The sequence below is a fragment of the Cricetulus griseus genome, chromosome 6 (assembly GCF_003668045.3).
Source record: "Cricetulus griseus strain 17A/GY chromosome 6, alternate assembly CriGri-PICRH-1.0, whole genome shotgun sequence".
Classification (NCBI taxonomy): Eukaryota; Metazoa; Chordata; class Mammalia; order Rodentia; family Cricetidae; genus Cricetulus; species Cricetulus griseus.
This window is the reverse complement of record NC_048599.1, coordinates 61,826,547-62,114,904: the sequence shown is the minus strand read 5'-3', so window position 1 is coordinate 62,114,904 and position 288,358 is coordinate 61,826,547.

Genomic DNA, 288,358 nt, shown 5'->3' with positions numbered 1-288,358 from the left:
GGTTCACAGTTGTCTGTAACTGCACTTCTTGGGGACCTGACACCCATGACAAAGCACCAATGCACATAAAATAAAAAGAAATAAATTTAAAAGTAGAAGAAAATGGCAACCTCATTTCTTTCACCTGGCAGTGGTGAGGCTATTTGTCAGTTTGCCCTCTGCCTTCCATTTTTTTTCTAGAAACTACTGCTAGAATCAATTTCTTTATCTTACCCTGACCACCAACCTCCCCCTACCTACCTTCATAGTTCCTGAGATCAGTGCTGTCTAATTCTATGTCCAAGTCCAGTGCTTCAGGACCTGAGTCTGTCTTTGAATAATTCTCCTTGACTACTTGTAACATTATCTGTCCTGGCCACCTTCCCTTCAAAGGATGAAGCAGCTCAATTTGTCAAACTGGTACACTCATTAATAAAGTGCTGAAGAATTGCTTAGCTGTAGACTGTTCAAATAAACATTGGAAGTAAGTATTGTTTAGGTTATCAAACTGTTACTATTACAATTGAAAAATAACATGCCATTTTTAGCAAGGGCAGATATTGGGGGCACATCTTCTCCAAGCATCTGTTTGTTAATGAGGGGTAAGCAAGAGCTTTGGGAACATGTGGCTGTATTTATTTTAAAACATATTCCATTGACTTTCAATTTACATCATAACAAAAGTGTGTATAATGTGGCAGAAATGCTTTATGTGATTAAGAATTGTTTATTTGGGATTTGTAATTAATTTAATTGTAACATCTAGAGGACTAGAATTTTGAAAAACTTTCACTCTTGATTGCCTATTATTCATATGACAACACTGAAATAGCTTGACACTATTATAAATGGAGATGTAGCAAGCGGTTGTTCTGATTTAATAATATTTCAAAAGACAAAGTGGACATTTCTGTGTAAATCATACATGTATATAAAATCCGCACAAATAACATTGTGGTTTTCCTTTAACAATGAGATCAGAGCCGGGAAGCACACCAGTCAGCCGTCATCCCAGTTGTCAGTCATCCTCCCAGTCAGCCATCATCCCACAAAACACACTCTCACAATTTTACTCTGAGGCTTGCTGAATGAGAGCTCTCATTTCTCGATAAAAACAGAATGAAGAAAAGAAGCCATTCAGTTGCTGTGTTAAAGGGTCTCCTTAGACCTAGGTCCCATTTTGAGGTCAGTAGTAGACCTTCATTTGTTTTAACTATGGTTTTACTAAATCCAATCACACATTAAAAGGAAGTAGTTGATTAGTTATGCTGTAGTAACTAAGAAAAGTTATTACACCATGCTGATCTATATTATGGCAAAATTTGACCCCACACAAATGATTCGTGCCATTAAGAAGATTTATCAAAATGCATAGGCATCATAATTCAAGGAACTGATAAGGAGAGAGCCATGGACTTCAAACTATATGACTTTATGCTCAGATGCTGAATGGAGATCCCATCCACATGCGTCTCAAAGCTACATTGCACCACAGGAAGTGTTAGTCAAATGGGCATGGAACAAGTCTGTGCCTTTCATGTGCACTTAGCTACATCCATTTGAAATAAATTACAGGCAGTAAGTAATTTCAAAATCTGAATATATTCCTAAAATGATGATGTGTTTATGGGCCACGCATGAAGGGATGGATCCTAATTGTTCCCACAAAATTCTTAGATTCAAATCAGAGTGCAATTGCTCTAAAGTTACAAAGGGGAAATTTTTAAATAGGGAAAAATGATGAAAAAGGAAAATCCACAACTAATACCTACTGTTTATATTTTTGTTTTTCTCCTTGTAATTTTACATAAAGTGATGTTTATTTTGTTGGTCTCTGAAAAATAGGGCATGTGTGTTTTTTATGTATGTATATGTATGTTTGTCTGTGTGTGTCTGTTATGTTTATGTTAATGTGGTTATGTATGTGCACATATGTATGTACAGGTTACATATAGCCCTCTGGTTTCTTTGTCTGCCATCCTCCACTTTACTTCTAGAGATGGAATATCTCACCGAGTCCGGAACTCACTGGCTGGCCAGCAAGCTTCAGAATCCTCCTCTCTCTATGGTAATAATAATAAGGGCCCCAGAGAAATCTCTCAGGGAATTTCATAAAATCCCTACAGTGGTCACTGGAGATAGAGAAAAGATGGCTTTGGAAAGGATGACTTGCCCACCTTCCTGGGAAATCTCTAAATTGGTACCTGCAGCATCCAACCATCACCAGAGTGTTCATTCCTCCCTAAGCTTGCTAAGCCATGCTCCACAGAGGCTTCTGTTCACTGTCCACTACGTTAGTGGATGATGTATGTTTTGTAGCTAATGGACTCAAATAGAACTCTGAATTTCACAGCTTGGTGAGTGTGTACTCCATTTTCTTTCTGGCTCTGCTGCTGCATTTTTTTTTAAAAAGAACACATTTCCCATATATTAAAACTAACCTAAAGAAACTGGCAAAATCTGCTTTACACATGATCAAAGCACATAGGAAAGACACAATTAGAATTCTATAGCTATTGATGCTAACAGTCATTTGACCAAAATCTTTGACATCATTGAATGATGGAATTATTTCTCCATTAGAAATAGCATATGGAATAGAACCCAATGTTTTCCATTGGGCTCATTGTAAAGATTTATGCAGTTACACTGGATAGATAGATGAAATACTGATACCAAGAAGTTAAAGATGTCATTTAATGTAAATTAACTATGTGCTCTGTTTACCTTGAGACGGTCTGAAAATTATTCTTTTCAGAAGTATTGTAATGTTTCTTATATTTAAACTGTTCATTCCCAAGGCTAAGAGTGTAAGAACTTTTGATCTGAATAATTTCACAGATTCAGCAATCATCAAAACAGTTCTACACTAGCTTTACACACAATAGATTAAAGAAAAATTTCATGAACAGTAATTGCATCATCACAAAAGAAGTAGAAAGGTACATTCACATTACTTCATAAGAAAATTAAAACTGTGCATTCATGTGACTAAAAAGATTAAGCTACCTTAAGTGCTTTAAACTAGCATCAAAGCTAGATATTTGTCCCAGATCTGAAAACTGAGTGTAATATAATTGGAAGCAAAATAGAGAAAGAAGCCCTAGGGGTTGGGAGCCAACAACCCAAGACTCAGTCTCCCACCTATTATGTAAATAAAGTTTCATCTGAATGAAGCTGTGTCTACTTCTCTATGACCTACCCGATGATGCTTTCTCACCACAGTGACAGAACTGGAATATCTGCAAAGGACACCATATGGCCTTCAATACTGAACATGTGGACATCGATCTCTCTGAAAGAAGGCTCTCACAGCAATCCCTAAACCAAAGGGGTTAATCATCTGTACAACAGCCATCTCAAATCCACAAAGAAGCTCTGAAAATAAAATTAGCTCATGATGAAGTGGCCGTGTTATTGTTCACATCTTTCATTGAACAATAATTTCACAGATCCAAGGTTAGAGCTAAAACAAGAATATAGGCCTGGTGTGGTAGCTCATGACTATTTCTAGCACTCAGCAGGTTGAGGCAAGAGGATTGGAAAATCAAGGCTAGCCTGAGCTACCCTGTGAGTTCAATGGTACACAGCAAGACCTCTATCTATCTATCTATCTATCTATCTATCTATCTATCTATCTATCTATCTATCTACCCACCCATCCATTATCTATCTATTCATCTATCTACGCCTCTCTCTCCATCATTTATTTATCTATCCTTTTTAAAACTGTCTTTATTTGTCCATCAGGTTTTGAGGACTTTTATGGTTGTGAGTGCTTTAACAAACACTCAGATATGGGTCTTGTGGTAATGTCTATGGATTCCTACTGTTGGAGCATTCATTATCTCTCCAAAGATGGCAGCTTTGTATAAGTGTGATGTGTCTGAGCCAAGAAGCAAGGCCTATATGGATTTCCACAGAAGTGATACTTCCATGAAAAATTTGGAGGATGAAAAAGGCTAATATCTTTCAGAGTACAAAGTGATTTGGGAATGTAAAGGATTTCCCTCATGACTGGAGAGATGGATCAGTGTTCAAGAGCCCATACTGCCCTTACAGAGGATCTGCATTAAATTCCTATCATTCACATGGGGTGGCTGACAACTGCCTGTAACTATGCCTCCTAGGTTGGGAGGTCAATGTCCCTGGCCCCTGATGGCATGTAATCCTCTAATTCCCCTAATCCCACCATACACATATGATTGAAAATAATAAAAAAATAAATCTTAAAAAATATCCAAAAGGATTGAGCCCCTACACATTTGTCAGAAACCCATGTTTCAAATGATTCATGAATATATGGGCTAAGAAATCATTTCTTTGTGTAAATGAACAATTAAAAAATAAAGAACCAGGAAAGGAAACAACAAATGTATAATCAAATTATCTCTCTTAGATGTTAAATGGTAAATGGTTAAGTTTTTCATAAATGTTCTACATTCCATGAGACATTAATCTATGAGTGGCCTCTGGATAGGCATTTCAATGATCTCCAAAGACCAAGTATGAAGGTGATTACAACATTAAGCAGCCAAGTGCATGTCAGAACAATGGCAGAAAGCTGCAGTATAGACCCACAGAATCTGTAATTAGCTGACATGAGGGACTTTGCCTGTGCTTCTTTATATCATCCAACTACCCACACTTATCAGAACAGAGATTCCTTCTGGGAAAGAGAAGGATCAGATACAGCCAATGTGAAATGGCTGTGGTACACACTATATAACCAACATTTCAGAGGCAGGGCTAGGTCCCACTACTTGAGAGTCTCAGTGTGTGACAGAAAAAGTGGCAAATATATAAAATATATCTCTACATTTTCCATTTTTGATCTTTCTTTTTTTACTTTCCTTTTGTTGAAAATAGATTTATTTTTCATACAGTATATTCTGATTACAGTTCTTCTCTCCTATCTACTCTGAGATTCCCCTGACACCTCCCCTTCTGTCCAAATCTACACCTATCTGGTTTCTTCTTAGAAAATAAACATTTAAAGATCAATAATAAAATAAAAATAAGATAAAACAAAACAAAAACCAGAACAGGGAGAAAGAAAACCCCAAAGCAAGACTAACAGAAGAAAAAGAGCCAAAGGAAAAGCATAGGAATCCCATAAAAAAATCAAAACCTTTAAGAGCACACTGAGAGAAAGAAAATAATAGCAGGCCAATGGGAAATAATCAACAACTGCAGAAATGCACTCACATGAACTCATACTGTAACAAGACACTTCTTTCTTTCTTTTCTTTTTTACAACTTGGGTCATGACATTTAGTTTGCATTATAGAGAAAACAGATATTCAGACTCCCAGGAATTCACAGTCTAGGAAGGAAGACAGACATTGACACACATAACTACTTTAGAATAAAACAAAAAAAAAAAATCGCATCACACACTGAAAATCCTGAAGGATCCAAGCACGAAAGCAGAAGAAACAAATCATCATCAGCTACATGTGTAACTAACGCTGTCTGGATACAAGACACCATGTCCAAAGGACAGGATGTAGGAATTCCTGATACAGTGTAGCCAGTGTGGGACAGAGCATTTTAGAAATACATTCAGCATAGTTCAATGAAGAACATTCAGTCAAGAGATTCAATTTTAATTAGTGAAACGGTAATATTAGAACCATTGAAATCAAAGAAGGGCTCATGCATAATTGTTTCAGAACCTCAAATTAGACTCTCTGGTTTCTTCTTCCTCTGTTCTTCAATCTCAGAGTTTTGCATTAAATTATATCCCCTTCATTGACCTACATCAGATAAAAATTCTGTCCCTTTCTTGATGGCAGTAGCTGAATCAGCAAGTCATGGAGCTGAGCCTCTATGCCACCTCTCTGTCAGGCTTGTCATGGGGCCACAGCTGTTAGGGCAACATGTAGTAACTCAGGGACCTGCTCACAAAAAGGTTATTTTTCTATTGCACTCATACACATAGCACAATGCACACAAAGTCTAGAAGTCCTTCTTCCAGTGTACCTATTTTTTATGCCTTGACCTTCTGGATTTGTAGCATCGGTCAGACTCTGTTTATATGTAAAACAATTGAGTTAGGTGGCCTATAAAGTCTTCCTTGGTTTTTGAAACACATGGTTTATGCATTTACTCAAATACATCCCTGTTATCTTCACCTGTGCTCTACCTTATGGCTATTGGTTATTGCTTTTTGTCTCTGGCGTAGGGACCCTGTTCATGTAAATGACTACTTCGCTTTCAGGAATGAATTTACTATATTGATATTGTATGTAGAGTAGTATTTGATGATGATAGCTGTGACATTGGGTTAAGAACCATGTAGTGTCTATTACAACTTGGAAATTCTTTCACTTTGAATTTCCTGCAATGGAGATTTTTCCTGCCTTTTTACTAGACTGTACTAAAGGATTCAGGAAATAGCCTCATTTGCATTGTAGTACCTTTAAGGACTTATTCTTGACTGTCCTTTAATGATCCTTAATTAATTTAGATCTATTTCCTTTGATATTGATATTGGGGTTAGCTGTTAGGCACAGAATATATGATGACTCAACAGAGCTTAAAATGATCTGAAGTTTCATGTTAGACAAATGGAAAACCATACAACATCTGTTTTATATACCATATACTCAGTAAGTCATCAGTAACAGTATGATGGCAAGTTCAGTTAGAAATTAAAAATATACAGAGTTCTTGTCAACTAGCAATTAGTTTTTGTGAAAACAGCACAGTAGTATTTACTTACACATAGGTAAACTGAGGCCATGGCTACTTGAAGAGAGGGCACACAATAGGCCATAAACCAGTGAGGCTCAAGTTATTTCATTTATTGAACTCAAATAAGCCTTCATTAAAAATGTGATGTAGTGAAAATAACTTCATGGATTTAATTTTCCCCTCATCAATGCACAGAACATTTACAAACTGAATAACCTGCATTAAGTAGATGGAAATGAATTAGTGTAAACTAAATTGGAAAATTTCAAGCCACTAAAATGTACAGTGCATGTTCATTTGTAAAATCTTAACAGAATGGATATTTTAAATGTATCTTTTGTCTTTGGCAAAAAAGAAAGACAGGGAAATTAATATTTTTGTAATATAGATGTCATCTTATATTTCATGCCTGACTCATTTGAAAATGTAGATTAATTTGCAAACAATTTAGAAAGCTGAACTATTGAATTGGGTCCTCTAAGATTTAGGATTTGTCATCTTTTAAAGTTGACACCCAGCGAGAGCTTGTCAATTACAAAGAAGTGAAATGAAGTGAAAGTGAGTCTCATCTCCATCTTCTTGTTATATGCTTGGTTGGCTAGAGAGACACCATTTACAAGCTGAAAGTAATTATTCAGAAAGTTACGCTTCGCTTTAAGACCAAATTTAAGTGAGAGAAAAGTGCTATTATGTGATGGTTATTTTATTCAGTAAGAGGGGAGGTTGGGTGGAGACAGAAAGTACAGCTTACGGTTGGAATGCCCCTAATGTGTTTACACTTCTTACCTTAGGGATGAGCAGAGCTGATTTCAGGTCATTCCTCAACAGACAACACTTCCTGCTTTGCTATTGTATCCCTGTTCAGTGAATGTCAGCATTTGGGAGACATAATTATGAAGCCACTTCCAGGTGCCATCAGTACGGGAATGGAGACACTCATGGCAATCCTACCCCCTTCTCTGATCTCAAATGTTTATTCTATTTATAAGACCTGAAATGTTTTAATGCCTTGTGAGAGTCTCACAAAAGTAAATTGTTCATAGATTTTGAAAGCAGCACTTCTGTGTGCTTATTCATGCTTTAGCTCCTGGCATTGACCTAGGGATGTAAGGCTGATAGGCAAAGCCACCCTGGGAACAAAACAATATTTACAAGGGTAGCACTCCAATAAATTCACTTTCCCATTGTACTGTACCTAGAGCCATTAAGAAGACTTAAGTATCTGCCTCTGAGACTGATAGTAGAGATTAACAGACCAAAGAATTATTTGAAATTGTACATGTTTTACTAGTCTTTTCTCTCTGGGTCTCTTGCCACCACTTACTATCATATGCCATCCTCTCCCTAAGGAGAGAAGAAAATATGAAAATGCAAGGGGAGAGAAGAAGAGATGTGTCGTGAAATTTAGTTCTTTCAGAACAAAAGCTTGAGATAATCTCCCTTCTCCACTGTCTAACCTAAAGCCCTCACTCCAGCTCTGTTTCCACTACAGCAAGAGGGCAAAGGGCCCATGTGGATTATTTGGTACTTAAACACCTGCTTGTTCCTTTCTTGTCTTTTTTTTTTTTTTTTTCAGTGATGCATGATGTTAGAAACCACTCCACAGACTGAATTAGGAAGAAATAACATTCTGTCCACCTCAATCGAGTTCACTTTCTGAAGCCACATTGAAGTCACCCCATGACTCTGTCTTACTAATGCAGACCTCTGCAATTATTCACGGAGTCACCCTCTAACCTCTGACTCTTGTTTATGGTCCTCTTTTGTACTTTCTGTCAAATGCTGCACACAGATGTTATTTTTTTAATCATAAAGTAATAAAATAATGCCAGTGTGGACCATAGATGAAAATAACAACTGTATTTCAATGTTCCAGGTCTAAAGAGAAAACTATGATAATTATAAATACTCTCTTAACTTTTATAAGCCTGTACCATATTCTTAAAAAACCCTTGCATACTGTTCTGTATACTGAGCTCTTATTGCATACTGATCCCTAAGACATACACATCTCACTGCTAGGTACAGACAGCTGGCTTCTCCTCCATTAAAGGCACAGATCTTAATCCCAGCACTTGGGAGGCAGAGGCAGGCAGATCTCTGAGATTGGGGCCAGCCTGGTCTCCAGAGCAAGTGCCAGGATAGACTCCAAAGCTACACAGAGAAACCCTGTCTCAAAAAAAAAAAAAAAAAAAAAAAAAAAGGCATGGATCAAGACTTACTAAATAACACTATTGGAACCACAGTAAGTTATTTAGAACATTATTACCATATCCTGTTGCTATGTTTATATGATTATAGCTTTTGAAAAATTTACATTATTTTAAAGCCAATTCTCAGGAGGAAAATTACTGGCTCAAAAAGGGAACCTTAGTAGTATAATCGAAGGAATTCAATTTTAACTTATAACCATGTATTTGAATATAGATTTTTAACTTAATCATTTACACACTTTAAAGTACAACATGTGGCTTTGCTTTCTGATTGTAAAGTCAGATATTACCACCCTCTATACAGTGTTTCATAAGGGTTGGAAACAATGTGTTAGAATTTAGCATAAACAAGAAAGTATCAATGGCAGGGAAGAAAAGATGATATGTTGGAGAGAGAGTACAAGAGGGTAGTGAAATGCATGAAGAGAGGAAGTGGATGAGAAATAGGGAAATGAGAGATGAGTGAGAGTAGTAATAGAGGCATGCAAGAAAGAATACATTATGTGTGAAAATGCCACAGTGAAATCCATTGCTTCACATGTTAACTTTAAAAATCAATTAAAAACAGACATACCTATTCTCCCTTAAAATTAGCATAAATATACCAGAAGGACTCAACATCTGACTCCACAGATACTTGCCTAGACACATTCATTGCTTTTCTATTCATAATAGACAAGAAATGGGAGGAGCCTGCCTAGATGCATACCAATTGATCAGTAAATAAAAATGGATCTCTCTCTCTCTCTCTCTCTCTCTCTCTCACACACACACACACACACACACACACACACACACACACACACACACACACACACACACACACACACACTGGAATGCTATTTAGATGTAAAGGGGAATGAAATCTACAGGCAAATGCCTAGAACAGGGAAATATTATACTAAGTTAGTTAGCCCAGACCCAGAAAGACAAACACCGTATCACCGTATCGTGTATCACATGTGCTCTCTTATTTTTGGATCCTAGCTTGAATCTTTAGGTTTGGGTATTTAAAATGGAAAACTAGAAACTGTGAAAGTAGAATGAGACCATCACAAGGAATAGGAGAAGGAGGAGTTATAGAGTAGCGGGATAGCAGGGCACAGACACTATGAAGGAGAAAAGGGAAAGAGAGGCAATTGAACTGGGGTAGGGGTTGAGAAGGCAATACAGAGGCAGAGGGAGAAAGGTAGGATACTTAGTATAATAATATTGATAAAAGTCACAGAGAATCTTACTGCTTTTATAAGCTTACTTAAGATACATAGTACATATGTTTTCTTATAAATAGCTTAAATGGACTTACTCCTTACAGGGGGAAAATGCTCCTACCAGGAACCATAGACTATCTAAGAAAAACCCCAGGTAAGGGAAACTTTCCTTTGAGTTGTTGATCATATATATATATATATATATATATATATATATATATATGTGTGTGTGTGTGTGTGTGTGTGTGTGTGTGTGTGTGTGTGTGTGTGTAACAATAACAATATTAGTTCAGGAAGAGCTGGTGGGTCATGAGAAGAGTTGGAGGGGGCCGAAGCAGGAGTGAATATGACTTATATAAAATGTACTCATGTGTGGATTTCCAAAAGAATTCAAACAAAAATAAATGCTAAACATCTATAAATTAGTATAAAATCCCTTCCATTGTCTATGGAATACTGGTGTTTCATAGTCTTGTCCTATTTAGTTGTTAAACTGACTGAGATAAAGATGTTATCATATTGCTTCATGTGCATAACACTAATAGCTAGAATGCTTCTATGTTACCATTTTTCCTCTTGAGTCTTCTTATTCATATTAGTTTGCATTCATTTTTTATTTTATAAATCATATGTAGCTTCTTTCTGTGGTAGGATGATTGATTGATTGAACTGATTGAACCATTGAACCAGGACCTTTGTAGCCCATTCTGTCCTTAAATTGACAGTCTTCCCTAAACTCAGGACTACAGGCTTGCACCAAGACCTCTGGCTTTCACCTGCACCATATGGTGTTTCTGTGATAATTATCCACACACTTCTGTTTTAACATAACTATTTGTGCCACAGACAATGTATATTCAGATAAAAATAGACTCATGTGGGATACTGCCCCACAGCAATTGCTTTATATTCCCATGGTTTAAAATAGCTTTAATAACAACCTGAGTGCAAAAGATAAATTATGAAAAAGTGTTCTAACTATGTATCTGGTGATGTTAGTCCATTCTCTGAAGTTGAACAAGTGTAACTAATGGTTCTTCTCCAGATCTCAAAAATTTTCAAGAACCCTAGCTGTCATTATCATTTCAGGTTACATGCCCATGCTGAATTCTGGACCTTTGTATTCCCATCTGTTCATTCTATTTTTTCCATTTCATGTCAAAAATCACTTCCTTTTTATACCAAAGACTTCCATGTTTTGATGATACTTTTAGCACACTTGGTGATTTTGTGTCTGAGTAACAATTTGGCATTGAATAGGGGGCTCTTTGACAAAGAACACCACCAACATCTGTGGCCAACTCCAAAGTCTTGTGTCATAAGAGAAATAGATGTCCTTAAAGATTTTCTTCACTTGTCAATTCCCATGTCTTGTTTTTCAGAAAGTGCCTAGAGCTCACTTTAGATAGCTGAAACCTGCCTATCTATTTCACCCCCTCAGTGTCTCAGAGAACCTCATGGAAGAATGTCAGAACCAAAGGATAGGGAAGTGTGCTACAACAGAGAGTTTTTGTACTCATGACCTCACTGCAGTTGTGGTCATCTGCATAAGACTGGACCCATCTATGTTTCATCTTGGATTATGATTGGTCTCAGGCTGGAGAAACCCACAGAAACAGCTGACCTGAACAAGGGGGAGCTCATGAACTCCAGACTGGTATCTGGGAAACCAGCATAGGACTGTTCCAGACCCCCTGAACAAGGATGTCAGGTTGGAAGTCTGGTTAATCTATGGGGCCTCTGGTAGTGGATCAGTATTTATCCCTAGTAAACGAATGGACTTTGGGAGCCCACTCCACATAGAGAGATACTCTCTCAGTCTAGACACACAGGGAAGGTCTAGGCCGTGCTCTAAATGATATGACAGACTTTGAAAATCCCTGGGGAGCAGAAAGCAAATGGGATGGGGGTTCAATGGGGGGCAGGGGAAGAGGGGAGAGGGAGGGAACTGGGACTGACATGTAAAACAAGCTTGTTTCTAATTTAAATAAAAAGGGGGGATAAGGAATGGTCTCATGAAGCTCCAGGCCCTGGGAAACATTGGTAGTTAAAGTTTGCTGGGAGAGGGAAACCATTTTTCCAATAGTGTAGTCCCATACTCCAGCAAATAACTTCCAACTCATGGGCATACAAGCAACTCTGATTAAAAATCAGTGGGTCATACAAAAGGCATCAAAGCAGGAAGGGGATGCAATGAGATGAGGGTGTCAGTAGAAAAGGGAGAGGAATGAAAGAGGGAAGTGAGGTTGAAACTGTTATATTCATTATATACACATACACGATTGTCAAAGAATAAATAAAGATTGTCTATTAATATGGAAAGCAGTAAGTCATTATAGTCACATTCATCCAATTACAAGTTATACCATTTACAGACACATCCATTCACCATTCAGAGAGACAGAAAATGTTATCACCAAAGCTATGATAACTTATTGATTACTATGTATCTCCAAACTTCAGAGAAATTACAATGTAAGGAGTTATGAGGGTTCACACCAGGAAGAGATGGCATGCATATTATTTTGGTCTTTGCTTTTTTTTCATCAGGAGAAAATAGATTTCAAAATTATTTTCTTTAAATTTGCCCCCATCGATTCTTAGTGTTAGGAAGATAGCGATATGAAGACTTAAACATACATTTCATATTGATTATAAAACAAGAAAATAATCTGACTTTACAACCCTCTGCTGCTTTCTGATGCATTTTAAAATCCTTTCAATACTGAAACTTTGAATAGTATATTATTTTTGACATTTTTTGATGTTTGTATGTGTTTGTCATGAGTGTGTGTGTGTGTGTGTGTGTGTGTGTGTGTGTGTGTGTGTAGGTACATGTGGAAGCCAGAGGGTGACACTGGATGTCTTCTTAAACCACTTTTCCACTTACTTTGAGACATGGTTCTCTCACTGAACCTTGTTCTTACCAATTCAGTTGCACCTGTTGGGTAAAGAGCCCTGGGGATCCTCCTGTCTCTGGACCCTCCCCCAGTATTAGGAGTACACATCCATGTAGTAGCCTGCTTTTTAAGTAGGTGCTGGAAATATAAACTTAGGTCCTCCTGCTTGCATGGCAATCACTTTAGTGCCTGCACCATCCCCTGGATCCTTTGACATTTCCCCCCCTTTTTTATTTAAATTAGAAACAAGCTTGTTTTGCCTGTCAATTCTAGTTCCCTCTCCCTCCCCTCCTCCCCTGCCTCCCACCAACCTCCTATCCCACCCTGTTTCTGCTCCCCGGGGAGGGTGAGGCCTTCCGTGGGGGGATCTTCAAAGTCTGCCATATCATTTGGGTCAGGTCCTAGGAGTGCAAACTTGTACAGCCACTTTAGAAATCAGCATGGCGGTTCCTCAGGAAATGGGAATGAGTCTACCACAAGAATCCACAATTCCACTCTTAGGCATATACCCAAAAGATTCACATTAATACAACAAGGACATCTGCCCTTTTACTTTTTAAATTTTAAAGAAAAAGCACAAAGTCATGGAGAATGCTAAGATATTGGAAAAACTTTAATTTTTATTTCTCCACTATTTTTGCCATGTGATTAGTGGTTTTTGTATTCAGATGCACATTTTGAGTATAGCATTGCTTTGTTCAAATTTTAATTTGTGTTTTCCCACCGATTAAGCCTTTAATTGTTCATGTTTCCTCTCTGGTATGTCAGACCTTGCAGAGTCATTTTCCATCTGGCTCTAGAATTTTATTTTCTCTTTTCTTTAATGGATGACTGCTTTTGACAAATTCTTCCGGAGCTGTTTATCTGGGAATGCTTTTATTTTTTCATTCCTTGTTTGGTCATTGATTGATTGATGTTTGACTGACTGATTGATTGGTTGATTGGCTGGGTAAAGTTCTAGATGGGAGCATATTTGCTTTTAGCACTTTAAAACTGTCATCTTACAGACTTCCCATGTGCTCTACCATCTCTACCATGGACTAACAGAGACCAATATTAAACACTGAGAAGAGGCATGCAGGAAGTAAACTGGGAAGTGCTTGCTGAAAGGGAGTTTCAGAAGAAAAGGTACCAGGAAAAGGCCAATAGGGTCTGTGAGTGGAAATGGAGTCCTAAGAGTTCTGGGAAACCAAGCAGCACTGAGACCCTGAGAGGACACACTTGCCCAAGAGAGATCTCTGGAGATTTGAGGAGGGGCCCTCTTAACAGCATCACGTGTGTAAGGAAACTCATCAACCCAGAAAATAAGCCACCAATAGAATCAGCAGTGTACTCTGAACTTTCCTCATCATGGTGACAAAGGCCTGACAGCATCAACTACATAGTGACTCCTAGGTATCAGATTCTGTCAGAGTGGAAGGCCTGCAAGAGTTCATGGTGGCAGTACACAGCCAGGTCTCACTACCTGGGACAAGAACAGAGCTAAGCTGTAATTCTCAACAATCTGCCTCCTTTCCTTTCGGGATACCCTCTGCACCCATGGCCTGTACTCCAAAGGTTCAACAACCTTACAGAACAGCAGGGTCAGCTGGGAATCAAATGTTCCAATACAGGAGCCAGTTGGGAACATTTCACATTCAAATCAAACAGGAATGAACAGTAGCTGGCACTTGTACTGGCCAGAAATAATGCCTGTTGTTCCCAGCCAGGTGGAAAAACCTCGTAATTCACACAGCATTAGATAGAACACACAGGAAAGTCTTGACTCAGTATGGGGGATAATTAGCCCTGGACTAAATGTTATTCTGGGACCACCTAACAAATCTTAAAAGCAAGGCTTAAAAGGATCAGGCTGTTTCCAAGTAATTTAACTATGTATTAGAACAAAGATCATAAATATGAATAGAATGCAAATATCTACTCTGCAGCACAGGAAAATTCCTCAGACCCAGCACCCAATCAGAGTCTGCCACACATGCAAAAAGGTAAGAGAATATGACTCACAAGGAGGAAAGCCAGTTAACTTGCGGTTGCAGATAATAGTATATATCTCAAATAAAGATACTTAAACAGTTCCAACTGTAGTCTTGTATTCCAAACATTAAATAGGAAAAAATTCCAAAGATTCAAAATGCATATAGTATTAGATGTAAAAGCCTAGACCCTAGAACAATTAAAAGACAAGGAGTCTTCATGGACATCAACAGGCAATAATTTTAACATAATACACTGAAAACAGAAAGAAAAATGAAAACAAGTGACACCTTAGACTTCATTAAAATTTGAAACCTTGACACTTCCAAAACCAGATACAAGAGAAAAGATGAGCAAAATGCTTAAGAACAATAACAATATTTTGATTCATACCATGAATATGGAGCTTATATTAGAGTATATAAAGAACTCTTACAGAAGAAAAAATAGGATTTTACCCATTAAAAAATAAATAGATGATAACAATGGATATTTAAGCAATGAATATAAAAAGACCAACAAGCACATGAACAGTGTTTTAAGTCTTTAGAGGAAGGTAAATTAAAATCATAAGTTATGACTTCACCTCCACAAGAATAGCTGTAATGGGAAAGATAGCCAATCACAGAGGTTTACAAGTCCATAGAGTAAAGGAAGAACTCAAACATTGTTTCTTGAAATGGTGCAACTACTTTGAAAAATAATGTAACATTTAAAAAAATGAGAACAGATAATACAACGAAGCAACCCAACTGCTAGGTATCTAACCAATGCTAGCTATCCTGGGAAGTATTGACTTGTACATTTAAATAGGTAAATCTTACCATTGCCAGCTATAATTCAATAAAGCTTTTTGTGAAAAAGGGAGATGCATGAAGGATATAAAAGAGATCAGAATATGCTGGATTTAATTTGGATAGATTAGATCTCACAGATAAAAAAAACTGCTGGAGTTGAAACATAGCAATAGAGATTGCTCGTAACAAATCAAAATGAAAAGGAAGCATCACTGAACTACAACAAAACCTAAGACACCTTAATACATGTGTAAGTTCAGCTCCAAGGAGAAACACAAAGAGCAGTTGAAAAGATGGATGAAAATCTCAGTCTTAAAGAAATTGTAGGGCCACAGAATTCCAAATTTCTTAGCCAAGTGCTCTCATGAACCAGGACTTTGCATGGATAAGGGTTCTCTAGTAGCAAGCTTCTCCTCCATCCTCTCAACTGTCCCTAGCACTGGAATCCTGTTTCTCTCTGTAGTGAGATGCCTTCTGCATTACATGGCAGGAGAGAATGAATAGTGGTGAGCAACAGGAAGAAACGGGACAGAGATCTTGGCTCTGAGGCACCCCTGCCCTCAAGGTTCTTAGTACAGCACATCCTGGCCTTCCAAAAATATCCTGGAAGTGGGGATGGGGAGATAACTCAGTCAGTAAAATGTTTGCCGTGTTTGAGTTGGGGGTCCCCAGCACTCATGTAAAGGCTGAATTAATAGCACTCACCTTTTATTCCAGGAGGATGCCCTGGAGCTTATGTGATCATTCCTGCTTCCCAGACATTAAGAGAACAAAGAGCCAGGGTGCATCTATGTAAATTTCATAACTAACAAGGGGGATCCAGCTCTCTTGGATACCACAGAAGCACCCCAGCAATATTCCCTCACAAAGCAAGTACAAGAGTGTTTTTCCCTGCTAACCTTGCTTACCTCCCTTCCATTTTCCTTCTCTCGGCATTCTTTCATTGTCTATAGTTCTCTCTAGACATGGAGACTCATGAACTTTCTGTCTCCCATGTTAGCAGTCTCCTGGTACCATCCTTGTTCAGGTCTTGCTAGAAATGTAAGAGAATCTGTATCCATGAAGCCTCTCATGTTTTCCTGATTTGATGACAAAGTCTACCACATCCTGGCTCAAGGGCCTGCCTACCAGTTCAGCACAAATTCCATAATTGCTAGAGACTTTCAGGAACTCTTATTTTAGCAATGCAACCATGACACAATTTAGCAGACATCTTTCAACAATAATGAAAATTACACTTCAGGTATTATCTATTTTCTTTCCTACTAGAAAAAAAAAAAAGGCTAGAAACAAAAACTCCAGCTGAACTAGGATTTAAGGAAGAAAATTTCTCAGTGGAAGGAAAACTCTCATTACATTCATATAACACTCCATTTACCTTGCTTGACACAGTGAAGCAGAGTACACAGTTTTTCATGTGCTTCTAGACATCATAAGGAGCACACAGTATTACACACGCACAGACTTCTGGGAACATGAGCACAGTGTCTGTGTATTGGCAAAGCAGAGAATTATGAATCATTTCTACAGAATATTGTAAATTTAATTTTCAAAAATATTTTATAATGAAGTACCTGTTATTATAAAGATGCTCTCCAATGACATTTAATTACAGCACAGGATAATTTATTTTACTAGCTAGAGTATCTTGGGCTAATTGCATTTATTTACATTTGTGTGTGTGCCGTTATAACTAACAGCCTATCACATACATTTCATTCCCCCCACCCAAGTCCTGGAAGATATTCTGGATTTTCCCTTAAATCTTGGTAATGTTTCTTACTTGCATGGAGAATATTTCTTTGCCCTCACACCTCCCTGGTAGAAGAATGCTTTGATCTCTCTGGAAGCTAATTGCATTTCATGGAAAAGTTCCTCTTTGCAATTAGGTCTAGACTCAGATACTCGGTGTCTTTTCTTTCATGTTTCTGTTCAGTCATTTAGGTGGCAAATTTCCTCTCTCACTCAAGTTTCCTTTCATCTCAGCTCCTGGTAACAGTAATGTCTGGGTAGCCACATGCTTTCTTCTGAGACAGACAGGCTCTCTGATCACCCTTGAAGGGTTCTGGCAAGTTGGTCCTTGATTATTTTAATTGTTCCTCCTGTTTACAGATAGTTAAGAAGAGTCCAGGTTTAAATACTCTCCTACCTCTTATGGGGTTCCCCTTACTGGGGAGGAATCCTCACTGACAAAGTAAACACAGTCTTGCAAGGATGTTATTAAAAAAATGGTTTTATTTAAACACTAGTGGTATGATTGAATGTAATGCTCTGTGGGAGGGAACATGTTTTATTATGATGAGTAGCAATGGTCTGTCCATATCTCTGTTCCAAAACAGAATAGTCAAGTTCCACCCAAACAACAAACTGCTTCTTCATTTTCTCTTAAAAATTTTCATACTGCAATTCCCCAAAAGACCCAAGGAACACTAGCAAGAAAGTTCTCTTACAGTAAGTTAACAAAAGGCCAGGTATGCTGAAGAAAAAAAGAAAACTGGTAAAGAAATGGACTCCAGAGCTCCTTGTTTTGCTCTCTTCAGCAGCAAACTCCAAGGTTTGGAGGTGGGCCAGAAGTTTAATTGGCAATTCCAATTAGAGAAGTAATGGTCCAGGCTAGAGATTGCTAAAAGCATATGACAATTACTCTGTACCTCAGTTTCTCCATTGTGAAAACAAAACCTTAGGTCGTATCCAGTTCCCATAGAAATACATAATTTAGCCTAGGTCTCAGGTATATGCACAAGAAGGGGATAAGTATGAAAGTGCCCAGTTTGGTAAATTTGAGCCAAAGAAATGCAATAAAAATTGTCTTTCACATTACCCAAATTATTCAGTTATTCTTTTATATATTTATTTATTCATAAATACCATCTAAGTAGCAGAAATTGGATACAGCACTGTAGACATAACATGAAAGGGAAAGTCTGGTTATTATACAGTTTGTATTCTAGTTGAGGTCAGCGGGGCAGGACAAATTGAATAGGATGATGGAACATCGATTGTGGTCTCCTTAAGGAATGAACTCAGGGAAACCACCTTCAAGGAGACAGTGCTTGGTTGACAAGCACAAGACAGAGGAGTAGCATACATCGATTGAGTTTATTCAGAAAACCAACAGAATCATCAGGACAGGAACCACACAGAAGAAAGATGGGAGTTGGGATGATAAGTGAGCTGGAGCCTGGTATGAGACGAGGCTCAGAGATAGGAAGAGATCCTTCATGTATAGCTTAGGGAACAAAGAAGTTTAATATAAAGCCAGCAATTTTGTTATGTGATTCACATCATGTATACAGTGTGCTCTTATGCTCACCCCTACATACCCATTTTTATCTCCCTCTTTACTATACTTAACTAAGACTTTAGGATCATCCTATGTATTGTAAGATACTTTTGAACAGTAGATCTGGGTGTCATAATCTTTTGAAAGATTTATTTAGTTTTTATTTTATTTTATGTGTGTGAGTGCTTTGACTATATTTATGTATGTGCACCACATGGATATAGTGCTGTCAGTGGTTGGAAGAGGTTGTTGAAGCCCCTGGAACTGGAGTTATAGACAGTCATGAGTAGCAATGTGAATGCTGGGAAATGAACCCAAGTCCTCTGAAAGAGCAGCGAGTGCTCTTAACCACCTCTGCAGCTCCCCGGACTCAAGTAAGTAAGCAGCCCTGGGAAAGCCTTGAAACTCAGCAGCATGAGCAGGGTTGCTATGGGTCACAATGGTTTGGATTTGGGTATGCTTGAAATGAAACCTTCAGGTCCATATGCCGGATATTGAATCAAGATAAGAGAGAAGTATCTGAATCATGATAACATTCAGGATATTTCCTTGTGTGCCTGAGTAGTGGAGGAATTTATTCAGATGAGGAGGTAGACTTGGAAAGGGGAGAATGTAGACTGTCTACACCCTCAAAGTTGTGCACTTAAAGCTGCCTCATGCAGATATGTATGCAGGCAAATGCAGCTCTCATGCCAAGGCTGGAAACACAATATCAACAACTGCATGGACTGAATTACAAGACTAGAAAGGGTGAATAAATGAAGCAAAGATTGCTCAGGACAGAGGCACGAGGCTTCCCAATATTTACAAGCCAAGAAGAAGAGACAGACTCAGGAGGTTTAAGATTGGAAGGAAGTATAAGAGAATCACAATACAGAATCTGTAGACTAATATTTTAAGAGTAGGAAGCTAGAAGACTATGTTCAACACTTGACTGAAGGGCCACAGGAAAATTTTCCAGATGAATATTTCGTGACTTGATGGGGCATGTTCAAAGAAGTGCAATGAAAATGCAAAGAATTAATAGCAATAAAGTTTGTAAGACAAGAGAAGCAAAGCAAGAACAAAAGTACACTTATGTAGCTACATTCTCATATACCATAGTTGAAGCTAACAAGCATTTTAAGAGTTGATTCTCCCTTGTTGTCCTGTCCTAGAATTAAGTAAAGTAAGCCAACATCATTGTAAGCACTTAAGCAATAGACAATTCACAGAACAGGTTAGAAAGTGGCATCTATTTATCTAAAAACAAATAGAAAAAGACTAAAGGTTCTAGAGATTGGGATTTAGACAATATGACCAAGATGATGGTACCTCTAGGGTCCAGGTAAGAGTGGGAGGTGTGAGAAATGATGGCATTGTGCAGAGGTGTTCTTTATTTTCTTTTTTATTGAAAATAGATTCTTCCTTCATACAACACATCCCAACCAAAGTTTGCCCTCACTCTACTACTCCTAGCTCCCCCAACCTCCCCTCTTTCCCAAATCCACTCCCCCTCCCTTTCCTCTTCAGAAAATAGTAGGCCTTCAAGGGACAAAAGCCAAACAGAACAAAACAAGGTACCATAAGACAAGGTGAAAGCCCCCATACTAGGGCTGGACAACTGGAAGAAAAGAGTCCTTAGAGCAAGAAAAAAACTCAGAGAGACACCACTCCTATTGTTGGGACCCTCACAAAAGCACCAAGGTAACAGCCATAACATAATAAGCAAAGGACATGGTGCTGACCCATACAGGACCCAGGTTTATCATGTTGGTCTCTGTGAGCCCTGCTTTGTTGGGTCAGTGGGTTCAAAGTGGCACTGACAGGATTCTTTTGCAGTAGGCATTGGGTGTGTCTTAGTTAGGGTTACTGTTGCTGGATGAAACACCATGATCAAAAGCAACTTAGGGAGGAAAGGGTTTATTTTACTCACAGTTCCATATAGCAGTTCATTATCAAAAGTATTGAGGGCAGGAACTCAAGCAAGACAGGAACCTGGAGGAAGGAGCTGATGCAGAGGCCATACAGGAGTGTTGCTTACAGGCTTGTTTCACATGGCTCCCTCATCTTGCTCTCTTATAGAACCCAGTGTAGCTAGAAGCTTTTATGTGTTCCTGAAGCCACTTGTAAAATAATCACTCTCAGGCTTAATATTAATTATAATTGTTTGACCAATGGCTCAGGCATATTACTAACTAGTTCTCAAAATTAAATTAACCCATCTCTACTAATCTGTGTATCTCCAACTGGCTGTGGCTTATCAGTAATGTTCTGGCATCTTATTTCTCCAGAGTCTACATGGCATCTCTCTGACTCCTTATTCTTTCTCTCTGTATCTCTGTTTGAATTTCCCACCTAACTATATTCTGTCTGGCCATTAGCCAAATCAACTTCTTTATTGACCAATGGTAATAAAACATTCACATCATTCAAAGGGGTATCCCAGATCAACCCAGGACCACCAGCCCAAAGATGGTACTACCCATGATGGGCTAGCCCCCCCCCCATTAGACACCAACTAAGAGAATGCCTTACAGCCTGATTGTATGGAGGCATTTTCTTTTCAGATGATTCTAGCTAGTGTCAAGTTGACAAATCTATCCAGCATAGAATGTTAGTAAAATTGAGGAGTAAAGCATGCCTGAGGATACTGGACTAAAATTTGGGAGGATGGAATTGCCTTGCAAACTGGGGATAAGATGCAAGAAAAGAAGGCTGAATTGCACACTGCATACAATTGGAAGGTTGGGTGTGTGTCTGTCACATGGATGGCTAGAAATAAAAGCCTAGAGTGTTGTACCTCTCATGATGACTGCTAAGAACCTTCAGAAACATGACAAATTTGCCAATGCTACTCTTTCAACTTCACCTAAAAGCTTCTCAAGTAAGATCCCTAAACACAATGGACAAAGTCCTATGGGGATGTCAAAACAAATAATACTATAAACACCCACAAATCTGTTGAGACCAAGTCTACTACCTGAGGACACTAGTACTTCTGGGAGTGTGCAAAGTGTAGCTAACCTGGGTTATTCAAAACCTTTCTTTCTGCACTTTGGACCCCTAGGGTAGTGTCACACTTAGTTAACATCTTACAGTTTCTTCACCTGGTTTTATACTCTAAGAAAAACACCAGCTAGACAGAGGGCTGTTAAGAAGTCCACACTGGGTTTTCAATAAATACACAGCATGCTGTCACAGCCACAATATTATCAACAATTAGTTAAGAGTTATTTGTTATGAATCATTGGCTAAACCTTGGCCCTCCAAAGAAAGACACTGCTTGACCCAGTTTATCTTGGGTAAATGTCTCCTGTGAAATATGACAGGGCCAGAGTCAGTCCCCAGGAAGCTGCAAGTTTTAAACTCCAAAGAAAGGATGCGGTCAATGACTCTGTGCCTGATTTGGAATCTCCGATGCAATTAATGATTCCTGCACATGTCCCTTATTAGAAGGACTCGAATAAGCACTAGAAAAGGTTTGAGCTCTAAGAGCTAATCAGGAAAAATACCACTAAGCTTTAGGGTCAGTTAATTAATAGTAAAGTCATATTTTTCACAGATTAAGTCAGGCTCTTCCTTCTGACCTCATTTAATTGCTGCTTTTAAAAATCACTGGTGTAGGGTATGCTCATGGAAAGGCATTGCAATTCAGCCATTTTCTTGAGGCATGAGGAGGACAGATCTTTAAAAGTGGCATGGGAGTGCAAATTGGCTCATCCATTGTGGAGCCATGGAGATTATGTACTGCATGGGAATGCATTTTATTGTAGACAAATACATCTGTGGTAACATAGTATTATCTTAGAAATAATCCTTTTAGCATGTGAGGGTTGCATATAGGCATGTAGATAATAATTCACATATGAAAGTATTTATTGTTGCATTATTTTTAACAGTGAATCTTAGAAGCCTAGGTGCTCAAATTAAAGAAATATTCAGATAAATAACTATTTCCTTGACAAATTACATAACACCAAAAAAGAAGGAAAAATTGCATCAAATGAATGACATAAAATATTGTTTGAATTGAGGTTTGTTAAAGTACTTTGTAAGGTCTACACCTGAATCATGCAAAGTACTTAGAAAAATGAAAATGAAAAGTGTTTGTAGACATTATTTCTTCATTGAACAATATAGGCTCTGTTTTCTTTTTCTTCCTTTGGCTTTCCTATTTAAAGTAATAACTCAACTTATTATTCAGGAAATGAATTTGTTAACCTTTCAGCATGTTTCCCTATATCTTCAACTTCTGGTCACTATAGAATCTTAAAGTTGTTCATAATCCCCGTTTTCTCATTAACCTTGTATTCATAAGGAAATATGAGCTTTACTCTTCTGAGTATGGTTGATGGTAATTGTAGAACCAGGCAATGGTGGAGCTTATGGTCCATTCTTAGAAATAAGGTCAGACACTACAGAAATGGATGTTTACTTAAATTTTTATGGGAAGTTTCCTTATTGTCACCTTTTAACATAAACATTACTACCTACTCACACTAAAGTAATTATTGCACTTTCTGGCTGATGGTTCTGAGTTTTCATAAATTATAACTGAAACATGAATCTGTTTTACTTTTCATTACCTATTAGAACAATAGGATTATAATTTCCAATATACAACAAGAGAGGATTTCTGGTCTGGGTGTCAATATCCTGTCACTGTGCTTCTTGCTTTCATTGTGAAAATGTGATAGTTGTTCCTCAGCAACTTGATGAGTTGAATTTTCAAATAACAGAAGGAGCAGACAGCGTTGGCCTTAAGGTTTTCACACAGTCTGCAATTTCTTGATTTTGACGTGGTCTTTCTACTCCTTAGAATAAAGCTAAATTGTCAGAGCCTACTGTCCATTCTCCTGTGAAGTGTTTGCTTAAACTTCATGTTAATGGAGCTGAGCTGATCAAACTACTGCCTGGATATTACCACATAATAATTCTGAGGGAAAAAGATGTTGCTGTTTTTAAATGGACAGTTTTCCTTTTGAGCAATAGGAATGTTTCCTTAATAACACAAATCAGGGAATATTTTAGCCAATATAAAATGGGCTCCGTGGATGGGGTTAGCAGATTGATGAAAATTATCTGTATTATTTTCACTTCCAGTTATCATTTTTAAAAAGCCAAATGTTTAAGAACAATTGACCATGACTTCTTTATGTTAAACATTTTCATTGCTCTTTCTAAAAGGCAAATTATTCATTGATTCTTAAGGTGCTGGATGCCTGGTTAGGCAGTGCAGTATGTTAAGATATTAAAAGCACCATTTAATCAAAACCTGTCCACATAAGGAACTAGCTTATTAACCAATATGACCTTAAGCTCATCTGCATTGGTGGCAATAATTAATCCACCTGCAAAGGCAGCAAACCATCTATTCATGTCTGTGTGCAGGACTCTGACATCAGTTCAGATGAAGTAGCATCTCTTTACCTGTGGTCCCCAAATTCATCCAAGAAGGCTTGAGAGCTTCAGAAGGGTTTCACTTCACATCCTCTGAATCAGAGTCTCTCTGAAAGTGGAGCTTTACACACACACACCATTTTGCACCTTGAATCACACCTTTACATATGAAGTTCAGCCAATGGCAGTAGATCAACTCTTGGATACAGATTTTAATGAATAAGTGAACCACCATTTTCAAGTGAAGGTGAATTATTTTAATCTATCATCACTTTATCTAAAGACAGTGGTTATTTAGGAGCAGTTTTAGATCAGTGGCAATATGCATAGGGAAATGAAGCAGTACAGAATCTACTCACTAGTGCCCTTGCATAGACACAGGCACTAGCCGGGACATTAACAGGTTGGTCATATTGATGAACCCAATGAATACATTGCCCTCCTAAGTCTCTGTATTCTATTTGTTCCTTTCTGCTTTTTGACCCATGGCAATTACATAGTTATATAACTAACTGTCTCCACACTTTTTCCTTTTCCAGACTGACCTACACTTAGAAACATAATGAATACACCCTCCAGATTTCTTTAAGATCTTTCTACATCTTCTCAAAGTTTGATAACTCTTGTCTTTATAGTGTTGAATAATATTCTATTATGTAGACATACCATCATATCTACATACTTAGTGAGGGGTATCTTGGGTACTTCAATAGTTTTGACAATTATGGATAAAGCTGTAATAAGGATTTATACACAGGTTTAAAATGTGTATTTAAGTATTCCTGTTAGCTTTGACTACTGGTAAAATATGTGGATAAACTGTGTAATGGTAATCACGTTAACACTGTTGCTACTGATGACTGTCTAATCATAGTATTTAAAGAGTTGAATCTTTAAAAATACAAGAAGTACAAACATTCCATTCTTTAGGCAGACACAGCCTCATGAACAGCCTATTGAGGATAAACAAGATAATTTCATATGCGACTTAAGCCAAAAGCCTGCTATTTGGTATGGCTCCAGTCTTGTCACCAGTGCCAAGGGCACCATTTTTATGTCAAAATACCTTTTTATTTGTGCCCAAGTGCCATCCTCACTGAGACTATATGATGTTAGATGTGTTGATAATAGAAGTCTAAAGAAATATTAAAGATACATTCCCTTAACTGACTGAGAATACTTCTGGGCATCTAGCCTCTTTTCTTATTTTTCTATTACTTCAAGATTGTGTCAAGTTGGGTGAACAAAAGCAAAAGGAAAGACAATGCAGCACAAAACTGAAAAAGAAAAACATTCTGAAGATCTTATGGAAGGAAAGTATTTTATCTTGTATTTTTAGAAGACTACTGTTTTTATTAAAATCTTTTAAAAATCAAAATATAATCATGCTACTTCCCCCATTTCATCTACCTTGTAGGGAGCCGTCCCTGCATTCTCCATTACAATGATGGCGCCTGCAGGCACTGAATGTAAACAAGATTATTGCGCAGGCGCTGGGTAATTTTCCATTCCTTGATCTCTGCCTATTCCGTGGCGTTATATGGCCTGATGAGCTGCAGCCAATCATAGGGTGACACGTCCCAGGCGGCGGCTGCCAGCCTTTATTAGGGGATGGGATTCTTGGCTCGGGGTCTCCGCTCTGGTAAGCTTATGCTCTCCTCTCAAGACGCATTAAAAGCTTTACTGCAGAAGGATCCGAATGTCCTGTGTCGTTCTTGCTGGCGAGGCGATAGCGTGGGACATCTGGTGCCGAAACCCGGGAACTTGTTAACATCGCCGGCACTGCGGAGACCCCTCTAACGGGGCGGATTCAGAACTGCAGGGTGGTAAGTTCGGAGAGGTATGCTTTATTCTGACACCTTCTTTTTTGACTTTGTTTTTAATTTGTCACCACTATGGGATAAAAAAGCCTTAATTCTAGTCTTTATTCTTCTTTTGTTCACATTGGTCTTATATTATGCCCACCGTGGCTGGTGTTCCAGTTCGCGACCAAGCTTACCCCAGGTAGCCTCCAGCATAATGGGCTCTGCAAAACAGAGAGACCTAATTAAAAACTGTCTAGAGATTGAGGCTTGCCGTCCCATGGTAGCAGAGAGTCAAAAAACACTTAAAGAGGTACAGGATAATATATCAGAAACCAAACGAGATGAGAGATTAGGAACTCAAAAAAGGAAGGACATGTCTAAGGAAAAAGGCCCTCCCCAGGATACAAAAAAAGGGGGAGAGAAAATAGGGAATAACCGGTCACACCCCAGTAAATTTAAGAGAAATAAAGACTCAAAACCTAGCCTCTACCCTATGGTGAAACTAGAGGCCTTGGAGCTGAGCAACTCAGACTCTGAGATTTTAGACTCTAGCGAGGAAGCAGAGCTAGAGGAGGAGGCAGCACGATATAAAGAGGACAGATACCACCCCGATAGATATCGGCTGCCAAAAGTGAAAGCAAATATGAGGCCATCGCCTGTTAATCCAGCGGGTGTACTTCCATCAGCACCCCCATTATTTGGTACTGACTCCTTTTTACCATTAGAGGAGCGGAGGAAACTACAGATGGCTTTCCCAGTCTTTGACAGGGGAAAACCAAACAAAAGGAGGGAATGGGAGCATCCTTACCTTCGGTGCCAAGAGTTGCAATATCCATGGCACTCTTTACCCTTAATTTTCTAAACATTGACGCTCAGGGCCATACTGCGGCCGAGTGCCAGACCTCAGAACCTGAAAGGCCAAAGGAAATGGTAAAATGGAAAGATATCTTAACTGGTCTTTGGAGAGGCCCGGATCCTATTCTCATAAGATCCAGGGGAGCTATATGTGTTTTTCCACAGGATGAAGAGAATCCCCTGTGGATCCCAGAAAGACTCACCCGAAGAGCCCCTTCGGACCTTCAAAAGTCGGAACTCCACCCTCTCCCCGGGAGTTGAGAGCCACTATTATCCAGATTAACTCCTGTCCTTGACGGAGGGATTGTCATCATGGATCGCTTCAGCTGTCTCCTATTTTAAGGAATGGGTGGGGATGGGATTGTTTGGTGCAGCCGTTTGCTGCGGATTGATGTTGCTTCTCTGGCTGGTCTGTAGGCTCAGGGCTCAAACTAAGAGAGACAAGGTGGTTATCGCCCAAGCGCTTGTAGCTTTGGAACAAGGGGCTTCCACTGATATTTGGCTAACTATGCTTAAGCAATAGGCCGCCGGCCAGACAGCTCTTGCACACCCGGAGCCTAGGCTCATTGCACAGGGTAGAGTGTCTGGTTTGAGCAGCCCATGAGGGATGTTGAGCAAGGCATCACACAGAGAGTTGCCCAGGATGCAGGCTTCTCTGGGAGGCATGTTGTCCTACATAAGGGTTGCCTGCCCTAGTCTCCCTTTCCCAAAAAAACGACAGAGGACAGGTCAAGAGCACTTCGGGTCAAGCTAACAGCCTGATGGCGACTCTTGTACACAGTCTTAATGTTTGATTGGGAAGGTACAACCTCTGCCTCTATCCCTCAACATATGGGTGACCTATTTGCTTGTAAAAATATAAAGCCTTATCATTAATTAATAAAAAAAGGGGGAGATGTAGGGAGCCGTCCCTGCATTCTCCATTACAATGATGGCACCTGCAGGCACTGAATGTAAACAAGATTATTGCACAGGCGCTGGGTAATTTTCCATTCCTTGATCTCTGCCTATTCCGTGGCGTTATATGGCCTGATGAGCTGCAGCCAATCATAGGGTGACACGTCCCAGGCGGCGGCTGCCAGCCTTTATTAGGGGATGGGATTCTTGGCTCGGGGTCTCCGCTCTGGTAAGCTTATGCTCTCCTCTCAAGACGCATTAAAAGCTTTACTGCAGAAGGATCCGAATGTCCTGTGTCGTTCTTGCTGGCGAGGCGATAGCGCGGGACACTACCTTAAACCATTTCCTCTCTATCCCCCCCATGTCCCATTACTCCCTCTAAAATTGATAGCCTCTTTTTTGGCTTGTTATTATTTCATATATATATATAATAATATATATATATATATATATATAATATATCTTATTATACTTAGTTTAGTGTCACTTGTGGTTTATGATTTCAGGGCTGACCACTTGGTATTGGATAACCAAATAGGGGGCTCATTTCTGTGAGAGGCTAATGTTCCCTCTGCCTGTGGTATTGGGACCCCTGTGAGACTTTTCTCCTTGCTAGTCAGCATTTCTATGGATATTATAATTAGTGATCCTGCCTAGGCAGCCATATTGTTGGGGTATCATGGATGTGACTTCCCTGTCATTTGCAGGGGTCACAATCTCACAGCAGACTTCCTGGTCCTCTTGCTCCTACGTTCTTTCTGCTCCCTCTTCTGAGATGTTCCCTGAGCCTGAGGCGCAGGAGTTGCACAGTAGATGTATCCATTGTCCCTGGGCTCCACACTACCTGTTTGTCTCTGTATTATCACCACTTATAGCCTTCTATAGTAGTCTCTACTGCCAAGAAAAGCTTTTCTGATGAGGGAGGGCAGCTACACTTGCCTGTGAGTATAAGAGTAAGTATTTAGAATGCAGTTAAAAATTATGCTGATCTACTAAAGTGAAGGTTAGATTCTCTTCTAAGATCTATGACCTCACTCACTAGATCTTGATAGTTTGCTAGGTTTCCAGCAGCAGGCATAATTTTCTTCCTGTTGTTGTCTGCTAATATGCCACTATTGCATCTTTAGGGAAATCTTGCCATCTTGATCATTATTATAGGTCATTGGCCTCACAGCTGGAGAGGAACATTGATAGCTTCCTTCCCTGTAGTCTGCATAGTACTTTCTGCTAACATGAAAGCTAGACCACAGAAGGAGGCTTCCAGGTTAGAAGTAAAGTATTTTAGATCCCCCTCCCCCAAGTCTCTATTATTTCTAGTCTTATTGCTTCTTTACGTTTAGCCAGGCTCAACACTTGCTGATAAGTTGTTCAATCATGACTGTCTGAAGGCAAGCACTTAATAGTTATCTTTTAGACAACAATACAACTAAGCATTGTTTCATTATATGATAGCATTTCTTGAATTAAAAAAAATCCCCATTTTCTGTGTAAATGTGGAAAAGCACATCTCTACAGCCATGAAACAATATGTCATTCTTCTTTCACCCACTCTTCAATCTTTCTTAGGAAATCCTGTGACCCACATTACCATGCAGGAATTATTTCTTTTTTGATCAAAACCATAAAGCCCTTTCTATCTATGAACATTTCCATATAATAAAACTTGGCATTTCTCATCAATGCCATTTATAGTCCATTTTATAAAATATAAATGCATGTCAAAAATGTGCATCATCTGAAAATAAAAGGAAGAAACCCTATACCTATCAGTAGATACTATAATGGGCTTATAAAAAAAAACACAAACAAACAAACAAAACCTTGGTGTCTGGTAGCCTGCTAAGCCTGGAAAACTTCCCAGTTGCAATTGCTATAGATACAAAATAGATGCCAATTTTGAAGACACCCAGAAAATGCTAAAATATTACATGAGCAATGCCTCTCATTGAATATAGGATAACACAGTCACAGTTTAAACACAGATCATTAGAAGTGATCTCATGTTTTCACAATTTGAAGCTCTGACTTGCAGCATAGCTCACAACCATATTTATATCAGAAAGTGCTGATATTGATTTACAAAATGGTCACTATTCTAGGTAGCAGTTACCTTTGGGATATCACAGGATTTTCATTGTTACAAATACTGGGAGAATTCTGATAGGAATTCTATTTACTAAGCTGGACTAATTAGATCTAAGCTGTTACCAAGGCTCTGAGGAGTGTGTGGGGAAGAGAAAGGAGGGCTCCTGTGAGCTCTCTAAGTCCCCAGTAATACTCGTGGTTGACTGGTCTGCTTAGCCAACCTGAAACCACATTGTCATGTTGGACACATTAATTGGAGGACTCAGTAATTTGTAAGAAATTGTTAGTGCCCTTAAGAAGGTGATTGAAAACTCCAAATTGTGGAACTGGGATGAACCAGGTCTTTCGGATTATCTCCTAGAATCCACCTGGAGGTCCTTACCATTTTCATTTTTTCATTATTAGGACTCCAATACCCAAGCATTGGATTCTTCCCTGGCACACATCAGTCTCTGGAAGACGACAAGAAGAATCTTGTCATCAGACACATAGGGGTTATGAGTGACAATAAAATCTCTGTAGGTTTAGTCTAAGGTTACCTATGGAAATGAAGTATCACATTCATAGCAATGCTACCTACCAATGTGTTTGTGACTGAATGGTGGGATTTTTGTCCTCTGCATCAGAAACTTACAATGAATCTGACTGAGGAAGCCTCCACCTCTGCAGGGACACTTATAAGAACTTATATATTAACCGTTTTGTAGGTATCCATCATTTTCTGTCCACTATAAACATTTAGTAATTACAAGAATGATATTCTTCATTTTTGCAGATGGCTTTCTCAGCTATACCTCTCCTTCACCATAGATACAAAGCTAAGTTTAAGGCCAGCCCATTGATGAAACCGGGACCATTAGGAAAGCTTGGGGAAGCTGAATATTATATGGGAAAGAGAAAGAACAGTCTGCCATGGAAGAAGGTAGATTCTGATGATGGGGCCCTTCGTTGGAATCTATACATTGTAAGGAGTCTTCCCCTTTGTTCTGTATCATGCATAGACAGTATTATAATATATTACATAAACAACTTACTACTATTTCATAAATGGAGTTGTGTCATATCAACTTGGATAAACTCAAATGTTTGCCCTTAGCATGTAACATAAGAAAGCAAGACTAGGCATTTTCTCAATTATTTGTCAGAAAAATACACAAATCAGTCTAATTTCAGAGGAGCTTGATGATGCTGAAGGAATAGGGGTGTCAAGAACTAAAGCAAATTGATGTGGAAATATTTGGGCTTCTCAGGATCATACTGAATTTCATGAAGATGATAAAGAGAAAAAGACTAACAAGGAGCAAGGATTTTTGCAAAAGTAAAAGTTGCTGTGAGTTTGACATCATATCTAACTTATTTTTCCCTGTTAATCTATTCTTAGCATAGCTTTAAAAGAAGTAGGCACCACTTCTCAAATATTGCAACCAACTAAATACCAATCAAAGATAAATTGTAAACAACCTAGGTAAAGCATAAATTCAAGATTCCTGACCATCTTAACATACCTGATTAATCCAACAAGAATGGCTTTGCCTTGGTATCACCAAAGTGCAGATATATTCTGTACTGCATGGATGTTTGGTTGAGGCTTAGGGAATTAAAGAGCAAATGACTGAAAAGAGTGAATAGTTTCAATCTGTTCTAGTGTACCTTGTACACTCATGTACCACATACAGGATTTGCTTTTCCAGATCACACTGCTGAGTAAGGACTCTATACACAGGGGTTTTTTTTTGTTGTTGTTGTTGTTGTTTGTTTTTTTTTAAATTTATTTATTAGTTCTACTTAGGGAACAAGCTTGTTTCACATGTAAGTCCCTTCTTCCTCTCCCTCCCCTCACCCCCATCCTCCTCCCCCACCCCCAACCTACCCCCCACCCCATCCACCCACCACTCCCCAGGCAGGGTAGGGCCCTCAATGGGGGCTCTGCAAAGTCCACCAAATCTTCCTGTGCTGGTCCTGGGCCCTTCCCCATGTGTCCAGGGCCAGAGTGTAACCCTTCACATGGGATGGGCTCTCAAAGTCCCTTCTTGCACCAGGGAAAAATACTAATCCACCACCAGAGGCTCCCTGGAGTGCAGAGGCCTCCTTATTGACATCCATGTTCAGGGGTCTGGATCAGTCTTGTACTGGCCTCCCCGACAGCATCTGGGGTCAATGTGCTCTCCCTTGTTCAGGCCAACTGTTCTTGTGGGTTTCTCCAACCTGGTACAGACCCCTTCGCTCTTCATTCCTCTCTCTCTTCTAAATTCCCGATTTCAGCTCAGTGTATATCTGTGGATGTCTGTCTCTGCTTCCATCAGCCACTGGGTGAGGACTCTAGGATGGCATAAAGAGAAGTCATCAATCTCATTTTAGGGGAAGGGCTTTTAGGTAATCCTCTCCACCATTGCCTGGATTGTCAGATCGTGTCATCCTTGTAGGTCTCTGGAGATCTCCCTGGTTCCAGATCTCTTCTTGGACCTATAGTGGCTCCCTCTGATATGGTGTCTCTCATCTTGCTCTCTCTCCTCTATTCTTCCCCCACTCAATATTTCTGCTCTTCCATTTCCTTTCCTCTACTCCTCTTCTCTTGCTCTTATTGTAGCAGCTCCCTCCCCCCTCCCCTCATGCTCCCAATTAGTTCAGGAGTTCATGCCACTTCCAATTCATGGGGACCATTTATCCCTTAAAGTCCTTCATGTTTCCTGGTTTCTTTGGTGAAGAGGATTTTAGGCTGATAATCCTTTGCTCTATGTCTAAAATTCAAATATGAGTGAGTACATACCATGTTTGTCTTTTTGTGACTGGGTTACCTCACTCAGGAAGGTTTCTTCTAGTTCCATCCATTTGCCTGCAAATTTCAAGATTCCATTGCTTTTTTCTGCTGAGTAGTACTCCATTGTATAAATGTACCACATTTTCTCAATCCATTCTTCAGTTGAGGGGCATCTAGGTTGCTTCCAGGTTCTGGCTATTACAAACAATGCTGCTATGAACATGGTTGAACATATGTCCTTGTTGTATGAACATGCACTATTTGGGTATATACCCAAGAGAGGAATGGCTGGATCTTGAGGTAGACTGATTCCCATTTTTCTGAGCAACCGCCATACTGATTTCCAGAGTGGTCTTACAAGTTCGCACTCCCACCAGCAATGGAGGAGTGTTCCTTTTTCTCCACATCCTCTCCAGCATAGATTGTCACTGGTATTTTTGATTTTAGCCATTCTGACAGGTGTGAGGTGGTATCTCAGAGTTGTTTTGAGTTGCACTTCTCTGATGGCCAATGATATTGAGCACCTTCTTAAGTGTCTTTCAGCCATTTCAGATTCCTCTGTTGAGAATTCTCTATTTAGTTCTTTACCCCACTTTTTAATTTCATTGTTTGGTGTTTTGGTGGCTAGCTTCTTGAGCTCCTTATATATTTTGGAAATCAGTCCTCTGTCAGATGTGGGATCGGTGAAGATCTTTTCCCATTCTGTGGGTGGTCGTTTTATCCTGCTGACTGTTTCCTTTGCCTTACAGAAGCTTCTCAGTTTCAGGAGGTCCCATTTATTAATTGCAGACCTCAATGTCTGTGCTACTGGTGTAATGTTCAGGAAGCTGTCTCCTGTGCCAATTAGTTCAAGGGTAATTCCCACTTTCTCTTCTAGAAGATTCAGTGTGGCTGGATTTATGGTGAGATCTTTGATCCATTTGCACTTAAGTTTTGTGCATGGTGACAGGTATGGATCTATCTGCAATTTTCTGCATGTCCGAATCGAATCCAAATGTACCAGCACCATTTGTTGAAGATGCTATCTTTTTTCCATTGTATAGATTTAGCACCTTTGTCAAAAATAAGGTGTTCATAGGTGCGTGGGTTAATATCAGGGGTTTCAATTCGATTCCATTGGTCTATCTGTCTATTTTTGTGCCAATACCAAGCTGTTTTCACTACTATGGCTCTATAGTAGAGCTTGAAGTCAGGGATGGTGATGCCTCCAGAAGATCCTTTGTTGTAAAGAGTTGTTTTAGCTATCCTGGGTTTTTTATTTTTCCCTATAAAGCTGAGTATTGTTCTTTCAATGTCTGTGAAAAACTGTGTTGGGATTTTGATGGATATTGCATTGAATCTGTAGATAGCTTTTGGCAGGATTGCCATTTTTACTGTTAATTCTACCTATCCAAGAGCATGGGAGATCTTTCCATTTTCTGGTATCTTCTTTAATTTCTTTCTTTAAAGTCTCAAAGTTCTTATTGTACAGGTCTTTCACTTTTTTGGTTAGTGTTACCCCAAGATATTTTATGTTGCTTGTGGATATTGTGAAAGGTGATATTTCCCTGATTTCTTTCTCATTGGATTTATCATCTGTATATAGTAGGGATACTGATTTTTTTGAGTTAATTTTGTATCCTGCTATCTTGCTGAAGGTTTTTATCAGCTGTAGGAGTTCCCTGGTAGAGTTTTTCGGGTCACTAATGTAGACTATCATGTTGTCTGCAAATAGTGAAAGTTTGATTTCTTCCTTTCCAATTTGGATTCCTTGGATCCCCTTTTATTTTCTTATTTCTCTAGCCAGAATTTCAAGTACAGTATTGAAGAGTTATGGAGAGAGTGGATAGCCTTGTCTTGTTCCTGATTTTAGAGGAAACACTTTGAGTTTCTCTCCATTTAGTTTGATGTTGGCTATTGGTTTGGTGTATATTGTGTTTTTCATGTTTAGATATGTTCCTGTTATTCCTGTTCTCTTCAAGATCTTTATCATGAAGGGATGTTGGATTTTGTCAAAGGCTTTTTCAGCATCTAGTAAGATGATCATATGGTTTTTCTTTTTCAGTTTGTTTATATGGTGGATTACATTAATGGATTTTCGTCTGTTGAACCATCCTTGCTTCCCTGGGATGAAGCCTACTTGATCATGGTGGATGATTTTTTTGATATGTTCTTGGATTCGGTTCGCCGAATTGAGTATTTTTTTATTGAGTATTTTAGCATTGATGTTCATGAAGGATATTGGTCTGTAGTTCTCTTTCTTACTCATATCTTTGTGTGGCTTGGGTATCAAAGTGATTGTAGCCTCCTAGAAAGAGCTTGGCAATATCCCATCTGCTTCTATTGTGCGGAACATTTTGAGGAGTACTGGAATTAGCTCTTGTCTGAATTTATGGTAGAATTCTGCAGTGAAGACATCTGGCCCTGGGTTTTTTTGGTTGGGAGGCTTTTGATGACTGCTTCTATCTCATTAGGGGTTATAGGTCGATTTAAACGGTTTATCCGATCCTGATTTAATTTTGGCAAGTGATATTTACCCAGAAAGCTGTCCATTTCCTTTAGATTTTCCAATTTTGTGTAGTACAGGTTTTCAAAGTATGACCTGAAGATTCTCTGGATTTCCTTAGTGTCTGTGGTTATATCTCCTTTTTCATTTCTGATTTTGTTAATTAGCATTCTCTCTGTCTGCCTTTTGGTTAGTTTGGCTAGAGGTTTGTCTATCTTATTGATCTTCTCAAAGAACCAACTCTTTGTTTCATTGATTCTTTGTACTGTTTTCCTAGTTTCTACTTTGTTGATTTTGGTTCTCAGGTTGATTATTTCCTGGTGTTTACTCCTCCTTGGTGTGTTTGCTTCTTTTTGCTCTAAAGCTTTCAGTTGTTCTGTCAATTCTCTAATGTGACTTTCCTCCAGTTTCTTCATGTGGGCACTTAGTGCTATGAACTTCCCTCTTAGCACTGCTTTCAGAGTGTCCCATAAGTTTGGGTATGTTGTGTCTGCATTCTCATTAAATTCTAGGAAGTCTTTAATTTCTTTTTTTATTTCTTCCTCAACCCAGGAATAGTGCAATTGGGTGTTATTCGTTTGCCATGAATATGTAGGTGTTCTGCAATTTGTATTGCTGTAGAATTCTAGCTTTAATGCATGGTGATCTGATAAGATATAGGGTGTTATTTCAATTCTTTTGTAACTGTGGAGGTTTGCTTTGCTGCCAACTATGTGGTCAATTTTTGAGAAGGTTCCATGTGATGCTGAGAAGAAGGTATATTCTTTTGTGTTTGGATGGAATGTTCTATAGATATCTGTTAAACCCAGTTGGTTCATAACTTCTGTCAGATCCTTTGTTTCTTTGTTAAGTTTCTGTCTGGTGGTCCTGTCTAGTGGCATAAGGGGGCATTGAAGTCTCCTACTATAAGTGTGTGTGGTTTTATGTGTGGTTTGAGCTTTAGTAATGTTTCTTTTAAAAATGTGGGTGCCTTCATATTTGGAGCATAGATGTTCAGGAGTGAGACTTCATCTTGATGGACTTTTCCTGTGATGAGTATGAAATGCCCTTCTTCATCTCTTTTGATTGATTTTAGTTTAAAGTCTAATTTGTTAGATATTAGAATTGCTACACCAGCTTGTTTCTTGAGCCCATTTGATTGGAAAATCTTTTCCTATCCTTTTACTCTGAGGTATCGCCTGTCTTTGAAGTTGAGGTGTGTTTCTTGTAAACAGCAGAAGGATGGATTCTGTCTTTGTATCCATTCTGTTAGCCTATATCTTTTTATGTGTAAGTTAAGACCATTGACATTTAGGGATATTAATGTCCATTGTTCATTGGTTCTTGTTTGTTTTGGATTTATTGTTGGTGGGGTCATTGTGTGTGGATTTCACCCTCCTGTTTCTTTTTGTGTTTGGGAAAATTAGATTATCTATTGCCTGTGTTTCTGTGAGTGTAGTTATGTTCAGTGGGTTGGAGTTTTCCTTCCAGAACCCTCTGTAGTGCTGGATTTGTGGATATGTATTGTTTAAATCTGTTTTTGTCATGGAATATCTTGATTTCTCCATCTATTGTGATTGAAAGTTTTGCTGGGTTCAGTAGTCTGGGTTGACATCCATGCTCCCTTAGTGCTTGTAGGATATCTATCCAAGACCTTCTGGCTTTCAAAGTTTCCATTGAGAAGTCGGGTGTGATTCTGATTGGTTTGCCTTTGTATGTTACTTGGCCTTTTTCCTTTGCTGCTCTTAATATTTTCTCTTTATTCTCTAGATTTGGTGTTTTGATTATTATGTGTCTGGCAGGGTGGAGGGGACTGCTTTTTGTGGTCCAGTCTGTTTGGTGTCCTGTAAGCTTCTTGTACTTTCATAGGCATATCTTTTTGTAGGTTGGGGAAGTTTTCTTCTATGATTTTGTTGAATATGTTTTCTGTACCTTTGAGCAGTGTTTCTTCACCTTCTTCTACACCTATTATTCTTAGGGTTGGGCTTTTTATGGTGTCCCATATTTCCTGGATATTTTGTGTTAGTGATTTGTTGGACTTGAGGTTTTCTTTGGTTGATGAATGTATATCCTCTAGCGAGTCTTCAATAGCTGAGATTCTCTCTTCCATCTCTTGAATCCTATTGTTTATACTCACACCTTTAGTTCCTGATCGTTTATCCAGCCTTTCCATTTCCAGCATTGACTCATTCTGTGTTTTCTTTATTGTGTCTATTTCAGCTTTCATGCTTTGAACTGTTTCAAGAACTTCCTTCACTTGTTTGGATGTTTTTTCTTGGGTTTCTTTAGATTCTTTAGGAAATTTTTTATTTCTTGAATTTTTTGGTTTGTCTTTTCCTCCATTTCTTGTAATTTTTTGTTTGCTTTTTCTTCTATTTCTTTAAGGGACTTTCTTGTTTCCTCTATAAAGGTCTATATCATCTTGCCGAGATAATATTTGAGGTCCATCTCAACTTCATGCTCTGTGTTGGGCTTTTCAGATCTTGCTGGAGTGGAGTCCCTAGATTCTGGTGGTGTCATATTGGTCTTTCTGTTGTTGAGTGAAATCTTATTCTGTCTTCTTCCCATATCTTCTTCTAGTGGGTGCAGTGGGGTCTCTCTATCTCCTCTTGTGACCCAGTGGTGTGTGGGGGCCAGGAATTCAATGTCCACAACTCGGGATGGTCTTGCCTCTCCTGGTAGTCTCCTCACTCGTTGTGGATCATTTGGCAGAAAGAGATGGAAGAGTAGGGGTGTTTCCAGATCCAGGGAGCTCCTCCTTGTCTGTGTGTGTCTACCCCAAGCAGGCTTGTGCAGGCCCGGGGAGGTCGGGGTGAATGATGGTTTGGAGAGGGGTTGGGTAAGGACAGAGACTCACTCACCTAATTCCTGGGTTGGGCAGCGGAAAGGGATGGAAGAGTGGGGTGCTACCAGATTCAGGGAGCAGGGAGCTTCTCCCTGCCTGGGCATGTCTACCCCAAGCCAGCAGGCACAGGCTGGGGGGAGTGGAGGGGGTGGTCGGGGTGAGTGATGTTTTGGGCAGGAGTCGGGTAAGGGCAGAGGCTCACTCACCTCGTTCCTGGGTTGGTTGGCAGAAAAAGCTATACACAAGTTTTTAACCAAGTCTCCAATACAATAGACTGGAGGTACCCAGGGAACTGTGCAGGCCACATCATAATTTTCCTGTGCGCCAAAATGAGCTGCCATTGCAAAGATTTAACACAACTTTAGCTTCATCAGCATTGTAAATCTAACCCAGAGGTAAGCCCATCTCCCAGAGTGGAACCATCAATGTAGCAAGGAAATGGACCCTTTTAATCCCCAAAGGAAAACACTTGGTCTCTTGGTAGAATCCTTGCTGGCCTCCTGTTTCTGTAGCTCTGTCTTTAGCTGCCCTTCACTTATGCCTTTTTCTGCATTTGTCAGATATAGTATTGTTAGACAGTAGTTCTGGACTCATAAATACCTTATAGTATGACTGAGAACCTAAGCAATTCTAAAGAATATTAACAAAATATACTTAAAATTCAAAGTCACACTTGGACATGCTAAATGACAAAGACAGGGTAAGAATGTAAAAATGTCCCTCCTCTTTAGAGTGATGAGGTACAGGGCTTTGAGATTGAGATGGAATGAAGGGATGGATGGGTCATGAGAACCTGGAGCTTCCTGAGTCAATTTCTGACTTGGTTTCACTCTGCACATGAGAATAAATGTTGGAAAGAAAACATTTTTGAGACAGGTACAGGGTTCAGGGGATCAAATTGCATCATTACTTCTTATTTCATTTACATGTGGCGTTTAGGCTTAGTCACTGTAGGGGCTTTGAACTGCTCTTGCCACTCAGAAGTCTTGGTTTTCCCACTCATTCTCCTCTGCTTTTCAGTATCAAGAGGGTCTGCAGCATGTAGGGAGGGGGACACACAACTGCCAATGGAAAGCTTGTGTGCTTGTCTTTATACGGTTTGGATTATTCTGTCATTGAAAGTATTTCAGGCTCAAAATATTCTCCTTCACTTTTGAAACACCAAAAAGGTTTCATATTTAGAAAAAAATCTTTTAAGAAACTCCAAATAAATGGCTTCATGATTTTATTTCTCTTGCATACTAAAATGCACTAGATGCTTACTAGCCTTTGGGCACATTAACACATACAATAGAAAGACAGACAGACTCTGCCATTTTAGTTAACACTCTGGCAGTCAATCTACAAACAAAGCACAGCTATAGACCTCCCCTGGGAATTCCCCTCTTTTCTTTCTGTGCATTGTTACACGGGTTTTGATTGTCTGAACAACAAGTTGCCATTTCTGAGAGACCCCATTTTTCTTGCAGATGTCAGAAACAGGTTCATCTTAAGAGGACAAACCCGAAAGAGAAGCTGCCATCTGGAAACACAACACAGATAGCCCAGCAGGACAAAACACTCTGAAGTTAACCATGTTTACACATTTAGTGGGCTTTGCAATTCAAGACCAGCTTTGGGCAACATGCCTGTTAGATAACATTCCTCTGACTCTAATAATTTCTTGAATTAAAAATGTTATGAATTAGGAAATATATTACCAAATTAGAACAGGTAAAATCTAAATTTCTAAAATAGGCATTAAAAGGAAAACTGTGAGTGAGATTGTAACCAGATTTTCAAGGTAGATACATAGACTTCATATTATATTATTTTCAGTGATATGTCAGCTAGATACACATACAGTTCATGTATTAGCATTTCCTTCACCTTCAGCTTGTCAAGAAAAAAAACATTTCCATTATGAAATATTGGGTACTATACTTTTGTTATCTTACAAATTTTATCATATAAATGGGTTCATTTTCTTGAGAATATTCCTGTTAGGAAAATATTACTGAACTTAACCATAATACCAGAAAGAGGCAGCCATATCTTCTGAGCCCCTAACTCATGCTAATCACCAACATTTATTAATTGAGAGTCTACAATGTTCTGAGATCAGGCTAGTTTTTGAAATGCACTGGGGAATAAAAAAAAATTGGCCTTTCTTTAAAGGATATGATCTTTAAACAATGGAAATTAAGATACTATTTATTTTAAAAATCAAGCATATTTAAAATGCATTTGTAAAGCAAAATGAATTTAAAATGAATATACCAAGAAACAAATAAATATTTTGAGATATGTTTTCCCAGTTACTATTTCCCAGTTACTATTGTTACTATACTCATTTTATGGTGGTAAAACTGACATCCCAGGATTTTTAATGGTTCATTGAGAAAACTGCCCTGTTAGAGGGGACTATCAAAAACCCATGCAAGCTAAATATCTCTTTCACCATATAGATATAGGGAAGAGATATCCATTGCTTCAGAATGCAGCACCCATGGTGCCTCATTTAAAACCTATCAAACAAAGTAAAGGTGTGATTGTGTCTGGAACCCAAGAAAGACAAATTTTAGGTGAGACCTAAAGACATCAGGTTACAGAATAATGAAAGTGGCTTCATACCCTCTTCCTCCTGGGTGGGAATTCTCCTGGAAGAGACTAGAGGATGACTCTGCATTCCTTTGTTGGCATCGATTATGGCTCAGGTGAAGTTTCAAGAAATTAGTTTCAAGCCAGCTTACTAGTTGATGCTGTTCTGATCTTAAGTCATTTTTCCTTTGGATTTTTGCCTTTTACACCTGTTTCATCTGACTAAATCCTACCATATTTCACTGTCCCAGTTAGATTCCTATTGGGATAATATATCATGACCAACCAAAAGAAAAGTTTTATTTGGCTTACACATCCTGATGACACTCCATCTTTAAAGGAATTTAAGGCAGGAACTGGAGCGGAGACCATGAGGAATTGTACTTACCAGCTTGCTTCCCCTGGTTCCCTCAGTTACTTTTTTATATCTCTTAGGACTGCCTGCTAAGGGTGTGGTACTACTTACAGTGGACTGAGACCTCACACATCAATCTTCTTTCAGATTGTCTGTCAGGCAACTCCATGGGATGATTCCTCAACTGAGGTTCCCTCTTCCCATGTGATTCAAGCTTGTGTCAACTTGACAACAAAAGATATTCACTCATTATCTATCCTAACATAGTCAGTTTTCTAGTCCTGGGGACCTACTTTGCAGAACATGGGACTGGATCTATTTTCCCAAGTTCTAGTGTTCTGATGCTTAACTGAAGCCCAAGTCTCTCGGGTAAACACAGCCCCTACTGAACTTCCTACTTCCCCTTCCTCAGTCCACCTGCAGCCCTGTGAGGGCTGCTTCACCTTCTGCTTTTCAGAGTTGGGTATCCCGAATGTCCTTAATGTGCTTCAGTCATATTATGACCTCAGGAGCTCAACATGAAGCTACAAATTGGTTTTAGTCATGGATCAAGGATATTTTAGGCTGCCTTGTGACTGTCACATTGAATAAACTTGCTCCTCGCAAAACTATTGGGAACTCATTGAGCACTGTGTTTTTTAACATGTGACCTCTGGACCATCCAGATTCAACTGTTTACTCTTTATGGATTTCCATATGTTCTATTGATATTACAATCTTCATTTATCCCATATGAAAATTGGTAAGGATTGAACTTAGCTCATATAACTGTGAAAGGCTTGAGTGGATTACGTGCGTAGAATATTGACTGTGTAGCCTTACACAGCAGAATTAATAAATTTCTTTTCTCATTGCTATCTTTTCATTCTAATTTACTCACATCCCAATAGACAGGAATGACTATATTTTTGCATCACTGAATCAGGGCTCAGTTCTAGGACACCCTAGATGGCATCTTGATGTCTGTCCCTGAGTTTTTTTTTTATCTTTTTCTTTTCTTCAGAGACTTGAAAATCCAAACACTAGCATAGAATAATTGTTCCCCTAAACTTGTAGCTTCTAAGAAACATCACCATTCCTTAGAGATTTCTGAATAGAGTGATTTTGTGGGTCTATATAGGGAGGAAGCAGATATTTCAGCTGTAGTTTAGTGCCACTTCACATAGTTTGTGACTCTCGACGTAGCCTCAGCAATGGTGCTGCCCTTGGGCTGCCAGTTTTTGTTACTGACTCCTTCAGCCAACTGCACTGAGATACTTTGCCCAAATTCTTTGGGTCTTTGCTACTCACCACTTTCTCTCTGATTTGTAAAGGGTATCTTCCTCATTATTGTGGCTCTTCCAGAACTGTAAGGAAAGCTGGTTTGGGTGTGACATCGACTTTCTTCCCAATGATATATACAGCCTTATCCTTCAGGCTCAGCCTGTAAGGCCTTACAGACGACTTTCCCCGGGAGCACTCATTTCAGGAGCCCTGCAATCCCCACCTGTGATCTTGCTCAGCATTTTCACCTGTGCTCCCACTTGCCTAATTGCTTGAGTTCAAATCGTGGTTCAAGATCTTTCTGGTATAACTCAGGGCATGTAGCTGTTTTCCAAATGGTCTATACTAATAAACATTTTACCTGACAAAATCAGAGTGATTCATTTAAGGTTAAGAAAACATAATAAACAAGACAATTAGATCACTGTCCTCAGTTTACAACCTACTGGAAAAGAGAACCGATAAAGAGGTAAAAATCATTACAGATATGACAGGCCAGATGCAGCAAATACACAGGGTGTTATGCCAGGCAAAGGTAGCATTTGGGCAAAGACTATAAAGATGAGAAAACAAGCCACCTCTATGGAGAGTTGTGTGTCTATCCTTGAAATTAGAATTTCCTTTTAAGTACTATCTTTAAGAACCCAGGTCTGAAAGGGGAGGATGGTAGAGCCTGCTGTTCCGGTGCGTTCTCAGCCAGCTGTGTGAGAATGGCACAGCGAATGGTGTTGAATCTGGGTAACAAGTCTGCTGGGTATTGATGCTGCCCATCTATAGGGATATGATCATGGCTCTGTGATCCAGGTACACACACTCCTGTTTCTCCTTGTAAGAAGTCAGAGGAGACAGAAATCTCCCTCTACACTGCTTGGTCCCAGTTCCAATTGTTGATTCACTTACCCACCCTGGCTCAGATAACCTAATCTACCTTCTTATTATTTCTTCTCACCTATCACCTTGTGCTTCTAGCATTTAACAGCCCCTAACTTATCTGCTCCGTATCCCTGGGGATCCTGAAGGGTTTTCTGTTTGTGTATTATCTTTTCTTATTTTTAACTTCTGAACATGAATTCATTTGTTTCCTGCCAATATCTGTCATTTCAAAGATTTCATGTACAAAGGGCCAATTTAGCTCATGCTGAGCTCACAATGTTGAGTGGGAGGATTCCAAACATGCAATGGGAAATATTAGTAGGTACATGTTTGCCCAAAGGCAGGGGATGGGAGCAGAAGGCTCTGAGATGAAGTTTTCATCATCAGAAGTAGAAGCCAGCAGCATGTAGGAGATATAAAAAGCTTTCAGGGTAGATGAAATGCAGTGAGGTAATACATCTAGAAAAAGACAGGCTTGTCTAGGAGTGTTCGATGAGGTTATACCTATTGGTACATGTTGCCTAATATCTCCATTTTGCTAAACAGCATCGAATGGAATGGTAACATACACCAAAAGCTTTTGAATTAGAGATAATTCTAGGAGAGACTAAATAATTACATTAGCATTATCAGAATTATGGGGCTTATATACCTTATCTTTGAGGTATGTTTTGAGGGTTTTCTTATCCTATAAACTTGAAATTGTGTTTCAACTTGACATCAAAACAATGCATGTTGAAGGGAGTTTTATTGTTAATATTTACCACTACTATTATTTAGAAAACAGCAGCTTGGGGACTGGAGAGATAGTTCAATGGGTTAAATTTCATCAGCATAAACATAACAACTGAAGTATAGATCCTCCAGATGTCCAAGGTGGTACAGTTCTGTAGACGAAGCCCTGGGAGGCCGATCCAGGGCTCCACTGGAGGCTCCCTGGCCAGTCAGTCAGCTAAATCTGCAAGCTCCAGGTTAAGAGCTTGTCTCATAAAAGCAAGGTGTCTATTGCACCACTAGTCTCCACGCATGCACATGTTGAGTACATTCACATGTACTGAAACAGGCACACTTGCATTCATATCCCACCCTAGACACAAAACAGCATACCAAATGGGGACTACCAATAATACTCTGCTTCACTCTTTTCTTCAACTAAACCTTAGTGATTCCTATGCTAATCATTTTGGAACGAAACTGCCTGACAGAGAGAAATAGACATTCGCCAGCATCACATTGGGGAGGAGGGTGTTGTGCTCTTCCTGATTTTAAGTACTGAAGTTATTCTTGCTCGAGGCAACCTGAACTTCCCTTTCCCAGGAGCTCCACACATGCTCTGTCTCACTCGTGTTTGGTTTACCTATTCAAAAAACTGCTTACCATGGCAACCCTTGTCTGCATGACAGGCGGTTAAATTTGCTTGGAAAAACTGCAACAAAGTGTCATTTTTTATAAACCCTCTATACACAACCGTTTTCTTCCTAAGGGATTTCCAGTCCCTTTATTGTGGTCTTCTGGCCCTTGCCAAAAGACAGCTCATGAGTGAAAAACTTACTGATATCCACACACTTGATTAATATTGGTTATGGGTGCTGTTGGGATGGATATAGCTTCTCAAAACAGAAAAATAATGGTCATTCTAACTCTCCCTTTGATACCACAGACACAGCCTTCAGATAAAACTTACCTGGACCAAATAATTATGCATTTTATGAGAATTGCTTTGGGCACTGAGGGGTAGTGAGACACGAGGATAATAGACAGAGAGCCAAAAATAATTCCAGCTCAGTTTGGATTCCACTCTGCACCACAGAGCATGTGTTCTGTTCAGAAAAACTCAACCCCCTCTCTAGAAGTCCTCCTATGGCACTGTGGGGCTGGTGCTAACAACAGCAGTTAAGAGTTTTTGTTTTGATCATGAATAAATCTGTAGATTCCCTGAACCATTCATCAAGATTCAGTAAATGTTGGGCACTATTGACATATTTTAAACATAAAAATTGGTGTTTCTATGTTATTTATTCCTGTGGCCGAGGCATGTTTGGATCAACATGCTAGTTGTTATTAAATCTGCAATTCAAGCTCCCCAAAGCATTCACAGTTGAAACTCTCCCAAAGAATTGTTCACTATTCCTCACATCGAATTATTAATCTACTCTTGGCATCCAGTCAAGGCAAAATATATTATGCAAATTAGATCTTGGCCCAGAGCATGAATGGAATTAGTTTTAAGCTCAAGAGGAATCTGGCCATAAGCAAATGATGGAGGATGGAGGTGGGTCCAAGCATGTGACCCAGGGAACTACTCTTGTGGTTCACGATAGATGCTTCTTCAAGATACTTAAGCTCTGCTTCATCCTCAACTATAAGGAGATTGGTGAAAAGATTCCTCAAGGAGATGTGAAAATACAAGCACACAGGGATTTTTTACATTTTAGTAATACTGAAGTTCAGTTTCATGTTTAGTTTTCAAGTCCTGGACATTATTTTAATGATTTTAATAGGTTAATATCAGTCCAGATGGGTTGTGATTCATAAAATACACATGATGCTATGATTGTGTTGCTTATATATTTTGGACAGGCTTTAAAATAGGTTAGCTGCAGTATGGGTTGCTCTTCTGAACACATATTTTATGGGCAAAAAAAATATCCCATAGACTGTATTTTGTATGGAAATTGTATTGCCCTGTGTCCTGCAGCAAACATATGCTTTTGAATGGGTGTGAGAATCAGAAAATGTTTATCCTGTTCCATAAGCAGGGGGAGACATCCTGAGAAGAGGGGTAACTGCCACCAAAGTGCTAATTTAAAGTGCAAAGAAGTCAGAAATGATGTTTGCAAGATAGATCTGATCTGGAACTCAGGTGAAAAAGTGAATGCCCTTGGATTAACAACATGGTAGACAACAGTGCATAAGTACTATAAAGTTAGATACCTCTGAGCAGAGCGTTCTAATAAAGAAAGCATTGTTAAATTCAAATTATAACCAGCTTGTAAGGATGGCATATGCCTAAAGAAAAACAATGGCATTGATAACAGTATGGGGGAGGAATGAGAGTGAGCAGGAGAATAACAGACTAGACTTAAGGAATTATGTGGCCTTTCTAACCTGTTTGAGGTAGACAAAGACCCAAGAATGAAGTTCTAATTAATGAGGGCAACAAAGTAGGGAATGAAGCTATAATGGATGAGAAGGAAGAATTACAGACCTGGATTCTGTTGAGCCAGGGAAACTGGCTGGAGTTGTTAATTGGGATAAGTGTCCACAGGACCTAGGGTGTCAGAGCGGGTAATAAGAGGGAAAGCTGATACTTTACCAAGTTGTCTTAAACTTGATTATCCTTGTGTAGAGTGTTGAGAGGAGGTGTAATAGCATTTTGAATGTATGAGACAATTTCTCCTGGGGTTGTTATAGAACAGTGTAGTAAAGACCTTTCTCTGTAACATGTCTATCCATCCATTCATTCATTTAGGCAGAGAGTTAAGAAATCTTCATTGAATGAAACATAATTTTGGTTTAAAATAGATTGTCCTATAATAAGGCCTTTTCATTAAATAATAATAATAATAATAATAATAATAATAATAATAATAAAATGTTTCCTGGCAGCTTCTTATGGTTTGGTCTGTGCACAGCAGGCAGTTTGCCAGGCCATTATACCAAAAGAATACCAGTTCTTGAACTTTGATTCTTCGTTGTCTAGAGACAAAAAATAAAATAAATACTATACACGTGATACCTATTATAAAGTGGGGAAAGAACTTTGCAAGAGAAAATAAATGGGGATTTGACAATACAAAGTGTGGTCAGCCACATTTAATTGTCAAGAAGACGAGCTTTATGGTAAGACTGGAATGAAATAGCATGCTGAACATTGGAGAAACAGGAGGCATGGTCCAGCCATCAAAAAGCCCATGCGCAGAAGCCCTGAAGTAGAGCAGAGCACAGGACTCCTGTCAACAGGAAGGGAGTCAGTGTGGCTGGAATATGAGTGAGGGGAGAGGGATGTCAGGAGGCTGAGCTGCAAGCAGCAACGGGCTAAGCTCTGCCTCCCTTCATAGGCCTGTGCTAGAAGTCCAGATTTCGTTGCAAATGACAACAAGCTCGTGCTATGTTTTAACTCAAGAGGGAAAACAGTCACATATGCTTTAGAAAGAATATGACACTGACTACAGTACAGTGTCTAAACTCCACAGGAAAGAAAATCATAAAACATGTGATATGGGGATTTAGGAGCCAAGTCTGCTGTCTTAGATAACTGTGATAGAGGTGCGAACAGAGAAAGGAGGTCCATTTAGGAAACAGAAATGACCAGAAAGGGACTCAGCAATTTTGGCACAAAGTACAGACTTCCTCAGACGAGTGAACATGTAACAGTAGCTATGCTCGGGTGATTATAGCAGTATTAGTCACAAAAGAAAAATCTAGAAACAACACAGATGCAGATGAGTTACTGTAGCAAGTCACTTATACACTAGAAAACTATACAGCAGCCAAAACACATCACCCATAGCAACATGAATATGCTTAAGACTTAGAAACATAAATTTAAAGGAAGTCCAAGCCTTAACAACATGATACCACTTAAAATGAAATTAAAATAATTACACTAAAAAAGATGTACTTCTAGGAATGCATGCAGATGCAAAATCCTATCTTGAAAAAGGAAAACATAATGATGGACCTGTGATCTAGGATAATACTCAGCTCAGGGGAAGTAGGGATGCCTGGAAAATGGAATGAAGAAGAAAGGGAATGGATGTAGGATACTTGCACCCATCCTAGTTTGGATATTATTCAAGAATGTTTATTCCATGATTATAAACACAAAAACTGGATAAAGCATGTGTGGGTCACATATTGAGAGACTGTCAGTGTTTGTCTAATCATCCCACATCGACAGCATGTGCCTATAGATTAGAAGTGAGGATCCCTCCTGCCCACATACAGAACAGAAAAGAGTCATATATGTGATTTCCGACTCAGGCACTGTGACCATGATGTCATTTCTTGACCTAGACAGATTGAGGGACATTTGCTCACGTTTCCTTCTTACACAACCTGCATCCACCTGCTCATAGATATACTGAGCACAGAGGTCTGGACTCTCCCTCAACAATCATTAATCAAGAAAATGCCCCACAGACACACCCAGTAGCCAGTACGAAGCAAGCAGTTCCTCAACTGAGAGTCCCCCTGCCTAGGTAATGCTAGTGTCAAGTTAACAAAAGCTGACCAGCACAGAAACGTAATAGTTTTCTCTGGCTACTATCAATAAATTGCAACACATTAGGTAACTCTGAATAACAACAACAACAACAACAACAAAAATGCCTCACAACTCTGAAGATCAGATGCCTGGGCTGGAATCAAGATTTTAGCAGGGCCATGGGCCCTGGTTTGCTGTGGAAGTTCAGCTGAACAGTTTTGTGCCTTTCTGTTCCAGTTTCTGCTGGTCATGACATTCCTTGTATTGTGCCTGCTTTACTCCAACCTGCATGTCTGTGGTCACAGGACCTCTTTCCCTACGGTGTGTCCTAAATCTTTCTTGCTGTCCTTTTATAAAGGCACATGTGGTGGCGTTTAGGATTGATTGGCATAAACTAGATAACTCACTGTCTAAGAGACTTAACTGAATCAAACCTGCAGCAACTTTTTTCCCCAAATAGACAACACACACAAGGTCTGGGACCCTTGGGTGAGGTACAGGCAGGTAGAGAATATTTCAAATGTTGAGGGTCCTAATGGGAAGAGGAAGAAAGGAGAGTGATGGCTCTGAGCAACACCATGGGCCACGCCAGCATTTGAAGCTTGGGCTGAAGAGCACCTAAAAAGATGCTGTCAAGCAGCAGGATGTAAAGTAGACAAGGATGGCTTCCTGGAATCCTAGAGAGAAGAGATTTCAAAGAATAACTAAGGAAATTCAATGTAGCTGGCCAGCTGGACATGGCGAATGCTGAGGTTCTTAACCTGAGGGTTGCAACCCCTTTGGCAAATCTCTATCTCTAAAAATATTGACATTACAATTCATAACAGTAGCAAAATTACAGTTGTGAAGTAGCGGCAATGATCATTTTGTGGTTGGGGGTCACGACAATATGAGAAATGGTAAAGGGTCTCAGCATTAGGAAGGTTGAGAACCACTGAGGTAAGGAAAGAAACTGTCTAGTTGATTTGGCACAATAGTTCAAACCCATTCTTGGTGAGTGTTGGGGACAGAAAGCAAGCACACTGAGTTGTGAAAATAGCAGGATGAGCATTATGAAGTAGAGAAGGCAAGGAGAGCAGTTTGGTGTGCTGGGCAGGAGAGGAATGGTGGGTTGGTGTTGGTTGTGGGTGGTTTCGTCTGAGGCTGTTAGATAAGAAATGGAAGCCACTAAGCGGGAGCCATTGAGGAGGGGAATGAGTCAGTTCAGCTGGGAGAAGCCAGCCAGAGCTGATGGGGGCTGAATATGGCTCTTCCCTATATCAGCTTGTCTGGAAGAAAAACCCTTGTTCAAGCATATCAGGATAAAGGGAGTTGTAATGTTTGCAAATTTGGTGATGAGATGAGTAAGTACGGCCCCAGCTGTCTTGATTTGTATAAAGCAATCAATACTAAAGCGGTTTGGGAGGGAAGAACTGATACTGAACACTCAAAGAAAGGGGAGCAGCTAGGAAATCATCCTGAAAACAGAGGGTAAAGTTTGCAATAAGGGAACTGTGGAGCCCATCGGAGAGCCCCAGGAAGTTAAACATGAAGCCAGCCTTTACATGAGTCTTCACTCTCCAAATGGTCTTGAACTTTCTTAAGGCTGAGGGTTCAGAGCACACTGGCACAACTCTCAATCTTTGGCTCTGCCTCTATCTGGAATCCAAATCCTGATCCCTCCATTTCCCAATTGAGAGCTCTTAGCACTTAACTCAATATCTGCTTCCTACATGCAAAAGGGAGACCATTACAGTGTCTGTCTTACAAGGCTGAAGGAACAATCTCATTATTCAAAGTTCTAAAGTGCACACAACATTATCTGGCCTAACCAATCAGTTCATATGAGTAATGCCACTCATAATTCCTATGAGATAAGGCACATGCCTGTATACCTTCAGAACTTTATAACTTTGGAAAGTATATGTTTTCTTCTCATCAAAAGCAAAAGAGGAAGTTGGAAAATTAGAAAAGAGTCATACATATTGAATTTCTTGGATTAAAAATATACTTGCTTTTTGGAATTACTACTTTTAAGAAAACCACCCAGTTTTATAAAATTTTCTAGTTTCTGAAACCTCGTCTTTGCTTAGATTTTCCTAAAATGAATCATAATTACACAGATGTCAGTTAAGTGATAAATTCAGTCTAGAAACTTTATTTATGAAGTTTCCTTCAAATTTTAGAGTGTAGAAGATATCCATTTCATAATTCCTTTCATTTCTTCAAAGAACTTTCTCGGACTAGTAATGTCACCTAAGTGTGTAATGCCTTGCAATCATACCAAGATAAAAAACAATCAAATGATATTACTGATTATTTGTGTAACTTTTGAAATTCTTACATGTTAGATTCAACTTGACACATAAATATCCTGTGAAAATCCCAGGAAAAATACCAAATAGCCTGTCAGCAAGGAGAGGCAGATTTGCAATTACTTGTGGGTTTTACATTTGATTCTCTCTCTTTTTTAAAATCATTTTTTTTATTTTAAATCTTTTCTCATTTTACATACCATTCCCAGTTCCCACTCCCTCCTCTCCTCCTGCCCTCACCCCCTACTCCCCACCCTCTCCACTTCTCAAATAGAGTAAGGCTTCCCATGGGGAGACAACAAAGTCTGGCATATCACCTTGAGGCACATCACACATCTAGGCTGAGCAAGGTGTCCCTCTAAAGAGAATGGGCTCCAGAAAAGCAATTCAAGCACTAGGGATAAATCCTTGTCCCACTGCCAGTGGCCCCACAGACTGCCCAAGCCACACAACTGTCACCCACATTCAAAGGGCCTCCTTTGGTCCTATGCAGGTTCCCCACTGTCAGCACAGAGTCATTGAGCTCCCAGTAGCTCACGTCAGATTTTTCTGTGGGTTTCCCCAACCTGGTCTTATTGCTCCTCCCTCTCTTCAACTGCTTCAGAGGTCCTACATGATGCTCTGTTTACACCTACTTTTGAGACAGGCTGTCTCACCAGCCTGGAGTTCTCCATGAAGGGGAGGCATTCTGCCCACTGAGTTCCAGATGGCCACCTGTCTATGCATCCTCAGTGCTGGATTCCAATGACACCCTGCTGGGCTGTGGGAATCAAAATCAGGTTCATGTGTTTGCAAGACAAGCACTTTACTAACTGAGCCATCTCCCCAGCTCCTAATTATACACACCTTTTTATCTGTCAAATTTATCTTAATCAGCTTTAAAAAAAAAGCATAGAGTTTGTAGAAGAGACCATGATTCTCAACTTACCACTCTTGACTGCTCGTAAAAGTAATATGAAACATGAGCAAGGAGGGGGAAATAAATCAAGAAAAATAAAGACTGTTGCTGTTACTCTGCTAGTGTTTTGCTCTTAACACCAAGTTCTGAATAACTTTCTCATTAGAAACCCTGAAAGTTGTCCATTAAAGTCTCTCTCTCTCTTTCTCTCTCTCTCTCTCTCTCTCTCTCTCTCTCTCTCTCTCTCTCTCTCTGTATTCCACATAATTAGAAGAATTAAAATTTGTACATATTAATCTTAAAGTGCCTCTAAGTGACACCATGTAGGGTATGTAGAAAACATATAAACGTGTAAGTTATAAAACCATGGCCAAATTTTCACTAGAGAGTTTTAAATTTTTAGCTTTTGTTAACTTTTTCCTTCTCTTTTTTGATCCTTTTTTTCCATTTTTTATTTAAACTAGAAACAAGATTGTTTTACATGTCAATCCCAGTTCCTTCTGCCTCCCCTCCTCCTCTGCCCCCCACTAACACTCTACTTACCCCATACCCTTTCTGCTCCCCAGGGAGGGTGACACTTTCCATGGGGGATCTTCAAAGTCTGTCATATCCTTTGGGATAGGGCCTAGGCCCTCCCCCATGTGTCTAGGCTGAGAGAGTATCCTTCTATGTGGAATGGGCTCCCAAAGTCCATTCCTATGCTAGGAATAAGCACTGTTCTACTATAAGAGGTTCGATAGATTTCTGAGGCCTCATCACTGACACCCACTTGCATTGGATCTGGATCAGTCCTATGTTGGTTTTCCAGCTATCAGTCTGGGGACCATGAGCTCCCCCTTGTTTAGGTCAGCTGTTTCTGTGGGTTTTACCAGCCTGGTCTTAACCCCTTTGCTCATCACCTCTCCCTCTCTGCAATTGGATTCCAGTTCAGTTCAGTGTTCAGCTGTGGCTGTCTGTTTCTACTTCCATCAGTTAGTCATCAATCTCATTATAGGGGACAGCATTTAAGGTAGCCTCTCCACTGTTGCTTAGATGGTTATTTGGTGTCATCCTTGTAGATCTCTGGACATTTCCCTAGTGCCTGATTTCTCTTTAAACCTATAATGGCTCCCTCTATTATGGTATCTCTTATCTTACTCTCCTCTATTCTTCCCCTGACTCAACCTTCCTGCTCCCTCATGTCCTCCTCACCCCTCCTCTTCTCCCCTTCTCATTCTCCTTTTCAAAATCTCATTTTCTCTGCTGCATTCCTCATCAAAAATGTTACCTGGAAAGCTAAACAAATTGCAAGCTCTGAGGATTTACAAAGCTTTAAGAACAGAATCTGCTAGAACAATATAGCTGCCCTTTGCGTTTGTTTGGCTCTAATGAGACAAAGAAATGCATGAATGCTACACAGCAAAAAAGAAAAATAATGCAATAAGTCTGTTTTAGTTTAAAACCAAAGTGTATAAGTCAGAAATAATGAATCTGGCTATGATACTTGGCTGTCAACCCGACTGATTCTAGAGTCAGACACACATCTGCGCATGTTTGCAAAGTAACTGAAAAAGGGGAAACGGACCTTGTGCTTGGGTGGCACCTGTCTGTGGGCCAGGGTCCTGGATTGGAGAAAACAAGCAGAGTGCCAGCCTTCATCTCTCTCTCTCTCTCTCTCTCTCTCTCTCTCTCTCTCTCTCTCTCTGATTTCTTACTCTGAACGCAACTTGGCCAGTCACCTTAAGCTCCTGCTGCCTTGCCTTCACCATAATGGTCTATACCTGGGAACCCAGAGCTGAAAAATATGGTCCTATCTTAACCTGGTTTTGTTGGGTATTTTGTCACAGAAATAAAAAGAGTAACTAATACATTAGCTAAACTGAGACCATCAGAGATTTAACTGATTTACTTATGGATAAAGGGAGAGGTAATAATAGTACTCATTTGTTTGGTCAAAAAACATCAACCTCATGATGGATGGGTTCATTTCAAATGGAAAGAAAGGAAATCATATTCTAAGACTTCATGCAAAAATAAGCAAAAGAATTAAAACTGGATTGCAAGTCCCTCATTATTTCTAATTGATAACACATTAGAAGGGATGACATAACTATAATTTTAATTTGTTTTTACAGTTTACTCTCACATCTGCAGTTTGCAAAGGAATTTCAGATTGTTCTATGTTGTAATAAGAGTGCCTTTCCTGACTTTCCACTGATTTGTCCAGAGTCTGTCATTTTAAGCATTCTGCATATAACCTCAGCACACATAACTCAGGAAGGAGTTCCTTATTATCATTTTGCTAACTTAAATTTGGTAAGACAAGTAATTGAAGGACATTGCCTATTCCTCCAACACTAAAGCTTACAAGCTAGTGAACATTGAAAACAATTCGGATATTAGGCATAGAGCAAAGGATAACCAGCCTACAGTCCACAACTCCAGAGAAGCTAGGAAACAAGGGGGACCCTAAGAAAAACATACATGGAACCCCCAAGAAGGGGAAAGGAACAAGATCTCTTGAGTAAATTGGGAGCATGGGGGTGGTAAGGAAAAGGAGGTAAGAGAAAGAGGAGGGAAGAAGGGAAGGGTGTAAGAGAACATGAGGGGTCAGTAAGGTAGAGTTGGGGGAAGAACAGAGAAAGAGCCAGGAAAGATACCTTCATAGAGTGAGCCCTTATGGGCTTAACAAAAAATCTAGCACTAGGGAAATCTCCAAGAATCCATAAGTATGACCCCAACTAAGAATCTAATCAATAGTGAAGAGGCTACCTTAAATGCCCTTCCCCTGTAATGAGATTGATGACTACCTTAAATGCCATGCAAGAGCCTTCATCCAGTAGCTGATTGAAGCAGAAGCAGAGATTCACAGCTAAGCACTGAGCTGAACTCCTAGAATCCAGTTGCAGAGACGGAGGGGTGATGAACAAAGGAGCCAAGATCATGTGGGAAAACCCACAGAAACAGCTGACCTGAGCAAGTGGGAACTCATGGACTCCAGACTGACAGCTGAAGAACCTGCATAAGAATGAACCAGGCCCCCTAAATGTGGGTGTCATTGAGGGGCCTCTGGCAGTCTATGGGGCCACTGACAGTGGAACCAGTATTTGTCCCTAGTGCATGAATGAGCTCTGGGAGCCCAGTCCCTTTGGAGAGATACTCTCTCAGCCTAGATACTCGGTATAGGGCCTAGGTCCTGCCTCAAATTATGTGAAAGATTTTGATGATCCCCATGGGAGGCTTCACTCTCCCTGAGGAATGGATGGTGGGTGGGGGATGATGGGGAGATATGGGAGGATGGGAGGGAGAGGGAACTGGGATTGGTATGTAAAATAAGATTGTTCTTAATTTAAACAAAAGTTATTTAAAAAAAAACAATTCATAGATAGTGGGATTTCTTGGACCTTCAGATAAGTGTACTGTTTCAATAAATATATTTGGTAATATAAAAAAGAAGATTAAGAGGAAGTTGCCCAAACCTTGCTTCTTCATGACGTGGGAAATTCAAACCAGAACCAGTTACTAATACATGAGTTTCATGTGGCTATAGTTTAAAACCCAGATATAGGTAGGATATTCTATTCCTCTTGAGATTTGCATAACATAAAAGTAGCCCAAAAATCTATCATTTAGAAAATGGCTACTGTCAAAACAATCCAAGGGGATAGTACTTAACACATAGCAATGGGAAGCTGCTACACTGCTCTGCTACTGTGGTTCATGGATACCTGATTCCTGACACCTGCTTCAAAGATAATAGCATTTTAAATTACAGTCAAATCATAAATGCTTTATTAATATTTATTGAATGAGTCAAAGATGTAGTTGTATTCTCTAATAAGTTTTTATAGTGTGATTATAAAATCCACTAGCAACACGTCTTTAATAGATGGTTCCATAATAAGCTCATTCTTAGATGTTGCTATAACACAGCTGTTGTAATTAAAACAATGCATACACCTTCTTGATCCATTAATTTAAATTGTTAGTTCATCAAGCAGGTCAAAGTGACCCATATCATTTTAAAACTCATTATTTGGGTGAACCTTTGGCTACATTTCTTCACTGTCATTGACACCTGTAGCCTTTACCTCCTGGAAATAGAATAGTTAACTAGTTGCTAAGTTAGTCAATTAAGCACATTGACTTTTAATTAAGAAGAAATATAGCCACCTCCCTTTCCCCAAAATAGTATATCATGGTGTAGGTATTGTTTAAAGCTCATGACTTTGATCTTACATGGTTTTCATAAGTTCCAAAGAATGCCTCAAATGTACACACTCATTTTATAATCTCATATAGCATTATGTAAATTGAAGACATGAAATCTTCCAGAATCTTTCCTGATCAACCTAAAATTGGGGCAGAAATAATAAGATTAACCAAATTCATGTCCCTTGTTTAGCCAATGCCATCTGTTTTGGGAACATAGCACATAATAAATAAAATTTGTAGCAATGAAACCTTAAATTGTGGGAATTTTAGTTTTGATCTGAAATAACTGTTTCCTCAATTGCCCATTAATTTTAGCACCATAGGTTTTCAGATATTGTTATTAATATTACAAGCATAGTGATCCCTAAATTAAGACTATAGAAATGAGAAAATATCATTTAATAGTTTGCATTAATGAAATTTCATACACATAATCTCATGCTGCCATAACAAATACTGTTGTGTAGGTGAAAACAAAGAGAGTGGATTCTTCATGGTTCTGGAAATGAAGATATCTCCAATCAAGTCATAGACAAAGTCAGTATCTAGTGAGAGCTTCCCAGCTGGAGACAGCCACCTTCCTGGGGTGATCTCACATGGTGTCACTTTCTTTTTTATGAAAAAGCACTCTACTCCTATTAAATTAGGGTTTTGTCTGTATGCCACCATTATATCACAAAGGATCTGTTTCCAAATATGCTCATTTTGAGAATTAAATTTTAACATATAAATTTGGGGGTCAGAAAAGGTACAATTATGTCTATGGAAAGTACAGGTAGAAAAGAGATGGAAATTAGACACAGCAATACTTTCTTGTTCTTAATATTTTGACATGAATATTATTAGGTATAGAGGCTTTAAAATTAATATTCTGAAAATAAACTTGTCTTGTTCAAATTCTATAAGCAGTAACTCCCAACTTCATGAAAGTTGTACCTTGGGATAACTGAGTTTACATTTCTTTCTATATAGAGGTGAGTACTAGGAAAAGTTTGGTAGCTTAGAACAGCCATGGAGCTTTAATCTAGAGTGGAGAGATACAGAATGTGACAGTCTGAAACTTATGATACGTAGGAAAACATCTGGTAGTTGTGGCTATTATAAAGAAAACATAAAACTCAGTACCATAGACTAGTGTAGATGTGTGGCTTAGCAAGCCTCTCTTAAGAGGCCCCAGCATGAAGAGACAAGATTGCCATGTGAAGAATATCCAATGATGGGTACAAATAAGCAAATTAATGAAATATGGTGGAAAGTTTTATTTGTTCTTACAGGAAGGTGACTTTTCACAAGAGAAACCACAGATTCTTGAATGTGGAATCAACAACTGAGAAATTTCCCATAGTTCTTTTTGAACAATAACCCTAAAAATAAACAATTTGGATTTATGGGTTTTTTTTCTGCAAATCATGGCCATCTTTGAACTGAGCTGAGCTGAAGGGAGAATTAGTGAATTTGTTCAAAGCATCTGGATCAGCATATTGTACTCAATGTGCTCACACAGTTGTCTACAATATGAAGATTTGGTTAACTATTGGGTGAGAGTATAGTGCGTGATTCATTATAACAGAGACCATCAATACATAATTCTCCTTTTGGGAATTAAAAAATATAACCAAGTTCTTAATTCAATCTTAGGGCATTCTCATGTTGGAAGTTCTCATTCATTTGAACATTTTCATGAGAATATTTATTTTAAAATGTCTAGTGAATACATTAAATTTTAGGGGGATGGGAAAGCAAGAGACGGGAAAATCCTGAAAATAAAATATGGAGCCAATGCATAGCTAAAATAAACAAGGCTAGCACACCCTGTTGGTGAGTACTCAGAGGAAAACAAATCTAGTAAAATCCCTGAAGCTGCCAGACTAAGAACTACTTGGCAATGGTGACAGTCACCCTGGCTGGTATCACTCAGGCACTTCAAGCACTAGCAAAGGATTAAGTAAATGAAGCCACAAGTAAATGAAAAAGACAAGGATTGAAAACATGTCCTGTGACAATATAAATGGATACATTTCCATACTATTGTACAATGCAGTATAGAAATAGAAACTTTAGTATAATCATAAATAGTGATATTAGGAAACATTAAAATGATCGGGTCAATATTGGGATAAAGGAACCCACATGTTTTGCTTTTCAATAAAGTAATAGAAATAATTATGTATTATGGCCCCTCCCTGCCAGCCTTTCCTGTTCACGTTCTCTTCTCTTTGAAACCCCTTGCCTTTAGAATAGTTTTGTTGTTGTTGTTTTAAATAAGGGAAGTGGAGATCAGGGTACCATCATGCTACATAACCATGTGTAGCAGCAATAACTCAGACAGATAACATTTCTGCACATGGGTGTGCAATGTTTTTAGAACACAATTGGAGTGCTTAAAATCAGGCAAAGAAATCATGATATCAAAACAGCATGCCTGAGATTGTTTATTCTACCATCTTATGCATGCCGAGGAAAACACTCCTTCATGCTAACATTCTCCCCAGGAAGAATTTCAGCACCTTCTCATGCATTTCTACACAGTTGTAGCCTGTAGCTCAAACAACTTTGGAGTGTATTTTAAGCAGTCAGTTGAAATAGTAATGTACAAGTTGCAAATGGCTGCTGCTCTAGGAATCTGGGTGGAACCTGTATGCACGATTTAGTATTACTTAAAGTATGTAGATTCCCTTTCTGTTCCATAACACATTCAGACATCTCTCACTTTTTAATTACCATGTTTTGTAAACAAGCTTTCCTTTTCTACTTCCCAACTTGGAAAGGGTTTCTGTTTCCTACACAAATGAAACAAAAACTGCTTAACCTTGCGTGGCAATCTTGATTCACAAAAATTCCCAGATCCATTTGACCCCTGACTCAATCATCTTTTAACTCATCTCTTGATAGGGCTCTACCTTTACAGTTCTTTGCCATCAAACCTGTGCTTGCTGGTTGTGTGTCAACTTGACCAAAGCTAGAGTCATTTTGGAAGAGGGAATGTCCGTTGAGAAAATACCCCCACCTGATTGGCCTCTAAGCAAGCCTGTGGTGCATTTTTCTGATTGATGATGGATCCAGCTCACTATGGGTAGTGCCAGTCCTGGGCATTGTATAAGAAAGCAAACTGAGCAAGCCATTGGAGCTAAGCTAGTAGGTGGCACTTCTCAGGGCTTCTGCTTCAGTTCCTGCTTCCAGGTTCCTGTCCTGGTTTCCTAAGTGATGGAAATGGTAGATGAAACAGACTATTTCTTCCTCAAGTGACTTACAATAGCAATTGAGACCCTAACTAACATAACACCTTCCTTCCTGCAGCCCCCATACCTGTAAGGCTCCTTTTCTGTTTCTCCCTCCAACATCAAGGCTTTTCTCTGACTTCTGAAATTGTTTTTGTCTTTCAAGTGTTTCCTGTTTGCTGCAACATTGCTAATCCCCTAGTAAGAAGAAACCTCTATCACTCAAGGTATAAACTCGGTTCACACTAAACTTATTTGTGTGCATGTCTTTCTGCTCCAATAGAGTATGCATCCATTTATACAATCATCTTAGGTTCTGGGACTATGCCTTGCATGAACTAGGTAGCCAGTATATGCTGACTTGAGCTCGCTTTGAGAATATTGTTTTCTTTTAGTATTCATCTGCTCTAGACAGCAATGCTCACTGCAGAGAGGAGAATCAATAGCACCAGGAAAAGAAGGAAAAAGCAGACAGACATGAAGATACAAATATTTGGTAAGCTATTAGTTTGGAATAATGTCTTGCTGGAGAAATGAGGTAGAGCAGGTGGAGTGAAGAATTCATGACAATAAGCTCTTTGGTGACTTTGTGTCTCCCAAGCATCAGCTCCAGAGGTTTTGTCTTCATTTTCTGCTCCTAGAGGGGAGAAGCGGCATCTGTAATTAGAGTTAAACACATTCCTGCATGGTTCCCAGGAGGTCAGAGTGGGAAGTACAGCTCAATGCATATGATGAGGAGGCAGGGTCTCTACCTACAGTTCCAGGTACTGTTTGCATACTCCATAGCTGTGACCTCAAACACACAACTGCAAATCATTAGGAACATGGAGCTGTGCTCTGTGGCAGAGGCTGTTGTATTGATTAAAATGTGTCTCATTTTCCACATGGATATACACTTGTTCTATCCCAACCTATCTTTTCAAATTGAAAGGCTCTTTTGACTGAGTTCTGAGCTGGGGGAATTTGGTCTCAGTGATAATGTGACACTAGGCCTCCCAAGACAAGGGTTTTTTTTTTCCTCTGATGATAACACACTTGGTTCCATATATGAAAGGAGATGTGAGTTTTATTGTCTTAGACCACTTATGTCTGAAGTCAATAGTGAGATAGCATCATTAAAGACTCAAGGCATAACTGAGATTCTGCCACCAAAATCCAAACAGATATCATCTGTGTCCATGCTTTACTTGCTAAGATCCTTTTGTTTTCTTATTCCTCCTGTACGAATGATACCCTGTCTTGCTCAGATTATGTGGAATGAACAAAAAGGACTAACACTGAATGATGCATCTTTAGAAAGCTTTCTTGAATGCAATTGAATAAACAATTCCTGGGCTAGAGAAGGCAGTTCAGGCATTAACCTGCTCTTTTCCAGGATCAAATTGATGGACCATATGTGCCAGGCAGCAGATGGGTGTGATGGTAGGGAAATTAAAAGAAGCTCACATAATATGGGGGGAATTTTATGACCATTTTCCTTTTGTATCCACATTCTCATGAACACACATTCATTAAGACTGGCACCAAGATCAGTGAGCACAGATATGTATGCAGTGCGGGGATGAATGGACAGAGCATCTCATTTGCAAAGAAAGTATCTTGCAGGGTTATTGATAAAGTCTTCCACAGAATAGATGGGATAACCAGCTTTCAGCTTGTTGTCTGAAATGGTTATGATGGTTGCAGGAGATGTAATAAATACATTAGAAAGAAGTCAGGAAGAGAAGAAGAGCCCCCCAGACTTCAATCTATCTTCAATTCAGTCTGAAACATCCTAATGACCTCCACATTCCCACAGGTGACCGACATTTGATGAATTTCCATGATCAATTTTACTGATAAAAAGAAGTTAATATATTAAGTTCAAAGCTAAAGAATATCCTTAACTCTGCTTTGCTAATTAATGCCTACATTAGGGTGCCTTGATTAGAAAGCAATTAACTTTAAATGATGAGGCATCTTTGATTCATGGATCCATGTTCTAAAGTTGACTGTGTATGAAGTTATTGATGAATTAATTCTGTTTTTGCAAAGATACAAGATGTAAGCAAAAGCCCTATGAGTCTGTTGTTCAAGCAGACTCAGAGCACTCATTCAATTCTCTACATTTCTTTGTGACAAAATGTGCAATTTAACTAATGCAGTCTGATCGTTCTCCATAATTGTATTTGGTTGAAGAATATCACTCTTCATCCTGCGTACTAAGTGTATTCATCATTATCTTGAGCATCTCTCTGTATGTAAATACTTAGGACAAACCTTTTGGAGGGGAAATTAAAACTAACAGCCACTAGTTCCATCAGCTGATGGCTTAATCACAAATAGCATAGCCATTTAAATTAGCCTCCTGTGGATGATTGGACAATGTAGCCGATGAACCAGTGTGAGGCACCTGTGTAAAATGGGCAGTAAAAGCCACAGAATGGCTCACTCCCAATTAATAAATGAGCTAACAAACCAATGACATGCCTTTGGTGCTCTGAATGACTGATCTCGCCTGAATGCCCAGGGTTTAGTTTTCATTTGAAGCAGATGGTTCAGTTCCTTGTTGTACAAAGTGATTGGACAAGGAGTGGTGACTAGAGTTCATTCCCTCTCACACACATTACAAGTTTTTGCTTATGGAAAAGAATCATTTAAGGCACTCACTCATTTCTTGAGGTAGTGTATTCAAAATAAATTCTATCACCTTTTAGTATATCGGGAAGTCCTCTTAATGGATCGTAAATAGCTGATGTGGAATGCTCTGGGTAGCTTTAACCATATTTGAAAATTGATTTATTTATATATTGAATTAAAATGAGTATTAAAATATGTCTTTCTGACTAGGCAAGTTTCCATCCTGCTGGATTATTAAGAGATAATTCAGCACAGTTCATATTCTATTTCTTATCTTGAATTTCACAGAGACCTGCAATATGTCACCAACTAATCATTTTCTTCTACTTGGGTTACTTTGTCAGTTGCTGCAACCATGAATCTGACCAAAAGAAATTAAGAAAGCAAGGGTTTATTTTGGATTTCAGATAGAGAAGTACATCTTGGTCTGGATGACTTGGCAATCAGAGTGTAAGGCTTATATTTCATCCATTGTCAACAGAGTTGGTGAATGAGTGATGCTAGTTCCCTTTTTCTCCTTTCTGTATAGTCTGGAACCCCAGTACTGTCTATACTTAGACTGAGTCTTCTTCATCTTCATTTAACCTAGTCTAGCTAGTCTCCATAGAGACTTGTCTCCTGGGTGATTCTAAATTTGTCAAGTCAACAATCAATATTAACCATCACATCCTCAAACAGTCTGATTCTGGCTACACAGTCAATAGCTCTTGACACTGGTACTGAGCGCTCAATGCATTCTGAACTATAAAATGCATGCTGAAATTTGTATTTTCACAAAACAGGGATGCAGGTTTGTCTCAGTTGGTAGAGTGTTTGCTTAACATGTAGAGGCACTGTGTTTGATTTTCAGCGTGTTATAAATTGAGTGTGGTGGTGGGGCATGTCTGTAATCCCAGAATATTGGAGGTGAAGGAAGGAGGACCAGAAGTTTGAAGTCATCCTAAGGTATAATCTGCTCAAGGCTGTCTTATAGAAATATCCCAGTTTTACACATGCTATTGACGTTATAACGTTGTGTGCCTCACTTAAGGAAGAAAGCATTAAACTACAAATACAAAATTAGGTCTGAAAGGGAATATTTTCATAGAACAAGAGAAAAATAACAAATTTCCAGAGCCTTTTAAGTTTAGGCCCCTTTCTTCTGATCTCTTTTGGACAGTTTTCCAGAAATGCTTTCCCAGACAGGCTATGTGGGCATAGCAGGCTTACTGTGTCCTTCTGGAGCTTTCAGCAACAACCTATACTCACACAGACACTAAAGCTTAAAACTTCCTCAACAGCATGTTAACTGCCTCTCTGGCATAAGGAATAATAACTGGATGGAAACATTACTGATTTAGAGAGCTGCAGAAAGCTTGATGTCTGCGCCCCATATTATTTGTTGACACACTGGAGTAGATCTGGCTCAGCCACTGACTCACCTGCAGCTTTAAAGAAGTTAGTTAACTTCACCATCCCTTAGTTTCATCTCATCCAAAGCAAAGGATATTGATATAACCCCCCAACAGATCATACAAGAGCTTGTGCATGTGAAATTTGCAGGGTGACCCACAAGGCCTTCCTGGTGGGCTCAGTGGTTGTTAGTCACTGTCATCCATACACACTCAGCTAGGACTTAATACAAATGCTTCTGTTGTTGTCATCATGTTTTATCTTTGTTTGCAGTACTTAAGATTAATCCCAGTGTCTCTTGCATGCTCATCAAGCACTCTACCATTGGGTGATATCCCCGGTTAAGACAAATGAATTGGATTCTGCTCTCCCCTTAGGTTTATTCTTTTCTCTTCCCTTTATGGTTAGATCACATCTAATCTCCTGGGGGAGAATGCAGTAATGCGCACTCAACACTTGGAAACCTCTGGAACAAAGGTAGTTTTAGGTTGCAATATTGTGGATGAGTACAGGGATGTCAAAGCCATATTACAGCCACTAACTAGAGCATGGTACCAGGGCCAGCACTCTTGTGTGATTTTACATATATAAAGGTTTCACTCTTTGGGACTAGAAGAGGAGAGGAGAGCAAGCTAAATAAAAATGTTATTTACCATGATCATATTAATTATCTATGGATAAATTAAAACAGGGTGACTTTTAAAGTACCTGATTAAATTTCCAAAATAGAAAAAAATAGCTTCCTGTTGAAATACATTTCTTAAATTATAATTATATTTTTCTATTATTTGAGATTTTAAGTACTTTATTTACACCCTCCCCTTTCCTCCACTTAACCACTCCCATGTATCTCTCCTTGCTCTCCCTGTCAAGTTAATGGCCTCTTTTCTTTAATTGTTCTTTTGTATATATATTCATATATATATAATATATATATATATATATATATATATATCGTGCTTAGATCTATAGTGTTCCTTGTACAGACATGTTTCAGGACTGACCATTTGGTATTGAATAACCAATTGGTGTGCTATTCTCTGGGGAAACTATTTCTCCTGTCACCATTATTCTTTAGTTGCCTGCAGTTCTTTGTGTAGGGTTGGGTCCTAATCGACTTACCCCCTTCCATTTTAGTATATCTACTGTTCAGATCCTGTTCAGCTCATGTTTAGGCACCCATGTTGGTGAGCCCCCATGGATTTAGCTTCTTTGATAGTTCCAGGAGACACAATCCCACAACAGACTCCCTGATGCTTTGGATCTTACAATCTTTCCACAATGATCCTTGTGATCTTCTACAATGGTCCCCAAGTCTTCGGTGCAGGATTTGTATTGTAGATGTATCCATGGCTCCACAACTCTGCATTTTGATTAGTTCAAATTTCCAGTAATGTTCTCTGTCTCTTAGCAAAGAGAAGTTTCCTTGATGAGAGGTGAGGACTACACTCATCTAAGGGTGAAATATATATTTTAATGATGACGTTACTTCAGAAAATAATTTCTTCACAGATACAATAAAGGCAATTACCTTCCTCGATCCATTCCAGAATGATTGTAATAACTGCTGATACAAATTTAATGAAAAACTAAAAGTTCACATATTTAAAATAACATAACCATCTACTGTTCTGGCAGCCTTTGTCAGTCTTCGTTTGCTGGTAACATATCTTCATACTAATGTCACTGTTGCCAAAATAAGGATTTCAATTATTATTACTACTATTTATTGTTATTCCTAACTATTATTAGACTCTGGGGAGAGAGAAAATATAAATTATAGAATCATGATGTAAAAGAAAATATCTACTTCTATTGCTTCCCTTGGAAACACTTGAATTCAGTTCCCAGAACCTAGGGATGGCAATATGCTCTTGTAATCCTAGTACTAGGGAGACAGAAGCAGATGATCCCTCAGGCTTGATAGACAGCCATCCCATTCTAGGAAGAGATACTGTGTCAAAGAAAAAGGTGGACTGTGCCTGAGGCATGACACAAAGTTGTCCTTTGATATCCAGTTCTACTCCTGTGTTTGTGTGTGAATATATGTGTCAGGATGGGCTTGAATGTGTGTTTGTGTGTATAGGCCAAATTTTTACATCAGATTTTTCCTCAATAATTCTTTCTTATTTTTTGAGATTAGGTCTCTCATTAGATCTAGAAATCACAGCTTTCTCTAGCCAGTTGACACATAAGCTTTGGGAATCCTGTCTCCACTCTTGTTTCAACACTGGTTTTACAGGTATGTGCTTGTTTCTGCTTCTTCCATGGATGCCATGGATCCAAATTAAGGTCCTCATGTTAGTATGGCAAGCACTTTAGCATCTAAGTCATGCCCTCTGTCCCAAATGCAACTTTTGAATTTATATAAAAAGCATCCAAATTAGAATGTATAATTATTTGCCCTACACATTTCACCTCTCGGAAAAATATATAGTAACATAAAAATAATTTAAAAACCCAAGTTCTTTCTGAGTAGCAGACACTACTAAGATTAATAGCACATCCTTTAAAACATTACTATGAGATAGGCTTTTCTTTTTTATTATTATTATTAGTTCTAGTTAGGGAACAAGCTTGTTTCACATGTAAGTCCCTTCTTCCTCTCCCTCCCCTCACCTCCATCCCTCCACCCCACCCCCAACCTACCCCCACCCCATCCACCCACCACTCCCCAGGCAGGGTAGGGCCCTCAATGGGGGCTCTGCAAAGTCCACCAAATCTTCCTGTGCTGGTCCTGGGCCCTTCCCCATGTGTCCAGGGCCAGAGTGTAACCCTTCACATGGGATGGGCTCTCAAAGTCCCTTCTTGCACCAGGGAAAAATACTAATCCACTACCAGAGGCTCCCTGGAGTGCAGAGGCCTCCTTATTGACATCCATGTTCAGGGGTCTGGATCAGTCTTGTACTGATCCAGCATCCTCCCCGACAGCATCTGGGGTCCATGTGCTCTCCCTTGTTCAGGCCAATTGTTCCTGTGGGTTTCTCCATTCTGGTACAGACCTCTTCACTCTTCATTCCTCCCTCTCTTCAACTAAATTCCCCCAGGCTTTTCTTAACATACATAACAATTAAAATTGCTCTAGAGTAAGTATTATAAAATTAATCAAATATATGCCATTAGAGATTATTTCCAAAAAAAAGCAGGAAACCAACAGCAGCATTATTCTTGTACATCCTTGCAAAGACGTTTTTGAAACACAAACTCCCTCAACTTCATCTGCACTGATGTAACCAAAGTCAAGGAAGAGATTCTGGAAGATTCTTCTACTGGAATTCTGTTCCCCTTACTAGACTTGATTCTAAAATTTCCATTTACTGGGGGCAACCTAAGTAATAACTGCAATTTCTACAGTTTACCATGGTGTTAGAAATTAGTATTCTTATCCAGAAGTTTCTGAAATAAGAGATACCTCATATATTACAAATGAGAGGCTTACCCCACGAGCCATGGATCACTTTTGCTTTATGTCAAAGTTAAGTTCAGAGCAGTGTTTATCAGATTTGGACTGAAGATATTTCCTGTTATTTTACTTGGTGTTTCATTTGTTAAATTTAGTTTTACTCCTTTAAAATGGTCTTTCCCTTGGAATTTCTCTTTGTTGCTCAAGTATTTTAATAGAGGTGATGTTTATATCCAGCACTTTATTGATTGATGATGAAGAGGAGAGAAGACAAAGTTGATTGCATATATCATGTCAGTTTGGAAATACATGCTTTCTGGGTATGAAGCAGATCAGTAGCAAAATCTCTGTAATGTCATTTGGAACCACACGGAAAACAAACACCATTTAAAGCAGTGATGAGAATAAAATGTGCCTGCTCCCCAGCCAACATTCATATCTGAATTGTTGTTTCTTGAGTATAGACAACCTTTACTGTCTTAAATACTCTGATTGTGGTTTGAGAAAATTCTTAGCTCAGAGTATGTTTGCAATAAAAATGTATTGATTTGTAAACACTGGAGACAATAGAACACGTAAAAGAGATGTATGCATGCAAACATGACTCTAAGAAGTTTACCATCTATCCTTGGCCAACTACAACTCCATAAAGACAGAAAATCACTATCAGACAGATATTCTTTAATTTTAGAAAGGATTGTGTAGTCATTCAGGCATATATGTGTCAATCAATAGTCCACTATCACACATAAAGAAGGAGAAAGAGCCCCTAGTCTTCTACAGTGCTTTTCCACACAAAGGGCACTTGAGAAGAAATTACTGAGAAGTTTTTTATGGATTCCAAAGAAACTTCAGGCAGAAATGTATGTCTGGTTCACCCACATTTGTGAACTAAATTCTAAGATTAACTAAAATATTCCCAAATGTTTTCAAATGGCAGAAAAAGATCCTAAGAATTAAGGAAAAGGGAAGGTTATGACTGAAGCATTGGCTGTCTTATGAATGCTACCCCCAAATTAAAAATGGATCCTGATAGGCATTCAGACAGGGTTCCATGAGGTGGGAACAAAAAGAGGCTTTAAAGGAGGTAGGTGGGACATATTGTAGAACACATTATTATAAAGGCAGAATGGAAGGAAGAGTCCACTGGGGGACTGGGACCAAACAGACTAGGAGGAGAACAGTGAGAAATCAGTCCAAACTAAACTTACATTAAAAATTACATAGGAATACTTGTAATTTTGTGTGTCAATTAAGCAAAAAAAATAAGAATGAAGTTCATTCTAAGAGTGAAAGAATTTGGAAAGCAAATTATGTGGTTTTAATGAAAATGGTTCTTATAGGCTCCTTCCTGTGTTTGCATGCTTGGCTCCCAGTTAGTATAACTCTTTGGAAAGCATTAGGAGGTATAGCCTTACTTGGAGAAGTGTGTCACTGGGTATTGGTTTTGAGATTTCAAAAGCACATTCCAGGTCAAGTATCTTGTTCTTGCTGCATATAGACTAGTATGTAAAGCTCTAATATTCTGCTCCAGTGTTATGCCATGCCTGCCTCCTTGCTTTCTGCCATGATGATCATGGACTAACTTCTAAGTAAGCCCCAACTAAATGTTTTCTTTTATAAGAGTTGCTTTGGTTATGGTGTCTCTTCACAGCAATAGAACACAAAGACAGGCACATAATGTCCAACTGTTAGACCCTGGCTAGTTATGATGCACATTTAAATCAGACTGAATATATCCTCCATCACTATAAATGCCTTAAATATTTAACTTTAAATTTATAGGCATTTTATTATAGATTAATCAGCAGCTAGTTAAAATAGTAATGATTAGGGGCAGGAACAGTCCCTGGATTGGCAGCAGCAGAGGACCTGGGTTAGGCACCAACATAGATGGTGACTCAACAATATGTAACTGTAATTATAGTGGAGTAGTTGACACCATATTCTGATATCCACAAATACCAGACCTGCATGTATCTGACACTCATATACACAAAAACTAGTAATGACGTTACTATACAGCAATACACATGTCATTTGTAGAGAAGTTACAGTATGTTCTCAGGTTGACACAACATTATGCTAAGAGATACGGTCTTCACAATCTGTCATTGGCATCAATTGCGCACCCCTAACTGAACCACTTTAGAGTCTGCTTTGTACCATTAAAGCAAGAGGGTTGTCATGACTGATATCAAAGCAGTAATTCCTATCTTTCTCATTCATCTTTCTTTATCATGAATAATATCATTCATTTGTCCACCCTCATCTTTTCACATTAATAACGTTGTTCTATTCTTCACCATTCTGTCTTCTACTTATTCACCAAGTGTGGTGCCATTCGAATTCAGAGTTTTCAGTTGCTTTTTTTTCATGCTATAGGATAGAGAAGGATATTAACGTTCAAAGACCATTTTGTCCTCTTAAAATATAAAATATTTGATAGAGGTAGTTACTATGAGGTTTCAGTCAAATGCAGAATGCTAATATAAGAATATTTACATTCTATTTGTGTTTTAATTACATATAGAGAGTTGGTATGTTTAAAAGAGCTTTTATTAGTGTGAGAACTAGTCATTGCTTTTAAGAAAGTCTTGCTCTTTTGAAAAGTTCTATTGACTAGGTAGTAGATTACAGTTTACATGGAGATGTACCAATGAAGCTATTTTAAAAGTAATACAGTAGTGGCACAAATTGGACTTGATAGTTGAAAAAAAGATAAAACACAAAGTTGCATAGGTATAAAAGGGGTATCTTAGGGGAGTTGGAGAGAGAATATGCTCAAAATGCATTGTTTGAAATTCTCAAGGAACTAGCAAAAACAGCAAAATAAAATGGAAATAGCAAAAACAGGGACTCCAGATATATCTCAGTGATAGAGCATATGGTTAGCATCGGTAAAGTGCTGGATCCCATGCATAAGAAAAATTATAAAGTATAAAATGATTGACCATCATGGCACAATAACCCTAAGGATGTAGTAGTTGTGCACATTCCTTGGCAGTAACCAACACCTCTCTAATTGGACTTAAGACTTGCCAGAGTGGAGCAAACTTATAGCTGGTACTGGAAACCTAGCTAACTGCTCAGAGCTAGTGAAGTCATTGATCTTCAGAAAAAACCCACTACTGCTACCTTACTAAAGCACCATAATCCTACACACTAAATGTTTGTCTTTATACCCACAGGAAAGTGAAGTCCTCACCTCATCAAGGAAACTTCTCTTTGGAATAGATGAAGACTGTTACAGAAAACTATAACCTATCAAAATGAAGAGTTGTGAAGCTCGGTCCCGATGGATACATCTGCATAACAACTCGTGCAATAATGCTCTGGAAACATGAAGGAAGAAGGGGCAGAAAGATTGTAAGAGCAAGAGGATCAGGGAATTTTCTATGTGATTTGTCTCCTAGAAATGTCTGAAGCTACATTATACAGACTCAGCAGGTTGTATTTATGTATTTAGGAATGTATATAAAATATATACATATATATTTGTGTAACAATACACACACACACACACACACACACACACACACACACACACATACACAAATCAATAACTAGTGGAAAAGAGGCCATGAATTTGAGTGAGAATAAAGAGGGTATTTGGGATGTTTTGGAGGGAGAAAATAGAAGAAAAAAACTAATGTCATTGCATTAAAATCTCAAAAAACCTTTAAAATATATGTTTATGCAAAAGTAAATGAATTATAAATAGTTGTAACTGCTTGGGGAAAGCATAAGAAATCAGGGATATTCTTTTCTATATTGACATGAAGACTTTAATTTTACTGTGTTTTATTCTGTTTATATAGTAGATAGATTTATAAGGATGACGAGTGAAACCATCATCTACCTGGGTGAACAAAATTAGTGAAGGATGCATTTGAAGAACAGGTGAAAGCAATATAAAGTCAATGGCTTTCTACTTCTTCTGTTTAGAATAATTTTCTTCTTCAGTGCTTAATGTATAGTGATGATTTGATGAAAGTAAACTTCACAAGTACTTAGCTTCGTTTCACGCAGTTCACTAATTTTGTGTTAGCTTGAATTCCTTTGTTATCAGGTTTTGTGGCAATGCAGAATCAGGATCAAACCTGGTTTTGCCTACCCCATCTTATTTGAACTCATAATCTCTCCTCACATCTGTGGGGTGTCTAGATGATCATATAGACACTCATTTTAATAAAGCAGTTCAATTAAAGTATTTATTAGCAAGGACCCCATGGGAGAAGCCATGTTGTGGAAAGACTTGGCTGAGAGGGGTAAAGAAATTAACCCAAACTCATTAGCCCTAAAAACTAACACAATATTCCACAAACCATCAGAAACCAGCATGAGCAGAAACTCAGTAGGCAATGCCACATGTTGGGTCCATTTTCTAAATGCTCAGTGAATTTTCATTAGAATTTTGTTACACATACACTTTGGTTGTAGATGTTACCTACATGTCAAACTAATATTATTTTCGAGACCAAAAACAAGAGTAATATTACAAATTCAGTACTTAATTTGATTTATATAGTTTGGGAATTTATCCTATTTGGGAGAAATTAAATAGAAAATATCATGGAGAAAGACTGAACTCCCACATACTAAAACCATAGCATGAGACTTAGTAGACCTTGGTAGTGTAAACTAAGAATGCTAACTTCATCAACAATTGTTGGAGAACATTGGACAGTCAGCCTATGAGTCTTAATGTTTCTGTTTAGAAAGTGATTTTTAAGGTTCTCCCCCTCATGGTTTTATTATATGAGTTAGATGAATTACATATTACATTAAGCTCTCACAGTAAAACATCTGTCTTAAAGCTGCACAAAATTATTTACTTATGCTAAAAATTACTATAATGATAAGTTTGAACAGAATTTTCTCTTGCTACGAAACAACATTTATGATATAGGTAAAGCAGATTTGAGTCTGGTTCTAGAAGAAAGGTAACAGGATAAAATGATATTCATAAAAATAGAACCTGACACCTTTACAAGAGATATTGTAGTTAATAATGCATTGGAAAACTGTGGAAGCAATAAGAGTAGAGAGACCAAGTTGTCAGAGAGAGGGGATAAGAAGGAAGCTGATAGTTTACATTTCCCTGTAGCATATGCTGATTCCAATTACAGACTGAAAGTTGAAAATCACAGCTTGGCATAGCCATATCACCTCTGCAGGTGGAAGAGAAACAAGGTGAACTTTAAGTAGTCCCAGGCCTCATATATGGGTCTCCTCTTCTATGATATTGGTTTGTCTATCTGTTGGGTATTTTTTTTTTTTGCATCAGTACCATACAGTTTTATTACTATGTCTCTGTAGTATAATTTGAGATCCAGAGTTGTGATACTTCCACCACTGCATTTGGCTTAGGATTATTTGACTATTTTCAGCAAGAGAAAACAGGGGGGGGGGGCAAGGGAGTGGAATGAAGATGGGGAACAAATAAGAACATAGCTTATATGGCAATGCCATAATGAAAACTGTTACTTTGTGTAGCCTATTAGTCAGAGAGATTAGCCAATGTGGAGTTTGACAGTTGTCAGTGGTTCTGATCTTGCTCAGTCAATGATTTGTGCCTGAGATCCTAGTCAACAGTCACTGTCAGAGGTACTGAACATGCCTAGCCAATGAGGGGTGGCTATGGAATGTCAACAGATCAGAATGCCTGGATGCTGGGAAGGTATATAAGTTTCTACCCATTGCTAAATGAATGAGTCTATTTTTTCCTTTCACCTGACTCCCAAGGTCTGTATGTTGACTTTGTGCCTTCTCACCCCTTTCCCTGAGGGAGCCGTCAGGACCCAGCAACAACTTTGTATACTAACTTTAAAAAATAAACTTAAGAGAACAGGGCTGTACAGCCAGGAGCCCAAACACTTACCTCCTTCAGGTGGAGGTGGGGGCCACAGTTCTGGTCGTTGCTGATGCAGGGGGGTGTGGTGGTTGGGGGTGTGGGTAGGCTAGTGCCAGGTCCTCTGGGGCTTTGGTGGGTGGTGGTGGGGCTCAGGATGTGCCACAGGCAAATTAGTGCCTAGAGTACAGGGCCATCTAGCCAGGAACCCAGACACTCACCTCCTCCAGGTGCAGGTGGGACCAAGGCTTCAGTGGTCACTAATTCAGGGCAGGATAGTTGGGGTGTGAGGAAGCTGCTGCCTGAATTGGCCTTTCCCTGTAATAAGATTGGTGATCACCCTAATTGTCATCATAGAAACTTCATCCAGTAACTGACAGAAGCAGATGCAGAGATCCACAGCTAAGCACTGGGCCAAGCTCCCAGAGTCCAGTCAAAGAGAGGGAGGAGCAATAATATGAGCAAAGGGGTCAAGACCATGATGGAGAGACCCATAGAAACAGCTGACCTGACCAGGTAGGAGTTCACTGACTCTGGCCTGACAGCTGGGGAATTTGCATAGGACTAAACCAGGCCCTCTGAATGTAGGTGACAGCTGTTTGGCTTAGGCAGTTTATGGGGCCACTGGCAGTGGGATGAGGATTTATCCCTAGTGCATGACCGACTTTTTGGAGCCCATTCCCTATGGAGGGATACCTTGCCCAGCCTATTTACAGAGCGGAGGGCCTTGGTCCTGCCTTAATGTGATGTAACAGACTTTTGTTGACTCCCCATGGGAGGCCTCACCCTCTCTGAGGAGTGTATGGGGGTGGGTGAGAGGAAGGTGAGGAAAGTGGGAGCAGGGAAGGGGGAACTGGGATTGGTATGTCAAGTAAAAAAGATTCTTTAAAAATAATAAAATCCAGTAGCGAATATTCTTATGCAAAAAAAATTTTAAAAGACTTATAGGGTTGTAAGTAAAAGACTTTCCTCTAAACAAGACATCTGTTGAGTTCTTAGAGTTATGAGAAACAAATGAACCCTTTTTTGGGAGGGTGAAATATCCTACAGTTTCATGGAGCGTAGGCATTATGCCCCTAAAAGAAGATGATAGCCAACCTAAAAAAAAAAATTAAGCAAAAGAAATAGCCCTTAAAGACTGATGGACTGATGATATTAAGGATCAGAGATACATCACCCTGAAAAACACTGAACATCTGCTCATGCAAGATAGGAGCCTGAAAATATGGCAAAGTCTCCTGCCAAGGTATGAAGAAAAGAAAAGGTTCCTTTTGTATTGGGGGATAGAATGAATGGGGAGAGCTGAAGCACGAAGTACCAAATAAGTCTCCCCTCTTAAGACAAAATTTTGAAGGTTCATGGAGTGTGAAGTCGAATATACAAGTTTAAGATCTACAACAAAGTAATTCTTACTGTGTTTTCAGGGCTAAGTAGACAGAGTTCAGTCTCTTCCCTGAAATCGTGGTGGCAGTGCCAGTGGAATCGGGAGAACCCAGGCAAAGATCGAGTGTTCAAAGATTTATCACCCAGCCTCAACATGACTCAATGCCTAACTGTGATGAGGTGCTAAACCTCTAGCCTATCTCACCATACCTCTTTTCTTTCTTAAGCGAAGGAAATATTCAATTCTCTTTAGCATAAAATAAAATGACCTAGACTATGTACATATTTTGAAAAACATAAATTATGGCATATGATAGAAGTGTTGATTATAGACACAATCATGAATATAATCCATATAATCCATTTCAAAGTAGCAGAGGCATACATAAATAGCACAATTGTTTACTAAAATCGATGAAAAGATTGGTAAACTAAAGGCAAAGGTGTAAAATTAGAAAGAAGCTGGAATTTATATGGAAAAAAATAAATCTGTATTTTACAATTATAAAATATCTGAAATAAATAAAGGTGTGACAGAAGACAATACACAAAATAAGGCCAATGAACTGGAAGCAGAAATTAAAAGGAAAAAAGAATTTGGATGGGAAATATAATAACATGCTCAAATTTTGTAATATATGTAAAGGTGTAATTTTTGAGGACAAGACTAAAGAAAAATGAGAATGAAGCAACACGTGAAAAGAAAAAAACAGGAATTTTACAGAATTTATGGAAAACATGAATTTAAAAAGACATAAAATTTAAACAATCAAGATCAACTAATAAAAGACATTGACTAGGAATATAGCAATCTGTTTTCTAAATATCTAAAACAAACTACAAGGTAACAGATGAAAACAGTGTGTCACTTCTAGAAGTTCAATACTCAGATAACAGCTGACTTCTCAGTAGAAACACTGTATGCCAGAAGACAGTGAAAAAAAACTCAAAATGTTAAAGAAAATTAGTTGTAGGCCTAAACATCTATGTCAAATAAAACCAAAACCTTCCAATGGCAAAGGTAAAATCCGCATGCTTTCTGTTAAAGGAAAGCTAAGGGAATTGGCTCTAACAAGCCTGTATTAATATTGCCTTTAAAATGAAATCATAATAATATACATTAAAGTCTATTCTTCATGATGAAGGAAAAATGATCCCAAAGGTAATCATGGAGGTGCAGGAGGAAATGAAACATTGAAAAGTATAAATTCAGGATAAATATTCAAATGTTTACCATATAAAATATTAATAGCAATATTTTTCAGAATCTAAAACTCAAGATAACAATGTCAAGTAGTAAGGCTGATAAGTGCAGATTGCATGTTCCAGTTTCTCAATTATTAAGAATGTTTTCAAAGTAATAATTTATATGATGTGCTAATAATTCAAAATACATTTTAGAAATTTCTAAGAGACACACTGAAGCACAGTAAGAGATATAGAACTTAAAAGAAAATGTAAAACAATAAAATGTAATGAAAAACTAAAATATTTACTGGAGTGATAGAAACAGATGTCTTGAGAGTAAGAAAGAAGAAACAAAGCTAAAATGAATAGCTTGGGATTCTACATGTGGTTCTAGGGTTTCAGAAGGATGTCAGTCTGGCATGGATCCTGCTGACTGAGTACTGGAGCTTTGAACACACACACACACACACACACAAAAAAAAAAAAAAAAAAAAAAAAAAAAAAAACCAAAAAAAAAAAACAACAAAAAAAAAAAACGGAGAAAAACTATTTTCAGCCAAATGAAGGCTAAAGTTAGAGCAGGGATTAACTAGTTCTTGCAGTGAATGCCCCATATGTAGTAGCTTCTACAACATTATAGAAATGAGGGCAAAAAGTAAGCCCTCACTCTAGGGTACGGAGGTGTGCCATGAGATGCTGCCTTCCATATCCAACATTTGGAACATTGTAAACAAAGAGCACATAGCAGCAATGAATACATGCACAGGATTGGACCCTTCGACATTCCATCAAGAAAGAGGAAGTACCCTTGAAGCCTCACCCCTTCCTGGGGAGTTCATGGTTATCAATGGTTGTTGTACATTTTTTTCAATGGTGCCACCACTAGGGAACTAATCAGGAAGAAGTAGGGGTTCAGATGGAAAGGAAAGGGGCATTAGAGGGTGATGGGGATAAATAAAATCACAAAACCTAGTGTACATGTATGAAACTCTCAAATAAAGAAGGATTATAAATATACTATTTTCCTGCTCAGGAAAGTGATATGAAACATATATTCTTAGACACAAGTATATATACATGTAGATACCAACATACAAATGTCTATATACTCAAACACAGGACACAGATAAAATTGAACCTTAATTTATTTTCTGTATAGTATACATTACAGGTTGTACAGTAACTCTAAATTTTCAATAAAAGGCTAGACATCTCTTATATAAGAATTATGCTATACTTTTAATACATTATTTCTAAAATTATCAAAACCTTGTGGTGATATTTTGCTTGTGCAAATAAAGCCTGTCTGAAGGTCAAAGAATGGAGCTTGGCACAGGCTAACCATAGAGGTCTGGAGGTCTGTACAGACAGACAAGAAGTGAGCTAGCTGGGTGGAAACAGGATATAAGCAGGGAGAAACAGGAACTCATTTGAGACACAAAGGAGGTAAGGTATGGTGGTGGCTTGCTCTTTCTCTCTGATCTGTCAGAATTTTCCTTTACATCTGACTCTGGGTTTTTGTTACTTAGACCAATTAAGAACTCCATTTACAAAACCTAATTGCCCATGAGTTATTTGGTGCTGTCTTTAACCTTAAATTTTATTGCTGTTATCAAGTATAATAAAAGGAGATATTATAATACCACATAATGCAGATTGGTTCAGTTCACTTCTACAGATTCTAGGGCACCTAAGATGTTCCTATTTTTTTTTCTTAAAATTCCTTCCCAAATGGATGTGCTAATGAGAAGGTTCATGATCAAAAGGTTAGGAGTAATAAAAAATAAAGTAAAATTTCAGCAGCTAGAGCTATCTATGACTTGACTTCAAACTCAATAGTTGGCATTAACACATGGTCCCCATTTGTAAATCTGGGGAACCCGCATTGGACCAAACCAAGCTGGGTGTGGGTGCCAGTTAGGAGGCCTGGGCAGTCTATGGAACCTCAAATAGTGGAACCAGTATTTATTCCTAGTGTTCAAATGGACTTTTGGATTCCATTCCCCATGGAGGATACTCTCTCAACCCAGATACACAGAGGAGGGCCTAGGCCTTCCCCAAATGATGTGATAGAGTTTTATGATTCCCCCATGGAAGGCCTCATCTTCCCTGGAGAGTTGATTGGGGTGTCGGTGGGGGGGGGCATGGGAAGATGGGAAGGAGAGGGAACTGGGATTGATGTGTAAAATAAGATTGTTTCTAAATTAATTAATTAATTAATTAACTGATGCTTACTAAAAAAATGGGCTTTAAAGTATGCTAAAATGGAACATTTCATAATTTGTAAGATGTTTTAAGAAAATACATCTTGCAAGTTGGTTTTTGGGTGTCATATTTTCTAGTGTTACATGTTGAGGAAAACATCACAACTTGTCAAATTCCAAACACCATGTGATTCACCAAGAGGCAACCGTGCAGTGGAAAAGCTGACTTAACCTTTCACTCAATTCCAATGTGAAATCAAACATCTTCAAAAAAGTCAAGTCAAACTTTTAAAAAGTTCATCTAAATTTTATCTGTTCACAATTATTGCAACTATTCCAACAAGCAATATGATTGAAATGGTAAAATAGTCTTCCAATTCCTATAATTTACCCCAAGTTCAGACCTAATCACACCCAGACTCTTGACTTCGGAAAGATCATGAATTGAATATTGAGATTAAAGTAGATGTACAAAAATTATCAGAGCTTTTTACATGTCTTAAAATTCAATGTTAATAGACCATGAATGGTTTGCTCTACCATGTCCATTGCCTTCTAAAGCAAAGGTGAAGTACATCAGTATATATTGGGTTATTTGTAATAGAATTATCTTTATAAAAGTAAGTATAGTTCTATGATTGAATTGAATTTCTGGGCCAAAAGTTGAATATCAATGAGTCAAATAATTTAAGTAATGAGGAGAATGAGAAGCCATTATTCCAATTTACCATCATCATTTCTTCCATCACATCTAAGATAATACATATAATGAACTCTATCCATTGTTTTTTATTCCTTGAAGTTCAGGTCATCAGCAAGAGATGCAATATAGCAAACACAGGCATATTGTCATGTGTAATACCTGTCAATTTATAATTTAACCTGTCTTTTTAAGCAGTAGCATTTTTGAGATTTCTTTTCCTTTAATCTTAATTTCTACTATGTTTCTCACAAAGAACACATATTTCTATTTTGTTTTATTACCATTTCTCTTAATTCTTTTAGAATTTCAAACAATGAATTTAAATTAAATTCACCCCTCTCCCCTAAATCCTATCAGATTCCATTCTTACTTACCACTTTGTCCATCTATCTTTGATTTTTCTTTATCATAAATCCATTGAGTTGTGTTGCCAACTACTCTTGGAAGTGGGCCCTGCTCTGGAGTATATTAGGCCTATTGTAGGTTTCACTATTAAAGAAAGCTACCTCTTTCTTTTCCAGAAGCTATCAAATGCCTAAAACTCCTCACCTCACCAACTCGTGGGATTTCTTGCCTATCTCTTTCCTGCATGCCAAGGTTTGCTTGGCTTGAACATTGGTAGGTCTTGTGCAGATGTCAAAATCACTGTAATTAATATGTGTAACAGTGCCATGGCCAGAAATCACTGTTTCTTTGAAATCATTTGCCACCTCTGGATCTTAGGATCTAATCTCCCCACCCCTTCCATATAGATCCTTGAGCCTTGAAGGAACGGATGTTGTTTCAGTCAGGTTTTCAATTGCTGTGAAGAGACACTATGACGAGGCACCACCTAATAGTGCCACTCCCTATGAGCTTATTGGTGTCAATTACATTCAAACTATCCCATTCTACTCCCTGACCCCCATAAGCTTGTAACAATGCAAAATGCATTTAGTCCAACTTCAGAAGTCCTCATATTCTATCACAGTCTCAGCAATGTTTAAAAGTCCAAAGTCTCTTCTGATATTCATGAAAGTTCTTCACTGTAACCCCCTGCAAAGTCAAAATCAAAAAGCAGATCACAGACTGTGAACATACAATGACACAGGATATACATTACCATTCCAAACTACAGAAAAGGGAGCATATTTAGGAGATACTGGACCAAAGCAAGAACAAAAATCAGCTGGACAAACTCAAAACTCTCCATCTCAATGTCTGATGCCAAACTGCTCTTCAGATCTCCAACTCCTTTCAGCTTTGTTGACTGCAACACACTTCTCTCTTTCAAGCTGGTTCCACTCGTTAACAGCTTTACTCAGCAGGTATTCCACAACTCTGACATCTTCAACATTTTGGGGTGTTCAAGTCAATCCAGGCTTCAACTTCACAACTTCAGGAAATGGCCTCTCTAGGCCTTCATTCAGGGACACCCCTGACACATGCCTGGCCTCAGGGACTTTCCTTAGTCATGGAGGCAAATTCCATAACTGGTTTCTTCTATCTTTAACTCTAAAGTCAGAACCACATGACTGAAGCTGCCAAATTCTGCTGCTTGCTGGGGCTGGAACCTGGCCTCCTCCTTCAATTACATCTTCACTTGCCTTCTGTCTTTTACTACCTAAGGTTAGCTGCTGTGCAACTTGCTCTTTAGAGCAGGCTGGCCTCAAACTCAGAGATTCACCTTTAATCCAGCCTTCCCACTGCTGGGATTAAAGGTGTGCACCGCCACATCCTGCTCTAAGCTTTCTTTAGTTTCTTTTCACAAGTTAGAAACTTAGCTGGGTGGGATCTTGCCCTGAGGTCACCACTCCCTTTATTACATTTCTTAATCTGCTTATCTCCTTGAACACAGGGCTTAGCTCCATTCCACTTCCTGATGCTTTCACAACCCAAAGTACCAAAGTCCAAATTCCCCCAAATAAAAACATGGTCAAGCATATCACAACAATATCCTAGTCCCTGGTACCAATTTCTGTCTTAGGGTTTCTATTGCTGCAAAGAGACACCATGACCATAGCAACTCTTATAAGGAAAACATTTAATTGTGGTAGCTTGTTTACAGTTTCAGTTTCAGTCTGTTATCATCACTGCAGGGAGCATAGCAGCCTGTAGGCAGACATGGTGGTGGAGAAGTACCTGACAGTCTCACATCTTGCAGGCAACAGGAAATCAACTGAGAAAGTGGGTGGTATCCTGAACATAGGAAATCTCAGAGCCCACCCCCACAGTGACACACTCTAACATGGTCATACCCACTCCAAAAAGCTACAGCTCCTAATAGTGCCACTCCCTATGAGCTTATGGGAGCCAATTACATTCACACTACCACAGATGCGATACAGACATCCTGTTTAGAAATGACCACTCTACTGCCTCTTGTGCTTTACACTCTGGCCAGTTGTGGGTCTCTGTTAATTTTCATCTACTTCAAGCAGCTTCTCTGAAGCGGGCTTGGAGATATAGCAACACATCATTAGGAATCATTTTAATACTATGTTCATTTAGGGTAATAGTAGCACTAGGTTTTCTTCTAGAGCTTCTGACCTATCTACCCACAGGTTCTTGGCCCCATTAACAGTGCCAAGTATATGTCCCATCTCATGGAACAGGCCTTGGATCCCATCAGAAAAGAGTTGGTTACTGATGGGAGAGCTTGTAGGTTCAAGATACCAGCTTGTAGGTTCAAATTACCTTTATTCAGATAAATGCCAGCCAAACACAAGCCAGAATGTGCCAGGGGCAGCTGAGTAGGGAGGCCAGGGAGAAGGGGCTGCCATGTGCTCTTGGTTCCTTAAGAGCCCATTCCGCGTCATCCTGACCTCACCTTGACCACACCTTGACAGGCATGGTCAGGCATACCTGTAGCCAGCCTCTAACAGGCGTGGCTTACTGTCCCCTACAGGTTACTACCATGACATTCTTGCCACTAAGTGCACCAGTGACATGTCTTACCTGGCTGGTCATTATCATACCTCAAAGGTTCACATCTCAATAACACTGGTGACTACTTTTCTCTTTTTGTGGTGTACATAGCACTTTGCTGCACTGTGAAGCTAGACAGCAGATAGAAGGCAGTTATATAAAGCAGGTAGGGAGGAGTAATGGTACAGGAAGAATTAAATAGGATAGGTGATAGGAGCAAAGGATAGAGGAGTAAATAAAGGCAGGGATAGCATTAAAGACCTTTTGGTAAAGTACTATAAAATCTACTATTGTAAAGCTTCATATATTCATAAATGTATACATAAAAAGAGTTTAGAGTAGCCCTATAGTTTGTTGACAATGCCTCTTCTAGACATGACAGACTAACAAATAAAAATCTCAGTGGCAGGAATAGACTACCTATTTTGGAGTTTGTGGCTAGTAAGCACTCAAATACCCAGTGTCAAACATTTTAAGTTTGTGCCAATGCTCAGTTTTAACCTCTAGTACTCCATGGTAAGACCTAATTGCCGAAGAAGCCATGTACTTTACTTGTTCTATAAGAAATCAAAATGATACTGACTGATGTGGGCATCTCATCCAGCAAAACTCCTTTTGCTAAGGATTGCTTTAGTTTTTTGAGATCTTTTGTGCTTCTATAAGAATTTTAGGATGATTTTTGTCTGTTTCTATAAATAATGGATTTCTATTTTCATTGGAATTCCATTGAAACTACAAATTACTTTTTGGTGGGATGGTTATTTTCACTATACTAATCCTAGTGTTCTTTCTCAATTACTTTTTTCAGCGATTCAAAGTTTTTCTTATGGAGGTCTTTCACTTTCCTGGCTTGTTTTATCTTAAGATTTATTTATTTTTTAATATGGTGAGTAGAACGGTTTCCCTGATTGATTTCTCAGAGTATGTTTGACATTGGTATATAGGAAGACTACTGATTTTTGTATGTTAATTGTGTATCTTGGGTCTTCAATGAAAATGTTTATCACTTCTAGGAGTTTTCAAGTGGGGTCTTCAGGGTCCTGTGTATAGCCTCATTCGTTATAAATCCTATTCATATCCTTTTTATTTGCTCATCTTGTCTTATCACTATAGCTAATATTTTTGAGCACTACACTGAGTAAGAGTAGAAAAAGTGAACACCCTTGACTTCTTCCTGATTTTAGTGTCAGTGCTTCACATATCTTCACTTAAAATAATGTTGTCACATATAGCCTTTACTTTTTATTTATTCTTTAATTACTACTCATACTTACATATTCATCCCCCCATTCCCTTGCCCTCCCATACTCCCATGTTCCCCACCAACCCTTCCCCAACCCATCCCCCAACTCCTCCCCAGGGATAGTGAGGCCCTCCAAGGGGGACCTTCAAAGTCTGTCATATCATTTGGGGGAGGGCCTAGGCCCTCCTTGTTGTATCTGGGCTGCAATAGTATCTCTTCATAGGGAATGGGCTACCAAAGTCCATTTGTGCTCTAGGGATAAAGACTGGCTCCACTATTAGAGGTCCCATAGACTGTCTTGGCCGCCTAGCTGGCATCCACATTCAGAGCACTTGGTTTGGTCCAATGCTGTTTCCCCAGATTTATAACTAGGATCTCCATGCTATCAGTAGTTCAGATCCAGCCCTGTCTTGGCTCCTTTGCTCATCCCTCCTCCCTCTCCACAACTGGATTTTAGTAGTATAGTTCATTGCTTAGCTGTGGGTGCCAGTTTCTACTTTGAACAGCTACTGGATGAAGGCTCTAGGAATGGTAACCAAGGTAGGGTCAATCTCAATATAGGGGAAGGACATCAATGGCATCCTCTTCACCACTGCCTGGCTTCTTAGTTGAGTTCAACTCTGTGAATCCCCTAACATTTTCTATGTGCCAGACCTCTTTCCAAACCTGTACTGTCTCCCTCAATCAAGGCATCTCCTTTCTTGCCCTCCTCTTGTCCAACCCCGTCTAGTCCTCTTGTTTTCCTGCCCCTCCCCTTCTTCCCTTCCCACCTCCTTCCTCTCTGCCCCTCCCCGAGCTCCCACTTTAGTCAGGGGTTCTTGTCCCCATCCCATTCTTTGAGGGACTATGCAATCTTCTCTTGGGGTCCTCCTTGTTTCCTAGCTCCTCTGGCAGTGTGGATTGTAGACGGGTAATCCTTTGTTCTGTGTCTAAAAATCAAAAATGAGTGAGTATATACCATGTTTATCTTTTTGTGATTGAGTAACCTCACTCAGGATGATTTCTTCTAGTTCTTTCCATTTGCCTGCACATTTCAAGATTCCATTGTTTTTTTCCCCTTTAGTAGTACTCCATTGTGTAAATGTACCACGTTTTCTCTATCCATTCTTCAGCTGAGGGGCATCTAGGTTGCTTCCAGGTTCTGGCTACTACAAATAATGCTGCTATGAACATAGTTGAACATATGTCCTAATTGTATGAGTGTGCATTCTTTGGGTATATGCCCAAGAGAGGCATTGTTAGATCTTGAGGCAGACTGATTCCCATTTTTCTGAGAAACCACCATAGTGATTTTCGAAGTGGTTGTACAAGTTTCCACTCCCACCAGCAATGGAGGAGATTTCCTCTTTCTTCACATCCTCTCCAGCATAGATTGCCATTGTTGTTACTGATTTTAGCCATTCTGACAGGAGTAAGATGGTATCTCAGAGTGGTTTTGAGCTGCATTTCCCTGATGGCTAAGGATGTTGAGCACTTTCTCAAGTGTCTTTCAGCCTTTTGGATTCCTCTGTTGAGAATTCTCTATTTAGTTCTGCACTCCAACTTTTAATTGCATTGTTTCGTGTTTTGGTGGCTAGCTTCTTGAGTTCATTTTATGTTTTGGAGACCAACCCTCTGTCACATGTGGGGTTGGTGAATATCTTTTCCTATTCTATGGGCTGGCATTTTGTCTTGCTGACTGTGTCCTTTGCCTTACAGAAGCTTCTCAGTTTCAGGAAGTCCCATTTATTAATTGTTGATCTCAATGTTTGTGCTACTGGTGTTATGTTCAGAAAGCAATCTCCTGTACCAATTTGTTCGAGGGTACCACCTACTTTCTCTTTTAGGAGGTTCAGTGTGGCTGAATTTATGTTGAGGTCTTTGATCCACTTGGACTTAAGTTCTGTGCGTGGCAATAGATATGGATCTAACTGAAATCGTCTACATGTCTGAATCCAGTTATGCCAACACTATTTGTTGAAGATGTTTTCTTTTTCCCATTGTATACCTTCAGCTTCTTTGTCAAAAATCAGGTGTTCATATGTGTGTGGGTTAATATCAGGATTTTCAATTCGATTCCATTTGTCCATCTGTCTATTTTTGTGCCAATACCAAGCTATTTTCAGGACTATTGCTCTGTAATAGAGCTTGAAGTCTGGGATGGTGATGCCTCTGGAAGTTTATTTATTGTACAGGGTTGTTTTGGCTATCCTGGGTTTTTTGTTTTTCCCTATGTAGTTGAGTATTGTTCTTTCAAGTTCTGTGAAGAATTGTGTTGGGATTTTGAGGGGAATTGCATTGAATCTGTAGATTACTTTGGGCATGATTGCCATTTTTACTATGTTGATCCTACCTATCCATGAGCATGGGAGATCTTTTCATTTCCTGGTATCTTCTTTAATTTCTTTCTTTAAAGACTCAAAGTTCTTACTACACAGGTCTTTCACATTTTGGTTAGCGTTACCCCAAGATATTTTATGTTGTTAGTTGCTATTTTAAAGTGTGATGTTTCTCTGATTTCTTTCTCAGCACATTTATCATCCATATATAGTAAGGCTGCTGAGTTATTTGAGTTAATCTTGTACCCAGCTACTTTGCTGAAGGTGTTTATCAGCTGTAGGAGTTCCCTGGTAGAGTTTTTTTGGGTCACATATGTAAACTATCATATCATCTGCAAATAGTGAAAGTTTGACTTCTTCCTTTTCAATTTTTATCCCCTTGATCTCCTTTTGTTGTGTTATTGCTCTAGCTAGAACTTCGAGGACAATATTGAAGTGATATGGAGAGAGTGGGCAGCCTGGTCTTGTTCCTGATTTTAGAGGAATAGCTTTGAATTTCTCTCCATTTAGTTTGATGTTGGCTGTTGGTTTGCTGTATATCGCTTTTATCATGTTTAGGTATGTTCCTGTTATTCCTGATGTTTCTAAGACCTTCATCATGAAGGGATGTTGAATTTTGTCAAAGGCTTTTTCAGCATCTAGTGAGATGATCATGTGGTTTTTCATTTTTAGTTTTTTTTATATGGATTACATTGATGGATTTTCGAGTGTTGAAACGTCCCTGCATTCCTGGGATGAAGGCAACTTGATCATGGTGGATGATTTCTCTGATGTGTTTTTGGATTCGATTTGCAGGATTTTGTTGAATATTTTTGCATCGATGTTCATGAGGGATATTTGTCTATAATTCTCTTTTTAGTTGTGTCTTTGTGTGACTTCGGGACCAAGGTAATTATAGCATCGTAAAAAGAGCTTGGGAATCTCCCTCCTGTTGCTATTATGTGGAACAATTTGAGGAGTACTGGTATTAGATGTTCTTTGAATTTCTGGTAGAATTCTGCAGTGAAGCCATCTGGCCCTGGGCTTTTTTTAGTTGCTAGACTTTTGATGACTGCTTCTATTACATTAGGGGTTATAGATCTGTTTAGATTGCTTATCTGTTCTTGATTTAATTTTGGTAAGTGATATCTGCTGAGAAAATTGTTCATTTCCTTTAGATTTTTGAATGTTATGGAGTACAGGTTTTCAACGTATGACCTGATGATTCTCTGGATTACCTCAATGTCTGTTGTCATGTCCCCCTTTTCATTTCTGATTTTGTTAATTAGCATGATCTCTCTCTGCCTTTTGGTTAGTTTGGATAAAGGTTTGTCTGTCTTGTTGACTTTCTCGAAGAACCAACTCTTTGTTTCATTGACTCTTTGTAATGTTTTCCTACTTTCAGCCCTCAGTTTGATTATTTCCTGGCATCTACTCCTTCTGGATGAGTTTGTTTCCATTTGTTCTAGAGCTTTCAGTTGTGCTGTTAATTCTCTAGTGTGACTATTCCCCAGTTTCTTCATGTGGGCACTTAGTGCTATGAACTTTCCTCTTAGCACTGCTTTCAAAGTATCTCATAGGTTTGTGTCTTCATTCTCATTAAATTCTAGGAAGTCTTTAATTTCTTTTTGCATTTCTTCCTTAACCCAGGAATAGTACAGTTGGGCATTATTCAATTTCCATGAGTTTGTAGCATTTCTATAATTTGTTTTGTTGTTGAATTCTAATTTTAAAGCATGGTGGTCTGATAATATACAGGGGGTTATTCCAGTTTATTCTATCTGTGTAGGTTTGCTACATTGCCGAGTATGTGGTCAATTTTAGAGAAGGTTCCATGTGGTGCTGAGAAGAAGATATATTCTTTTGTGTTTGAATGGAATGTTCTATAGATGTCTGTTTAGCCCAATTGGGTCATAACTTCTGTTACTTCTTTTATTTCTTTTTTAAGTTTCTGTCTGGTGGTCCTACCTAGTGGCGAGAGCAGGGTTTTGAAGTCTCCTACTATAAGTATGTGAGGTTTTATATGTGATTTGAGCTTTAATAATGTTTTTTTTAATGAATGTGGGTGCCTTTGTATTTGGGGCATAGGTGTTCAGGATTGAGACTTCATCTTGATGGACTTTTCCTGTGATGAAAGTGCCATTCTTCATCTCTTTTGATTGATTTTAGCTTGAAGTCTAATTTGTTAGATATTAGAATTGCTACACCAGCTGTTTTGGGTCCATTTGATTGGAAAATCTTTTCCCAACCCTTTACTCTGAGGTACCATCTGTCTTTGAAGTTGAGATGTGTTTCTTGTGTGCAGCAGAAGGATGGATTCTGTCTTCATATCCACTCTGTTAGCCTGTATCTTTTTATACTCAAGTTAAGACCATTGACTGAGTGATATTAATGACCATTGATTGTTGATTCTTGCTTGTTTTGGATTTGTTGTTGGTGGTGTTATTATGTGTGGATTGCCCCCCTTTTTATTTTGGTGTTTGGTAAAGTGGGATTATCTACTGCCTATGGTTTTTTTAGTGCAGTTATCTTTGTTGGGTTGGAGTTTTCCTTCTAGATCTCTCTGTAGTGCTGGATTTGTGGATATGTATTGTTTAAGTCTGGTTTTGTCATGGAATATCTTGTTTTCTCCATCTATAGTGACTGAAAACTTTGCTGGATACAGTAGTCTGGCTGGCATCCATGTTCCCTTAGCGTTTGTAGAACTTCTATCAAGGATCTTCTGGCTTTCAAAGTTTCCATTGAGAAGTTGGCCTGTATCTTTTTATACTTAAGTTAAGACCATTGTAATTCTGAAAGGTCTGCTTTTATATGTTACGTGGCCTTTTTCTTTTGCTGCTTTTAATATTTTTTCTTTATTCCGTAAGTTTGTTGTTTTGATCATTATGTGACAAGGGGGCTTCTTTTTGTGGCCCAATCTATTTGGTGTTCTGTAAGCTCTTGTACTTTCATAGGCATATCCTTCTATAGGTTGGGGAAGTTTTCTTCTATGATTTTGTTGAATATGTTTTCTGTACCTTTGAGCTGAATTTCTTCACCTTCTTGTATACCTATTATTTGGTCTTTTCAAGGTGTCCCATATTTCCTGGATATTTTGTGTTAGGGACTTGCTGGAGTTGAGATTTCCTTTGGTCGATGACTGTATATCCTCCAGTCTTCAACACCTGGGATTCTCTCTTCCATCTCTTGGATTCTATTGGTTATGCTTACTTCAATGGTTCCTGATCATATACCCAGCTTTTCTATTTCCAGCATCCACTCATTCTGTGTTTTCTTTATTGTTTCTAATTCTGCTTTCAAACCGTGGACTGTTTGAATTGTTCCCTTCACTTGTTTGGTTGTTTTTTCTTGGCTTGCTTTAGATTCTTTAAGAGATTTGTTTGTTTCTTGAATTTTTGGTTTGTCTTTTCCTCCATTTCATGTAATTTTTTGCTTGTTTTTTTTCCTTCTATTTCTTTAAGGAATTTTCTTGTTTTCTCTTTAATGGTCTCTATCATCTTCATAAGATAATTTTTAAGGTCCATCTCTTCTTCATCCTCTGCATTGGGCTTCTCAGTTCTTGTTGGTGTGGAGTCCATAGATTCTGGTGGTGTCACATTGGTCTTTCTGTTCTTGAGGGTGTTTTTATTCCGTCATCTTCCCATCCCTTCTTCCAGTGGGTGTAGGTGGCATCTCTCCCTCTCTTTTAGTCTCCTCAAGCAAAGGGCAGAGGGTAGAGGGGGGGACCAAGAGTGAGGTGTGTCCAGACTCAGGGTGGTCCTTCCTGTCTGAGCAGGTCCATTCTTGTTGAGGGCTCAGGAAGAAGGAGAAGGGGTTTATGGGAAGAGTTGGGGCCAGAGGAGATCCCAGACTCACCTCAGGCAGCAGGTGGAGGACAGAGGGAAGAAGGGGGACTGAAAGTGAGGTGTGTCCAGACTCAGGGTGGGACCCCCCCTGGCTGGGAAGGTTCACTCTACTGGAGGACCAGGCTCAGGAAGAAGTAAGAGGGGTTTATAGGGGGAGTTGGGACCAGAGGAGAGCCAAGAGGCACCTCACACAGCAGGCGGCAGGTGGAGGGCTGTATATAGCCTTTGTTTTGTTGAGCTGTTTCTTCTGTTCTGGAATCCTTTTATCATGAAGCATTGTAAGATTTTTTTTTAATTCCCTTTCTGTATCTATCAAGATATTATTATCCTGTCCGGTGCATGCAAGCAGCAGCACTTCTTGTGTAGTTTCTGCTACTCCTGCCCAGCAGCTCAATCCAGTCAGCATGCCATGGATTTAGGAGGACTTGCACAAAGGCACCAATTCTCAGCGCTTTCACATGTTTTCCTGGAGAGATCTCCATGATTTAATCAGTTAGCTGACAAACTTTATCTCTTGCAAGGAGGAGGCTTCTAGAAGACTTCCTTTGTCTATTTTTTAAATTGTATTATTTAAATTTTTATGGTTTACTAGTAAGAGTTCTCTGTGTTTTCTAAATTAAAATAATTTATCAAATATGTAATGTATAAATATCTTCCCTTTCCAATGCTTTCTTTCATTTTCTTTTTTATTCTAAGTTTTTTATTCAATTTACTTACCAATCATAGTTCCCCCTCCTTCCCTTCCCTCTGCTCCTCCCACCTCCCCCTACCATGATCCACTCCTCAGAGAGGGTAAGGCCTCCCATATGGAATCAACTAAGCCTGGAATATTGAGCAATGGCAGGACCAAGTCCCTTCCTGCTGCATCAAGGCTGAGCAAGGTATCCCACCTTAGGGAATGGGCTCAAAAAAAGTCAGTTCACACACTGGGGATAAATTCTGATCCCATTGCCAAGAGTCTCACAAACATACCAAGCCACACAATTGTCACCCATATTCAGAGGGCCTAGTTTGGTCCCACTCAGGCTCCTAGTTGTCAATCCAAAGTCTTTGAGCTCCCACTGGTTTAGGTCAGCTGTCTCTGTGGGTTTTTCCATCATGATCTTGACTGCCCCACCCCTTGCTCATATAATCCTTTCTCCCTCTCTTGGACTGGACTCCAGGAGCTCGGCCTAGTGCTTGGCTGTGGATTTCAGCATCTGCTTCCATCAGTTACTGAATAAAGGTTCTTCGGTGGTAATTATGATAGTCACCAATCTGATTATAGGAGAAGGCTGGTTCAGGCACCCTCTCCACTATTGCTAGGAGTCTTAGCTGGTATCATCCTTGTGGATTCCTGAGAAATTCCATAACACTAGGTTTTTTCCAAGTCCCATAATCCTCCCTCTATCAAGATGTCTCTTTCATTGCTCTCCCTCTCTGTCCCTCCTCCAACACTACCATCATTCCCTTATGTTATCATCTCCCATCTCCTCCCATCTCCTTCCCCCCAACCCTAGTTTACACAGGTGAGCTTATCTATTTCCCCTTCTCAGGGCAATCCGTGCATATCCCTTGTAGACTCCTCCTTGTTTCCTAGCTTCTCTGGGGCTGTGGATTGTATTCTGGTTATTCTTTGCTTCTTCAACAAATGGTACAGACATAACTGGATGTCTACATGTAGAAGAATGCAAATAATCCATATCTATTGCCATGCACACAACTCAAGTCCAAGTGGATCAAAGACCTCAGCATAAATCCAGTTACACTGAACCTGACAGAAAAGAAAGTGGGAAGTAGCCGTGAATGCATTGGCTCAGCAGACCACTTCCTAAATATAACACCAGTAGCATAGCACACATACTGAGAGCAACAATTAATAAATGGAACCTCCTGAAACTGAGAAGCTTTTATAAGGCAAAGGACACAGTTAACAAGACAAAATGGCAGCCTACAGAATGGGAAAAGATCTTCACCAACCCTACATCTGGCAGAGGGCTGGTCTCCAAAATATATAAAGAACTCAAGAACCCAGGCATTAAAATACCAAATAATCCAATTTAAAAATTGGGTACAGATTTAAACAGAGAATTCTCATTAGAAAAATCTCAAATGGCTAAAACAGACATTTAAGGAATTGCTCGATATCCTTAGTCATCATAGAAATGCGATTCAAACAACTATGAGATAGCAGCTTACACCTGTCAGAATGGCTGAGATAAAAAAGAAAAACATAATGACAGATTATGCTGTAGAAGATATGGTGTAAGTGGATCACTCCTTGACTGCTGGTGGAAGTGCAACTTGTACAGACACACTGTAAATCAGTATGTCGATATCTCAGAAAACTGGGAATCCATCTACCTCAAGACCCAGCAATACCACTCTTGGGCATATACCCAAAGGACACTCAATCATAACACAAGAACATTTGCTCAATTATGTTCAAAGAAGCTTTATTTGTAATAGCCAGAACCTGGAAGCAACCTATATGCCCCTCAACCACAGAAAGGATAAAGAAAATATAGTACATTTAGACAATGGAGTATTATTCAGTGGTAAAGAACAGTGACATCATAAAATCTGCAGACAAATGGATGGAAGTAGAAAAAAATCATCCTGAGTGAGGTAATCCAAACCCAGAAAGACAAACATGGTATGTTCTCACTCATAAGTGGATATTAGATGTAAAGCAAAGGATAACCAAGCTTTCTTAACAATAACTTTCAATTTCTGTGATATCCAATTTTCCTTTTATTGCTTTTATAACTAAGAAGTCATTGCCTAATGCAGAATCACAAAGAGTATCACCTACATTTAATTCTAAAGACTTCATAATTTCAGCCCTATGGTCTACCATTTATGTTAACTTTCATGCATGGTTTAAGGAATGGGTCTAACTTTGGCCTTCAACACAACTACATCCCAATATCCCAGAACCATCTGTCTAAAATATTATTCCTTCCCTCACCAAATTATCTAGGTACTCAAAAGTTAATTGTTCATAAATTGAAGACTTCATTTTTCTGACTCTCAATTCTCTTTCATTGATCTATGTTTCTATCTTTATGCCAACTACATTGGCTTGTGATTCTTTCAACTTTTAATAACTATTTTTCTCATGAGACAAATGTATGAGCATATGTGAGAAAGAAAGAAAATGATAGAGACCTTACTAGTCTCTAAGGAGAGCAAGCTAGAGCACTTCTCATGTGCTTCACTATGTCACGAATATTTGGAACACTCCATGCTGTGACCTTTCTGTGGGTAAAGTGATAAACAGTATACAATAGATAAATGAGAATTCCTTGAGAATCCATTGGCTGTATTTATGCAGAGATTTTAAAATTCATTTAAAAACAGAGTCTTTGATTCCTTTTTTGATACATAGCATGTATCAGTATCTCATAAGCCAAACTTGGTTCAATCCCATTGCAATCCACAGAAATGAAGATAGAACAAAGACATTTGGCTTAAGAAGGTTTGAACTCAAGGTCCAGAAAAGAACATTTTACTTAGTGGTATAGCCTTGAGAGTAAGCACTGGATAAATGATTCTAGCACTAAGGATTTTAGGTAAAATACATCCTGAGAGTCTCTCTTACTTAGTGACATACCTAATTCTTTGCTTTCACGATTCTCCTTTACCCCCAAATGGCCCACCTAAAACATTTTTTATGAAATATAGTTTGCAAGAGGTGTGCATTTATAGTCATCTGTGGTGTTCCAGCTATGATCTCTGTCTGTTTCTGTCTCTGTCTCTTCTCACTACATATCTGCTTTCCTTACTCCCCATAATTCACACACACACACACACACACACACACACACACACACACACACACACACACAGTCTTTATGTCATCACACAGCACTCACTCACTCGTCAAATAGCAGCTACTTTCTAGTCACCACTCATACTGTTGTCATCATAGAGCACTCTGTCATCACAGAGTACTCACAGTGTCATCATCACATAGGACTCACACTGCTGTCATGGAGCACTCACTGTGTCATCACAGAGCACTCATTGTGTAATCACCACAGAATACTCTTCCTGTCAGCATGGAGCACTCACTCTGTCAAAACAGAGCACTCATTATGGTATCACAGAGTACTCACTGTTGTAATCAGAGAGCAGTCCCACAGTTATCATAGAACACACACTGTATTGTCATCACAGAGCACTCAGTCTGTCATCATCACAGAGAACTCACTCTGTATCAGAGATACTCACTCTGTCATGACAGTGTACTTACTATGTCATCACAGAGTGTTCACACTGTCATCACAGAGCACTCCCACTGTCATCATAGGCCACTCATGCTATTGTCACAGACCACTTAGTCTGTTATCATAGAGTACTAACGTTGTGGCCATCAAAGAGCACTCACTATGTCATCACAGAACACTCACTCTGTCAACACAAGATACTCTGTCATCATCACAGAAACCCTCTCATTATCATAGAGAACAGTCTCTGTAATCACATAGCACTTAGGCACCATCACATAGTACATATTCTGTCTGCTTAACAGACTACTCACTCTGTCAAAAGTGAGCACTCACTCTGCCATCACCAAGCAATCTCTTTGCATTGACAGACTCTGTAATCACACAGCACACACTCAGTCAAAAGTGAGCACTCACTCTGTCATTATCACAAATCACTCACAGTGTCATCATAGAAGAATCACTTTGTCTTGATAGAGCACCCACTGCCATTAGCACTCACTCTCTTGTCAAAGAGTACTAACCCTGTTGTTTTAGAGTGCTGACTCTGTCATCAAAGAGCATTTGCTCTGCTGACATCATTGAGCACTAAATATGATATTACAGAGCATTCACATTGTCATCGTTAAAGACTCACTCTGCCATCACATGACATTCACTTAGGCATGGCCACAGAGCACTCACTCTGTTGACTTCACAGAGCACTCACTCTGTTGACTTCACAGAGCACTCATTCTGTTGACATCACAGAGCACACGCTCTGTTGACATCACAGAGCACTCACTCTGTTGACTTCACAGAGCACTCATTCTGTTGACATCACAGAGCACTCACTCTGTTGACTTCACAGAGCACTCATTCTGTTGACATCACAGAGCACTCACTCTATTGACATCACAGAGCACTCACTCTGTTGACTTCACAGAGCACTCATTCTGTTGACATCACAGAGCACATACTCTGTTGACATTGCAGAGCACTCATTATGTGGACATAACAGAGCAAACACTCTGTTGACATCATAGAGCACTCACTATGTTGACTTCACAAAGCATTCACTCTGTCATCACAGAACACAACTGTCATTACAGAGCTTTCACTATGTCTTAATCACAAAGTACTCACTCTGTCAACACAGCTCACTGTCAATACAGAGCACTCGTCTGGTCATCATCCTAAAGCACCAACTCTGCTGTCATACAGCACTCACTCTGCCCTGGAAAACCAATCAATCTGTTGTCATTGTAAAGCAGTCACTCTATCATAACATAGTAATCACTATGTCATCAAGGAGCATTCACTGTCATCTCAGTGAATTCACTCTGTAGTAACAGAACACTCACAGTGTTGCCATCACAAAGTACTCACTCTGTCACCATAGAGCACCCACTGTCACCATACAGAACTCACTCTATTATCACAAAGCACTCAGTAATTTTTCAGAGAACTCATCATAGAACATTGACTCTCATCACAGAGAACTCAGTATGTCATATCAGTCAACTCTGTCACCTTTGAAAGCAATTATCTCTGTTATCATAGAACATTAACTCTTTTGGCAAAGAAAATATCACCACAAAGCACTCATTCTTGCCTACAGAGAGCACTCACTCTGGCATCCTAAATGCAGTCACTCTGTAGTCACAGAACACTAACAATGTCATCATCACAAAGTACTCTGTCGTCATAGAGGACATATTTTGTCATCACAGAGCACTCGCTTTGTCATCACTAACACCCATTGTCATCATAGAGCACTCACTCTGTCTTCACAGAGCACTCACCCTCTTGTCATCATCAATAAATACTCACTCTGCCATAACAGCAGTCACTCTTTCATGATAGAGCACTTTATCTATCAACAAAGAGCAATCAATCTTTGATAATCACAGAACATGATGAGAACAGAGAACTCATGCTGCCACCATCACAGATAGAGCACCACTCTACTGTTAGCACAGACTACTCACCATATCATCGAGATCACTTTGTAATCACAGAGTTCTCACTCTGTTAAAACAGACACTCACTCTGTCATCATGGAGAACTCACTCTGTCCTTATCAAGGAACATATTCTCATTTAGAAGCACTAACTATTAATCATAGAGCAATCACTTGTCACAGAGAATTCACTGAGTTATCATCACTGGGCACTCACTCTGCTGTCACTGAACATTCACTCTGTCCTCATTATAAGGCACTCACTCATCATCACAGAACACGCAGTGTGTCCTCACAGAGCATTATCCAGCATCATAAAAGACTCACTCTATAATTAAACTGTAGTCATCACAGAGCACTTCTTCTTTTAACATGGAGAACTCATTATGTCAATCCAGAGCACTCGTGTTATAATCATGGAGCATTCATTCTTTCATCATGAGAAATCACTCACTCTGTCATCACAGAGAATTCACTCTTTCGTCATTGAGCCCTCACCCTGTAGTTAGAGAGCACTAACTCTGGCACCATTATAGAGGCCTCCCTCTGCCTTTATCATAGAACACTCACTCTGCTGCCATTTCAAAACATGTAAGACACTATCCCTCCCTTAAACTAAGAAGCCAAAGGCAATGAAGTGTAGCACTGTTCTTATGACCAACTGAATAAAACTGACTTAATTCCATGGATGTCTTTCTCCTTATGTCCCTAAAATTGTCACCAATAGAAACAAGATATTCTCTTGGTCCCTGTCCCTAGGTTCTGTTATTACTTGTACTTGAATCTGTGATCATTTCCTAAGGGCCAACACTTCTGAATTATGGTAACCACACACTTCTACTTGACCATACTGTAGCCTACTTTGTCCATCACTACTTACATTTTTTTCTCCTTGAATACCTCACCACCTCTTTGACTCACTTCATTCCCCTTTATACTCTGTTCACTGCCTCAAGAGAAAGTGAGATAATTTTTCTTAGGTAAGCAAAGGAATATATTTGAATTATGTTGTCATTTCAAATGTAGAGTTTTATTTATAGTCACCTTTGATTTATTATCTTTGAAATGGAGGATGCACATAATCATAAAATGCATACAATTATTTGAACTTATTTATATTTTAATCAAATTCTCCACCTCTCTGCCTATTATTATTCCTTATTCAGTCATATTATCAACAACTGGAAGCCAGCTGAGCAAAGGGGGAAAAGGATGGTAATTTATTTAAAAAAGTAAATTAATCCACTTTGTTAAGAGTCAAGCCATCAATTCATTTTATATATCAAAATTCACTACTAACTACTCTTGTCTAAGCAGTCAAAATAAAGATACACTTTGTCTGTACAACATAGGTTAATTTTTCTTCCAATATTTACCTTTATGCATTGTCCTTTTCAAGTCTGCTGTTATAGGCAGGAGGAGAATAAAGATAGAAGCCATAGGTCGTAGGTTCCCATGCCATGTCTCATGATGTCCATAAAACTCTGCCTTGGTATAAAGTATAAGTTTTACTACCTACAAAAGTTCAATCTTGGTTTTGAGGTAGACTTCACTCTATCTGAGCATGCCATGTATGCATGAGTATGACTCCTTGTCTATAGCCATTCACCATCGCTTAATGTGAACCTTAAATCAAGTGTTGGGGTATAGGTTGGTTATTTGCAGTATATTACAAACCTACATTGATTAATTTCATATTTGGGGCTCAGAGTCGACCAGTTCAATCTTACAAACACTCTCCAACATGACTCCTGCATGCAATCTTCTTTTCAATTCTAATTTTAATATTTTGTAATAGGCTATATGCATCTCATTTGTATTTATAAATGAGATCCATGTGACTTAGAATAAAACTGGGGCGCATGTTAATTATATATGCAGGACTCCAGGACTAGACATAAATATGTACCTAACCATTTCTCTAAGTCAAAAGGAGAGGAAAAAAGAAAGCAAGAAAGAAATGGAGGGGATCAGGTCAGGGGTTCAGGTTGTTCTCCCAAGGTTGGTACTGAAATGCAATACACTGAGGATAATTTACAGTAGGTGGCTTCTAAAAAATTTAAATCACATAAGCAAGTTTTAACATTAGTAAATTATTTCTAACCTAAGGATAAGTGTATTTTCATTTTTTGGAAAAGAGAGACTACAAATTGTTTCTACTTAACAGGCAAATATATACTCCTTTTTTGGTCTCCTAGGTCACAAAAGGTGGTTATCCTGTCACTGTGGCTGATTTTTGAAAAGTGTGACATGCATTTAGTTGTCAGTTCCTATCAGCAGCATTCAGGAATCAACATTACATCAGCAGCAAGACACACCATTTTATGCTCTTTTTGAAGATAATTAGAGTTCCCTTTTGTTGCAAATAAGATGTAAAACAGCTATAACTGCAGGAGAACGTGATTAAAGTAACCTCTATAGAACCCCATTATTCTAGACAGATTCCTTCAGATGCATAATTTTCCCATTTTAAGAAAACATAATGCATGCATATAAAATTCAAATTGTCGAGACACCTCTAACAAAAATTAGTATTCTATTAAGGCATTCTTAGTAGCTGGTTAACATGTAAAACTCTTTAAGAGTATTTTAATATAATCATGAAATAATAGTATGTGTCACAAAAGGTAAACATTTTACGGTGAGAGTATTCCTCAGACAAGATCCATGGATTGAACTTATTTTTTTAACTTACAAAACTTTTGACAGATAATGTGTGAGAACTTGTATCCCAGACACCCAAATTCTTTGAAATATGCATGTACATGATGAATATTGTACACTTCAAGACGAAGGTGGTTAAGTGGGTGTGTCTCCACTCATACACACATACACAAACATACACACTGGTGCAGACAACTTATTTGTTTAGACACTTAAATTGCATTTCTTTGCACCAGTAAGACTCATATATTTCTTTTTTTTCCTTAGCAAGTAGGAATAAGCTAAGGATGTTTAATTCAAATAAAATAGCAGGTGTGTATCAATATTCCATGAATCATAAAGTTTTTAGCAAATCATTGCTTTCAAAATATATAATTTTGGGAGAAAGCACCTGTAAAGTAGCTTGACCATTTCCAAGTACCAAGGATACACTCAACCACTGCAAACACCTAGCATTCTGCCTTATAACTCAGCACCTGTTTGTCCTTAGGTGTTCCAATTATTAAACAAAATATAAATGCTATTGGAAAAAGCCACAAAGTAGCAACTATCAAATCCCACCCAGATTTCCCATATAGTGACCATAACTTTTGCAGCATGGTTATAATTATAAAATCAAACTCTTGGTTCACACAGCTGGGAACCTCAACATCTAACAAAAATGTTATTAAAGAAGCTTCCAAATGAATAATCATTCTCAACAACTCACAGCAGCTTTCACAGCAGGGAAGTGGGGAAAATAGAGAAAGTTTTAAGGTGGGAAGCTGATTACGATGAAAACAGTCTCTGTCAAGAGAATGGATTGTGCAAAGCTTCTCAGGAGACAAATGTTCACCTGGAAAGAGACAGCATTGTGAGCGCTGAAGAACTGGCTTGGAGGACAATGATCTTATTAAGAACAGATGCTAATTTGCACACTGTCTCCTGCTGAACTGGAAGCCAGTTTACCACTGGGTTTGTTAATTTACCCAGGACACCATTATCTTTGGTTGGACTTAATGTATCAGAGGAGAGGTCATTAACTGCTGGGCTCATGATTATCCAGCATGAATTACAGACAGGGTAACCAAAATAGATTTGTCCTCCGACTTCATTTCTCTGGTTGTAATTTCTCTTTTGCTGTTATTTAATTTCTGATTTCTGTTTCAAAACCATATATATATATATATATATATATATATATATATATATATATATATATATAATTTGTACAGATATAGGCACATACATCCAAGTGCCTTTTTCGAAAGAGAGTACAATCACCAGTGTTCACAGTGGACAATGCTATTTTGATTTGGTCTCCTGGCATTTCTAAATACTGATAAAATTACTATTATAAACAAGTCACTTCTTTCTCACTACAGTTTCAGGCAAAGAAAGTCACGGCCATGTGGGAATTTTTTAATCACAACGAAAAGAAATAATTACTATGGATGCTTTCTATTGCCCATTAGTGTTTGTACCTCCTTGGACAATTAAATATTCACAGTGAAGTGGCCCTGAATCCAGACTCCCCACGGCAAGCATTTTATTTTAACTCTTTTGAGCATCTGTCAATCACAGTTTTAAACTTGTTCTGTCTCATATAAACATTTTTGGGGAGGGCAAAAAATAAAAAGCCACCGCAAAACCCCTCTGGTACATTTGTTTTAGCTTACAGTTCAATAAAAATCACTATGAACATTCATAAAAAGAACTCCTGAAATTAAAAGTTAAATGGCAAAGTGCATTCTTAAAAATATTTGTAGTTTCTGGTTAAGTAAACACATTTTCATAAAGCTGCATGTTCAATCTATTTTATATAAATGGAACAAATCAACCAAAAATTCATTTACAATGTTTATAGCCTGTATGAGCCCATTTCTAATAGCAGGGAACACTTCTTCGTCTCTGCGTGCTATCTATGCAAAGAGGGGAATTTTCATTTACTTAATGCAAATACCCATACAAGGCAAACTCTTCAGGCATACACAGAGCTAGCTTCCTGGCAGCTTTGTGGCAATAAGAAGATATCATGACATAATTGTACAATAAATAGAGTGCTGCCACCTTAGAATTCCTTGAAGCACAGTGCCCTGAATAAAAAGGGGGAATACATGAGTCTGAAATAATTTTGCTGCCAGTTTCTAAGCTGTTTTGACTATGAATGGTTTAATTGTGACCTTAGCTTGCTGGACATGTATGACAATCCTGTCTTTTGAGCTGAAAATTATGAAGGGATTTTTTTTTTCTTAAGCATAGACTAGTGAAGAGTGCATTGTGTGCAGGTGGGACAAAGCCAGCTGTAGAGGACACAGCTAGCTAAGATAGTAAGAAGGGAATGGGGTCAGGGTGCCAAGTCTTGACCTGGTTTCTATGAAGAGGTGGGCATTTACATGTGCAAGCTTTGGGAGTTCAGGCCTTGGTCACATGATTTTCCAAGGAAATTTGAATACTAAGCTTTAAAGCAGAAATGTTTGGACTAAAAAATCACTCCATATATAACAATCTCACTCTTTATTTGATTTAAAAGTACCTATCGATGATGAGGTTTTCTGAGTAACATGGTTTCTCTATTGCAGGAGGAGATGTTAAGCAATTTCGCTGAAGTGAGTACATATGAATATTTATAGTAAATTGTGTTTGGAAGTTTATGAAACGATAGTTGTTTGTGTTTCTGTCTGGGATTCTCTGTATTTATACATCTCCTCCTCTGAGAAGGATGGTACCAGTTCTGAACCTCCTTTTACATTTTCTTTACTGACTCCAGCTTCTGGTGTTTTATAATAAATTCCATTTGGGCCTGTCAGTGGGCAGAAATCCATTCTAAAGGTAAGCAGTGCTGTGATTAGATACCATGAAGTATAGTATCCGGGCCAACATTTTAAGTTACTGTATCTAAAATTCATCTCTGGATACTCTCAAAGATAATAAAGGTTAAAATTCTTTTTAAAAGAGGTTCTGTGTGCTTGACTCACAAGTGAGGATTTAAGAGAAGTAGGCTTTGCAACATCCACTTCCCTGTTAAGTGGGAAGCATTATTGCTATATAATAACACACACACACACACACACACACACACATACACACACACACACACACACACACACACACACACACACACACACACACACACACACACACCTCACATAGTTCATAGTGATACACAATTCATCTGTAATATTTAATCTAGTGATAAAAATATTATTGGAATTTGATTCATTGTTCCTCACCATGTCATTTTAGAACCCCAGACTGACATGCTTGAAAGTCAGATCTCATGTTCTCCTCTCCTCTCCCCTCCTCTCTCTCCTTTCTCCATGTTGGAGGAAGGACAGAAAAGGAGAGGAAGGAAAGATATTCCTTGATACAGGAAGCCATTATGAGGTTAACAAGAAACCTGACACTAGGGAAATTCCCAGGAATCCATAAGGGTGACCCGAACTAAGAATCTAAGCAATAGTGGAGATATTTAATACCTTAAATGTCCTTTCCCTATAATGAGATTGATGACTACCTTAAATGCCAACATAAAATCTTCATCTAGTAGCTGAGAGAAGCAGAGACAGAGATTCACAGCACTAAGCCAAATTCCTGGAATCCAGTTGTAGAGGAGGAGGAGTGATGAGCAAAGGGATCAAGACCATGTTGGGGAAACCCACAGAAACAGCTGGCCTGAGCAAGTGGGAGCTCACTGACTCCAGACAGACAGCTGGAGAACCTGCATAAGACTGAACTAGGCCCCTGAGCATGGGTGTCAGTTGGGAGTTGGGGGTTGGGCAGTTTATGGGGCCACTGGCAGTGGGACCAGTATTTATCTCTAGTGTATGACCTGGCTTTTTGGAGTGCATTCCCTTTGGAGGGATACATTGCTCAGTCTAGATACAGGAGGGAGGGCCTTGGTCCTGCCTCAAATGATGTTACAGATTTTGATGATTCCCCATGGGAGGTCTCACGCTCTCTCAAGAGTGGATAGGGTGGGATGGGGAGATGGTGGATGAAGTGGGGGGATGGGAGGGAAAGAGAACTGGGAGTGGTATGTAAAATAAGATTGTTTTATAAAATAAAAATAATGATGAAAACACATTTTAACTATTTTTTCACAGCACTAGGGACCACAGCCAAACTTATCAGTAAGTGTCGACTGCTAAAGTCCAACCCCAACCTTCAGATGCATATTTAAATAAAAAGGAATATCAAACAGCCTGGCTGTCTTGAATCCCAGGAAGATGATATTTCAGAAACAGGTGTGTTTCTCTGTCTCTCTTACTACCATTCTCTCACTCGATCCACTTTTAAGTTTGTGGTAAAGATGCATTGGTGCAGATTTTGAGATCCTCATTTCTTTTTGACTGATCGCAATCTCCTCACTGGTCTTTGAGCTTTAACTTTTAGCATTCATAATCTAAATCCTAAAGTGGTGCATGAGCGATTGCTTTTAAATATAGCTTTCTCTTGTCACTAATTTACAAAACCAACTCAGATCTTCATGGCCCTTAGATAAAGGTCGGTTGACAGGGCTCATCATATAAACTCATTCCCACATACTTGTGCCAAGTTTCTCATTGTCAGCATTTGTTACACCATATTATTCCCTCAAGTAATACTTTGTTTCCTGCTTCCAATGTTAACAAACAGCAGTTCCTCTGTCTTGTTCATCTGGCATGTCTTACTTGTCTCAAAATCCTCCTTAAGTTGCTACCAGCTGTTTATGCATCTATCTTCATTACATCTTCAAGACAATTACCTTGAATGATGTATCTCCCACAGTGATAATAATATTTTTAGAATAATTTGACTCATTGTTCTAGAAACCAGGCCTAACACTCTTGAAAGTCAAATCTCAACTGACAGAGCCGGGCCTGTGAGATAACATGAACTCAACATTTGTTTGTTGTATCAATAAATGATTGAATTAAATACAAAGTTCTCCACTACCTTACAGACATCGTGCGAGATATAATAGATGTCTTTTAGCATGTAAAATTAAAATTATTAACTTACTTTGTTGCTGTAGAGATGTCCAGCTGGAGCCTCACAAATACAAGTGGAGCCTCCAGTATTGCAAAAAAATTGGAACCAAATTAGGAACTCAGTGACAACGGTGAATTAATTTTAGAATCCAGGTTGGAATCTGATTTTTTATGGTTTTTTTGTAGTGTTTTCTTTTTTAATTTAAATTAGAAACAAGCTTGTTTTACATGTCAATCCCAATTCTCTCTCCCTTCCCACTTCCCCTGCCCCCAACCAATCCAACCCCTTCTTCTCCCCAGGTAGGGTGAGGTCTTCCATGGAGGATCTCCAACATCTGTCATATCATTTGGAGCAGGGCCTAGGCCCTCTCCCTGTGTCTAGGCTGAGAGAGTATCCCTCTATATGGAGTGGGCTCCCAAAGTCCATTAGTATACTAGGGATAAATACTGATCCACTACCTGGGGCCCCATAGATTGCTCAGGCCTTCTAAATGATACCCACGTTTAGAGGGGGGTCTGGGTCAGTGCTATGCTGGTTTCCCAGCTATCAGTCTGGAGCCCATGAGCTCCCCTTTGTTCAGGTCAGCTGTTTCTGTGGGTTTCTCCAGCCTGGTCTTGACCCCTTTGCTTATCACTCCTCCCTCTCTGCAACTGGATTCCAGGAGTTAAGTTGTGGGTATCTGCTTCTGCTTCCATCATCTAATGGGTGAAGGCTCTAGGATGGCATATAAGGTAGTCATCAATCTCATTATTGGGGAAGGGCATTTAATGTAGCCTCTCCACTATTGTTTAGATTGTTAGCTGAGGCTGTTCTTGTAGATCTCTGGACATTTCCCTAGTGCAAGATTTCTCTTTAAACCTATAATGGCTCCATTATGGTATCTCTTTTCTTGCTCTCCTATATTCTTCCCTCAACTCAATCTTCCTGCTCCCTCATGTCTTCCCCTCCCCTCTTCTTCTTCCCTTCTCTTTCTCTTAACTCCCTCTCCCTTCCCCCTCCCCCATGCTCCCAGTTTGCTCATGAAATCTTGTCCCTTTCTCCTTCTACAGGGGAACATGTATGTCTCTCTTAGGGTCCTCCTTGTTTCCTAGTTTCTTTGGCAGTGTGGATTGTAGGCTGGTAATCCTTTGCTCTATGTCTAAAATCCATATATGAGTGAGTACATACCATGTTTGTCTTTTTTGTGACTGGGTTACTTCACTCAGAATGGTTTCTTTGAGTTCCATCCATTTTCCTGCACATTTCAAGATTCCATATTTCCCCTAAGTAGTACTCCATTGTGTAAATGTACCACATTTTCTCTATCCATTCTTCAGTTGAGGGCCATCTAGGTTACTTTCAGGTTCTGCTTATTAAAAATAATGCTGCTATGAACACAGTTGAACAGATGTTCTTGCTGTATGAATGTGCATCTTTTGGGTATATGCCTAAGAGTAGAATTGCTGGATCTTGAGGTTGACTGATTCCCATTTTCCTGAGGAACCACCATTCTGATTTCTGAAGTGGCTGTATGAGTTTGCACTACCACAGGCAGTACAGGAATGTTGGAATTTGATTTTTTTAATCGCTCAGTCTTCTACAGATTTTGTCCTACGGTATTTTGACTTCCGTATACTTCAGTAAAACCTTAGTTATTACTTCAGTAACTTACTTGGTTGAATTCTTAAGCATTCAGTTTAATAAGAAGAGCTCTCCTTTCCTTGTCTTAGTTCATAAGTTTGTGTAATATTTAATTAAATTATGTAATTACAAAACAAGAACAACTGACACAATCAAATTTGGTAGCAAACATATGTAGTTCATCCAAACACAGGCTCATTGTGTGAAAAACAGTGTTAACACACTAAGGGAATAGCTCCACAGCATGAGACAGTGAGAGCTCTGCCTAGCACTGGACAGAACCAGATGTAAGTGGAATTAGGTTAGAAACACCTTCACTATAATAGATGGCTTAGGGCACTTACTTTAGGATAATGTAGTGCTTTAAAGTCACTATTACTGTAAACGTCAATCCTTGTTGTACAGCAGCAAGCCAGACAGTAGAGATGGCAGCAACTTGACTTTGAATACATGATACAGCCTAGATACCCCAGTATTTAATTATCAGATATTTGCTAATTTTTACACCAAAATAGCACAATAAGAAAAAAATAGGGAACTTAGTTTCTGGCAATCTTATTCTAGTTTCTTACTATCTTTTTGGATCAGAGTAGACTGTAATGATAGAGACTAATAAATTGAAGAACTTGGGTTATGCAGATGTACTGAAGGGCTCATGAAATGGTACTGTTTTCGTAAAGGGAAAAAGGAAGGCTTCTTAAAACTAGTTATGTTAATCTGAACTATTTTTAACCAGAATGATCTAATCAGGATGAGACACAGAGCATGTCTCATAGGTAGGAAACACCTTTGGTTACAGGGTCACCTCATATCTAGGAAAAACAACACTGTAGAAAAATACCAAGGCAAAGGGTGTAAGGTGAGGGTTAAGAGATGCAGTGAACTCTCCTACAGAGGACATTCCTTCAGGGTGAGTGTATGGCAGCCAGATGTTTCCAGCAATTTCAGTGATGTAAAGAAGTAGTTCCCTAAGCTATCTTTACAGATTGCTTTTTTTAATGTAATAAGCCAGTCTCAAAGTGGTGGAATCTTGGACTTTCTTCTTTGCTGCTAAATAAGAGCAAGTAATAGTCCTCAGGAGTGCCTATGTGCTACAGACCCACATGCAAAGGATCTTTTATTCTTTTCTTTTTTTCTGTAATGCAAACAAATATATATGCTCATATATATGAACATATACAAGCATGGCATGCTTCTAAATAATGTGTCTTTAAAAATCATATTCATATCTTCTGTCTCACAAAGCACAACTGTCCTGAGGGGCAGGGGCATACCAGGTTGTCATCAATGAACTCACCAGGATTCTAGACTCAGTCTACTCATGCCATTAAAGAAGTTGTTCTACTATTTCAAGCCAACATTCCCATCTTTTCACAACACCTGCTAAATCCCTACTAAACTGGGATTCATTTGTGTCTTGAAACAAACGCCCTTTGAGTTTCGTTTTGCCTTGGTAACTCTGTGGCAAAGATTGCTGTCCTCACCATTCACTTCCATGCAGAGTGTTTTACTGATTATCTCTGCAATTGCATTGACAAGCTTGCAAAGAATGATTCTTAATTTATTATCAGATTACCTGCAAAGTATTGTGACTGGGTAATTTCAGAAAGTACCCTATAATTTTTTTCAGAACTGTGGGCTGGAGTATCTGGACATAGAATATTCTTCTTTAATATAGTTACCAATGCTCTGAGGTTCCTGTTTCATTAGACTCCATATTTTAGTCAAAAGCTTAGATATTTGATTCTTCACTGTTTCCTCTCTTACCCATCCTGTCATACCCAGTTTTTGAAAGGGAAACACCTGGAAGGTATTAGGATGGTCATTTATAACAGAGAGGCAGGCCAGGAGATTCCAGAGATCAGAGACAAGTGTAGAGGAAGAAAGGAGTGTACAGAGGGCAAAAGAGGAGAGTGAGCAGAAAAAAAAGACATCTACACTAAAATGCTTTGCTTCCTCCCTGGCTCTTCTCTCTGAATCTTCTCCATCTGGTTCAAACCAGAATTCACTTTCATCTCTACTCCTCCCTTTTCCCACCTCTCTCCATCTCCAAACATCAGGGCTTTCAAGGAAAATGTGGAGTCAGCTTGCTTCAAGGGCTAGCATTTGGCATATAGTAACTGATGGCAACCATGCAGATTCAGGGGCAGATACCACATGTGCTGCAGGAAGCCCACCTCCCCTCCAACTGCCCAGTAAAGAAACAGCACGGCTATACTTGGTGGAATAACCAGGAAAGCATGAGCTCAACACACTCAGACCTCAAAGAATGAGGCAAGGATACCACCTGGGAAGCTAAACTAAGCTTGCTGTATCAAAGATGGACACCAGGACACATATGAATACAACATGACACTCAGTGACAACATGAGATGGGTTAGGATCCCTTGTCTGTTTCTAGGATAGGTAGACCATCAGCCCAAGTATGGGGCACTTCTTATGAGTTGCCAACACATTCATATCTCTCCTTGACCTGGTAAGAATTAGTAATTCTTACTTGGCCATCCTTATATTCAAATATAGGATGTGGCCCACGCATATGAGCAAAAATTGGGTATATTTAAAAATATGAATCAAATTAAATATACAAAGCCTAATACCATAAGGTTTACAGCCAAGAAATGAGGACAGGATCTGTAATGTACACCGAATTGAGTAAACACCCTGGGCATTTCAGGCCCAGACTACATGCAATTTGGCTCTAAAAGACACAGAATTCTTGTCACTGTTCATCACAGACAAATGTCAGGGCTCCAGACAGGTGATGCATGCATGGATTGCTTCACATGTCAGTGATAACCCTCTCACCTACAGAGAAGTGACCAGTTCCTGTACAAGAAGCCATCGCATCATGTCAGGGCACCTGATCAGAGGGCAGAAGGAAACCTGGAGCAATTTTAAGTTCAAAAAATAGAAGGCTGATCAAACAAGAAGCCATGAAAAGCTTTTCCCCAACGCGCTCGCGTGCACACACACACGGTATGTAGGGGCACTCATTTAATTTTTCTCTTCCATGGAGCTGTTCACTACCACACATTTTCTGTCTTCTCACCTCCTGCATCCATTCCTGAATAAATTTCCACCATATACAAACAAGGAAACATTGAGCAAACCAATTGGCTCCCTACACCATCACTAAATTGGGTATAAGTACCCACTTTTCTGACCCCATTCTGCATTTACATAGGAAGAACAAGCTTAATTGACCCAATCCCACAGCTATGTTGACATATTTCCAAATGATTACATAACTTCCCCACATCCTTTGCTCAGAAGAAATGTTTATCAAAAGCATGGAAGCTGACAGGATGGCATTATTAGCCCAGCTCTGAGCTGATGGCAGTGCCGATTTGTTGAGGACAATTTTAACTGTAGTCACAAATCGGGTGCTTCCTGACACATTGCTCCTGCGAAGGTAGTGAAAGTAGACTATATAATAAAAGTGTGGAAATGGCATGATGGAGGGACTACAGATGTTGGAGCTGCAGTGGAAAGGTGGGGGGCAGTGTGCTGGGGACATATTCTAAAATTGTCACAGGTTAAGGATGAAAAAACAATTTTGATTTGCAGTTCCTTAATGACGCAGATGTGGAGCCACAGTGTTTCCTGTATTCCTTAATTAAAGGATGACTTGTGATGAAAAAGTCCACTCTGAAACGAAGATGGATTGAAGAAAAGGACAAATCATTGCCCTCAGAAAAGAGACACTAGTGAAACTTAGCATTTCCAAATCCTCTTGGATAGTTCATTGCACACCTGTCAGCATTTCACATTTGTATTGCACACTCGGGCACACTCCTGGTGTGAAAAGCCTTGTGAATTACCATCGCTCCATTCAGCTCATCTAGCTTTACACCCTAAAATACTCTGTTGATTCTATTGCAACTTCTGTAGTAATCGTCTAAATAGTTAGCATGACTCATTAATAAATGGCTACACAATTTTTAAGAAAAGAATCAAGGAATCAGTGACGCACCTATTCCTAAATTTTAACTGCTTTGGATAATACTTGAGCAAGGAGGCATAAAATCAATACTTGAGATCGTATTAGTTTAAATTATCTGAACTTACCTGCTTTTTATTTTAGCAGGTAATTAAGATGCCCATCAGTAATCTATATATACACCTTCAACAAATCTAAAAGGAAAATCTACCCTTGGATACTTTGTTGTAAGTTGTTCTGAATGCAGAACTCTGAGAAACTGCAACAGAGGCAGTCTGAAAGGCTGGATCACATGGGCCACCCATTTTCATTGGTGTCTGGTCCCTTTGCTTTGAAAACAAACAAATTTTCAAAAGTAACAGACATATCCATATCAAATTGAGAATTGTTCTTTCAAAGTCTGTGAAGAATTGTACTGGGATTTTGATGGGGATTGCACTGAATCTGTAGATTGCTTTTGGCAAGATTGCCATTTTTACTGTGTTGATCCTACCTATCCAAGAGCATGGGAGATCTTTCCATTTTCTGGTATCTTCTTTAATTTCTTTCTTTAAAGACTCAAAGTTCTTGAGATAAAGGTCTTTCACTTGTTTGGTTAGCGTTACCCCAAGATGTTTTATGTTGCTTGTGGATATTGTAAAAGGTGAAGTTTCTCTGATTTCTTTCTCAGCCCATTTATTGTCTTTATATAATAGGGCTACTGATTTTTTTGAGTTAATCTTGTATCCTGCCACTTTGCTGAAGGTGTTTTTCATCTGTAGGAGTTCTCTGGTAGAGTTTTTCCAGGTCACTTATGTAAATTATCATATCATCTGCAAATAGTGAAAGTTTGACTTCTTCCTTTCCAGTTTGTATCCCCTTGATCTCCTTTTGTTGTCTAATTGCTCTAGCTAGAACTTCAAGTACAATATTGAAGAGATATGGAGAGAGTGGATAGCCTTGTCTTGTTCCTGATTTTAGAGGAATAGCTTTGAGTTTCTCTCCATTTAGTTTGGTGTTGGCTGTTGGTTTGCTGTATATTGCTCTTATTATGGTAAGGTATGTTCCTGTTATCCTGATCTCTCCTGTTATTCCTTTTCCATGAAGGGGTGCTGGATTTTGTCAAAGGCTTTTTCAGCATCTAGTGAGATGGTCATATGGTTTTTCTTTTTCAGTTTGTTTATATGGTATATTACATTGATGGATTTTTGTATGTTGAACCATCCCTGCATCTCTGGGATAAAGCCTACTTGAGCATGGTGAATGTTTTTTCTGATGTGTCCTTGGATTCAATTTGCTAATATTTTATTGAGTATTTTTGTATCAATGTTCATGAGGGATATTGGTCTGTAGTTTGCTTTCTTAGTTGTGGCTTTGTGTGGCTTGGGTATCAAGGTTATTGAAGCCTCCTAAGAGGAGTTTGGCAATGACCCTTCTGCTTCTATTGTGTGGAACACTTTGAGGAGAATTGGTATTAGCTGTTCTTCAAATTTCTGGTAGAATTCTGCACTGAATCCATCTGGCCCTGGTCCTTTTTTTTGGTTGGAAGATTTTTGATGACTGCTTCTATTTCATTAGGGATTATTGGTCTATTTAAATTGCTTATCTGTTCTTGATTTAATTTTGGTAAATGATATCTATCCAGAAAATTGTCCATGTCCTTTAGATTTTCAAATTTTGTGGAGTACAGGTTTTCAAAGTATGAGCTGATGATTCTCTGGATTCCCTTGGTGTCTGTTGTTATGTCCCCCTTTTCATTTGTAATTCTGTTTTTAATTTTATTTATTTATTATTTTTATGTGTGTGTGTGTGTGGGGGGGGGTTATGCAGCTCTCTAGGGAGGCCCCAGGCCATCAGATACTCTGGAACTGGAGTTATGGGCAGTAGTGAGTTTCCTGATATAGGTGCCAGGAACTGAATCTGTGTCCTTGGCACAGCAATGAGTGCTTTTAACTGCTGAGCCACCCTAATATTCCTTTTATGAGACTCAGTACTCTTAATTGAAAGAAAAGAAAAACCAACCAAACAGAAATTAAAACAAAGTCCATTTAAGATGGAAGAATAGAGGGATAATGGCAACTTCACCATATATGACAAAGTACATCTGCAAGACCCAGTGTCCCTTTGTAAAATCTCTATGGAAAAACTTCTGTCCTACTAGAGATACAAGCCCCAGTCTCCCAGCACTTAATACAACAGCAGTTCAAGAAAGGTCATTTGCTCTGTGTTTCAGGGAAAGTCCACCTTGGTTCCACTATGGAGTACTTGGGAGCAATAGTAGGATGAAGTCACTGAATCTTCTATAGTATATGTCCAACTAGCCTTTAGGGAAGCTGGAGGGCTAAGACATCTAAAACACATGAAATGTTCTAAAAAACAGGGGTATCCCTTTAAAAATAGTTTTTATAAACTTGTGAAATAGAACTACATTTTACCTTCAAGATTTATATCCCAGCAACAAATTGGGCTTGTGAAAATGTCACCTAAAAACTTTGGACTTGACTACTTTACAGGCAAGATCAAAGCTCCTCTTCTGCTGTCTCCCTCCTACATCCTCCCACCAAAAAGGCCCTAGAAAGGAAGAGAAAATATTATCATTTTAAATTAACTTAGCACTCTGAAGGTGCTAAGTGCTCTTCAGAATAATATATTCAAAACAACACATGGAAATAATAAAAGTCTTTTCTGCTTATTCCTCCCTGAGGCAAAAGTTTGATTTTTTTTTCCTCTGTGGTATCTGCAGGACCTGTTATTCTAGGTGCCTGCAACATAGGATATACAGCAGTCTCCAATCACTGAAAAAATTAAAACATTGACATGAAAATGCTTGCTTTATTTTGTTTTTAAAAGTTGTTTACATTTCCTTGATGGTGTCAGGGATAGGTAGCTGTTTGGTTTTTTGTTTTGCTTGTTTGTTTGTTTTAATACACAACTATGTAACAATGATTAAAAACAAAGAGTCCATGAATTTGAAAGAGCAAGGAGGGGGTGTATGGGAGGGTTTGGAGGAAGGAAAGAAAAGAGTGGGATTATATAATTATATTCTCAAAAAAAACGCTATGATTATTTTTAGGATGATTAATTATTTTATTGGACAGCTGGAGACAACCTGAAATAGCTTACTAAGAAAAGAGAAAATCAGTCTGTGTGAGCTCTTTCAATTACGTGTGTGCCTAGCAACTGCAAGGATCTGCCTTTTACTCATAGCATCCAGTTTTGGAAAAAAAAACTGGTTAAAGGTGGACCTTATAGAAGCAATTTTGATGAGAAGGGAAGAGGTAGTTGGGTGTGATAGGGATATTCTCAAAAAGTCAAATATATACACATGAAAATCATTTTATGTAACCCTGTATAATAAAAACAAGTCACAAATTAAAATAAAAATAATGCTGGGCATGATACCTCATGTTTGTAATTCTAGCCCTGGAGAGGTGGAGAAAGGCATATTCATGGGATTCTTGAACCAGACAGGCTAGTAACTTCTTGACCAGTGAGCCTGTCTCCAAAATGAACACAGTTCTTATAATATTAAAGAGTGAATGATGCCTGAAGAATGACACCCATCATCCAAGGTTGTCCTTTGGCCTCTACACATGAGTACTTACACACACAGACACACACACACACACACACACACACACACACACACACACACACACACACACGAGAGAGAGAGAGAGAGAGAGAGAGAGAGAGAGAGAGAGAGAGAGAGAGAGAGAGAGACTAGACAATGTAAAGTTGTCTCTAAAACAAACTTCTGGAGACAGAAAGGACAGGCAATTGGGTTCCAGGCAGCATATTCTATCAGCCACAAGATCCCACAAAGTAATTACTACCAGTCACAAGACATCTATTCTATCAGCACTTCCACACATTTAATTGAGTCACTGTTTTTCTTACAGATTTTAAGACTTAAGTCATAGTTCCTAATCAATAAACAAAATCCGTAAATAACCAACAGCTCTGGGTTCCTGGGAGGATCTGAGAAGTCAATCTTAAGAAGCAGATTCTTTTTTTTCTTTATTTAGAAATAATTATTTTACATATCAATCCCCACCCCATTCCCTCTCCCTCCCATCCTCCCATGCCCCCTACCAACCCTCCCCATCCACCCCCACCCACTCCCAAGGATGATGAGGCTTTCCATGGGGATCATCAAAGTCTGTCACATCATTTGGGGAGGGTCTAGGCGCTCCTCCATGTTTCTAGGCTGAAATAGTATACCTCCATAGAGAATGGTCTCCCAAAGTCCATTTGTGCACTAGGGATAAATACTGGTTCCACTGTTAGAGGTCCCATAACCTACCCAGGCCTCTGAACTGGCACCTACATTCAGAGGGTTTGGTTCAGTCCAATGCTGGTTCCCCAGCTTTACGACCGGAGGCTGTGTGCTCTCAGCTGGTTCTGTAAGTTTCTTCAGCATGGTCTTGACTGCTTTGCTCATCCCTCCTCCTTCTCTACAACTGGATTCCAGGAGTATGGCTCAATGCTTAGCTAGCCAGATGACTCAGTGGGTAAAGGTGCTTACCTACAAGGCGCAGAATCTTAAGAAGAGGCTGCTGACCAAAGGAGATATGGTGCATTGTACACTATGGGTAAAGACATGGAAAAACCATTCGTTTCCCCTTTACATAGTCCCTCAAAATACAAATCTACAACCTCAGCCTGTGTGGTAAAATATGCCTTGAAGGAATGCAGGTTTTTCTAAACCACCACCACCACCACCACCACCAAAACTGTGATCACATCTCAACTTCCTAATCCACCTCCTTCCCCACTTGTCCAGCATGGGGCTAAGGTTCTGCAACAGACATCTTACTGACACATTATCATTTCCCTAACTTGTAGACCCTTTATCTTAAATATACATCCCCACCTCTTTACAGTACAAAAGAAAGCCTTGTTTAGATACATTGCTTTGTCCGAGCAGCAGCTTGTACAGTGAGACTGAGAAACTGTCCTTTCCAGTGAGTTAAACTCCCACTGAGCCAGCCACTCAATTCTCAACACCTGGGAAGATTTCCTTGTCAACAGAATGGCACACATTGCAAGTGACATGCCAAATCATGTATGAATAATGATGTTTAGGATACATCTTTGTCATTGCATCAGGGAATATGTACTCATGGTCACCTGGCCTTGTTTTCTTGATTTTGCGTTTTCAAATTTATTGTTATTGTGTATCATTATTATGTGTGCATGATGTGTGTTTGGGAAAATTAGAGGATAGCTTTGTTCAATCACTGCTCTGCATTCCTTCATGTCAACTTTGGGGAAGGAACTCAGGCCTCCAGGCTTTCATGGCAATTCCCCTCAGTCACTTAGTTGTCTCATCTTGCCCACTGACTAGGATTTTGTGTTTTTACTATTTTTATTTGAATATAATTATTACAGGAATCCCTGATGCCATATTCTCAGGGAAAGTTGTTGCTGTGGCTACATATTCTGAACAAAAGTTTGGCAAGGTAGTGGAATGGGAAGAGTAAGAAAGAAAACCTAGGTCCTTAATAGACTGCTACCTTCCAGCTAGTATTTCAGCCCATGCTGGGTGGGTTGGGTGGTTATGTCAAGCATGGGCTGTTTGCATCCTCTTTCTGGCAGGTGCTGCAGAAGTGATTTTATATCCTGGACCTTTTCTGTTGACAGACAGGTACATGCTGTTATCACACACTGTATCTGAGGAGTTTCCCTGGAGAAAAGCAAAGACATCCTTTCAGAATGCACACAGCTATGGCACTGAACCAACCACTCTTTAGATAATGATATTTGTCATAGTTTTAAAAAAACAAGCAATTCAGCACCAAAGTATGTATGCATATATATGTGTATATATAGGGCTATTTTTTTCCTAGCCCAAGTTCATTTAATTTTACAAAATGTAGCCGTTTACACCTGGCAGATATTTTAAAAAGACTCACAACTAACCAAACATGAACACTAACTCTGTCTCACAGAGACATCAGCAGCAAGGCTGGGTTTGTTTGCAGACACAGGATTGTGTGTTCATGTTAACACTTAGCTGTCATATATGATGCTCAGCATCACACGCCAAGCCCTGCTGTAATCTGAGGTCTGATTTCACTCACTGGGCATTCGGCTTCCCCCTTAAAACTCTAAGAGTGGATCTAGGGCCAGCTCAGGTCTTTCCTCTCCACAATAGTGAAGGGTTCTCATACCTCATCAAGGTCAGATGGAGCTCACTCTGTGGGAGACAGAAAAGCACCAACACCTTCTGGGTACTCTACAGTTAAAGAAATGTCTCCCTGCTCTTGAAAAAAAATCAAGCCAGCCAAAATCCCAGTGTGGATGGGATAGAGGCTCATGAAGATGCCCTCGTGGTTAAGAGCCATTGGCAATTTATGGCTGCTGGGATGACAGCCTGTTTTCTACAGGGAATCGGGCCCTGAGAGGTCACCCATGCCCCAGGAGATGTCCCATACTCCTGTGAATACAGGAGGCACTAACTGGACTCAGAGGGTTATGTTTTTTAAAGCACATGAAATTCGGACAGGAACGTGGTGGGGGAGACAGGGAAGAAGTTATGGGAAGGAGCGAGGCTGGATTTTGTCTAAACACAGTTTATGCATATATTAGTATTAAATAAAATTAATTTTTCTTATAATATTTTAACCATGTTTTTCCTCTCTCCCAGCTCCTCCCCACCTCTTTACCCACCCAACATCATTTTTTTTCCTCGCTGAAAAACAAAACTTTTGTTTGTTTGTTTTGAAAATATTTTTTTAAAAAGAAAGCAAGCCACCATTTTCCTCTTTCGTGTTAGGTCTTTGAGTTTTGGCACAGTGACCTTGTTCCATTACAGGACTTCACTTCTTCGTTAAGGCTAGAACACTTGCTCCTCCAGCCTGTAGAAGCAATAAACTATTAGATACAAAGGGACCTAGAGATCATCCCAAGAGTTTTTCACTGTCACTTTAAAAGTTAATGCACTGGGGAGAAGAAATGATCATACAGTCATTTTCTAAAGGAATAGTGAGGAAAAAGTGAGGCCTCTTGAACCAGAAGCTGCCACCGGAGGTTTCTTTTAGTGTTATTGGGGGGTGGGAAGCTTGCTGGAAAAACATGGGGTTGCTTTGATTCTCTGTTCTGTTGTGATTACCAAAGGTAAACCATCTTTAATATTGATATATTTATCTTGGGCAAGCAAGAAATATTTGATAGAGTGAAAATGAATATATGTCAGCATACTTAATGGATTTATTGTCTTCTCCAAAAGATGAACACAAACCCAGAATAAAAAAATCACAAAATAAACAAACACAATAACTAAGAGAAGTTAAAAAATGTTCTATAAAATAACCCAATCTCCAAGACTTGACCTCTCTGACTTATGGCTGACTGTCCTTGCTTCTTGCTAACTGCCCAATCCTTCCTCTCCACTGGACTCAGGGTGCAACATTTCAGTGTCCATTAGCAGAGGCAAAGGAGATAAGAACAGTGTTCTTAGTACAGCTGGTCGTGGTGACAGCCACCACACAGCAAGACGCAAGACATTCCTCACTTGCTGCTCACTGTCTAGAATGCAGAACCACTCTGTCCATAAAGCCTAAAGGCCATGGGATATTACTCTTCCTATGTTTAAAATGCCTGTTGAGGGTGTAGGACATGTCTAATACTGATGCTTTTGTGTGAAACTATTCAGAAAGGTTGTCTGGTACAGGGGGAATACAAGACAGATTTGTTAAGATACAACATGCCAGGAAGAAGTATTCATTTTGTTTAGTCCTGTGGCATTTGGGGGACCTTTCCATCAGCAAGACATTGCCTAAGTGCAGAATGTAATACAGTGTGGCCCCTTAAATTGGAATAAATGCTCAGCCTGCAAAGCTATGAGGGTGAAGGGGGAAAAGAAAGGAAGACTCAAGGGACGATGGGAGACAGACAAACCAGGGAAGCACACAATGAAGAGATCAGAATGTATGCATAAGCATTCATTGATGCAAGGATGCAAGATACTGTCTAGACAAACATTACTAGAAACATTAGTGCAATATTTGAGAATTATGACAACTAGAAGTCTCCACACACAGTGTTTATTTGTTTACTGTGTGCCTTTATAGTGAACTACAGATTTTCCTGTTTAAAAAAATTCTAGTTATAATCAAGTAAAAGACAAAGGGCACTTAATGACAAATGTACTAATTTCAAAGTCCCAAAGTAGATAGACCAAAGTAGAAAATAAATTGAAGTTCAATGAATCAGTTCACCAAATAACAGAAGCTCTGCTGAGAATAGATGGATCAGGCCCCAGCTTGATGAAGGAAAACTGAAACAGTCAACATGATGGACACACAAGGGCAACAGTCCATAATGTAGATAATTGAGAATTTTTTGATTGTTAAAAGAACACTTCATGTAGCTATGGAAATAACAGGCAGTTCCTTGACGTAATATATAAGAAGCTTATTTCATTTTTATGTGCTGTATGTGTTATGAATTATATTATTAATATTAAAAATGTAATACCACACTAATCAAGGTCTCCTTCCCAACAAGTCATAATTAAATAAATGCCACATTCTTGATTGTGCTAAGGCCAATTAAATCTAATTTCTCTTCTGTTTCCATACATAGGCTGCAGCTGTAATGCTATCCAGGGGTAATTAATTGCCACGAACTGCCTCCTTTTAAAGAGAGGAATGTCTGAAATCGGTAGCATAACATGTGACCCGAGGCCAAACAGAGCCTACTGCTGTTTGCAATGTGAATGGCTCCTTAATGACCAGGAGTGACGTTTTTCCTTTCTACAAACTGCTGTCCATTTTATCTGTATCTAACACGGAGACAGATAAGGTCTATCTGTCTAAACTGCTCTTTTTGGTTTCATAAGTATGTTTTAAATGCATAGAAAGCAATGGACACATGTGGGAAGGACTTTTCCTGGTCCCAGGGCCCACAAGGACTAACCACTGCCTTTCTGTGAGATCCAACACCCTCAGTGCCAGGGGACATCAGTAAGTCCATGCCAGGATACAGGATTTTAACTGGGTCCAAGCTTAAATGAGTAAGTTTCAACTCTAATAGGAAGCAACTAGAGAAAGTATTTGGGATGGATAAAAATAATAAATTCTATTATTTAAAATTAAAGTTAAAAGAAGCCTCCGAGACTTTGGAACACCCAGTCCTAAATGGGATATCTCTGTCAAATCCTTCCATCAGGGCTCAAGGAAGCCTCAGAAGAAGTGGAAAGATTGTAATAGCCCATGGGGATAGAGGACATTAAGGAAATAAGGTCCTCTGAACACAGTTGGACCAACACACGTAAGAACTCATAGAGTCTGTGGCAGCAAGCAAAGGACCTGCATGGAGCCTCAACATTGAGAGAGGAAATGGACAAAAGCCCTCTTCCCTAATCCAGAAGCTATGTCCAACTGATAGTACTTGCAAATGAAAACTGAGTTCTTTCCCATGGAGTCTCACTGGGGATACAAACTACTCTTAAAGTCAGTTGCGACAGCCAACACAAAGTGAACTCAATGGCATCTTTGGAGGAGCTTTGTCTCATAAGGTTTTGACAATACTTTTCAGTTTGCATGTGTGTGTGTGTGTGTGTGTGTGTGTGTGTGTGTGTGTGTGTGTAACGACGTCCAGTTTTGTGTTTTTTAGGGGATTCATGTGTGTATGAACATGTATGTCTCTTTGTCTACATGTGTATCTTGTGTATTCTTTGTCTCTTTTTCCCTTGTTTTTGTTTGTTTGTTTTATACTATCCTGGTTTATTTTACCTTATTTTATTGTTGTTCTTTAGATATCTGTGTGTTTTCTGTCAGAAACAAACCTGGGAGGGAAGTTGGAAAAGGAAAACCATAATCAGAGTACATGATATTAAAAATATTTTCAATAAGACAGGAAAATGAAAAAAATAAGAAGCCTCAGATCAGCCAAAAGTTTGTTAAAATATTCCCTAAAAAAAAATACTGAGCTCTGGGAAATCCCGCCCTGGTGTCTGCAGGTGGCCTGAATCTGTCCCTGAAGACACAAGGAGCCTGACTCTGCTGAGATCACTGGGCTACTCCACCCCCAGGCAGTGCAGAGTGCTGAGTGCAGAGAGTGCAGAAGTGAGCTGCTTTGGCCCCTGACATGGGCGCAACTTCTGTCTGTCCACACTGGGAACTCCTGCCCAGGGATCTGCAAGCAGGTCGACTTGGCTCCTGAGGACCAAGCAACCCAGAGTCTGCTGACATCTCTGCACCAGTCCTGCTCTCGCCCATCTGGAGAGCAAGTGCTTCAGACCTGCCTGCACCCACCTTGAAACCCATCAGAGTATTGGAGCCAATTGAACCCACCTGAAGGAACCCTGGACCCATACACACCAAGAAAGGAAATGACACCCCCTGCACCCACTGAAAGAAGAGATGGGAAGACGACAATATAACAACACATCCAACAACAGGAAAACCATTATGACACCACCAGAATCTAGGGACTCTATACCAGCAAGACATGAACATCCCAACACAGAAGAGAGCAACCTTAAAAACAACTTCATGCAGACGATAGAGACCCTAAGAGAGGAAATGAGAAAATCCTTCAGAGAAATGGAAGAAAAGACAAACTAAAAGATGGAAGAAATCAAGGAAAGCCAAGAAATTACAACTAAACAACTGAAGGAAACAGTTCAGGACCTGAAAACTGAAATAGAGAAAATAAGGAAAGCACAAACTGAGGGAATGCTGGAAGTGGAAAAGCTGAGTAAACAATCAGGGAACCACAGATGCAAGCATAACCAACAGAATACAAGAGATGGAAGACAGAATCTCAGACACTGAAAACAAACTCAGACACTGAAGAGGAAATAAAACTCATCAAACAAAGAAAGTCTTAAGTCCAACAAATCCTTAACACAAAGTATCCAGGAAATATGGGACACTGTGAAAAGACCAAATCTAAGGATAATAGGTATAGAAGAAGGTGAAGAAACCCAACTTAAAGGTGCAGAAAACATGTTCAACAAAATCAATCATAGAAGAAACTTTCCCAAACTAAAGAAAGATGTGCCAATGAAAGTACAAGAAGCCTACAGAACGCCAAACAGAGTAGACCACAAAAGAAAGTCCCCTCGTCACATAATAATTAAAACACCAAATGTACAGAATGAAGAAAGGATATTAAGAGGAGCAAAGGAAAACGGCCAAGTGACATATAAAGGCAAACCTATCAGAATTACACCGGGCTTCTCCATGGAAACTCTGAAAGCCAGAAGGACCTGGATAGATATTCTACCAACTCTGAGAGAACACGGATGCCAGCCCAGACTACTATACCCAGCAAAGCTTTCAATCTTCATAAATGGAGAAAACAAGATATTCTGCAACAAAATCAGATTTAAACAATATGCCACCACTAATCCAGCCCTACAGAAAGTACTGGAAGGAAAACTCCAACCTAAGAAAGTTAATTACACTCACAAAAACACAGGCAATAGATAATCCCATGAAAATCCAAAATAAAAGGCAGGGTAAATCCACATACAATACCACTACCATAACAAATCACAAACAAACAAGAATAAATACTCAATGGACCTTAATTTCCCTCACTATTAATGGTCTTAACTCATCCATAAAAAGACACAGGCTAACAGATTGGATACGAAGACAGAATCCATCCTTTTGTTGCATATAAGAAACACACCTCAAATTCAAAGACAGACATTACCTCAGAGTGAAGGATTGGGATAAGATATTCCAATCAAATGGACCCAAGAAACGGGCTGGGGTAGCTATCCCAGTATCTAACAAGTTAGACTTTAAACTAAAATCAATCAAAAGAGATGAAGAAGGTCATTTCATATTCATCACAGAAAAAATCCATCAGGAAGAAGTCTCAATTCTAAACATCTATGCCCCAAATACAAAGGCACCAACATTCATAAAAGAAACATTATTAAAACTCAAATGACAAATAAGACCTCATACAGTTATAGTGGGAGACTTCAACACCCCACTCTCACCACTGGACAGGACCATCAGACAGAAACTTAACAAAGAGACAAAGAAACTAACAGAAGTTATGACCCCATTGGGATTAACAGACATCTATAGAACTTTCCATCCAAACACAAAAGAATATACCTTCTTTTCAGCATCACATGGAGCCTTCTCAAAAATCTACCACATACTTGGCAACATAGCAAACCTCAACAGGTACAAAAAATTTGGAATAATCCCCTGTGTCTTATCAGACCACCATGCTTTAAAGTTAGAATTCAAAAACAACTCAAACTGCAGAAAATCTAACAACTCATGGAAACTGAACAACATGCAATTGCACCATTCCTGGGTCAAGGAAGAAATAAAGAAAGAAATCAAAGACTTCCCTAGAATTCAATGAAAATGAAGACACAACTTACCCAAACTTATGGGACACTTTGAAAACAGTGCTAAGAGGAAAGTTCATAGCTCTAAGTGCTCACATGAATAAACTAGGGAATACTCACACCAGAGTTGACATCACAACTGAAAGCCCTAGAACAAATGGAAGCAAATTCACCAATGAGGAGTAGAGGCTAGGAAATAATCAAACTGAGGGAAGAAATCAATAAAGTAGAAATAAAGAAAACAATTTAAAGAATCAATGTAACAAAGAGTTGGTTCTTTGAGAAAATCAACATGATAGACAAAACTTTATCCAAACTAACCTAAAGGCTGAGAGAGAACATGCAAATTAACAAAATCAGAAATGAAAAGGGGACATAACAAGGGACACTGAGGAAATTCAAAGAATCTTCAGGTCATACTTTGAAAACCTGTACTCCACAAAATCTGAAATTTTAAAGGAAATGGACAATTATCTGAGCAGATATCACTTACCAAAATTCAATCAAGAACAGATAAGCAACTTAAACAGACCTATAACCTCTAAGGAAATAGAAACAGTCATCAAAAATCTTCCAACCAAAAAACAGCCCAGGGGCAGATGGCTTCAGTGCAGAATTCTACCAGAAATTCAAAGAAGAGCAAATACCAATTCTCCTCAAATTGTTCCACACAATATAAGCAGAAGGTTCATTGCCAAACTCTTTTTACGAGGCTATAATTACTTTGGTATCAAAGCCACACAAAGACACAACTGAAAAAGAGAATTACAGACCAATATCCCTCATGAACATAGATGCAAAAATACTCAATAAAATACTGGCAAACCAAATCCAAGAACATATCAGAAAAAATCATCCACCATGATCAAGTAGGCTTCATCCCTGGGATTCAGGCTTGGTTCAACATTCAAAAATCTGTTAATGTAATCCACCATATAAAAGAACTGAAGAAGAAAAACCACATGATCATCTCACTAGATGTTGAAAAATCCTTTGACAAAATCCAATATCCAATCGTGATAAAGGTCTTAGAAAGAACAGGAATAACAGGAACATACCTAAACATGATAAAAGTAAGATACTTCAAACCAACAGCCAACATTAAACTAAATGGAGAGAAATTCAAAGCGATTCCTCTAAAATCAGGAATAAGACAAGGCTGTCCATTCTCTCCATATCACTTCAATATTGTCCTCGAAGTTCTAGCTAGAGCAATAAGACAACAAAGGGAGATAAAGGGGATACAAATTGGAAAGGAAGAAGTCAAGCTTTCACTGTTTGCAGATGATATGGTAGTCTACATAAGTGACCCAAACAACTCTACCAGGGAACTCCTACAGGTGATAAACACCTTCAGCAAAGTGGCAGGATACAAGATTAACTCAAAAAAAATCAGTAGCTCTACTATATATGGATGATAAATGTGCTGAGAAAGAAATCAGAGAAACATCACACTTTACAATTGCCTCAAACAACATAAAATAATTTAGGATAACGCTAACGAAAAAAAGTGAAAGACCTGTATCATAAGAATTTTGAGTCTTTAAAGAAAGAAATTAAAGAAGATACCAGAAAATGAAAAGATCTCCCACGTTCTTGGATAGGTAGGATCAACATAGTTAAAATGGCAATCTTGCCAAAAGCAATCTACAGATTCGATGCAATCCCATCAAAATCCCAGCACAATTCTTCACAGACCTTGAAAAAACAATTCTCAACTTACTCTGAAAAAACAAAAGACCTAGGATAGCCAAAACAACCCTTTACAATAAAAGATCTTCCGGAGGCATCACCATCCCAGATTTCAAGGTCTATTATAGAGCTATAGTCCTGAAAACAGCTTGGTACTGGCACAAAAATAAACAGGTAGACCAATGGAATCAAGTTGAAAACCCTGATATTAACCCGCACACCTATGAATGCCTGATTTTTGACATAGAAGCCAAAGCTATACAATGGAATAAAGAAAGTATCTTCAACAAATGGTGCTGGCACAACTGGATGCTGGCATGTAGAAAACTGCAGATAGAAACATGTTTATCACCTTGCACAAAACTTAAGTCCAAATGGACCAAAGACCACATTAACCCAGCCACACTGAACTTATTAGAAGAGAAAGTAGGAAATACCCTTGAATTAATTGGTACAGGAGACCGCTTCCTGAACATCACAACAGTAGCACAGACACTGAGATTGACCAATTAATAAATGGGACCTCCTGAAACTGAGAAGCTTCTGTAAGGCAAAGGACACATTAATAAGACAAAATAACAGCCCATGTATTGGAAAAAGATATTCGCCAACCCCACATCCAACAGAGGGCTGTTCTCCAAAATTTACAAAGAACTCAAGAAGCTAATCTCCAAAACACCAAATAATCCAATTAAAAAGTAGGGTACAGAACTAAATAAACAATTCTCAATAGAGGAATCTAAAATGGCTGAAAGACACATAAGAAAGTGTTCAACATCCTTAGCCATCAGGGAAATGCAAATCAAAACCACTCTGAGATACCATCTTACACATGTCAGAATGGCTAAAATCAAAAATACCAATGACAGTTTATGCTGGAGAGGTTGTGGAGAAAGTGGAACACTCCTCCACTGCTGGTGGGAGTGCCAACTTGTACAGACACTGGAAATTTGTATGGCAATTCCTCAGGAAAATGGGAATGAGTCTACCACAAAATCCAGCAATTCCACTCTTAGACATATACCCAAAAGAAGCACATTCATACAACAAAGACATCTGTTCAACTATGTTCATAACAGTATTATTTGTAATAGACAGAACCTGGAAACAGCCTAGATGCCCCTCAACTGAAGAATGGATAGAAAAAAATGTGGTACATTTACACAATGGAATACTACTCAGTGGGAAAAAAAAAGGCAATGTAATCTTGAAATTCGCAGGCAAATGGGTGGAACTAGAAGAAACCATTCTGAGCAATGTAACCCAGTCACAAAAAGACAGGCATTGTATGTACTCACTCATATGTGCATTTTAGACATAGAGTTAAGGAATGCCAGCCTGCAGCCCAGACTGCAGGAGAGGCTGGTAAACAAGGAGGACCCCAAGTTAGACATACATGGTCCCGTGGAGAATGAGAAAGGGACAAGATCTCCTGAGAAAATTGGGATCATGGGCGGCGGAGGAGGGAACTAGGAGAATGAGAAGGGGAGAAGAGGACGGGTGAGAAAGACATGATGGGACAGAGAGGTTGAGTCGGGGGAAGAACAGAAGAGAGCAAGATAAGAAATAATATAATAGAGGGAGGCATTATAAGTTTAAAGAGAAATCGGGCACTAGGGAAATGTCACCAACTAACAATCTAAGAACAGAGGAGAAGCTACCTTAAATGCCCTCTCCTGATAATGAGATTGGTGACTAATTCTTATGCCATCACATAGCCCTCATCCAGCAGCTGGTGGAAGTAGAAGCAGACAACCACAGCTAAACCTTGAACTGAACTAAAATCTAGATGCAGAGAAGGAGGACTGATGAGCAAAGGGGTCCAGACCCCCTTAATGTGGGTGTCAGTGAGGAAACCTTGGAAATCTATGGGGCCTCTTGTAGTGGGTCAGTATTTATCTCTATCATAGGAATGGACTTTAGGAGCCCATCCCACATGGAGGGAACTCCTTGATCCTAGATACAAGGGGGTTGGCCTAGGCCCTATCCCAAAGAATATGACAGATTTTGAATACCCCCTATAGAAGGCCTCACCCTTCCTGAGGAGCTGAAAGGGTATGGTATCGGTAGGGTGTTAGTTGGGGGGGTGGGGGAGGACAGGAGGGAGAGGGACCTGGTATTGACATGTAAAATAATTTTCTTACTAATAAAAATAAAGAAAGAAAAATATTGAAAGACAAGGAGCTGCCGAAATAGAGACCCATTATAGGTTTGAAGATTCTTGAAATTGGAAGGAAATGCTCAAACCCTTCTCCTAAAGACAGATTGCTTCTAGGTTCTTCCTATCAAAGGAAAATCAAATATAATTTTTGTTTTGTTTTAGTCTCAGCTATGGGATGCCCCTCTTTATCACCTACCCTGTTATTTAGTGATCCCATTATGGAGGGGGACATCTATATCTTTATTCTATAATTGTGTGTGTGTGTGTGTGTGTGTGTGTGTGTGTGTGTGTGTGTGTGTGTGTGTGTGTATCTAAATGTCTGTGAGTGTGCACATTTATACAGGTATCCAAGAAGTAGGAAGTGGGTTTCAGATCCCTGGAGCTGGATTTACAAATGCTTGTGAGCTGACTGGAAGCTGAGCACAGGTCCTCTACAAGTGCACCAAGCACACTTATCCACTGAGATCTTTCTAGCCCTTGTTTATCTCTGAAAATGTACTCCAAGAGGGGGAAGATGGTTCAGTCAGTCAGCTCCTTGCCTTTCAAGTATGAGGACAAGAGTTTGGATGCTCAGAACCCATAGAAGAAGGGGAGCACTGTAGCTTTTGCCCATAATCCCAGTGATGAGGACATGGGGACACAGAAACAGGAGCATTCCTGAAGATCATTGGCCATCTAGTCAATCAGTATGAAACCCTGTCTCAATGAAAATGTGAATGCCCACTCACCAATTACACCCAGGTTGTCCTTTGGCCTCCACTGACAGGTATGTACACATGTGTTTACATAATAATTGCACAAACACACAACACATGCTTTCACACACACAGGCACACATACAAGTAAGTAAAATAAATAAGAAGACAATCTACATTAGTACCAATGACTTGTATACTGAGGAGAAGAAATGCAGGTGCTTCCCAGTCTCCAAATAAGATCCCTCTCAAAAGTGATTGTGTCTGAGGTTTGCTCTTGTCCAGAAGTTGCATAATGTAGTCTCTCAGCCCCTCTGTCCTCATCCTCTACAGCGTTCCTCATTCGTAATGGGTGCCTAGAAAACAACTCAGAAGCTGAGTATTGTAAACACAAAAGTCATTCTCATTCTTTAAACTCGACCTCTGAAATAATGTAGTATCTTTCTTGATTGTGAGATACGCTTCCTATTTGGTTACTAACTGGCTTCACAATTTACAAAATTCATAGTTAATATAGGTGTGAGCTGCCTTCTCAAGGTTGGTGTCAGTTTGTCTCTCACCATTTTGAATAAAGGTATTTAGACAACAAAGGTTCATGAGTGGCCTCTAAATAACTCCCCCATGTTTGAAGCTGATGCTCTGGCAGCTATATTTCAAGCATGCACTGAGTTTGCCTTCTTCATATCGATAGTTTCCAAGTCACTGGAATTTTCATATTATATGTACCTCTATCCTCAGTAAAACCCTGTGAGAGTGTATTCATTACCAATGCCTATGCATGTGTTTCTCTGTGGGTATACACAGTAAATTAAGATGTCCTTCTGAGTTCAGTAAAGCTGTGCCCTAGAATGCTATAGCATTTAACCACAGGTTTGATCAAACTTCCTTTGTAAATCACTTTGGGCATGTGCTTTCTGAAATATGCATGTGAATTATTGCCTTATTTTCATACTGTGGGTATTGTTTATTATGGAAGGGCCATTAACCCTGTAAGATGCTGATAATCTTCCACTCTTTTGTCTACAGCAGACGATCATTTACTGTTACACTGATTAAATATATTATGACACCCAGCTAGTAATGCACAAGGTATATACACTGGAAGACCATGCTTCATGGACTTTCTTGCTGCTCTCTCCGGTCTCCACAGAAGTGTTTTTTGTGTCTAATTTGATACTTTTTGAATAAAGAACATCACATTACAAGGAGCTATTTTGCCATCATATGCTCACATACATTGGTCTCAAGAGAGACCCCAAGAAAAGGATTTATATTAAAAATGACACAAAGTAAACACTTCTGGTTATGTTTATTATTAGTGTCCAGAGTCTGTCTACGTTCGATGCCAGAAACTTTGAACTCAGGGTGCCTCCTTTACTACAAGCAATAAAAACAAATTTCAAGCTGACTTTCCCCAAGACAAGCACTAAGAGAATGCTACCCCTAGCTTAGTTTTGAGCCTCAGCCTACCAGGGGAGCTTGAGCATGGCACGCACAGATCCATCCCGCATACACATGTCCATAAAGATACATTATAAATTACAGTTTCTACATACTGTCTCTGTACACAGGGAGAAGCTGCTATAATTTAGTTATTTACTATGTACTACCAGTGCTGTAAAATGTCATTTTCTAAGAATACATCCGAGGCTTAAGTCAGCATTTTTATGATATCATCTGCACTGGGAAAACATTAAAGGCTCAATATTTAATAAACATAATAAACATCCCCATGAAACAAATTGTTCATAAACTACCTGTTTAATTTTTCAGGGTTCCTGAACCACATATTTTCTTATTAGTTGTGAGCCTGCTGGGTTGGAGGATAGATAGGGCCTGTCAGGGATAGAATATAATGTAGCGGTTTTATGAATTATTTCTTTGAGGGAAAGCCTATTACAGCTGACAAGAGGGTGATGATATTAGCCCATCATCATTCAGACGGCACCACCCTTCCCCCTTTCATCCGTCAGGTCCCTGGTATGGGGCTGTAAGCCACACCATCTTTGCACAGCCTACACAAAGACAAATTCTACTCTTTTTCTGAGTCCATGAAACATTTAGTATTTCATTTTGAATCATGGCAGATGACAGAAACAAATGGCCTAATGAATCTCGCTTATTGTCCCTTGCAAATCCGATGAGCTAAAAGTAAAATCTCTGTTTCCATTCTCTGTTTTGTTTTTCCTTTCTTCCCTCTTTTTGTTTTCTTTTTTGATGTGCTTCTTCTCCCTGGGAAGATAGTAGCTGTAGTCTAAACAGAGGCTGAAGTTACACAATTATTTTCATAAACAAGTCATTGGATTTCTTAATCAGCCTCATCATTCTTTAAAGGCCCTTTCTCCACTACAGTCTACAGTCACCTTTTGGGGGATGCGCCTTTTTAAAATCTTGTTGCTTTATAATATATAAATACACCAAGAGACAGGATAAGAAGGAAGAAAATAACAGATAAATTCTTAATGTCTTTGGGGAAAATGATCAAGATGAATGAAAGAATGATATGAATTAGGTACCTTTTCTTCTGGCATTTACTGAAAGCTAAATCACATTTTCTACATTTCTGATTTGTAAGTGATTTGACCAAGCATGCACAACTTCTATAGTAACTTTTTCCAGTTGTACCTGTTGTGAGTATGACAAGGGTTGGGGGAGTGATATCTTGAGTGGGGTGTCTCTAAAACGTATGTCTACTTAGCAATAGTATTCTTCCCTTGGCTATTTGGTGGACTCCTGGGTAAAGCTGAGTCCAAGCCGTGCCACCCAGGTGAACTGGCAAATAGCATCCATCAAAATCGTATTTCCTTTGTGCTCTCTGTTACACTTTTAAAGGAAAGGCTTATTCCTTGGACATCTTCTGGCCCCTTTAGCTGCTTCAAACTGTGTTCTCAAGGGGCTCCAGTTCCTGGGCCCAGGTCATAGTATACATTAATGTTTTTAATGCATTTGATTGTGTTAATACTGATAAGAGAAAGGCCATGCAGAATTGGGTCTAAAATAAGGAAGATGACTGGAGTCCTAAGAGAAAAGGAGAAAACCCCCTTCTTTGGTTCTTTGCTCTGCCTTGGCCTCTTTTATCCCTTTCTCTGCTTCTCTATAATGACTTTTTCACAGCCATTAGAGTTGTCAAGTAAATTTTTCTTAGTTCAACTATGTACAATTGATCCTGATAGATGTTAATAGCTCCAAACTAAGGCAGAGTCTGCAGTCAACAACAAGAATACTAATTCTGAGCTTAAAAAGAAAATAAAGGGGAAGGTGGAGAGAGTTTGACAACTGATGCCATAACATAGGCCAGAGGTATTCCTGGTCAAATTCCCTTCATGTTTGGAGAAAAAAAAACTGACCAGTAAGGCTTATAACTCACACGATGTTAATTATTTAAGTCTACATTATTTCATGTTTCTGAAGAGAATAAAATCGGGCTGACCATTCTTGATCAAATAATTTCCAGTTTTCTTTGATCGTGTAAGTTTCTTTCAGAAAGAAAGCACACACCACACCAAACTCTGTTTTTTAGTATATGTTGCAAATTCTTCTAAAGAAACTTTTGCTGATTGTCATAATTATAATTCAGGCTTTAGGAAGTACTGTATCAAAATGTTCTAATACTTTTATTGTGCTCTTAAGCTACCAATTACAAAACTGGCCACTTGTTATCTCTTTCCTGGTGGTCTAGTGGTTAAGGTTTCAGCCCTCTTGAAAGCACTGTTTGCTTTGCTAAGGAGAGATTATTATAACTAAGTCATTTATTTCAAATTACTAAAGGATAAGAAAACTTTAAAGTCCAACCAGTTTAAAAATGGAGATCAAAGACAGTTGTACCAACAGCATTTTTTAACTATTTGATTAATTGAGGACTGTCCTCTACTCAGTGCCTTTGGTGGCCTCTCTGTGTCCATTAACTAAGCCTGGCTTACTTACCAGGCTAAATGAAAAAAATTAATTGAAATAATCAATTAACTTTACACTTCTTCCTATCTCCCATGTTTTATCAGTTGAAGGGAAAAGTTGTGTTTATAAAAGCAAAAATATTGGCAGAGTCATCTGAGGAAAGCGACCTGCCTGCCAGACCCAGATCAGCGGCGGTAGTGGATCCGGAACACCGAACACCCAGAGGCAGCCCAGCCTCCTTCTGCCGGCCCAGGTAGGCCAGGAACTGTTTCCAGTTCCGGTTCGTCGTCACTGCTCAGAGTCATCTGACACAAGTGACCATACAGAGTTCGGCAGCGGGATCCGACACCCCGAGGCCCAGTGACAGCTCTGCCTCCAACTGCCCTCCCGGTGGGACCCGGCATGCCCGGACATTGCCAACACCTGGGTAACAGTGACACCTCCATCCACGAGAAGAGAACCGACATCAGAGTATTGGATCTGTTTGCATCTACCAGAAGGAAACGGTGGTCCCACACCCACCAGGAGAACAAGAAACACTTGCTACACCCACCAGAAGAAAGGATGAGAAGAGGACAAGGTAAAAGCACATCCAACAACAGAAAACCCAATATGACACCACCGGAGACTAGGAACCATACATCAGTAAGACTTCAACATCACAATGCAGATGAACCAGAAGAGAATGACCTTAAAAACATCTTCAGGAAAATGATAGAGGACCTCAAAAAGGAGATGAGAAAATCCCTTAAAGAAATTGAAGACAAAACAAACCAAAAATTACAAGAAACAGTTCAAGACCTAAAAACCGAAATAGAGACAATAAAGAAAGCATAATCTGAGGCAATGCTGGAAATAGAAAAGCTGGGTAAACGATCAGGAACTACAGATGTAAGCATAACCAACAGAATACAAGAGATGGAAGAGAGAATCTCAGGAGTTGAAGACAAACTAGTGGAAATAGATTCATCAACCAAAGAAAATTTTAAGTCCAACAAATCCCTAACACAAATATCCAGGAAATATGGGATACTGTGAAAAGACCAAACCTAAGAATAATAGGTATAGAAGAAGGTGAAGAAATCCAACTCAAAGGTGCAGAAAACATATTCAACAAAATCATAGAAGAAAATTTTCCCAACCTAAAGAAAGACATGCCAATGAAAATACAAGAAGCCTACAGAACACCAAATAGACTGGACCAAAAAAAAGTCACCTCGCCATACAATAATAAAAACACCAAGCATACACAACAAAGAGAAAATATTAAGAGCAGCAAAGGAAAAAGGTCAAGTAACCTATAAAGGCAAACCTATCAGAATCACCCCTGACTTTTCCTTGGAAACTCTGAAAGCCAGAAGGTCCTGGATCGATATTCTACCTACACTAGGAGACCATGGATGCCAGCCCAGACTACTATACCCAGCAAAGCTTTCAATCATTATAGATGGAGAAAACAAGATATTCCACGATAAAAACAGATTCAAACAATACATATCCACCAATCCAGCCCTACAGAAAGTACTGGAAGGTAAACTGCAGCCCAGGGAAGTTAACTACAACCAGAAAAACATAGGCAATAGATAATCCCAATTTTCCAACAGTCAAAAGAAAAGAGGGATAGAATCCCACACCTAATCTTGCCACCATCACCAAATCAAAAACAAACAAGAATGTACAATAATCAATGGTCATTAATATCCATCAACATTAATGGTCTTAACTCCCCTATAAAAAGACACAGATTAGCAGAATGGATAAGAAGACAGAATCCTTCCTTCTGCTGCTTACAAGAAACTCGCCTCAACCTCAAAGACAGAGGGTACCTAAGAATTAAAGGTTGGGGAAAGATCTTCCAATCAAATGGACCCAAGAAACAAGCAGGGACAGCAATCCTAATATCCAGCAAATTGGACTTTAAACTAAAATCAGTCAAAAGAGATGAAGAAGGTCATTTCCCACTCATCACAGGAGAAATCCATCAGGATGAAGTCTCAATGCCCCAAATACAAAGGCATCCACGTTTGTAAAAGAAACATTACTAAAACTCAAATCACACATAAAACCTCACACACTTATAGTGGGAGATTTCAACACCCCACTCTCACCACTGGACAGGAACACCAAACAGAAACTTAACAAAGAAACAAAAGAACTAATAGAAGTTATGGCGCAACTGGACTTAACAGGTATCTATAGAACATTCCACCCAAATACAAAACAATTTACCTTCTTCTCAGCACCACATGGAACCTTCTCTAAAATCGGCCACATACTTGGCAACACAGCAAACCTCAACAAGTACAAAAAAATTGAAATAACCCCCTGTGTCTTATCAGACCACCATGCTTTAAAATTAGAATTCAACAACAACAAGAACTACAGAAAACCTACAAACTCATGGAAATTAAGTAACACCCAATTGCACAATTCATGGGTCCAGGAAGAAATAAAAAAAAAAGAAATTAAAGATTTCCTAGAATTCAATGAGAATGAGGACACAACATATCCAAACCTATGGGATGCTCTGAAAGCAGTGCTAAGAGGAAAGTTCATAGCGCTAAATGCCCATATGAAAAAACAGGAGAATAATCACACTAGAGAATTAACAGCACACCTGAAAGCTTTAGAAAACAAAGAAGCCAATATACCCCGGAGGAGCAGACACCAGGAAATAATCAAATTGAAGGCTGAAATCAATAAAATGGAAACTAGGAGAACAATACAAAGAATCAATATAACAAAAAGTTGGTTCTTTGAGAAAATCAACAAGATAGACAAACCTTTATCCAAATTTACCAAACAACAAAGAGTGAACATGCAAATTAATAAATCAGGAATGAAAAAGGGGTCATAACAACAGACACTGTGGAAATCCAGAGACTCATCAGGTCATACTTTGAAAACCTATATTCCTCAAAATTTGAAATTTTAAAGGAAATGGACAATTTTCTGGAAATGTTTCACTTTCCAAAATTAAATCAAGAACAGATAAGTAACTTAAATAGACCTATAACCTCTAATGAAATTGAAGCAGTCATTAGAAGTCTCCCAACCAAAAAAAAAAAAAAAAAAAAAAAAAAAAAAAAAGCCCAGGGCCAGATGGCTTCAGTGCAGAATTCTACCAGAAATTCAAAGTACAGCTAATACCAATTCTCCTCAAAGTATTCCACACAATAGAAGCAGAAGGGTCATTACCAAACTCTTTTTATGAGGCCACAATAACCTTGATACCCAAGCCACACAAAGACACAACTAAGAAAGAGAACTACAGACCAATATCCCTCATGAACACTGATGCAAAAATTCTCAATAAAATATTGGCAAATCGAATCCAAGAACACATCAGAGAAATCATCCATCCGGATCAAGTAGGCTTCATCCCAGGGATGCAAGGATGGTTCAACATACGAAAATCCATCAATGTAATCCACCATATAAACTGAGGAAAAAAATCACATGATCATCTCACTATATGCTGAAAAAGCCTTTGACAAAATCCAACATCCTTTCATGATAAAGGTCCTGGAGAAATCAGGGATACAGGAACATACCTTAACATAATAAAAGCAATATACAGCAAGCCAACAGCCAACATCAAATTAAATGGAGAGAAACTCAATGCAATTCCTCTAAAATCAGGTACAAGACAAGGCTGTCCACTCTCTCCATACCTCTTCAATATTGTCCTTGAAGTTCTAGCTAGAGCAATAAGACAACAAAAGGAGATCAAGGGAATACAAATCAGAATGGAAGAAGTCACTTTCACTATTTGCAGATGATATGATAGTCTACATAAGTGACCCGAAAAACTCAACCAGGGAACCCCTACAGCTGATAAACACCTTCAGCAAAGTGGCAGGATACAAGATTAACACAAAAAATCTGTAGCCCTACTATATATGGATGACACATTGGTGGAGAAAGAAATCAGAGAAGCATCACCCTTCACAATGGCCACAAACAACATAAAATACCTTGGAGTAACACTAACCAAAAAAGTGAAAGAACTTTTGAGTTTTAAGAATTTTGAGTCTCTAAAGAAAGAAATTAAAGAAGATACCAGAAAATGGAAAGATCTCCCATGCTCTTGGATAGGCAGGATCAACATAGTAAAAATGGCAATCTTGCCAAAAGCAATCTACAGATTCAATGCAATCCCCATCAAAATCCCAACACAATTCTTCACAGACCTTGAAAGAACAATTCTCAACTTTATATGGAGAAACAAAAGACCCAGGATAGCCAAATCATCCCTATACAATAAAGGAACTTCTGGAGGCATCAACATCCCTTTCTTCATGCTCTATTACAGAGCTATATTCCTGAAAACAGTTTGGTATTGGCACAAAAATAGACTGGTAGACCAATGGAATAGAATTGAAAACCCTGATATTACCCCACATACCTATGAACACCTGATTTTTGACAAACAATCCAAATTTATACAATAGAACAAAGAGAACATCTTCAACAAATGGTGCTGGCATAACTGGTTGCAGACATGTAGAAGACTGCAGTTAGACCCAAGCCTATCGCCATGCACAAAACTTAAGTCAAAATGGATCAAAGATCTCAACATAAATCTAGCTACACTGAACCTATTAGAAGTCAAAGTGGGAAATACCCTTGAATTAATTGGTACAGGAGACCGATTCCTGAACATTACACCAGTAGCACAGACACTGAGGTCAACAATTGATAAATGGGACCTCCTGAAACTGAGAAGCTTCTGTAAGGCAAAGGAGACAGTCAGCAAGACAAAACGGCAGCCCACAGACTGGGAAAAGATATTCACCAACCCCACATCTGACAGAGGGCTGATCTCCAAAATATACAAAGAACTCAAGAAGCTAGTCCCCCAAACACCAAACAACCCAATTAAAAAGTGGGGTACAGAACTAAATAGACAAATCTCAATAGAAGAATCTAAAATGGCTGAAAGACACATGAGAAAGTGTTCAACATCCTTAGTCATCAGGGAAATGCAAATCAAAACAACTCTGAGATACCATCTTACTCCTGTCAGAATGGCTAAAATCAAAAATACCAATGACAGTTTATGCTGGAGAGGATGCGGAGAAAGAGGAACACTCTCCACTGCTGGTGGGAGTGCCAACTTGTACAGCCACTGTGGAAATCAGTATGGTGACTCCTCAAGAAAATGGGAATGAGTCTACCACAAGATCCAGCAATTCCACTCCTAGGCATATACCCAAAAGAAGCACATTCATATAACAAGGACATATGTTCAACCATGTTCATAGCAGCATTATTTGTAATAGCCAGAAACTGGAAGCAGCCTAGATGCCCCTCAACCAAAGAATGGATAGAGAAATTGTGGTACATTTACACAATGGAGTACTACTCAGCAGAAAAAAATAATGGAATCTTGAAATTTACAGGAAAATGGATGGAACTCAAAGAAACCATTCTGAGTGAGGTAACGAAATCACAAAAAGACAAACATGATATGTACTCACTTATATGTGGACCTGCTTTATGATACATAGTAGTGACCATGCTTTATCAGAGCTGTTTTTAATGATGTTGCTCAGAATGGTTTCCTCCCAGATGATGACTGAGAAACTAATTTAAAAAAAAAAAAAAACGGTGCCAAGTACCACAAGAGTAACAGAACTGTGCTGTTTTCTGGGTTTCTGATTTTTTTTACTTTGTTGTTGTTGTTGTCTGTTTGTTTGTTTGTTTTTGTTTGTTTTTTGTTTTTTTAAAATGGAGTGTGCTGGATGTCTCTACAATTTTGTTCAAAGGACTGCAGAACCTGGAAAAGCTGTTGCTGCTATTGATGCATAACATATTGCCATTGTTGCTCTTTATATATATATATATATATGCTAATTGAAACTCAAATATGTGATGAATCCAAGGTGTTTCAGTGAGTGCTCACCTGTGCATGCAAATTTGATTTCATCTTTAGTAAGTAGTAAAGTTATATGCTTGCCAAAAATAAAAAAAAAGTGACACACTGGAAGACAAATGTCACACAATTTCAATTTTATGTATAACCTAGAAATGATGAACTTACGGGAACAGAGAGCAGAATTGTGGCTATTAGGCTTCAATGTGGGTCTTTTAACAATGGGGAAATGATTGATTTAAGGATATAAAACTGCAGTTGGACAAGAGGCATGGACTCTCTGAAGTCTTGAGGTCTACTGAGAGCATGATAAATATGGTTGATAACAATATGCTATATTTTAAAAGTTGTGAGATAGTATACTTTAAGTGTTCTCAAAACAAAAATGATGAATATGTGTGATATAACATGTTAATTGGTTTAATTTAGCCATGCCATTGTGAACATACTGTATTCTGTATCATAATTGTGCATGACTTTATTTATGAACTAAATAAATGAATGGAAAAAAAGCAAAAACATTAATGTACTTTCAAATCTGCAATAAAATAAACCCAAAACAAAAAGCAAAGGAAAGCAAAAAAATATTTCCCCATAGACTTGCTTTGACTATTTTTAAAGATTTTATTTATTTTCTGTTTATGTTTTTATATACCTGAATATATGTCTGTGTACCACATGTGTGCAGACTCCCACAGAGGCCAGGAAAGAGCATCAGATCACCTGGGACTGAGTTACAAACACTCATCTGTTGGGACTATGTGTCCTGGCAATCAAACCTAACTCCTCTACAAGAACAGCAAGTGCTCTTAACCACTGATTTGATTTTTAAAAGATTCGGCATGTAAACAGATCTTTGATAAGTTAATTTGGCATCTTCTGGTATCCATAATCCTATAATCAAAGAAAATCAATGTTGTATTTAATCATAAAGATCCGTTTATTTCATGGTGTTAAAACAAACTATCCTACCATATGTTTGCATGGTTTGGGCCCTGGGACCCTAACGAAAGAAAAAGGGAATGAAAAAAGGACAGACATGAAAGGACATGTGAGCACAAAAAGGCTAGGATTTTGATGATCTGGGTTCTCAGATGGTGAAGCTTCAGCACCCAGGAAGCTCAGTGAGTTTTTTATATACAGTTGAACAGGGAGACAGTCTTATTTATAGAGCTGAACAAGAAAGCAGGGTAATTACATACAGATAAACAATGAGCCAGGGTTATTATACAGAGCTGAACAAGGAGGATGTTTTAGCTAATCTCAATAGAGATAGCTGTAGGCAGAGTTTCTCGGTGTCTCAGCAGCGGCTTCCCAAATAACCACTCAGAGGCTTAATATTAATTATAGATGTTCAGTCAATAGCTCAGGCTTATGATTAATTATCTTTTACCACTTAAATTAACCCATTTCTATTAATCTATGTGCTGCCATATAGCTTATGATTTTATCTATCCTTCAGCATGTTTTACTCCTTCTGTGTCCCCTAGCAACTCTTTTGACCCTACCCTTTTTCCTCCCAGCATTCTCTGTTTAGTAGCCCTGCCTATGCTTCCTGCCTGACCAGCCAGTCAGTTCTATATTAACCAATGAGAGTGATATAAACTCACAGTGTACAAAGGGATTATTCCACAGCAGTCAGTTTCTATATGGGAGTAGCCTTTAGGCTGTAAGCATTCTGGGTGGGGATAAAGCCACATTGGACATTTTCTGTACACAACATGAATGTTCATACTAGGAGCAAAGGAAAAAGGCTTTTCCATCCCTCACCTGGCGAAGGCTTTCCCATTCCTGTGACACAGAGGTATTGGTGTCCTTGAAATGGCCATGCCCTTGCCATACAATACGTATTGTCTCAGGACTTTACTGGCTCCCTGTATTGTCCCCTTGAACTCTACAAAAGCATGACAAGATCTCTCTCTCTCTCTCTCTCTCTCTCTCTCTCTCTCTCTCTCTCTCTCTCTCTCTCACACACACACACACACACACACACACACACACACACACACACACACACACTGTGATTATTAACTGTGATACAATGTTACAAACTCTACAATCAACTGAAGCGAGATAAGGGAAACACAATTTGACAGGCAGTATTTGAGTGGACTTGTAAAAGGAGCAGGAAGAGCTGGTAATATTAGGTGCAACTGCTGTTTTTGTAGGTCAGAAATGGTTGAATATCAGCAAGTTTATGTGGTTTGATTTAATTAGATGCTACATTTGTATTAAGCCTAAATTGAACATTTTTTAAGAAAAAGAAATACATAAAATTGTTCAATGGTGTCTGAGCACCTTATGAGGGGGTAGTTATTACTTCTAAAGTCAACATAAAATTTCATTAAAAGAATTCAGTACTAACAGAGTTCAAGGGAAACCCCAGGAGTTTACTTACATTTTAGGCAACATGTCAACTCTTGAAATTTCTAGAAGAGTAACCTACTCTCCTCCTCATCTCTCTGTTTTATAAAAGTACAAACGGAGCTCTTCTCTCCTTGTCAACATTTTGGTTACACAGAAATTGTCAATCAAAGTTTTAAAATAATAGTATGGCAAGGAATACACCATGGGCTTGTGACCAGCATATGCACACAGGATTTCATACTCACAAGTTTCCTTCACCACCCCTGCGCAGGCATTGTCCTCAAAGTGTCAATGACTTCATTTTTATTAGCAGTTATCTCTGATTTTGTGTCCTGTGAATGATGTCTGATGGGATAACAGGTGCTCTACCAGGGGCTGGAAATTCGACTCCTGTGCAATCTCACCTCCTGTCATCTCAATTCTTTAACTGTTTATTGGACTGTTAAGTCCAGCAAATGTAGTTTATCCATCACTCCTGGTGATATCCTCAGTAGGAGCACAGGAAGTGCTGAATTGGGCACTGTTGCAGACCCTTTCCTGCTGAGGTTTAAAGAGATGTCTACTCACTACAGATTAGACACTGTCAACAGACCAAAGAAACAACTCGACTAGACTCAAGTCTAGCATAATGAACCAACTGAGTCTACTTAAAAGAACAAGAGTGACTCTTAGATAGCTGAATCTACCACCTGAATCTTCAAAGTTTGCTGAGCCTCATGTCATTACCTTCTTGAGTTTTATGAACCTTCCCCTCTCTTCTAAGTGGAATGTCTCAATTTGTAGGTAATGGTCACACAAGTATATACACCCTAACTATCCTACATTCTAGTGCTGGTCCTGTGCTCTTTTGAATGTCTAAATTCTACATTGAGGCAACAGTATACAGGATTGAGAGGGGCTATGGAAGAAAGAAGAGGCCTTCTTTCCTTGCTTTTAAGACAAGAAGTCCTCAATTTTCATTTTTTGTTTACTATTGTAGACAATGAAACTAAGATGAGCAAGTAAACTGTGTACGGTAAAGTGGTCCAAAGCCTTAGAGGTTATTTTTCCTTCCTAATGTAATTAATTGAAAAATCAACATCACCTGAAAACAGGGTGGTGGAGGCAAAAGATGTCATTATCTTATGAGAGCTCAGCTGACCTGTCTTCTACTGAGAGTAAGAATCTGAATGCTGAATTCATTACACCCTCGCTGAGAAAAGAAAATGTACTAATTAGAATGCCTGCAGATCTTTCAGCATAGTTGGACCTGGCACTAGAATACAGATCAATGGTTGTACAATTCTAAGTGTTTTGATTGATCCGAATGAACTTTCTAACATTGGAAGAGTCTTTTCAATCTCTGTGTGTTGTTCTAACATTCCACACACATTTCTTACTAATACTTCCATTTTCTTATAACCACATGCTAAGATAGACAATGGGGCATTTTGTGTTTTACATTGTGACTGTTTCCAAGACTGTGGGGAAAATGCACATGAAAGAAAATATAATGGGGTTATTGTTGAAAGAATGCTTCTGGATAGAGGGTCCTGCATGTATTTAGTATTAAAACAAAATTCAGTCTCTGAACATTCAGAAACCATTCCTCGCTCTTACTGTCTAACATGTACTGTCACAGTTTTAGGCTTTTTTTGCCCATGCTTATCTTAACCTATGAGTTATTGAATGCTTTTAGTTAGCTTCTCAAGCACTTTAATTTCCTTATAGTAGATCCTCAGTAGGATTGTCAACTGATACATTAATTAGGATTAAATTCAACACCCCAAAGTTCTTGTCTACAGCCAAGTGGTCTTGTCTGCAATCTACCTTTTAATTTTCTTTCTTTTTTATTTAAATTAGAAACAATCTTATTTTAAAATCAACAGCAGTTCCCTCCCATGTCCCCCACCAACCTCCCATCCCCCTTTTGCTCCCCAGGGAGTGTGAGGCCTTCTATGGGAGATCATCAAAGTCTGTCACATCATTTGGGGCAGGGCCTAGGCCCTCTCTCCTGTGTCTAGGCTGAGTGGGAATCTCTCTATGGAGGAATGGGCTCCCAAAGTCCCTTCATACACTAGGAATAAATACTGTTCCACCACAAGAGGCCCCATAGAGCATCTCTGGAAATTTCCCTAGTGCTAGATTTCTCTTTAAACCTATAATATCTCCCTCTATTAAGGTATCTCTTTTCTTTCTCCCCTCTATTCTTCCCTGTGCTCCCAATTTGCTCAGGAGATCTTGTCCCTTTCCCCTTCTCCGGGGGACCATGTATTTCTCTCTTAGGTTAGGGTCTTCATGTTTCCTAACTTCTCTGGAGATGTGGGTTGTAGGCTGGTATTCCTTTGATCTTTGTTTAATATCCATATATGAGTAAGTACATACAATGTTTGTCTTTTTGTCACTGGGTTACTCCACTCAAGATGGCTTCTTCTAGTTCCATCCATTTGTCTGTGAATTTCAAGATTTCATTGTTTTGTGTGTGTGTGTGTGTTTTTCCCCTGCTGAGTAGTACTCTATTGTGTAAATGTACCATATTTTCTTTATCCATTCTTCACTTGATGGCCATCTAGGCTGCTTCCAGGTTCTGTCTGTTACTAATAATGCTGCTATGAACACAGCTAAATAGATGCGCTTGTTGTGTGAATGTGCATCTTTTGAGTATATGCCTAAGAGTGGAATTGCTGGGTCTTTAGGTAGACTGATACCCATTTTCCTGAGGAACCGTCATACTGATTTCCAAAGTGGTTGTACCAGTTTGCACTCCTACCAGCAGTGGTGGAGTGTTCCCCTTTCTCCATATCCTCTCCAACATAAACTATCATTGGTGGTTTTTTTTTTTTTTTTGCCATTCTGACAGGAATAAGATGGTATCTCAGAGTTGCTTTAATTTGCATTTCCCTGATGGCTAAAGATGTTGAGCACTTTCTTAAATGTCTTTCAGCCATTTTAGATTCCTCTACTGAGAATTCTCTATTGCTCTGTGTGATGTGTTCCATTTACTTAGAAATTCCTTCACTTTCTGCCTACATCAAATTCCCGTTTGCCAAGATACAAACCTTTGTGAGGTTTTCCACTAATGATTGTTGCTGTGGAATTCATCTGATTCTGTATTCACCCAGTAGAACTGGCTTCTGTTAAAGTAATGATCATACAGTCTTATTTTGTCCTATGGAAACCAACATTAATTTACTCAAGCCACTAGTGCATAAATCCCCATCTTCTTCAACCCTCTCAACCAGAAGTTCATAGCCCCTCAACATAAAAGCAAGTTTAATTAATTTCCAAATGTCAGAGTTATGAAATAGATCTGTAGGACTTACAGCACAGAATCACTCTCTAGTGTATCCTTACTTGTGTACTGTTGAAAACATGATTCACTGAATAGCTAATTAATTACTATTTCTGGAGGAAACCAAGAATGAACCTCATCTCCATAATTAAAACAAACAGAGCAATAGGTAACAAAAGTATCTAGTAAACAAGCTGTGGAAATTGTGTTGCATTGCATCAACAGACAGAATTATAATAGCTAAGTCTATTGAAGTCATAGAACATCAGCATTCTCAAACCAGAGTCAAATGTATCCAGGTTAGAGAAAAAAATCAAATTGCAGTAGTTCATTCTTTGCCTACAATGTCATCTTCAAATATATAATTCACTTTTCCTTGGATGCCTGATGTTGCTATTTAGACTTCAAGACCCAGTTTTTTGCATCTTCCATCTTTTACTCCTCATTTTACACTCTAATTATAATCTTCATTGACCTGTGAATTTCTCAGGTGAGTGGATGCTATCTATTAAAAATGTGTCCCTTTCTATCAGTTGGTACAGTGGCCACAAAGGACAATTGTTAACTTTTATCATTATAGAATGTCAATTAGAAACTTGGGAAAACTCAGGCCAATCAGAACATATTCTAACTTGTGGAAATTAATAAAGTAAAATTAAAATGTGGAAATGTTTTAGAAATGAGCCAGACAGCCAAAAGACATACAAATATAACACATTTAACTTAAGAAATGAAACACGGATTTTGGCAGATTCTCTCCTTTGACCACAGGCATCCAACTCTTCTCTCTCCCTCCACAGCCTGAGTAACGGCTGTCAAATCTGGTTAACATCTCATGTGTCTTTGGTAGAACCTAAAAATTAGGGTCTGTTTCTCCATGCTTTCTCAACAGCATAGTATTTCTTTTGGTTATGAATGATGATGCCTATGGCCCTAGTTCACTCACTTAAACTGCTATGCAATATTCCACTTTCTTTAGTATATTTTTCCTTTTGGTCTATTTTTCATAATTTACAGTGTTATTTTCAATATTCTTCTATTTGTCCTTAAAAGAAAATATACCTTGACTACATATCTAAATTTCTTAAGTTTAATATTATTGAATCTATCAATTTCTCTTTTATAGTCTTTACTTTTTAAGCTAATATTCACTGTTCTAAGTGAATGTTTTGAATATTAAAATTTAAAATGTTTCCCTGTAAGTTTAATTGTCTAGCTTATTTTTTGTGCATGGTATGACATAATAAAATGTTTTGATATAATAATCAGCCCCAATAGTATTATACTGAACAGTGTTTCTTTTCCCCAATGATATCAGAGAAAACTATGACTATTATTGGATATTTTTCAAATTATTTTTGGGTTTCCTTGCTCAATTAACTGTTCTATTAAACTGGTTTTGTCTCAACACAAATATTACTGTACTATATTAATTATTAGCTTTATGGGCCTTGAGATCTAATAGGAGAAATCTTCCAAACTGATGTTTATGCTTTATAGATGTCTGGGCAAGTACAGTGAGGTTTTTCAACAGGTTAAGATACTGCCACATGGTATGTACCCACTCAAATATGAATTTTAGACATAGAACAAAGGATTAGCAGCCTACAATCCTCTTCACCAAAGAAACTGGGAAACAAGAAGGACTCTAAAAGAAAAATGCATGGACCCCGGAGAATTGAAAGGGGCAGGATCTCCTGAGCTAATTGGGAGCATGAGGGTAGGGGAGAGAAAGCTGCCAGAATGAGAGGAGGAGAAGAGGAGAGGAGAAGAGGAAATGGAGGAGCAGAAATGATGAGTTGGGGGAAGAATAGAGAACAGGATGAGAGATACCATATCAGAGGGAGCCATTATAGGTCTGAGGAGAGATCTGGCACTAGGGAGATTTCCAGAGATCTACAAGGATGACCCTAACTGACAATCTAGGCAATGGTGGAGAGGCTACCCTAAATGCCCTTCCCCTATAGTGTGACTGATGATTACTTCATATGCCATCCTAGAGCCCTCATCCAGTGGCTGATGGAAGCAGAGGCAGACACCCACAGGTATACAATGAACTGAACTCTGGAGTTGCAGAGAGGGAGAAATGAAGATCAAAGAGGTCAGTACCAGGCTGGTGAAACCCACAGAAACAGCTGACCTGAACAAGGGGGAGCACATGGCCCCCAGAATGCTGTCTGGGAGGCCAGCACGAGACTGATCCAGACCCCTGAACATGGATGTCAATGAGGAGGCCTCTGCACTCTATGGGGCCCCTGGTAGTGGATCAGTATTTTTCCCTGGTGTAAGAAGGGACTTTGAGAGCCCATCGCACATGAAGGGATGCTCTCTTGGCCTGGACACATGGGGGAGGGCCTAGGCCCGGCCCAGAATGATGTGGTGGACTTTGGGGAGCCCTACCCTGCCTGGGGTGTGGGGGGGTGATAGGGTGGGGGACAGGTTGGGGGCTGGGGGAAGGGGAGAGAGAGGGAGAAGGGATTGACATGTGAAGCAAGCTTGTTCCTAATTTGAACTAATAAAAAAATTTAAAAATTAAATAAATTCAAACATGTTTTAAAAAAAGATACTGCTACCAAGCCTGTGGTCCTGCATTGTTACTAAGACTCACATGGTCGAAAGAGAAAATCAACTGTAGAAAGTTGTCTTTTGACTTGCACACACACCATGGAACATGTACCACACAAATAAATATGTATTCCTAATAGCTTTAACACATCTACTGTTGGCTTATATCTGTGGTTATTAATTCAAAGACTATTTTTAAATAGTATAGTCTGAGGCTCTTGGTAGTATATAAAAACTGCAACTGATTTTTTGAAAATAATTTACCATTAAGTAAGTGTGTGTGTGTGTGTGTGTGTGTGTGTGTGTGTGTGTGTGTGTGTGTCTTTACGCAGCTATTTCAGAGCCCTCTGGAACTTAAGTCACAGACAGTTGTGAGCTACCTCACATGGGTGTTGTCACTCAATGTTGTTCTTCTACAAGGGCAATACTGGTTCTTAACCAAAGAGCCATCCTTCCCTCCCCATGTAATTGGGTTTTTGTATATTGAACATATATCTAGCAACCTTTTGATAGTTTGTCAAGTAGTAACGAGCAAAGGAGATTCAATTCTGGTGAAGTTGACTCACTACAGATAAAATGAGCTCAACAAAACACATTTTGATAAATCTTGGGCTCAGAGGTCTCTAAGGATCCTGCTGTGATCATGTAATAAATAACAAAATAGAAATAAAAACAACAAAAATGCCAAAGCAGACACAAACTGAGGATTTTGATTATAGCATTGTTGGGAAAGGAAGCATTGTAGCAGTGGCAAATCACGTGAAGTACTACTGTTTGAAAGTCAAGATGCCAACTTCATTTTCCAGTTTATCTTGGAAGATAATTCAACGTTTTCTCTCAGGAATCCAACAACCTAGATATTCCCTATAATATGCACACACAACAAGAGATATGCTTGAGCATGGATAGAAACATTATTCATTTGAGTGCAACACGGGGAAGAATAAAAATTTCCCATCAAGATAGCATATCCACCTGAAAAGTAAACAACAGTGAAGGAGGGCATGAAACCCGTAACAAGAGGGGTCAGCATCAAAAGTATACTGTTGGGTTAAGTAGGCAAATTCAAGACAGTAGTATGTAATATTTGGCAATTATCATAGAGTCCACTAAACTAAAACCTGAATGAACTCAGTATAAGCATCCGATATGTACAATAAATCTTCATATGTATAATAAAAGAAATGGAATACTAGAAATACTTAAATTTTTGTTCCATCAAGAAGTGAATCCCAAGGATATTTATGACAGGAGAGAAAGGGTAGCATGTGACTCACTGGAAATGCCCTAATTCCCAAACTAAATATTGAGCTCATGAATCTAACTATATCCTGATATTCTATTGATAACATTTGGATAGAATATAAAAGTAATGTATATAAAATTTGTAATTAAATTGTAATATTATATCCTTAGTTGTTATAACACAATATCATATAATACATTAAATGAAAGAAATTTTTAAAAACATCTATTCATTTTGAAAATACCTAGCAAATATTGCTAATGCCAAAAACTATTAAACTTATCATGAATTAAGCTATACCATACACTGGTGTTAAACAAGAGAAATGTGTCCCTGTATTCATAGAGTGTGCATTATACAATCTTCAATTGTGCTAACTTATGAAATAAAAATCTCAAAATGTACACACTTACACATTTACCTCAAAGTGAAACAAAAATGAGTCAGTGCTTTTTACTTGAAATTATAAGGCAGTTAAAATTTGTGGGCAATTTGGACCAAAGAATGATAATAAGCAAGGCAACAATACATGATATCAGAGTGAACTAAATAGCCAGAAAGGAAGACCATGAGATAGGTAAAAAAAAATAGATAAGGACTATGAGAAAACTAGAAAATAAATTTAAAATGTCTGGTAAGACTTTACCTGAAGATAATTATCTTAAATGACAAAAGTCATCTTGAGAGTCACATCTCTGCAAAATTTTCGTCTTATTCCACTTATTCCATGAAAAAAAATGCAACTTTGGAGAGGGCCAATGGTTTTGGTTTTAGAGACATGTTGAGTAAATTATCATTTTGGGTGTTTGAAGATGTTATTTTCTATTTAATTTTTATAATATTTGAAAATCCATTGAGTTTTCCCATAGATATTTATTGTTTGTGTATCAAAGGTTTGAAATAATTGCTCTTCCAGTTTCAGTGCAGGCTGATATGGACCAGCTTAGCATGAATATAAGCATCATGCTTCTGTCATCTCCTCTATGTCAGCCCCCAGCAGCCAACACTTGTTAGTGTTCACTGTACACTACCTCACAGTAGAGAATCTGGCATCACTGTGCTCAAGGTGTTAATGAGTAAGGGCTCAGCTAATAACTGTGGAGAACTTGCTGACCAGACAGAAAAAAATTACTGAAGCAGCCACAAAATTGTTTTCTCCTAACACATAACACAAATCAATGTTTTTCAGTAGCAAGGCTGTCCAGGTATATAAATAGGGGTATGGAGAGTAAAGAAATAGTGCATAAAACAAAACTTTCATGTAATTCTTATACCATCAATGTAAAAACTTAAAAACGGTGTATACTCCCTTCTCTAATATTGCTAAATTTAAAACAGCTATCCTTTAAAATGTGAAATAATAAGATTTATACTGTTTAGGTATGAATTTAAACATCTTACAAAATAACTGATCTTAGATAAACTGGAACCAAGGAATCAAGAAAGAACATATCGTTTTCATTCGTATTATCAGTGAAGTAAAATGTTTGTAAAGAAAAAATGTTAAAATACATAAAAGGTTATACTTTGATCAAGCGTTTCCAAACTATAATAATTGAGGATGAGATGGTTGTTCAGTGGGTAAAGAAAACACACCCTAGCATGAGGACCAGAGTTGAGGTGCCCAGAAAGAACCAACTTAGAAGTCACATCAGTGGAGTAGTCTATCTGTAACCCCAGTATTGGTAAGGGGGTGTGTGAAAGAGGATCCCTGAGCCAGCATGCTAGCTAGAGTACCAGCATGGCCAACTCTGAGTTCAGCAAGAGACCCTGCATTGGTGCATGAGGTGAAGAGTGATCAGAGATGACACCTGAAGTCACCCTTGTGCCTACACACACACACACACACACACACACACACACACACACACACACGTAGATGAATCATCTACAGTGTGTACCTATACATGTGAACATACATGCATACATACACATATGCCATACACTGTATATAACCCCCAAACAAATTAACAAATTGAGGCACAAACAATAGTGGAGTCAAATATCCTCTATGTTAATTAGGTCAGAATCAGATGGTTTAAAAGAGTAAATAAACACAGAAGGAGTTCAACTCCAGAATCAAAGAAACAAACAGCATGGTGGCTGGTGAGCAAACATGGGTGAGTGGATACAGTGTGGTCAGCCACGTCACTGGGGCAGCTTCATTGAGAAGAACACAAAGATTTTTGGTGTTCTCTCTTCTGGACCCTTCTTATATCATCAGACAATACATAAATTATAAAATATTTGACCATGATACCTTGATTCTTATAATGAGTTCAGAACTGATTAGCTGATTAACTTGCACAAAACAAGATTTTCTAGTAGATTCTTCAATGAAAAGAAAAGACATGGGTCAAAAGCCCAAGAAGGACCTTTCTGAGGAAAAGCATTAAAAACATAAAGACATGGTAAAGTTACCTGAAAGAAATCTATCTTTTATAAAATAAAACCCTCTCCAGATACTAAGAAATTCCATCTTCCCCATATGTTAATATAGTCTTTGAATATAAAATCAAAATTAAAAACTAATTCTTAATAGAAAGCTTTTGTTAAAAGGCAACATTTTGAAATGCTGTCAGTAACTATCATAAATATTTGAGAAGTTAATATTTTAATCTTCAACTATAGCACAGAAAACACTTTTGGTGACAGACAGTGCTTCATTAATGGAGTTCTGTGTGTCTAATTGCTTTGGGCACAGTGAGCTGCATTATTTTGACACATGACACGCAATTAGTATGTGGTCACGCGGCTAACGGGAGATTTTACACCTTCCCCCCGTTCTATGTTCAGAGTGAATAATTAGCATATTTTTTCTGCCTAGAATAATAATCAGAGCCTCAGATCCAGAAGTTGCCTAATGAGGTAAGATTCCAGTTGTTGACATTAATACATCTGACACATTTTTTCAGTTGTTAAAGTAAACCGTGTGCTATCACTTCATTTACCCTTTCCCAAGTACCCCCGGGAACCAGGGTTATGTTGCTCTCAGCACAAAGTGACTAAGGAAAAAGACCCCAGTGGGCATTTTATATCATTACTTCACTGCTGTGCACACAGTAGGCATGAGGTAAGTATCTCTGACAAATTGTAGGAGAGTAACTTTTGATATCTTTTGTCATGACATCTGATCATCAGCATTTAAAGCAGAAATAATCTATTTCATTCAGGTGACAACTTAGAATTAAAAAGTTGAGCATGCTTTAAGCCTCAAACAGTTATTTTCATCAAAACCGCCATAATTATGCTACTAAATAGTTATCATTAATGAAAAGTCATCTAGCGTCTACAGAACAGAGGCATGAAATGACTCTGTCTGCTCACTAATTAGTCAATATGACTCTACAAGCATTTCAGAATTTGCACATTAACTCAACTGAGCAAGCACTAACCTGTATTTCGAGGTGTAATCTGGATCCTCTGAAGACAAAGACTGAGAGAAAAAAGAATGTCATTGACAGGACAGAGCAAAGAATTTAAAAGGCATCCATCAGATATAGCTTCTTTTTCAAAGTAAGTTTGTGTATGCTCAAATGCTTTGTAGATGAAACTAAGGTAACCAAAGAGAATCACATCATTAACTTCACTGAATGGAGATCAGTTCTAAGAATTTTGAGCAATACAGAAAAATTATAATTTTAAGCATTAACTGATAGTGTATAAAGTTAATAATGCCACAGTTTTATTATTATGGCCTGTAGTGAACATCTCACATGCTGAAGAGTCTATGAATATTTGACAACATCCAGTAAAACTCAGTCATTTATTAGAGCTAATATGTGCCTATTAAGAAAATACAGAGCCAAAATCCCATCACATAATCTATAAAGTATAAGAGCAATATCAAATTACATGTGAAGTATGGAAAGAAGTGCATCTATCATACTACTCCAACTGCGAAGTTAAACTAATGATATGATAGTTTAAGCCACCTAACCACTCACAAAACAGACTAACATCTTGGCCTGCTGACTTCCTTTCTATCAAAATGAAAATATTGTTATATCACAAGGAAAAAGATGACTACTAAAAATAAGTAAAGATAATTTTCTACCAATAGTAAATCTACAGTATTAGAAGTCTGTTGGTATGGGCCACAGCATTAATAGAAATAATCACCATTAACTGAACATGTATGCATCACATTATATATCTGTGGTATTCATGGCACTATGCTGGATAAATAACATTATAACACTATATGAAATGAAGTATGCAGTAATTGAAGTATGCTGATTTCTGTTTTGGCTTAGTTAAGGTATAAATAGAATTGCCAGAATTCCCTTCCCTTCCAAATGAGCCATGGACAAGGGGAAGTACTATTGTATGGGCATATATTTAACTTAAACAGGGTACATACTATAGGCAAACAAATGATTCTATTCAACTATAGTTCAATTAACCAGTGAGTTTATTTAGCTTACATACATGGGTATGGGTGAGAAGGCACTCACAGGAGCATGGATGACTCAAAGGCAGCTACATCACTAAGACATCTACCAAGGAATTGGTAACAAATCACAAAAACTGTACCTGGAAGCTGCATGACTTCCAGACAACTTGGCTAACTGGGGAATCTCTTTTTACTCAGTTGTTTACTGATTTTATAAACATGGGATGGAGATCTTATTAATCCTGTAAATTTTAGAAACAGGGTGAGCTTTGTAAGTTTCTTCTACTTCATGAAACTTACAAGTCATCTTCTTCCCTCCAGGAGTGAATGTTTCTATCTAAAGGAAATATCTCTACAATTTAAATCTTTCCTCTAATTCTTAAAATTTTCTTAATTCTGAGTCTTGGAGAGGATGAGATACCTCATTATTTTATTTCATTTATTGCAGGCATTGAAAATTATATCACAGATACAGTCATTTATTCTCAAAAGGTTTACTTACTATTTATCTTGCAGTAACCACTGTCCTCTATGAAAAATAAGATTTCCTCCACCACCAATATTGATAGCAGAAAATAGTGGTAATAAACATAAACATTCAGAAGATAAATTGGCAGGTATATCACATGTTCATCAAAAAAAGTAGGAAGTCTCCCTCACTCAGCTCTATTATCTCAGCCATAGAATATTGTTCAATAGTACCACTCATGGTCACAGTATCATAGAGCTTAGACTCAGCAGCAATCAGAAAGCAATTGCTTGTATCTTTAACAGTCTTAACACTAATATATCAATGGGCACATCTTGTCTGACATGCTGTCAATATAACAAAGAGGTATAATACCCAGCAAACTGCATAGAACCTTCCAGCACTATGAGTATCAACCAACACAGAGGTAGCTTTCAGCTCAGTCCCAGCAATATTTCTCCAGGTCATGTAAGCAAAGCACACAGTATCTTCAGCAATAGGGTTTTTCTTTCTTATTCTCCTTGTTCCAGGATGATTTGTGGGTCCTCAGATGATTTGTGGCTCTCTGACCAAGATTTTATAGGGAGGTAGTCTACCTCTGACACTGACTTTGGGATATTCATCTAGCAACCTTATGGCTTCTAGAAGTGTCCTTTTCCATTTACTCAGGTAAGTTGTCTTCATGTCAATTATTTAGCTTCTGTTATTATTGCCTTTTGATCTGTTTTACAAATATATAATATACTCAAGAGTTAGAATTACATTAAGAAACTTTTTTAAACCAATGGTTAACAGGATCTCTGAATACCAAATGGCATCCATTTCAAGTGCCAGTTGATATAGGTTAGAGACACTAAATATGAAATATTAGCAATAGCATACAGAGTATGAAAGTATCTTATCACTTGTATCAATGATGATTTTGTCAAAACCAAGATGTTAGCACCCAAAAGATGGCTCAGTAAGTTAAGGCATTTTCTGTCAGGCCTAACCACTTGAGTTTGATCCTCAGGATCACACATGATAGAAGGAGGGAACTGAATCCTGAAAGTTGTCAATTGCCCCCCCACCCTAACTCACACAAAAATAAATAATTCATAGTTAAAGGTAAATTGAGTACAATGCCATTTTTCTAAGACACCACCAGTTTTTCAGCTTCCAATAATCCAAGTCAGTTTTGATGAGTCATACTGCTTCCTTATCTTGGGGTACTGAATATCTCAACCTGATGGTCTCAGTGAACCCAACTTGTACTGCTTGGCCAGGATTAGGCACAAAGGAGAATAGATCAAAGTGGAGTGCAATACCTAGGTCATTAGGCTGGCATAGACCACCAACTGCCACAATGTCTGGGGCTCAACTCATCTGCTAAATCACCTCAAGTTCCCACTGCATCTTCTTTAACAGCAGAGTCCTAGCCAAACACATGCACTTTACAAGGAAGGCTCTGATTCCTTTAGCTGCATCACAGTTGGAAAAAGGTAAAGACAGAGGCAGGTCCCAGTTTGTGCCTGTCAATTCTGTTTTACTCTGATTTTTCTCCTTATGTCCAGCTTCCTTCTCTGCTAGAGATGTTCTCACGTGAAACAACTCTCATCAATGTTAAGTTTTCTGGACTAGCTCCCACATGGATTCAGCCTGATGGCACACACTCGCTTCCTCTGTGTCCAGAGCTTGAATTCTAAAGAGAGAGGCAGACTCTCTGATTTCAAATCTTACGATTAGCCTACTTAAAACAGAATGTTTATACACTGAATAAAGAAAACAAAACACAAACAGAAAGGATGATTTGATTAATAATTACATGTCTCCACAAACACTACAAACAGGCATAAAATCATACATCTTAATTGGATAAAGATATCTATTTTAACTCACATTGAATTACCAGAACTATTCTTAGGAAAGCTTGGGATCCAAAGGAGAAACATCTTTAATTGCTGCCTTTAATTATTACCATGTCATCAGCACTAGCCAGTGCAAGTACAAATGGGTGATATCAATCTTGATAATGAAGAAAAATAACTATTTATAAAATCTTATTGTATAATTAGAAAGTATATAGGAATTAACTGAAAAAGTAATAGAATTCATTATTCTGATTTGATAGCAGAAAAATCCATTATCCTGTAACTAAGAGAGAAGTCTCTATCTACATTTGTGTGACCGTGCAGTGCTCTGGCTGATTCTGCAATGTTCTGCCAGTTCTGGAATAACCTTAATCATGTCTATCTAAGTGCCTTACATACAATGTTTCACATGGTATATATTATTAAATATATTAACAGATCTGAAGATGTTCTCTGTAATGAGAAAGATAAATATAGTTTTATAATGATCAACATCTTTCCATACTAAGTTAGACATTTACTATATCATCAATAAAAATAGTAGTTCTCTGAAACTCAGAAACAAACCTAATTATGATGCAATAAAATTTAAAAGCAAAAGTTCCATGAAAGATATAAATTATGACAAATAGTAAGGTCAAATTACTAATTCTCCCCAACATTAAAACAACTCATTAAATTACAATACTTAAAAGCAGTGTGGGATGAAATATACAGAATTACATATCTTTGCAGACCAATGAGATGAAAAATAACACATTTAAGTCCTTAAACATAGAAATTTATAGAAGAAAAAATACAGTAAGAATTTTAAGTGACTACTGAGACAATTGTCATAAGTCTTTTAATAAAAGATTTACATTGGATTTTTATCTTACTGATTTTTTTAATGACGACAGTTAAAACAAATGCAACTCTATCAAGCCAATAAGTTTCTGTACATCAGGAAAATAACCAGTGTTGAGATACAACCTAAAGTACAAAGAATGCCAGAATGAAACAGGAAAGTTGGCATTGTGGTCCATGCATCTAAGATGCTGTTTGTCATTGATACCTGTGGGGAGACGGACAGTCAGTTTTTATGTGTGGCTCCTGGTAGCCAACTGTGTTCCAGAGGATAATCTCATACCTGAGAGTATATCGGCAGTACAAATTAGACTTGATTTGTTTTGGGGTAGATATGGAATGGGGATGAATCTAAGGAATTGGGGATGGGAGGTGAATGTGATCAAAACACAATGTATAAAATGCTCAAAGACTTACATAAAATACGTTTTTAAAGAATGGAGAAAATATTTGTAAACTCTTCATCCAATGAGGGGTTGATATTCAGAATATACAATGAACTCAGATACTCAAAAACAAATAATGCAATTAAAAGAAAGACTGAAGATTTAAGTAGATGCCCCTTTTAAAAAAGAAACACAATTCAACAAGAAATATAAGAAGAAAGTCAGTGTCACTAATTATCAGGAAAATACAAATCAAAAATACAAGATGTCATTTCTTACCATTTAGATTAATTAGTATCAAAAGGACAAAATGAAGGCTATGTTTAGAGGGATATCCCATTTTCAGTAGTTTTGACTGATCCTTCATTTTTCTCAATTTTGGGGTTTTTTTAGCTCTTTGTGTATTCTGCATATTTATCCTCTATCAGGTATATATAGCTAACCGAGATTTTTCTCCTACTCTATGGACTTCCTTTTCCTTCTGTTAACTGTTTTCTTTGCTGTACAGAAGCTGTTTGGTTTTATGAGGTAGCATGTGTCATTTTTTAGCTTTAAATCTTAAGTGAATGGAATCCTATTCAGAAAATTCTTTCCCACAGTTATATACTGTAGGGTACTGCCTGCATTTTCTTCTAGCAGTTTCAGAGTTTCAGGTTTTAGATTGAGGTATTTGATCCATTTGGAATGGATTTAGATATGGGTTAACTTCATTCTTCTATATCTGACCATCCACTGAAAACCCAGAGGAAAACACATATGTCCCGTGGCTTCTGAATCTCCTCATTCACAAAGTTGGGCACTCGTTGAGATGCCGATATGAAGACATGGCTCTTAATGTTTTCTAAAGAACCACAAGCCATTTTCTGGAAATAGAGGCCAGGTGGCTCTTAGTCACTTGTCCCAGTGCCAAGTCCCTCAGTAAAGAGGGAATAGATGCTGCACGCACATGTATTTGTTTTTGTTTGTTTGTTTGCCAATACTTATATGAAACCACCAAACTGTCACCTGATGTTTTTCTCCCAAAGGAAAAGGTTGTTAAATAAATGAAAATACATCTTTAAGAAAACTCAGACGATGATAAAATAAGAGGCTGGGATGAGATGGTGTGTGTGTGTGTGTGTGTGTGTGTGTGTGTGTGTGTGTGTGTGTGCACATACACACATGGGCACACAGGTACACGCACACACATGCACGAGTACTGGCACTCTCACAGACATACAAGTGTGCATGCTCAAACACTTACACTCTGTGTGTATCAATCTGGGATTTTTTTTTTAGTTGAATGGATTTGGGGGCACTCAAAGAGTGGCTATTTATAGGGATAACATATTCTGGAAATATTGCTTTATTGCCTCCCTTTCTTTTCTATTATTTCCAAGCGTGATTTTTATTAATTTACCAAAATTATATCCTGTGGTTCAATGTTTTCCTGTCTCACAAGCCATAATTCATCATGACCTTTACAACTGTCATCTTTGTTTTTAACTGAGATTTGTGCTCATATCTATGAATTGTGGTACAATGTTTTGATCAGGTGAGTTAATAAACATACACATCTCCTGAAGTGTTAACCACATCTTGGTGCTGGGAACTTTTACACTCTTTTCCTGGTTATATTATAATTTGTAGACTGTTATACACACTAGTTACCCTGTTGTTTTTTATCAAAAAACAGAATGAATTCATTCTCTGATGGTTGATGGCTTCTAGTAGCTGTTTCTAATTCCATTCTTTGTCTATAGTCACTACTGTTCTATTCCTTTTTCTATGAAATGGATATTTCATGTACACAAAATGATGAGAACATGAGTCTAGTTTCTTTCACTACATAATGACCTCCCCTGCAATTGAGCATCATCAAACTGAGGACCAGGACATCTATCCATCACATTAGCAATGACACTGTGAATTCTATCACTTTGAAGAGACACCATGACCACAGGAACTCTTATAAAGGAAAACATTTAATTAGTGTGGCTTGCTTATAATTCAGAGGTTTAGTCTGTTATCATCATAGCATGAAGCAAAGCAGCATGCAGGCAAATATGGTGTTGCAGAAGAAGTTGAAAGTTAGTATGTCTTGACCCACAAGCAACAGGAAGTGGTCTAAAACATTGAGTATGGCTTGAACATTTTGTGAGACCCCAAAGCCCACCCCCATGGTGACAGACTTCCTCCAAAAAGAAACTACCTAGTCCAACGAAGTCACACCTCCTAATAATACCACTCTCTATGAGCTTATGGAGGGCCAATTACATTTTAGCCATCACATTTTCCAGTCAAATTCAGTTGTAACTGGTATTGACAACAGGGAATGGAGAAGATTTAGGGGATTCAGGGGCAAATGAGAGAATTTTATTCTCTCGTGTCTGACTGATATCCCGTGGTAGACATAAATTCATTTTCTTTATACCCATCCATCAGTGGGTGAGAACCCTCTGACTGGTTACCTATCTGGTTATTGTGTAGAATGTTGTATTAAACATGAAAGTGCAAGGATAGCTTTGACATAATTATTTGATTTTCACTTGCCTATGCACCTGTTTTGGAATTGGTAAATAAATATGATGTTTATATTTTATAAAGAATCTTTATGCTGTTTTCTATAGTACTAATTTGAATATATTAATTTGCTATAGCCAGGCATGAAAGTTTCCCTTTCTCCATTTCCTAAATCAAAATTATTTTAGATTTCTGCCTCCTGTTTTGCTTTTGTCAAGACCTTCACAGGCTACCCAGTGAGTTCAATGCTACCCCGGATACACAGGGCTCTATCTCATAAACAAAAATGACAACCTATAAATAAAACCTATAAATGGCATTAGCATACACAGATAGACATGTGGTTCTCTTATTTATTTCTGAGATTACTGATTTATAAATAAAAACTGTAATGTCTTCGGAGGATAGTGATAAATGACGAGGTCTGCCTGACACATGATGGTTTCTGTCTACTAAGAAGATTTCTACTCAAATTCATCTGAGATAGACCCATCATCTCCAAAAACTGTACATTCATGGGAGTAGCAGAGTTACATTTTAATTTTATAGCCCTCTCATGGTTTTCTTTAAAGATGATTTTATTGGTCTTACCATCTTCCTAATTGAAAACAACAGATATCAGTAGTCTTTTAATTTTTGTGAGCTCAGCACACTCATTTTTTTTCAATTAACAGTAAGTTCATCTGGGAGTTCAGGATGTAAATTTCTATTCCTGTTTTTAGGATAAGAGGATGATGAGTGATTGCTCCCCAAAGAAAATAATGAAAATTTCAGTTGCATTCTATGCATTCTGCAATTACATTATTCTACTCCTGGAAAATGTGAGGGTTCAGATAAGCTAAAATTTTCCTTCATAAAATTGTAGTTACAGTCAGACCATGATATTGAAATTTGACAGCAAGATACAGTCTTTTAAGCCAAGTCGATATACTGTAAGTATGCAAGGATTATATTGTGATAACTGAATCTGTCACAGTCTAGCTAAGCTGCTATTAAGAAGGCTAATATTTTAAATATAGAAAGAATGTTTAGTCCTGCCATCTGGTATATTGGAAAGTCAGAAAATATTTGTTGTCATTATAGAACTAGTTTATCTTAGGTGGGTGAAAATCTTTGCTAGGATTAAAAAGGCACAACTAAATATTCCTTAGAGCCAGAAATATTTTCATGTTCCAAGTTTTACTATTTAACAATATGTATCTTTTGATGCATTTGAGGCCTTGAAATGTGTTTGGTCTAATTTGAGAGATGGTATAAGATACACAATAGACCTCAATACTTTCTCTGAAGTAAAAATTTTATATTGAAAAGTCTCATACTGATTACATATTGAAATCACAATATTTTAGGTACAATGGCTTAGATAAACTACATCAAAGCATAAAAGACCAAGGGATTGTCTATATCTGAAGTTAGGGGATTGTCAGGTAGAGTAGAAATGTCTTCATCAAATCTATTCAACTAATACATGGCTTGTATCTCAAAAAACTCTCATTCATTCTAATATCAAATGCCTGAATTAAAATATTTTACCAAATGAATAATCTTAGTTAAAATATTTTAACATCATCAAGCCTCAGTCTGTTTTCATATGTTTTCAATGTATAGGGATTATTAAAAGAGATAATGTGTATAAAATGCTTATCTTTATGTTTTCCATCCAATGATTATCAACTACACTTGTAGATGAGTAAGTCTGGTTTATTATAGTTGAACAGAACATACAACATGGCATCTGTGAACTACTCAGGAAGGAGGATAAATAATCTATAACAGGACTGGGCCTTAATTCAGGGACTTAAGAAATTCAAACAAGTGGTTTCCATTGGGCAGAGGTGACATCAGAAAAGAGCAACACATAGCCCTGTGGTGGGGAACCCCAGCGGGTCTTAATGCTTTGTAAGGCTAGGACATGGGTATATTTTACTTCTCTCACTGTACCTGACAGGTAGCAAGCATGAAGCAAATACACACAGTTCTTTTTTCTCCCTAATACACATGTCAAATGAGAGGAGAGTTTATGACTGCTCTGAGAACTTCTGTCATTTAGTCGCCAAGTAGAGGACAAAGAGATTGTGGTGGGATCAAAAAGGATCACTAGAGAAATAAAAAGAAAACAAGGGATGACATCTCTAAGCTGAAAGCAGGGAATCTGTCAAGGAGAAGAAGGATGTGATCTGAAAAGCCAGATTTGACTAGGATGTAGGGTATATGGATCCTATATCCTGGAGGTAGTAACAGGGATGTCATTCAAACAGTGTTGAAAGTGATGAAAGTCAAGCCAGTGGAACAGAAGAGCAACACAAGTTGAGAGGGTTGCTGGTTGGATGACTCAGCAGGTAAGGTGCTTGAACCAAGGCTCAGGACCTGCACTGAATCCTAGGGACACATATAGTAGAAGGAAAGAACTGATCCTTTTAGGTTGTCCTCTTCTGTCCATATGGGTAACATGGCATATACATGTCCCCTCCTCACATGTGTGTATATATGCACAAAATGTAATAAAATTTTAGAGTGACAATTAGTTATGAAAGAAGAAGTAAAGTTATTTTCCTGAAGGGATAAGAAGTAGCTAAACCATTTTTTAGCACTTGAATTGTTTTTACATTTAAGTATTCACAGTTCTAGTCAAGTAAAAGAGGTTACATATACAGCAAAGACAAGAACTGGTAATGAAAGGTTCTGGGAAAAGCTAGAAGGGTGGAATGAAAACTAAATATTTATAACCAGGGCTTTCATTGTGGAGTATTTTGTTGCTGTTTGCCCCCATTCAGGTTATTATTCATAGCTATTTAAGTGAGAGAAAAGTGCTGAATGATTTTAAAGCCATAAATAATAAAGTTGGGTTTTTTTTTCAAAGAACAAAACAATATTATGTAGAACAGGGAGTGGGGATTTCAAAACCAGAACCATGGGCATCATAAGAAGCTAACTCAGTAGTTCCCCAAAACAAAGGCCCAGGTTTGAACTATAGTAATGATCATCAGAACAGGGAAGTAGGAACCTGGGAGAGTTCTCTATGAGAGGAAAGCACCACTGCATCCTGAATCATTGCCAGGTGCATTTGGACATCATAGAGGTAAGCGGCATGAGATAGGGGATATCTGAGATTTACAGTTGATTCTAAAACAGAATAATGGGACCTGCAAGGTAATAGTGTGTTCACTTCATAAGTCACAGGGAGCAAAAGCAGGTCAGGACAGGACAGCAGCACGTCATTAGATGTGTGAGACAGGTATTTGCCAGTTCAGTCATTAAACAATTTCCTCATTTTTATGCTTAGTTTTCAAAACTTACTTTTTTTATTTATGTATAACAATACAATTTACATATTAAACAATAATTTGATAGAATTTTTTAGGGTAGTTATGAACAAAAGAATAAAGATCAGAATTTCAGATTACATTATCCCTGCCCCCAAAACAAAGCAAATTAAAAAGTAAATAAACAAAAACACTTCTTTTCTATGTGGGTCGATGTGACAAATGTACTCAATCATTACACATGGCCAATTTCTCTCAAGGTAATGGCCAATTGAAATAGAAATTAAGCCAAGTCTCACAATCACAGCCTCAAAGGAGTAACACATGGTTGATTCTTTTGCAATACAAAGATGGTTGTTGCTACTTCAACACACAACAAGTTGAATTCAACAGATTTCCTTTAAACCTATATCATGTCAGGAATCATACTTTGCCATGGAGACCCTTCTATACTTATGAAAATAAGTTCATGTTCATTCTTGCCAACACGAGGAAAATCACATCCTGATCCTCATATTGTGACGAATAAGCAAGAAGAGTGGCTGTCATGAACACTGACACATATTTTCATCATGCTATAGAGTGAACTAAGAGTCATCATGAAGAGTCACAGTGCCATAAAATTAGTTTCTACTTTTCCTTACACTGTTCTCCAATAGTATGTCCTGTGTATAGCATTGCCCTTAAGGAATCTTTTTTTTAAGTAATTTTTATTTAAATTAAAAACACTCTTAGTTTACCTACCAATCCCAGTTCCTTCTCCCTCCCATACCCCCCCAATTCCTCAGGGAGGGTGAGGCCTCCCATGGGGGATCATTAAAAAAGTCTGTTCATCATTTGGGGCCTGTGGGGTCCTGAGATACCAGAACTCTGTAAACTTCAACTCGAGGCTTTTCAAACTAAGGATCTCTGGAACTCTCTCATCTACCAGTTCGCTGCAATTGGGTGAGACAGCCCTACATTTCCCTGAGTGATTCTTATAAGACAGCTTTTCCCTCTCCTGAGTAACACCAAAGGAAATGAAGTAGAGCTCTTAGAAGATTAATATAGAAAAAGGGAGAAGAGAATAGTTATGAGGTTGTAACTCTCATGTCCTAGTAAACTTGGCTTTCTTTGCAAAGAATACATCCTTCAACTTCATTGTTCACTAACAAAATGGTGGACTCTAGAGAATATTCAGCATTTAAAACGTATTTGGTTCTCACTAAGCAATGAAGAAAATCATGCTAAGCTGTGATAAAACAAGCAGGTGTGTGAACTCTTCCTATTTATCTTCCAGCATGTCTCTGGGAGTGGAGAAGTCTGTTTCCATTTCAGTACACTACCAATAGGCAGAGAGATACATTTAGTCAATGGCAGCCTTTTTCTGGTTATAGATTTAAATCCTTTTACCATCAACTCCAACATTTTTAGGAGAAATTGTGGATAGTGAAGTTTGGGTATATACTTACTGATCATTTGGGACTCTGGGAGCTTTCCTGATGGTCCATGACAACTTGGTCTGATCCATCTGTCTATCTGTGCAGAGTCCTCCAGACCTCTGTGGTTAGCTACTGACAAGCTCCATTCTCTGACCTTCAGACAGATTTTATTTGTACAAGCAAAATATCACCAACCCAGCTAGATAACTTGGTAGAGCATGATATTCTTAATCTCAGGGTCCTGGGTTCATGCCCCATGTTGGATAACAAAATGTAAATGGAGTTCTTAATTGATCTGGATAATAAAAACCCAGAGTCATATATTAAGGGAAATGCTGAGAGATAAGAGTACAGGAGCAAGCCAACATTACATGTTACCTCCTTAGCCTCTCAGCAGACCAGAGAGCAAGTTTCTGTTTTTCCCTGTTTATATACTATTTCTGCCCAGCTAGCTCATTTCCTGTCTGCCTGTACAGACCTCCAGACCTCTATGGTTAGCTAATAGTAAACTCCATTCTCTGACCTTCAGACAGGCTTTATTTGTACAAGCAAGATACCACCACATCCTTGTGATATTTCTGTGTGAATGAATGAGCCAATAATATTCCTCTATCCCCAAAATCACTGTGACACCCAGAAAATGAGCACTTTTTGATCGTTGGTTTGATTACTTAGAAAACAGTAATGACAATGCTTACTATGTACAGGCTTTTGTTTGTGTTGTCTTTTGGGACAGGATCTTACTATTTAGTACAGGTAGACACCCAACTCACAGCAACTGTTCTTCTTCAGCCTTCCTTGTGTTGAGATGGTGGGTATAAGCCACCATGCCTAGCTAAATTTGTAGGCTTTTTAAGAATTTATGTGCTAACACATCAGATGTTCAGTATGTTTTAGCCATTCATTCATTCATTCATTCATTCATTCACTCAACATTTTTTAGATGGTTCTATGTAGCACAGGCTGGCCCCAAACTCACCAACCTCCACATCCTAAAAGCTAGCATTGTAGACTTGTCTATCATGCCTAGCTCCAAGGTTTCACTATAAACAATAGCTTCCCAACAATGGCAACTCAGATGCCACAGATCTTAGGGGAAGGAACGCTCCATGAGCATTCACATTAAAAAATACCCCTGAAATGCATCTGCCATATGTCATGAAGAGTAAAATAAAAGCAGTTCAGACCATAGATTATACTTTCTGTAGGATGGAAAATAAAACATCTGACAGTTCTATTGGTTTTAAATTTCTCTGATTTTCAGTTCCCCAAAACAAAAAGTACAAATTTGTTGTAAGCAGAATTTTACAATACTCTGTGGCCTCCACCAATTGTGTTGGCTCCATGATTCAGTTCCTTTCTCTGACAGCAGTGAAGAGCTTCTGTGGATGTGATGAAGGTTCAAATCAAAGGATCAGAAGGGAGATCAACCTGGTCCCATGCCACCAGGCTCAAGCCTTTAAATAAGGGCTTAGGCTTCTGAGATCAGAATGGTGTTCTTGCTGGGGGCAAACAGCTTCAGCTCTATGAATGGATGCAGGATGATCACCTGGGAGGGATTAAAGTGACCTCCAGAACTTGAGAGCTTCTGACCTGCACCTAGCAAGAGAAAAGAGGTTCAGTCCTTCATCTCCAAAGAACCAAATTCTAGCAAAAGCCAGGGAATCTTGAAAGGTGCCCTGTGCTCTAAGCTCTAATTACTGGTTCCTCACAGGCTAGGAGACTCCTGACATGGAAGCTAAGGTAATAAAGGTGTGGATGAAGTTGTGAACATCGTGGTAACTTGCTATACTATAACAAAAAACACATACACTTTTTTTCCCTACTATGCCAGGATATTTATATAGTAGTTCTGTAGGAGATTCTGTCAACACTAAAAGAAGATGGCTGGGAAAAAATGGCTTCCATGGGCAAATCATTGAGCCTGCTCAAAGTTTGCAAGCATTCATTTATTAGAATGAAGTTTAGAGGCAGAAAATACATTTTGCTGAAGGAAAGGAACATTAGTTTCCCATCACTTTGGGGAGTATTTTGCCATTTTCAATAAGGAAGCCAGCCCAAATTAGAGTGGTTCTTAATTAAAGACACAGCAACTTGACCATTATTCTAAGAATGTGGTGCAGGCATCAGGAGACAGCTAGTTTAATTGGAAGAAATGACTGTTTACTGGCATAAATACTTTAAACGATCTCAGAGAAGTAATTATAAATGATAAGGAACCCTGGGAGGGTTAATAATGGGTTTCAGTGTAAATCCTTACATTTGATTAAGATTTTCTACATTCTATGACTTATTTGAGAATAAGTCCCCAGACATTTATGTGTTCCACACATGACCTAAAAACTTTACAAAATCTCCATGTTAAGAGTAACAACTCTGAGAAAATGGAAAATGAGCTAGAGAATTACCATAATAGGCTTATTTGGAAACTGTGCATATTTACATGAAGTAGACAGATATAAAAGAATCCTTTCTTAGGTATGAGTTCATAAAGTTTAAGGTATTAGTGGCCTTGTATCTTAATGTTATCAAACATTAAAAGATGTGGATTTCTTAAGGAAATATACTGGGCCTGTAGCTCTGAATAAATGTAACTAAAGAGTCAGAGGCACACACACACACACACACACACACACACACACACACACACACACACACACACACACACACACGGTTGCCAAAGACTCACAAGCTTACATCTTAGTGTGTGTGTGTGTGTGTGTGTGTGTGTGTGTGTGTGTGTGTGTAAATGTAAGCATGTCTGAATATGATATTCATGTGAATAAAAAGTTGGAAATGAGTTATATGGAAATTCACTCAAGGCTCTCTGTCCCTTCCCTATATAAATTTAGAAGCTACATGAAATATAGTACTTTTGGTGCAAAGAAAAGTTGGTTTTCAGTCTTCTCTAAATGTGTCATTTGGTAGAGGGGTTATATTTTGCAGTCTCCTAGCTATAGTAACTTACTCTTTTTAAAAAAGGTTTTTAAATTTGAAGTTGCATGAGTCTACGTGTACCATGTGTGTGTGGTTGCCTGTGGAGGCCAGACAAGTGCGCTGGATCTCCTGGAACTAGAGTTACAAGCAATTGTAAGTTGCCTATCGGGGATACTGGGTTCTGAACCATGGTCCTGGGCAAAAGTACTAAGTGCTCAGACCAGGTAACTCATTTCACCCACCACTACTTATTCTTAATTAAAAGCCACAATTTCCAGAATGCCCATTAACTTTTAGAGAAGCAAGAAGTCATAGAGTAAATACACTACATTTTCTGGCTGTCCTCAAAGTTTGGGAGTGGGTGCCATTTCTTTGCTGTGTTGGAGGCAGTATAAATCCATGGACAGTGACTACTTACGCATCCATCTACACTGTGAACTTCTGCACTCACAGGAACATGAGAAAACACTTTGCATCAGCGTTGAACAAATAATGCTGTTTTATCTAATGATGGAATGGAGGTTAACGTCCTTTTTGTGAACACAAGCAGGTCAGAATTGGGTTTATCATCACCATCTTCTATTAAATAAAAAAATCAATGTGCAATATTTTAGTTCACAAGAATATTTGTTCATTATATAAGAAAATAGAGAATTCAGGTAAATGAACTCATTTTAGTACAACATTCTTCCCATTTATCCATGCAAAACACACCTATGTGTACTTACACACCTTTTAAAATAATCTAGGTAACCCAGACAATAAAATGAAACTCTTTGGAAACACTGCGTTTTATGGCAATGTAAATTTTCGCATGGCACTAAGAGCAATGCAGGTCCTCTGATATTGCCACAGCAAGTTCATGATACAAGAGTAGTCTACAGTGACATTTGTCAACAAGTGAATCTATGTTCTCATGGGCCTTAGCAATAAACATAACAATTGCCACATAGTTAATAGGCTAAATTTGTATCATAATATATTGACTGTAAACTTGTACATAAGACTTGCTTCAGGGTGCAACTCTTTCCAGCATCAAATAGCAGGCTAATAAAAGTGGTTGCAGAAACAGTTTTATGACCCTCCAATGACTGTGTTTTACATTATTTTATCTCATTGCAGACATTTGAATTAAAGGTTAACAAATAGTATTTAATGGGTTGTCTAGATGAATGTACAGTGCATGAATACATATGTCTTGCTATTTCTATCAGTTTTAATACTATACATGTTTTATGATTTGGGTTAAGACATGACTATAAGTGGGTGATGGCTCTTGACTGACTTTTTAAAGTAATATGAAATGGCACATTTTGTTAGACTTCCTCCAATTAACTACATATCCACCATTAAAGCAATCTGTCATCATTTTAACAATGTCATTAACGTCTACATTATAACTCAGGGGCTTTGTTCTTCCTTCAAAATTATTAGCACATACATTTTTATAGAAAGCTTGAAATACAAAACAAATTTGAGAAGCTTTCAACTCTAAGCTATACAAATATTTTAAATGAGTTACACAGAAAGTCTGGCTTTACTAACAATGAAAAGCCCACTGAAATTATATATCCATTAAAGTAGATTAATGGTATAAAATACAAATTTCTTTTCTTTCTACCCCAGCCATCAAAAAATATGATTTAGTGTATTGCTAAATGTACTTGAGTTAATGAAAATAATTTAAATTTGGGTCTACGGAAAGTAGATATTAGTGCATAAAATATATGCCATAGATAAATGACAGTTTTACCTTTTTGGCAATGTTGTGAAAAATTTAATTGATAAAAGCATTAAGTGCCTAATTAAAAAGAGCAAATTTTACTACCAAATCTAGATGGTGATATCCAGCTCTAAGTTGATGGATTATGTGTTATTTACTATTGATTTCAGTAAATAGATTAAGATTCAGTCAAGGATAAATGCAAAGGGAAGGTTTAAGTTCACAAAATAATGAGCAGTGTTTCTACTGAACAATGCCTCTTCCTATGCACCACACATGTGTTTGCACTGATACAAAGAGGAGCAGGATGCAGAAATCTGTATATTGTCAACCAAGGTTGTCAACACACATAAAAGCACTCATAGTTTTTACAAGACATTTTCATTGATAATTAGTTTACACAAAGCATATCAAGTGCATTCTCATTTGAAGGTAACACAGAGTAATCATTTTTAGATTTTTTTAACAATCGATTTCTGTAGGTGTCCCTTGTGTGACTCTTAGTCTCCCAGTTAGTTCCTCTCAGTTACATCTTTGCCCTAGGTAGAGCAGACATCTATTTCTGATTGAAATTAAGATTCTAAGTCTATCAAGACTCTAGTGCCTTGTGCATTACAGTGACTGAACAAATAAACGTGACATGGTTACTTTATGCCCCAAATTAATACTCTCTCTCCCCCTTAACCATCCCTTTTTCTCTTACACTGCTTGTCTACACAAAGTTTCCAGCCACCCACTCTTCCAAACCAAAGTCCCCAGACTGACCATGACTCATGCCTGATAGCTTTAGATCCAGTCCAAATTTTAGAGGGAGGGAAACAGAGAAGGGATTGAAGGGAGGACAGAAAAGTGGGGAAGTGATACAATTACATTTTAATTGTGAAATTTTAATAAAAGAAAAAAATATAAAGGCACTGTAGTCTTGGGTCTGTCTTACAGCCCCACCACCTCAACCTGCTGCTGAGCCCCATTCTTTTAGATGCATTACAGGAATTAAGTTATTCAGCTCTCTACTTCAGCACTTGGTTGCATCTGAACCCTATATCCCAGGTCCCCAAAAGGACCTTTCATTGTTCCTAGAGGACTGTAATAGTTCTCAAATTCTTCTCCGTAACAATCATTCTTCAATCTTTTATCTCCTTCTTTTCTCCTGGATTTCTACTCTGTTTTTCTAAATAGCATCACTCCAAATTCATTAGTGATAGAACCAAATTTCTTAATGTTGATTAAAAGAACCCTAAACTATTAAATAAACTGGGTAGATTTTTGGTTCTTTTAAATTGTTTTTCATTTTTATAACATAATATTACATACTGGGAAATTTACAAAGAAATTAAGTTTATTTCTTGTAAGCATGGAGGCTTGGAAATCCAAGAGCATGGCACATCTGGACATCACCCCATAGCAGGAGTAAGCAAGCATAAGAACTCACCTTTACAATAAACACACACACACACACACACACACACACACACACACACACACACACACACACACTTGACCTTCCCTGCAATAACAATATGAGTTCATCCATAAGTTCTCCTGAAAAAAGTGAACTTTCACTAGGTGCTTTCTCCAAACACTGTCACATAAGGAATTACATTTCCAAAGGATGAATTTTGATGGATGAATTCAAACTACAGGAGCCAGAAGGGATTTAATTTTTTTTCTTATTATTATTATTATTAATTCAAGTTAGGGAACAGGCTTGTTTCACATGTAATTCCCCTCTCCCTCTCCCTCCCCTCACCCCCATTCCTTCTCCCCCACCTCCAACCTACCCCCCACCCCATCCACCCACCACTCCCCAGGCAGGGTAGGGCCCCTAACCGGGGCTCCACCAAGTCCACCAAATCTTTCTGTGCTGGGCCTAGGTTCCTCCCCACGTGTTCAGAGACAGAGTGCATCCCTTCAAGTGGGATGGGCTCTTGAAGTCCCACACACACACCAGGGCAAAACGCCAGTCCACCTCTGGAGACTCCCAGGAGTGCATGGGCCTCCCCATTGGCATCCATGATCAGGGGGCTAGATTAGTCCCGTACTGGCCTCCCAAAGAGCGTCTGGGGTCGATATGCTTTCCCTTTTTCAGGCCAACTGTTTCTGTGGGTTTCTCCAACCTGGTACAGACCCCTTCGTTCTTCATTCCTCCCTCTCTTCAACTAGGTTCCAGATTTCAGCTCAGTGTATTTCTGTGGATGTCTGTCTCTGCTTCCATCAGCCACTGGATGAGGACTCTAGGATAGCATAGAGAGTAGTCATCACTCTCATTCTAGGGGAAGGGCTTCTAGGCCATCCTCTCCTCCACTGCCCGGACTGTCAGATCGTGTCATCCTTGTAGGTCTCTGGAGATCTTTCTAGTTCCAGATCTCTTCTCGGACCTATAGTGGCTCCCTCTGATATGGTATCTCTCATCCTGCTCTCTCTCCTCTATTCTTCCCCCAACTCAATATATCTGCTCCTCCATTTCTTCTCCTCTCCTCTTCTTCTTGTGCTCTTATTGTGGCAGCACCCACTCCCCTACCCTCATGCTCTCAATTAGCTCGGGAGTTCATGCCACTTCCCATTCCTGGGGTCCATTTATCCCTTAGAGTCATTCATGATTTCTAGTTTCTTTGGGGAAGAGGATTATAGGCTGGTAAACCTTTGCTCTATGTTATAGGCTGGTAAACCTTTGCTCTATGTTATAGGCTGGTAAACCTTTGCTCTATGTCTAAAAATCATATATGAGTGAGTACATACCATGTTTGTCTTTTTGTGATTGGGTTACCTCACTCAGGATGGTTTCTTCTAGTTCCATCCATTTGCCTTCGAATTTCAAGATTCCATTGCATTTTTCTGCTGAGTAGTACTCCATTGTATAAATGTACCACATTTTCTCTATCCATTCTTCAGTTGAGGGGCATCTAGGTTGCTTCCAGGTTCTGGCTATTACAAACAATGCTGCTATGAACATGGTTGAACATATGTCCTTGTTGTATGGACATGCAGTATTTGGGTATATACCCAAGAGAGGAATGGCTGGATCTTGAGGTAGATTGATTCCCATTTTTCTGAGCAACCGCCATACTGATTTCCAAAGTGGTCTTACAAGTTCACACTCCCACCAGCAATGGAGGAGTGTTCCTTCTTCTCCGCAACCTCTCCAGCATAGGTTGTCATTGGTATTTTTGATTTTAGCCATTCTGACAGGTGTGAGGTGGTATCTCAGAGTTGTTTTGAGTTACATTTCTCTGATGGCCAAGGATTTTGAGCACTTTCTTAAATGTCTTTCAGCCATTTCAGATTCCTCTGTTGAAAAATCTCTGTTTAGTTCTGCACCCCACTTTTTAATTTCATTGTATGGTGTTTTGGTGGCTAGCTTCTTGAGCTCCTTGTATATTTTGTAAATCAGTCCTCTGTCAGATGTGGGATCAGTGAAGATCTTTTCCCATTCTGTGGGTGGTCGTTTTGTCTTACTGACTGTGTCCTTTGCCTTGCAGATTGAAACCAATGGACTAGAATAGAACCACATGCTTCTTCTTGATTATTGTGTTTCATCTGTACACACAACCAGAGTAAAATCAACCAACATGTGATGGTCAGTGATCATTTTAATATTGCATGGGGTTCATCATTGGTATTTCTGGATTAAAGACATCTTTAATGCAAATACCATATAATTTAGAATTAGAACATCATTTTTTAAACTGCAACTTGGACCCACTTTATTCATTTCAACTTTCTGAAGTCCCTTAAACTCTCTGGAGTTTTTTAATCAATTAAACACAAATAATTATGATTATTGCTTACTAAACAGTCTATGCCAGTGTCATGCTGTGAAAAATTGTCACATTAACCCTAACAATGATCCAATGATGCAGACACTATAATCTTTACTTTATGAATGAGGAATCAGAAGCAAAGAAAGAGGAAGATGATAAATCTCAATATACTCAGAGAACCAGGTTGTGAACTAAGGGGTTTGATTTGAGAGTTAATGTAATTTACCATGTGGTATGATGTTTACTCCACTGAGTTATTGAGAGGAGGAGATACAACTGGGAAGACAAATCTTTTAAATGCCAAGGCACCATTTGACTTGTCATTAATTTATTATTTTCAATGTATTAGTAATCTGTTAAGTAAAATTCTTGGATTTTACAGAGATTGCTACACACTTACATTAGTGACCTGGAGAAATGAAAGAGTTCTCTCAGTGAAGAAAGTAGGAGGTGAAAAAAAAAATGCTCTTTCTCCTCTCCAGGTCCCTTATGTAATAGCTCAGTGAACCCAAACAGTTCCATGATTTGGACATTGTGAACCTGCTGTATAAATAAGGAATGTGAGGTGCAGATAATTAACAGATATAGTGAGATTCCACTCCTCCCACACCTGTAGCGCTGACCAGCTGTGGTCATAGGTGCAGACATGATAGAGAGTGGGTTTAGGTCTGAGGTCAGGACAGGTGGCTCACTCTTACTTCTGGTCAGATCACACAGAGCAGCTTGGGTGGATCCTTAGAATAGGAACTTGCAATGGTCATCTGCTTCTTATGTAAGAGACTTCTCCCTGAATAAAATTGTATTTAACCTATACTTAGCCTAGTCCAGTGAATCTTGATCCATGCATCCATACAGGCTGCTGTCTGTGACCCAACTGGAAGCAAAAGAGAGACCACCTGTCCCAAAGTAAACCCACTCTGTCACATCTGTAACTGTGACCATGCCCAAATGGGTGTGGTCAGTGCTACAGATGCCTGTGGGGTGGATATCTCACTACAAAGAGACTTATTAATTCAACTAAAAAAAAAATCAGTAGCCCTACTATGTATAGACAATAAATGTGCTGAGAAAGAAATCAGAGAAATATCACCGTTTACAGTCACAAACAACATAAAATATCTTGGAGTAACTCTAACCAAACAGGTGAAAGACTTGTCTGACAAGAACTTTAAGGCATTAAAAAAAGAAATTAAAGAAGATACAAGAAAATGGAAAGATCTTCCATGCTCTGGGATAGGTAGGTTCAACATAGTAAAAATGGCAATCTTACTAAAAGTAATCTACAGATTCAATGCAATTCCTATCAGAATCCCAGCACAATTCTTCACAGACATTGAAAGGACAATTCTCAACTTTATATGGAGAAACAAAAGACCCAGGATAGCCAAAACAACCCTTTACTATAAAGGAACTTCTGGAGGCATCACCATTGCTGACTTCAAGCTCTATTATAGAGCTATAGTAATGAAAACAGCTTGGTATTGGCACAAAAATAGACAAGTAGACCAATGGAATCAAATTGAAGACCCTGATATTAACCCACACACCTATGAACACCTGATCTCTGACAAAGAAGCTAAAGCTATACAATGGAAAAAGGAAGGCAACGTCAGCAAATGGTGATGGCATAACTGGATGCTGCCATGTAGAAGACTGCAGAGAGATCCATATCTATCACCAAGTGCAACACTTAAGTCCAAAAGGATCAAAGACCTCAACATAAATCCAGCCACACTGAACCTCTTAGAAGAGAAAGTGGGAAGTACCCTTGAATTAATTGGTACAGAAGGCTGCTTCCTGAACATTACACCAGTAGCACAGACACTGAGATCGACCATTAATAAATGGGACCTCCTGAAACTGAGAAGCTTCTGTAAGGCAAAGGATATAGTCAACAAGACAAAACAGCAGCCCACAGACTGGGAAAAGATATTCACCAACCCCACATCTGACAGAGGACAGATCTCCAAAATTTACAAAGAACTCAAGAAGCTAGTCTCCAAGACACCAAATAATCCAATTAAAAAGTGGGGTCCAGAACTAAATAGAGAATTCTCAATAGAGGAATCTAAAATGGCTGATAGACACTTAAGAAAGTGCTCAACGTCCTTAGCCATTAGGGAAATGCAAATCAAAAAAACTCTGAGATACCATCTTACTCCTGTCAGAATAGCTAAAATCAAAAACAGCAATGACAGTTTATGCTGGAGAGGATGTGGAGAAAAGGAAACACTCCTCCTCTGCTGGTGGGAGTGCGAACTTGTACAGCCACTTTGAAAATCAGTATGGGGGTTCCTCAGGAAAATGGGAAGCAGTCTACCACAAGATCCAGCAATTCCACTCTTAGGCATATACCCAAAAGATGCACATTCATACAACAAGGGCATCTGTTCAACTATGTTCATAGCAGCATTATTTGTAATAGCCAGAACCTGGAAACAAACTAGATGCCCCTCAACTGAATAATGTATAGAGAAATTGTGATACACATTTATACAATGGAGTATTACTCAAAAAAAAAAAAACAATGGAATCTTGAAATTTGAAGGCAAATGGATGGCATAAAAGAAACCATCCTGAGTGAGGTAACCCAGTCACAAAAAGACAAACATGGTATGTGTTCACTCATTTTTTTTATTTTTAGTCACAGAGCAAAGGATTACCAGGTACATTCTGCCATATTCTGTATAAATTCATACACACATCAGTCCTGTTGTGTCTGTAATCTATCCCTTCTAGTTCCTATAATCTTTATGCCTTCTCTTCTCCATAATTCCCTGAGTCTTGAGGAATGGGATTTGATGAAGGCATCCCGTTTATGATTGACTAAATTTCTGCAGAAGAGAACAATAAGGATGCTAGAGATACATTTCTCACATTCCAAGGTTGTGTTACACTGCTTTGTCTTGACAGTTGAGCCAGCAGGAGAGAATTTAAAAAGTGGTATCAATGTCATATTAATTCAGGTCTTCATATTTGAAGTACATGTTGATGTTTGGCACTTAATAGAGATTATAACTCTGTCTGTAGAGTAAACAAGCTTTATAACGACAGGAACAAATGGTCCAAAAGTTGAAACTGACTAGAGTGAGGCCAGTAGCATTGAGGATAGCTAGAATAGAATAAAAAGAATAGCTAAATTGTACAGGTTCTGGTTTCTCAACATGACTTTGATAGACACCACTGATTCACTTTTGTCATTTGAAAGATAACCAAAGCATCCTGTGCATTTCAGTAGAATCACCACTAGGCACACAGAAGCCAAGACTGAACAACATTCTAAGCTCTATTCAAAGCCTCTACATAAATTCTATAATATATGCCCTTCAAACCAGGATTGAACATAATTGTCAATACTAAGTAATTAATGATCACCTTTAGATAATCAGGCATCTTGTTCTATTGATTCACATGCCAACAATTAAATAGTACTGGACATTATAGGTGATGCAAATAATTATTTTTCTTGTGAGTTTAATTAAGGATCTTCATATTGGCGCAATTAAAACTTCAGAAACATTTAAAATGTTATCACCAAAATTAAGTACTCCAAGACTGGACCAATCAAGATTTGCAAAAGATCAAAGCAATTACAATTTCTATTTTCTTATTCCATTGGAGAAAACAGCCTGTATGGCTATATTACCTTACCTATCATTAAGTATTTCATTATTTTCATGTGTTCATTAATAGCACATCAATATCAGATATAAAAGCAAAAGATTTAATAGTAATTAAATTTAGGGTTTCTCATTGTCCATTATGTACTTACTAAGAATTGCAACTTGCAGTTTAATTGAGAATACCATAATACCACACTCTTTATAATAAGATTATTTGCTACCCTTGCCTTGCTTTACTCTTCTTGGTTGTTTTTAACCTGATCCATCTACACCCAACATAATGTTATTTTTAAAAAGCAATTGGAGAATAATATTATTGCCTTATAGATGCCCCATCTGATTAAAGTTCTCTGACATGCAGAGATACTCCACAGGAAAATACTAGCCAGAAAAAGAAGCCACTCAGCAGTCTGCTGTTCATATCAGCTTCTGACAGCATCCCATCCTAAAACAAGCACATGACTAGTATGTAAGATATTGATTACAGTACTAGATTTTTAAACTTATTCAAAATTAATAACTAATATTTACAAATATACCTACATAATTTTGGGGTGACATGTACATGTTTAATTAACTGTAAGGATATGTTTATTAAATGAGGTTTTAAAATAATCACATCATGGTGATGTAGAAATCAAACCCAAACAAATAAGTCCTAGAAAGAAATAATGATCTATACCTCTCAGGCACTAAAAATACTAACAAAACCTTTTTAAAAGATGACACAACATAATGAGTCCCCACATACCACTTTAAGTTATATAGATTCTGAGTGACTCCCACCTGCATTTAAGAAGTTCAGAAGTAGCAAAAGAAAACTCAGCTGTGGATTCTGCCTCTGCTTACTCCAATCTGGCTGTAAAGAAATATTTGCATCATAATATTATGGAAACATAGTAAACTGCATCATAAGGTAGTTTTATTGAAATGGTGGTTTATTTTTAAAGAATACAGAGATGAAAGAACAGATGTATAATAAAAAGAAATGGCATGCTTTATTTGTTCCCATTCTGATTGCCCAGAGTCTGTTACATGAATCTGTTAAGTTCTGCTTACCTCAGAGCACACCGCTGAACACAGTTATTATAGCCATTGGCTAATTTTAATGTAGGAAATGAGTACTTCATCCACAAAAAGGAACTGAATATTTAAGTCATCAGCTTGTCATGTTCTTGCTGCAATACATTTGATGACTTAAAAGCTCAGCTGTGATTTCTGCTTCAGGAAATGATCATGTCAAATCATTCAATATCTTTGAACTACATTTACCTTCAGTTCCACTTTGCAAAGAGGGAAACAAAGTCATGGGTCAATGACACCTATTTAGGTTAATAGATTTTATATTAAGGATAGTAGCTGAACCATGCCTAATGGACCTAATCCACATTCCAAATTGTCATTGTGTATTAGGAAAGTTGGAACTGAGCTGGAAGCTACGTTACTCTGGCTAGTTTTCCTAGTCCCAGAAGATGCTATACAGGTTGATGGGGTAGAAAGGGCATTAATGGTCTTACCCAGATGTGAACCTGGGTATTAAATGCAAGAAATATCTGCTAGGCAAGATATGTCTACTTGTGCAATAATGGCATCACTGTTATGAAAGTAACTAATAATTCTGGTTGCCTTCTAGGCCAACTCCTTAAGAGGGAAGCAATGCCTGGTCAAACACACATCATTTGGTTAAATGGACATCGCATCAAACCTCTTTCTAAATATTTATATTTATATCAGTCTTAATGCAATAAGCTTCTCTTTTCAGTGAATAGTGATACATTCAGAGACTCATTGAAGCAGGAAACCTTGAGAATAAGTAAAAGATAGAAGCTTAGCCCTAAATAAGACATATACACTGTCTCAATCCCCAGAAAACATTCCAAATGTAAAAGCCAGAAGACAGAGGAAGAGCTGCAAAATGTCATCTGGATGAGATGCAGGCATTACTATAGTGAACTCACATCAATTTAGGACACCAGCACTGGGTCAGCACAAAAATTGGCTTATTAACAGCCAAGAATGGATGGAAAAAGGATTCACAGGGCCTGTAGATTGTTCTGGAGATATTCATTGCTTTGAGTTAAATACTCACTGGTGAGCCCATCAGATTCCAAAGGATAGTTCCAACCCACTGTTCACACAGATGACCCTAGTTAAATTAAATGGATTCAAAACAAAACAAAAACTCATAATCCAGGAGATGGAATGTTAAGGATTGGTAGCTATCATTAGGGATGGAAGCGATATATGATCAGAGTTTAAATTCCAAGTAGCCACATGAAAACCACCTAACCTAACCATAAGATGTAGATTGAGGAAGAGCGTGAATACTAACATCTCACCTCCATAAATTTGTATGCACACCTACACTCACTGGTCCATGTATCCACATGAACTCATACATGCACCGTCACTCCCATCCAACACACACAAAGATAAACAAAAACAAGGGCCTTGTTGGAACTTTAGAGAAACTTCTGTCAATATTCCACTGGATAACAATACATGTTGAATTAAAAGTATAAAAATAATATCTAATACAGGGAAATTATTTTAAATGTTTTTCTGTCATCTATACAATCAGGGAATCAAATGTATTTCAAATGAGGAGGAATCTATTAGTAAAACTATACTTATGATATAGGTGTCAATATTTTTTAAAAACATCAATGCTTGACAGAAATAAAATTTAATTAACAATACACTTCCAAGTTCATGTTATCCTCTAAAAAGATATTGAAGCTTCCCCTTGTAAATTAAAATGAAACAAAGTATCTCAAACCAACACCCAAAAGAAATCATGAAAGTAAATCTATTGTTAGACCTGAGGAAATTCACCCTTACAATAAGATGGACAAAATGGGAAAAGTTTGCCCAGCACACACAAAAAAAAGAAAAATATGAAGTTTCCTTGCTCACTCCCTTTTGGCTTTTATAATTAGCAACAATGACAATTACTGGCTCTTTTCCATAAATGGATATGCATTAATAATCTGATAACCGGATACATATTTATCTCCTCAGTTTAAGCCCAGCTCAGAGAAAATGGAAAAATAAAACAATGATTGCTAAGTAATATAATCTTTCCATTTTCATTCAAACATAGAAATGCATAGATGTAAAAGTACTGGCTTTAGAACAATGTTTCCATGACAGCAACCAAAAGTTTAGAGAGATGAAGAGATTTCTCAACAATTAAGAAAGCATTCTGCTCTTTCAGAAGCCCTGTGTTCAATTGCCAGTACCCACAGGGGGCAGCTCACTACTCCCTTTAACTGCACTTCCAGATGATTCGTTGTCCTCTTTCAACCTCTACTGACACCTGCATTAATGTACACAGGCGTAGACTCTCTCTCTCTCTCTCTCTCTCTCTCTCTCTCTCTCTCTCTCTCTCTATCTATCTATCTCTATCTCTATCTCTATCTCTCTTATCTATACATCGCCATCTGTGTGTGTGTGTGTGTGTGTCAATAAATAAGTAAGAGAGTAAGTCTTCCTTTAAAAAAAAGTTTAGAGCCAGAAGATGAGAGAGGAAAGCCCTAGCCAATGAATGAGGGCACATGGGCACCAAGTATGTCTTTCTGCAGTGGAGCGAAGAGATCACAAAAGAAACAATAGAGGATATGTTAGCATAAACAGTGCTTTTAGCTGCCAAATCAGTGTATCATCCTGTTCTAGCTCCAAGAAAAAAATCTTAAGCTAAAGCCTGAATTAAGAGCAGGAATCAGAACAAACTTGAAATACCGTTTCTAAGAATCTCTGAAATCCTACTAAAGTGCATGGCCCCTAGAGAGACTGTGAGGAGGAAATATGAATTAAGACGCAGGACAAGCAGGTGATATACAAAGAACTCAAGAAGCTAGTCACCAAAACACCAAATAATCCAATTGAAAAGTGCTGTTCAGAACTAAATAGAGAAGAATTCTCCTTTTTCACTTTTTTTTAAATTTAAATTAGAAACAAGCTTGTTTTACATGTCAATACCAGGTCACTCTCCCTCCCTTCCTCCCCTGTCCCTGACCAACCCCCTATCCCATTCTCTATCTGCTCCCCAAGGAGGGTGAGGCCTTCCATTTGGGATCATGAAAGTCTATTATATCATGTGGAGCAAGGCCTAGGCCCTACCCCTTTCGTCTAGGCTGAAAGAATATCTCTAAATGTGGAGTGGGATCCCAATGTCCATTTGTATACCAGGGATAAATAATAATCCACTACTAGAGGCCCCATAGATTGCCCAGGCCCCCTAACTGACACACATGATCATGGGGTCTGGGCCAGTTCTATGCTGGTTTCCCAGCTATCAGTCTGAGGTCCTTGTTCAGACCAGCTGTTTCTGTGGGTTTCTTCAACCTGGTCTTGACCCCTTTGCTGTAGAGGAATCTAAAATGGCTGAAAAACACTTAAGAAAGTGCTCAATATGCTCACTCATCAGGGAAATGCAAATCAAAACAACTCTGAGATACCATCTTGCTCCTGTCAGATTGGCTAAAATCAATAACAATGACAGCTTATGCTGAAGAGAATGTAGAGAAAGGGGAACACTCCTCCACTGGTGATGGGACTGCAAATTTGTACAGCCACTTTGGAAATCAGTATGGCAGTTCCTCAGGAAAATGGGAATCACTATAACTCAAGACCCAGCAATTCCACTCTTAGGCATATACCCAAAAGATGCACATTCATACAACAAGGATATATGTTCATAGAAGCATTATTTGTAATAGCCAGAACCTGGAAACAACCTAAATGTCCCTTAACTAAAGAATAGATAAAGAAAATGTAGTACATACACAATGGAGTACTACTCAGCAGAAAATACCCAGAGGAATCTTGAAATTCATAGGCAAATGGATGAAACTAGAAGAAAACATTCTGAGTGAGGAACCCCAGTGACAAAAAGACAAACATGGTATGAACACTCATACATGGATTTTATAACGCAAAGAATTACCAGCCTACAATCCACATCACCAGAGAAGCTAGGAAACAAGCAGGACCCTAAGGGAGACATACATGGTCCCCCAGAGAAGGGGAAATGAACAAGATCTCCTGAGCAAATTGGGAGCATGGGGGTAGGGGAGAGAGAGTTAGGAGAAAGAGAAGGGGAGAAGAGGAGGGGAGAAGGACAGGAGGGAGCAGGAAGATTGAGTCTTGGGGGAGAATAGAGGAGAGCAAGAAAAGAGACACCATAATAGAGGGAGCCATTATAGGTTTAAAGAGAAATCTGGCACTAGGGAAATGTCCAGAGATCTACAAGGATGACACCAGATAAGAATCTAAGCAATGGTGGAGAGTTTTCCTTAAATGCCCTTCCCCTATAATGAGATTGATGACTACCTTATATGCCATCCTAGAGCCATCATCTAGTAGCTGACAGAAACAGAAGCAGACACCCACAGCTAAGCACCAGGCTGAACTCCTGGAATCCAGTTTCAGAGAGGGAATGATAAGCAAGGCATCAAGACCAGGCTGGGGAAACCCACAGAAACAGGTGACTTGAACAAGTGGGAGCTGATGGTCCCCAGTCTGACAGCTGTGAAACCAACATAGGACCAAACCAGGCCCCCTGGATGTGGGTGTCAGTTAGGAAGCCTAGACAGTCTATGGTGCCTCTGGTAGTGGATCAGCATTTATTCCTAGTGTAAGATGGACTTTGGGAGGCCATTCCACATAGAGGGATACTCTCTCAGCCTAGACACACAAGGGAGGGTCTAGGCCCTGCCCCAAATGATATGACAGGCTTTGATGATCCCCCCTGGAATGCCTCACCCTCCCTAGGGAGTAGAAAGGGGATGGGATAGGGGTTGGTGGGGGGGGGGCATGAGAGGATGGGAGGGAGAGGGAAATGGGATTGATATATAAAATAAGATTGTTTCTAATTTAAAAAGAGAACAATTAGACAACACAGAAGTAAACCACTGTCAGAGATGGTGAGTCTTTAAAAGGTACAGCATGTCTTTAAAGCAATTGTAAGACCCAAGCTCCTTCCCTACATTGCTTCCAGCCAGAGGAAGTGATATATTCTCTGCCACATACTCCTCTGTCTAATGCCACTCAGCACCCTTAGTAATGGCAAAACACAATGGGTACATCTAATCAAGAATTGGAGTATCTAACGTACCCCGAGACAAAGACATGTTTTTTCTCTTTATAAGTTAATTATCTATCCTTGATAGTGTTGGAAAGCTGATTAACATAACTATGACAGGCACCAAGTATATCTTTTTTAACTTTGACATCAATTATATAAAACAGATGCCAATGTTACTGTCTGCACTTGAGGAAACAACATTAGACAAGAATCTTAGATTTTCCTAAGTAAGTGATGAAGTCACCATGTGAATTAAAATTCAGCTAATTACAGGATGTCTTAGGGTTTCTATTGCTGTGATGAAACACCATGACCAAAAGTAACTTGTCTGTCGAGAAAAGGGTTTATTTCAGATTACAGTTCCACATCACAGTCCCTCACTGAGGGAAGTCAGGGCGGGAACTCAAACAAGGCAAGAACCCGGAGGCAAGAGCTGATGCAGAGGCCATGAAAGTGTATTGCCTATTGACTTGCTCTTAATAGCCTGCTCAGTCTGATTTCTCATAGCACTCAGGACCATCAGCCTAGGGCTGGCACCATCCAGAGTGGACCGGGCCCCTCTACATTATTAATCAATAAAAACTATAATATAATCTCAAAAATATAGATTGTGTATTCTGCCAAACCTGAAGGTAAAAATAAAGAGTCTTGGTCACTGTTCTATTACTGTGAAGTGACACCATGGCAAAGGAAACTATTATAAGAGAAAACATTTAACTTGCTTACAGTTTCAGAGGTTTACCATTACCATTATCATGGGAAACATGGCAGCTTACAGGCAGGTGCTGGAGCAGTAGTTGAGAGTTACTCCCTAATCCACAAGCAGAGAAACTCTGGGCTTGGCATAGGCTTTGGAAACCTCGAAGTCCACCCCTCAGTGACACACCTCTAATGGCATGGGAATTAAGGATTCACCAGACCCAGTATGAATGATAGTGGAGTTTTATTGGTAGAAGAACTTACATAGAAAACAGCAAGTGATTGTTGTGGCATTCCTGCTCCAAGGATACAGCCCTGTCTCCTCGATACTCTCTACAACCTCAGGAGCCCCCCAAGCCCAATTCTTTCCCTTTAACCTGTCACATCCACACCTGTGACCATGCCCAAAAGGCGTGGCCACTGTTACAGTTATGCAGGCAACAAAGCCACACCTCACAATCCTTCTAATCCTTTCAAATAATGCCACTCCCTGGTGACAAAGCATTCAAATATATGAGCCTGTGGGCCATTCTTATTCAAGCCACTATAGAAAGAGAGAGAGAGAGAGAGAGAGAGAGAGAGAGAGAGAGAGAATGAATCACAGGCCAACCCACAGGTCAATTTGGTAGAGGCATTGTCTCATGATGCTCCCTCATTCAAAATGAGTCTCACCTGTGTCAAGTTGACATAAAACTAGCCATCACATAGAATATGAGTATTGAAGACAGGATAAAAAATGTGTAAAAGTATAAGTTCTATACCACAATTTGTATAAAGTATGTGTGCAAAGTAGTATATTTCCAAAAATCATTATTTATGTACAAAAGCACAATAATTATAATCATTTATATATAATGTAGAGCTACATTATTTTTGTATAAGACTTGATGGGAACTGAGAATGTGGTATGGGGCAGTGTTTTTCTAGCATGTGTGAGTTCCATCCCCCCCACACACACACATACACACACACACACAGAGAGAGAGAGAGAGAGAGAGAGAGAGAGAGAGAGAGGAATAGAGAGAGTTAATAGTAATTTACATATTTACAAAAAACAAAATAATTGGAACTATGGTATCAGTAAAATAATTTTGGAGTAGAAGTTTTAAGTTTTATTCTTGAAATGTATTATGGTCCCTTAATTTTCTATAAATGACTATCTTTTAGTTGGTTAATATAAATGTAAGTACAACTAATGAAAAACAAAACTGAGTAAGAATAATCCCTTTGTCATTAGCATTCAGTCCAATTAAGCCTTCTAAATATACCAGGTCAATGTTTCTAAGCCTTCACTGTTTTTTTTCTAATACAGGGAAAATGCTAATTAATTTATAGGCAATATTTAAAGTTTATTTTATGTAGCATGTCAGCAGTCACAGTTAAAAGAGAAAAGTGAGTTTTACAGTCCTGTGGAAGGTAATAAATGTCAGACACATGTAGATTCAGTTACAGTGTTATGAACACCCAGGGTAATACGCCCAAGGAAAACCTTACACAAACACCAACTGAAAAGATGTGTTTTCGAAGCACAGTCAGGGGACTGTTTCTAACTCCATGCGTAATGTAGGTGAGAGAGAGGGTTAAAGGCTGCAATGCAGTGGTCTGACAATAAACCCCCAGCAAGTGTGCGTTTTGATGGGGTGTTAATTGAGTAGCAGGTGAACATAAACAGAGAGCACCAAGAGTGTGTAGGGGGGAGTCTTTTTGTTGATGAGGGAACATAAGGATGCTGAGCTCTGTAATAAGAAATAAATACAATCTGGAGCCAATTTCACCAGCCTCTTTCCAGCCTCCATAGTGTGGTCCTCTCTAGTTTCAAATGCTTGCCAGGGAATAATACATGGCTTTTAAAATGTGTGGGCAATAATAGAATAAATCAGACAGGTTCCTAAACCTCCATTATAAAATGGAGGGGTTTGTAGCATGTGTTTTATTTGTGTTTGTTTGTGGGCAAATGCAATGTTCAATACAGTGACTGCTGCTTGCTGGCATGCTTGCCTTAGAGAGCTTCAAGATGCATAAACAATGACTAGGTCAGTCACTTAGTGCTTATAGTAACATGAATTCAGGATTTACCAGGACACAGACACCAAACAGCATAAAATAGAATGGACAGAAACAAGAAAAAAGATTCATGTTTTCAAATTTCAGATTTTTCTAAAAAATAGGAATTTTTTCTGCATAGTTCACTGAGAATGAATGTATCAGGAATACAATAATTCTTTTTTATTAAAGGATTCCTGGAAAAATATATCTAATTAATAATGTAGACTTCGTTTAAAAAATAGCATCAAATCAAAGGTGTATCTTCTCAGTGAATTATCTTCAGATGCTTGTACAGTGATATCTAAAACAGTAATATTAGCCATTTGAGAAAAATGACTTGATGTCCTTTCTAGCAAGGCTTTAAATACATCCAAGTTATGGGAAAGTCATATTATGTGCTTATGAAATAGCTAATATTTATGTGGTTCCTGTACATAAGGAACTGAGCTAACTATTTTATACACCCCATTTCATTTGGTCCACACAACAACCTTCTGAGGTAAGAATTCATAATTTACTCTTACAGATGAACATACCAGTCTGCGGAAAGCTTAAGTGCCCCTCCCATAGTCACCTAATGAACTAATAGTGAAGCCAGATGTTGGTCTAAGTAAATTGACTCCATAAAGAGCAGAAATCCTCATCTGCTTTGCCATGCTTCCTTACATCAACTCTTTTTTCTTCCCAGGGAATATTATAAAGGAAGTAAATTTGTGCTTTGCTGTAGTAGAGGCTGTTGTTATGCTAGAGTCACACAAATTTGACTTCCTATGCTTATCCTGAACACAAGGCTCAGGGAACATCATGGAAGAGAATAAAGAAAGATTGTAAGAGCCAGAGGACCAGGAAGTCTGTGGTGAAACTGTGTCTCCTATAAATAGCAGGGAAACTACACCCATGAAGTCTCAACCAACATGGCTGCCTAAACAATACCTGAACAAGAGGTCCCCAAATCTAAAGAACTACAGGTAACTTAAAAAAATTATGTGGGGGGAAGAAATCATTTTCTCCAGGGAAGAGCTCCTGTTGATTCACCAAATGATTAGCCCAGAAATCAATCATATATATATATTATATATATATATATATATATATATATATATATTAATTATATGGACGTAACAAGTTTAGGAAGTAGTGTGGTGGTGGTAGTGATGTGTGTGTGTGTGTGTGTGTGTGTGTGCATAAACAATTAAAGAAAAGAAACCATGAATTTGAGAGAGATCAAGGGTCTACATATCCATGGGAGAGGCTGGAAGGAGGGGAAAGAAAACAGAAATGTTGTAGTTATATTTTAATTTCAAATAATAAAAAATTGCTAATTTTAAAATTGAAAATAGATTCTTCTCTCACACAATCCATCCCAAGCACAGTTTCCCCTCTCCCCACTCCTCCTAGCTTCCTCCCCATCTCCCATCACCCTTCCCCCCACCCAGATGTACTACCTCTCTGGTTCCACTTCAGAAAAGAGCAGGTGTCCAAAGACAGCAGTCAAACAGGACAACTCATGACACAGTAAGACAAAGCGTAAGGCAAACCAATAGGAGGAAAATAGTCTCAAGAGCAGGTAAAATAGACAGAGATACACCTGCTCCCACTGTTAGGAGTCCCACACAACCACAAAGCTAACAGCCATAAAACATACACAGATGACCTGGTGCCAACCCATGCAGGGCTGGAGCTTGCCACTTCAGTCTCTGTGAGCCCATGTGAGCCCTGCCTAGTTGATTGGGTGGGCCATGTTTTCTGGTGTCCTCCATTCCCTCTGATTCCTACAATATTTTCTCCCCTTCTTCTATAGGGTTCCCCAATTTCTGGGGGGAGGGAATAAGATGGAGATCTCTACTTTAGATTCTCTCAGCTCCCATCTGCTGCCCGAGGAAGTCTCCCTGATAATGACTGGACAAAGCACTGAACTATGTGTATAGCAGAACATCATTAGGAATCATTTCATTGATTTTTTTTAATTAAAAAATAACAAAAAGTTGATTCTTTACATGGACTAGTAGAATGATTCCAAAGCTTTAATGCTAAGATGATTCATATCAAAGTCTTTTATTAAATGCAAATATTGAGTCAGGTGCCTGAGGAAAGGCCAAAGAATTTGATTTTCCAACAAGCTCTCAAGCAAGGGTATGTGGCTGCACTGACACATTTTAAGCAGCCTGTCTATGGGATTTTAGCTGAGACAGACAGGAATAAGAATGCAGTTTGTGTTTGTGCACTTCCGTCCACACCTAAATTTGTGTGAGGTCGTAATTTGGCTCAGTATACCCACTGCAGCCTACTGGCTCCTTCTCTTCTGTCTTATTTCTCTCTAATGTCAAAGAAGAAACCTGGAATGTTAACACTTTATAGTAGTATGTACTTACATATCTATGTAACATAATCCATTCATAGTCAAATGCTGGAAGGGAGATAGTTCAGGTGTGCATAAATGAAAAATAACATTATGACATTACATTTCATAGACAATTTTGATAAAAGTCTTGAAGTATTAGAAACAAATCCTCTGCATTACTAGGTGCAGGTGGTACTGCCAGGGAACTAATCAGCAGTGCCACTTTGAGAAGCATCACAATAATCAAACAGGAAGAACCAAAAAAGTGAACCTGCAAATGTTGTAGAAACACAGATATTATCCAAGAATCTAATAGCCATCCTATGCTTCCTGGTTCATGCAAAGGCATCTCTTTACACTCAGCTCTCACCAAAAAAAGCAGCATCACTGTTCCATTAACCACTGCCCTGGTTTAGTTCCTCACTACTCTCATTTCAATTTACTTGCCCAACAGAGAATAAGTGGAAGGGTCTTGTCTATCACCCAGACAAGTTCAAGATGGTTCTCAACACCTGTTGACAGAGAAAGGTTTTTATGAATTATTCATCTAATGTCACTTCCTCACTTTACATCCTCAATGGCTCCCTATAACTTAATGTTCAGCCCTGCCAGGTTAGCACACATGACTCATTGTGATCAAGCCCCATCTGTTTCAGACATTCATTCCTTCCATTACCTCACACTCACCTCTTACTAGAGCATGCTGAACAGAACACAACCCTACTATTGTGTCAAGGTGTTTCACACTTTCATACCTTCCCTTATGCTTGTTTTAATTGGAAGCCCTCGCCTTTCTCATCTACCCCCTCCTTCCAAGACTCCTGTCCAATGCACCTCATCAGTTTGCCAACCAACAGTTCCAGCAGTATTCTAGAAGACCTGGCGGATCCATGAATCCTTCCATTGAGATAGTCAAGGGAGCTACAGTAAGAAAAAGAACACTGTGCAGACTAACTCTAGAGAAACATAGGTTGCAAAGACACCCTCTCTGATGGCTAATCTTAACTGACAACTTGATGGGATCTAGAATCATCTACATTACAAACTTTGGCATATTTATGACAAGGTCTCCAGAGTGTTCCAAATGATGAGAGAAGATCTTCCCTAAATTTCGGTGACACTCATTCTTGAAATGGAAGGCCAAATTAAAACCTTCCTTCTTTAAGTGACTTTTATCAGGTATTGTATGACAACAACAAGAAAAGAAGCTAGAGTATCCACTGACTTCAATACATAAGCAGGTGGGTTAAAGCATAAAAAATAACAAAACCTGCATGGTGTAAGAATTATATGGGAGAACTCTGAGGACAGACATTGAGATCGTGTAATCTGCCAGCTCAAAACTCTGACTTACTTTTCTGGAGTCATGGGAAGGGATAAGTGGGGGAAAGGGGGCTTTGGAAATTTCCCACCTAAGGATTATTGCAATAAGTTGAAAGTATGATCCGGTGTTCCTAGAGAATTTGAGGCTCTAGAACTTATAAGGAGGATTCTTATGAAACAAAGATTAGAACTAAGTAGGAGTTAGGAGTTTAAAGACCATAAACACAGAAGCTAGAGTATCACAGGAGGCAAGATCAAGATAAAATTTGGGAAGGCTAAGCTGGGCCTGGTGATGCACACCTTTCATCCCAGCACTCAAGAGGCAGAAATTGGTAGATCTCTGGGTTTAAGGTCAGCTGGGTATACAGAGCAAGTTCCAGGACAGCCAGGGCTACACAGAGAAACCTTGTCTCTAAAACACAAAAGCTAAACAAATACACAAAAACTGAGAAGACTCAAAGAGTGGTGGTATTTAGGAGAGTCTAAGACCATCCATCTTCATAATAATGAAAGGGACCCATTTTCTGTTCTATATTCTGTTCTGAAAGTGCAGGGAAAGCAGTTTTCTTCCTAATGAACAGCAGTAAAGGATCAGTAAGGAATCACAAATAAAACTGATGCTAAAACAACAGTAAATAATGAACAGATTCCCCTGTGTAATGGGGCCAAAACAGAAGATTTGCCTATGAGACTGAAAAACAAGCATCCCAAAATAACCTTAAAAATTAATAAAACTATGGAACCCATAACACAACGTTAGAATTTCAAAACTTAGATGCTAAGTAATTTGAGAAAAGAAGAACTTGAAAATAAAGATTAAAATTCAAAAAGGTTTTAAAAGGAAAATCTATTTCTCGAATATTAAGAATAAATGTGAAAAAAGAATAAATGTGAAAGCAAATAAACACAATAGAATATACCTTAAGTGAAATATAGAAAAAAAGAAACTTTTATACATAATAAAATAATAAAGATTGATTAAAATATATTCAAGATTGAGTGATGAGTCGAGGTCTGGCATAAGTACAATGGCAACCTCTGAAGAAGAAAACAAAAACAATAGGCATGATAGATACAAAATAATTCAAGGACTTCATTTTAGTAGAACTTGAAACTAAATATTGGAAGAACAAATCACAAAACTGTGAGTTAAATCCACCATGACCAACATTAAGAGACATCAAAAATATTTGAAAAGGCTAAAAGATAAATGATAAGTGCAGATGATAGAGCGATATAGAGAGACTGATACATAGAAGCATAGATAGATAGATAGATAGATAGATAGATAGATAGATAGATAGATAGATACTGGACATTCAGACACCCCAAAAGTAGACAGAAAAATCAATTATGATCAGGCATTTTAGCAATAAATCTACTGACCATAAATTTTAATATACACAAGCTAAATTTTGTCATGAATATCCAAGGACTTACTGAATCCCATTCACAAAGACTTTTTTCTAAAGAACTTATCCAAGATCAGTTTCATGGAACAAAATTAAGTAGCAGCCTTTGAAAACAGGTACTAATGGAAGAATTCAATGTTTTTCTGGAGAACCAATGCTGATGGCTGTGAGAATAAAATAGCTATGTACTACAAAGACACAGGCCTGTTGCAAGTATCAAAAAGAGACACAATATAATAGCATATTTCATAGAGACTCATTGAATCTTTGAGGACGTAACAAAAAACATTGGATGGGTAGAAGCAAAGAGGGATAGTGAAGCCATGGTACATTCTATTAGTGCCATACAATGTATACAATGGCCAAAGGAGATGAGAGGGGGAGGAATTTATACAGAAGCGTCCATGTAGATGTCATCATTAAACTAAAATTTGCAACCTTTGTAAATGCCATTACAAATGTTTAAATGCTCAAATTTGCTTAGGCGTAAAAGAACAATTAGAGATGAGTAAGACAAATACATATTCTTTGATTACAACTTACTTTAAAATTTTCCTTTTCAACCAGGCAAGTAGGTTCCTATAATTCCTGCATTCAATGAGGCTGAGGTAGAAACATTGTAAGTTCATGTTCATCCTAGCTACACAGAGAGACCCTATCAAAAGATTTCATGTTAAGGGCATATAGAGATTTTACATAATTATGAAACCAGGCTTAAATTATTCATGTTTGTATGGGGACAGTGTGCATTCATAATATATGCATGTAAGTGTGCAGGTACATGTGGGGGACAGAGCACAATGCAAGAGGTCTTCCACTATAGCTCTTTGCATTGTGGCTTTGAGTCAGAGCCTCTAATTCACCTGGTTGTTCACCATATTGGCAAGGCTGTCTGATCAGGAAGCTCTGTGGATCCACCTGTCTCCTCTTGCTGGTGTTGGGATCATAACTACACATAGCAATGCCAAACTTTTTACTTGGGCGTTAAGGATGCAAACTCAGATCCTCATAGTGGCACAGCAAGCACTCTTACCCACGGAATTATCTCTCCAGGCCCAACAAGATTAACTTACAAAATTTAGTGTCTAAAAAGTAAAAATTAACTGTGTAAAACTGACCTATCTATACACCAATTCAAGTGACTATTTTGGGGGGTTTCTTTCTTTTCTTTTCTTTTCTTTTCTTTTTGAATCTTTATTTTTTATCTTATTTTATTTTAGAAACAATCTTATTTTACATATCAATCCCCCCATTCCTAGCCTTCCCATCCTCAAATGCCCCCTTACCGATCCCCTCAACCTATGCCTCACCCACTCGTTAAGGATAGTGAGTACCTCCGCAGGGGACCAACAAAGTCCATCACATCATTTGGGGAAGGGCCTATGTCTTCTTTCATGTATCTGGGCTGCATAAGTATCCCTCCACAGGGAATGGGCTCCCAAAGTCCATTTTTGTACTATGGATAAACACTGGTTCACTGTTAGAGGTCCCATAGACAGTCCAGGCCTCCTAACTGGCACCCACATTCAGAGGGCTTGGTTGGGTCCAATGCTGGTTCCTCAGCTTTATGTCTAGGGATTCCATGCTCTCACTAGGTCAGGTCAACTGTTTCTGAGGGTTTCTCCAGCATGATCTTTGCTCCTTTGCTCATCCCTCCTCTCTCTCCACAACTGGATTCCAGGAAGATGGCTCAGTGTTTAGATGTGGGTGCCTGCTTCTGCTTCAATCGACTACTGGATGAAGGCTCTAGGAATGGCAACAAGACAGTCATCAATCTCATTATAGGGTAAGAGCATCAAAAGCAGCCTCTCCACCACTGCCTAGATTCTTAGTTGGGGTTATCCCTGTGGATCCCCGAACGCTTCCCCAGTGCCAGATAGCTCTCCAAACCTATATTGGTTCCCTCTATCTTGGCATCTCCTTTCTTGCCCTCCTCTATTCCTCTCCTGTCCCAGTCCTCCTGATCCGTCGTCCTGTTCTCCTCCCCCATCCCTTTCTCTCCCTCTCCCTTACCCACCTCCCTCCACTCTCCACCCATGCTCCCAATTTGCTAAGGAGTCCTTGTAGCCCTCCCCTTCTTTGAGGGACCATTCATTCTTCTTTTGGGGTCCTCTTTGCTTCCTAGTTTCTCTGGTGGTGTGGATTGTAGGCTGGTAGTCCTTTGCTCTATGTCTAATATCCATATATGAGTGAGTACACTGCTTGTTTCCTGAGGAACCGCCATACTGATTTTCAAAGTGGCTGTACAAGTTCGCACTCCCACCAGCAGTGGAGGAGTGTTCCCTTTTCTCCACATCCTCTCCAGCATAAACTGTCATTGGTGTTTTTTATTTTAACCATTCTGACCAGAGTAAGATGGTATCTCAGAGTTGTTTTGATTTGCATTTCCCTAATGGCTAAGGATGTTGAGCACTTTCTTAAGACTCCTCTATTGAGGATTCTCTATTTAGTTCTGTAGCCCACTTTTAAATTGGATTATTTGGTGTTTTGCAAACTGGCTTCTTGAGTTCTTTGTAAATTTTGGAGATTGGCCCTCTGTTAGATATGGGGTTGGTTAATATCTTTTCCCATTCTGTGGGCTGCCATTTTGTCTTGTTGACTATGTCCTTTGCCTTACAGAAGCTTCTCAGTTTCAGGAGGTCCCATTTATTATTGTCTATCTCAGTGTCTGTGCTACAGGTGTAATGATCAGGAAGCGGTCTCCTGTACCAATTTGTTCAAGGGTACTTCCCACTTTCTCTTCTAAGAAGTTCAGTGTAGCTGGATTTATGTTGAGGTCTTTGATCCATTTTGACTTAAGTTTTGTGCATGGTGATAGACCTGCATCTCTCTGAAGTCTTCTACATGGCAGCATCCAGTTATGCCATCACCATTTGTTGAAGATGCTTTCTTTATTCCATTGTATAGCTTTAGCTATTTTGTCAAAGATCAGGAGTTCATAGGCATGTGGGTTAATATTAGGGTTTTCAATTTGATTCCGTTGGTCTACTTGTCTATTTTTGTGCCAATACCAAACTGTTTTCAGGACTATAGCTCTATAATAAAGCTTGAAGTCAGGAATGGTGATGCCTCCAAAAGTTCCCTTATTGTACGAGGTTGTTTTGGCTATCCTGGGTCTTTTGTTTCTCCATATCAAGTTGAGTATTATTCTTTCAAGGTCTGTGAAGAATTGTGAAGAATTATGCCGGTATTTTGATGGGGATTGCATTTAATCTGTAGACTGCTTTTGGCAAGACTGTCATTTTTAACATGTTGATCCTACCTATCAAGAGCATGAAAGATCTTTCCATTTTCTTTAATTTCTTTCTTTAAAGACTCAAAGTTCTTGCTAAACAGGTCTTTCACTTCTTTGGTTAGGGTTAACCCAAGATATTTTATGTTGTTTGTGGCTATTGTAAAGGGTGATGTTTCTCTGAATTCTTTCTCAGCCCGTTTATTGTCTGTATACAGTAGGGCTACTGATTTTTTTTAAATTAATCTTGTTTCCTGCCATTTTGCTGAAGGTGTTTATCAGCTTTGCATTCTTTAAGGGATTTGTTTATTTCTTGAATTTTTTGGTTTGTGTGTTTCTCTATTTCCTGGATTTTTGTTGTTTTTTCTTCCATTTTTTAAAGGATTTTCTTGTTTCCTCCTTGAGGGTCTTTAATATCGTCATAAAATAGTTTTTAAGGTCCATCTCTTCTGCTTCATCTGAGTTGGGTTTTTCAGGTCTTGCTGGTGTGGAATCCCTAGATTCTGGTGGTCTTTCTGTTGTTGAGTGTGTTCTTATACTGTCGTCTTCCCAATCCTTCTTCGAGTGGGTGCAGGTGGGTCTTTCCCTCTCCTCTTGTCTCCTGGTGGTGTAGGTGGACCAAGGCTTAAGTGTCTGCAACTCTGGATGGTCCAGCTGCTCCTGGTGTTCCCCTCACCCAAGCGGAGAGCATAGGGCGGGGGCAGGACTCAAGTGGAGGGCAGAGGGCATGGGGGTTGCCTTTTTTTTTTTTTTGGTTTTTCAAGACAGGGTTTCTCTGTGTAGCTTTGTAGACCAGACTGGCCTTGAACTCATTGAGATCCGACTGCCTCTACCTCCAGATTGCTGGGATTAAAGGTGTGTGCCACCACACCACACCGGCTTCAAGTGACTTTTAAAATGGCATGACTGTAAATCTCCAGGATGACAAGAGTAAGATAAAAGTAAAACTTAAATTACACTAGAGTGGAAAATTATACCATTACCAAATGTGCTAGTATTGTTATTCTGTATTGTTGCATCACTGGTGTGAGACAAGCTAGTAAAAATTATGGTGTCACTAAAGCCTAAGTTGTAAAATATTAAGTAAGTAGTCCTGAGATGTGTCTTTGAATTCATATTTTGACCATCAGTATGGCCTTACAATTATGTTGCTTTTTGAAAGTCTTCTAGACCTAGCTTCCAAAGTGTCTATAAACAATGACTTGATCAAACATAATGAATGCTTCTATCCCTAAGAATGTAGACTCTAAATTGGGTATGTCATCAGCAAAAATAAAACAAACAAACAAGGATTCCCAAGTAAATTATGGACCCCAAGGATCCTTGGGGATGTCTCTAATCCCAAGACAGACTTGTCTGGAAAATGTGGCTGCTATCCCTTAATGAAGTAGTTAGTTTGGCTGAGTAGTTGTCACAGTGTGAGAAGGAGTCATTGCCTCAGAAACACCCACAGCAACTTGACCCAATTCTCATTCACACCTCAGACCTACTGATCAGAAACCCTGAGGTCGGTACAGCAACCCTGGGTCTAACAAGCCCTCAATGACACTGATGAACACTGAAGTTCAGAAACCACAGGTCAATGATTACCAACGGCTCAGTCAGACTTCAATTTCTTCTGGCAGATATGCATACCAACAATGTCTGACGTCATCCTGTCCTCTGCCAAACCCAAAAGTGAACTGAGTCATATTGGACTCTAGTCTTAACCCTCAAGTTACAGAAAATACAGAAAAGCAAAAATTTAACCCAGAAATTCTAAAGTGAAGGAAATGCTTTAGTTTTAAATAACATAGATGTTTTCCCCCACAAAGACATTTAAAGAAAACAATTACACACAAGGAAAGAAATGAAAGAGTAGAAGATATTATCCATATATCAAATAGATTGGTCATACTTGATAGAGGCTCAAACAAAGAGGCCAGATATGGAACATTTACTATACACATGTACAATTTTGAATACCATATTGAAGATCACTTCATTGCTGCCTGGGAGGATGGTGACAGTGTGTTGATGTTCCTAATATTGCTAAAAGTATGTCATTTAGACAATTTCAGATCATCTCTCAATTTCAGGAGAGAGATGTGGAAGTGGATTAAGGAGAACTGTTTTTGAGTTGGTAGAGTTACAGCTGAAACAGAGTAATGCTTATTATGGCTTCTTATGTTCTTTCTATTTTTACATATCTGTACTTATAAAAATAAAAAGTTTCACATCAAGCACTGTGCTTTTCAAAGGCCTTTCCTTACTCAATTTGAAGTAGACATTCTTTGTCAAAGCTTCTCCCTGGACCCATGTATAATGCTGTTACTGGGGTCTACTCCTTTAGAAAAGAACTGGGTTTTATTCACTTCCATTATGCAAGGCCACCACAGTGCTTGAACATAGCATCATCATCAACTAAAGAAACTAAAATCACACTTAGATAACTAAAGAGGGTTCCACAAAGAATGTTCTTCAAGGTTAATAGGAAGGTTACAATAAAAGTAAATTAGGTCATGGAGTAAACAAGAAGATGTTCCCTGATCCTGACCAGGGATGAGAGTTGTAAGCCTGCTTTAGAACTCAGCTTTGAAAGGGGACTACTTAGTGTGCTAGAGGACTTTGTTAAACAACAGACCTGGAGACCTGTGGTGTGAGGTGGCTGGAGAATATGTACCCTGCAAAGTCACTCAGATACTATTCAGGGGACTCCCATTAATTGACTCCAAGAGAAAACAAGAGAGTCTGTAAGCAGAGCCAATATAAGAATGATGGTGCAGAAAGTGGGGAAACTGATTGCATCAATCAACCAAAATTTTAAACAAAAGAATGATGCTTACAAGCAACTGAAATCGAGAGCAAAACCAAATGGCAGTTTAGAAAAGTAACCAGGAATGATTCTAATAGTTGACATACTGACACCAAGACAAGAGGTTTCCTACTAGATTTCTAGATTGAAAGGTTTCTAATAGCAGGCAAATAATGTTTGTAGTGTATATACATGGGTACACGCTCAAGTGATAAGTTTGTGCATATGAGCATGGGGCACACAGAGTGTGGGTTTCACACAAGTAAGTGTGTAGACATTGATGAGGAATACACATATATGTGCATGCACATGTGTGTTGGGTACACACAGAGGTGAATCCATGCATATAATTGTAGAGTGCACATATAGAGGTGTTTTCATGTGGGTATAATATATAAATGTGTGCATGCATATGTGTGCTTATAGGTATTAAGTACACACACTGGTGGGCATGTGTCCATGGGTATTTGTATGCAAATGTAGAGTGTATGTGTGTTCTGTGATGTCTTTATCAGGCTATTTTTATGTCAATTCACATAGAAAAAGTTTTGAAAAAAAGTCAGTTCTTGATGCCAAATTATTAACATGGCTCCAAATATTTCTATCAATCATAAGAAAGAAGCACCTTTGGTTTTTTAATACTTGTTCATCTCTAATGAAGAAATGTTGCTTGTGTGCATACTGCATCAGCTCCAGTTGTATTATTAAGCAGCATGCTAATATTAGCATATCAGTGTAAATATACCTGCAATTGTCAGTTAACCTCATGCTATTATTTTTAGGCTGCCTGCGGCAGTGCATCAGGACTGTCAGAAGGAAAAATAACAGAGAAAGAGGCAGCTTCGCATTCCTTTCCACAAGCCAAGACACAATGAGCTCGTTATCAACATGTGGTTGCCTACAGCTCAATATTAATGCATCTTTACCTCTTCAATAACCACCGTGCAGTTGAGTAATTCAGCCAAATGTAAACATGTGTTCCCCCAGGAAGGACATGCAGCAGCCAAATGACACTTTGTTTCTCTCCCTCTCTCAAATTCTCTTTTGAAAGAACTAAGGAAGGCTGGTGGTTTCTGAGCACAACTGCGGGGAAATGGCCTTTTTCTGAAGATCACTGTGTTGCTTTTACCCCAACAGTGAGGACTTTGTTAGGTTTTAATGTCTGAATTAGTCACATCAGGAAAGATTTTCACACAGGTCCTCAACCTGATAATAACTAACATCCATAGGAACTAAGAAAAATCTATTATAGAAAATCTAAATCCCTTTATTTTGAGTGATATTTTCTCTGCAACCACATTTCAAAATTGTTCCATTTCTCTGGTAGGAGTGACTTACGTTGTAGATAATTACCCCATGGAGATGGCTCTGCGAGTCAAATCTTGAATCACTAGTAATCACACCAAGAGTTGACACTAAAACTGTATTGTCCTGTATGTATGTGTGTGTATATATAAACATGGCTTAGAACGATACTGGTTGAATGGAGAGCATATATTCTTGCTTAGCAGAGTTGAGGGCTTTCATTGGTACATAGGTGTCTCAGTCTTTTTGAAATAGAGGACAATTCAGTCATGCTTTTTGTTACTTTTTAATTTTTCTCATTCGTGGGAATTTCATACATGCACATAATAAAATATGATTGGCTTGCACATGTGGTTTCCATTCTTAACAGCAACCGAGAGACATAGGAACTAGGCCAATGACTTCTGCCACAGTGACCACAAATGTCCAACCAACTGAACTGCCTAATGCATCTGAGATTTTGATACAACCGTGAAGCAGGTAGTAGGCTCAGAAGGTCATATGTTCATGTACGGAAGCCACTAAATATACATGAATCTTCCCTGTGACAAACTAGTTGTTTCCAAGATCTGCTGGAGCAGCTTCAGATTTGGCCATACAAGATTCCATGACCTACTTCAGATTCTGTCCCTATTTTCTCATTTATCTTTCCTTTCCAATGTTTTCATTCTTCAACCTGATTTGAGCTACTTGTATTTTTTGAAATTCCCCAATTTAAAAGTATTCAAAGAAAGAATTACTGCAGAATTCCTCTTAACCTTAAATGTGAATCTGTTTCTAATCATCTTTTGGTTTAGAGGTAGAGAAACCACAAACATAAAGCAAGACCAAGAATTAGTCTCAGGACTGGGAACATGAAAAAACTGATGATGCCAAAGGTCAACTGGTACAGTCCCAATGTGAAGAGCAGATCAGTGTTATAGAGATGTGTGCCCATTTTGACCTATGATGGGGGAATCCCTATATCCTATATAAGGACACAGAGAGAAAATGGCAAAGTCCTGCTATAATGTATTCATTTGCTGACATTTTTTCTTACAACTGGAAGCTTCTAAAAAATTTAAATAGCTAAATGCTATATCAATAAAAGATATTTGGAGTCAGAAGTCTCTATTTGATTTTGTATCTTACTTTCTTTTGAGTTCTTTTACATTCTAGTCTCTAGGCCAGATACTGATAGCCAGCTAATGCTGCTCAGCTATACACTTAACTGAAACCTTGGATCCATCGGTCATAGAACTCACTGAAAATACCCCACTTCTAATGAAGATTAGTTGAGTCACTGAGTGGCATCCTCCTTCAGAGGCTGGGGATTAGAGATATGTTGAGCTCACCCTGTTGGAAAGCACAGATCTTGACTCCCTCCAGGTCCTGGCATCATTCTGAGACTCTGGTGTCATGTACAAACCCTTCCATGCATTTTCCTCTGGTCCTTGGCTTAAGACTGTCCTATGACCTGAGCCACCTGTCTTTCTAGGCTTTGAGTTTGTTATCCAGGAACAGCAGTGGAAGGACACAAGGGTGTATGGAAATTAGACACATGGAGCATTTCCTCACCTTCAGATGTAGCATTACCTTCCCATGTGAAAGTCATGACATCTTATCTTGGGTAAAGCAGCAAAGCCTCTGTGCTGGTGCCTTGTCCACTGCCACCAGCCTGTGTCTGACCTTACTTTTACTGACCTAAAGTTTAAAATGCTGATTTCTAGTCCACTGTCAGGAACATTTCCACCCTGCAAATAGCCTTCCTGCTATAGGGAGAAGCAAAGAATTCAAAGGGCCAATATGGTCCCAACAAGCCCTCCGGAGCTGTCATGGTCCCTCCACAGATGCTAAGGGCTGCCGAAGCTTTGTCTGCAGAACCTGATGCATCAGAAGCACAGGCAGTGTTCTCCCAGCGCAGGTAGAACACAGCCCTGTTGCCCTGAATACCAATGATGTCCCCAGGTGGAGGATTGCTTGGGGGAGGGGTGAGACAAGGAAAGGAACCTCCCTGCATCACAGCAACAAACTCCTGCCCCTCAGAGGAGAGGCATTTCCAACTGTACATGTCAGTCAGTCAAGGTAGTTTAAAATACCTGGTCTCCTAAGGCCAAGGTGTCATTATAGATTTAGCACTACTAGGGGCCTCTCTTTGTCACACAATGAAGCAATATGGCTAATTAACGCTCGCTAGGGAGGCTGAGATAATGATGCCTCTCTCTTCCTAGAGCCAATTACCCCAAATATTCAGATTACCTACCTACTATTTCACTGAAAGAAGTGTCTCTAGGATTTTTTTAACTCGGGCATTATGTATCATGTAACGTCACATTAAGTGATGTTGTGTCACGGGCTGACAGCTTACAATGAGGGACATGCTGAATATATTGGGTAGTTAATACCTGCCTGAATTAACAAGGCAACCAACTTTGCAAAGAAAGAAACTCTGAGAAATATCCGCCATACCTCCTGAGCTATCTGCAAAAAGAACATGACTGGTTCACCCCACCAGCCACTGTGTGTCACTGTTGTTTCCTGAAAATGCCCATGAAAGGGTATTTGTCCACAGAGAGGTAAACGGCTAATGGGACTTGGTGCAGAATCCTTAATGGACATTCATTCACAGAGTCTATTTCAGTATTCTTAGGCTGATCTCAAGCATGTAAGGGTTCATCTTCCAAAGTGAGGGTAGTGTGATGGAAAAGACAGGGTTTGGTGAAGCCAAACCCTCTTTTTGTGTTTTCTTCTGTAATGCATCCATTCAAGAAACACTGCAGCTTCACTCTCTACGGGAATTCGGTTAAAGGATGCTGGGATGCACAGAAGCTCCATTCTCAGTGTCCTGCTTCTAAGACGCCACAGCAGGATCCTGCCTTGGGACCTTTGCACTAACAGCAATGGCTAGGATGTTTCTCTTAAAATATCTTTTTTGGTGAATTTTCTCACCATTTGTAAAAATAAAATACAGTAAACCTTGGATCATCTAGAATAAAAGAAAGCACCCTATCTTTAAATTTTTAACATACATATTTTAATATATATATTTTTTTAATATATATATATTATATATATATATAATATAATATCATACTAATGATGTCTACCCTGCTTTATCTGAAATTTTATCCTTTCTTTACTTCCAGCAGTCCTCATTCTATTTTCCCTCAATGGGAAAAAATCTAAGACACGCTCACTTTAATAGTTAAATGGCAAGGAGGGTGTTTAATGAGATGATCAGGGTATTGGAAGTCATTTCTTCAGTATTCTCATCCTGTCATTTACCTGTTCACAACTTTCATCCTTTTCAGATCAAAACCAAAAATCCCATAGTTCTATCTATGGTTCACCCTCAGTGTCTCTTTCCAACCTATTCCAACCCAATTCCCACTGCTTCCACCAACACACTCCTCACACCCAGTCATCAAGTCATTTTTTACACCCTTCTGAAACCTAAACATGGTTATCCTTTCTTGGTGCTGTTCATTGTCTCTCTAGACTAAGAAGACCCTCTGAAAAACATTCCTCACACTGCACCTCTACTTTGGGTCCCAGGTACCCTGTGCTCTTGCATAGAATTAAATGTAATATGTTTAGTGCCCTCCGGGGAACCAAACTCATTCTTTAGTAGAGCCATGTTGCATTTGACATTCTCTCCCAAGCTCTTAATACAGAGCCCAGATGCTGAAGACCCAGGATGTCCACCTATGAACAAATGGCTGAGTGAGCCCAACAGGTAGGGGTGTGGCATCTAACTTGCTCTTAATCAACATGAGAAATTCCTAAACATGATGCCCTTCCACTGACTTCTTTGGTGGAAGTGTGAATATTCAATTTGAATTCTTCAGTTTGCACCAAATTACATATTGTTTTATAACAAGTTAAACAATGTAATAAATAAATTCTAGAATTATTATATGCAGACACTAATCTTATTATATAGGTGAGAGGAAGGTCAAGATGAAAACTATATACTTTAATGAGCCTGTGATCTACTAAGGAAGAGAAATATATGAACAAGCAGGCAGCTATACTCTAGGAAAATATATCATTATAATACCATTATTAAATAGTTGACAGGATTGCAAAAGAGACAATAGAAAAAATAAAAAGTGGGGCTTTAAGGTGATCTATGGAAGAGAGCCTGGAGTAGAGTATGGCTTAAGTGTTCCACATATCCAATGTGTACAAGTTGTAGACAGCACTACAGAACTTAAAAGATAGGAAAGGCTTCTGCTAAGGAGAAAGGGTGGCAGAAGTTATGGGTTTGCTTATTCCACTATCTTATTGCTAAAGAGTTTAAAGTTTGCCTTTTAAGTACAGGGGATACAGTATAGTGATAGGATTTAAGAACTTGTGGCCATGTGTCAGAGAGAGCTGAGGTTGAGCTTGGGGAAAGGTCGGGATCCCATTATAAAGGATGGGGAAAGGATTTGGAGGATAGTGAAGTAGATTGCACTGGAGTGCGTAAGTGAGACCCAGCATGGAGAAGGAAGGCTTGAAACCTGGCTAATGGGAGCAGGGATAAGTCCTGGAATTCAAGCATGAGTCCAGGACAACAGTTTGAGGGCAGAGAGTATGATTACTCCATCTTGGTATCATTTGCTGAAATGTGATGTTTCTAGAAATTAAGAAAAAGGGCAGATGGTGTGAGCTATTAGTCCTTCGTTAGGTCAGGCTATGATCAGGGTATAATCAGGAAAAATACTGAATTGTTGTTCATATAAATAAAATTACAGAAGATACATAGAAATAATTCCACCCTCTCTTCCTATTTCCTTAGGACAAATTCTCAATGTGTAGTGGACCATTATCTTTTATAAGATTTCTCTTAATCTTCTATCTTTACCTTTGAGCCAGAAAAACACATTCCACACCAGTATCCAGAAATCTTGACATTTGTTTTACTTCTCACTTTGTTCCAAATATTCCAATGAAACACATTTCTTTGAGGATCACCTTACATACTAATTGCTTTAATAATTTTATGGCAATATCACAGTGTCTCAACTAATGTTTTGAAAACAGTTCCTAAGGCATTGGGATATTATTGCTTCCAAATCTCATTGATAGATGCCAAGTTTGACTCGGGATAACAAGAATGAAGTCTATGGAAACATTTGATTTTTCTAGTAAATCCATGTCACTACTATGCTATTAAATATAAAGATGTGAATCTTTCTGAATCAAGTTTAGACGTGGGATTTGCAAGTTTGCATATTTCTGTTGACAGCATAAATATAAGTGGAGAAGCCATAAATAGTCTTCCTTGCCTTTGGCAAACCTTGGTGTATCCCACAAGTATATCTATGTGTCTTCCTCTAGTTGCTGTAAACACACACTCTTATGTGCAAGGGGCAACCAGTGAGGATAGAGAGTAATTCCTATTTGCTTTGGCTATAGCAAAAATCTGTTGGCTGATGAAAATCTCAGTTTTAAACATGGATTCTATAAACCCCCAAGCAAATTGTGTTAAGTGTTTTATATATGCATGTTGTTGGGTCCATCTGTAGTTTAAAAATACATTCTATGTCTTTCCGATATCTTCAATCTTAGTTCATGAAAACAGAATTTTGCTTACCATTGTTAATGTTTGGTAAAATGGGCTTTTGTAAAGCTTTGTTATCATCTCTGTAAAAGCCTGAGTAGAAAGCTCAATGAAAGGTTTGCTCTTATTCAAAAATCTCTGAACAAAAACATTTGAGAGATTTTACAAGCTAGCACGGCATGTTCTATTAGCCTCAGAACAAGGTGATTTAGAGTGAAGAAACATTTCATGTACCTCTAGGAATATCTCTTGACCCCAGAAGGGAATGTGCAGGATCATGTTGTCCCTATGCCAGGTGACTAACTCTTGATAGCTTATAAATGTAAGAGTCATTTCCATGTCACTCACTATATGATGGCCATCATGTGAGTCTAGACAATGGAAAACCAAAACACAGGCCCTTTGGTCAAGGAATTAGGAGAGTACTTTGCCCAGATAACTCTCTGCTCTTCTATCAAACCATCTGGCTCCTGCCCTCCAATCCTCAGACCAAATACCTCTTCAATGAAGTAACATGGAAATAAGAGGAAGACTTCCAGAAGCAGAACTATTCCTTTAACAAGAACAAATGAAGTATGCCGGTCTCTCTGCAGGAGTGGAGACTCTGCACACATAGCACAGGGGGCTCAGGAGTGAGGGAGTTTATAGCATTGAAAAGGGGAACTTTGGGGATGGGCAGTTATATCTACAGGTCAGGTGTTCTGCAACCTCAAAGTGGCAGATACTAAGGGAAATTGGTAAGCTGATTTTCCTGGCAGATGCTACCTTTATTTTACAGTCCAGGGGTTCAATGAAGTCAAAGTTCCTGTTCAGGGTTTTCAGCCCTCTTGAGGCTTTTAAGTCATTAACCCTTCACTTACCATCAACTTAAGTGTCAGAGCCTGTAGAGTTAAAGTAAAGGGAAAATTTTATTTTAAGCCTCTATATTCATCAGGAGTTTAGCCTTAGTGTCTACTATCTAAACAAAGAGGAAAAAATAAGCTTAGTATATTTTTCATGCTTGTGTGAACTATTGATATACCTTTCACATTACATTCATAAATCCATATATAAACTAGATTATTCTCTCCCTCTCTTGATACAGGATGTCCTTCTGCATGTTGTGAATATGTGCTGCTTTTATTGGTTGCTGAATAAAGCTGTTTTGACCAATAGTCAGGCAAAATATACCTATATGGGAAATCCAAAGATTCTGCGAGAAGGAAGACACCATGTAGACACTAAAGGAGTAACATGTCAGAGCATCATTGGTAAGCCACAGCCTCATGGAAATGCATAGATTAATAGAAATAGTTAATTAATAGGAGAGAGCTAGCCAGTAATATGTCTGAGCCATTGACCAAACAATTGTCATTTCAGAAGCAGATTTATGGACCCAGCCAGCGGGAGAAAAACTGCTCCAGTGGGACCAGGCAAGACAGAGAAAAACATGTAACCTCTCTCTCTCTCTCTCTCTCTCTCTCTCTCTCTCTCTCTCTCTCTCTCTCTCTCTCTCCCTCTTTCCCTCTCTCTCTCTCCCTCCCTCTTTCTCTCTCTCTCTTTCTCCCTCCTACCCCCTACCCCCTCTCTCTCCTCTCATGCATATGTATCTGTGTGCCTTATTCCTTTGAGACAGGTGTCTCACTTATCCTAAAGCTTGCCAAGTAAGCTCAGTGGCAACCAGCAAGCTCCGATAATCCTTCTGTCTCTTCCTCCTATTCCAAGGACTGAGGTTACAGATGTTTGTAGACTTACTCAACTTTTTACATGGCTGCTAAGGATTCACACACAGACCCTCACCGCTGCACAGCAAGACATTGTATCCACTGAGCCATCTCCCTAGCTTGTGTGTTTCATTTGTACAGTATATCAATGCCATTCATGTGAACTGTGTTGCTTGTTTTGTAACATTGTTGATTCTCCACACTGGGATACTAAGCAACAAAGGGAGATGATTCTGTTCAATAAGAATTCATGCTCAATGCTCCGCATCCTTCTCATCATCTTTCTAGTTCAAATCCCTCTGCATATGAAACTTGAAAGAAACCAAGAACTACTAAGACTCCATAGCTGCGCTGCAGCTAGGTTATGAATGAGGAATTAAGTTTCATTGGTGCTCTGTTCTCTCAGGAAACTGGAAACGAGGGAGATTAGACAGAACAATGTGCACTACTTTCATTATTGCTCCTCTGGAACAGGCAAATGAAATGTTAGCTCCACCCATAGAAATGGTCTGATGCCTAGTATCTCCTGAGTTTTAAGACATACATGTGGTGCCAACAGCATACCTAGCATGATCATGAGCTCCTGAACTCAAACTCTCAGGCTTACTTCTTGATTTTCCACATCAATGATTGCTGTAGAGCTAGGGACTCAGCTGAAATACCATCTCATTAGTCTCATTTGGAAAGTTATACCTGGACCCAGCATATAGTCTTCTCTTCAGTAATTCCAATAATTTTAGTAACTGTATAACATACAATATATAGTAATATAACTACTTCTAATAATTTTAATAACTTTAGTAAATTTGGTAACTAAATTTGCTTATTCTAGCTATAGTAGGTTTCAAATGCTGTAGCAGAACTCCAGCAGAACTCAACCTTTGTTTAGAATAGGGTACAGACACATGTCTTGGGAAGTCATCTATTGTCAAATTTTATTCTGAACCTTTTTTCTTTCTCTCAATTTTTTAAAAATTAGAAACAAGATTATTTTACATGTCAATTCCAGTTCCCTCTGCCTCCCCTCCTCTCCTGATCTCCCCATCTAACACCCTACCTACCCCATACCCTTTCTGTTCCCCAGGGCGGGTGAGACCTTCCATAGGATGTCTTCAGAGTCTGTCATGTCCTTTGAGATAGTGCCTAGGCCCACCTCTTTGTGTCTAGGCTCAGGAAGTATCCCTCTATGTGGAATGGGCTCCCAAAGTCTATTCCTATGGTAGGGATAAGTACTGATCTACTACAAAATGCCCCATAGATTTCCAAGGTCTCCTCACTGACACCCACATTCAGGGGGTCTGGATCAGTCCCATGCTGGTTTCCCAGCTATCAGTCTGGGAACCCTTTGTTCACATCAGCTGTTTCTGTGGGACTCACCAACCATGTCTTGATCCCTTTGCTCATCACTCCTCCTTCTCTGCAACTGGATTCCAGTTCAGTTCAGTGTTTAGGTGTGGGTGTCTGCTCCCACTTCCACCAGCTGCTGGGTGAAGGCTATAGGATAGCATATAAGTCAGTCATCAATCTCATTATCAGGGGAGGACATTTAAGGACATTTAAGGTAGCCTCTATTGCTAAGATTGTTAGTTGGTGTCATTGCTGTAAATTTACAGACATTTCATAAGAAAATCCATCAATGTAATCCACCATAGTCTAAACCTTATATTAGTATTTCCAGCTGTGGAACCATCATTACTCTAATCAGCTGTCCTCAACAGCCTGGTATCACCCTTCTTCTTTCAACATAAATTAATCCTATATAATATCCCTTTGAAAATATCTATTATTACTGCTTCTGATCCAAATTCTCTGTATTTTATGATGATTCTATCATCACCTCCTAACTAGTTACTTTATCTTCAAATTTTCTACATGGACAACAGCTCATAGTAAGTTTGTTAAAACAGAAAATTTAGAATTCATTGGAATTTCTTAACTTTCTAAATCCCATGAACATTATTTTAAACATATTTTAAAGACATAAATCACAGGGATGGAGAGATGGCCCAGTGGTTATGAGCACTTGTTGCTTTCGCAGAGGAACCAGAGTTCTCAATATCACCTAGCTACTAGCAACCATCTGTATCTCCAATTCCAGAAGATCTGATGCCCTCTCCTGGCTTTTGGATTATTGCACACACATGATACACAATCATACACATGGGTAAAACACCCATACAAAAAATAAAAATAAATAAATATTTAAAAAAACATAAATCTCAAGGGAAAAGATACTAGATTAAGTGGCAAACAATTAAATGTTGAAAACAAGAAAGAAAAGAAAGAAGTGACAAATGGCAGAGAAATGCAACAGCTTATTTCTCTTGCAGGAGTAAGGAAACCTTAAAGCCAGCCTATTTCACAATGCAGAACTAAAACATTCTACATTGCATAGTGCCATGTTCCTCTGGAAGAGGGCTAAAGGCAACATCAAGAGGAAAGATTGGCTTAAAATGCAATTAAGAAAAATACAGCATATTATTCTCCTTCACCACTCTGTGGAGCTGGACCAATGTAGCCCCTAATACTGGAAATAGCTAAAAATTTAATTGGAGATAATTATTTGGTTATCATTGACTGGAGATATAATTGTATGCCACATTGAAACTGAGGTGACTAAGATATTGAATATCTTGATTTCTAAGTTCAAAAATTTGCTGGATCTAAGAATGTCATCAGCTAGATGCAATATGAAACATGAGATTTCCTGCATTTTATGGAAAAGCAGACAAATGGATCTCAAATACTAACTAACAAAGCATCTCAGCCAAGAATCTTAAAGGAAAGCAACAGGCAAATGCTGCCCATGAGCCCAGTCTTCCCAACAACGTTCTGTATCTCTCCATCTTCACTCCATTTCAACTGCTTAAATATTCAGGGAAGTCTCTCCCAGGAATGCAAGAGGGCAAATGGGACAAAAGCAATTTGGAAACAAACCTTCAAAATAATTATTAATATCTTTGGGTGGGTAAGAAAATACATTACATTATGGTTTTTAAAATGGTGTGATCTAAACATGAAGTTGAAGAAAAATAAAGTATTTTGAAAGTTGAAATGCCCAAGCAAAACTGGGAGATGAAACCACAACCAGAAGGCTAAAGATAAAAGCCACAGGACTTTACTAGACAGCAATGAGAAAGAACATCTGCAAAACTATTGTGGAATTTAATAAAGTTAGATAAATATTCCAAATAACAACAAATTCAAAAAGAAAAGCACTGAAAAGTCTGCCCCTATACAACTGTGATGGGGGAAGTCCTTAAGTCCTTCTGTGTATATGTTTGTCTTATTGGTTGATAAATAAAGCACTGTTGGCCAATAGGAAAGGAAGATAGGTGGGAATAGAAGAGAAGGAGGATTCTTGAAAATGTAGTAAAGAGAGGAGTCGCCATGTGATCCCCTGAAGAGAGGACGCATGCCGGTAGCATCCTAGATAAGATAAATCTTTATAAAATATATAGATTAATGGTTATGGTTGATACTTAAGACAGAGCTAGCAAATAAGAAATCCTGATCATTGGCCAGAAGCACTGTAAATAATATAAGACTCTGTGTGTTATTTGGGGGCCCTAATGTGTTGGCAGAACTCAGGTGACTGGAGGAAAGAGTTATCATTACACAACCGTTCGTGTTTCCCAGGTGAAAGTCAGCAGCAATGGTGCCTGGCACATGTTTCCTCGGAGTGGTACCCAGTGTCCAGCACTGTATATGAAAATAGACTGACAAGTCTCATCTCAGAAAATTCAAAACAACACAGTTTAGGGAGAAAAAAAAGATATTGTGTCAAATAGTTGCCCTGGAACGGAGGGGGAGAGGACAGGGAGAAGCCATCTGAAAAATCAGAACTTACCAATGTAAATGTGTAACTTAGAGGTAAGCAAACAGACTAAAAATCTGAAATTAGAAATTGAACATGTCTTCCCCAAATCAGAAGCAAGCAGAATATTGTTGTTAGAATTATTGTTTTCTAAGTCTCATAAATTGTTTGTCACTCTAAACTACATCCACATTTAACCTTTTTATGAAATTAAAAACTAATTTGGAAAAGGAAGCTCAAATCACCCATCCTGCACTTCACCTTGCACAACATATTGAGTAAACTCACTTTTAGCATCCCTTCCTTATTTTCCAAACATCAGTGACTCTACTGAAGAATTCCTTGTTCTAACAGATAAAGTCACCAAAAAAAAAAAAAATGTGGTTCCAAAGCTCCCTTTCCCTAAGCTAAATCCTTTGTTCTGGTTAGAATGATCTCATTAACCTAAAATAGAAGAAGGCAATCAGCTTTCATTATTCTCGCCTTACAACACGGAGCAACTTCTCTGCTTTTCTCACTAGCATCCAACAGGTATTATTAGCTCCCTTTGAAATCATCTGAATGTATCCTCTAATGTAGCTGATTACTTCACCCTCAAAGCCTCACATCTGCTGGTTCTATTTATGACTGTCACATGGATGCCTGGAACTCCTTCTGTGTCCAAACAGGATTTGAAAGTATGCACACTATAATTTCCAAAGAGTTACTCATGAATCGGGAGTAAATTAATGAATAGATTGCTACACAACGCTACTCTCATAAATAAATGTGCACTTGCATGCACAAACCCAGTAAGTACCAGGCAAAAACTGAACTCAAATTCATTAACGTTTTGAAAATATTATATGCCCTTTCAGCTTTGGAGAAATAATGTTACTCTCAAATCAGTATTTTTCAGTCTTTATTTTAATATGTGAGAACTTCATATAAAAGTAAATATATCTATATCATTTCTACCTGTTCTTTTCCCTCTCAAACTCATCTCATGCCCCCACACTCCCTCAAAGTTTATGATCTCTTTTTTCTATAATTACTATAGTTACACATTTATATAGCCTATTGAATCCAGGTGGTATTATCCATATGTATATATTTTTAGGACTGACCACTTAAGATTGGGAGAACACTGATTTGCTGTCCCTTGGTAGCCCTTAGTAATCATGTCTGGAAGACATTATCTCCCAGAAGTTTTGCTGGGCTCCTGGATCCTACTGTCTTGCTGCCCCATCTTCTGTAATATCCCTTAGGCTTTAGGCATAGGAATTATTTTCTAGATGTCTCAGCTGGGGCTGGGTACTCCACAATCATTTAAGCATTTATTCTCTGTCTTTTGACTAATTGTGGATCTTTGTAATAGCCTCTGTTTGCTGCAAGAAGGATCTCCTTTGATTAGAGTGAGAACTACACTTTTCTGTGGTATAAGGATAAGTATTTAGAATACATTTAGAAACATTATTGATTTGGGAAATGGTAGTAGCAGCCACTGACTTTTAGCCACAGCTTCTTGGTTTATTTTAAATATGCAGAAGTTGCCTTCAATCCAAATAGTCAATTGTTAGTTACCCCCAAAATGTAAGTACCACTTTTACATCATCAAGGACATCTTGCAAGGCTGGCCGCTGCTGTGGTTCACATCCTTTACAGCTGGGTAGGACTGTTGATAAAGTTTATTCCTTGACAACTTGAATAGCGCCATTTAATATTATGAGAGCTAGCCTTAGGGTGGCAGCTTCCAGGTCACTACAAAGTTCTATGACCAAAGTATATTAGCAATTGAGCATTACCCCCCAAGTTCTGGAAGCAACCAAGTGGAATGGCCATAGTCTATATTATTTGGGGATGGTCTCTTGGACTCTGCTTACCAACAATTTGAAGGGTGGTATCTCATGTGTGACTATGGGGTTTTCATTCTCAAGGAATTATAAACCCATTTTAAATAAGGCTTTATAATCTACTTATGCATTCATTGATTTATGTGTATTGAGATGCATATGTGGAAGTCAGAAGACAGCTTGCAAGAATCAATTCTCTTCTTCCGTCAAATGGGATCTGGAATCGAATTTAGATTGTCTGGCTCAGCAGCAAATGCTTCAGCCACCTCTCTGACCCCCACGCACATACATGTTTGAAAGCATGCCCTGATTAAAAATTCTAAAGTCATTCACAATAATGAACAAACTAGCTGAAACCGATGATTATTAGCAATTATGCTTTTAGATGATGTTTGTGGAGCAATGTTTAGAGTGAGGAAATATTTTTAAAGTTCCATTCACAAATCCTTTTGGAGCTGAGAAAAGAAAATCAAAGTATCCAATGTCAAACATGAATGAAATGACTGACATCTAACCACTGGAGTAGTCACAGAATGGCTGGAGGGGCATTTGCTAAAGAGAATAGTTTGTTCAGACTGAATGGCCATCTGGGATCGTGGCATCTCTTATTCCCTTCTCTGAAACAATCCTCAAACATTATGGGCCAATCGCATTTACAGTCTCAGCCAACAAACATGTTCCTGTACCCACAATACACACACACACACACACACACACACACACACACACACACACACACACACACACAATCGAAAAATAGACTTCTTCCCTGTGCTCTGGAATTATGTAAGACTCGTCCATTGTGTTCTGTTACTTACAATCTGCTTTACTTAAACAGAGGGGGTGAAAATTAGAGCTATTTATTTTAACCAAAAATTGATTCAAATAAACCTTATGGGGAAATTATAAATATTTTATTATTCAATTATTAACTGCTGTTGAACTGAAGTCAATAGATGAGGAGACACTATAATAATTATGGATGGCTAAGAGTAACAGAAAACCTAGGATGATAATACCTGTGTGTCATTCCTGCTCAGAATGGTGTCTCTCAGGGACTTCTCAGCCACTGAGTTACTATAAAGTTCATTGTAAACATCATAGAAAAACAAGAGTTAGGGTCTTTATTGAAAAAAAAGGAGCTTAATCTTGAAATTTGCAGGCAAATGGATGGAACTAGAAAAAAAAAACATCCTGAGTGAGATAACCCAGACCCAGAAAGACAAACATGGTATGTTCTCACTCATAAGTGGATATTAGATGTAAAACAAAGAATAATCAGCCTATAGTCCATGACCCCAGAGAAGCTAGGAAACATGAAGGACCCTAAGAGAGATATTCATGGATCCCTCTGGGAAGGGGAAATAGACAAAATAGCCTGAGAAAATTGGGAGGGAGAGGAGAACATGAGGCAATGAGTTGGTCAAGATGGGGGAGGAGAGAGAAGGAGAACAAGGAAAGAGATATCTTGATTGAGGGAGTCATTATGGGGCTCTCGAGAAGCCTGGCACTAGGGAAAGTCCCAGGAATCCCCAAGGATGACCCCAGCTAAGACCCTAAGCATCCCCTGTAATCAGATTGATGACTACCTGTATTTATCATCATAAAACCTTCATCCAGTAACTGATGGAAGCAGATGCAGAGATCCACAGCTAAGTACTGGGCAGAGCTCCCAGAGACCAGGGGAAGAGAGGAAAGAGCAATAACATGAAGGAAGGTATCAAGATCAGTTTGGGGATACCCACAGAAACAGCTGACCTGAGCTAGTGGGAGCTCTCTGAATCTGGACTGACAGCTGGGGAACCTGCATGGGACCAAACGAGGCCCTCTGAATGTAGGTGACAGTTGTGCGACTTGGGCAGTCTGTGGGGCCACTGGCAGTAGGACCCAGTATTTATCCCTAGCGCTTGAACTGGCTTTTTGGAGCCCATTCTCTCTGGAGGGATGCGTTGCTCAGTCTAGATACAGGGTGGGAGGGGTGCCTTGGTCCTTCCTCATTATGCCAGACTTTGTTGACTCTCAGTGGAGTCAGCTCTGAGGAGTGGACGGTGGTGGATAGGGTGGAAGTACGAGGGACGGGTTAGCAGGAGGGGGGGAGGGAGTGGGAACTGAGATTGGTATGAAAAATGAGAAAAGATGGGTTTTAAAACAAAAAAAAATTTAAAAAGAAGAGTTTGATTTTTTGTGAATAAATATTCTACTCTTGGTTAGAAATCACTGCATCATGAATGAGTTTCTTGGGCCTAGGAGTTTAGATCAGAAATAGAGCCTTGGCCACCATTCTTAAAGCCCAGGTTCAATTTCCAGCATTATGAAAATAATGGAAACAAATTATCTCAATATTCTTAATGTAAATAGATAAGGAGTAAGGTCATCATAATGAAGGTACTTCCTGAAGCTCATGGAAAACCAGGACTGTCCTGGTACTCAAACATCCCAGTGGCTTTTCCTTCTAAGAAGACAATGTCCCCCACCTCTCTCTCTCTCTCTCTCTCTCTCTCTATATATATATATATATATATATATATATATATGTATGTATGTATGTATGTATGTATGTATGTATGCATATGTGTATGTGTATCTGTGTGTGTGTGTCTGTGTGTATACATATACATGTGTGTGTGTGTGTGTGTGTGTGTGTGTGTGTGTGTGTTTCCCTCCCTCTCTTTCTGAGTATGTGTGTTTGTGTGTGTAGGTATGTCTCCCTGTAGGCATGTCTCTCTCCCTCCCTCCCTCCCTCCCTCTCCCTCCTTGCTCCCCCTGATCCTGCCTCAAAATTTTACTGAGCCAGTCAGAAAAAGAAAACTAGAGTGGTGTTTTGAGGAAGAAGAAATTTGAAAACTTTCATTGATGATAACAACTAAACCACTCACTGCTTTCAGGCAGCCTTACTCCATGGTCATACAGCGTAAGGATTGTAGAATTAACCACTACAACAAAGAATCCCTGAGGTCAAGTCAAGCAGTCACAAAGCCAAATCCCTCAAATGTTAACTTCCTGTGAGCCAAAGGAAGTGCTTGAGTCAGCTCAAAATGTCAAAGCAGTGTCACATTGTAACCTAGAGGTAGTCACTGAAACATGCAACCTTAGGTCTGCATATGATTTTGGAGAGGAACTCTCCTGTCATGTTAGCCACACAAGGAAAGCAGGGCTGACAGAGGTCAGGTTTGCTGTCCCACATCAAAATTTCAGCACTGGAAAGAGATCCAGCTTTGAAAATCCCTCTCTGACTTCCTCCTCATAACAGTTAACTTTTCATGTCAAAAGCAATTTGGAAACACACAGGATCCATGGGTCAGACCTTTGGATACTTCACAGTCAGGAACTGTGACTTCTGAGTTAGACCAAAGGTCCTGGTTCTTTGGCAGGAGATAGGACTATTTGCTAAGGCCTTGGCACTGCAGGGAACAGAGGTAGAGTCTATGAAGGAGTTGACAGAACTGTTGGTAGCATTCCTTGTTCCTCTTCAATTTCAGAATAACTGGGGAAAGCCGAATGTCCAAGGAAGTGCCATTCAGCCTTACAAAGACTGCTAGGAAAGGTAACCCTTCTTTTTGTGATTTATGGCTACATATCTCAAAGACCCACGTTGGGCATTTTCACACTGTTACTTCGTTTATACTTGAGGACATCCTTCAAGGCTGGGATAATCTCTATCATAGCAAAGTTTCTGTGTTGTTCTATCTTTTAATAACAACTGTGAATTTTCATTTATCAGTATTCATAAAATAATTTTCATAATAGAAAATTCCAGGGACAAACTTTCTAATAACAAATAACACAAAGTTTAGACAAGGTCCTCCAAGAATAGAAAGATAAAACCAGTTAGCCATAAACACATTTACATGTCCAGCAAAATTTTGATATCAAGCCTGATATTGAATGAGCTACAAAGAAAAATGCAGGCTGTCATAAAAAAGATCAATCTACTAAAATTCACAGAATGGTGAATCTATTAGAAGGCAAAGAAATCATGCAATTTAGCACCTTTTACAAATTCATATTTTTTTAGTTTTAAATTCGTGGGGGGGGGGCACGCGCGCTGTGGTGCACTTGGAGAGCTCAGATCACAACTTGCAGAAGTAGGTTCTTTCCTACCATGTGGGTCCCGGGATTGAACACAGGTCATCAGAACTTGGTGGCAAGTGCTTCTCCTGCTGAGCCACTTCACTGGGCCTTGATTGACACATTTTTCCCAAAAAAAACTCTTACCATGCTAGAAATAAAAGGATTTATACAGAAAATTTTATAAATAGTTATAAAAAGGTTGGAGACACAGAATTAGACAGATAGTTCTCCCAGTAGAGAACCTGAGTTGCTATTCAACACAGATTGGTAAATAAAAATTAAATAAAATTGAAAAGCTCTAATTGTCAAAAGCAATAAAGTTAAATGTTCTCAATGGGCTTGATAGATAGCTCAGAAGTTAAGAACATTTGGTGCCCTTCCTGAGGACTCAGGTTCTATTCCCAGCACCCACATTGTGGTTCATAACCATCTGTAACTCCAGTTCCAGGGGATCCAATGTCCTCTTTTGGTCTCCATAGTTACCAGGCATGCATGTTGTATATAGACATACATGCAAGCAAAACACTCACACACATAAGCTAATTATTTAATTAAAAATAAATAAAATAACTTATGACAAATTCTTAGGATGCATAAGGAACAGATTTTCTGGACAGTAGTGTTTCTGCAGTTAAGGGAGTCTGACCCCACCCCCACCCCCTCAGAGATTCAGGCAGTTTGTGGACATGCTTGTCTATTTAAAGTTCCAAAGTCTTGGGTGAATGAACATTCCTTGTTCGAAAAAGCCACTGAGAACTGACCCACTTCATGGAGAGGAGGCTGCCATGCCTTTCATCAGAGAAAGGATAGCTCGACACTAGAGAAAAGATATCTAGAGAACCTGTAGTGACCTTCTCAGACTGGTGTGGCAGGAATAGCGACTAGATTTTGCAGTTTAACTGAGTATCTTTTGAGTCACACAGAGCTCAGTAATTCCGAATGACCCTACAACATAGTATTTTGCATGTGTATATACATAAATACAAAATAAAACCTTTTAAGAAAGCAAATAATCCCTACTATCACTAATGTTTAATTGTTTGTTTTAAAATATACAAAAATTGAAGTTTAGAGTTTGATTTTCATAACAACAACACATCTATTCAGCCAGTTATGACATCTAATATCAGTTACTATCATTGTGGAATTCACTTCACTGACCTGCACTGTTTTCTTTTATTTAACAATGTACAACACATCCACCATCTTTCCATTGTTGACTGTTAGTCATGCTATGAAACAGACTCTGCTTTCATTTATCAGCCTGGTAGAATATCCATTGCAATCATGCTTTGTAGAATAAATGGAGCTACCATGCTTGTTTCATATATGTGTATGTAGACAGTGTAAGAGTTCAGCAAAATTATCACCCATTATCTTTGCAGCTCATGCCAGGAAATACAGAAATCTAGGTAGTCCTCCATAATACCAAGCTAAAAACAGGATAGGTTGACCCCAGGCTTGAAGCATCCTAATTCAACATCTTAGATGCTTTATCCAGAAATCCAAAATACATCTCTTAAAATGGTTTGTTTACATTCTGCTACCCTTTACCAAAACTCTGTTAAGTAACATATAGTCACTATCAAAACCCTACACCATGTCTTAGAGAATATCAGACTCTAAATTTATGATTGATGACCCTTATATTTAATTTAATGGCACTCTAATTTGCTACCCAGCATTTGAAGACATGCTGGGAAATGATTGCTGGAAGCATGAGCTCACAGCTAAAAGCAAATCTTTCTCTTGGCGCTGGGGTGGGAATGAGGTCATTTCAATCAGCTGTGATTGTCTTTGCCTCACTTGCTTAGATGTTGTCCGTTTTGCCCATTAGGTCTTTAAACTGCTGAGTGCTTCATACTACTTTCCCCAAACTGATGCATGTCATATATTCAGATTTTTGTCACAACACACATTGCTCCTTCTTGGTCTGAATAAAAATGAAAGAAGCTAACCAGATGTCTGAGGTAGGTTCTCATCTTCATTAATAGACACCCACTTCTCTGACATGGGAAGTAGTCTCTAAGACCTTAATGTTGACTTAAAATTCAGTCAGATCAAGGCCTACTGGAGATGATCAGAAACTTATATCCACATACTTCCCTCCAGGCACTAGCTCAAAGACTGCTTTACTTATGGAGATCCCCAGAAAACTACAAGTTACAAGAAGGAAAAGATGGAGGCATAAATCAAAGGGACCAAGTAATAGTAGAAGTTCCTTGGAAAATGATGGTTCACTTTTAAAATGTACATGTGTTAATTCTAACTAGATCTTTTATTTTAATACATAAGTAATATTTTTAGAAACATAAGTAAAACAGTTCCCAGTTTTTCTCAATGGTTAGTTAGTGAAGGGATGCTGTATCAGGTCTGATTGTTTATGATGCTGAGCATCTCAGCCATTCAGCATCCAGGAACTACTTCTCCCTTGACTGGGTACCACACTAATCAATTCCAGATTCACATAAATATGTGGACACGTGTAATTACTCCCTTAGTATTTTTGAGCTATTACAAAGAAACTATCTACAGTGCTACTTGTGTATTTCTACTGAAGAAATGGCACAGAGTTTAGCATCCTATCACACTGTCTTACTAGAAGGCCAAATATATGTGCCTTAGTGTGACATTGCCCTATGGTGTGATATTCTATTTTACCTCAAGGACATATTTATCAAGGCAATTTTTTGAGTAAAGAAGAGACTCATAATTATGTTGCATAATTCTGAAATGTGTATCAGTTGTAAGCAAATTAGGCTCCTTAAAATTTATAGTCCCTACATCTATTTCCTTTCTTCAAATTCATTCAAACTGGATTTTCAATTGCAACTCAACAATGTCAGTTAATAGGAAATCATTCAAAGTTCTACCCTAGAGATGTTGTTTGAGAGAGTCAGCTAAGTAAGTTAATATAGTCAGTTCCTTTTCATGAGAAATTTATTAATTTCCTCCAGGATTTTAACCTCCATTGTGGCTATGTTATTTCCTCTAATTTAAAACACAAACACACACATACACCACACACACACACACACACACACACACACACACACACTTCAAAATGAATTATCATTCCCTATCACTTTCTCCCCACTAAGTTAATGCAATAACAATGGTGACAATGGTAGCTAACATTAATGAAATACTAGAAAGCAGTATCAATCCAATATTTTAAGCAACACTATTTGGTACATAATATCATTATTTGGCATCTTGCTCATGAAGAATCCTTACAGGGGGACTATGAAGTTGGCTCAGTGGGACAACTAATTGGGATACAAGCACACATTTTCTTCTTCTTCATGCCCCGCTTGTTAGAAATATTTCTAAATTTTTACTTGACTGTTTTCTGCTGCCGTTGAAGGAGTTCCTTCTTCCCCATGCACTGCTTAGGCTTGTGTAGTTGAGGGCAAGCTATAACAGGGATGCAGAACAAAGTATCTCATAGGTGAACCCTGAAAGTTTATCAGAGCATTTTGCAGAAAGTAAAAAGAGCAACTATAGCATAGAGAGTAGTTACAAAGAAATGAGAATGGCTGCCTGTGATGATTGGTCTTAAATGTCAACTTGGCTGGATGTAGGGGAATGTTTGTGAGAGCTGGCAAAAAGGATTACTGAGAGGGAAAGACTCTATTTTCCACCTTCAGTTTGAAGAAAAATGTAATGGAACTGTCTGCTCTTCCTGAGTGTATATTTCTATAGTTGCTGCTGCTGCTACTGATGATGATGATGATGATGATGATGGTGATGGTGATGGTGATGGTGATGGTGATGGTGATGGTGCATCATGCTCTGCTGATATCTGTCTCCAGTTTCTTCAGTCTTGGAGCATGCACTGAACACCAGCAGCTCTCAGGGAAGCTCTGGGCTTTGAATCCTGAAGGCTGTAGCTGCTGCTGTCTGCCTGAACTTCTCTTCTGATGCAAGATCCCACTTAGACAAAGAGCAACAAAGTCTCACAAGTGCCCAAAAAGAACTTCCCATGGGTAGTTTCAAGCATGCCACTCCAAGTGCTGGTTAATTGCCCACTCCTGTGGACCCTTGGCTTTTATTAACTCCAATACATCTTTTGTTGTATCCCAGACTTCTCTGGTTGAAATGACATCCAGTAATTGGCTTAATAACACACTTCTCCCTTTTATAGGTGTTCTTCATTATTTTTTAACTCATTAGCCCACTTCCTAATGATGTCTCCTGGATCACCTCCCAACTAAGCTTCCTGCACTCAAATCTAGTCCTGGAGTTGGCTCATGGAGGAAGAGCTTGTGTTCTTAAAAGCCAACCTTAAAGATTTTCAAAAAAACTGTAATGCAATTCATTTTTCCTTCACCAATGAAGATATATATATATATCCATACATATACACATATGTTTGTGGATGTATACAAATTAATGGCTTCCGTAGTTATAGTGAAAAGCACATTAATTTTTTATTGCATTTATTTGTGTATGTTTGGGGACTGCATGTCATGGCATACTTGTGTATGTCAGAAGACAACTTTCCAGAGGCAATTCTCTTCTTCCAACATGTAAGTCCTGAACATTAAACTCAGGATTCAGGATTGGAGGAAACAGACTTTACCCACTAAGCCATGGCGCCAGCCCAAGGCCACATTTTACACTACAGTGTGGATTTTACAGATGATCTTTGGTGATTGAGCTAATCTTTTATTAGGAGAAACCTATCACCCTAGTGGTGAACATGAACAGAGACCAGACAGGGCACCAGTCCAAATTCCAGCCTACCAGCTGTTAACAATAGGAACTTTGGTGTATCACCTAATATTTCCAGGTCTCAGTTTCTTTATCAGGAAAAAAATTCTTCATTGTGGTGAGCTGACCATGCCCCCAAGGAAAGCCCCCAAATCCAAGCATATGTTGGTAGCAATAACTGTACTTGATGAAGTAAAACAAAACAACAACAAGACACAAGGTTGAGTGGATAGGAAAGGTAGGTGGACTTGGAAAGAGTGGGACATGAGTAAACATTATCAAAATACATTGTAAGAAATTCTCAAAGAACAAAAAATTCTGCAGTGTAAACATTGGCATAGACGTTCAAGGGAATACTGATATATTCAATCAGTTTCTCTGCTATACAGAAACATAGCTATAAAAAGAAATCAGCTGGAGAGATGGCCCTGTGTTTAAGAGTACTTGCTGATTTTGCAGTAGGGCCTAGGTTTGGTTCCCAGCACCCACATGGAAGCTTACAGCTATCCTTAACTCTAATTCCAGGGGATCTGGCACACATCTTCCAGCCTCTGAGGGCACATAGTGCATGTATATACATGCAGGCAAAACACTCTTACACATAAAATAAAAACAATAAATATTTTTTAAATAACAAAAATTAGCTCTTGGATGGTTGTGCATTTGTAGAGGTTCTTTATATTAAAACTGTATTTACTACACATTTTCTTTAATGTTGAGTATCCTGTATCTCAAAACCTAAATCTACTGTCTAAAAATTATATTTGCACATATATTTTCCAATGTCTATTACAATCATGAGATGTGTACAGTGGCAATGTAGTCCCACTACCTTATACTCAGGAACTGTGCAGTGAGGTTAGTGGTGATGTATCTACTTCCCAGAGAATTTCTATTACACTTCATGGCCATGGTTTGCCTGATAAGTGGTGTCAGGTGAATTTGGGGGGAAATAGTGACAGTGATAAATAGTTTCTCTGAAAAAGTGTCCCTATATCTGATCATCTCCATCATATGTGCCAATTTAACTCTTGTTTTAGTCTAAAAATAATTATAATTTGAGCCCAGGGCCATGGAAGCAGTACTGACCCAGATATCCTCAGCCACCCTCAAGATGGCTGGGAGTGAGATTCAACCTTTAACTGCTCTAGAGGTCAAATGATTAAGGGACGAATATCCAATTTAGTGTAATGAAGCTGTCAGTGAAATGACCAGAAGCAGGGAAATTCTCATCTCCAGTCTCCTGGTGTGATTTGCTAAGTTGTCCCTTGTAAATGTGGAGTGGAGATAGTTAATAGGCTTGTCTCTTTTTTTCCAACTTTCAAACCAATTTTATTAACTGGAAGAAGAGAACTTGATGTGTGTCTAGAATTTTCCTGTCTTTCTAGGAACTTAAGTCTCCCTTCCATGAATTAATAGATCCCTTTATTATGTGCACAATTCTCTACTTTAATTGAGATCATTACACTATTCCTTCATAACTACAAATTTATTTTAATCACTGTGGGAGGAAAGAAAGCATTTAAAAATGTAAGCAAGTACAACTATGAAATGGTCCTAGATGGAGAGGCAAATGAAGCCTGCTTTCAAGTTGAATGTGGCTTGTTTGGTATGAGTTGAATAGATTTAGTTCAGGGAACCACTTCAGCCTGACTGATAGAGTTGTTGTTTCAGTGCTTGGCCAAATGGCCTTTTATGATGCAATCAAGTAATAGATACAAGATTGACAAGGAACAAAGAAAAAGAGCTTTCTATCAACACTGACTAAGATCCATTATTGTGCTGTGTACACTGTGCTGGGGACCTGTAAACACATCTTCATTGATCCCACAGAGAGATAGAAATATCTCTCCTTGTATGGCTCAATCAAGTCCTTTTCACAAAGGTAAAGTGCAAACAATATTGAAGAAGGAGAAAGACACCAACATTACAGTCAAACAGTAAATAATGGCTAGGCTCAGGAAACCTATTTATAACATTTCAAATTCCTGTCAGTTCAAATGAAATGGATAACCCCTCTATCAAAACCTCAGATACCAGAACATGGGGGGGAGTCCTTTTATTGTCCCCCCTTCCACAAACTGACCAATCAATAAGGGGGAAATTTTTTGTTTTACACTTTTGCGTTTTCATAGGTATCTTGGAGGACATGCCTGGGGGGGGGGGAATCTCATCTAGGAAGGTCAATAATTCACTCCTCCCCTTGCCCCATCCTGTCCATCGGTATCCGTTGCCATAGAGTGAACGAATTTTGTTGACTACACACTAGAAAAAAAATTAACTTGTGTTGGAAGCATGGCTGAGTTTCCAAACCAATCTGAAGTTCTATTAGACTTGCTCACTACACCAATTCTAATCTTTTACTTTCGTTTGTGTTCGAATACTGTGATTTGCAGAAAGCTAATTGGGTGCTGTAGATGTTGATGCATAGTTTCATATAGTTTTCCTAAAAGTTGGGCAGGATGGGCTAAGGTGCAGGATGTGGGAGGTTATAAACCAATGCATCTCTTATGCAAATCTTCATCCATAACCACTATTTATCCACTATGGTTAAAGCACCATTCTGAGAAGAGCAAAGGGGGAAAGAATTGGTGATGTCTTAAAAGTGATTGTTCATACGCCTGTAGATTTCTCAAATTCAGCCATCAACACACTAAACATTTAATTTTTCCCCCTTTTTGGGATGTATTAGAGAAATCAATACTGAACATTTAAAAACAATGTTCCAGTGTAGATGATGCAGAATAGGTAAGTGAGAAACAAATTGGTTTATCCTTCAACTCTTCTTTTTAAACCACCTCTTCCTTTTCTTTCTCTCTTTCCCAAACATGAAATTCTAAAGGAAACAAAAACTCATTTAACTCAGGGTGAGGTGTGGGTGGTTCCTAAGTGTAAGGAAAGTGCATGACATGGTACTGTCAATACCTTGGACTCTCCTGTGTGGAGTGAAAATGAGGTGTCCACACAGCTCCTGGCATAGTGCTTTATGCTCAGCAGTCAGCACCCCTAGCATATATGTAAGCATGAGATGATGTACCTTTATATCTTCAGGACTCCAGAAAGATGCTCAGAACAAAACCAAACCAGGTCAGAAGCAGCCTGAACATTTGGCCCAATGTCTCCCACGGAACCGAACATTTCAAGGAAGATGCCATTACCTGGGCTTTGTTTAACAAGAAAGATGCTCACTATCATTATTTTGTAACTCGCTTGTGGCAAGCAACTGCACTAATTTAAGTCTGTTTCTGGAATATAGGATGAATAATGTCTTTCACAAGTTTCTAGAACAATGAATAAACATGTAGCTAAACTATGGTAAAACTACAAATGAATGCTGTACTCGTTATAGATTCTGATCCCTTTACTTCATTATCTAGCAGGTGAACTATATATCCGCTCCTATTCTTCTCATTCCCTTGACTTTAACTTAAGAAACCCTACTTTCCTCAGATTTCTGATGGAAGTGATCCCCTTCCTAATTTCTCTCCTACTTCTTTGTCCAGAATTCCTGCCTGGTCATTGGATGACCCGTTACTTCAAGTTGTCATTGAACTTGTTCACATGTTTGCTTTGGCTCCTGGTTTGCTTCCCCACCTGGCAAAAGCCTTTTTGTTTCTCCTTTCCTGCCTCCTGAGCACTTAGGCATCCTCTTTAAGCACAGCTGCGTTAAACAGGTCACCATTGAAATGAGTCTCACATGTATAGATTCAGTCCTAGGTCAAAAAGGAGAGCGACTCTTCAATTTTAATTAAAGCTCCAAAAAAGTTAACTCAGAAAGAAATTTCCCTAGAACATGCACATCAATAAAAAGTAGCTTATAAATAAAAATAATTAGTGAACTAACAACAGTTCTTTTTTTTTCAGTTTCTAGTTGCAGTCTAATCCTGAATAATTGAATGTGAAAGGAAATTGACTCAAACTCTGAAACCTAGAAGTCACCAATGCCAAGTGTTCATGATATCCTGTGTGCAACAGAAACAATTCTGGGAATGGCCTAGTTTTCGTATGCTGGGAGACTTGATAGTTGAGAATCTTACTCCATTAAAATTGGTCCTGGAGAGTGGGAATATTCTCATCTTTCAAGTGAGGGCAAAAGGATCCCAAAATCATGGGGAAAGTAGTAATCTAATATCCTGAAACTATGTGGTGCCCCAAACCTAAATTCTATTTCATCACTTTCTCCTACATGAAGTCTAAATGGATCTCTTAGTCAACTACTGTCTAGCTTCTCATTCTCATGTCTATTCTAGTGTGCTGAGCAACATTCCAGATATGAAGCAGAAAGCCTTTTTACTCTGCCTGGATGTCAAGCTGTATTGAGACTCATCTCTAAGAAGCTTATGCCAAAGAACTAGGTGACGAAGCACTAACAGTGATTTGTGGGGTCTTTGTCTAAGTCTAGTAACACTTACCATCCCAGAATTAAAGAGGGTATAAAGAGACAATGGACTGACTCACCGTTCCAGGTACATAGTAAAGTATGTGATGGCAGACACTGCCAAGCCTTTCAGGGGACACAAGCACTTTGGTGTCATCATCACATTCCAGCTATGGACTCAGCTTTTCAGGGTAATCCCAGCTTAGTCCCATGTAAACTCAAATAAATGGCTCTTTTGGCTCCTTTCTTTCTATTCCCCCTTTCAAACCTTTTTTTTGTCTTAAGATATACAGAGAAACAAAAGAAAAATAAACACAAAGGCATGGGGAAATGTCACAATTGTATACTTAGTATTCAAGCTCTAAGTTATTTGTGAACAATTCCTAAATCGTGTTGCATATAGAAATCAGTCATTTTGCTGACGACTAAGGCATCGTCTTGGCAGCTTCACTCACCTCTGTGTAGTCTCCAGCCTCCAGATACTCAGGTTATTTTGTAAGAATTCATTTTCTTGTACTATTTTTCTTTAGTCTTGTCTTAGTCTTAGTCTTAGTCTAAGGATCAACCCAAGGTTTGTACATGGTGGAAAAGCACTCTACCACTGAGCGACTTCCCTATCCCTAGTCTGTGTATACATTCATGTATGTGTACCTCTCCCTCTCTCTCTCCCTCTCCCTCTCCCTCTTCCTCTCCTTCTCCCTCTCCAACTCCCCCTCCTCCTCCCCCTCTCTCTACCACTCTCTTTTCCTCCCTCCATCTTTCTTCCTCCCTCCCCCACCACATGTATGTTTGAGAAATCATCCCTTTGTAACTCAGGCACCATTTAATCCGACTGGAGATTATCATGGTCTCTAAGCAGCACCATAGCAATGTACTTTCTTGAGTTCTTGGGAGAGAAAGCCATGAGCCAATGTTCCTTGTCTTTCCTCTTCCATCCATTCTTAGGTCTGAAAATACCCTAGGAACAAAGGGCCAGCTGTGAACTCATCCTAAGTAGCTGACACCTTCTCTCTCAATCCTTACTTTCCTTTTTGTGACTGGGTTACCTCACTCAGGATGGTTTCTTCTGGTTCCATCCATTTGCCTGTGAATTTCAAGATTCCATTGTTTTGTTTTTTCACTGAGCAGTGTGTAAATGTACCACATTTTCTCCATCCATTCTTCAGTTGAGGGGCATCTAGGTTGCTTCCAGGTTCTGGCCATTATGTACTCACTCATATATGGATTTTAGACATAGAGTAAAGGACTACCAACCTACAATCCACACAATCAGAGAAGCTAGGAAACAAGGAGGACCCTAAGAGAGACTTACATGGTCCCCCAGAGAAGGGGAAATGAACAAGATCTGAGAAGGGAAAAGGGTCAAGATCTCCTGAGCTAATTGGGAGCATGGGGGAGGGGAGAAGGAGTTAGGAGAAAAAGAAGGGGATAAGATGAGGGGAGAGGAGGACAAGAGAAAGAATGGAGATCTAGTCAGGGGAAGGATAGAGGAGAGCAAGAAAAGAGATACCATAATAGAGGAAGCCATTATAGGCTTAAAGAGAAATCTGGCACTAGGAAAATTTCCAGACATCTACAATCTAACAATCTAAGCAATAGTCACGAGGCTACCTTAAATGCCCTTCTCCAATAATGAGATTGATGACTATGTTATATGCAATCCTAGAGCCTTCATCCAGTAGCTGATGGAAGCAGAAGCAGACACCCACAGCTAAACACTGAGCTGAACTCTGTAATCCAGTTGCAGAGAGGGAGGAGTGATGAGCAAAGGGGTCAAGACCAGGCTGGAGAAACCCACAGAAACAGCTGACCTGAACAAAGGGTTGCTCATGGACCCCAGACTGATAGCTGGGAGAACAGCATAAGACTGTTCTAGACCCCCTGAAAGAGGATGTCAGTTTGGAGGTCTGGGCAATCTATGGGGCCTCTAGTAGTGGATCAATATTTATCCCTAGTATATGAATGGACTTTGGGAGCCCATTCCACATAGAGGGATGCTCTCTCAGCCTGAACACACTGGGGAGAGTCTAGGCCCTGCTCCAAATGATATGAAAGAGTTTAAAGATTCCCCGTGGAAGGTCTCTTCATCCCTATGGAGCAGAGAAGGATAGGATAGGGGGTCTGTGGGGGGACAGGGGAGGAGAAAAGGGAGAGGGAACTGGGATTGACATGTAAAACAAGCTTGTTCTAATTTAAATAAAAACATTACTTAAAAATTTCTCCAGCATTTCTTATAGAAGCCCAATGACCTATTGTAACAGTGACATTTTATGTAATAAGAATGAGCAACTTGAAATCCAAAGCAAACTTTTTCCCAAACACCTAAAATAATAACACAGTATAAAAACTTTTTCTCTGATAAACAGATATTAGAAAACACAGGATGAAAAATCAAATAAGTGAGGCAAGTATTAAAATTTCCCCAGCAATGAACTTAGAGGAAACTTCTGGCTACTGCCATAGACAGTAAATCAGAACTGCACAGAACCCAGCATATATTGAAGAGTTGGGGAGGCAAGCCTGAGTATGGAAGAGCCCAAGATAGGTAAACTGCCCCAAAATATGAGAGTTACAGAGAAATCACTTTAAACCTGCAGAAAGTCTCAACCAGCTTCTCTGCTCAGTGACCATGAGGACATGATAGTGTTTGCCCAAGCAGGAGCGACAGAGAAATCCCAAGGGCCTTACACAGGCCCACAAGGAAAATAGCAAAAAACCTTGTAAACCATGAGGTCCCCAAAAGAGTACCCAGAAATGCACGGGCTCAGTAGTCAGACAAAACAACCCCGAAATGAAATCCTTCCCTAGTTAGACCTTGCAAAATATAATAACAAAACCTGGAAAAAATACCTAGTTTCAAGTAATTTTTGCTGCATCCCATGATGAAACATGTGACTCTTGATAAGAATACAAGGATATCCTGCACCCAACAATGTGAAATTCTTGATGTCTGGCATTTAATCAAAGTTTACAAGGCATCAAAGAAATAAGAAAAAATAAGCTGTAACCAACTAATCAAAACCAACCCAAACCATGAGACATGGACATTAAAATCATTTATATAACTATATTCTTATGTTAACAACAGGGTGAACATTTAAAACAGGATGCTCTAAAGAACACTAGAGTCAAACTTCTGAAGGAAGAGTAACAATGTTATTACAATTAGTGGAATGGCATGGATTATATATAGCAAAATAATAACAAAAACTAATAATGAATTTTAGAACATAGCAATATAAAATGAAGCATAGAGAACAGTAAAAAGAATCTGCAGAGAACTACGGTATGCCTCTAAGCCTCTTAATATATGTGTGGTTGGAGTCCCTAAGGGAGGGTCTAGGGGATGGCTCAACAGCTCAGAGTGTGCACTCACTACTAGTTCAGAAGGCCAGGGTTCAGTTCCCAGAACCCATGTCAGCCAGTTCACAACCACCTCTGGCTTCTGTGGGCACTGCACTGGCATGCATAAACCCACACAGAGACAGCACACACACACACACACACACACACACACACACACACACACACACACACACAAAGCATACACACATGCACACATGTGCACACACATAGAGTCTAAAATTAAAACTAATAACAATAATTTTTACAAAAACCACTGGAAGAACCAATAGTTATAAAGAATTAAGAAGTAATGACAGTTTTTTCCTGTCTAGTTTAAGATTTCCATCATTTAAATTTATAATTGATTATACCAAAATGCACATAAAATATTAGCCAGGGCTTAAGGGAAAATGCACAGAAGAAAGTCTGGTGGCAAGCTAAACTTAACAAGATCAAGTACTGTGTGAAAAGTCCTGGGATGAGCAGGCACTCATGCGCAAGGCTCACTTCAGCCCTCCGCTGAATGCTTCCAACACAACACCAGCATCCTTGGAGAGGTGGGTTGAGGAAATACACTATGGCTCGAAATATTCTCCTACATTTTCCACAGAAATTCTGAATTAGCTAGTCTCAACAGACATTTAAGAAGACTTTATTTCTTCATTTTTTATTTTCCTGTGTAACTGTGGTCATATGCCATCATACCAAATGTCTTAAAAATATTGTTCGAATAGATCCAAATGAGTAAAATTATCAGAATTACACTCCAGAAGTGAACATTTCTGTGCATTTTAGAAGATCAAAACTAGTCTTAACAGCTGCTGAAAGCTCATGTTTGCAATTCCAGCATGTAGGAAGTTGAGACAGGAAAATTGCCACAACTTCAAGGCCAGCCTGGGCTACCCTGTTTCACAAACAGGAAAAAAGTACAATAATAAAATAAAAAAATAAATAAATCACAAAGAAATAAAACAACATTGGAAGAATAATAAAATAATATATAGATTACCTTGTGGAAAAAAATACCTAAATACACATTGCAGAATCTAAACTAGCCAGCAAAACACAACTGAGTTGCATTCCAGCCTGAATGTCTCCCTTACTGTCTTCTAGCATCTCCTGCCAATTCCCACCTCAGCACCTTACAGGGACTATTGTTTCTTTCTGTATTATTTGTTCCCTTACTTCATTCAGACAATAAGACTTCATTTCAACAGAAGACGTTTCAAATGCATGGCTCTTATTGACTACTGAATCTCCAATAGCACACTACTTACTGCTCTGAACCCATGCATGTCTGCTGCCCTTGTTAGCACCTGACATGCCATCACAATCTAGGCAGTGGTGGAGAAGCTGCCTTTGATACCCTTCCCCTATAGTGATATTGATGTCTACCTTGGTTGCCATTCCAAGAACTTTCATCCAGTAGCTGATCGAAGCAGAAGCAGGCAACCACAGCTAAACACTGAGTGATACTCCTGGAATCCAGTTGCAGAGAGGGAGGAGAGATGAGCAAAGGAGCCAAGACTGTGCTGGGGAAACCCTCAGGAACAGTCGACCTGACCTAGTGAGAGCACAGAGACCCTAGTCGTAAAGCTGAGGAATCAGCATTGGACCCAACCAAACCCTCTGAATGTGTGTGCCAGCTAGGAGGCCAGGGCAGTCTATGAGACCTCTAACAGTGGAGCCAATGTTTATCCCTAGTGAACAAATGGACTTTGGGAGCTCATTCCAAATGGAAGGGTACTATTTCAGCCCAGATACAAGAAAGAGGACCTAGGTCCTCCTCCAAATGACGTGCCAGACTTTGATGGTCTCCCATGGAGGGCCTCACTATCCTTGGGGAGTAGATGGAGGTGGGTTGGGGGAGTCAGTGGGGAGCATGGGAGGATGGGAGGGCCAGGGTATGGGGGATTGATATGTAAATACGAGCGCTTCTAAAATGAAGAAAAAAAGAGAGACAAATCAGTAATATACTCACTGTCCAATCTTTTCAGGAACCATGTGTGCTGGCCTTTAGCGTGGAATGGAGTGTAACTTCTGAGAATGGGATATTTTATACTCTTGGCTCACTATAGTGATCTGAATTGGTTCTCCATAACTCATGAGCTCAAGTCCTGACTCCTCCTGCCTAAGAATGCAACTCTATTCAGATATGAAGGTAAGATGAAGTAATGAGAATGAGCCCTAACCCATCTGAGACCTGAGCTGGTAAATAAGGAAGTTTAGACACATACAGAGAGAAAATCATATGCAGTAATGAGGAAACCACCATTTCAGACCACAGAGAGAAGCCTCTTAAGAAACTCACCCTGCGGTAACACACTGTATTAAATATGTAAGGTCTTTACAAAAAAAAAAAAAAAAAAAAAAAAAAAAAAAAAAAGAAGGGATTTTGAGAGCCCATCCCATATGAAGGGATGCTCTCTTGACCTGGACACATGGGAAGGGCCTAGGCCTGGCCCAGGATGATGTGGTAGACTTTGGGGAGCCCCTTTTGAGGGCCTTACCCTGCCTGGGGAGTGGAGGGGGGATGGCTAGGGGCAGGTGGGATGTTGGGGGGGAGGGGAGGGAGAGGGAGAAGGGATTGACATCTGAAGCAAGCTTGTTCCTAATTTAAACTAATAAAATAAAAAATAATAAAACAACACGGATTTCATAGAAATTATAGATTTTATGGATTTTTTGGAGGTACTGCCATTTTTACAATACTGATTCTGGCAGTTCAAGAACTTGAAAGCTTTTTCCAACACTTGGTGTCTTCTGTAATTTATTTATTTTCAGTAATTAAAGTTGTTTTGCTGTGGAAAAAAAGAAATTCACCCTGCACAAAGGTAGCATTCAGTTCTAATTTGTTCACTGTCTCTTTAAGAGAATTAATTATTCAAAATTGAAAATCGCTTCTCCCCAAAATGGTTTGTTCTTCAACTGAATCAACCATCATCAATCGCTTCAGGAAATCATTTTAGCACAGCAGACAGTGGCTACTCCACAGACCAGGTCGGTTTTTATACCTTCCTAATTTTTGTTGATGAGTCAGGTTAGAGGAAATGCGTTAGTTTCCATCCCAAATCACCACTCTATACATGAAGAAACTATTTTCAAAATTACTTCATGTGTTCTCATACCCTAGCAAAGATCGAGAAGAAAACTAGTGGTAGATGGGGTTCCAATCCAATTTAAATGACTTGAAATGGAGTTAAGTCTAACTATGGCACACACAATTTATAAAATGGCAGAACATAATCTTGTGGCAAAGGTATACATAACAAATTTTAACTTGAGGCATCATCTGCTAGTGGCGCCATTACCCCTGAGAAACAACCTCTGAGACTCACCACCACGCACAGAGCCCTGTGTGTAAGCTCTGCCCAAAAAAGTGCATTTTAGCTTAAGTGATGTGAAATTAGATGCACTATGAGGCCACCACCTCTTCCACCCAGAGTTGAAGGATGCTTATCAGAATGATGTGGAGGTAATTTTAAGAGGAAAGTACTGTTAAATGTAAAATAAGGAAAACTTACTCACAGAAGTCAGTTTGGCTAATTGGAGGTGAAAAAAATTCACTTATAAATGGAGCCATTTTGAGGATATAGAAGAGGAAGCATGGATCAAGGAAGCTTTTCATCAAGCACTGGTCCCCTAAATCCTACAGACGTTTTGAAGAGACTGATACTACGAACATCCATCATAATCCACTTGTGCTTACTTGATGGTTGGCTTTTGTTCTTACTACCCTCTAGTCAATCAAACACAGGGATGGAAACAGAATAAGCCTAGCAGTGGGACATCTTTTTTCCTCCAATACACACCAAGCACCTGGGCTTTCTTTTCCTTCCTTAACTCTCAGAAACCTCCCCCTTTTGAATTGTTAGCTCAATGCTAACACCATGATCACTTCCTTACCCTTTCCTTCAGATACCCTATCATTCCAAAGATTCTTTCTGCTTTGCCTAGAACTTTGAGACTGGAATCAACTCAAAGGTTACCAACTCTGGCTTCTGTGGTGATTATTGAACACAAGTACACCAAATGCACCCTGTTGACAGCAGGTCTTTATTCTCAACTGGACCCACAATGCTGCCCAACAATCTTGTGTCAATTGTTCTTTCCATTCTGCACAGAAATTATTATAAAACTTTCCCACCCTATAATAGGACCACAGAGCCTATCACTCAGCCAGGAACATTCCCTAACTGAAAAAGTGAAGGCACCACATTTTCAGTGAGCCTACAGATGTGTCTCCACCCCTCCATCAACTTTATTTTTTTCCTTCTAGTACATTCTTTTTCAGTCTTCTCAGAGATACAGTTCGATTCACAATTTTCCATCATGGCTAAAGTTACCCTCTCCATCTCTCTGGGCATCTTCCTGTCATTGTTCTGAACAGGTGTTTCTAACCTTAAAAGTCACTATTCCAGTCTCACATTTCACTGTAGCTATCTCACATTCATCATTCCCAGAACGGTTACTACTGTAGTGTTTCTACTTTCTATATGCATTTATCTCTAACCAGGTTATGCTATTGGAACTTTCCAAGCTCCCTGTGCACATGACTACCTGCCTCCCTTCCAATATATTGGCTGGACATTTTAATCGATATCTGACTTGAGTCATGGATGCCTATGGCTCTGGTGAATATGTTTGTCCTCAGTGGAATGTCTAAGTTTTGAGACAATGACTCTTAAGTTTGCTTCTGCCATTCTTACCAATTCTTCACAATCTCCCTTTGATTTTCTGACTGTGTTGTTTCCCAAGTTCATATTGGTGTTGCTTTTCTGGGGCTTCATTCAGTAGATGTTCCAAGCAGAGACAGGCACCTGTCTCTAAGCTAAGCACTGAATCATACTCCTGGAATACAGTTGTGGAGAGGGAGGAGAGATGAACAAAGGAGCCAAGACGGTGCTAGAGAAACCCACAGAAACAGTTGACCTAACCTACTGAGAGCATGGAGACCCTAGTCATAAAGCTGGGGAAACAGCATTGGACCATACCAGGCCTTCTGAATGTGAGTGCCAGCTAAGAGGCCAAGTCAGTCTATGGGACCTCTAACAGTGGAGCCAGTGTTTGTCTGAAGAGCACAAATGGACTTTGGGAGCCCATTCCCTATGAAGGGATACTATTGCAGCCCAGATACAACAAGGAGGGCCTAGGCTCTCCCTGGAATAATATGGCAGATTTTGAAGGTCCCCTGTGGAGGGCCTCACTATCCCTGGGGATGAGTTGGGGGATGGGTTGGGGGGGTTGGTGGGGAACATGGGAGGATGGGAGAGCGAGGGAATGGGGGGATGGATATGTAAATATGAGTAGTAATTAAATAATATAAATAAAAATAATGTCAAGCATTGAGTTATGGCCACTTCGTTATCAACTGAACATTAACTAATTGAGTTTTCAAAGATATTTCCAGATAATATCATTTCCTGAGATGCCAAGTAAAGCATGAATTTGGGGCAGGATGTATACTACTCAACACAGTATAATTTTCTTGTTCTAAAGTCTCTGTGAAACTGTGGCTACTCTTACGACTTTAATATCTTTCTCACTTGATGAATGGCAACTATGCAGTCAACATTCCCTCTTGAACTTCAGATCTGTGTATTTATCTTCCCATGTTCAGTGGGAAGTACCAAAGCTACCTTAAACCCATCATGCTTCAAACTGAATTCACCATTCCTTTACCCACTCATCTTAGTCTTTTTAAACAGGCTTGTCCTTCTATATTCCATTTATAAAAAGAAACAGAAAAAAATCATAGCCATCCATTTGATTTACAGAATTAGGCTTACCTATTATTGACTTTCAAATAAAGTGGGTTTGTATATTGAAAACCACATCATTCCTATACTAAAAGCCTTGAAAGGGCCACTCACTACTTTTAGGTGTTGTCCAGTCACCTTAACATGTGTGACTGTTCCTTCAGGATCCTGGCACCTTCCTGAACATAGTTCTTCTATACTGTTTCAGCCACATTGAACTCTATCAAATAGTTCCCGAAAGGTGCCATATTTTTTCCCCTTTCTGGGCCTGTGCCCCTTTCCCCCTACCTGATAGATACTTCATTTTTTTCCTTACCTGGCATCTCTCATTCATTCTCTCTGCTTCAGTAGGAAATATTATTCTCCAGTCCTTCATGTAACCCAGAGCCTGAAGTGATACTCCTTCCAGTGTGCTCTGCTCCCCCTGTGATCATTCATACAACTCTTTAACCGTATTGGCTGGATTGGACAATAAAATCCTTCACATTGCAAATCACAGCAAACCCTTGGCCCTCTCCCTGAACAAATAAAGGGTACTCACTAAATATCTGTCTATGAATAACTAACTACATGTATATCAAATATAAGGTTCTGGATAAATAAACTCAGTTCAAATCTCACGTAAATTTTCTTTAGACTAAGTTGTATGAATTCCCCTATGGACCACTGAATAAACTCAAATATATAATATAAAATATCTAGTACTTGTAGCCCTAATCAACTACTTATGGACCCTTTCTGACTACACTGAAATGTTAGAATAAAATGCATGATTATAAAAAAAAGAAAATTATAATCAAATAACAAAACTCACACCAACATAAAATAATCATAAATCTGCATTGGAAATGGTTAACCTGATTCAGAGGAAAAAAAAAAAAACAGATGCTGTCAATGGAGAAACATCAAAACTCTGTACTTCCTATACCATAGAATGCTTATTCTGACATTTCAACTAAGAAAGTCATCCTTGGGTTGGGTTTGGAAAATAACTATGGAAAACTAGGTAGAGATGTGATAACCACATCAAGTAGCTGAAGGTTTTGCCTCCAGAAGAGTAAATGTGTGTGTCCTTTCAGAGTGCAGAACAGGGATCAAAGATTGAAACTCTCAAGAAATTAGAATTTTTCTTGAGACTATACAACAAAATGTAGTATTCTATTTAATGTAGCTTCTTACATCATGAGAAATAATCAGTGACAAGCTACCTGGGTAAAGAAGTAATAATAATTATTGTCAATTCAGCACCCATACTAGATACTGAAATATACATCGACACAAATACCTCTTTACTCTTGCCACAGTTGTGTGAAATCAGTGCTGTTATTCCCATTTTCACAAATGAGCTAAGGTTGATAGAGGAAAGCCATTTCCCCAATACTGTACACTTAGGTGAACAGAGGGCAGGGACAGAAATTAAAGATAAGTCTCCTTCTGACTCTTGATTTGTGCCACCAACCCTCTTAAGTCCACACCTCTCAATGGAAAAATCCCTCTTAAGTCTGTTTTTAATCTTCAACCAATTGCTTCAGATGCATAGAATTTAATAGTGACTATCCTGTAGAAAGAACTTGAAATCTGAAGCCGACAAGTGAATGGTATCTCCGCAGCAAATATAAGGAAAGCACTGTAAACCCGATACCTCTATAATTTTTAAATACATTGATAAAATATGGCATATTTAGCACATTTCCTTCACCTCTATTGCCTTTGTGAGACCTTATATTCTTCCGCATATTGTTGTTTAGAAAAGAAACATTTCATTTCAGATTGCTGTATTTCAAAAAGATTATAATTTGGAGACTGGATTAAATCTGAATTTGCAATCTATTTTCAGCTATTAGAGATAATTATTTAATCCCATCTGGAATCTACTACAGAAGTTAGTGGCTTCCCTGAGTTGCAAAGAGCAATGTTTCCCAAGCATTTTTTTAATACTCTGTGGTAGGTTAATAATCTCCAGCTCAAATAAGCTCAGACTAAAGACAATTGAGAAAGGAATGCTTCCGTACTGTGCTTCATTAATATTTCAGTTGACTTACAGATACAGCATCCAAGGCCTGTCTACAGTTAACATCTTTTTAGTCTATATTCCAACAAACTGGTCTTACCAATGAAAGACAGTGTCATTTTCTCATCCATATTCATTATAATCCAAGCCACTCTTCATCCAGCCTCTGATCCTTCCCCAGTCTCACTTCCCACCTACTCCATGATAACCATCTAATGAACTCATCTCAGGCTCTGATATTCCCCTGCCTGATTCACCTTTTAAATAATAGCTCTGAACATTTCACCTCCTTCCTTGAAAAAAGAAAAAGTCAGTGGATTTGAATTAACTATAAAATGCTATCTAAAACCATGTGAGGTGACACTCACTTGTAAGCCCAGCACTTGGAAAGCAGGGATACTAGGATAAAGGGTGCAGGGTCATCCTAGCCTAGACTGCACATAACTTCAGGCCAGCCTGGGGTACATGAGATTCTGTCCAAAAAAGTACACACACACAGAGAGAGAGAGAGAGAGAGAGAGAGAGAGAGAGAGAGAGAGAGAGAGGTATCTAAACTTTTAGACAAAAAGTAAGTCCTAATGTTGACTCCAAATTCAACCTTTATTATTTTATTTTCTAGCAGCATAAAGACTAAGTACTCTGAATGACCTACCTAGGTTACATTCACCCTACATTCTCACTAAAGTATAAAAGTATTGCTTTGAAAACAGTTGCTGGACTATCATAAAAGGCTGATCAGAATCTAAACAGAAGCAAGAGAGGGAGTCATGGTGGGTAGAGAGTAGCCATGCATCCCAGAGCAGTCTATTGACCCTGGTGCTCTTATGCTCCTTTTTAGTAGCTGTACCAAAGTGAGAGGCAGTAGATAGACAACACAGTGCTCACCCAGAAGTTAAGGGGAGCTCCCACATAGAGAATTCAGAAGGGTGCCACACTTAGTGTAAAGTTAACAAGGAACAAGTCTCTCACACACAAAGAGAAAGAGGGAATCTTGTCTATAACACACTGACCTTGGGTGGATGGAGAAGATGACAGGGACTTTGAGAAGCACAGGGGTAGGGAAGGATTCCTCTCCCTGGTATCATAGACGTGAATTCCAAATGCATGTACTGCTGAAAAGTCTCCAGATAAGTTCATGTTGCTACCAAAAGATAGCAAGTCAAAGAACCTCCTTCAATGAAAGCCTTAAACACACCCATAGTTGTAGACCAAAAGAGAATGAGCTCATAATGAGAAATGTGAAAATACATAACACATCACTGTGACCAGGAGCAAAGGAAAAGGATGGATAGGTAGCAGAGTCCAGATACAATCATCACACAGATTATAAACATGTTCAATAGGGATTGAGAATTCCTAAAGTTTTAAAATAGAGTAAGGATTATAAAAATACAGAAAAGAACAAAAAGAGGTGTGATCTAGAAGGTGTGCTTCCACAAATGAGAATGTAACCTATACATCACCCTTCTAACCTCATCCCTCTGCTCTCCAAATCCCTCCACCTCTCCAAATATTCTCTCCATTTTCTCTGAACTTTCCTGTATCTGTTCTCCTCCTATTTCTTCCATGTCTTCAACTCAATTGCTCTTTATTTGTAATTGAATTCATGTCTACTGAGCCTTAATTTACTTATTTACTTATTCACTAGTTTGGTTTTTTTTATTGGTGCCTGGGGTTGAACCCAGATCTCCCCCACACTAAGCATATATTCTACAGCTGAGCTATATACCCCTAGCCTGAGTCATTTCAAATGCCTCCTATTCAATTCATCCACTATACCCATCATCCTATGATCCTCAACAAGATGCACTGCCAGAAAAACTCACAACAAAAACAAACCCATAAAAATGTCCTTTTTCCACTCTACTAGGAAGAGGAGAAATGATATAAGATAGGTAGCAGGTGTATTAGGATAACTTGGGTGGGATCCTGCATAGGGAATCTAAAAGCCTATTTTTAAAAATATCATTTGCATATGGGTTAGACAATAATAGAGTGGGTACTGAATTGAGCAGGGAAAGGAGAGTTAAATGGGAAAACACAAAGAAGAAAGAGAGGAAAGATAAAACAATGGAAAAGAGGATTGGAGACTAAGACTTATAATGAAAGCATTCGCTGAAAAACAACATGGATGAATGTATGAATATCAGGTCAGCATTCAGCACACTTTAAAATTCTCTCTTTCTTTCTGTTGGGTAATACCAAAGTGGTTTCAATTTTTCAAAAGAAAATTTGGCATGGAAGGGTCCTGTAACATAGCCTGGCCACTTAGGGGATTTAGGGGAAAGAATGTAAAACATCTGTGATACTGGGGTTTCAGAACCTGTTGTCCAGCTTTTCCCATGGAATTACAAAAAGAGCTGTATGGCAGACAGTCTCTATCCTAATTATGTAATTACACAGTAGAAATGAACAGCTGAAGAGGAGCCATGGCTCCTGTACAACGCCTGCCTCATCAGTACCCACAGGAAGAATGAGCTCTCACCACACAGCATCATGTTATCATGGTGGAACGAAATGTTGGTTTTTACATACCATTAAAGCATACATGAACCAAGAAACAGATAAAATTAGAAAGCATTTTAAGCCTCAGATTGGACAGGGAACAAGTTGATATTATTATTATTATTTTAATTAAACATACTTCAGGAAAATGTTTCTTTACTTTGTTCCTTTATTCGTCCCAATTGCCAACTGCCAAAGCCATAATATCTGAGTCCAATGCCGCAGATAAAGATATTGAGGACAAATACCTAAACCTTCCAGGGTGGAGCTAATGAAAGTTACCAAACATAATGAAAAATCTCAGTGCTGAGCTGAGCTGAGCTAGGAGTTAGGAATCTATCTATCATCAACTCTTTGGGTACCCTTGGTGTCAGAAGTTATATGTGCTATGTCCTCGGAAGCCTCTCTGACTTCCGGGTTACAGAAGCAGTTCTAAGTGTACATGGAGTTATCGCAGCGTTTCACTCTAAGAATAGCAAAATGGAGAGTCTCAGAAACAAAGCCAACCTACCAGCACAGTGCTCCTGGAAACACGGCATCATGGGAAATACTGTTAACAACGTGTTGGTGGAACAGAGACAAGAAACCACCAAGGGGTTATGGAAGCTTCGTGTGCCAAGCAGGTAGCTGCAAGATGCCTGTAATAGAACTGTGTGCTGGCTTTAATTATATGTTTTAAGGGAAACCATGCCCCTACCCAAGCTATTTGTACAGGAAGGGAACTATGTGGGAAGGGGTGTCCAAAATGAACCTAAGTAAAATAAAGCATGGAAAAACGCGCCTCCTAATCTCAGGCCAAAACATTTTGCAACAAGCAAGAGGGAACCGTTTCTCCTTTCTCTGTTCATATGCCTTCTGTGTGGCCTGTCTCCATTGTGTGGGGTTCTGGTCAGCCAGCTGAGGGTCTTTTGGCAGAGCCTGTGTCCTTATCCTTACTACTGCAGCAGCGTTTCTTTCCCCATTATAGTACGTACATGCTGAGGCATGGAAAGGGATTCAGGATATATTATTGGGCCACCGGGAACAAATTGCAGAAAATGGCTTGTTCAGACTCACGAGGGAAAGATACTGACTTCCAGCTCCCTGATAAGGTCATCCTGGCTGGATGATCCTCCGGTTGGGGGAAGGTAGCTACGGCTTAGTGGAGAACTAGAAGCACCAGTTTCAGAGAAATGGTTTCCCATTTCACATGACATCCAAGAGTTATCAGTCCCTGTAGTCCCACCGTATAATAAGAACTCTGTAGCTTTCGTTCTGGAAAAATTATTAATCATTTGTGGCTGAAAAATGAATCAGTGAAGTTAACCTACGTTGTCAGGTTTGATTTATCTGGAGGTAAACAACATTCTAAGAGGATTTAGTGGGCTAGTGTTTAGTAAAAGGGTATGTCCAGGTCGTGGCACTACATAGATTGAATGTCCAAACATTTAAAAGCTCTTTTATCATTGGAGTGAATACAAAAATGACAGCCATCATTTGGTGACCTTAGGATGTCCCAGCTATTTGTAACAGCCTTTCAGTAGCAAATCCAACCTCTTATCAAGATGGGGGCTAAATAAATGACAAGTCATTTTTTTTCTGACCTTAAGATTAATATTGAACTGTCTTGTTATAAATATATTCTCCTGAATAGAAGGTTAAATTACAATTATTTGGAAGCATACCCAGAGGAGGATTGAAGAGAAAGGTGAGCTTTGTTTCCATCTCCTTTTCATTTGTTTCATTAGGTTGTTGTCTTCCTACCTCATCGTAAAACTTCTCTGTGGATACCGTGATTTCTGCACTGGCCACCTGTGCAAGGCAAGCACCTGCCTCAAAAACGCAATTTTTAGCAAAGATTTAAATTGCAAAGCAGAATTCCTCGTTCTGCTGCCAAAGCAAACTTGCTTTTCTTCTGCAGAAGGGTATGTTGTCTCAGAAGGAAGATTTCCCTATGTAGGACTCGATACTTTAACTTAAGAGTGGATTTCTCTCAGTTTCCCTCTCACTGATTCCTCTCCTCTCTTGTCAGCTGGTACAAGGTCTCAACAAGGTCTCAAACAACTGAAATGAAAGAACCCTCTCAAACTGTGAAAATCTTCTTAGTCATCAACTCACTCCTATTGGAGGGCTCCTTTTGTGGCTGAAAAAAAAGCACAAGAAAAGTTCTGACTGTGTCATATTGTGGAAACGTGCAATGTAGCTTTCATTGTTGTTGTGTGGGCTAAAGGGCTTTATGATTAGCCCCAGAAAGGGCACTCTTCCCTCTACCTCTCCTGTCTTCTTGTTCCCAGCATGCAATGGGAATTAATTAAAAGAGAGACTTCTATTTGAATCTCTACTGGGCACACAAGGAGCATCTCTGCACCATGGTATTTCTTTCAACATAACCTGACAATCCAGGACCTACCAAGGGATGACTCTTCCATATATTAAATGATGGAGAATCCCCAAAACACTGTAACAATGAATTTCTGATATCTTATACTAAAAAAGGGTTCCAGAAGTAGTTTGCTATGTTACAGCATGGTCAGTGAAAACAGACAGAAAGTGTATTTTAAGAAACAATGCAAAGTTCCAGTAATAAATCTTTCTGAGTTGCTTTAATAAGGACAAGAGAGAAACTTCATCAAGTACTTCATGGGATTGCATATTTTCAAACAATTTTGTGGCTGAGATGAAATGGAACTAAAATCCCCTAAGTACCGATGAGCCCTGTATCATGTCTCTTGTTTCTTTCTAAATGCTAGGACACACACCTCTGTGGACTCTGTGCTCTGGGTAATTTTTGTGACCATGCTATGAATACATGACTTTGGCCCCTTTCTCAGGCCTCTACTATTACCAAGCAATCTTGGAGAATGAAACAAGGCAAGTAACAGGTTTATTTATTATTTACAGTATCAAATGGTTCACCTCACAAATTAAGTGCTCCTTGGTTACAATGCAAAGCATCTACACATGTATGTAGCCCCTCTTTATATTGTATCACCCCCTGAAGTAAAGGATAGAAGAACCCTTCACAAAAAAGGAAACCCTCGTAGTTTCCTTTCTCCCTACCGATAGCTGCAGCAAAAATCTAACAACCATACTCTCAAATTGTTAGCCTCTATATTATTGTTGTTAGATACTGTGTGTGTGTGTGTGTGTGTGTGTGTGTGTGTGTGTGTGTGTGTGTGTGTGTGTGTGTGTAAATGTATGAATACAACCTGGTGAGTCCATTTTTGTTGTTTGTGTGTATACAATTTAAGGACGGCCATTTTGTATTGGATAACCTATAAGAGGTCTGTTACGATAAATCTTTCCGCCAAAAGCTGCCCAAGACCTACCACCATGTGGGCAGTCTCCGCCAGCCGCCTGAGTTCTGCCTGCCTTATGGATGGACAAAATAATACAGAGACTTATATTATGTACAAATGCTGCTTGGCCAATAACTAGGATTCTCATCTGTTAGCTCAGTCTTATTTATCATAAATCTATATATTTTAAAAGACTTATCGGATGCCTTCCATTGGCATCCCCCCTTGCCAGTTGATCACATTGAGCCACTGGAGGAGGAGTGGAGGGGAAAAAAAGGCCCACTTACTGTTTGTCCTTCCTTAAATATGAGTCTCCCTGCTATGTCACTTCCTACCTGGATCACCACTTCTTACTACATTTCCCAGAATCCTCCTCGACTCCTAGTCCTGCCTAACTTGCTGCCTCATTGGCCAAACAATACTTTACTTATCCTCCAGTAAGACAAACACATACACAGAAGCACTTCCCCCATCAGAGGTCTCATTCCTGGGAGAGGCTAATTTTAGTCATTATTTGGCTATTCTTCTTTGTCTAACAGTGGGACCCCATTAAGTTTTCTCCATTTCATGCTAGTATGTACATTAATATTGCTGTTGTTCAGGGGTTTTGTTTTATGCAGCCATTTCTTGGAGAAAGTGTTTTACAGAAAACACCCTGGTATTCTGGCACTCATAACATTTTCATTACATCTTCCATGATATTCCCAAAACCACAGATGCAGGAGCTATGATGAAGGTGTATCCACTAGGTCTGGGCTTCCCACAATTCTGTGATCTCTGCATTGTATTCAGCTGTGGTGTTTAGTGATGGTCTCCTTTGTCTATAAAGAGAAGCTTCTATGATGAGGGATAGTACTTGCACTTATCTGTGAGTGTAAGGATAGGATTCTGAATGCAGTAAGAAATTATACTGGTCTATCAAAATGGTGGTAGTTGATTGTTTTCGAAGAGCCATGGCCTCACTAACCCTGGAAAATGGGCTAGGTTTCCTGTACCAGGCATGATTTCCCTCCTGTTGAGTGGACCTTAAATAGCTGTTGTTTGACACCAACATGTGACATTTATTATACCTTTACAGATATTTTGCCAAGCTGGTCAATGTTATAGTTCATAGGTGTTGCCACTGAGTATGATGACTAACTTCATCCCTCCATTGGTAGCTGGAAAATTCTGGTACAATGGAAGCTGGACCACAGGAAGGGGATTATCAGGTTAGAGTTAGCTTGAATAACCCAAGTACTGTATTAAATGTGTACAGTATCTTCAGCAATAAGAAAGATACAGACCTTAAACTCTGAGAGGCAACCAAGGGCTTAAATCATGTTAAATAGATCTGTTTTCTCAAACATTTATCATGTCTTTACTTTCAAAATCACTTCTTCTAGCTTGTTGAACTGTACAATATAATATTATCTATAGTCATTCAAATATATAATAATACTCAAGAATTCATATACCTGTCTCATTGAAACTTGGAGACAACTGATAAACTTTCTCCACTCCCTCCTTTGCTCTGCTGTATCTACTGTGGTAACCACCATTCATAACTTCTTAATGTTCTTAACTTCTATAAGACCAACTTTATGAAGTCTCACATATCAGTGGGGTCATGTGGCACCTGTCTCTCTGTACCTATCACCATTGTGCTCATATCACTTAGCATAATCATACATGGTTCCATATTGTTCTCACAAATCAAAGGGTCTTTATAAATGAATAGCAGTCTATTGTGTGGATGGATTACATTTTCTTAATCCATTCACCAACTGATGAACATTTAAATTTCTTCTATTTAATAACTATTGCAAATAGGGTTTCAAAAGGAAACACATGTCTAGATGCCTCTTCAGTATATTGGTTTTATTTCCTTTGGATTTATATCCAGCATGGGACTGCAGAATTATATGGCATTTGCATTTTTTATATTTTAGGAACACTTATTGTCTACTTTGAATACCATATCTTCTCACAGACACCCCATACTCAACAATTCAACAAGATTAGTGTAATTAGCTGATACATATTTCAATGAGTATTTTTAACTAACCAACAAACAGGATTTTCTTTTTAAAAAACAAACCTCATGGTGTAATATCTGTTAGAATTGTATTTACTTTGTGTATTTTAATTGATTTGTCTAGAAATGGGCCTAAGCTTACACCACTACCAATGAAAAGTTTCTTAGTTTTAAACTCTAAAGTCCTCTCTCAAAGTGCTCTAGAATTATGTATGAACTCTTAAAAGAATCCTTTTTTGAACTAGACTTCCATCTTTTAAAATCATCTTAATTTATGGTAATATATGCTATCTCATGTTAAGTGGAATAAATTGCCTGTAAGGGAAGAAAATGCACTTAAGTGTTATACAAATCAGAAATCATTCATATTTCCACATTTTTCCAAAGAAAAACTTTGAAATATTGGCAGTTAAAACTTCTCAGTGTTCAAGTCTCAACAAGCAGCATTATTTGCTTTGGAGTGCTTGGGATTTTTATCTGGCATGTGGATAAAAAAAAAACCTTAGAATAACTTATTAGTTCTGCTTTACAGGATGCAGCTGGCTGTAAAAACAATCAACTCAATATATCAAGATCATATTCACAACCTCTAATTCCTATGTAATTGGTAAACTCACCAATTTTAGGCTGACAAAAATAAATCTTTATGTGTGTTTGCATGTAAGTTAGGAGGGAGGAGAGGAAGGATGAATGAAAACTCCCCCAGAATAAGACAGTTGAATGGTCTGAGTGGGTCCAGTGAGTGTCAAGCCTCAGTGAATTACTTGAAGAGTTCATCTTATTGCAGAAGGTCACAAAGATAAGTGATTAAAGATAAGTGATTAAAGATAATCACTTATCTTTTTTAAAAAAGATGATTTTTCTATACATCTTGACAATAGGTTTCTTCTATAACCCTTAATGTTGTTGAATATTTAAGGTTTAAAATGTATAATAGACTATTTTAATCAAATCCTAGATAAGATAAAAAATAATCTATAATAATACACAGTTGATAACTGGTGGGGAATTTGCTAAAGAGAAGGGAAATAGAAGAAAAATGGGAGGATAAGGGGGCAAAGGAATAAACAAGAAAATAAGAGATGTGGCAAAGTTAAAGAGCCAACAAAAGCCTTACTTGAGACTGCCAGGAAATTGAGCTTGTGTTCTCACCTATGCAATGCTTCTAATTCTGGCCAGAGAGAGGTTCTTCTCAGCTGGCTAACCTTACAGAGACAGGGGCCTGCTTGCCTTCTGCCTAATAGAGAGTAGTGTAGACTTCAATTTTAATTCTTACTCAACCACCCAATGTAGTATAATCAAACATTCAGTAGCCCAAGTCCAATTCACTCTAACCCTGGATATTCATTTAGTCATTGTTTCCATATTAATAATTTTTTGAGACAGTGCCCCACAGTATATCTCTGGCTAACCTGAAACTCACTATGTAGAATAGGCTGACCTCTATCTCACAGAGATCCACCTGCTTCTGCCTACTCGGTGCTATGATTAAAGGCATGCACCTCCATGCCTACCAAAATTATAATTCTTATGTCTTAGAAGATATAATATTTAAGACCATTCTAGCCACACTAAGCCAAAACAAAATCAATGGCAGTGTTTTTACTACAATCTGCATGAAGCCAATATATAAAAGAGTTGGTCAATTAACAGTATACCAACTCCAGGGAGAATATACCAGCCAAAAAAAAATGCTAAATTGGCAATTAGAATTTATTTAGATGTCTCCTCTGATCTTAAGGAAAAGAATTCTAAGAACGTTTCATGCTTACTACTTAGCTACATATCACTTTCATTTCGTTTGATACCAGAGGATACAGGTAGAACTTAATGAGTGATGATTCTTCTCTTATTAGGATTGTAAGCAAGCCAGGCTGTACCTATCAGATTTCCTGTGATGCTTCAGGGCAGAACTGTGAGCGGTAAAGTTTTGTATTTAAAGTAGAGAGACATACAACGAAAATTCATTGGCAAATTTGATGTAATTCTGCATATCAAAAGTAAAGTTAACTCCTTGAAAGTGATGTGTCTAAAGTATAACTGCCCTCGCTGGGGCCTTGTAAGCCAGAATTGTAACTTGGGAGCCTGGATTTCCATCAAAAACAAAAGTTCATATGGATTTTGAATAGAAACCTAAACTACATCTTATGAAAACACACAAAAATGTTAAAACTAATTCCATAATCAAGGCATTTGCAGTCTGTAAATAAAAGAATTTGTCTACTGTCTATTGTTTTCCTTCTGATATGTGGCACTGCATGTCACCCTAACTGAGAGCCTTTTCTCGGCTCAGCTCCCCTCTTTCAGAATTCAGACAAGATAATCTATTTCTTCAGCCTCAGCCAGTGTGTGTGTGTGTGTGTGTGTGTGTGTGTGTGTGTGTGTGTGTGTGTGTACATATGGAAATTTCAAAAAGAAATTCATTGGATTATACAATCAATATGAGTTAATAATTATAATAAAAAGGAAAGGCAACCCCTTTTAATGGGATGAGGAGGTGAACAACTTCAATAGCCTTCCTAACATCAGAACAGAAAGCCATCCCACCAGGACAGAACCTGCTTGCTTTCCTTCAACCTGTAACTTACAGTAACACTGATCTCATGGGGAAAGATACATAGACACATGCCTCTTTTCCTGAGGGAACAAACATATTTTAGAGCATTAGCAAACTGGTTATGTGACCTCTCATGTGGGCCTTTCTTGCATGAGATACTTTCCTCAGAAATACATGGGACACATTGTGTTCTTATATGGTATGAAAGCACTCAAGGACTCATGAGCTCTCTGTTGAGTGTGGCATGAACAAATACAACACATAATAGGCAGCTAATAGGAACGAAAGCTGGTGAATAAACACACGGGCAACTCGACTGCCTGTGTTCCCTTTTGAGATGTCAATATTATCCAGGAAGCACAATGCCAGCTTTCATGGACTTTCAACAAACTGATTAAAAGGGACGGACATTTTCTCAAAAGACCTAACAACAATGTGTCAAAAATATTTCTTCCAAGTTTTCATTAATGTATTTCTTTGCAGAGCTCCTGAAAATTAGACAGTGCATTCATGACAAATTAAATCAAAGCCCACCATTCTGGTTCCTGGATTTCACAATTAATGGGACGAAAACCAACATAATAAGTTCTGTGGGATGGGAGAATTGACACTTACAAACAATCTGTATTATCAATAAATCACGGTTCATTTTCACAAATGGAGTTTGTTTCAATTCTCAGCTGTTGGACAATGATTTGACTTGGAGCAAAGGCACTGAAGTCGGGTAACAGCTGAGATGTGCTTGTTTGAATGGGGCCGAAAGATCCATTGCAGGGTTCCGAAGAGTGTGAATTACAATTCCAGAGATATCAGAAGCAACTCATTCCGTTCTTTAGATGTGAGGACATAAAAGAAGTTTGAGGTTTGCTTATTTCAAGCTTTAATTGAGGGCTAGGTTGTAATTCATTTTCATCCCTGAGTGAGTGGTAAAAACATACACAGCAGGTAATTCACACCACCTCACAAACTGTTGGTGCACTCAGAAGACTAATCAGGGGAAGCTTCCAATAGCAAATTATCAGCTACAAATTAAAACTCTGCCTCATGCTTGCTAAAAGCCAGCCCTGCTTTCCACCAGTGCCTGCTTGAGTGTTAGTAACTGTTGGATTGCTACGGGAAGGGCTGATCAGGGATTCTACCTGCTTGTGTTAAAGACAGCCTCAGAGAGGTGTGAAATAAACTAGACTTAAGGCAATGCTAAATTTTGGGCTTAAAGATGAAAAGTTGTCATAATCCCAGGTGGGGTGATATTTATTCTGAGATGGAAATTTAAAGTAAGTCCCAGCTAAAGACACAACCGGATTCTGAAGAGAGTTTAAATCAGTTTGCATTGAAGTCCTCTTAGGAAAGCATCTTTGCCAACCCCTTCTCTCAAAACAAAGACAGAGAACTTCAGATGACGATAATAATCAATTAAATTTCTGCTGTTAATTAGTCTCAAGGAAATAGAGAAAGAGGGTAAGACTCTTTTTTTTTTTTTTTTTTTTAGAGAGAAGGGTCTTTGATTTTTCCAGGCTTCATGCCATAACCTCAACGTAATTTACAAAGTGTATTTTTAGCATTTAACCTTCTCAGTGATTTTTGCTTAAATGATGTTGAAAATTGTTTCAAGAAAGCTGCAAAGTGGCTTGATAATACATAAAGAGTTCAAAATGGCTGCACATGTCTGATAAATATATACGCTACATACACAATTATGTTATTGGCTTAAATGACCATAATTGCACCTTTTGGGCTGTGGATCCACTTTTAGTTCCATCTCTCCCCAAACAAAGCTCTTGCATATAGATACAAGGGTGTACAAATAGTAAAAAAACTAAAAATAAAAATTCTTTTTCACTGCAACTAATTTCTTATACTCAAAATCTTGGTTTTTCTAAGTTAAAAGAAATCAAAGTACTGGAAAATGTATTACTGTGGATTGACTAGTACAAATTTTCCTAATAGGGAAAACCTTCGTGTAGTTTTCAGAGCTACTCAGACCTAAGCATGGGTGTAGCCTGCCCGGCAGCTTTCTTTTCTAATCGAGTGTCTCTATCTTTAAAGGAAACCCAGATAAATAACTCAAGGATGCAAATCTGAATTCCTGAGGGCCAAGCTTCAAGCCTATAGCAGATTGAAACACTATCATTGAAATCTCCATGTAGGGGAGGGATAAAAGGGGTGGACAGGAGAGATATTTAGAAATGAAAAATCTCTGGAAAACAGCCCTGGGAAGCCCGTACAACACTCCCACCCTAATAACTGCCTTACAAGACATTCATTTCCTTAAATTCACAGAGGCCAGGTGATGTTGGACCTTGCTCTGTAAACATAGATAGTCGTGAATCCACTGATACTGTAAGCCATTTCCTGGGAATCTACTTTAAAAATCACTTTCAGATCAGTCATGCATAGAGCTTTGTCTGCTTCTTATTCTACTGTGTGTGTCTGTGGGTGTGCATGCCTGTGTGTGCGTGCGACATGTGCATGTGTGTCTGTGCTTGTGTGTGTGCACACATGTGAGTGTGTGTATGTTTGCCTTATTGATATCTTGATGTTTAGGACAAAATTATTAGTAATTAGGGAATGTGAGACTTTCTGTTTTCTTCAGCAGATGGTAACTTCTCTTTTAAGATCTGGCTATTTGTCTACAACTATATTTGAAAGCACATTTTTCTTGGCTCTGTCTGTGCCCATGACAGTACATTCATGTGAAAGGGACTTCTTGGGATACGCGATATGAAGAGAACATATACAAAATCATGTCTAATTTGCAATTTAAATTTTCTTCTCCCCTAGAATTTGGAGTCCAACTCTGACCACACCACACAGTATCGCCACAGCTGATGTAAGGCGCAGTTCTTTGATGCTAACACCATAGAAGCCAAAGCTGGCAACCTTGCATTTGGAGTAGGACCCCCACAGGAGCCCCAGCATCATTTATCTGTTTCATTGTCAAGGTTCCAGAAATTCCCTCAGAAGAGTTAAGTGATACACACGCTTCATTAAACCTCCTGAGATATCTATTTGATGTGTTACTCAATCGATGAACCCCCAAACTGTTCTTTAAAAAAATCCTTAAATAGCTTGGAGGAACAACAAATTCATACATCAGCCCATTCTTTATGTTCTAAAGTGCAATTTCTGGAGCTAAACGAAAGTAAATGTCATACCTTTAATTTTGTCAAAAGTTATGTACAAGTCTATTATACCAAATAAGCACATAACAGAGTGCAGCCACCTTTCTGCTCAGCAGGGTGCCATTTTACAGACCTTAAAAATTCACCAAGTTCAAGCAGCTTTCCTTCTAAATAATACATGTGCTAAATATGTCACATTAAAAGTGCTTTTGGCATGTAAATGATCCGTTTTCTCATAGAAATGCTTTTAAAAGAATCTGAGCTCACTTTTTTCTTTTCCTTTTTTTTTTTTTTTTTTTTTTTTTGGAAATTCTAAGTGCATTGAATTTCATTGTCCTACAGAACCATGCAGAGTTGAGCGAAGTGAACTGCAGGGACAAACCAGCCCTTGTCAGCCTGTGTATTTATGAATCATTTGAACTGTCAGAAGTCTCGAAAGTGTTCTGTTTGCTTCAACATTATTTTCTGTTCCAGTCCAGGCAAAATCGTCTCTTTCTCATTTCCCTCTCTACTGTGAGCTAAGTGTGAGCAAGTGGTTGCAAATCTCAAAAGTCAGGGGTTCACTGTTAAGACATAAGGCACCTGTATGAGCAACTTCCCTGTGTACTTACTTCATGCTTCAAACCTTTCCCCAGATTTTCTTATCTCTGAATGGCAAAGCTGATGTTTGTGGGTGATTAGAGTACTTTTCACCAAAAGTGCAATTCAAAATTAATATTATGATATAAATAAAACCAAGATCGCTTCCTCTTGCAGTTTTATTATACTATATATAGGGCTGCTATCCCACACCAAGCCTCTGAACTGACTGCCCATCCTCTATGCTTTGTCATTCCATGCAATAGAATTGGGCAGCATGGTCTGTCATCTGCCTTCAGAGGACTTCTGCTCTTTCCTATGAAAACAGAGCTGTATGGAGCAGGCTTGATACTCTATGCAGTTCACAAAAGTTGTTTCTCATACACTAGTCAGCTTCAGGGTGCTTCTAGAACTTGAGCTTCACTACCCACTCTGTATAGAGTCACAGGAAATAACCCAGAAAGAATACATTCAAAGTGGCTAAGACAGATTGTCAGCAGAGGCTTTGATTTATAGAAAAGTAATTGGCAATCTACAAAATGTATAAAAGAGAATAATCTTGAATATAAATGAGTTACCAAATTTCGCAAAGACTGATTTTTCTCTTAAATACCAAATAATTGTTAGTATAAGTTACTCATAGTACTCTTTATTGTTTTCAAGACTCAAATTTTACTGGACATTTATATCTGAGAATTCTAAATATTGATTTAAAGGTCGAGCTTGAACAATGAATAGTAAATCTGTGAACTTGTAACTTAGACCATGGTTATCCATTACAGCCATGTACTGCAGCCAGTGTAGGACTAACACAGTGTTTTACTTTTGAGGTAGGGAGATGGTTCTGTGTTGAAGTATTTGCTATGCAGGTATGAGGACCTGAGTTCAAATCCTCAGAATCCATGTAAACCTGTATGCAGTAGTGCACATCTGGAATCCAGGTGCTCTGGTGGTGAGATGCAATGAGATGACACAAGAGAACCTTCAGAAGCTCTCGACCACTGCTTGCAGTGGCAAACAATTGCCAGACCATGATTCAAATGGGGCAGAAGGCATAGACTGACAATGTATGTATGTAGTCCATATGTACACTGTGGCATTGGGCACCTACAATCACAAAAAAAGTACACACGAACACACACACACATGTCATACACTAAACATTTTAAGGGTTTCTATCTATTCAACTATTATTCAAAACTTTTCAAGTGCATCTAGTTATACGATGCCAAAATGATTCCATTCCTTGGTTCCTCCCCACTAGCATTTGGATATGCTTATCTGAGTGCTTGTTTGAAAAATTAGTTCCTCTGATTGCATGACTGGATCTAGCTAAACTGGTCCATAACATAACTATGTACATTGACTGAGCATCTATTTGGGGCCCAGCGCTTATTTCTTTAACAAGCTTTGGGCATCATGAAGAATCTTACAAATGGAATCTTACAAATGGAATAACAGTGACCATCTTCATGTATCAAAGTAGGACATATTAGAGAGTGAGCATGTGGTATAGAGTGAGTGGCAACCAAGTCAATGGAATGACCATCTATATTCTTCCTGGAACAGTTGGAAAGATACGTATGTGTACTCCTCTCAAGAAAAGATTTTCTTGGTAAAGACAAAGAGTAAAATCAGGAAGTGAGTCTCACACCAATTCAACCTTGCTAGATAAGGAACTCTTTTGCCTCTGTTCTAGCAAAATGAAGGTGGATCCATTAATGGAAAATATTCTATGATCAGTGCCTAGGATGAAGAACATTTTTCCTACATTTTGTCTGCCCTTTATATTCATTTCCATAACATAGAATAATAATTTTATTGGACTTCCTATGGAGCCCAATTGTAAAAGGAAATTCTTTAATGGCCTCAGATTTAGCTTGTAACTCATGTATAAACTCCAAAGTCATTTCTTTGGACCAGTCCTTTTTACAACCAGTAGGAGTTCCCCAACAGCATTCGCAGTGTAACATGCACCAGTGCTCCATTCTGTAAAGCGTGGTCCTTGGCAGGTTGACGAAAACCTTGGCGAGTATTCCTATTTTCCTGGCATGTGTTTGCATAGACACTTATGGGTTTTGTTGCTCTGTCTGGACACTCTCCAGAGTCTCCCTGTCCTCCAGCTTAAACAACACATTTCACCAAAGGATTCTTATCAATTACCAAGCACTTTTAGAACAGGTAGGTGTAAATGCAGAACTAACACTTTTTGTATTATGAAAGAAAAGTCCTAACATAGAGTCAGAGGCAGTTGGTGACCATATTTCTCAAAATGCATTTCTTATTGTAAAGCAGAAGTACCTAGCACATTACATGAAAGCCAACATTCATAGAGGGTGACCCAGTGCATTCTAACGGAGGTTACTAGGTCTTAGAAAGGTGCATGGGATGTAAAAAAAAAAAAAGTCACCCATGGACTTTTATTTTAACATCTTTGCTATTCATTCAAAAATTGTGGACAAATGCAAGTTAAAAAATCAATAGGAATGTAATATATACTCTAAAGATCAGAGTACCATGTCACTAGGCAGAAAAACAGAAAAGTGAAATATTGAAAAATAGGGTAGCTTTGCTCGATATTGACTTTACAAAACATCAGTATTACAAAATATCAATATTAACTGCTTACAAAAGCAACGCAGAACTGAAGGAGAATTGGGAGACTTTTGAAAGCAAAACTCCATGTGTCTTCCAGCCAATCTTTGATAAGATAGAGAAAACAATGGGCAGCATTCACCTGGATACTACAAAGCCTCTCTCCCTGCCTCAGCACCACACATCAGATGCCCAGACAGCGGTGGCTTCTGAGCAATGTAGAGAATATGTGAGAGGATTAATTGACTTGATCGTGGTACTGACCTGATGAAAAGCAATGTTGCAGCTAACTGAGGTGCTTCCAGATTTTAATTTCACAAAACAATTCCCTTTTGATATGAGACGTTTCCAGATTCAGCATGAAAGGATTTTTTAAAAAAAATCTTTTTGAATAATTATATTGCAAAGAGTTTTTTTCTGTAACAGAAACTCTGAATTTAAAATGCTTTTGTGCATTTTATATTTTTTGACGAAAGTGTTGTACTCACATAATTTGACTTTTGAAAGTGTTGTCTAAATTTTAAAATATAATCTCACAGAGTGAATTTTTCTACAGTTTGCTTCTTGTATGCAAAGGCTCTGAGCTGAGTTATGCATTTTAACTAAGGAAGATGGATGAAATAATGTATTTGGTCTATCCAAGAACATTGATAGACATGAAGCACAAAATATCATAAATTATTAAGGATGATTTTTTTACGCTTTCATTCCTGAGTGGCCAGGTTGCTTTTCATTGATCAAACAGATTTTGACTTCAGAGAAGGCAATTCAGTACACACATAAATATACTTATATTTATAGTTTTCATGTATGAAAATGGGGCTTTGGTGTCCTGAAAAGACATTAAAAAGAATGAGATATTTAGAAACTTAAACCCTGATTTGATTTGACTTTTGGACCAAGCTAAACTCATTCAAGATGTAGAATCCTGAAGTTAGACAACCCACAGCTTGGTTATTGCCAAATTTATTATCCTTTATGAGTAAGGATGGCATTTATCAAGCCCAAGCACCAAGTTGAATGCAGCAACAATGGTTCTGTTCACACAGAAAGGGAAATCTCTTGCCAGCTTGGTTATTACTAGGTCACTGGGTTGTTGAGGAGTTTGCTTTGGGTGCCTTTTGTGTTAATTGCTCAGTCAGCCATACCTCAAGCTGGGGGTTGACCTTTTTACTTACATAATTTAAACATTCTAAGAGGAAAAGCAAGGTTGTTAAAAACATTTTCCTTTATACTGAGAACATATATAGAGTCAATCTGGTATCCAAAACCATGTGTGTTGTTGAGCTAGAGTGTCACCATGTAAGCTAGCTGGAATAATTGACCAGCAAGCTCTAGGAATCTGCCAGTCTATGTCTGCCCAGCCTTGACATTATAAGCACTGAGCACTGCACTTGGTTGGTTGATTGGTTGGTTGGTTGGTTGGTTGGTTTTGATTTGTGTGGGTTTTGAGGGTCAAACTCAAATTCTCATGCTTGACTACCAAGTATTTTATTGACTGGCCCACTGTACAGACCTCTAAGACATTCTTCACATCATTCCAAAATGATGTCACTTTCCCTCTGATATGGAAAAATTAAAACAAAAAACAAAAATGAAAATTCCCACACTGTTCTTTTTTGAAACTATCTCTGGAAATATTTGGTGAATTTTGAGGAAATTCCCAGATTTTCACGTCTCCTTTCACCCATGTGCTAGCTGCTCTAATGATGCTTCCATGGGGGGGGGGGGATTCCAGCTGATCCCAAGCACCTTGCTGGATATCAGACTGGAGCTCTGTTGTCTTGAGGAGGATTCTAGAACATTTTAAGATTATTTTTTCTATCAATACAGCACTCCATTAGAAGCAAATAAAAAAATGTCAGTGGACCCATAGATGTCACAGCAGTAGGCACAAGGGTAAAACCATCACCTAGTTCAATGTCCATATTGTAGAGAGGACCATGCTAGTGTCTGGGTACTCTTCTTGTCTAGTTGTGTGACCTCAGACAGAGGTTCAAGGTACTCGCTAATAGAAAGAATTCCTTGGTTTCTCTCTAGAGTTTTGTCTTTAAAATATTGAAGGGAATTAAGAAAGTAGAACTGGGGATACGGCTCAGTGAAGTGAAATGTTTGCTGCACAGGCATAAGGACCTGAATTTCAATCACCAACACCAATCTAAACACTGGACACAATGGTGCACATCTATAAGCCTAGAAGTGCAAGGGTAGAGATGGTGAATCCTGGGACTCACGGCTGAGCTCCAGGTTCAGGGACAGGTGGTGTCTCAAAAATGTACGGTGTAATGAAATAAAGGAAGACGCTTACAAAGACCTCTGGCCTCCACATGTACACACACACACACACACACACACACACACACACACACTGAAAAGAAAGTTAATCTGTCCCTTATTTCAATTTGTAATTTTGATTATACTTGAAAACCAAGAGTCTAGGATCTAATTTGATAGCAAAAAATCTGAATGATGTTTACTATGGATACATTTTTCTGCATAACTATTAATGTAAGGACTACAAGAACCTGCCTAGATACAATTTTAGATGTGACACAATGTGTACTCTATTCAGCTCCTAGAATCCCAAACTTGGGAAGCCCAGAGACACTCAATTACAAAGATTTTAGATTGGAAAGCCAGGGCAGAATATGGCCATTCACAAAGCAGCCCTCTCTCCCTTCTTCAGAAATCTAAAACCATTTCTGTCAGTCAAGCAAGTAGTCAATATGCCTAGAGTTTCATTTGTATCCCCAGTCACATTCTTCATTCCAAATAATCCTGAGTGAGTTATAAAAATAGGGAGTACCACAATTGTTTACGTGAGCAACTGTGATGAAAGCAATTCAAAAAGCCACCAAATGAATTGGTGGGCAACATGTCCTCAAATAACAAGATCTTATAACTGGCTATCCATTAGAATATAGTGATGTGACTGTCTGGGAAAGACAAAGAGTATGTTTGTGAAAATATACCCCACCTTGAAGTTGACCAGAACAGTATCTGTAACTATTAATTCACTTGAAGCAAGCACAGTCTTGAACTTTTTTCTATCAGAATGATGTTAAAGACTAATGAATGTCTTCAAATACTGATGTAATGATAGCAGTGTCATCTCTCCTTCCTAGTTCAAAATGGGCCTTACTAAACAGAAGAAAGAAAAGAAAAGAAAAAGAAACTCTTAAAAAAAAAACTAATAATAGCACTTCCTGACTTGTGGCAAAACACAAAACAGCGTGGAAGTGTTTCAACACTTAACAATCTCTGAGTTTTGATAACAAAAGGTAGGATAGCATCTCCTGGATCTTGGCCTCTTTCTTGCATCAGTGGTTGGGATCCATCTATCCAGCTCCCTTCGGAACACTGTTTCATTGCTAATTCTCAGCTGTTGTGTCATGAGCACCTGCCAAGTTTCCCTTAAGTTCCTCTTGGATGAATTTTCAGGCAGTTTCCAAAGTACCTTCCTTCTGTGATAAGGATGCCGCAGTGTATTTCAGGTGAGGAATTTCAAATCCCATTCATAATTGTTTGAAATCTTCCCTCATTCAAGCTGTCAGCGCTTGACAGGCCTGGTTCTGTTGCTATGCACTATTAAATGGGAGCTGCTCTCCAGCCTAGGGGGAACCTTTCTGCTTCAGTGGTGGCAAATGGGTGAAGCTTACTGGAGAATCCTTGGGAGAGGCAATACCACATAAATGGGACTTCTAGCATGACACACAAAAATAACCAGTCCCTTTCTGAGAGCTCCAACCTACACAATGTTGATAATATTCTACTTGATGCTCCCAGTTCTGTTTGTCTCTCAAAATAATTTTAAGGTGTGTGGTTTTATCAGACTAGGAAAAAGTTACATAGCATGCTTATATTTTAAACTTGGATTTTCTTTAAAGCCACAGAACAGTAAATGCTGTGAAGGCGATATTTTCTGTATTTAGGTAAAAATGAAGAGAGGATGGATTTCTAGTTCTGAGAAATACCCTAATGACGTCTGCTGTGAAATGCAAAAGTCTTCAGGAAGCTGTATTACTAATCCACATTGAATCAGATTTCAGCCCAGACCATTAACATAAACTCATAAACATATTGTGCCCAATTACCTTGAGATGCTCTACACGATAAGAGCAATCACAAATGGGAAGAACTGATGTGCTGAGAGAATGCTTTTAATTTACTCACACCTGGATGGGCTTGGGACATGAGCTATACTTCCATCACTGGTTGTTTCTTCTGGAGAAACTAATCTATTTGTTCATTCCCTCACTCAATAAATGTGTAAGTATTTTTCGGCTATAGTGCTATAGATAAGTATTATGGGATACAAACTACAAAAATAAATATAAACTCTTTTTTACAGAGTGGGTACAAGAAATGTATAATTGAATGTATAATTAAAGATCACAAAGTCTAAAATGACACAAATGCTATGTCAAACTATTCACGATAACAAAAATACTGGAATAATACAATCTCCTTCTTTACAAAAGGCTGGCAGAAATGAAAATGAGCCTTTTCGGAGGAGAGAACTTTGGGGAAGTTAGACTTGTGTTAGGCCGTTTGGGGAAGAGGGATAAAGGAGGAGAGAGAGGGATATGTGTGTGTGTGTGTGTGTGTGGAGAGAGAGAGAGAGAGAGAGAGAGAGAGAGAGAGAGAGAGAGAGAGAGAACAGAGAGAGAGAGAGGGATATGTGTGTGTGTGTGTGTGTGTGTGTGTGCAGAGAGAGAGAGAGAGAGAGAGAGAGAGAGAGAAGAGAGACAGAGAGGCAGACAGGCAGAAAGACAGAGAGATCCAGGCTGATGGATAAAGTAAGCCAACATAAAATTGGGAAGGTACGCAGCTAATGTGGCCGGGACTGAACCACAGGTGGAGAATATAAAAGTGAGTAGAGATGAAGGAGCTAGGAGGGCTGGCAGACAGCCAGACCATGGGGGACACTTAGCACAAAAAGGGCAAAGCTAAGGAGTTTGGAGTTTATTAGTAAGACTGGGGAGCTATTAAAGTTTTTTAGCATAAAATGACACAAGGATATTTTTTAAAAAATCAATCAGTTAGCTGTATGATGGATAGGTTGCAAAGGTGCAAGAATTGAGGCAGGAGAATAAATTGGGACAACCATTTCCCTGGTCCAAATAATCGAAAAAGAAGGGAGGGTCTGCCGCATGGGCAAACAGAATGAATATTGGGGGAGGGGATAGATTCAGATCGCAATGACAAAGTGCCTGAGAGGAGAGGGCTATTCTGGCTCATTCTTTCCAAGGTTTCAATCCATGTACATTTGGTTCTGTTTCTGAGCCTGCGCCAAGTCCATCACGACAGAAGGGTGTGGCAGTACCTAGCTGCTGATCTCAAAGTGGTGAGGAAGCAGACTTATCCAGAATAAGGGGCTAGGAACAATATCTTGACTAACAGACCCCCCAGATAAGCTGCTTCCTCCAACCAAGCCACACCTCATAAGAATGTCATGAGATTACAAACTCATAAATGAATTAGTCTATTAATTAAGGAAGAACTTTCACAGCCCTATCATCTCTCAATGGTTGGATCCACCACTGGGGACTCAACCTTCAACACATGAGGCTTTGAGGCTGATAATTCCAAGCCAAGCCATAGCATTGTGTCCCTGGCCCCCAAAGATTCATGTCCATGATAATCTCACAGTGCTAAATGCAATTAATTCCTCCCTAAGAGTGCCAAAGTCTCACTAGTTCTTACAATGTTCAGAAGCTGAGTCCAAAGTCTATTCCAAGACTCAGAGCAAACTCTTACATGATCCATGGAAAAACTGAAAAGAAAGCTATAGCTTTCCAATATGAACAACACATAGTACACATCCCCATTCCAAAAGGGGGAGCTGGAAAGGAAGGTTGCTGGGAATTGAACCTGGGGCCTTTGGAAGAGCAGCAAGTGCTCTTAACTACTGAGCCATCATTCAGCCCATAACAAATTGTTCTTAAAAGTGAAAATAAAATGGCAATAAAACATATAGTATTTTACAGCTGGTTGCACTTTACCTCTGTAACGGGTGGTTTCCTCTGCTCCTCCCCCCACACACAAATGGCTGCTGGTATTCTGATAATTACTAATGGTAAGAATCTCTCCTATTTCTCAAGTCTTCCCACCTTCTAGACTCTACTACCTCCAGCACATCCCTCCCTTCAAATTCAAAGCATAGCTCAAGAAAAGTCACTGTAAAAAGTAGGAAAAGAAAACAAAATTCCTTTAATTCCCAGCATTTGCTAAAACAAAATATGTGATGCAGCTTACATACAGATTAGGAACATACTACGGAGAAAAATATTTTCTATACCAAAAAAGCCCAATTAAATGCTGTTATTGTTGTAATACAGTGGAATAAATCAGTGGTTGTATAAAATGAAATGTAGAAGATACTTGTACCTTGTACTACACACGCGTGCATGTACACATGCAAAGTGCACACACTCTGGAAATAGTTAGCATCTTGAAATAAAAGACAGCGCAGGCCAGCACACGAATGACCGTGAACCAAGAAAGATAACATGAATTGAATAGAAGATAAGAGAAATCTTAACAGGGAACTTAGAAATCTTTCTGTACCTTTGGACTGTACAGACTAATCCAGTAGCCATAGATTGTGACACCCCTACACATTCCAAGGTCTACAGGACAGATCCTTGGTCTTGTTATTTGGAGATGACATCTCAGCCCCTGGATTGTCACACCTACTATGAGTCTTTTCTATTTACCTTGGACTTTGAGACATGACAGATTATCCTACTAGTGTGACGAAGAGAACACTGTGTTTGGTTTTTGGTTTTCTAACGTTTAGCCCTGGGACACATTACATTAGTTTCAACTGTGGGTTGGAAATTGTGCAGCATGTGAAAGCCTGCCCAAAGTGCTCAGTTTAAAAGAATGAAGGTGCAGAAATTATTTTGAGTATTCACCAAACGGAGTATGTCGTGTGACTCTAATCATTTTTCTAACATAACTATCATCTCTTAGCCATCTGCTCCATGCTTACTACAGGCTTTAGGTAAATAAATAATAAGTAAATACATGATTTTATATTTAAAGGTAAAAAACAAATTTCCTTAACAACAAACTTAAAGGACAGTTTATGCTTTTTGTAAGAAGTGAAATATCAAAAGTTGAATAATTTTCCTAGATCCTTCTATTGTAGTATTGTTATTTCTAGCTCATTACTTATATTCACCTGCTAAACTTCCGGTTACTCCCCAAGGCTAGGATTGAAGACCACTCCCTCCAATCCTATTGGGAAGCCTTTTACAACTCATAAAAAAATGTGATTCTTCCAAGCTCCATAAAAATCTCTGCATCTCTCCAACCACAAGTCCTAGTACATACAGAAAGAATGTTTTTATCCATCTCTGTGACTTACTGGTTTGAGAGCCCATTTAATTGACATTTCTGTTCTGCAAGAATGTGTCACTTCTTGGCCTAGAAGAACCACTCATTAAGTGCTCAGTAATTGAGTCAGTGGATGAGTTAGCATGCAAAGTATTAATGCGTACACACTGATCCTAATCCATGAATATAATTCAACTATATAGGAAGGATTGTGTACAGCTCTGTTTACAACATTTGTGGGAAAAAAATATTCTTTGCCTTAAAAGTGTCCCAAGTTTGGTACAATTTTATCTATGAAATGGTTGAAGTTTTCCAGATAGAGGAATTATGTGGCTAAGGAATAAAGTATATAACCTGTCTCCTGTTCCTGGGAAGAACAATTAAAAGTATTAGAATTAGGTATTATTTTAAAAGCTAAAGTTATCTTTCTAAAAATATATGTACATTTATGAATTGGGTTCTTATATCTGAAACAAAGAAGTAGCATCTTTCTCCCCACAGCCCCAAATCAAAATCAACTAATCCAAGCAAAGGATACGGGGTTGGTAGGAAGAACCTGCAAAGAATCTAGTGACAAAAGTTGACTTCAAACTACTTGGAGCCCTGTCTACTGGCCATGAAACAGAGGGGCCTTTGCTTCCCAGAGTGGTGTTTTTGAAAGGCCATTGGGAGAAGAATCTCTTCTTTCAGGCAGTATTTATGAAGCATCTATCATGCATGGAGCATTGTGCTAAGCCCTGTGAGGGCTACAGAGGTGAATAAGCCATGGTTGCTGCTCTCAAGGAATTTTCAATAAAGCATTCCTCTTCACATGCCAAAAATGAAGGTGCCTGACTACTACAAAAAGGAATAAGAAAAAGCAGAGAAACCGGAATGAAGTTGTACTGTGTGCACCAAGCCCTGCTTAGCCACAACTCCTCTGTAAAAGCTTCATTTCCACTTGAGCTCCTGCTGGAGATTAGGGATAAGATCATTTAACTCAGGTAACTCTATGCAAATGTCACATTTTTCAATAGTTTATAATCACATGATCATCAGATGCTAAAGACATGTTGGAGGGGAAAAGATTTTGAACAAAAAAAAAAAGAATGCATCACCTATAATTCAACGGTATGCACTCTGACCATACAGGCACCTTGGGAAGAGGACTGTCTGCCAGGGAAGGAGAGGAGATTGTTTGGTGATGTTTGGGGTGGGGGCTGAACTGTCCCTGGATATGGGATACTGGTGCTTACAGGATATGGTATTGTCTCTGTGATATGCAGAACTTTCTTCTAGTAGGAATCTCCTCACAGCAGGAGGAATAACAGTTCATTGAAAGTTGAAACCAGTTAAGAAGACTTATGTTTTCCTGTCAACTTATCAGCTGCACATGAATCTACTGACATTTTAATTACTATCTATGGCCCCACAGGCGAGTCAATACCCCCACCAGCCACTTAGGCCACAGTCAGGAGAGCCTTTTGGTCTAGCAGCTCTGCCAGAGCTTCTATATGTAGGTTTAAACTAAGTCTCTATCGTTCTATTTACCAACAAAGACTTGGAAGTCAGATATCAGGGTGAAAACCTACTAGATCAAAGAAGCAACCACCTGACCTTGCTTTTTGGCTGAAGACCCAGCAAAATACATGTCTCTTCACTCATCCCCATACAAAAACTCCAGTTCCCACCCTTTCCTTCTTGTGCATCTTCTCTCTCTCAATTGCTGGCCTCTCTGTGGCCAGTTCTGGTCAGCTAGTCACTAACTCTGACACCTGATTCAAGGTAAACTTTAACAGTCTCAGAGTATCACAGTGAGATCGAAATTCCCACAAGAGAAGACTATTCAACACGCCATCTGGCAGAAAGAGATGTTAAATTTCTATCTGCTTGCTGCATGATAAGAAATAATGTGAAATGTTTACTTCAAATAGTATTCACTAAAGATGATATCTTATAGATGATTGAACAGTTTTAGAAGTTCATAATTTTGCCCAAGGCTATGCAACCAGGGTGCGGTATTAAGTTCCTTGATTCAAAGGTTCTGAACTTATGAAGATCAAAATTAGGTAGAGAGTCAGTGACTCAGCTGTAATGAGCTAAATGCCAGGACTCCAGTTCAACACTTGCAAGGTCACACTGGCAAATTTGGAAAAAATAAAATAACATCTAATTCATTTGGACACACATATAAAGGAACTGAAATTGCAGGGTAACAGAAGAATTTCATTACCAAGGTGTGAGATAAACCCCAAAGAAATTAAGGAGATAGAATAAATGCAACACATGGGCTAAGGAGACGGCTTAGAAGTTAAGTACTGAATGCTCTTTCAGAGGACACAGGTCCCACAGGGTATCTCATCACTTCTAAAACTCCAGTTGCAGGAGAACTGTGGGCACCAGGCAGCTACATGGTGCACAAATGTTCATGCAAACAAAAAATATGTGCAACATACAATATTTAAGGAATTACTGATATAGTAAAACTTTCATTCAGTTATTTGATACTAAATATAAATAAGGCTTTCTGTCCTGATGTTTAAAACATCTTGAGAAAGTTTTGGGGAATGAATAGGGCTAAGGAAAGCAGAGTCGGGAAGTGCTAATTAAAATGTAAAATTCTGGAATGCAGGAATATTATCATCGACAACTTGAGAAGTCAGGGGAGATATGGTGTATAGAGAGGGAAAACAAGATGGTGGATACTTTTTCAAAGAGAAACTGAAAGGATGAAGCAGACTTTGTTTATCGCCTTCTTGCTAATAGCCTCCATTTATAAGAAGGAACAAAGAGGCACAGGAAGTAGATGAAAATATTATATAAGTAGGGTATTTTTAGTTTCTGTCCATTTTAGGCCATACAGAGCTATACAAAATGGTTCCCATTCCCTGCTCATACACTCCATCCATTACCCAGTACAAATTTAAGGAGTAAAAGCTATCATTCTCCTCTAGATGGCACTGCTACAAATTGGGATGGACAGTCCTCTGTGGACCTTAAACTTATAAATCTAACAATTTAGAGGAAAAGCAATAAAGATTAAATATATGGCAAAATGCAATAAACACTAGAGTGATGCAGAAAACCAAGCCACAAACAAACAAAATATACTGAAATCGTCCTGTCCCAGCGGGACATAAATCAGGAAAGATCCTACTTTATGACTGGAATCCCTCCAGATCTGCAAAGATATAATGCTATTTGTCCGACATATTTTGGTTCCCAATATTTTTCCTTTCAAGTTATTGAAGTTAATATTTAACAAACACATTTTCTGCCAAGTTTTAATATGATATCACCCTCCAAAGAAACAAAGTCCAGAAATAATTCGTCTTGTTGGCAATATTTATTAGTATTTTGACACAAAACCTGAATTATTATTGAAAGTAAATAGGAAATCGGTGACTTAGGACTGGAAAATTTTCTAAAGGTGTTCTCAAGGTTACTGTGTGTTCCGTGGTGATGAAAAGGTAGATAAATAAGGCTACATGGTGTCCCATAATCTGCAATTTTTCCTGTAACTGTGACTGCTCTTTAAGGGAAACTTTCTAGCTGACAAATTTAATTCCCCCTTTTGGTTTTGTTTAGACATTGGAGTTCCTGGTGTCACGACACTAAACAGCAAAAACAACAGAAAAATACTAGATGTTCCAAGACTACTTCCCTTGTGGTGCTTGATCTGTCACTTACCAGAGCTATAAACTTCCCAGAAGACCTTAAAAATTATAATTGTATCTATATCACAATGTAATTATATTAATTCTATATGCTATAATGTGATATATCAGCATCGATGTAATTGTGCTACTGTGTTATTAATTATATGCAATCATAATACTAAATACACATGCATATTTATACTTCCCCCACTAAAATATTCTCGGCTTGGCGAGGACATACAAGGAAATACCTGAGTCACATTCAGGAAATCTCTGAAACACTCACTGGAACAAGGCGGAAGCAGCAAACTCCCATCTTCACGCAGCTGGCTGTGTCTAAATGAGCCACAGGAAACAAACTAGCATCCAACCTGTTAGCTGCTTCCAAAGGACAAATGGCTTCAAGCCCTGGGGACACAGGGGTCTCATCTGCATGGCACACCAAAGCGGAACACTGGCCTCGCTCCAACTGCTTGTCTTTGAGTCGATCGTTCTCTGAGTGTATGTGTGCACAGAAAACAATACACACACACACACACACACACACACACACACACAATACATGTGATACAAACTCCATGGATATTGTGGTCTAAATTTAAGCAGGAAACAAAGCAAGCCGATTGTTACCTTTTGGTCAGGGCAAAGATGACAATCACAATAATTTTGCAACACATTCAAACAAGGAAACAGGAGGGGAGTCGGGGGCTGACTGTCTAAAATAAAATTCCCCAAATACTGGTTTGCATAAACATGCCAGGTTTAAAGGACTGGACATGCCGATGTGAACTTTTCAACTCTCCAGCCCTGTACCTATGGAGCAGGTCCAGGCTATAACTGGGGCTCTTTCAAGTGGGCAGTGAGTGGGGAGACTGTAAGCAGGGCATGTGTTAGCATTTCCTTTTGCTTCAAGAGAAAGGGGCCTTGCGTCACTGAGAGCTTGACTCCTTAAAGAACATTTCCAGTCCTCACAGTTGTTTGTTCTGAGAATATAGATAGAGCAAGGAAAACCTGAAACCCAGCAGCAGCCTCCCTTTCACCATGAGCTGTTACACTGAAGCATATAATATTTGACAGCCTTTTGTGAGCAGCAGAGTTCCTGATTTTTTTTCTTTTTTTCTTTTTTTTTCTTTTTTTGGCAGCAGTAGTATCCTTTCACCTCATTATAAAATCTAACCTGTCAGAGCTAAATTGAGGAGTTTTTTCAACAGGGCTGGGAAACTCATCTTTAATTACTGTACAGGGGAACGCTTCTGAATTATCAAGTATGCAGAAAAAGCCTGAAAGGCAATCTGACTGCCGTGAGAAACAGGCACTCCTTGATAGAGAAGCCATGTTGTTGGTTTCACAGCATCTTTGGTGACGGAGCTTTGATAGTGGTGACTTAAAAACCATAGGAGACACAAATAAAAAAGTATTTTAGTCAGTCTAGTGGGAGTGTGTGTACACTCATCTATCCATACACAAACTCTTTTAAGAATTATATTAGGTCTCTAAGACTGTAGCTTTCTAGATGTTTGCTCTACAGTAATTTCTGATGGAGGTTTTCCTTATATCAGTTTAATGTGTTGGCCAGCAGACTCCATTTCAAACTCATGTCCTGCCACTACACTAGCTAGCTAATGGACTTGCAATTATAACCTCTCTCTCTCTCTCTCTCTCTCTCTCTCTCTCTCTCTCTCTCTCTCTCGTATCTGCATAAAAGAGAAATCATCCTACCTATGGCAGATGACTGGAGAGTTAATTACATGAAATAATGAATATGGAAAGTTTAGCCAAGTGCTTAGCGCATTATAGCCACTCAATAAATGGCAGCTATTATTATTTCAAGCTCTTTGCTTGGAATTTCTAATTGCTTTGTCTATGCATGAAAATGTGGTTTCCAAGCTAGACTAAGTAGTAGGTCCCATCGTCCCCACCCCCACTCTGCGCCTTTTTTTTTTTTTTTTTCAGATAGGGACACGACAAAATACCTCAGGTTTCTATCTTACAGCCACAGAAACAAGGCAATTGTTAAAGAAACCAAATAAATGGACCTGTGTTCATCTGACACCCTGAGCCCCACCTTAATTAATCTTTTCTCAAAGTCAGTATTTCAGCTCAGTCAGTAATCAACAATTTATATTAGCCAGTCATTTTTTTAAAAAGGTATTTCTCATAAGAAAAGAAAAACCGCATGCTTCTTGTGGATGAATAATTCTGGACACATCCATCTGAAACATGTCAGTCTTGGCAGCTCTAAACACATATGAACATATCAGAGCCTTCAAAGAGTGTGCAGTAGAGAGAACATGTTGATTTTGTCAGGCTCATATTCCTATCTGCAAATGAACTCTCTCTTTTTCTTCAGCAGCCATTGCTGCGCTAATAATCCATTCCGTACTCTTATGGTCCATGCCTTTTAAATGTATTAACTCATCAAACCCCAACATTGTTGTGAGGTAGGCAGCATAATTTCTTTATATTATTTTTCTAAAATTAGCCAGCTACTAAATGAGAGTGGGATTAGAATCCTGGTGCTTCTATTCAAGTCTGGTTCTGATCCTCAATTTCATGGCCTCTCACGATGTTATGCTTTCGTTTCCAATGAAGGAAATCCCTGTGGAAACAGCTTCAGTGAATGCAAAGAGTTCATTGTCCAGTTTACCCATTAGTATCAGGCACCAGGCCTACTTCTAGTCTCTAAACCACTCACCACTTCTCCCAGAGTTGGTTTCATCCTCATTCTGGATTCTTTTGGCTACTCTTTCAAGAAGCCTTTATTTACCTCCAAAGACAAAACAATGCAGTTTTAGATGTAATAGATTCTGATTAAGCCAATGCTGGACTTGGACCACTCACTGAACATGAGGAAACACATTGTACTTGTTGATTTTCACTTGTTTTTTCATCTCAGTACAGTAGGGGGGTTGGTGTAAGGGAAAGTGTACTGATAAGTTTTTTTTAATTTAAATTCTTTAGTTACTACTCATATTTACATATCCATCCCCCCATTCCCTCACCCTCTCATCCTCCCAAGTTCCCCACCAACCCCCAACCCATCCCCCAATTCATCCCCAGAGATAGTGAGGCTCTCCACCAGTCTATCATATCATGTGTGGGAGGGCCCAGGCCTTCCTTGCTGTATCTGGGCTGCAATAGCATCCCTCCATAGGGAATAAGCTCCCAAAGTCCATTTATGCTCTAGGGTTTAAGACTGGCTCCACTGTTAGAGGTCCCATAGACTGTCTTGGCCTCCTAGTTGTCACCCACATTCAGAGGCTTGGTTTGGCCCAATGCTGTTTCCCCAGCTATGACTAGGGTCTCCATGCTCTCACTAGGTCAGTTCAACTGTTTTTGTCAACTTGCCACAAACTAGAATAATCTGGGATGAGTGTTAAGGAGGAACTACCTAGAGAGGGCAGGTCTGTGGGCAGGTATGGGATGGGGGTGTTGATTATTAATTGATGTAGGAAGACCCAGCCAAGTATAGATGGCATTATTCCCTAAGCAGAGGTTCCTGGGTAGTATTAGAGAAAAGAAAGCTAGCTGCAAGCAAGCAAGGATATATTTATTCTCTCTTTGACCTTGACAATGGGTGTAATGTGACTAGGTACTTGCATTCTTGCCTCAACTCCCTGAAATGACGGGTGGTAACTTGAGATTGTAGACCATATGACCTCTCCTTCCCTATCCTGTTTTTGTCAGGGTATTTATCACAACTACAGAAGTGAGACTAGAAAAAACAGTGAGCCAAATACTAGCCAAACAAGAAAGCAGAGTGCAAGAAAAACTAAAACAAGGAAACAGAGTCTTATAGCTTATGTTTTGATCGATAGGCTTCCTAGCCAAATCTGAGGTAAATATTCTGTGGACCACACTTTCAAAGACACCATCTTATGTTTTCCTTATTCCTAAGGCTTCTGGTGACTTGTGAAAAAACAGGGAAACAAGTGATCAAGCAAACAGAGGTCGCTGAAGACAATACAGCTAAAGCTTGGCTTTCCTGACAATTTTTATTCTTCTTCTGCTATTCCTAGTGGCATACAGAAATGAAAGATTTGTGATTTCTTCTGATAATTTTTAATGAAAATTGAAGCGTAACTGCAATCTATTATTCTGTGTAAAATTACTTATGGGCATTCTTTCCATTTTTAAAAGCCCAAAGGATATTCAAATAGAAAAAAGTAAGGGTCAGTGGCCCCCAACTCACTTTTGTGATTCTCCTGCCCAGGTGCCATTAATCTGTCACATATATTCCAAGACTTTCCAAGCAATCTGTTCCTTTTTATACAAATGTTTAAAAGACATATCTTCTATGACAAACATACATAGTAGGGTTTTTCTTTGTTCAGATATACATCTAAAGAGCCTTCCATCAGTACCAACATGTCTCTTTCTTTATTCATTTTTATATATAGGTTGTCACTGTGTGGGTGAGTCATCACCTAACTTCTGCCAGACATGTAAGAGTTTCCAATACAAGCACACAAATACATACACACACACACACACACACACACACACACATATATATATATATATATGTATATATACATATATATGTGCATATATAGATATGTATAATTATTTGAAAAAAATCCCTGTGCATTCTTTGTGTACATGAGGATGTTTGTCTCTAAGACAGAAACTCACCAATGAAAATACTTGGTTGAGGGCTTTGAGCACTTTAAATTTTTATAGAATTTGCCAAATTACCATCCAAAATGGCTGTTCCAATTTACATTCCCACCAACTGTGACTGAGAGTACCTGTTTCCCCACTGGATATTAACAATCTTTTTGCATTCAATTTCAAAGAGTAATCAACAGGACTCCAGTTAACTCTGTGATGAAAGTGGCTCCCCAAGAAGCTTAAGAATGTATCATTAGACAGGGAAGAAAACAATTATTTGGTGTGACCTCACTCTGTGATTGGTATAATAATAATATTACAAGACCTCTTGATTGAACAGCTACTTACCCTAGACTTTAAAGACATTAACTACCTGCCTTACACTATTCTCAAGAGGTCAATAAGAGTCATTCCTCCCCATTCTGCAGATGCAAATTATAAACCATAAAATATAAGCAAAATTTTCTTTCAGGCTGCATATAAGAATAAGAATAATAAGCTTATTCTTTGAAATGCATACTTTATTTGTTTTATTTTCTTGGTGATGAGGTAACCTTTGAAAGTCAGAAACAAAACTTTAATCTGGGCATTTTTTGCAGCCAAAGTCTAGCTACTTGCATCAGAATCATATTATTTTATATTCACCCAAAATTATATACAATGCACTGTATGTACACACACACACACACACACACACACACACACACACACACACACGTAAATTAAGACACTTGGGCTGACAATGCTCTCCACATCAACTTTAAATTAACAAAACCCCAAGTACTGGTTGATCGGGTTTAGTATAAGTGACTCCCCAAACAATATATATTAGCAATGCAGCTCTTGATTGCCTCTCAGAGTTTAAAGGTGGGCCATATTTGTTGAAGGCACTGCACAGTATGAACACAGAATTTAGATGTTTGATCTAGATCTACCTTGAAAGTCTCCTTCCTGAAATAACAGCTTCCATGGTTCTAGAAAACACTATGCAAGCTGCCAAGGAAGAGAAGCAGTTAAATAGTCCTATGAGCCACAACAATTACCAGCATATCAAGATATGCACAAAGTTGCAATAAGTGGCACTCACAAGTCAGTGTCAAACAACAGCTGTCTAATTGGACTGAAAGCCCACTCAACAGGAGGGAAATGATGTCTGGTACTAGAAACCTAGGCAGTTCCCTGGGGCTAGTGTAGCCATGGACCTTAGAAAATAATCTACTATCACAATTTTGTCAGACCAGTGTAATTCCTTACTACATTCTAAATCTTTTCCTTATACCACAGGTAAGTTTAACTACCACCCCTTATTAAATAAACGTCTCTTTACAGAAAATGGAGATCATTGCAGAAAACCATAACTGGACTCAATACAGAGGCCAACAGATAGTGGGTGGCTTAGCTCCAGTGGATGAAACTGTGTCACAGCTACTACAGCTATGGCTAAGGGAATTTAGTGGAAGATGGGGAGGGAAGATTGACAGAGCCAGACCACCAGGAAGTAGACTGTTCAATAGTCTTTCCTAGAAATAGCTGAGTAAACAAGACTGGAACAGCAGCTGTATTAATAGACATGCTAAAATGGAAGGGGGGAATTTGTGTGAGCTCCTTCCTCTCTAAGCCATGCACCACAGACAACTAATAACTTCTGAGATCTGGAGAATTAGGCTCTCCCAGGGATAAGCACCCTTGTTGATTGTCTGCTGCAGAATGGTAAGTCTTGAAACCACCAACAAAAATGGAGTAAGCAGGAGAATATATATATATATATATATATATATAATATATATATATATAAAAAGGAGGCCATCAACTTGAGAGGGGGCAAAGGAGGGATTTAATGCAGAGTGTCTATAAATTAGAGGGAGGAAATGAGAGGAGGAAAGCTACATAATTCTATTTCAATTAAAAACATATTTTAAAAACATTTTTATTTCCACTAAAAGATGGATGCTGGTTTATAAGTACTGTGGATTCTAAGCTTAAAAAAAAATGTCCATATATGTGGGGTTCTTTGCCTCCTCTGGTAAAAGCCACTGGCGTTATTTTCTTGTGTGACACTGCCAACCTGAAGGGAAATGAAGAGAAAAGATGTCATCTGCCGCATTCAGTAGTTAACATCTCTCTATGGTCCTAGCTCATCATTCGCAGCCTAGTGAACTTGAACCTTCCACACAGGAGGCAGCACAACACTGGCAACTTCCTCAGAGCAACTTTCATGCATTGCCTTGAGCTCAGCCCCAGACACAGGTCCCAGGGGAAGCCAAGTACTCTTTCATATGTGTCTTATTCCCTTGTAGAAAAGCCACAACCCAAACGTAGCGGTTCACAGTCAATCTAAATGGAATCTCCAGAACGGTGACAACTAGCCCAGGTACAGTCAGAAAATCCCCTTCACATCTGGGAGCAAACTGCTCACATGCTTTGAGATGTATATTATATGATTTTGTGAGCCTTCCATTGCTTTTAATTTTTCAAGCCATAGTCAAGCAATTAATTGTGATGGCATCGATATGAATATAAAACAATTAGAACGCAGTTGGTAAGGTGACTGTCCAGAACAGAAATGTATTTCTTTTCTCAACATAGTAAACTTAAGATAGTTTAGGAATAAATGTCAGTAACCTTATCCTTCTACAAATCCTTTCTTCCTTTCTTTCTTTCTTCCTTTCTTTCCAGTTTTGGTACCTTGACTTGCAGCCACAATCCTTTCCTCCATCTACCCGGGCTCCATCAACAGCCTGTATTCCCTGTCTAAAGCTTTGACACATTTGTCACAACAGCTAAGGTTGAGGAAAGAAGTTGAAACAATTTCACCAGGCTTGTTATGACTCCCGTGGCCCTTGTGTAGTCCTCTTAACATCCTTTGTTCCCATCCTTCCAATCAAACATGAGCACCAACTGCTTCCCCTTGCACAGTGTGAAGCACAAAGGCTGGAGCCTTTGAGCTCCTGTTCCAGCGCACAGATCATTAGAGTGGATGATATTGTTCTGTACATCAAACCCTTCATGCCAACTTCTAAATGAGAGAGATAGACTGAAGTGATGACAATGAGCTATCAGTGTCCCCTTTTAATGCCAATACCCTTTCTAATGAAAATGACCACTTTAATAAATTTTACAGAGGACTTCAAGGCCCCGGGACCATGTGGAGAGGGGGCTGGAATATAGGTTAGGAGGAAGAAGGTGACCAGATGATAAAGAATACACATGCAGTTTCCCAAGCATCTGATCCTGCTGCTCTGTCTCCCACTAGGATCTATAGATCTGTGCCTCCTTAGAAGTCAAGAGATGGCTCCCGCTGTTTTCCAAAGTCTAAATATCACGAATTGATAGGTCCAAGCTAAGATGGAGATATTTGTGGTTTAATTTGCTTGTAAGAGACAAGCATGATGACAATGTGTATTTTCAGAGGGCCTTTTCCACAGAGCTCAAAGCACTTTTGCAGATTTGATCTAATTATTCACCCACAACATTGATGGCACCTAGGAAGAAAGTAGGGGAAAGGGCAGTGAGTGCTATGGGGGTGAATATGTTAATACCACTAAGATTACTTTGTCTGGCAAATACACCTGGAATCTTTATAACTGGTCTATGTCAAGGTGACTAGCTGGGGTTTTTTGTTTGTTTGTTTGTTTGTTTGTTTGTTTGTTTTTGGTTGGTTGGTTGGTTGTTGGTAGGGGTGTTGTCTTGTTTTTGTTTGTTTGGAAATTGGGGTATTTTTGCTTTTTGTTTGTTTTTTTTTGTATTGTCATTGTTTTGAGACAGGATTTCACTATGGAGCCATGAATGTCCTGGAACTCCCTATGTAGACCAGGTTGGACTTGATCTCACAGGGTTCTGCCTATCTCTGCCCCTCAGGCACTTGTTAAAGTAAGTGTTTAATACTTTAACATTTGCTTTTCTCCTGTTTTTAAGTAAGAACTAATGTTGAATATTAATATAAAAACAAACCTCCATTTTAAAAAAAGCAATACTGGACTTCCTCCAGTGACTCTTTCTTAGGGCCCTGCCTGCCCAGTCTTCCTCTTTATTTTATTCTGTGATTACAAAACCTATAGAAATTGGCACTTTAAAAAGATATTGGCTTTCCTAAGCAAGACATGAAGCTATGGATGTCAAATGTGAACCACTATCCCCATTTGCATTACAAATAGGCAATACTATTGCTCTTACCGTCACAAAGAGGGCCTCAAAGCACCTTCTGGGGACCTTTCTAAAATGTGCATGAAGAAATTGTCTCTCTTTGTACATTCTCTAATAGGGGAAATTTTAGACTGAGAAAAGTTTTAGCAACTAGATGGTAAATTAATGTGTGCCAACTACAAAATTATAGCCCTGGTTATCCCAGGTATCAAGAAAACAGAAGACTTCAATGATAAGCACTTTTTATTACATACTCAGAAAACATCTTTACAGACTCTAAAGAGGCACAATGTTATCAGGGTACCCACAACAACAACAACAAAAGAAAACAAACATTTTCAAAAGCAGAACCCTCTGCTGCTCCCCTTCTAGGGCAGGGAAGCAGTCTTAGTAGCAGTAGCTGAAATGTGTGTGCGTATTTCAGGAGATAGGAAGTGAAAATATGGCCCTAAAGGTCTTCTCTGACTGAGCAGGCAGTGCTTTTTCACTGTGGCAGTTAAGTGACATGACAGACTGGAGAAAATCGAAAGCAACCCACGTCTCCTTTTGGTGCCAGAGGAAGATTTGTGGCCTAGAAAGAAACATGATAAAAATGTGTGAAATTCTGTTGAAAAACAATCCAAGTGCCCTCCTGTATTTTTCATTCCTATGTAATAGAATCTTAAGCCATATCTTACATATTCTCTCTACCATCTGTGACCGGTAAATATTCATTTTGGGGAAAATACATGGGAATGATAAAGGTAAAGTGGCTTAAGGACTTGGGTTTTGATATTTATACCAATGCTAAAAGATTCATCACTTAAAACCCTTTGTTGGGCTAGGGGTGTAGCTCAGATGGTAGAGTGCTTGCCTAACATACAGGACGCCTCGAGTTCTATCTCCAGTACTGCATAAAAGCAGGTATAATCATACTTGTGAGTATCCAGGAGGTGGAGGAAGGAAAATCCAAGGAGGACTCAGGGTCATCCCCCTACACTACATAGATAATTCAAGGCCAGCCTTGGCTACATGAAACCCTATTTCAAAAAATAATAATTACAGAACTTTTAAAGTAAATACTCTATTGATGACGAAGCTTCCTTTTTCTGGGATTTGGCAATAAATGGAGAAGAGCATCTAGACCATGAGTTTATTTGCTTACTACATGGCCATGTCTACACATGCCACCCACAGGCCAAAAGCAGATTCAAAACAAAAGACTCCAAAGGAATTACCAGAAGCCCACGTGGAGAATACAGTGCAAAGAAGGGCAAGAGAAGAAAGGGCTGTGAAGGAATAGACAGGGATGAGATGGGTCAGGTGCTTGGTGCCACTGTTGTATAAAGGTATAAATCTGTGGTCACCAACCAAATGTCAAAAAAGAGCAGTACCAATCTCTGTGTATATATATATGAAAATCCCAGAAAGTCATGCAATGGTATAAAAATAATTAAAATAAACAAAAACATCTCTTGTAACAGCAATCTTTTACAACTTAAAAGAAAAAAGAAATAAGTAGGCTCTCCCTACTGGTAAAGCTGACTTTTTTTTTCTGTGTTTGTTGAACAAATGTTATTTCTACTCTGGGCTCCCATGCCAAGGCATTAGAACCAGCATTAGGAACCACTCCCCTCCCCCTTGTCATTTGTTTCATTGAATTCTGAGGTCCTCATTTTGCTAACATTTGAATGGTGATTTCAGATACATAGGCATCCCAGCACCATGGAAAGATCACTTGATAGCAGGAACTTGCATACACTTACATGTCCAGCTAACAAACTTCACAGGGGAGAAAACATGAACAGCTTTGTTCATCATCCTCAGGTAGGAAAGTGGCTGTCTTGCTTGTCTTTAGCCCATAAGGAACTACACTGGTAACCCTCCTTGTCAAGAATAATGAGGAGTTAGCAGCAGAGATTGAGCTAGCTGACTTTAAACAAAGCCATGGCAGTAGCTACTTCAAACCATGAGGACTGGTCTCTAGCCTAACACCTTTGACTTGGTCAAATAACCAGCAAGATATCTGATTTCTCCATATTACACAGAATGATGGTGGATTTGAATTTGAATTATAAAATCCTCATGTTTGTGGCCACAGAATTATTTAATAGTTTTAAGCAAAGTCTATAAGATAGTCTATGTCTTTAGATTGGAAAATTCCTTTCCAACATAGATTTCTTCTATATGTTGACTTTCCTAGGTAGAACAAAGGTGAGAAATATACCCAGTGGTAGAGCCCATGTCTAGTATGTTGAAGCTCCCAGACTGAACCTCTGCAGAACACAAATGCATACACTATACACTCTTGTGCACAAAACACAAAAATACACATGCACAAAATGAACCAAAGATCAAGAGAGAAAGATTAGAGACTCAACGCAGAGAATTTTAGGTAACAGAAACAAAACAGTTAAAGAAATTTACAAACAATAAGGAAACAAGGAAAAACTACAAATGCATATATTCACATTCTCATAATAAGTTGGTAATTAAGAATAAGTTGGTGATTAGCACTGGAAAACTGTACCAAAAGAAACAAAACTTTATAAACAATCTCAAATTAGCTGTGAACTTGGATAAAATTTCAACTAAAAGACAAGGATATTTTAATCAGAGTTAAATATATAGTTCAAGAAAATAACCATTTGTGTAGGAAAACAGAAAAAAAGGGAGAGGTCTACAGAGAGGTCTCAAGACAGCAGAAAAGAATGTCAGAATGGAGGGGGTTTCTTTATGTAAAGCTGAGATCTCACCTATGTTAAAAGAAACAGTGGTTGATAATGCTACAGAGCACTTGTGAGTTAGACGCCTATGTTTGTGATTAGTCCTATGGCAAATAAAACCCAGCTTCCATCTCATAATGAAGCTCAGTCATTATGAAGCTTTTTATTTTTATTATAAAATATCAAGTCAAGAACTTTATTCTTGTTTTCTCTTCCAGACATTTTAATTTACTCTTTTCCAGTTGTGTCATCAATGCCAGAAAGTTAAAATGCATTCACAATACCAGGGGTTACTTTGTTTTGTTTCCCTGATGGGATAGACACAGAGAAATACCATCCAGATCCCCTTGAAGGTAAGACTTGTTACAACAGCAGAGTGTGGCCAGCAGCAGCCTTCAGATGTGCCTTGGTTCCAAGATCCACTTCCCTTGAGACCATGTAGTTCTCAAAGAAGTCCTATCTCCGGTGACTGGGGTGGATCCAACGATAAAGACCTAGTCTCTGTAACCTGCATCAAAACAGAAAAGGGAATAAATGCTTCCAATTTATGCATTTGTATCCCTGATATAAGCAAAAAACCAGAACACTTTATCTGGATGACAAACCATGAAATCTTAGAAACATAATCTCAAAGTGCAGTTTTTGCTTTTTTCATAAGGAACCTACAGACTCACACTGTTTGGTACCAGTTATACAGAGTAAAAAAGCAGAAGTAAACAATATGTCGCTTAAGAATATTTGCATGCGACACTGAACAACAACAAAAAGAAAATGACCGGAATTCATACTTTAATGGTGGTTATTCCAAAGCACTGAGAAGATGGAGGTACAAGTTGTTTTATAAGCAACATAAAAGACTAGAGGGTGGTTGTGGCAGTTTGTTTCTTAGTATGGGTGTGCACTGAGATATAAATTGTATATCTTACAAATAAGGTTAGAGGCGGGGAATCATTGTTCCTGGTAGCTCTGGGTTACCTCAGCCTGTCTTAGCACAAATATGGCATCGATTAGCAAGGTAAACGTAACAGAACCATGGCTCAGTTTCCAACACCTTTTGGTGGTAGCCTGGACATCTGGGCCATAACTGTGGAGAAAAAAGCAGCCTATACAGCAAGTACCAAAAAGAAACGGAAAGGGCAAACGCAGTCACACTACCTCACTCTGACCACGCCCTCACAAGCGTGGTCAGGCACACCTGTAGCCAGCCCCTAAGAAGGCGTGGCTACAGCTTCCCCTACAGGTAGCTATATCTGTTTTTTGTTTGTTTGGTTGGTTGGTTGGTTTTGGTTTTTCGAGACAGGGTTTCTCTGTGTAGCTTTGGAGCCTATCCTGGCACTCGCTCTGGAGACCAGGCTGGACTCGAACTCACAGAGATTCGCCTGCCTCTGCCTCCCAAGTGCTGGGATTAAAGGCGTATGCCACCAATGCCCAGCTGGTAGCTATATCTTATAAGGTGACTGGAAACCTTGCCTGGTTACAGGAGATGGCTGGTTCAACTTCATAGTCCCTTCTTAATAAGAGTCTTAGCTAGGTCACCCATGTGGATTCCTGGGAGTTTTCATTGTACTGGTTTCTACCTCACTCCCAAAATGCCCCCCACAATTCCAGTTGTCTCTCCCAGTACTTTCTCCCTCCATCTTCCCCTACCTGATTTCTTATGTCCTGACCTGCCCCCCAGTCCAACCATTATATCAATTCTATTTCCCCTTCCCAGAAAGACCCATGTGCCCCCTCTTGATCCCTCCTTGTTACTTAAGCTCTCTGAATCTGTGATTGTAGCATGGTCTTCCTTTACTTTATAGCTAACATCCACTTATGAGTGAGTACATACTATGTGTCTTTCTGTGTCTGGGTTACCTCACTCAGGATGATTTTTTTCTAGTTCCACCCATTTGTCTGCAAATTCCGTTATGTTATTTTTTTTTTTTTTTGAGAGCTGAGTAATGCTCCATTGTATAAATGTGCTACATTTCCTCTAACCACTATTCAGTTGAAGGCCATAGAGGTTGTTTCCATTTTCTGACTATTACAAATAAAGCTACTATGAAATAGTTAAGCATGTATCCTTGTGGTATGATTGAGCATCCTTTGGGTATATGCCCAGGAGTGGATAGCTGGGTCTTGAGGTAAATCGATTCTCAATTTTCTGACAACCTGCCATACTGATTTCCAAGGTGACTGTACAAGTTTGCACTCCCACCAGAAATTGAGGCCTATTCTCCTTGCTCCACATCCATGCCAGCATGAGCTGTCACTTGTGTTTTTGGTCTCAGCCATTCTGACAGGTGTAAGATGGAATTTCAGAGTCATTTTGAATTTTATTTCCCTGATAGCTATGGGTGTTAAATATTTATTTAAATGCTTTTGACTAACTGAGATCCCCCTGTTAGAATTCTCTATTTAGATCTGTTCCTCATTTTTAATTAGATTATTTGGTTTTTTGATGTCTAGTTTCTTGAGTTCTTTATATATTTTGGAAATCAACCCTTGGTCAGATGTGAAGTTGATGAAATCTTTTCCCATTCCATAGGTTGTTGTTTTGTTCTATTGACTGTGTCCTTTGCCTTGCAGAAGCTTTTCAGTTATATGAGGTCCTATTTATTACTCATTGATCTTAGTGTCTACACTATTAGTATGCTGTTCAGGAAGTTGTTTCCTGTGCCAGTGTATTCAAGGCTATTTCCCATTTTCTCTTCTATCAGCTTCAGTGTATCTGGCGTTTTGTTGAGGTCTTTGATCTACTTGGACTTGAGTTTTATGGAGGGTGATAGATATGGATCTACTTGCACTCCTCTACGTGTCGATATTGAGTTATACCAACACCATTGGTTGAAGGTGCTGCCTTCTTTTCCACTGCATAATTCTAACTTCTTTATCAAAACTCAGACATCCAGAGGTGTGTGGATTTACATCTGGGTCTTTGATTAGATTGCATTGATCAACTTGTCTGTTTTTATGGCAATATGATGTGTTTTTTATTACTACAGAGCTTAAAATTGTGGATGGCCCATCACACATTCTCATCAACCAATCATACACAGTCTTACTTTGCATATTAATATAGACAGATGTCTCCAAATATATAGCTATGTCAATAATGTAATTAACATTAAATTTGTGAGTAGCAGTGTGACAATCCACTCCTGCACAAACCCTTTTTGAACCGTAATTCTTCATAATTCACACCATAGAAATCTAATGCTTCAGAATACTAGACAGCACACCAGCATTTTTCTAGCAGTTGTTTTAAATAAAGAAATCACCAAAAAAATAAAAAATAAAAAGTATAACCATGAAAAAGGCATAACAGCAAATAGATCGCAGAAAGGGCAATTGCCTAATTTATTAATATGAAGGTGCAGTATTACCTTGTTGAACATCATGGTAGTGCACATATCAGGTGACTCCAATTTTCTTCATTATTCTTCACGTCTACAAGTAACTACGAAAGCACCACAAACATTCATTTTAAGGTCAGAAATAAGTGTTAGTGTAGGCAAATATGCAAATACAGAATCTGAAGGTAGTACAAATTGACAATGTACATACATACATATGCCTTTTGTCTATATTAAATATTTAATAGTATCTCAATCAGAAATGCAATAATGCTTCTATGATTGTGTATTTCAGAGGAATGATGAGGTCAAATGTGTCTAGGTGCATAATAAAAGACCTCAACTGGGTGTAGTGGTACATGCATATTATCTTAGCACACAGGAGGATTTCAAGTTTGTGGTCTGACTTTGCTATATATAGCTAAATACATAAATATGTCCATATATAACATATACCATATATCCAGAAAGACTGGACCCCCAAACTCCTGCCCTGTAAAACCTCATCCCCAAGTATTTCACAGGCATTTCTAACAGTAACTATGATGCTGTCTCCTAGCACTCCTTGTCAGCTTTAGTTACCTGGCTGCGCTAACTCCATCACTCAGAATTTTGCTCTATGCATGTGTTATTAGTTCTAAAATGTCCAGTGAAGCATCACTACCTAACATTAGGAAGCCAAAGACTCTGGATAGTGTATGGGTCTCAATTCACCACAAAGTACCCCATTCACTGAGAACTACTGAGTATAACACAGAGAGAGAGGGAGGAGGGAGAGAGGGGGAAGGGAGAGAGTGAAAAAGAGAGAGGCAAGCATATATAAACTTGGTTGCTCTGATGACTTCATTTGAGAGCAGTTACAAGATCTGTATTAAATGAAAGAATTGCCAACTACCTTTAGCACTATATTTGGCTCAACATCAACCCAAAGAACTCAGTTGGGACTGGCTTCATCATTTCCATGTCTAATACCCTGCCACTATCAAATGCACATCTCATCCTCAAGCACAGGGAAAGACTGAGGAAAAAAGATGGGCTTTGTCTCTACCTTGAAACTGATTGCCTGTTAGAACTCACTGGAAGAGTTTCAGTTCTATAATCTATCGAAGAATATTGTAGATGGACTTTCTTTGAAAATGCAGGGTTAAAAACCTTTTGTTTAAATTGCTGGATATAATTGGCCATGTGTTTCCCATTCTCTTTCCTCTCTGATGAATAAGTACTAAAGTTGGATTGATTTGAAAGTGGTCACAGAAAGCATATTATCCTAGAGAAATGGACAGTCTGATGATTGTCTCATTGAGGATGTTCCTTTTTGAGTTGAAATTGGAATGTGAACTCAAATATCACTTTTGCAGAAAAGCATGGTGCCTCACACCTGGAGTCTCAGCACTTGGAAGGATAAGGGAAGAGGATTGTGAGTTCAAAAGTAGCCTTTAATTATGTAGTAAGACCAAGTCTCAACCCCCTCCCAAAAAAAAAGATAAGGAGGGGGAGAGAGGAGGGAGAGGAGGAGGAAGATGGCACCACAACTACATCTAACTGCTAACAAAGCATCTGATGCAGTAGCATGTACAAGCGGCATGAGTTCTTAAAGCATTGGCTATTTCACTTATGCATAATAAGAACTTTCTTTAAGCATCACTTAATTTTATACCTCCCTTCAAAACTGCAAGAACTGAACAAATGCAACATAAACATATTCAACAGATCTTTACATAGTTAAAGTAATGCTCCACAGCAGTTCCCCCTTTTGTCTAAGTACAAAGGAATAGTTTTGACTTTGCCACAATAAAACTATATACAATAAGAACAATTATTAAGTAAGAATTACATTTACAATATCCAGTCAATTTGTATTTGGCATATTCAGAGAAAATACCCCATTATTTATCCTATCTTGGTGAGTCCAAAGTTTCCAATTTAATTTACCTTATATCATAACTAAGGAAAACTGTAACTGTGACTGTCTAGTCTTCAACTCCATCAAAGATCCCAGAACAATATACTATTACCTAAGTAAACAGGAAGTACAATGCTAGCCACTACCAAAACTATAGAAATGACAGAGACATCTGGGTGCCTGGACAGTCACCCAAGTGTCCTCTGAAACTTTGGGGCATCCCTCTTCAGCCTACAGAGCTAGACTATCTTGCAGACTTTTCCATGAAACAGAAATTTTGAAGGACTATCCCACCTTGTCTTGTCAAAGTTCAGCAGTCACTTTCCTTTGTGTCCTGCAGAGTATCTGGCACACTTTTGTATGAAGCAGGACTATATAAGGAGGTCTCACCTTGTCTTGGCAAAGTTCAGCAGTCTTTTTCCTTTGTGTACTGATTATCCAGCTTGTACAGCATACTGTCAGCAGTCAAGGCAAAAGCAGTTTCTTGTCCAAATGGTTAGCTTTGCCACAATGAAAGCAAACACCATATGGAGTGTCTTCAATGCCCATCATCCTTTTATGAAGTAGATTAGTGCTGCCAGGAGCAAACATGTTTCACTATCATGAAAAGCTTTAGGTTATCATAAATGCTATATTCTGTATGTCTCTGAATCATTTGAAGATCACCTATCTGTAAGTGTTACAGATCCAGAAGGAAAGGTAGCCTGACTTGTCTGGAAGTCAGACTATGCCTGCAAGTGTTACAGTTCTGGAGGGGAAGGTATCCTGACTTTTCGAGAAGTCAGGGTAAAACTGCAGCTGTGAAGGAAGGAATCCTGGGTACCTACAGCTGTGAGAGAAAAGTACCCTGACTTATTCAGGCTCTCCTTAAGCGATGAAGGGAAGGTATCCTGGATACCTACAGCTCTGGGGAGAAAGGTATCCTGGCTTGCTGGGAAGTTGGACTATACATGAAGCCGGGGTCTGGTGGGGGATGATCTCCCTGCAGGATGTGGCAATTCTGATCCTGAGAGCCATTACAACAGAGCTCTGCTCTGCTCTGCTCCTCTAAAGGAGTTTCCCAGCAGAGGTAATGGTTTCTTCCCAAGTCTGGCCCAAGATGTTACTTCTTCAGCTTCACTCTGCTAAACAGGAAACCCCTGAATAAATGTAGCAATCTGCTCTGGCTCCAGTGAAAAAGTTGTTACTTCTGCTCCACTCCTCTAAGGCAGTTTCCCAGCAGAGGGGTTAGTTGCTTCTTCTGCCATGATCCTTTAGGGGAGCTACCCAGCAGAGATTCTGCTCCATGCCAGCAAAAGATCTTCACCCAAGATTTTTGTTTCAAGATATTTATTTGGGAAGGAGGAATCCAGGATAGTGACTGTCTCTGCCAAGATGGAGGAGAGCTGCCAACTGAACAGGCAGAGGAGCTTATATAAGGCTTCTTAAGGGAGGAGTTTTTCCAGGGAGATTTTCATGGATGGAATTGGTCATATTTTCATCCCCTTGAGCTTGGACAAATGCAGGTTGGCTGGATTTCCTGTTCAGGGATTGGTTGGTTTTCTGTTCGGGGATTGGTTGTTTGTTTCATGCTCAGTTGGTCAGAGGCAGATTTGGCTCTGGTGTCAGAGCCAGGGTCGGTTTCTTTGGCTTGCCCCTTTACTCTATATACTATCTAAAATATATCTGTTTAGCCTTGAAAACATACCTAATATGAGTACAAGTCTGATTATTATAGATGACTAACTACTAACCTGCATTTCTTAATTATACATTACATTAATTATACATTACATTTTAAAATGAGTTGCATAGGTATAATACTTCAAACAAGAGTACAAATATATACATGGTATAATAAAAATAACCTTAAATTTGTATCAACATACAAAAATCCATGCCAATACAAAATATTTGAGGTAAATCATTTTCTTTTTATCTTATATTCCTATACGTCCCCAACAATGACAAACATCCATAACCCACCAAATGGCCAAAAACTACCCTACCCACATCTAGGGAATGTGGGAATTATGTTCTCTAAACTGCTTCCTGTTGTCTGATGGTGACAGCATCTTTAGGAGACCCTGAGAAAATTGAGATAATAGTCAATTCCTGGGAAGAGTAGTTGTAGCATTTGTGCTGTCTTGGAACTATTCCCATGCAGAGGGGTCAGTATATATGTCACCTGTCTGGTACTCTTTCTTGGTTTATTACTCTATGTCTGTAGCCAAGATTTTTAGGAGGTCTTCTCTGATCAAACCTGATATCTGTTAACCATGAAGGAATCCACAGGCCTTCATTTCCTGTGGAAACAAAAGTATAACTTATTCTCCAAAGCAGTACATTTTCTGAATTCCATTTTAAAGTTAAGACATCCCTAAGTTATCCAAGTTGGTTTAATTGAGCAGTCCCTTTGACAATCCCATGTCTCTGTCTCTTAGCAGCTGTTTTTCACTCATCAGCCTGCAAAAAATTCAAAGTCAATGCACCACCATACAGGATCCAGACTCCCTGTGTATTTCCCATGGCTTATTGTTTTTATATTACTTTACTCTCTTTAAAAACTTTACTATTATTTATAAACTATTTGTTTTTTCCATGACTATCTATTCCCATTTTCTTTCTTAATACTAGGTACAATTTTGAATACGCTGTAACCTACTTAGAGGGTCCCCCCTCCCCATCTGTACTGGTTATAACTGCATATCCCTAGCCTTTTCTAACTTCCTTAGCCAAACCCTAAACTGCTAAATAACTGCTAGGCCCTCCACCATGGCTTTGGTGGCTGCCTCTGCCCCCTCCTTAGGTCTATGAGAACCAGCCTTATTCCCGCCTATGGGCCTGGCCCAGAGCTGTTTTCAATTGGAAGCTGTGCCTAACTGGGAGCTGCATTCAACCACCCCAGCTCTAGGAAGATGGGGCCCACACTGAGGCAGGCATTTTTACTTTGCTTTTTGTTTCTACTCAATGTTACTGGCTACTCAAATGCTTGCTGTAGGGCAGAGCCCATTAAAGGAGCCACTTCCATTTTCTTTCTTTTCTTCTCTTTCTTTTTTTTCAGTTATATCAGGCCCTTTGTGCAAATTCAGGCCCCACATTAGAACACTAAATATAACAGGCTTTCTTTTGGCCCACCAACCAGCTCCTAAATCATGACACAGAGACTTATTATTAATTATGAATGTTCAGCCTTATCTTATGCTTGTCCCACTAGCTCTTATAACTTAATTTAACCTGTGCCTTGGGCCTTTAAACTTTTTTCATTCTGTATGTCCTACTTTTACTGCTTCTTCCATGTGTGGCTGGCCAGCAGCTGCCTGACTGGCTGGCTGGCCCCTGGCATCTCTCTCTCTCTCTCTCTCTCTCTCTCTCTCTCTCTCTCTCTCTCTTTCTCCCACATTCTCTCATCTCTCTCTAGCCTGGATTCCTCATTCTACTTATTCTCTCTGCCTGCTAGTCATGCCTATTCCTCTACTGCCTACCTATTGGCCATTCAACTTAGACCAATCAACTACCTTGGGCAGGCCAGGTAAAACAGCAACACATCTTTACATAATTAAACAAATGCAGCATTAACAAATGTTAGCACATCTTTCTCTAGTCAAACAAATGCAACACGACTTTACATATTTAAAGTAATAATCCACAACATAAGCAAATGTAACACATATTTACATAATTAAAGTAATATTCCACAACAATGAAGATTAGAGCAAGTTAACATTACAGAACTGATTCCAAATGTCCAATATGATGTATCTAAATGATGGATGTTTCCACATAAAATGTTGTCATTTTTTTTATCCTCTTCCTTTTATCCACAGAACTTACCTTTTGCTCTTTAAAGGATATAGTCTTTAGTCTATAGTGATTTAGTCTCCTCTGTATCTCCCCAAAAGTATGATTGAAGGGTGCATTTGCTTGTGGATAAAGCCAACACAGACTCAAGCCCAACACACCATTCCCAATTACTCTTATTCTTAATGCCTACCATTATTTATTTATTAGCCTGTCAGGTATACACAATTTTGAAAAATTCCTTTAATCTATTTTGGATTAAGACACAAGAAAGACAAGCATGGATATCCAGCATTCTTTTTATGACTCTAATAAGCCTGGTCTGTCTTTCCTTTGATTGAGATGGAGATAATTAATTTTTATTCACCAGTTAATTGGCTCACTAGTCGTTACCTGCTCTCAATCAGTCTGGAAATATAAAAAGGAGGACTCTTACCTCTGTGAATAAAGTACTTGCAACTCCAAAGTGTAAACTGATGTCTCGAAAAATACTCCTATTATTAAAATACAGGTATATGGGGGCACAAAAGACTAAGGGATGGAATATCCCAGGAAGTATGAATATGAATAAGAGCAATTCCGTCAAGGACTAGTTTAGTTGATTTTCTCATTACTGTGACAAAATACAGAAGCAATTTAAGAAATAGAGGATTTATTTTGACTCTTGATTTTAGTCCATCACAGTGGGGAAGCCTGTTGAAGTTCAAAGAGTTAGGTACAGTAAGAATGGCTCCACACATCTTCCCATATGAGAACAACAGAGAGAATAGATACAAAATAGACCAAGCTCTGGCAACCAGACTCCACAACCTCTAAAAATAGCATCATTGGATGTTGAGCCTGTGGTAATATTTCAGACTCAAGAAATACTGCTAAGGGCTGTGTGGGAAAAGCTACAGCCTTGGAGAGGTCAGGGAAATTCAGAACAGTCTCTTGAGAAGTATTTTACAGAGCAAAGGATTTGTTTGTTTCTTTATGTGGAACTTGGGTGTCAATTGAGATTATGACAGGTATTCTCTAATACAATCAGAGTTTGAACCTTGTTTTTAAAAAGAGCCATGAAAATAATCAGGGAGCAATACAATCAACTTGGTAGGTCTAAAGAGCACCTATGGATATAAAGAAAGACATAATGAGTTGTTGGAAACTATTGCAACAGCCCAGAAGACTAGAGATTTTGTCCTTTCAGCTTATGGGTGTAATGAGACTAGAAAGATTGCTATTGACAAAATTGAAATTATCTTTGAAAGTAGAAATGGAAAACAGACAGCAGTAAATTTATCCTTATGAGCAAATAGTCCTCACCATTTGATGAATTTTCTGAGATTGAACACAGCAGTGCAATGTGATTGTCCCATCTGGCACTAGACCAGTGCCTAACCTGGGGCTGTGATACAAAGTGATAATGAGAAATACTGGAAAGAATTTGTTCATTAATGTCCCCTGGAGACATTCGTACATGTTGAAAATGAGCTCTGTGAGAAACAGCAACTTGACTTGGACAATGAATGTGCTCACTGGAGTGTTTCTCTAAATGTGCCTGGGCCTTAAGATTGGCTGTGGCTTACATCCTTTGGAGTATAAGACAAACTTACCGGTTTATGGATTCATCTCCATGAAAGAAGCACAAGAGAAGTCGCCAATCCTTGGTTGCACTCAAGATCATAGATTGACTGACACATGGAACCTATTATTCTCAGAGGTCCAATTGTAATCCATGCCTATTGACAATAGGCAAAAGTCCCTGTTCCCTAGAGTCTTCAGTTCTCCATACATTAAATTGCTGTACTGTATGTATGATAGTCAGGGTATATAATCATCTTGACCTAAAACACAAAAGAAAAAAATCAAAAAGTAACTTCCTCATTTTTATTGATCCAGGGCAACAGAATCAGCTGAGAAAATAGAATAATATTATATTTTAAGTGATATGGTTTACACTAAACCTCCCACTAATTTCCCCATGGTTTACTTTTGCCCAGATTCCTTAGGCAATATGTACATTGCTTACAATAAACCTGTGCCCTTTGGTCATGCCTATGAGAATTATTATCTCAGAAATTGTCTTACAGGGTATAAAATGTAAAATAACATTTAAATGCAGAATAGTAGCAAGCAGTATAACACCCACTCTTTAAAGTATGTATTGTTTTCTTTAAGAGAAAGATTATGTTCAAGGACAATTATTTATAGTTTTCTTATTTGTTCCTAGTTGTGTGAGACAGCATCTTATGTAGCCCAGGCATGCCTCAAACTCAGTATGTAGTTGAGAGGATAATTTGAACTCCTGATCCTCTCATTTCTACCTTCCAAGTACTGGGATTATGGGCCAGAACCACTATGCCCAGCTAGAGCTCTTTGTGAAATATATTAAAAATATTTATGAGTCCAAATTAAAGTTGGACAAGCTATGCATCACTTTGGTTCACAAATTTATTGCTGACTACTAGATAGCTAAATTGAATGAGTAAAAATGTGAAAATAGCTTGTTTTAGAGAGTAGGTCAAGTTTGGGTCCATTTGCCTTCCAATCCAGTTTGCAGTTTGTATAGATGTAGGAGAGAAAGAATCAAAACGCCTTCCATGACAGCATACCTGCAAATGTTTAACATCATCAGCTCTGGAAAGAGGCCAGTGATCCACTGTTAAGCCAATAAAATCAAGTTGCTCAAGGATATACACATGATTTGGGGTTTTGTTTAAAACACAAAAGCTGTTCGGACTAGTTAACTGTAGTGGTTGATATCCCTGGTTTTTTGTTTCTTTATTAATAAACTTCTACACTGTTTGATTATTTTTTAAAAAAACAACAAAGTGCTATTCTTGAAATTTAAAAACAAGCAAAAGAGAGCTATCAAATTTGTCATTCGGCCTCAAAGTAGTATATCACCTAAAAAAAAAGTTCTCCCTAGTACACTTGACATTGTTTGATTAATTTAGCTCTGGAATTTCAGCTAATTCAAGCAAAAATATCTGATGACAGCCAAGGGACATGACCCCATATGACCAAGATTTTTCAAATGATTTGCATAAGTCTCTGTGAACTGAGACTATTAACTTTCACATAGCCATGGTGGCAGGCCAAGCCAAGGGAGTTTAAAGGTCACCCTTAGGTGTGGTTGGATTTTCCTTCCAACATCTTCTTACTGCCTTCCACCCCATATCTACTATTTACAGATAGAATAAGAAAGCAGAACCAACCTGGATTTCTACAGGAAATGGGCAGGAAGCATTCGTAATTACAAATGATCAGAAATGGGTTTGAGGCACCTTAGTATGAATGTGTAATTTCTAAAGCAAATAGTTCTCTGTGCATATCAATACACATATCAACTCTAAAAGAATTCCCTCAATTTCACACCCAACTAGATTTACTTAAACTGTTAACTAAAATAAGTAAATAACCTCAGAAGAATAATAGAGAACAAGAGAGTTAAGTCACGACGCTGCCACACAAAAGTTAGATACAAAAATGAAAAAAAAAAAAATCATTTCTAAGTGAAAAATGTAAAAATCTGCAAGGTTTAAACATTATGTAGGTGTTAAGCTGTCATTTACTGTGTTATGTATACTGTCAAATGAGAATCGAGGATGTATAAAACTTGTTTTCTCCAAATTATATAAAATCAGTATATATTGGGTGGGGGCCCCCTCTGGGCGGGGGTGTGAAGTTGAGTGATAGAGCCCTTGTCTCTGTCTGCCTGCTTATACACCTCAAGTTTTCTTTGCTGGATTCTTACTTTTTGTTGTTTCTGTGTCCCTCTAGCTATTCTTAGAATACTCAGTTTCTTTTGAAAATACTGTTAAGTAGCCCAGAGGAATGCAGAGTGCTTGCTGGCAGACAAACATAGCAAGCTAGAACCAGTGGACCCTTAAGAGAGATTGAGAATCAGACCACATACTATGATCTTCCCTGTTTGTATTTTGATTTTTCAAAAAAAAATCTTTTTATGAGGATGGCACATTACAAACACTGAGCAATTGCCAAATGTCTTACTGCCGTGATGCCTGTTAACACAAATGGCACACTACATTCTTCCCTAAATAGCTCACCATAAATTGTCATGGACTCTGGTCAATCTGGATATTTGCTGGAACATAATTAAATAACCTCTCATCTGAAACCTGTTACCTTGAAACTAAGAGGCACTTCCATGTCAGAAGTCAGAGGTCATCTCTGGAACAGATACCTATATCTGTTTTTAAAGAGAATTTAATGTCAGGAAAAATCAAAATTCCAATTATTAAGCACGGGTTCACAAGCCAGTGAGTTGTTATTGATTGGCACCTGAGTGAGAAGCATCATTTTATACTGAAAACACCAATAGAGCATAGAATCACCAGGAATCAAGAACAAAGAGCTTCCAGGAACTTGCTGTCCACACCACCACCTTTGCTTCATAAAGTAAGAAAAATAAAACCCAGAATGTATCTGATTTAACTTTTTAGGGCCCCAAAAATAGCTTTTCATAAATATGTATTACAATAAGTGAAATCTTTTTATGTTATGTTTTCACAATTTTCTGGAAATTTAACTTTGTCGTTAGAATTGGTTATACTAACAAAAAAGCCATGTGAGTTCCCAAAATCTTTCCATTCTGTCTTCAACGGATCACTGCACAACTAACCGGAACACTTTGAAAATTTAGGTCTGGAGATGGAGGGTCTAAAGGCTATGGATGTTTATTGAAATGACAGGACTTGTGCGGTCATTTAGCAGTCGCGGGTGAGGACTGAAGCACCTTGTGGAAAGGAGCTGAACAAAGTCAAGATGAGCAGTGTCCAGGGCCCAGAGGTCACACAAGCACTCTGGGTGGGAAGGTGTGTGTTGGTAGGGGGACTGTGGTCATGGCGATTACTGTCAGAGGCTGCCCAACAGAAACCGGAAAGCCCTGTGAAAATAAAGTGGCCCAAAGAATAGGGAAATTGAAAAGCAAGGGTGGGAGTGGGGACCAGTTAGAGTTTCTAACCTGATGTGGAATCAGTTATAAGAAACTTAACGAGTGATATTCCAAGGCATTTAGCTTTATGCTATTTATTTTTGAAGGCAGAAGTTCATCAAAAACAATTCTGCTTAATCTGAGTGTGGTGCCCTAAGCATTCTTTCCACATGATTAATATCCTCTGTCTTAGCATGTTGACAGGAAAAACTACTATGACCAGGTTATTTCTGATGCACTGAGTTTAACATTAGGTTAGAAATGTCAGGGAGGACTGCACATTCCCTATTGTGCTTAGCACTCATGAATTCAGTCCCCTCAAGAGGAAGCTGAAACTCAGGGGGTAACAGTGTGTTAATACCCTTGTAACTGGGACAAAATTATCCTGGGCAAACACAACTGCCACTTACAGAGCAGGACAAACCTTGGATTAATCAAGTTTACAGTTTCATGTTCTCTTTTTATCCTTCTCCTAACCTAATGTTCACTTTCCATGCCCATGATGAAGAGGAGCAGGTAACAGTCAGGTGCAAAACAAACTTCCGCTGGCAGTATTTGCAAAGCTGCTTAGGGTGAGCAGCCCAGCTCACTGGGCTCTTAAATCATCATTTATTTGCTCCCATCTTGGAGCACAGCTTTCTATGCTGCCATAAGCGATTCCTAATATCCATCATACCTCTCCATTTCAAGTACAGTCAGTTTGCATTACTAGTGAAGGAGCTGAGAACCATACTTCTTCTATCATCTGGGTATTCTGGAACATAACACGGGAGTTAAGTTGGCCTAAATGCAGCTATCACAGACCATGTAAGATCACATCTGTAAACTGGCTTGGTCTGGGCTGTTGCACTGGGAGCAGAGTTTTTGAGTCTTACTGGTCTATACTGAGAAGGTCAAGAGTGGTACAGTTTCTGCCCCAAATGGCTTCATTCCCCACCCCATAACAATATATATACCACTCATTCTACTTATGACCCATCTAGAGCAAACCCCTCGCCCTGAGAGAGTAATAAATAATAATATTTATTTACAATAAATAAATTAAAATAAATAATATTTATTATAGTAAATAATAAAGATGCTTATTAAAACTTCAGGAATTATGTTGATAATTCATTGAAGGTCTTATGCCAATGCTAGAGAAAGCTACCTTGAAGGGACCAGGATTCTGCACAAAACACCACAAGACCAAGTTCTCAGCACAAAGGAGATGTATTTGCTCCAAAGGGACAAATGGGCAGGGAATAAGAGACAGACCAGCAATAGAAGATGAGAGAGAGAATAGAGGAAAGGAACAAGGAAGGGAAGGGATATTTGACCTTGGGGGACAAAGGACTACCTCTGGATAGAAAGGAGACAGATATGATTTATAGGCAATGACAGTTTATAAAGGTAAAGAGGGAACCCTGTGTTAGGTATTTAATTTTGATTGGACAGGCTAATTAGGGCAGCCACAAGGGAGATTTTGACTACTGGACTTCAATACTTTGATAGCTAGACCTTAATAGTCAGCCAAATAAGTGGCCAAGTAAGGGAACAGACCTTGGTGGCTAACTTAGGGGTGTATTCTAATAGTTTTTAGCTGGGAAGAGGTTTTCCTGCTCAGGCCAGCTAGAGTCCCTTTCCCACCTTTCTTCCAAATTAATCATTCAAATAAGGACCTAAAAGTGCAAAGGTATTGAAAATGTTAGTTCTCAATTTTGTAAAAGGCTGGAAAAGATTCAACTGTAGCAAAAGGAAGATGGAAATGACTACCAAATTGTGGTTATCATTGTAAATTGATTGTAGTGATATATTGTTTATGATTTAGTAAAGCTTTCCTGCCTGAGGATTCAGAAAGCAAAGTCAGCCTCAATCTGTAGAGATCAGTCAATGGTGATACACACCTTTAATACCAACAGCCAAAAGCTAGGAGGTGGTGGTACACAGGTTTAATCCTAGGACTCAGGACAAAGAGGTAGATGGATCTCTGTGAGTCCAAGGCCACCCAGATCTATACAACATTGATCCAGTTCTAAAGAGAAATAACTCACACAAAGGTGATCTCAGCACCTGGGATCACATGCCTTTTATCCCAGCCCTAGAAGGATATAAAAGATAGGAGCAAGGTCTTCAGTAGTCAAAATCAAGCATTCATTTTCCAGCTACATTGAAGATAGGAAGACATTGAACTCTCAGAATTCTCCAGCCATGCTGAGGAGAGCCTTCAGTCTGAGATTTGGGAGTCTTCATGGATCAGCCATTTCAGTCTGAGGTAGGGTGAGAACTAGTGCCTAGCTGCATGAGACTGTTAATTTCACGGTCATGGGTTTGAGCCCCATGCTGGGTACCAAAATGAAACAAGAAAAATAAAAAACCCAGAGACAGATATTGGGTTTCAAGCTTCAAGCTGAAGATCAGAAAGGTAAAACAGCTTGAGGTTGACTTTGCTTTCTGAATCCTAAGATAAGCTTTAATAAATCATAAATAATATACCATCACAATTGATCATATGGGTTTACTATGCCAATAATGGGTGTCATTTACAAAGATGGCTTCTTTAGACATGATAAAGATCCATTCATGCCTTTATGTTAGAAATGTTCTAAATCCTGCCTAAACTCCTGTGTCCAATGAATAAGGTAACAGTTGCTGTCAATTGCTTAAGGTGTGGTAGGAGAGTAGAGGAAGTCACTTTTGTAGTACCTCTAACCTAAGAAGTTATTTAAACTCATTTCACACATACTTTTAACGATGTTTTTCTTAGGTGGAATGAGTCCCTTCCTACTACTAAAACTACACAGTAGCAGATATTTGTCATTGGCACTGTCCTATCAGCGCTGTGCCAAATCAAACAAGAACATACACGGCAGCTATTGATAAGTAAAGCAGGGAGCAATAATCTGACCGAGTGGCCTGAGACACACTGGAATGAGTAGGACAAAGGACAAGTACATAGCAGTAAGACAGGAAAAAGACTGTGTACACAGAGAGACAGGGTTTCTCTGGGTGTTTTTGGCTTCCCTTGAACTCACTCTATACACCAGGCTACCTTGAAATCACAGAAATTCCTTTGCCTTTTTGTAAAGGAAGTGGCAGGGTGCTGCTTAAGTGAAAGATTCCATCTTGTAGGGAAGCTCTTTAAGTAGGTATTGATAGAGGTTCTTTCCTTCCAGGTCCCACAGCCTTTAGCCCCGAATATAAACACACAGAGACTTAGAATAATTATAAACTGTTTGTCCTATGGCTCCGGCTTATTATTGGCCAGATCTCTCTTAATTATTAGCACATTTCTATTAATGTAAGTATTTCCATGTGGTCTTATCTTACTGGAGAATGTTACTCTTTGAACAGCTACATGGTGTCTGTGGTGGGCTCTCTCTCTGTGTCCTCTCCCCAGAATTCTGCTTATCTGGTAGCCCTGCCTACACTTCCTGCCTGGCAACTGGCCAATGAGTGTTTTATTCACCAATCAATAAGAGAAACATATATACAGAAGGACAACCCCCAATAATCAGGAAGAAAAACAACTCAAAATAGCGACAAGAAGTCTCCGAAACTAACCGGACTCATCAGAGTAAACACAAAAGCTGAAAGTCCCAGCCAGACATTGGCGGTACACGCCTTTAATCCCAGCACTTGGGAGGCAGAGGCAGGCAGATCTCTGTGAGTTCGAGGCCAGCCTGGTCTCCAGAGCAAGTGCCAGGATAGGCTCCAAAGCTACACAGAGAAACCCTGTCTCAAAAAACCAAAAAAAAAAAAAAAAAAAAAAAAAAAAAAAAAACTGAAAGTCCCTCTCAGACAGAAAGAAGCTGAGTTGCAAAGCAGGTTCTCAGAGGGAAAAGGCAGCAAAGAAGACTCTGAGACTAGCTTCCTGGAAAAAGTAAAAACAAAATAAACTGCCTAGAAGAGGTATAGACCAACTGAGGCACCTGGAAAGAATACTCTCCAACCTGATAAGCTGCCTGCAAGCTGTGATGTGTGCTCCCAGCATCCCAGGTCATGAGCTGTCAACCATGCTGAGGTAGGCTTTGGTGGTAAAATTGTCTTTGAGTCATTTCTGCTCCTGTAAGTAGCCCCTCACCCATATTCTTGTAAGTAACCCAATAAAATGCATTGGATCACCAAGATGAACTTTGGAGTTATCGGTACTTTGGCCTGCAGAGGGTTTCCTGTTTGGTGTTGTCCATACTTTGACCTGCAGTGGATTTCCTGTTTGGTGTTGTCTATACTTTGGCCTGCAGTGGGTTTCCTATTTGAGTTGCATTTTCTCCTAATTTTCAAAAGGTTCCCTAATACAGAAATATCTAACAGTGAAATTGCTTTAGTAAAGCTAACAAATAAGTCAATTAACTGATCTTAAGTCCTGTGTATAAAAATGATATAGCAATCAAAATATTAAGTTATATTAGGAGAAAACAGAAAGATACTCAGTTCTCTGTTTTTGGTTTATTAGCCAAATGCAACTTTTAGATTGTATTATTTATGAACCTGGCCTTTTTAAAATGTATCTTAATGTATAAAGTAAATGTATATACATTATATATAAAAATGAATATAATTGTACAAAGTAAAAGTCTACAATTGTATATAAGTTCTGTTGTGACATTTGCAAACATGTATTTTATGTGCTTTTCCTATCACCACCTCTCCTCTTTCATTTTTCTATTGCCCCTGCTATTTAACCCCTTCATCACTTCTAGCAGTCCCCTTTGAACTTTCATGTAACTTCCCCCACCCACCAAGTTCCACATTTGGGGGGAGGCGGTTTCTCTGTATTGTTTTGTGAGGCTGTCTTGGAACTCTCTCTGTAGACCAGGCTGGCCTTGAACTCACAGAGATCCGCCTGCCTCTGCCTCCCAAGTGCTGGGATTAAAGGCATGCACCATCAATGCCCGGCCAAATTCCATGTATTACAGAACAAACTTGCCTTTTGTCTTTTCGAGACAGGCTTGCCTTACCTAATATGATAATCTCCACTTGCATCTGTTTTCCTACAAATGACAATATTTCATTCTTCTTTATGTCTGACTAATAATCCTCTCTCTCTCTCTCTCTCTCTCTCTCTCTCTCTCTCTCTCTCTCTCTCTCTGTGTGTGTGTGTGTGTGTGTGTGTGTGTGTGTGTGTACCACACTTTATGTATTTGTTGGTGAGAACTTACACTGATTCTGTAGCTTGGCTATTGTAAATAATACCACGAAAAACATGTGATTACAGGTATCTCTATCTTAAAATCACTTTAGTATTCTGGGAGTAATATAAGCAAGGTCTACATTTTTAATTAAGGTATGATATCCAGAATTGCCAAATTCAAAGAACTGATCATGTTGAAAATATTTCCAACTTCCAGAATTCACAGATCTAGGGTAAGTGTTCCTTTCCTATTTGGGATCCTCACCTTCACTCTTCCTTTTTCCTGATGAAGCAGACATAACCAACAGCCACACAAATTCTGAAGTTTTGTTACCTTCATGAAAATCATTGATTTGAGGAAATCTTCTAGGATGGAGCATTTCAGAAAGTTTCAAGTTGGGCAAGGGAAGAGGACATAATGGGCAGGATTCTTCCCACTATGAACTTAAGATTAAAAAAAAAAAGTTAAGTGAGAATAGAACTCATGAAACCTAGAACCTTCTTGTGCTGGCTAGTTTTCTGTCAATTTCACCCAAACTAGAGTCACTGGAAAGGAGGGAACCTCGACTGAGAAAATACCTCACTAAGATAGGAATGTAGGCAGGCCTGTAGGACATTTTATTAATTAGCCATTGATAAGGGAGAGCTAAGCCTATTGTGGGTGGTGTCATCCTTGGACTATGGTCCTGGATTCTATAAAAAAAAAAAAAAAAAAAAAAAAAAAAAAAAAAAGCAGGCTGAGCAAGCCATGGGGAGCAAGCCAGTAAGCAGTACTCCTCCAAGGCCTCTGCATCAGCTCCTGCCTACAGGATCCTGCCCTGCTTAAGTTCCTGTCTCCCTGATGATGGGAGTCCTGTCTCTCATGATGAACAGTGATGTGGAAGTGTAAGCTGAATAAACCCTTTCTCCCCAGCTTGCTTTGGTCATGGTGTTTCATCACAGTGATAGCAACCCTCACTAAGACACTTTGCAAGCATTCAAGTTGGACCATGGAGAAGCTGGAGGCAGGAGACAGCCAGTCCCCCTCTCCCTCTCTACCTTTCTCAAAACCAATGTTTTTTGCAGTTCTCTGAGCTGAGACTTTGAGATTTGTGAGACAGTCTTGAGCTGCTGGCTTATTTTCAT